Genomic DNA, 288,358 nt, shown 5'->3' with positions numbered 1-288,358 from the left:
GGTCATTGTTGTAGGTGTAGTTATTAGTGCCCCTTCCATTGTGTATTTAGTAAGTTTTTTCTGTACTAGTTTAGCCTCTTCCGTTTTCCTGTCCTCTTCCTTTTGTTTCATTTTTCCTTGCCATGTCCTACAATGATGCACTATTGTCAGTTGTATTTCTGGCCATGCTTTTGCTTCCATTCCCACTACTTTCTTCAGTTGTTTCTGAACTCCTTCTGGGAGCCCTTGTACCAGTATATGATAGAATATTGCTGGTGTTTTGTCCCATTGTTCTCTAGTTTCCATGCGCCACTTCTCTTGTATTTCCTGGATATAATCAACAGGATCTTCGTTCTCACGCATCTTGCGTGAGGTAATTGCTCCTATGTCTGATGTGTCTGGGTACTGTACCCTCAGTGCCTGCCATAGTGCATGTCTGCAGTTTGCGAATGGTGCCCCATCGTGCGATGTGTTTGTTATTGTTACCCCAGTGAATCCCGCTCTCTTCCAAATGTCATCCGCTGCATCCCCTAATATGGATATTAGAAGGCCCTTTACATCCCCCACTGCCAGTTTCTGTCCTGCGGTGTGTTTTTCCATCTCATATATCCATTTACCTGCACCTCCACTTAATGATGGGAGCCTGCACTTTATATTTTCTTTGTCTGTATGCTTCCAAGGGACGTATTGTGGTCTGACCCCTCCCCTCTCCAGAAGTGGCATTAAGTTGTGTCTCGTTATATCCCTTGGGCTCCATAAAATTGAGCCCCCACACCCCTCCTCTTCTTCCGTCTCTCTTACATCGTCAATGTCGTCCGTAGTTCCCCTGCTCGTAACTCTTTCTTCTCCATCTTTTCCCCTTCTGTCATCATTTCCTATATTTAATGTGGGCGTGTGTATTCGTTCTCCCTGCCTGCGTCTAGGGAGGTCTCTAAGCCTACCTACAAAGGGTGTCATTTCATTTGTGAAGGGCGCGAGTTTGGTTGTACGTAGTGGGCGTGAGGTGGTTGACCATGTAGGGTGAGAAGGTGACGGTGTGGCTTCATGTGTCTGTCTTTCCGCTACTCCTCGCTCTTCCTCCTCACTTCTCTCCAGTTCATCCCTTCTCATACAGATCCATGGTGAGTCTGTATTGGTCCGAGTGGTGTATAGTTTATCTAGGCTTTCCCTGTCACTATTTCTTCCTTCCTTCTCCATTCCTTCTTCTTCCTCACTACAAAAGTCATCTGTATGTGGCGGCCCCCACTCTGTCTTTCTCCCCTTGATCGTTACTGTTTTTAAGTCTATTAGGTCCGTGTCTCCCTTTTCTCCTTTACCAACCGCTCCCCTTTGTGCTGATGTTGTGGCTACTTCTGTATCTCTATATACATACCTCCTTACTTCACTCTCCCCTCTCCTATCTTTTCTTTCCCCTTCATTTCTCTCCTCCATCTCTCTACCAATTTCCTCCCTTTTCCTTTTTAATTCCTCCATTACTTCACTACTCATCGTTCCCAATACCCTTTCATCCTCTTTCTTCCTTTCCCATCTCACCCTCTCCCGTTCTAATATACTCTCTATCACCCTTCCTTCTTCGTATTTCCTAGTCTATTCTGATAGTAATCTCTTCTTCCACATTGCCATTTCTTTTTCTTTCTCTTCTTCTTCCTTTTTCCTCTCTCGTAGTACTGCTCTTGATACCCTTTCTGCTGCTGCTTTTACCCTTTCGGCTTCTCTCCTTTGCTCCTCAGTTCGTTCCCTTATTCTTTCCAACTCGTTCTTACCTTCTTTCCTTTCCCTTGCTCTCTCTCTTTCCTCCCTCTTGAGCTGTTTGATCAGTTCATTCTGCTCATCCCTTAGCTCTGCTAGTCGTTCCTCCAAAATCTCTTCCTTTTGTCGTATCAGCTCTTCCCCCCTCATTTCACTCTCCCTGGTATTATCCTCGTCCATTTTCCTCACTACCTCCATCTCTTCTCCTGTTAACGTACCTCATAATTTTAATAGTATCTGCGCAGCTACCCACTCATCATGTCCTATTTCCTCAGTTTGTTCTTCTCCAGTCCTCCCCTCCCCCTCTGGCATCTTCCTATAGGCTGATCCCGTCGTACTAGTCCGCTCCCCTCCCTTGTGGACACCTGTCACTGCATATGGTGGCGGGCTGTATGTCGGGTACGAGTACCCCTCAGCCGCCCTTAGTTGTTCTCTTCCTATTTCTCCTAGTTCTCTTAAAGGGTACAACCCCCCTCCCTCTGTTTTCACTACCTTTGCTAGGGTTATATCGTCGCTCTGTTCCTTTTTTATTTCAATTTCTTTTGGGTTGTTATTCTTTTCTCCTCCCTCTTGTCCGTTCCCCGTGTTCTTTGGGCCTTCACTCTCCTTTTCCCCATTCTCTCCTTCCTCCTTGATCTCTTTTTCTTCCGGTGTTTCCCCCACAGTGAACATTCCATTTGGTCCTGGTCGGGACCCCTGGAACATCCTCCATAAGTTAAACACCTCCACGTGGTGTGTTAACTTCTTCCCCTTGTATGTGTTATGAAGATGGTCCAATAGTGAATGTTGGGTATATGGATCGAAGCTACCATTAGGCGGCCATGGTGTTATCATTTTGTTATCCGTCCCCTGTGTCCATTCTATGCTATATTTGATCAGTTTCTCCCTATGGGGTGACAGTGTTTTACATATGTGTTGTAGTGGGGTAGTGAGGGTGTTCCCCCACCCTCCCGATCCTGCCCCGTATGACATAGTAGCGCTCCACTTGTTATCTTTCCCCTATCTGGTAGCTATTACTTTACTAACACTTACGATACACAGCCTTATACCTTTACCTGGCCCCGTAAGTTTGGGGACTTACGATAGTCCGCTGAGGAAAATTATTAAAATATAGTATTTACATTTGTATATTCTTTTCTTTCTTTTCTTCCTTTTCAGAACACCCTTACGGCCCCCTGCGGCCGCGGCGCACATAGCCCCCTGCGGCTGCGTACCCCTTGTGACGTTCTTATATAGCTGTCCTATTTTCATTTGCTCCTCCTCCCTCTTCTACACTTGCCGTGGCCGGCGTTCTCCGTGCGCAGCCACGTCCCCCGTTTCGCCTTCCCCCGATCAACTCATTACCGTTTATCTCCATTTTCACTCCCTTACCACAATTCTCTTCCCCACCACTCTCAGAAAGAAAGATGCCTCGTGCTCGGGATATCCTATGAAAGCCCTACTGGTGACGTCACCTATCTCTTCAAATTACTAGTAAGTTCTTAATACACTTGCACTCTACCCCCGTTAACCCCACAGCTGTCTTCCTGTCTCGCCTGGAACAAGGTAATCAACAATATATAATCGGACTGCGCACACTGCGTCGCCTCGCGTGTGATACGCCCCTCGACAGGAGGGCTTAACCAGCCAATTATCTTCCGTATTGGGCAACTAGCTAGCTACCGCCTACAGGGAAACGTCATCTACCTATCGAGTTTCTTGCTCGAACAATAGGGATCCTCATCTACTCATTGATCAATAAATGCCAAATCTTAGGAAACCACACACACACCCTTACACGTAGTCGCGATCTAGGCCAATCAGTGTCTATGAGCGGCCGCACGTGATGTTTTCGTGCTCCGCCCTCCTCTCTCGCGTAACGTAGCCGACTGCTCTCGCACTCGTTCGGCTACCATTAATTTCATTGCCAACACTAAATTGTCAAACCTTCGCCGCGCACCTGTGCAACACCTCCCACCTCCCGTATTTAATTCCTCCCCCCTCCCTCACAATTTCACATTGCTTGTTGTGCGTGACATGCTCACCAAGTTCTCTTGATGCGGGGCCGCTCGACTGCGTGCACCCCTCCAAGCGGCTCGCCACCTCCCCTCGTCTGGACCACGTCTGGACACTCGCCAACCGCGGGCAGGATACTTCTCAACCGTCTCCCGAAGGCCAATATCCGGATTGCGCTGTCCGGTCTTCTCGCAGTTCCGCGATGGTCCTGTAGTCCTCAGAAGGGGGCATCGGCAGAGGGGGCCGCGCCGCCGGACCTCCTTGCAACGGGAGTACCTGGAAAAATAAAAAATAAAAAGCAGATCTTAAACAGATCTCAGCAGTGCCTCCAACTTGTCGGGGGGAAATTCAGCCGGTGTCGGCCGGGCCGTCCGCAGACCTCCGGGCAGGGAGGCCCCAACTCCTCCCGTATATCCCAAAAGAGATAGAGTATGAGACACACGCAAGAAGCAAGGTGATTCTGCTGTTTATTAGACAAAACGGCAGGGATGGGTCAAGGATCGTACGCGTCCGTCCTGACACACACACAATCGGGGGGCTCGCAGGCCCTTTTTACCTTAGTATGAAGCGCTACTTGCGTCACCTTAGAAAGTTTAGCAAAAAACCTATCTCCACTCTGGATTGGTTACTCGAGTGGTAGGGTTAGTATAGCATACGTATAGAGAACAGTGTTAGTGGTTGAGGGTTTGTCAGGTGATATACTTGGGTTGTCCATTCAGTTTGATACATGAAAATTGTTACATGAAGACCCCTGAGGATTGGTCAATGCTAATGGCGTCAGTGATAAGAGCCCCATGTTCTGATTGGTCCGCTCGCGAGCCTCCCAGTCTGGGACCATCGCTGTTCCCAGCTCGCGGTGTACCTGTCATTTGCAACAATGTTTCACTATGGGTAGGTGCAGACAATGTGAGGATTTATTCATATGCTGGAAGGCCGACTACTCCCACTGTCGCAGATGTCCATTGAGTCTTTTAATTGTATCTGCCTGTGTCTTGAAACGTGGGATTCAGGCGTCTCCTTCCTCCTGAGCTTGGCATCCTGTCAGGTTTGGCTTGGTCACGTGAGGTGGGACCGTGTTTGAGGCAGAATTCTGCACAATTAATATTGTTTTTCCCACTGTGTGCCTGGTTTAGTTTGCAGTTGCGACCTTGACTTCGGCTTGCGGCGTGCGAGATTGCAACATTGTACCCTTGGCTGTGTGCTTTCGCCGGGCTCATTCTGCAGGGTCAGCAACTGAGCTCTTGCTCATTTAATGTTCATGGGAGCTTTTGCTTGCGGCCTACTTGGGCCTGGTGCATAGGTGGAACCGTTGGTGCACTGCGCTTTAGGTTACGGTATCATATTGCTCTATCCCCAGTATCGTGTCTTCGTTATATTCTTCATTAAGGTACATGGTTTTAGAAGAAGCGTGAGCAAGCCTTTTTAGATAAGTTCATTATGCGTCTTGCGTTTCTGCATTTTGAGAGCCTATGTGGAAAATAATAAAGATGCACGTCCGTGGGTGTGTCCGTCGCCTACATCATAGCACTGAGTATGTTCTTCGTGTGGATTGGTGTGGGAGTGTCCGGTGTGTATGTTTTGCACAGGCGTGCTGACCGTTGGCTAGGTCGTCATGGCATCTCTAACGATGTGTTGGTTTAGTCGAGTTGATCTATGCCGCAGGTGTCGGCATGGGCAGGTCGGGCTGCTGGGCAGGTGGGTGGGCACATCCGTATGTTCCTGTACCAGGGTATTTGGTCGTCTGGTAGATAGGCAAACTCCTCTCGTGGCGGGTGTCTAGGCCGTGATCCTCTAGGCCAAGCGCGAGAGGGGATTGGCGGGAGCTTGTTCTTCCATTCTCCCACTTCAGTTTGATGTGTGAAGCACTTTTAATTAGTTCAGGACCCGAACAGTGTCCGTAGAACATCAACGCGCATGCTCAAACCAATGTCCGTGCATTTGGAGTCCTGCGGACAGCTGCTTCCTTGGCGAACATGTTCGCGGAGCGATCATGTGGCCGCGCCCACGCTGATCGTGTGTTCTGAATGCGGACACTGTTCGTGTCCCCGAATAATTTAAAAGTACATTTTCAAGTAATCCACAATATTTCTCAATAAAAACTCACCATACCACAAGTCCCACATACTAATCTTGAGTTTCTACATACTTTTTGAAACTGTTTGAACCTTTTTTTGTGTTCGATCTGTCCGCGGACAGCGCGCATGTCCGCGAACCGCGTACAAGAACCCCTATAAAAGACCACACCCTAGAGCTTATACTCATTGTGTTTCTGGCTATTCTTAAGAGCAGAGCTATTTTTCCTGCAACTTGCAGATTATACCATCATCGAGATGGCATCCGTGGCTGCTCTACTGCCACCTGCTGCTGCACCTGCTTCAGCACCACCCCCACCCCCACCCCCTTCACCACCACCACCTCCCCAGGGGCCTGAAGAGGGGAACAGGAGTGAGGATGCAGAGGAGGAAGAAGAGGATGATGAGAATGAGGTAGTGGAAATCCCTACTACCCGCACTCGGCGTGAGTCTTGGGTGTGGCGGTTATTTACCATTCATGGGAATGGTCCTAAGGCTCGTGCGAACCGAGTCACCTGCAATGAGTGCAAAATGGTACTGAGTCACGGGAGGCATGGTTCGTACAGCTTTGGGACCACTACCATGAAGCAACACCTAAGGTCATTTCACTCTGGGGCTATTCGCAAGGTTGTACCTTGCGAGGAGCGTAGTAGGTTGATTTCCTCTACTTCATCCTCCGTTTCTGATCCTGTCACCACAAGGAACACCTCTGTGGGACAGCGTCTTCCTCAAGCTGCCTCACAGGCCATACACAATGCTGATGACCTTTACCTTTCGAGGGTCACAGTTGTGTGTATGTACTGCGACACAGTACTCTGCAAGGGGGAGCGAATTCGTAGTGCTTTTGAGACTATCGTCTCAGAGCGCGAGAAGACCTGCTGACTACCCAGATAAAACCCACTCTACATCTTCCTCTCTCAGCTCGACCCTTTATTATCCCTGTGGTTGGTGTCCCCCTCTTTACCCTCCTTTCCCCTCCTCTTCTAGTGTGTCGTGTATAAAAAACCCAAAAAAATATAAAATAACAAAAATAAAAAAAAATAAGGCTCTTTTCAGAGCTGCCTTTCACAGTTAAAAAATAGAAGTGAAAATAAATGAATCAGGGCCCTTTGTATTTTTTAGAAGTCCGCGGACAGTCCGCGGACATCTAAAAATGTTGGGGTGCCAACCATATCGTATCATAACCATTACAATTTTCTCTGGGAGGAAGTGGTGGCTCTGAAAAGAGCCTTTGGGAGGTGTTTGTGTTGCAAAAATTATAAATACTCAACACCTACTTCAAAATGAATGCTGTAATTCTAAAAAAGGTCGCAATGCATTTTGTATGTTTCTTAGAAAAATCTGATTGCCAGCATAATTTAGATGTACTCCATCTCTGCGAAAAATGTATGTACTACGAAACATAATATTTTCATTGTGAAAAGAGGACATGCCAAAATCTCTTAGAAAGGCACAAAAAGCCTTATTGACATTGTGCCTTGCTTTCTCCATTTGTGGACCAAATGAAGAAGAATTAAGCCACATTTGTCTCTGCGCAATCCGTGAAAAAATGACTTGAGAATTTGGAAACATGTGCATGACATTCCTGAGTCCTTCTTTCATTGCAAATTGCAAAGACATTCCAGACACATGTCCTAAACTGTTCCCTCCATAATGAATTATAATTATATCTGGATGTTTCTCTGCCTCCAAAGTAGCACAGAGAGGTAACAAGTCCAACCACTTCATTCCATGTACTCCATGCCAGTGTACTTCCACATGTGGGAATCCAATATCTACAGCTACTCCACAGGTTTCTGCATGCACCTTCAACCAATGTATCCACGAGTCTCCCAAAATCCAAACAATCTGTTTTCTGAAACACACAGCCATAGCTCTCTGTTCTTCTCTCAGTAAAAAGAGTATCTGTGAAACTCTCTCCTGGCACAACATACCCACTAAACTTTCCTGACCAATCCCTTTCTGTGCTCATTCTCATTTGCATGACTTCCGAACCAAAAAATCCCCGGATGTAACACCTGATGTCCGCGAACTACCGCCATGTCCGCGGACATATTGTAACATGAACAGCCCTTCTACCATTTCCACTTCACTCTCTGTGCCATTCCCTCATTGGATGTAGCTAAGAAGTCACATGACCATCCACCAATCACATTCAAGACCTCTACATCTAACTGCATCATCATAGATCAGCACTGCAAATGTACTCTGAATCTCTCTGAGTACAAGTGTCATATCATTGGCAAGCACCATCTACAAGACATACTGTACAAGTCTCCAAGATTTCTACTTGCAGCTCCATGCATATCCATATGCATGAACACAAACTACAGGTATGCATATTTTCTGTACAGTACATGAACACATTTTCTAACTGACGTTTAGCTTTTATAATCTGTAAAATGAATCTACTGTCTTTTTTCAATCTACTAAAATCAACTGTCACTTACAAACCTTCATACTATTTAATTTCTTTATATACACACACACACACACACACACTCAAATCATGTTAAACTAACATTTTTGAAATAAAATATATAGACTACATATAGTCAAACAAAATTGCATGCACACTCTATGTTCAAATCTCAAACAATAATACTTGTACAATTACATAATTTTTTAAATTTCTTTATTTATTGAATTACTTACATTTATATAGGACAAGCAGCCCATGACATTGCGGCACTATTACTTGGAAAGGCTTAGTTACAGGAATAGTGGTATTCAGTGGTACATTATGAATTTCACAAGGCATAGTAAAGATATTTTGTTTGCTACAGTTAGTCATTGCAATACAATTTGTTCATTAAGAACATATGATATGTATTCAACTGGTGCGACGTAAAGGTTTTGAGGAAGGCACTGAGGATTTCATTTAAAAAAATCAATGTCTATATTAAAAACAGTGCTATATACAAACAAAATTACTAATTTGTTTCTTTTACAATTGCAGTGAAGACCATTCTCTTGAAAAGAAGCAGCCGAATTTGAAGTACAAAGAACAACTTAGAAGTAACCTGCTCATTTTAGAAAAAAAGTAAGTAGAATATCACCATAATATTTGTATTATTACTCAAACACACTGTAAGGTTAATTCATGCTATTTCTGTGCCTAAAAATAGAGATTCTGCACCATTTTGTCCAAAAATCCCCATGTCTTAAACAGCGATTTACAGCAGAATGGCCCACAAATTCCTATTTTTCGACACACAAATTACCCAACTCAACCGCTAGAATTTAGATGTTATAGAACAAACAACTGTTTTAATTGTATAGCATTAGATATACTATTTATACTTCTCCACACCACTAGCTTACTTTTTTCCGTCATCTGAACCTCAGTTTAGTAACACATTAATTCAAGAATACCCATTGCTACTAGTTGTAGTTCCCAATGCACAATCACACACCATTACATACATCTTTATCATCTTACTGAAACACACATACACACAGCACACATACATTGCAGAACACCCCAACCCATACCTTCTTTATTTTTTTCAACAGACCCTAAAGAATGCCTACCAAAAATCAAGTCCGTAGAAAGCAACGCAGAAGTAGAGCAAATGAAAATAAAAGTGTCCAACATAAGCATCCATCTCCAGCAGAATTTGTAAAAGCATTTGAAACCTAACAGCTAATACAGTCATTTAGTGAAACAAAAGAAGTTTCAAGTACAAAAACTTTGCCCCCTCTATCAAAATATAAAACAAACCAAAAAACAATTAACAGAAAATCAGCTATCACTACAGATAAAACTGCTTCTTTAAATCTTGATATAGTGCAAAGTAAGCATACCAAGAAAAGTATTTTAGCCAAAATGTTCCGTCACAAAGTCCTTCAAAATCTTATAAAAACAGGAGAGAAACCAGGTTCAACGCTTAAAACCTATCATAGGAAATTAATCTTAGAAGCGTTGTTAGACAGTGCAATTCTTCTCAAAAGAAAGTTATTTATTTTAGTGTTAAACAAAATGAAACCACTAACAAAACTAATAACTAAATTACAAAAAAACATTTCAATAAACGAAATGTCAACAGAAAGAACTTCTTAAGTATCTGCAGAGGTGAATTGAGTCACACTACAAGCACAGAACCATACTTTAATGAAGAATCGTACAAACAAAAGCAAACAAATACAATTGCCATACATAGCAGTGGTCGAGGTTATGAAAAAGTTAATAATACCATAATGGAACAAGAAGTAGTCCTTACAAAAATATGCCCTGAAAACTTAGAATTACCGTCCATTCAACGGAATCAGAACGTCTGGTGTACAAATGGCCATGCACGTCAATGTGTAACATTCTCAAACAATTTTTCAAGTCTTTACGCCAATTCCCCAATCAATATGTGAAAAGCAAAGACAAAATCAAAATTAAACTACTGCAAAATATGGATACCTGTCCAGTGCGCAAGTACACAGGACTACAAGGACATTCATTGGCCTGCATTACAGGACCTATTTGCAAAACCACCTTCCATGATATCAAAAGGATATCAACACATCATTCAACTATACGAAATCTAGTTTATAGAGTGTACTATGCTAAAAGTCCTGCTTTAGCACTAGCCAATTTAAATAACATTCTTCTACATGGTACAGCAAAAGACCTACTAGAAGAAATCGTCTATATCCAGAAAAAATATTTTGGAAGTGAAACCCACTTACAGAATGAAAGAGCTGTAAACCGAATTAGTAACAATTCTACACATGGCAACCTTTTACTACACACATACAAAAAAGATATACTAAAATTTAAAAGTACATCAGCTAAAGTACCAAACCATGTGTGTGTATGTTGTCGCAGAACTTTTTATAAAAGTAACACAAAAACTGTAGACCTATCATACAAAATAGAAGACAATGAAGATTCTAAATGGTTTGAATTAGCTCTCTACCTTATAGCAGAAAACAAATACGAAATAACTGACCCCGTAATACTTTGCAGTCACTGTACTACAAAACTTGACAACAACCAAACTCCTTCACGTGCTATCACAAATAATTTGGAATTATATCCACTACCAAAACCCCTTCAACAACTTAATTTATATGAGAGCATCATAATTCAAACAGTGCACCCATTTCAAGCAATAATACGCCTTCAACCAAAAACTGCTAAATTACCTCCCTCTGAATTAGTGAAAGGTATTTGTGGAAAAGTAGTGTATTTACCATTAGATCTAAAAGAAAATGTGCACACTCTAGGAGTGCAACGTCCAATGCAACAATCTTTAATTATCTTGGTAAATGGAGTACCTACAAAAGACTAAATAATGTGGCAACAGCTGGTAGATTTACATAAGGTTAGAGAAGCCTTGCAATATCTTAAAGAGAATAATGAATATTACAAAGAAATTAATATTGAAGAAACCTTGATCCTAGATCCTGCTACAATATCAAACACTTTAGACCATTCTACAATTCATCCATTACACTCTAATGACACAGTAGAAGATGCCCTAGAAACGTACCAAATGCGTCAAACACAAGGATCACCAATCAGCATATGGGAAGAAAGTATAGAAGCACGTGCTTTTCCTCTACTCTTTCCTACTGGCAAAGGAGGAAGGTACGATGATAGACCTATTCAAATATAAGCACCAGAATACCGCTCATTACAGATGTATTCTGAAGATCCCAGATTTAGACAAAATGTGGAATACATATTCCACCTACTCTTTGAAAGTGATCTAGCAACTTTATGTTACGGAGTTGCACACATATTAAAATCAGGATCGCACTTTCTAAATATGACAGCTACCTAATTATTACAAAAAGTTCAACAAAAAGATGAGGTTTTACAATCAAATATTACAAATCTATTAGCAAATATGCAATGTACTAAAGAGTACTGGTTTAGACGTCATGGAGATGTATGTTGTATGATCAGAAACCTTGTTCCACCCACTTGGTTTGTTACATTAAGTTGTGCAGAATAGGCATGGGAAGATTTACATGATTTCCTATATCAAACAAAAAGAAAACAAACATAGATATACTAACACCTGGAGAACTTTGTTCTCTGGATCCTGTTAATGTTTCAAGATATTTTCACCATCGCTTCATTGCTATGCTACATTTTATTTGTAATAAAACTGTTCCTCCCCTTGGAGAATTGCAACACTTCTTTTGGAGAAAAGAATGCCAAGCCAGAGGAGCACCACATATCCACATGCTTTTATGGATTAAAGATGCTCCTAAATTTGGTCAAGACAGTGATGCCACTGTTTTACAGTTTATTGAAAAATATGTCACTTGTGAATTTCCATCAGAATCCACAAATAGTGATCTTCATGCACAAATTTGACAATTTCAAAGACACAAATGTGGCAAATATTGTTGTTGCAAATACAAAAATAAAGGGAAATACTACACCAAATGCTGATTTGGTTTCCCTAGACCAGTTACAAATACAGGTCAAGTGAACAACCTCATGTCTTCAGTTAGACATAGTGTTAAAGGTAAGTCACCTAAAAATACATATTACATAAAAAGAAAAGAAGAAGAAAAATATATCAATGATTACAATGCAATCATTGCCCACTTATGGAATGCAAACATAGATGTGCAGTACATTGCAGACAATTCTACTGCAGTTGCACGATATGTCACAGCATACTTAACCAAAGCAGAAAAGACAGAGCTCCAAGGCCTCTGGAATGACCTGTCATCAGATTAAACAGTGCCTCAGAAATTATACAGCTTGGGCATAAAAATGCTGTCCCATAGAGAATGTGGATCCTATGAAGCAGCTGATCGTTTAACTGGTACTGCATTGTAGGTTAAATCTGAAAATATAGTATGGCTAAGTCTTGACCCAGCTAAATCTAGAAAAAGAGTTCTAAAACCATACAAAGATATAGAAACAATAGCCAAACATGATCCCAACAGCCAAGACATTTTAAAAAACAATGTATTGGACACATACTACCCAAACAGGAGTAAGACTTTGGAAACCATGTGTCTATACCACATAGCCCAAAACTACACATACAAAAATAATATAAAACCTGAGGAAAAAAACGGTAAATACAGAGTGAACAACTGTGAAGGCAGCTTAGTAAAACTCACCAAACCAAATTTAATTAATCATATCAAATTGACATTAAAGAGTCCACAACATAAAGAAGTATATTACATGTCCCTGCAACAACACTTTAAACCATGGAGAAAAGAAGAAGAAATACTAGATAACTATGACTCATATGAAGACGCTTCCAAAGCAAATGAAAGCACTATAACTGATGTAAACTTTACACAGTACAAAACAATGGTGTACAATGACAGAAACACGAAGAAGAACTCCAGGCCCAACTAGATAAGGACACTCCTGACAGTAGTCAACCGTCTGTAACAGGAAGCCAAGAACCACTGGGAGAGCCACTAATAACAAATGAGGCAGAATTAGCTAGAAAACACCATGTGTCAGTATAAAGATAAAGAAGACTTAACTATACTACAATCAAAACTAAACAATGAGCAACGTAGCATTTTTCAAGAAGTAACAAAAGAAATTGCACATGGTGTACAACATGAAAACAAAGAATGCACCTGCCAAAATTACAAACCTATACTACTGTATGTCAGTGGTGAAGCTGGTTCTGGCAAAACATTCCTAATCATAATCATCAGTAAGTTCCTTCGATAATTGACAAACAACAAACTGTCAGCTGTTGCACTGCCCCCACAGGTTTAGCTGCCTACAACATAGGTGGTGTCACTTTACACTGATTACTGCTCCTGCCAGTAGAACACCAAAACAAATTAGACTATTACAAACTTTCTACAGAAGCTGCAATAGAACTACGCAGAGTATTGAAACAAATGAAAATGCTACTAATAGATCAAGTGAGCATGGTGTCCAACCCAATGTTGGCTTTGATTCACCTCAGATTACAAGAAGTACTCAAAACAATCTATGAAGAGTTCTTTGCAGGAAAACACATTATTGTTTTCGGAGATCTTCTTCAATTGACACCAGTAAAAGGAGAGCCTATTTTTAAAACATTAGGACACAAACTCTGCCGTAAAACTGTTGGCAGCATTGGAAATGTCAACCTTTGGCAACATTTCCAATACAGAGAATTAACAGAAAACATGCGGCAATCTGCAGATCTCACTTATGCCAACATCTTAAAAAGTATCAGAGTTGGTATACTTTCTAAAGAGGCAGAAGCAATATTGAAAACCCGGCACATTCATGCACTTCATGGTGATAATGCATGTGCTACAGATGTTATGGAACAATTAGCCCACAAAAATGTCAATTGTATGGCCTTAATGCCAACTCTTGCAAGCTGTTTCAAATTCAATTAAATAATGTTAAGTAAAGAAATGCAACCAATAATGGAAATTAGCGCCACAGACAAACTAGATGTACATGGTATGACACTACCCATGTGTGACTAACCCACAACAAGACTAAATAGTTTAGAAAAATCAATCTCAAACACAGCAGGCTTGGAAAAGATATTAAAATTATCCTTAAATTGCAGAGTAATGCTTAAACGTAACCTTGACGTGGACCAAGGACTAGTTAATGGAGCACTGGGTACAGTTGTTGGCTTTCAAACATACCCACGTGACAACAAAATTCAGTTTGTCAATATTCTCTTTGACAAACTTTCAGAAGTAAAAAGGATAGGACGCTCAACAGCTCGATTCCTTATCTTCAAAGACATGTACACAGAGAACAATTTTCTCTAACTCTTCCATACGCAGTCACCATTCATAAATCACAAGGTCTTACCCTAGACAAAGCAATGGTAGACATTGGTAACACAGTCTTTAAAGAAGGCATGAGCTACGTATCACTATCACGCTTACATACACTTGACGGTCTATTTCTAATCAACTTTGATGCAAGTAAAGTAAACGTTGATATTCCTTGCATTTTAGAATACAATAGACTTCGCTCACTATACACCCCCCATCTAAACACATATTCTGTACCACAAAAAGTAAAACGTTGTAAAAGAAAACTAAATCAAACAGAAATGCAACAGGATGTCACTGCAAATCCTCCAAAGAGAGTAAAAGAAACTAAAACTTCATCAAGTACCACAAACATAAATGAACCCATTAGGGAAAGTAAACCAGGTACTTCAACAAAGAAGGAAGACAAACTAAAAAAAAAAATCAATCAGATACAGAACTACCTGGTTCATTTATACTCTCAAATATAGTTGGAGTAAGTTGCTACGCAAATGTAGCAATGAATATTCTATTTCAGTTGCCACCAATTGTTGACAACATTTACTTACACAGTACAGACCAATTGTGTTTGCAAATGTTAGTACTTCACAGAAATGCAACAAACAATCCTGATAACACGTATAGTGTTTATGGAATAAAACAACAATTGGACTACTGTGCTGGAATGGTTAAATTCACTATAAACTCACAGTAAGATCCACAAGAATTTCTAATGTACTTACTACAAGTACTGGAAAATAAAAACATACCTATAAAAGAAATCTTCCAGATTTCATACATGTGGAAACATACATGCACTCTCTGCAACAATGTGACACAAGAAGAAATTCCCAATGAACGCTTCATATATATATCAATACCTAATTGTGAATCCATTCCATTTCAGCAACTTGTACAAAATGCAAATCATGGTAGATTATGTACTACCTGCAATTCGGATAATCGCTCCACGTTAGTAATACAAACACTTATTAAATACGTAATACTAATGCTTCTATGTTACAATGCAGATGGTACAAAAAACAACTGCAAGCTGACTGGATTCACACATGGTCGAATATCACTTGGTAAGAAAACCTTCACAACAATAGGTATAATCTACTATGCAGGAGCCACAACCAATTCAGGGCACTACACTGCATATATAAAAAAGAAATGTGGATGGTTTGAATGTAATGATAGTACCATTACTCTAAAGCAGAGATTACCAGCAAATCTTACAAACGCTTATTTAATGTTCTTAAAACCAAAATGTGATAACTAAACTGTACTTAAATCTTATGTAAACTTATAGTAAAAAAATATAAACTGTATATTTTCCAAAAGCTATCTAACTGCCCAAAGATTGTACAACAACTAATCAGATAAATGAATACCACTAAATTAGAGCAAAACATACACAGTTAGAATACGCCAATTGGTATCTAACTGTCCCAACATTTAACAATATCCAAACAGATAAATCAATACCACTAAAATATATATAAAAAAATAGACAGTTAGAATACGCCTACTGGTATCTACCTGCTCCAAAATTTTACAATATCCAAACAGATAAATAATATGTTACTGCTCCAAAAAACTGCAACATAAAGCATTAGCCAGAAACAACAAGTGAACACTGAAAACAAACAAACAAATAAACTGTAGCATAACAGAAAAAGTTTTTTTTTTAATCCAACATGGATTTTTTTTTCTCCCACAGACCCAATGATTTTAGCAACAAACACAGAAAATGAGCAAATTGCACAGTACTCTGGTTTGTAATCTACTAAATATGAGGGTCCTAATAAAAAAATGTTGATTATACAATGTAATAAGTCATTGCAAAATACTAATACTAACATGCAATTTTCTTTTATCACAGAAATGAACAAGAAATACATGTACTCCAGTTACTAAACCAAACAGTAAGTATATTATAATAAGTACAACCATCGCAGCATATCACACCCATAGTGGCTTATAACTTTGTTCCTTATAAATTTGTTTTTGACCCAAAGTTATAAGCCACTATGAGTGTGATATGCTGTGGTGGTTGTGGCCAGGGCATAGAGTCTTGGGTGCATGGTCAAATGGCCATGCACCCAAGACTCTATGCCCTGGCCACAACCAACGCAGCATATCACATCCATAGAGTCAAACATTTCAATTATGGCCTATGGAAACTTTTAATGTCTGCGGACATAATGAGTGTTCTTAGAACACTTTCAACTTGCCAGCGAACAATACGGACAGCGTCCTCAGAACACCCCCATTTTTTTATTTGCGAACATTTCAGGACACAGCGAGTGTTCTTAGAACACATTCAACTTGCCAGCGAACAATACGGACAGCGTCTTCAGGACACCCCCTACGGACATTTCAGGACACCGCGAGTGTTCTTAGAACACTTTCAACTTGACAACAAATAATACGGACGGTGTCCTCAGAACACCCCCATTTTGTTTATTTGCGAACATTTCAGGACACTGCGAGTGTTCTTAGAGCACATTCAACTTGCCAGAGTACAATACGGACAGCATCCTCAGGACACCCCCATTTTGTTTATTTACGAACAGTTCAGAACACCGCGAGTGTTCTTAGAACACATTCAACTTCCCATCGAACAAGACGGACAGCGTCCTCAGGACACCCCCATTTTGTTTATTTACGAACATTTCAGGACACCACGAGTATTCTTAGAACACATTCAACTTACCAGAGAACAATACGGACAGCGTCCTCAGGACACCCCCATTTTGTTTATTTACAAACATTTCAGGACATCACGAGTGTTCTTAGAACACTTTCAACTTGACAACGAACAATACGGACAGCGTCCTCAGAACACCCCCATTTTGTTTATTTGCGAACATTTCAGACTCCACGGACAGCATCCTCAGGACACCCCCATTTTATTCATTTATGAACATTTCAAGACACCACTAGTGTTCTTAGAACACATTCAACTTCCCATCGAACAATACGGACAGCATCCTCATGACACCCCCATTTTGTTTATTTACGAACATTTCAGGACACCACGAGTGTTCTTAGAACACATTCAACTTGCCAGAGAACAATACGGACAGCGTCTTCAGGACACCCCCTACGAACATTTCAGGACACCGCGAGTGTTCTTAGAACAATTTCAACTTGACAATGAAAAATACAGACAGCGTCCTCAGAACACCCGCATTTTGTTTATTTGTGAATATTTCAGGACACCGCAAGTGTTCTTAGAACACATTCAACTTGCCATCGAACAATACGGACAGCGTCCTCAGGACACCCCCATTTTGTTTATTTACAAACATTTCAGGACACCGCAAGTGTTCTTAGAACAGTTTCAGCTTGCCAGTGAACAAAACGGACACATATTACGTCCTAAGAACCCCCCCATTTAGTTTATTTAGAAAATTTCAGAACAGCCGTGTTGTCCGCAGACAAATCGAAAACAACAAGAGCCTCTACCACATAAAAAAACACAACATTTAACCTATCTCATACTCTCCCACCCTCCCCAAACACTCTTACACACCAACACACTCTACTAAAAACAAATTTCTAAACCAAGTTTCACTGCGCTGTCCACGGACGTCCGCGAATCCAAGATGGCGGGCACTACTGAAAATCTGATGCGCTTCACGCTCCACGCCATCCAATCAGCGAACACGTCCCATGTCCGCGGACATCACGCAAGCCGATTGGCCAATCAGGACACTGTCCGCGGAGCGAACAGGGAAGTGTGTCCGTGGACTGAACACAGATATCACAAATTACAAATCACCTACTTTTTGGTCATTTTAAAAAAAACTACTGGACGGATTTTCACCAAATCTGCAAAAGCACGCTTTCGGGACCAAGCCGCTACTCCTGGTAATTTGAGGGAAATCCGTCCAGCGGTTTGGGCTGTAGGTGCGAGCAAAGTTTTTTCCCCATTCAGTCTATGGGGAAAAAAAAGTTTTGGGACGCCCCCTATAACTTTGCCCCCCCTGGACGAATCCTCACCAAACTTTGCAAAAAAATTCAGAGTGACCCATATACTTTTGCAAAGTTTGGTGAGGATTCGTCCAGGGAGAGCGAAGTTATAAGCCGCCCAAAAAGTGCTCTTCCTATGGAAACACCAACTTAACCATAACTACACAGCCACTACCGTGGCTGTGTAATAAGTGACCATGTGATCTTGTCTCTAACATTAGCACATAGGAGGGGTGCAGTTTCAAAGACTATATCAGCCTTAGCAACAGTAAATACAAAAGGCAACCAGAAAAGGTGGATGATTGCAAACATTGAATTGGCTAATTAAATTCTCTAGGAATTGGTATCCCAGGGTGATACGTATGGCTTCAGAGGCATCCAATGTATGGCTGAAATGGCAGAAAACATTGTGGAGACTCTAAGGCATGACAGGAGAACACATTATATTGACCATAAGGATAATTTCTACAATGCCGAGATACAAAAAATCAAGAAACAGCATCATAAAGCTTCCAGATTGATTACAAAAGCAAAATCACCAAACTATGAGGAACATGTAATAGCCCTGAAAAACTGAAGGCCAAGTTTAAAACATATTTAAAACAACATAAGTTAAATAAAACCTCAAAAAATTGGAAGTTGGCCTACAGGTTAATCAGGGCTAAAGATGCTAAATGTTTTGGCAATTATACTGCTCATATTGAGCGCAAGGTGAACCCCTAGAAATAACGAATTTAACGGAAGCTTCCCAGGTACAAAATATTAAAGAAACCTATTTGGAAGACCCAGAAATAACAGAGAACAAAGCCAAAGACCTCCACAGCACCAGGGAAGGACAATCTCCCTAATATTGTAATCAAAAAGGACCCCTTGTTGTGCCAAAGTTCTACAGTCAGGGCTTTAAGGCTATTGTAAGAGTGGCAGCCTCCCAGAAAGTTGGCAATCCTCTATACTCATACCAGTACATAAGAAAGGCTCAAGAGCCAATCCAAAGAATTTTAGACTACTGGTGATGTTGGATACCAATAGCAAAATCTTCACCAACCTTATCTTAAAACAACTTAATAAATGGTGTGAGGGTAGAGGACTGCTTGATATGACTCAAACGGGTTTCCGCAGTGGCTGTAGCACTACGCATAGCATCTGGGCCCTGCAGCGAATGCTAGCGGAGATTAGGAAACTGACAGTGCTCGCCTATATGTCTGCTATGTGGATTATACAAGTATGTTTGATCGGCTAAAGAGAGCATGTTTATGGGAGAAGTTATGGGAGAAGTTAGCTACATGGGCCATTGATCACTCCTGTATTTTATCAAGAAATTGTACACTGATACTAAGGTAAGAACAACTCAAGCAGGTACACTAACCCAACCAGTAGATACAAACATGGGTTTGAAACAAGGTTGTGTACTTGCCCACACCTTATACAATTTATATGTGAGTGACCTATGCAGTGTTTTTCAATAGTGTGGTATCTTTCCCCCTAAACTAGCAGGCCTACCTGTGACCTATCTGGGCTATGCTGACGACACAGTCATTATGGAAAAAAACCCTCTGGGACTTCAGAGTTCTATGGTATGTTTGGAAAATTATGCAAAGGAAAACATACTAAAGGTAAACCAAAACAATTATGCAAAGGAAAACATACTAAAGATAAACCAAAACAAAACACAAGTTATGATTTTGGAAGGGAAACAACAAAACAATCTCAAATAAACTGGTATCTTGGGGCATCAAACTTGATGTAGTGAACTCCTGTGTCTATCTGGGAACTTCTAATTTTTTCACAATCCTGTAACCATCTATAAGGGGTTAGCACTGACGAAGATACTAGGAAGGTGGCAGATGATTAAGATTTTTGTAGACAAGAGGTTCTGTGTGAGGCCTATGTGGAAAGCCTGGTGCCAGTGTTAATATAGTCCTGGAAACCCTTCCAGAGACACATATTGTGGCTGAGCCAATTGGAAGGGTGATTACTGCGCTCCATGTTAGGAGTACCCCAGACAGTTCCTGTTTGAGGCCTTGCACTGACATCAGTGAGAACATGTTAGAAGACACTTGATGTTTGTTATTGAAAGAACAGTCCAGAAAGTGGATGACGCCCACATATTGAGGAATACTCTGGCAGAACATGTGAAACAGATAGCTACCAGACCAAGGGAAAACCCCCTCAAATCTGGCATATAGTGACAGTGAAGTTTAACCTGAAATGGGCATACAGTGACAGGTGGGAAACATAGAAAAACGAACTGAGAAAAAGACCTATGCTGAATATGTAAAGCAGAGTTTCCCATTGAATTCCCCATTGAGCTATCTTACTAAGTGGAGTATATAAAGCTGCACAGATTTAGATAATATCGGTATATGAATATACTACCAGTGCAAGAATATACTGGCACGTGGAATGGGATACCAAGAGATGAACCCAAGTGTAGCTATGCTCTGTGCATATAGAAACAGCTCGCCATGTCCTTGCTGGCTGCAAAGCTTTGCTTCAAGAGGCATTGCTAGAGGGCGTCAGAGGGGGCTATAGCCCCGGTTCTTTTGGTTGTATCCCCGGATAGAAGCTCAGGGGCTACAACCAAAATGCTAGCTAGCCTCAAGTCTTGACAGTCGGGATATTGGCGCAGCCCCAGATATTTTCCAGACCTAACAACACCCATATTTGCTTCTCCAGTATAAGAAGGGATATAGTAGATTTAACAGCGTTGAAAATGGCCATACTACAGACCAATTCTGGTCAGCCATTTATACAGGGAATTCTCTGTTCATTAACGCTGCTTCATTTTACATATGGATGCAATTTTTGAAAAACTGAAGTCCCTAGACAAATTATTGTTTAAGGGATGGGTTTTTATTGTAAACGTTAACATGATCGAAAGAGTAAATGATAATGGTGTAGAGATTCAGCAAAGGTATTGGAAGATTTTACTGTTTTATGATGAATTCTAATGGTTATTATGAATTGGAAATGTGTGTATTTTTATATTGTTATATTAGAAATTTTAAGAGGTGTATTATGTTTGTTAAATGTGCATGTGCATAAAGCATGTAATTTGCTATAAGCACTAAATAAATGAAAAATAATAATAATAAATAACGCACAGCTTGTCTTCAGGGTCTTTCCTCTAATCTCCTTCAGCTTCATCTGTCCTGAACAAAGCCATAATGGCGCTGGCCCCAGCATTCTACAAGTGCTAACGCCCAATGTTAATGGCCAACCATGTGGCATCCACAGTGATGTGCCCCTGTGAAGTCTTATAGCTCAAATTCACTCTGCGGGCTGCCATATGCCCCTTTTTACTTGAATGGGCTCCCTGCTCCAATACTGATCCAGCAGCGGACTACATGTCCCACAATGCCTTTCTTTCTTGCAGCTGTGGTAATCCTCACATTCAAAAATTGGACTCTCCCAACAATCACTTCAGCTAGGCACATACTCAAATCCGCCAAGAGGTAGGAGCCTTCTCCTGATCCAAATTCTGCAATTTCTTTAGGCAGCACAAATGGCAGGAGGCCATTGTCCAGCAAGCCTCCACGGCATTGGGATCAAACTGCTTACAGCCTCCATATGTCCAGCCAAATCACACCTCTGCACCCAATTGTCTTCCTTATCAGGATATCTCTATTCTTCTTGCTGCAGCCTCTTCATGATCTCCATGGCCTGCACTCCTCCATGGATCATTCAGCTGCTTGCATGCCCTGGGTCCCTTTTCTGCCAACTCATCACCAATGAAGTATCTGCGGTCATAAGGTAAGTCATAGATGAATTATCTCTTAGTAGTATGTAAGCATCCTTCAGGTTCATCAGTCTCTCTCCAAGTGTGCCAACAGTCATTCCAACAATTCGCAGTACACCAGATTCCACATGCATCATTCCATTCCATACAGCCTCACAGCTCACAAAACTTAACACACCTACTAAGATCACTACGTGAAGCACTTGAGGTTCTTTAGTGGAGTGCAAAATCTGGAAGTCAGGGTTTCCATGTTGTTGCTCAACACTAGGAATTCAGTCTTGAAGGGGTTCCTTTTCAGGTAAACACTGAACATTCAGGACTGGATCAATGTGTGGCAGACCATGGGCTTGTCAATGGGGCTCATTACGGGTTCAGCTGTAACTGTACCGGTGCTACCGGTGGGTTACCGCCTGTACCCGTAAATATTTACCAGCGCCTGACTTCCCGGTTACAACCCCAGCACGCCGGAAAGTCAGGCACTGGTAAAATGTTGTTCCCCATTCCCATAGAGTCCCATAGGACTCTACGGGAGTTGGGACCATGGAAGAACCGGCACCGTTGCTAACGGTGCTGGTACTTCAATGACGGTCTGCCTACCATGGCTGCTGTGCCCAGCAGGGTCAGAACTGTTGGGTACAGCGGCTCCAGCAGGCAGACCTGTAGTATGCCGGTCCAGAAACAATGGTGCCGGTAAGCTTACCGGCACCGTTGTTTCTGGACCGACATAGTTTTAATAAACCCCAATGTCTTTATGGAGGAGATCCTGAGGTAGAGCTGCGTGTCATCTATATATTGGTGGATGTGGATGTTGTGGGATGCCAAGAGGGTTCTGAGTAGTTTCATCTAAAGGTTGGAGGTCAAGGAGGGGAGGATGGATCCTGGGGAGACTCCAAAGATGATGGGTAAATTGGCGACCTGGAGGAATACTGTTGGGCAAATTGGGTGTGGTTAATGAGGAAGGATTTTAACCAGCTGAGGACAGTCTCCCTGATCCCCATTTGGTGATATAGAATGTCAATGTGTGTCTGGTGATCTACTGTGTCGACCACAGCAGAGAGGTTCAGATAAACAAGGAGTCAAGCATGGCATCCATCAAGGCTGTTAAGGGAATTGTTGATCACCTTGATAGTAGCCATTTCTGTGCTACATTTGGTTCAGCTATTGCTTTCTCAAGGACCTCACCTAGGAAGGAAAGATAGGTAATGGGGCAGTAGCTTCTGAGATGATCAGGATCATATGTTGCATTCTTGAGAAGTGAGAGTATTTGTCTGGACTTAGGGGTCGAGGAGAAGGGGCCTTGATTGAAGGCGCAGTTGAATTCCAGGTAAGGCTATGAGAGATTCAGTTGGAAGGGCCGTGAGTTTGGAGGCAGTGAGAATGTCATCCGCGTGCAATGTGCCATTAAGGTCGTCCATGTTTAGTGTCTTGAAAGTTGTCCAGGTAGTGGTGGTCTTGCGAGAGGGAATGTGTGGTGTGCTGTGAATTGTAGCATGGATGTGCTACAGGATCCTGCGTATCTTGTTGATGAAAGAGTGGATGGCAGTGGATTGGTTTGATGGAGCATGGTACAGGAGGTTTGATGTAATGGCTGAAGGCTTTGAAGAGGCTATGGTGTTCTTGTAGTAATTGTCTTTGGCAGCAGTGATGAGTCATCTGTGTCTAGCACAGAATTTTTGAGCAGGGTGAGATCGCTATGCTGTGGGATTGTCACCAAGAATTTTCCTGTATTCTGATAGTTAATTTGTTGAGCTTGAGTGTACCACAGGCCGGAACGTGTGGATTTGAGGTTTAGTTGTTTCACCTGTGCATGGCAGATGATGCTGTGTGCTGTGTGAGATTCAGAGTGTTGCAGGGAAGAAATTATTTTATGTACTTGGTTTGGTTGCTGGGTTTCTAAGGACATTGAAATCACAAAGCAACAAGTTGACATGTATGAGAGATACAGTGGGGACCAAGTCTGCACTGTCTCTGTTGAAGGAAGTGTTGGTCTTGGGTGGTATGTAGATGAGGTGGAAGGGCACTCTATTCTTTGGGGATAGTGGGAAGTGGTGTGACAGGTTTTCAAATGTGCTGAGAATAGTGATGTCCAGTTGGTTGCATGACCACGATGCCTTGTGAATGATGGTGATGCCTCAGCCCCTCTTGTTTTTATGCTATCTTTGTAGAATGCTGTCGCCCATAGAGATGAAGATGCCCTGGATGTGGGTGGAGTTAGGTCAGCAATATCTTCTGTCTGGTTGATTGTTGTGACTACATTGGTTAGCATGATTTATCATGTAGTGGTTGATGATGGAGTGCTGATGGTGTCTATGGTGATGTGTATAAGGTTGCAGCGATTCACTGGCTATGGTGTGGTGCCTATGATGTGCTGGTGGGATGAATGGTTGGCAATTAATTCTAATGGTGGGAATGGGACTATGGGAAAAAAGGGACAAAACACGTATTCAATGGAAATTACTTGTGTTTGAGGAGTAGAGGTTCTGGTCCTGAGTCTTCTGGACCGAAGAGGAATCACCATTTTCTTTGTCTGGCCTTTGCTATGGATATCCAGGTGAGAGAAGCCCTATGATCTACCAGTTAAAAAGGGAAAACAAGAGGCAGGACAAAGCAGGTGGATGGGGAAGCCGCCATGTGATGTTGATCCATTTGCAACAGTTGAGAAACTGCAAAAGAAAAGGGCCTCAAAGGCTGCTTAAGTAAAGAAAAAGATAGGCATAATCGAAAGCCACTAACAGATGAGCGTTTATTGACAGGTGGGTGGGTTAGAGGTCAAATGACCCAGATCCACTTATATTAGTAGACTAGCGAAGTGAGTGCACTCACTCTTGTCTTCTTGCTGTCTATCCTCTGTTAAGTTTTGTAACTGCGGGAGGCAGATAATGCCAGTAAACCAGCATATTGGTGGATGTCCACTCACCACCTCATTAAATGAAGAAAGCCTGCTGTCTCCAACAGGTGACCCAAGTGCACTTCTGCAGGACAAAGTCCTTCAACTATCATAAATTCAACTCTTATTGATTAAATTAGTACACTTCATAATGAAAAAAATGTAATACTATGTTCACAAATTATAGTAGCTATTTCACAAAGCAATAACAAAAGTGTTTTGTTTAAAGTTCAAAGGTAATCACACATTTTAGAGGTGTATAAAACTCTCAACGCCTCTTTAGTGATTCAACTCAAACATGATTGCTAGTTCACGTCAACCAAAATAGTTCTCTTTTCTGCCAACGTGTTTTGGACACATCAAGGTATCCATCTTCAGGGCTTTTAAACTGTCCTATGTTTTTATCGTTAACTTGAATTCCCCTCCGTCTTCCTACAATAAATAGTGTAGTGTTATTGATATATAATTATCTCACTTCCACTATTCTTAAAATTATTGATATATAATTATCCTTTTCTATTATATCCTTTTTCTATCTATTTCTACTATTCTTAAAAGTACAAAACCATATCACTAACCTCTTGTTTTCCACAGAAATCACAATTCAAATAAACACAAAATAAATGTTATTACTAGTCAAGTTTCTACCTGTGTCTAGCACATGTGTATTTTTTAGAGGTCACCATATGCCATACGGATTGATAATAAGACACTATCAGGAGAGAGTTAGGGCTGGTGTCTTTAGCTTCAATGGTAGACCAAAGCGCCATGCGTCTTTACAGAAGAATCATCATGGCTGACACGCTACCCATCTTTAACATCATTCGTGAAGAAACACAAACTGGCAATTGTGTGGCCCTGAAAAAGTGGGTAAAAACGAGAAGAGACGAGCTGGCTAAGATTGAATGTTCAGACAAAGACCTGAAAGAAAATCCAGATCGAATTAAAAGAAAAACGGAAGATTTGGACTGGATTATCACAACAGAGAAAGCGGTGGGGAATAAATTGCTAAATCACCTGCCCCCTACATTCAATAAGGTACAAAAACCATTGAAGTACTGTGCCAAGTTCCCAGAAAAGAAACTGAGAAATGTGATTATGAGAGCTAGACTCAATCTGTTACCAACCAGAGAGATTATATCTATCAGAGGAGTTGGTGCCGAGAAACGATGTCGACTGTGCAAAAAGGAACTATCCATCGAAACTTTGAAACACCTGGTGATGGAATGTACAAGCACGAACATATACAGAAATCTTTACCTCCCCCCGCTGGCCGATAATCTATGGACATTCCAAACGGATGAGCTGTGGGATAGACTAATCTCCGGTGAGAACACAAAATGGTCCCAAGCGTTAGCCAAACTTATCGAACTTGTGTTTGACCAGATCAACCATCTGTGTATCGATGGCTGCTCGCCTCTGGACTCGGTCGCAGTCTAAACAAAAAGGAGAGATCCAGGGATCATCAAAGAGACTACTTTAAACTGCATGGGCCAGGTTGTGGGGGAGGTTTTTTCCGTTGCCTTGTTTTTCTTGAGAATCGCATGATGACGTAAAAGCTTTTTTGACAAAACTTAGAGGCCGATTCATGGAATAATTAGCGCGGCGCAAGTGGCCAAAAACGTGCGAATCGCAGTGGAATAGCGAAAATCGCAGTGCAAGTGCGAAAATCGCATGAAAAGCAGCGCACATCGATTCATGGAAGGCCGTGCGCGAGAAAACCATCGGATGTGCGATCATAAAGTGCGTGGTGCACGTTAGCGCACAGGCCATCTAACTGCGTGCACCAGGTCACAGCGAAAATCGCACAGGCCACAGCGAAAATCGCACATAGCGCGGCGCACGCAACAAAAGTAGGCGGAACACGGGGCATAACACTCGGAATGGGGAACAACTTGCCAAAATGTGGGCGTCACGGGGGAAGTACAGGGTACAAGTGCGCGGAACGCCCACACGCTCGCCTACAACACGTATTCATGGAATAGAATAGGGCAAAAAAGCGCACGCTCAAACCAGCGCACAGGCACAAACACGACCGCCACAAGAAAGCAGGCGGTAGCGTCTCTGCGCTTGTAAGAAATGTGCGCCAAAAGGTGCGGCAAAAAATAGCACCTATATACTGCCATGATGAATGTCCCATACTGTGGCCCTCCAGGACAAATGACGTGCAAAGGGGTACCCACAAACACGGACACCCGCTGACAAAAAATACGTGTGCGTGTATACCGGGGTGCGCGGGAAGTCTCACACGCGAATTGGCAGGGCATGTGAATTCCAGGGGTTTGCGGGAAGTCCCACACGCGATTTGTCAGGGTACGTGGATTACAGGGGTGCGCGGGAAGTTCCACACGCGATTTGGCCGGGTACGTGGATTTCAGGGGTGCGCGGGAAGTTCCACACGCGATTTGTCAGGCTACGTGGATTTCAGGGGTGCACGGGAGGTTCCACACGCGATTTGGCCGTGTACGTGGATTTCAGGGGTGCGCGGGAAGTCCCACACGCGATTTGGCCGGGTAAGTGGATTTCAGGGATGTGCGGGAAGTTCCACACGCTATTTGTCAGGGTACGTGGATTTAAGTTGTGCGCGGGAAATTCTACACGCGATTTGGCTGTGTGCTCCCAGGTATTCCCTGTACACCCTCCACGACCCCTGCAGGAAGCACACACCACAGGGGACTACCCTGCACACCTGCTCATGTCACCCAGCACCCACACCCCCCAGCATCCAGGGGCACCCTCCACCAGGCCCCCACTCATGTCTCCCACCACCCCCACCCCCCAGCCACCATGGGCAGCCCCCACCAGGCCCCCACTCATGTCTCCCACCCACCCCCACCCCCCAGCCACCATGGGCAGCCTCCACCAGGCCCCCACTCATGTCTCCCACCACCCCCACCCCCCAGCAGTGCAGGGGCACCTTCCACCAGGCCCCCACTCATGTTCCCCTGCACCCCCACCCCCAAGCATCCAGGGGCACCCTCCACCTGGCCCCCACTCATGGCCCCTATCACCCCCACCACCCAGCCACCAGGGGCACCCTCCACCAGGCCCCCACTCATGTCTCCCACCACCCCCACCCCCCAGCCACCAGGGGCACCCACCACCAGGCCCCCACCCATGGCCCCTATCACCCCCAGCCACCAGGGGCACCCTCCACCAGGCCCCCACTCATGTCTCCCACCACCCCCACCCCCCAGCAGTGCAGGGGCACCCTCCACCGGGCCCCCACTCATGTCTCCCACCACCCCCACCCCCCAGCAGTGCAGGGGCACCCTCCACCAGGCCCCCACTCATGTCTCCCACCACCCCCACCCCCCAGCAGTGCAGGGGCACCCTCCACCAGGCCCCCACTCATGTCTCCCCCCACCCCCCAGCAGTGCAGGGGCACCCTCCACCAGGCCCCCACTCATGTCTCCCACCACCCCCACCCCCCAGCAGTGCAGGGGCACCCTCCACCAGGCCCCCACTCATGTCCCCCTGCACCCCCACCCCCCAGCAGGGCAGGGGCACCCTCCACCAGGCCCCCACTCATGTCTCCCACCACCCCCACCCCCCAGCAGTGCAGGGGCACCCTCCACCAGGCCCCCACTCATGGCGCCTATCACCCCCACACCCCCGCCACCAGGGGCACCCTCCACCAGGCCCCCACTCATGTCCCCCTGCACCCCCACCCCCCCGCCACCAGGGGCACCCTCCACCAGGCCCCCACTCATGTCCCCCTGCACCCCCACCCCCCAGCATCCAGCGGCACCCTCCACCAGGCCCCCATTCATGTCTCCCACCACCCCCACCCCCCAGCCACCAGGGGCACCCTCCACCAAGCCCCCACTCATGTCCCCCTGCACCCCCACCCCCCAGCATCCAGGGGCACCCTCCACCAGGCCCCCACTCATGGCCCCTATCATCCCCACCCCCCCGCCACCAGGGGCACCCTCCACCAGGCCCCCACTCATGTCCCCCTGCACCCCCACCCCCCAGCAGTGCAGGGGCACCCTCCACCAGGCCCCCACTCATGTCTCCCACCACCCCCACCCCCCAGCAGTGCAGGGGCACCCTCCACCAGGCCCCCACTCATGTCTCCCACCACCCCCACCCCCCAGCCACCAGGGGCACCCTCCACCAGGCCCCCACTCATGTCCCCCTGCACCCCCACCCCCCAGCATCCAGGGGCACCCTCCACCAGGCTCCCACTCATGGCCCCTATCACCCCCACCCCCCTGCCACCAGGGGCACCCTCCACCAGGGCCCCACTCATGTCCCCCTGCACCCCCACCCTCCAGCATCCAGGGGCACCCTCCACCAGGCCCCCACTCATGTCTCCCACCACCCCCACCCCCCAGCCACCAGGGGCACCCTCCACCAGGCCACCACTCATGTCCCCCTGCACCCCCACCCCCCAGCAGTGCAGGGGCACCCTCCACCAGGCCCCCACTCATGTCTCCCACCACCCCCACCCCCCTGCCACCAGGGGCACCCTCCACCAGGGCCCCACTCATGTCCCCCTGCACCCCCACCCTCCAGCATCCAGGGGCTCCCTCCACCAGGCCCTCACTCATGTCTCCCACCACCCCCACCCCCCAGCCACCAGGGGCACCCTCCACCAGGCCCCCACTCATGTTCCCCTGCACACCCACCCCCCAGCATCCAGGGGCACCCTCCACCTGGCCCCCACTCATGGCCCCTATCACCCCCACCACCCAGCCACCAGGGGCACCCTCCACCAGGCCCCCACTCATGTCTCCCACCACCCCCACCCCCCAGCCACCAGGGGCACCCACCACCAGGCCCCCACCCATGGCCCCTATCACCCCCAACCCCCAGCCACCAGGGGCACCCTCCACCAGGCCCCCACTCATGTCTCCCACCACCCCCACCCCCCAGCAGTGCAGGGGCACCCTCCACCAGGCCCCCACTCATGTCTCCCACCACCCCCACCCCCCAGCAGTGCAGGGGCACCCTCCACCAGGCCCCCACTCATGTCTCCCACCACCCCCACCCCCCAGCAGTGCAGGGGCACCCTCCACCAGGCCCCCACTCATGTCTCCCCCCACCCCCCAGCAGTGCAGGGGCACCCTCCACCAGGCCCCCACTCATGTCTCCCACCACCCCCACCCCCCAGCAGTGCAGGGGCACCCTCCACCAGGCCCCCACTCATGTCCCCCTGCACCCCCACCCCCCAGCAGGGCAGGGGCACCCTCCACCAGGCCCCCACTCATGTCTCCCACCACCCCCACCCCCCAGCAGTGCAGGGGCACCCTCCACCAGGCCCCCACTCATGGCGCCTATCACCCCCACACCCCCGCCACCAGGGGCACCCTCCACCAGGCCCCCACTCATGTCCCCCTGCACCCCCACCCCCCGCCACCAGGGGCACCCTCCACCAGGCCCCCACTCATGTCCCCCTGCACCCCCACCCCCCAGCATCCAGCGGCACCCTCCACCAGGCCCCCATTCATGTCTCCCACCACCCCCACCCCCCAGCCACCAGGGGCACCCTCCACCAAGCCCCCACTCATGTCCCCCTGCACCCCACCCCCCAGCATCCAGGGGCACCCTCCACCAGGCCCCCACTCATGGCCCCTATCATCCCCACCCCCCCGCCACCAGGGGCACCCTCCACCAGGCCCCCACTCATGTCCCCCTGCACCCCCACCCCCCAGCAGTGCAGGGGCACCCTCCACCAGGCCCCCACTCATGTCTCCCACCACCCCCACCCCCCAGCAGTGCAGGGGCACCCTCCACCAGGCCCCCACTCATGTCTCCCACCACCCCCACCCCCCAGCCACCAGGGGCACCCTCCACCAGGCCCCCACTCATGTCTCCCACCACCCCCACCCACCAGCCACCAGGGGCACCCTCCACCAGGCCCCCACTCATGTCCCCCTGCACCCCCACCCCCCAGCATCCAGGGGCACCCTCCACCAGGCTCCCACTCATGGCCCCTATCACCCCCACCCCCCCGCCACCAGGGGCACCCTCCACCAGGGCCCCACTCATGTCCCCCTGCACCCCCACCCTCCAGCATCCAGGGGCACCCTCCACCAGGCCCCCACTCATGTCTCCCACCACCCCCACCCCCCAGCCACCAGGGGCACCCTCCACCAGGCCACCACTCATGTCCCCCTGCACCCCCACCCCCCAGCAGTGCAGGGGCACCCTCCACCAGGCCCCCACTCATGTCTCCCACCACCCCCACCCCCCAGCAGTGCAGGGGCACCCTCCACCAGGCCCCCACTCATGTCTCCCACCACCCCCACCCCCCAGCAGTGCAGGGGCACCCTCCACCAGGCCCCCACTCATGTCTCCCACCACCCCCACCCCCCAGCCACCAGGGGCACCCTCCACCAGGCCCCCACTCATGTCTCCCACCACCCCCACCACCCAGCCACCAGGGGCACCCTCCACCAGTCCCCCACTCATGTCTCCCACCGCCCCCACCCCCCAGCAGTGCAGGGACAGCCTCCACCAGGCCCCCACTCATGTCTCCCACCACCCCCACCCCCCAGCAGTGCAGGGGCACCCTCCACCAGGCCCCCACTCACGTCCCCCTGCACCCCCACCCCCCAGCATCCAGGGGCACCCTCCACCAGGCCCCCACTCATGTCCCCCTGCACCCCCACCCCCCAGCATCCAGGGACACCCTCCACCAGGCCCCCACTCATGTCTCCCACCACCCCCACCCCCCAGCAGTGCAGGGGCACCCTCCACCAGGCCCCCACTCATGTCTCCCACCACCCCCACCCCCCAGCCACCATGGGCAGCCTCCACCAGGTCCTCACAATCCCCAATCATGTGCGTTATGGTCAGCCTCTACAGCCAAAAAGCCCTACCAAGTAACCCATTCACCCACATGGAAATGGAAATTACATGTTACACCCCCAATGTTCATAAAGCTAATGAACCCATGTCCGTCTCACACAATGGTTGCAATTGAATTGGAAAACACCCAACATGACATGCATGAAACCAATGAGATGATACCACACAGTGAAGTATGAAAACAAAATTGTATTAAAAAAAATAAGAATTCAAAAGAAGTGAAACAAACTACAATGGCAATGAAAAAAAGATAAGCTGCATGTCCGTTTAAAAAAATAAAAACACCAAATCCTAATCCAAAAAAATGTTGTCCAAAGTCAAATGAAAAATAAAATCAATCCAATGAAGAACTATGTACAAAACTTCCAAGGGTCCATGAGCCCAACTTAACAAAGGAAACCTACAAAAAACCCTAACTAAAATGCAACTATATACAAAAAGTGGAGCAGTGTCCGTCGACTCCAAATCATAAGAACAAACAAAGGAAACCTAAAACTAAAGAACTATATACAAAGGCGGGCGGGCAAGTCCAGCGGCTCACTCCGTGGTGTTCCGGGCCAGGGCATCATCGAACTCCTGTTCGATGTCCCGGAGGCGGTCCTGTTCCATGGCCCCGCGGGTCCGCAGGGACGACGCCGTGTCTTCCTCCAACCCCCTGCGGATTTCCTCGAGGCACTCGGCCCGCCTCAGGGCCCTCCGCATGGAGTTCTCCGCCCTGACCATTGTGAGCCGCGCCTCTTCCGCCCGCCGCCGCTCCGCATCTATGGCATGGCCCAACCGCTGCCACACGGAAGACACTCTCTGTCCTGGGTCCTCCTGCCCTCCGGCCGATGCCTGCCCCTCCGATGTCGAAGGCCCCGAGCCTTCATGGCTCCCACCATTTTGCTGCTGCTGCTCTGCCTCCTGCTGCCTGCACATCCTCTGCCGGCTGGGGTGCAGTCGTAGATGTGGCCACCCCTGCTGGACGTCCGACTCCCGACTGTGGCAGGGATGCCTCCTCCACCAACCTGGCCGCACCGTCAGAGGCAGCTCCACAGGGCACCCAGGTGACTGATGGGTGGGAAGATGGCACAGAGGACGACTGGCGCGTAGGGGGTCCAGTTGAGGAGGGGGTCGGAGCAAGCCCCATCAGACGGAGGAATCCGGCCTGGGTGACCTGTCCCAGCAGGCTGACGTGGTCAACGAGCCATTCGAGATGACGTGCAGTCTCTCCATGAAAAGACTGCAGGTCACCTCGCATGGCCCGTTGACGCAACGCCACACCAGCCAGGACAGGCTCAACCCGGACCTGGATAGCCACGTCCGCAGGCAGAGGAAGGCCAGTTGACGTCAGCTTATCCCCTGCCTGAAAACGGGTCTGGACGTAGGCATCCCTGCTGGTGCAAGATGATGCAGGGACAGGATCGGGGACAGGATTGCACACAGGCACCTCCGCGGCGGCCTGTGCTGCCTCCTGTCCCTGGTCCTGCACTGCACCACTAGCACCAGTGGGATCCCCACCTCCAGACCCCGTCTCTGGTGCTTGCATGGCCTCCTCCTCCACCAAACTCCCCACCAACCTGGATGACTCCGTGCCATCTTCCCCTGTTGGGCCCTGTGGGGTCCCAGCTGCCCCTTCTGCTGCCGAGGAGTCCAACTCCAACCTCCGCCTCTTGGACCTCCCCCCGGCAGCTGCGGCCTGGGACGCGGCACCGGACTCCTCACTCCCCGACGAGATGACAACACGGGAGGGGAGCCGGGCCTTGCGTCTCCGGCTGGCGGTGGGATCCCCGCCGCTGTGCTCCACAGCACCTTCTCCGCCCTCTTCATCAGTTGACGCTGCAGACAGGGAGAAACAAAACACAGGCATCAGGGCACTGTACAATGGACACATACACACATGACAGTTGCACATGAGCGGCATTGGCAAACATGTAACGCTCACCTGATTCCCGCAGAGGCGCCGGTCTTGACTGGGTGAATGCCGTATCTTCAAAGGTGATGTGTAACACACGGTTGGCTCTTTGGGCTGGACCTCTGTGCACTGTATGTCTGACTTGAAGAGTAAGATGTCTGCAGATAGAAAATATGGGATTAATGAACTGGGGTTATTGGGTGCCTCTCTCCTCTTCCCTTTCTCTTCTCCTGTAGAACCCGAAAGGTTAACGCCCTCACCTTAGGTAAGTGAACGCCGAGCTCTCCATCTGCCTCGGGGCAGGGTGCCGTAACCAGTTTCTTCACTGGATAAGGGTGCAGGCCTCTTGACCTCAGAGGACTGCTGTCCATCGTTAACTGCACGAACGGTAAGTTCTGGGCACTTCAAATGTCTTAAAAGTCTTTTGTAATGATATCTCTTGTTTTGCAGGGTTCCGGCGATGGCGGATGGCGGGCTGATGAGAGTTGAGGATCGAACCCGCGTGAGGAATAGAAGCGCCTGGAAGCACGTAAGTAAGCGCTTGTAGCCTGCTTCACGATGCGCACTAACTGTCCCTTTTATCTTGCAGGTACAAATTCGGGGCTTTAGAGAAGCTAAAGGGTGCTGGAATACCCACTGGTTTCGGCGTGGGAAGGAGTAATGGCACGTGAGTAATAAAGTTGCCCAATGTCTTTAAACGCACCTTCTTTTGTCTTTCAGATGCGGGATGCAGCGCCGAAGGCCTCCGGAGCGTGCGAAGAGCTGGTAAGCTTTTGTCTTTCAGATGCCGGAATGCAGTGTGAAGACCTCCAGAGCATGCGAAGAGTAGGTAAGCCTTTGTCTTTCAGATGCCGGAATGCAGCGCGAGGCGTTGGTGACAGCCAATGGACCAGGTAAGAGATGCGCTGCCACTGAAGACCGTAGTGCTAACCTGTTCTTTCTTTGTCTTTACAGGTGCTGCTGAAGACTGGATTCCAGGATGGTAAGCCTTTGTTCCCTTAGGCCCAGGATCAGAAGCAGAAGACACGATGAGCGTTCTGCTGCAGAGAATGCAGAATAACACAAAGCAAGATTCATCCATCGGGTGTGGTTTAAATAGCCTCCTGTAGTGCTTAGGTGTCTCCTTCCACAGCCACGCCTAGGTAAGAAAAGAGTTCCTGCTTTCCAGAAGAGTTCCAGTGTTCTGAACCTAGGGAGTGGCTCCTGCCCCACCCAACAGGAAAAGTAGTCCCAAACAGAAGAGGATCAGGGGTTCAACTGGCAGGTAAGTAAGCAGCATGGTCTGCTGCAGGTAAGTCCACCCAAGCATTATGAGCCCGGCGCTTCCAGCGCTGGGACTGGGCATCTTTATGAGCCTGGTGCCACTGGCGCCAGGACAGGGTCCAAAAGGTCCCAATTGGGACTGGCTGGCACTCGGAACCGGGGTTATGGGTCTGCTTCCAAGGGAGTCAGGCAAGTCCTGATCTTTTGGAAGCAGAAATCATGACAGTACCCCCCCTCAAGGCCCCTCCCAAACCGGGCTTCTCCGGGGGTTTGGGCTTGTTAGGAAATGTTCGATGAAATCTTTTGATTAGACAAGGCGCGTGGACATATTCTGCAGGTTCCCAGGATCTTTCTTGGGGACCGTAGCCTTTCCAGTCAATCAGGTAAAATAGTTTAGATTTGGAGATCTTGGAATCCAGGATGCTTTTGACTTCAAACTCGAGTTCTCCATCAACTAGAATAGGTTTTGGAGATGTAGTTAGTCGGGTTTGAGGTTGCACGGGTTTTAATAAAGAGACGTGGAAGACCGGATGTATCTTCATGTGAGGGGGCAAGTCCAACTTGACCGCTACTGGATTTACTATGGTAGTGATGGAATAGGGACCAAGGTATCTTGGGTTGAATGTGCGTGGTCCTTTTAGAGGTAGATATTTGGTGGATAACCAGACTTGATCTCCTACTTGATATTGGGGGGCTTCCTTCCGATGTTGGTCTGCTCCTTTCTTGTATTGTTCATTAGCCCTTTGAAGGTGAGAAACGGCTTCCTTAAAGGCTTGGGTGATTGTAGAATGCAGGTGGTCTACTGCTGGTGTTCCAAGATCTTGGAGTGGATCCAACTCCGAGGTGCGAGGGTGACTACCGTATAAAAGAAAAAACGGGGTCTTCCCAGTTCCCGAGTGGACAGAGTTATTGTAGGCATATTCGGCTATCCAAAGGATATCTTTCCAAGTTTTTTCAGTTTGTTGTAGCATGCAGCGCAAATACTGTTCCAGAGTTTGATTGGTCCTCTCGGTTTGTCCGTCGGTTTGGGGGTGGTGGCTGGTCGAAAGTCTCACATCAATTTGAGCCGACCGACAGCAACTTCGCCAAAAATGAGAAATAAATTGACTACCTCGATCCGAAATTAGAACTGAAGGAAAACCGTGCAGTCGGACGATGTTTTCGAGAAATTCTCGGGCCAGAGTTGCTGCTGTTGGTAAGCCTTTGAGTGGAATGAAATGCGCCATCTTGGAGAATAGGTCCACGATTACTAGGATCGTATTGTATCCGGAGCATGGAGGTAGATCGGTGATGAAGTCCATAGATAGCGTATGCCAAGGGCGTGGCGGGATGTCAATAGGGCGTAAGAGGCCGGCTGGTTTTTCCTTTTGACTCTTGTTTTGGGCGCATACTCCACAGGACATTATAAAGTCTCTGATATCTTTTTTCCAAGACGGCCACCAGAACTAGCGCTTGATCTTTTCCGAGGTCTTGGTCATACCGGGATGTCCTTCCATTAAAGAATCGTGATAACAAGAGATTACCTTTTTCTGTAAATCTGTGCTGGGCAGGTATAACCGTTCTTGGAAATATAATAGGTTGTCCTTCACCGTAAAGTCCTTTCCCTGCAGATGCCAATTCTGTATGTCTGCTGGAGTTACCAGTAGCCTGGCTTTATCCTTAACTTCCTCTATGGATTGTGTGGCGATTACACCTAGAATTCTTTGTTCGGGAATGATAGGTACAGGTTTAGGATTGATCAAATGTTCTTCCACTCCCATCCGAGAAAGGGCATCAGCTTTACCGTTTTTTGTACCAGGTCGATATTTAATTATGAAGTCAAACTCGGCAAAGAATAGTGCCCAATGGAGTTGCCTAGAGGATTGAGCTTTTGCGGTTTTCAAATATTGCAGGTTTCGGTGATCTGTAATCACAGTAACGGTGTGTCGGGCCCCCAGAAGATAATGCCGCCAAGCCTTAAAGGCGGACTTGATAGCTAGAAGTTCCTTATCAGTAATAGTGTAATTGATTTCAGGAGGTGAGAATTTGCGGGACCAAAATGCCACGGGATGCAACTGATTGGTTACTGGGTCCTTTTGTGATAGAACTGCCCCCATGGCAAGGCTCGAAGCATCAGTTTCAACGATGTAGGGGAGTTCTGGGCGAGGATGTTTTAAGATCGGTGCAGAGATAAATCTAGTCTTCAAATTCTGGAAAGCTTGTTCCGCCACGGTAGACCATTCAAAACGTTTGTTTTTCTTTAACAAGGCGGTGATGGGCTGGACTATTCGAGAGAATTCGAGGATAAACCTGCGGTAAAAATTAGCGAAGCCTAACATGCTTTGAACACCTTTTACGGAGGATGGCGATGGCCATTTGAGAATTGCATCGACCTTCTTTGAATCCATACGCACTCCGCTAGGTGATAATATGAATCCCAAGAATTCAACTTCAGTCACGTTGAAAACACATTTTTCCAACTTAGCGAAAAGTTTGTGTTGACGCAATCTCTCGAGGACCATTTTCACGTGTTTCTGATGTTCAGTTTCCGATGAAGAATAAACGAGGATGTCGTCAATGTAAACAACAACACACACATCTATGAGCTCTCTGAGGACATCGTTCATAAAATATTGAAAGGCGGCCGGGGCATTGCAAAGTCCGAAGGGCATGATCTGATATTCAAATAGCCCATACTTGGTGCGGAAGGCCGTCTTCCATTCATCGCCCTCTTTTACTCGTACCAAGTGGTAGGCTCCTCTAAGATCCAGCTTTGTATATATGCATGCTTTTCTGACTTGGTCCAGGAGTTCAGGGATCAAAGGTAACGGATATCTATTCTTAACGGTGATCTGGTTCAGGGCGCGATAATCTATACAAGTTCTAAGGTCCCCTTCTTTTTTTGGAACGAAGAACAAAGCTGAGGAAGCAGGGGACTTGGAAGGACGAATAAACCCATTCGCTAGGTATTGATCCAGGTATTGTCGGAGGTGAAGATTCTCAGGCTCGGTGAGGGCATAAATTCTACTACAAGGAGGAGTAGATCCAGGTATCAGGTCTATCTGGCAGTCATAAGACCTATGAGGAGGTAGAGAGTTAGCCTGATCCTTCCGGAAAACATCTTGGAATTCTAGGTATTCAGGAGGTAACTGGGGAGCCTCCGAGGAAATTGCTGCCAGTGCAACACCAGGTCGAGGGTGACAAGTAGAGACACATTCTGGAAACTGAACCGTTCTTGCTCGCCAATCGATCTGAGGATTGTGCTTCTCTAACCAAGGAATTCCTAGAATAATCTGGAACTGAGGGGCCTTGATCACATCGAACACGATCTTCTCATGGTGTCCATCTTGACTTACTAGCGTCACTTCTTGGGTGGTATGCGTTACTGGTCCGGAGGCTATCTCCGTACCATCCACCGTAGTAATGACGTCCTTTACAGCCTTTGGACAAAGAGTCAGATTCATCCTCAAAACCATTTCATGATCCACATAATTGCCGATGGCACCGCTGTCGATGTAAGCTTCAATCGCATGTAATCGATCCGGATGTTCAGGGCTAATGAGGACCATAGGTATCACGAAATGCGAGGTCACTGAACTGGTTTTAACGCTCGGCAAGAGGACCTCTATTCTTGTCGGGCGAGGTCGTTTCCCTGCTCAGAGTTTGTGACCCTGGTAACTGCAGCTCCTACTGCCTTCTTGGCTGGTTTCACCGGACAGTCTCGAAGAAAGTGCCCCGGGTTTCCGCAATAGAGGCATAATTGCAGCTGTTTTCTCCTTTCCCGCTGCTTTTGTGTTAGTGGTCCTTTCAGGCCCCCTATTTGCATGGGTTCCCCGGAGTCTACTCCTTTGGTAGGAGTTGGTGGTTTGGAAAATACTCGAGCATCAAACTTGGAACGATCGGCCTTCCTGTTCTGCAGTCTGTGGTCAATTTGAACGACTAAGTCAATATAGTCCGAACAGTCTTGCGGGGGATTCACTACTTGGGCTAACACATCTTTGAGCTCTCCACGTAGACCTCTATAAAACAGCGTAATCCTTTTGTCCTCAGGCCATCGAGTTTCCACTATCAGTCTGTTGAAAGACGCAATATAAGCCAAAAGGTCTTGATTACCCTGTCGCAATGAAAGGAGCTCATTGTCCAAGGCCTGCCCCTGTGAATGTCTTGCAAACAGTTTTTCCATACTGAGCTGAAAAGCTTGAAAATCATGGAGAACCGGATCATCTTGATTAACTAGAGGGATCGACCAGTCTGCCGCATTGCCACTAAGGTATGAAAGCACGAAAGCTACCTTAGCTTGATCAGTTGGAAAGGCTGCTGGCCGGCATAAGGAGTGCAACCGGCACTGATTAATAAATACTGCAAACCTCTTTGGGTCACCAGAAAATCGTTCGGGCGGAGCCAGAGGTACATTCCCAGGTAGGTTGATCTGCACTGGGTTCGTAGAGGATGTTGAAGGAAGATTTGCCCCTGATGCGGATAACGGAGTTTGTCCGGCTTGTGACTGTAGCAATTGTCTAGCGAGATCGTCTGTTCGCTCCTTGGAAATAATCAGTTCCCTTCTTAGAGCATTCGTTTCCTGACGGGCTGCATGCACTTCTGCTCTTAGTTCCCCAAGTAACTGGGCTAGCTGGTCGGTATCCGAGGTTTCCATAGCGCCTGGGTGGGAGTTTTGCGGTAGGCTTTGTGTTCTGTAACGCTCACCTGATTCCCGCAGAGGCGCTGGTCTTGACTGGGTGAATGCCGTATCTTCAAAGGTGATGTGTAACACACGGTTGGCTCTTTGGGCTGGATCTCTGTGCACTGTATGTCTGACTTGAAGAGTAAGATGTCTGCAGATAGAAAATATGGGATTAATGAACTGAGGTTATTGGGTGCCTCTCTCCTCTTCCCTTTCTCTTCTCCTGTAGAACCCCAAAGGTTAAAGCCCTCACCTTAGGTAAGTGAACGCCGAGCTCTCCATCTGCCTCGGGGCAGGGTGCCGTAACCAGTTTCTTCACTGGATAAGGGTGCAGTCCTCTTGACCTCAGAGGACTGCTGTCCGTCGTTAACTGCACGAACGGTAAGTTCTGGGCACTTCAAATGTCTTAAAAGTCTTTTGTAATGATATCTCTTGTTTTGCAGGGTTCCGGCGATGGCGGATGGCGGGCTGATGAGAGTTGAGGATCGAACCCGCGTGAGGAATAGAAGCGCCTGGAAGCACGTAAGTAAGCGCTTGTAGCCTGCTTCACGATGCGCACTAACTGTCCCTTTTATCTTGCAGGTACAAGTTCGGAGCTTTAGAGAAGCTGAAGGGTGCTGGAATACCCACTGGATTCAGCGTGGGAAGGAGTAATGGCACGTGAGTAATAAAGTTGCCCAATGTCTTTAAACACACCTTCTTTTGTCTTTCAGATGCGGGATGCAGCGCAAAAGGCCTCCGGAGCGTGCGAAGAGCTGGTAAACTTTTGTCTTTCAGATGCCGGAATGCAGTGCGAAGACCTCCGGAGCATGCGAAGAGTAGGTAAGCCTTTGTCTTTCAGATGCCGGAATGCAGCGCGAGGCGTTGGTGACAGCCGATGGACCAGGTAAGAGATGCGCTGCCACTGAAGACCGTAGTGCTAACCTGTTCTTTCTTTGTCTTTACAGGTGCTGCTGAAGACTGGATTCCAGGATGGTAAGCCTTTGTTCCCTTAGGCCCAGGATCAGAAGCAGAAGACACGATGAGCGTTCTGCTGCAGAGAATGCAGAATAACACAAAGCAAGATTCATCCATCGGGTGTGGTTTAAATAGCCTCCTGTAGTGCTTAGGTGTCTCCTTCCACAGCCATGCCTAGGTAAGAAAAGAGTTCCTGCTTTCCAGAAGAGTTCCAGTGTTCTGAACCTAGGGAGTGGCTCCTGCCCCACCCAACAGGAAAAGTAGTCCCAAACAGAAGAGGATCAGGGGTTCAACTGGCAGGTAAGTAAGCAGCATGGTCTGCTGCAGGTAAGTCCACCCAAGCATTATGAGCCCGGCGCTTCCAGCACTGGGACTGGGCATCTTTATGAGCCTGGTGCCACTGGCGCCAGGACAGGGTCCAAAAGGTCCCAATTGGGACTGGCTGGCACTCGGAACCGGGGTTATGGGTCTGCTTCCAAGGGAGTCGGGCAAGCCCTGATCTTTTGGAAGCAGAGATCATGACAAAACCTCAGACATGTCATCACAATCCCCAACACACATGTCATTACAACTCGCACACATGAGCCATACCACAGCCATATCGCAACTGCCACCACCATCCCTACACATACAACAGCATGAGCAGCCAAAGGTGAGCCCGACATCACATGCAACACAGGAAGTGCACCACACATGTACACACACCACCACACTTGCATGCATGTGTACACCTATGCCAAGTGTCGCACTGTTCAGACGGGCATCCATGTCACATCTGCCAATCAGGCTTCCACATACCGCTGTCACATGCATCCATGTTCCATCACTGTTGCACCCTTGTCAAATACACACACATGCACATGTATACAGTGCTGATACATGCAGCCGAAAACAACATACATGCGTGACATCACGGACATGTGAACTTACATACACATTCATCCAAACATGTGTGCCCACACAACTGCATTTGGCATGCAAGCCTACACACACAAGCACCATCCATGTCTCACACATTACAGCCCTCGCATGTGTCAGCCCCACGGCCCTGTACACCCCCACCCATACTCGACCCCATACAAACAGATGTGCAACCTGCACACTACCGAATAATCACCACACGCACTGCTCACAATCAGGATGCATGTACACTCACCGCTCGACTCCAGACGGGTCTGCTTCTCTAGGACCTGGACGTGGAGCACTGGGGATATGCGTTCCAGGACCCTCATCTGTTCTTCCGACAGGTGGCCCCGGCGCCCCTTGGCATCCGCTGCCTTCAAGAGGCACCGGGCCTTGTTCAGGGTCCTGGACCTGAAGTCCTCCCAGCGCTTCCTGACATGTTGTAAGTCGCGGACTGCCACCCCCTCCGCGTTGATGGCAGTCACGATGTCAGTCCAGATCCGAGTCCGTCCTTCCTTGTCGGCGCGGGAACTTCCGAAGAGGGCATCATACTGCCCCAGGACTTGCTCCACCAGGACACCAACTTCGGTGGCACTGAAGCTGGTGCCCCTCTGCCTCTCTGGCCGGGGGTTGTCAGTGGTCACAGATGGTGTTTGCCCCGACATGACAACCCCAGAGGCAGGAGTGGGTGGGCAACTGGGTCCTGGGGCTGGGCTGTGGAGCGATGGAATCCCAGTCGGGAGTCTTCGGTTCCAGCAGGGGTGGTCACAGCAACAGCACCCCTGGCTGATGTGCAGGCAGCAAATGGCAGTGCACGTGGGCAGCTGGCAGTCAGGCAGCAGCAGATGACAGGTGGGAGCGTGCTCGGGGCTCTGGGGGGCAGTAGTTCGGCCTTCTGGGCAGGAGCGTGGTCTTCTGTGTGCATACGCGTGGCCAGCTTGATACGGAGTGATTTGGCACGTGAAAAATCTGCACGTCAGCGTGTAATTCGAGGAAAGGCCCTTAGCGCGTAAGCGCGTCTGCACGCATACGCATTTTCATTGGACAGAAGGCCCCTCAAGCGCAAGCGCCCCTGTGACGTGACGCGTACAGACGTGCATGCGCATTTCAGCACGCGTGAAAAACTGCACGTCCGCGTGTAATACGAGGAAAGGGCCATGCACGTATGCACTGCAGCACGCATATGCGATGTCATTGGACCAAAGGCCCTTAGCGCGTAAAGGCGTCGTCAGCGTATGCGCGTCTATGAAGTCACGTGCACGTTGAATTGGGCACACGTTTGAAAATGTTGCGTGTTAAAAAAATGAAAGACACGTCCGAGTGTCAAAGCGTGTAATTGGTGGGAATGGGCCTAGCGCGTACACGCGGCAGTGACAAAGCGTGTAATTGGTGGAAATGGCCCTAGCGCGTACACGCCGCGTAAGTGACGCTGGACGTGTGGGCCTGTATAAATGGTACGTGTAGAACACCATTTCCTTGTACATGCTTTTCGTGGAGAGCGAGTGGGTGAATTCTGTACTTCATGTCGTTTCACACGCGATTTACTTCACGGCGTTTCAAGTTCGTATTCCCTGTTACCTCTGACAGTTTTTTCTCTTTTTTCGCTTTTACTGGTTTACCTGGGCCTGTTCCCTCAAACAGTGTTCCCTTCTACTGTTGTCCTGTCTCCTCAGACAGCGTACAAATCTTCTTTTGGCGGGGGTGTTGCCAACCAAACGCGCTCCTTTTTCATGCTCTTTTACCTGGCAGACGGTGAGTCACGCACGTATCTAACATCTGTGCTTGCCCCGTGTGTCGCCTACCCCTTCAGAGGTCATCCTAGGCTGCGTGTGACACGCATACGTTCATTCTTGTGTTACTGGGTGCCACAGCGTAGTGCAGGTTTTTCTTTCTGCACACATGGTCTAGGAGGGGTTGCGTGCACGTCATCTCTCTTTTTTGGGGCTCCTGTGCGTAGCGTGACCCGTCATCTTTCCCCAGGGGTTACATTCAGCCTTGCTAGAGCACAAGGGTACAATTACCATCTGGTACCCAACCCCTTTGACCCCCAATTGCCCAGGACAATAGTTTACAGCCACTCCCATACGCACATTAACATCAGTGCCATGGCTGGGAGGCGAGGATTCCGTAAGGGTGGCAAAGGTGGAAGAGCCGCAAGTGGTGGCTGTGGTGGATCCGGTAGGGGACGTGGTCGTTACTTGCAGGGTGAGCCTGTCCCCCCATGTGTGGAGGACCAGTCAAGAGCACCCATAATCCCCCCTCCCCCCCTCCCATTGAGGCTGATGTGGCTGACACCATCCATGCTCAGCCCTTGTTGGACCAGCCCATTGTGGCACCAGACCTGGCTGACTCCATGGCTGACTTCCAGGTCAGCAGGCCTATGACACATGCGCTGGTGCACGTTGATGTCATCATGCCACGTGCATCTGGGGCAGCAAGGTCATCTGCTGCCCAAAGTAGGCAGGGCGGAGAGGCTGCAGGGGCAGCTGCGGCTCCATCCACCCCAGCTCTCACACACCTAGCCAGGACAGTGTCGGTCCTAGTCCATCCTGCTGACATTCCCCCTGACACCATTATACTTGAGCCAATGACTGCACCAACTCCCATGCTGAGTGTGCAATCCCACACTCCTGATACAGAGTCCACCAGGGCTCCTGCCCCTAGTGTCCAGAGCGGCGCAGGACACTCAGGATCACCACCACCTTCCAAGCGGAAGAGGAAGAGTGCTCGTCCGGCACAGGATGATGCCCCAGACACGGCTACAGAGTCCGGCCCGTCGAGGAAGCCCAGCTTCACGGATGACGAACTGAATGCACTTGTCGAGTATGTGTCCGCACATGATAAGGAGATGGTCATTGTTGCAGGATCCAAGACCACACCTGCACAATGCCAGGCACACTGGCAGACCGTTGCAGACATCGTAAGTGCCCTTGGAATCGTGAGGCGCACAGCCAATGATTGCTATAAGCGCTGGAATGACCTAAAGCGCAGGGCAAAGAGTAAGCTGGCCTCAAGTCATGCCGCAACTCTAGTGACTGGAGGTGGGTCTCCAGTAGTAGACATGGAACTCACTCCACATGAGTCAGTCGCTGGGACCTACGTCACGGAGGAACAGATCCAAGGCGTGGGAGATCTGCTTGATTACGAGGCATTGTCCGGTGAGTGAACATGCATGTGTGTGTCATCCATGTGCATGGTGTGTGTGTGAGGGCTTCTGTTTGTGTGCCAGGTGAGAGTGTGTGCGCCTGAGTCGTATGGGTCAGCCATGTGCTTCATGCAATACATCCTGCGCAGCTGCATTTGCCCATAGCAGTATCCCTTCTGCCAACAGTAGACATCTAGCCCAACTGCACGCCAGTTGCCCTTGAAGTGTCACCTTGCCACAACATTGTTGCTTATTTTTCACTGTTCATTCAGTCAGATTGTTTGCATTCCACCACTTTTATTAGGCATTTCGCAGTCCTCTAGTCACATGTCTGACATGGCTATGGTAAAGTGGAGTGACTTTGTTACCTGGATATCATTTGTTCACACATGTCCCTGTGCAATTGGACCATTTTGGACTGGCAGCTCCAGGTGAAAAATCTGACCTGTTTGAATTAGAAAAGCTATTACATGCGGGAACTGGACTGAATGAATAGGTGCTGCCCTCCTCTCCATCTTCACTCAATAGCAATGGTACATGCCATCTGTGTGATGGCATGTGTGTTTCACCTGGCAATCACAAGCCAATGTGTGATGCCACTGCCAGGCAGCATGCAGAAAATGTGTTCATCTTCCATCTTGGTGTCATCAATGTGTGCCATTTGCCTCCCCTTCATAGCCAGTGAGGGTGCATGCATGGGAGGGTTTTAGTCATGTGGGACATGTGTCAAACAAGTACTGGTTCTCTTGCTTCTCAGCCCTCATTGTGTGCCATGGTGCTAATGCCTGTTTCCATTTCTTTGTTTTTATGTCTTTGCAGGGGAAGACGCACCTGATACTGCTGGGGTTGTGGAGATGGTGCAGACCCAGGAGGGGTCCGAGGGCCGACAAACCACCAGTGAGGGACGTCGTGTGGTGGTGGGTGAGAACCCACAAGTGCTGCAGGTCGTGCTCTCAAGGGGTGTCTCTGGCTGCACCTCCCCCGAGCTGTACTCAGGTGTTGATTCGGATGATGAGACCTACGTCCCGTCGCAGGTGAATGTTCCAGGGAGGGATTCTGTTCTGTCCCACCCACCTGCACCAGGGTCAGAACCCTCAATGGGGATGTCAGTGTTGGCAGCTACACCTTTGGTGGTTACGGATGCAGAGTCACACTCCGCGACATCTGATCCTGTTCCTGGGCCAGCAGATCAGAGGGGGAATGCAGTCCTGCAGCCTCAGGCAGTGCCGGCACAGCAAGGCGCAGTTCGCCTTGCCCCAGACAGGTGTGGTGCCCGCCGACGTGGTGGCCGTACGCCACCTGGCAATACCGCATGGGAGCAATCCATTTACGGTATGGCAACCCAACAGGCAGCATCATCCGAGATGATGGCTCAGGCCATGGATAGGGTGGCCACTTCCATTGTCCCCCCTGAAAGGCTGATGGAGCGACTACAGCAGGCAACCGACTCCATCTGCCAGTCACACAGGGAGGACATGTTGGCGTCCAACAGGGACAGGCGGGCGGCACTGGCGACTCTGCAGGAGGCCATCTCCATAGAGTCCCAGGGCCACAGGGAAGCCCTGAGGCAGGAGCTCCTTCACCTCAGGATGACTTTTGTTGAGCTTGAGGCTTCAACACACCAAAGGACAGAACAGCAGCTGGAGCGTCTCACCCGTACGCTCTCAGCTGAGATGCAGGCAATGAGGGCGGAGTTCCGGGCATCCCGTGAGTTGTTGCATGGGGACCTCCGCACACTCATCCTCCAGAACGAGACCTACCACACCCGCATGCTTGCAGCCATGCAGGAGCAGACTAGGGCCTTGCGTGGGCTGCCTCCCATAGTGCAACCACCTCCGGATGCAGCTGCACAGGGTGATAATAGCGACAGCAGTGATACTCCCACAATAGGGTAGCCGTGTGGGCCATGAGCCCATGGAGGTGTTTTTTTTCCCAGGATCCACACAGGTGGGTTTTAGTGTGCACCCTGTCCTCGGACCTCCTGGGTGGCCTCCCCAACCCCCCGGGCCCATCAATGTCCATTTTTTATTTTTTTTTATTTTTTATTTTTTTTTATTTTTATTTTTATTTTTATTTTTAATTCTTTTTTTCCCAATTTTTTTGGGACAATTTGTTGCCTTCCGTGGTTCCTGTGGGCATACGCTGCATTGTGGCTGGGCACATGCAGGCTTGTCATGTATTTGGTTCAGATGCTTGGGTTTGAGTCACATACAGCCCTCCTGCTTCCCGTTTCCATGGGCTTGCAAAGGGTGTGCCCAAGTGACATTGACGTACATGGTGACATTGGACTCCCACTACATGTGTGGGTAGTCTAGTCAATACTGTGTATACATTCCTAGTGCATATTGCTGTTGTGTTGTACACTGCATGTTGCATTGATGTGTAACTCATCATCTGTGTCTACCTCCCAATTTGCAGGTCCCTTCCTCATGTCTACACAAGGCCCTCTAGTTTGGAGATGGGGTCCATGTTGGCAGCAGTGCACCTACAACTCTACATGGCGCCAACACTGCACAGTTGGTAGTGGTGGGAGTGCAGGCATTTCCAGGTGGTGAGACTACTAATTTATTACATTTGTGATGTCATGTTAATGGTAGTACCTGCTCAAGTTTGTTGTTTGTCCTGCATTACTGTGAGCATTTCAGGTGTTGCAAGTTTCAATTAGGGACACTGTACATTGTGACACTAGTGTCATGTTGTGGGGATTACTTTGTTTACCTGCAAATAGCATGACATGGCACGGTGTGTCGTGTGGCGGTGCTGGGGATGGGTTGGCTGACATGGCACTGTCCTCTTGTTGCATTTTGCAAGTGGGTATTCATTTTAGCTGCTTGAATGTGTTTCTTCACAAAACTGCATTGGTGGTGCCTGTGTGGGTAGGGATGCACACATTGTAACACTTCCAGGTGAACAATCTCAGGCTGATATGGTTTTCACGGTTGATTCTCCAGACATTCAGGATCAGTGTCAGGTTGAGTCATCATTGATTGTCAGATGGAATGTGCCAGGGCAGTGTGCACTCCACAGGGGTGTGATTTCTATGTGAAGTAATTAGCCACTAGCTGTGTACGGGCTGCCACCCCCGTGCCCTTTCCCCTCCCATGCGCAGCGGCTGTGCATGTGGTTGGGGATGTGGGGCCACCACCATGTCCACGGCCAGGCCCCGGCGTGTTGCAACGTTGTGCAGGACACATGCTGCCACTATGATCCTGCACACTACTGGGGGAGCGTACAACAGCTGCCCGCCAGAACAGTCAAGGGAGCGAAAGCGTGACTTTAGCACTCCGAATGTGCGATCCACTATGCCCCGGGTTGTAATGTGGGCTGTGTTATATCTTACCTGGGGTGGCGTGGTGGGGTTCCGAATTGGCGTCATCATGTGGGGGCTGAGAGGGTAGGCACTGTCCCCTGTGGAGGTGGTGATTGATATCATTGGTGGGGTTGTGACCTTGCTCAGTATCTGACATGCATGCATGTGCAGTGGCATTCATACTCACCAAGCAGCCATGTATCGCCATGCCGCCCAGCTTCTAGGTCCCGGCTTAGGGTGGACATTCGGTAAATGAAGCTGTCGTGGGTGGACCCGGGATAGTTGGCATATACTGAGGTGATGATTCCCTTGGCATTACATACTACCTGCACGTTGATGGAATGCCAGTGCTTGCGGTTCCTATAGATGTGCTCTGATGCCCTGGGGGGTACGTAGAGCCACATGGGCGCAGTCGATGGCACCTAGCACTTTGGGGAATCGTGCCACACCGTAAAAATCCAGGGCGGCAGCATGCCTTTCTGCAGGTGTTCTGGGCAGGTATATGTGCCTGCGGACTGATGGGCGTGCAGTGATGATGTTCAAGACCTGGTGTAGGCAGCGTGACTGGGTGGCCTGTGATACCCCACCCACTATGGCACTTGTCCGCTGAAATGATCCAGTGGCTAAGAAGTGCAGTACATTGAGGACCTTCTCCAGGGGGCTGAGTGCTTCGGAGCACAGGGTGGGTGATGTGAGGTCATCCTCCCACTCACTCACCAGGTCCAGTATTATGTGTGGTGGAAACCTGTACCTCCCATACACCTGGTCATCAGGCATCCCGAAAAGGCTGGTTCTGGGTGTGAATATTCTGGCCCTGACTATCCTCCTCCTCCTTTGGTAGCCCAGGCCCACTGCTGCTAGGAACGGTATGTTCATCCTGGGTCTGAGCTTGTTATTTTGTTAGCGCGCAAATTTATGCGTTGCGCGTGTTGTAGGCGAGCGTGTGACCCGCGCACCCCTGAAATCCAGTACCCAGTCCAATAGCGTGTGGAAATTCCCGCGCACCCCGGGATACAGGTGCGCTGACGTACTTGCGTGTGTAAGTTCCTGCGCACCCCTGATATACACGCACATAGGCCAATCGCGTGTACGCGCACTTTTGTCCAATTACACGCGATGACACTCTGACGTGCTGTCCAATTACACGCGATGACACTCTGACGTGCAGTCTTTCCACGTGTGCTCTGTCATCACGTGCTGTGTGGGAAACACCCATGCGGGTCACGTCACAGACGCGCTTACGCGCTGAGGGCCTTTGGTCCAATAGAATCGCGTATGCGTGCTGACGCGCTTACGCGCTAAGGGCCTTTCCTCGAATTTCACGCTGACGTGCAGGATTTTCACGTGCCAAATCACTCCGTATCAAGCTGGCCACGCGAAAACACACGGAGGACCACGCTCCTGCCCAGAAGGCCGAATTACTGCCCCCCAGTGCCCCGAGCAGCCTCCCACGTGCCATCTGCTGCTGCCTGCCTGCCTACCTGCCTGCTGACACCGTGCCCTGCCATTTGGTGCCTGCACATCAGCCATCTGCAGGGGTCCAGTTGCTGTGTCCACCCCTGCTGGAACTGAAGACTCCCGACTGGGATTACATCGCTCCACAGCCCAGCCCCAGGACCCAGTTGCCCACCCACACCTGCCTCTGGGGTTGCCATGTCGGGCACTTCCACATCTGGCACCAGTGGCAACCCCAGGCCAGAGGGGCAGAGGGGCACCAGCTTCACTGCCACCGAAGTTGGTGTCCTGGTGGAGCATGTCCTGGGGCAGTATGATGCCCTCTTTGGATCGTCCCGCGCCAGCAAGGAAGGACGGGAGAGGATCTGGGCCGACTGTGTGGTTGCCATCAACGCGGAGGGGGTGGCAACCCGCAACGTCCAGAAGATCAAGAAGCGCTGGGAGGACTTGAGGTCCAGGACCCTTGTGAAGGTCCGGCGCCTCGTGGAGGGGGGCCGGGGCCACATGAGTTCCATCCAGATGAGGGTCCTGGAACGCGTACGCCCAGCGCTCCACGCCCAGATCCTTGAGAGGGAGACCCGTCTGGAGTTGAGCGGTAAGTGTCCAAGCATTGCTGTGTGAGACAGGGCATGTTGCGGTGTGCTGGTTCTCTGATACTTGCCTGTATGTGTAACATAGGCCATGTATGCATGTATGTGTGCAGGGACATCATGGTAATGCATGTGCGACCAGTGATGTGTGAACCACATGGTTGTTGCATGTGTTTAAATGCCACATGGGGAGCCCTATGCAGATTTTAGACATGAGAGCATGCCAGTCTCTGTTCCTGGACATGGGTGGGGGTGATGGATGGGTGCTGATGGCAGGTACATATATGGTAGCCATGTCTGTGTGCCTGACCTGCGTGTCTGTGTCTTGTGCATGCCATGGATGCATGACACATGTGTGTGACAATGCACAGATTCACTGATGCAGCCTAGTTACCCTTGTATCCGCTGTGTTTGGGGTGTATGGGGCCAGATGGATGTGACTGAGGTGAAGTGTGTGCATGTGATAGGCATGACCCATGATGCATGTGAGTTCCATATCATTGTATGTTTCAAGAGTCCATTGGACATGTATGGAAATGTCCATGGCATGCACCATGCCTGTTACTGTGTGTGTTTTGCCTGGACTGACCCATGTGTTGTGGAGGGACATGATGGAAGAGTACTTTGACAGTGGTACTCATCTGCTATTGCTTCCTGTCTAGGGGACCATTGTACAGTACCCTGATGCTTGTGTTCTTTGTCTCCCTCTACGCAGCGGCTAGTGAAGAAGAGGGCGGAGACGGGGCTGTGGAGCAAGGCGGCGGGGATGCCCCCACGGCTCCAGCGGAAGGGGTGGGTGAGCCCCCACAGGGGCCTGCTACGGTGGAAGACGGTGAGGAGCCATCCAGGTTGGTGGTTTCCACAGAGGAGGAGGAGGCCGCCACAGGGGCACACATGGGGCCTGGTGGGGGCATCCCTGCTGGTGCAAGTGGTGCAGTCCAGGGCCAGGGGCAGGAGGCAGGTCACCGTGGAGGGGCCTGTGTATGTCGCTGTCCCTGACCCTGTGAGTGCACCACCATGCACCAGCAGGGTTGCCCCGTCCCAGGCCCGTCCGCAGGTAGAGGGGATGTCCATGTCACCTGACTCCCCTCCACCTGCGGACGAGGGGACCCGTGTCCGTATGGAGAAGGTCCTGATTGGGGTTGCGATGCGCGCGGGTGCAATTTGTGATGACGTGCGTGCTTCCCGGGAGGAGCACGCACATCATCACGAAGAGCACCGTGCCGACGTGGCCCAATTGGGATCTTCCATGTTTGGGGGTTTCCTGCATGTGTCGGCCAATCTGGCGGCCCTCTCCTCCTCTGTGGAGGCTATACGCCAGTCGTTCTCCTTGCCGTCTTCCGGCCCACATGCCACCAGGGCCCCCTGTGGACCTGCCCTGACCTATGCAGCCAGCTCGGTGGGGATCCCATCCCTGCCACAGTCGGGAGTCGGAGGTCAAGCAGGGGTGGACACCACAGCAACTGTACCCCAGCAGATGGAGGATGTGCCGGCATCATCAGGCAGGGCACGTGCACGACGGCGTCGGTGGATTCCATCAGCCTGGATGCCGTCGTGCTGGCAGAGGCAGTTGTGTCGGAGGCAGCAGCAGAGTCAACGTGGGAGGCATCATGGCTCGGGGCCATCAACATCGGAGGGGCAGGCATCAGCCGGAGGGCAGGAGGACCCAGGACAGGAAGTGTCTTCCGTGTGGCTGCGGTTGGGCCAGCAGATAGGTGCGGAGCGGCGGCGGGCGGAAGAGGAGCGGCTCACGATGGTCAGGGCGGAGAACTCCATGCGGAGGGTGCCTCGAGGCAATCCGCAGGGGGTTGGAGGAGCAGATGGCGTCGTCCCTGCGGACCCTCGGGGCCATGGAACAGGACCGCCTCCGGGACATAGACGAGGAGTTTGATGATGCCCTGGCCCGGAACACTACGGAGTGAGCCGCTGGAGTTGCCCGCCGCCTTTGTATATAGTTCTTTAGTTTTAGGTTTCATTTGTTTATTCTTATGATTTGGAGTCGACGGACACAGCTCCACTTTTTGTATATAGTTGCTTTTTTGTTAGGGTTTTTAGTAGGTTTCCTTTGTTCAGTTGGGCTCATGGACCCTTGGATATTTTGTACATAGTTCTTCATTGGATTGTTTTATTTTTTAATTTTATTTTTTCTTCTCCATGGAGCAATGGTGTTTGGATTTTATTTTTTTTCTGTCGGATTGATTTAATTTTTAATGTGACTTTGAAGTACATTTTTTTTGGATTTGGTGTTTTTCATTTTTTGGGACGGACATGCTCCTTTTCTTTTTTTCATTTGCATTGTAGTTTGTTTCATTTCATTTGCATTCATATTTTTTAATACATTTTTGTTTTCATACTTCACTGTGTGGTATCATCTCATTGGTTTCATGCATGTCATGTTGGGTGTTTTCAAATTCATTTGCAACCATTGTGTGTGACAGACATGGGTTCATTTGCTTTATGTACGTTGGGGGTGTAACATGTAATTTTCATTTCCATGTGGGTGAATGGGTTACTTGGTAGGGCCTTTTGGCTGTGGAGGCTGACCATTACGCACATGGTTGGTGATTGTGAGGACCTGGGTGCAGGGGGACATGAGTGGGGGCCTGGTGGAGGGTGCCCCTGCACTGCTGGGGGGTGGGGGTGGTGGGAGACATGAGTGGGGGCCTGGTGGAGGGTGCCCCTGCACTGCTGGGGGGTGGGGGTGGTGGGAGACATGAGTGGGGGCCTGGTGGAGGGTGCCCCTGGTGGCTGGGTGGTGGGGGTGGTGGGAGACATGAGTGGGGGCCTGGTGGAGGGTGCCCCTGCACTGCTGGGGGGTGGGGGTGGTGGGAGACATGAGTGGGGGCCTGGTGGAGGGTGCTCCTGCACTGCTGGGGGGTGAGGGTGGTGGGAGACATGAGTGGGGGCCTGGTGGAGGGTGCCCCTGGATGCTGGGGGTGGGGGTGCAGGGGGACATGAGTGGGGGCCTGGTGGAGGGTGCCCCTGCACTGCTGGGGGGTGGGGGTGGTGGGAGACATGAGTGGGGGCCTGGTGGAGGGTGCCCCTGCACTGCTGGGGGGTGGGGGTGGTGGGAGACATGAGTGGGGGCCTAGTGGAGGGTGCCCCTGCACTGCTGGGGGGTGGGGGTGGTGGGAGACATGAGTGGGGGCCTGGTGGAGGGTGCCCCTGGTGGCTGGGTGGTGGGGGTGGTGGGAGACATGAGTGGGGGCCTGGTGGAGGGTGTCCCTGGTGGCTGGGGGGTGGGGGGGTGGGAGACATGAGTGGGGGCCTGGTGGAGGGTGCCCCTGCACTGCTGGGGGGTGGGGGTGGTGGGAGACACGAGTGGGGGTCTGGTGGAGGGTGCCCCTGGTGGCTGGGGGGTGGGGGTGATAGGGGCCATGGGTGGGGGCCTAGTGGAGGGTGCCCCTGGATGCTGGGGGGTGGGGGTGCAGGGGGACATGAGTGGGGGCCTGGTGGAGGGTACCCCTGCACTGCTGGGGGGTGGGGGTGGTGGGAGACATGGGTGGGGGCCTGGTGGAGGGTGCCCCTGGTGGCTGGGTGGTGGGGGTGGTGGGAGACATGAGTGGGGGCCTTGTGGAGGGTGCCCCTGGTGGCTGGGGGTGGGGGTGGTGGGAGACATGAGCGGGGGCCTGGTGGAGGGTGCCCCTGCACTGCTGGGGGGTGGGAGTGGTGGGAGACATGAGTGGGGGCCTGGTGGAGGGTGCCCCTGGTGGCTGGGGGGTGGGAGTGGTGGGAGACATGAGTGGGGGCCTGGTGGAGGGTGCCCCTGGTGGCTGGGGGTTGGGGGTGGTGGGAGACATGAGTGGGGGCCTTGTGGTGGGTGCCCCTGCACTGCTGGGGGGTGGGGGTGCAGGGGGACATGAGTGGGGGCCTGGTGGAGGGAGCCCCTGGTGGCGGGGGGCTGGGGTGATAGGGGCCATGAGTGGGGGCCTGGTGGAGGGTGCCCCTGTATGCTGGGGGGTGGGGGTGCAGGGGGACATGAGTGGGGGCCTGGTGGAGGGTGCCCCTGGTGGCTGGGGGATGGGGGTGGTGGGAGACATGAGTGGGGGCCTGGTGGAGGGTGCCCCTGGTGGCTGGGGGGTGGGGGTGGTGGGAGACATGAGTGGGGGCCTGGTGGAGGGTGCCCCTGCACTGCTGGGGGGTGGGGGTGGTGGGAGACATGAGTGGGGGCCTGGTGGAGGGTGCCCCTGGATGCTGGGGCGTGGGGGTGCAGGGGGACATGAGTGGGGGCCTGGTGGAGGGTGCCCCTGGTGGCGGGGGGTGGGGGTGATAGGGGCCATGAGTGGGGGCCTGGTGGAGGGTGCCCCTGGATGCTGGGGGGTGGGGGTGCAGGGGGACATGAGTGGGGGCCTGGTGGAGGGTGCCCCTGGTGGCTGGGGGGTGGGGGTGGTGGGAGACATGAGTGGGGGCCTGGTGGAGGGTGCCCCTGCACTACTGGGGGGTGGGGGTGGTGGGAGACATGGGTGGGGGCCTGGTGGAGGGTGCCCCTGGATGCTGGGGGTGGGGGTGCAGGGGGACATGAGTGGGGGCCTGGTGGAGGGTGCCCCTGGATGCTGGGGGGTGGGGGTGCAGGGGGACATGAGTGGGGGCCTGGTGGAGGGTGCCCCTGGTGGCTGGGGGGTGGGGGTGGTGGGAGACATGAGTGGGGGCCTGGTGGAGGGTGCCCCTGCACTACTGGGGGGTGGGGGTGCAGGGGGACATGAGTGGGGGCCTGGTGGAGGGTGCCCCTGCACTGCTGGGGGTGGGGGTGGTGGGAGACATGGGTGGGGGCCTGGTGGAGGGTGCCCCTGGTGGCTGGGTGGTGGGGGTGGTGGGAGACATGAGTGGGGGCCTGGTGGAGGGTGCCCCTGCACTGCTGGGGGGTGGGGGTGGTGGGAGACATGAGTGGGGGCCTGGTGGAGGGTGCCCCTGGTGGCTGGGGGGTGGGGGTGATAGGGGCCATGTTTGGGGGCCTGGTGGAGGGTGCCCCTGGTGGCTGGGGGGTGGGGTTGATAGGGGCCATGGGTGGGGGCCTGGTGGAGGGTGCCCCTGGATGCTGGGGAATGGGGGTGCAGGGGGACATGAGTGGGGGTCTGGTGGAGGGTGCCCCTGCACTGCTGGGGGATGGGGGTGGTGGGAGACATGAGTGGGGGTCTGGTGGAGAGTGCCCCTGCACTGCTGGGGGGTGGGGGTGGTGGGAGACATGAGTGGGGGCCTGGTGGAGGGTACCCCTGGTGGCTGGGGGGTGGGGGTGGTGGGAGACATGAGTGGGGGCCTGGTGGAGGGTGCCCCTGCACTGCTGGGGGGTGGGGGTGGTGGGAGACATGAGTGGGGGCCTGGTGGAGGGTGCCCCTGCACTGCTGGGGGGTGGGGGTGGTGGGAGACATGAGTGGGGGCCTGGTGGAGGGTGCCCCTGGTCGCTGGGGGGTGGGGGTGATAGGGGCCATGGGTGGGGGCCTGGTGGAGGGTGCCCCTGGTGGCTGGGGGTGATAGGGGCCATGGGTGGGGGCCTGGTGGAGGGTGCCCCTGGATGCTGGGGGGTGGGGGTGCAGGGGGACATGAGTGGGGGCCTGGTGGAGGGTGCCCCTGCACTGCTGGGGGGTGGGGGTGGTGGGAGACCTGAGTGGGAGCCTGGTGGAGGGTGCCCCTGCACTGCTGGGGGGTGGGGGTGGTGGGAGACATGAGTGGGGGCCTGGTGTAGGGTGCCCCTGCACTGCTGGGGGGTGGGGGTGGTGGGAGACATGAGTGGGGGCCTGGTGGAGGCGCCCCTCGTGGCTGGGGGGTGGGGGTGCAGGGGGACATGAGTGGGGGCCTGGTGGAGGGTGCCCCTGGTGGCTGGGGGGTGGGGGTGATAGGGGCCATGGGTGGGGGCCTGGTGGAGGGTGCCCCTGCACTGCTGGGGGGTGGGGGTGGTGGGAGACATGAGTGGGGGCCTGGTGGAGGGTGCCCATGCACTGCTGGGGGGTGGGGGTGGTGGGAGACATGAGTGGGGGCCTGGTGGAGGGTGCCCCTGCACTGCTGGGGGGTGGGGGTGGTGGGAGCCATGAGTGGGGGCCTGGTGGAGGGTGCCCCTGCACTGCTGGGGGGTTGGGGTGGTGGGAGACATGAGTGGGGGCCTGGTGGAGGGTGCCCCTGGTGGCTGGGGGTGTGGGTGGTGGGAGCCATGAGTGGGTGCCTGGTGGAGGCTGCCCCTGCACTGCTGGGTGGTGGGGGTGGTGGGAGACATGCATTGTTGATCAGTAGTGCAAGGTGACATGTGGGTTGGCTGGGGGGCATGCCCATGGTGGATGGGCTGCCTGCGGGACATGAGCAGGGGTGCAGGGTAGTCCCCCGTGGTGTGGGCTGCCTGCAGGGGCCGTGGAGGTTGTGGAGCGTACACCTGGGAGGACCCACACGGCCAATTCACGTGTAGTACTCCCCAGAACCCCTGAAATACACATACCCTGCTGAAATCGCATGTGGAACATCCCGCGCACCCCTGAAATACACGTACCCTGCTGAAATCGCGTGTAGAACTTCCCGCGCACCCATGGAATACACGTACCCTGCTCGCACTGGGCCAATCGCGTGTGGAACTTCCCGCGCACCCCTGAAAGACACGTACCCTGCTGAAATCGCGTGTGGAACTTCCCGCGCACCCCTGAAATACACGCACCCTGCTGGAATCGCGTGTGGAACTTCCCGCGCACCCCTGGAATACACGTACCCTGCTGAAATCACGTGTGGTACTTCCCGCGCACCCCTGGAATACACGTACCCTGCTGGAATCGCGTGTGGAACTTCCCGCGCACCCCTGGAATACACGTACCCTGCTGAAATCGCGTGTGGAACTTCCAGCGCACCCCTGGAATACACGTACCCTGCTGAAATCGCGTGTGGAACTTCCCCCGCACCCATGGAATACACGTACCCTGCTCGCACTGGGCCAATCGCGTGTGGAACTTCCCGCGCACCCCTGAAATACATGTACCCTGCTGGAATCGCGTGTGGAACTTCCCGCGCACCCCTGGAATACACGTACCCTGCTGAAATCGCGTGTGGTACTTCCCGTGCACCCATGGAATACACGTACCCTGCTCGCACTGGCCCAATCGCGTGTGGAACTTCCCGCGCACCCCTGGAATACACGTACCCTGCTGAAATCGCGTGTGGTACTTCCCGCGCACCCATGGAATACACGTACCCTGCTCGCACTGGCCCAATCGCGTGTGGAACTTCCCGCGCACCCCTGAAATACTCGTACCCTGCTGTAATCGCGTGTGGAACTTCCCGCGCACCCCTCGAATACACGTACCCTGCTGAAATCGCGTGTGGAACTTCCCGCGCACCCATGGAATACACGTACCCTGCTTGCACGGGGCCAAACGCGTGTGGAACTTCCCGCGCACTATTTCTATGGCCAACTTGGCGTTTTCTGTTTGCCAGCCCGGTGAACTGGTCCAGGGTTAGCGCAGCCCTTTGCGATGATTTAGCGATTTTGATGGATTTTCCTTGCGCGAGGGCATTCTTGGGGGCGTTACTGGCGCTGCTGCAGGGTCGCTGCGATTCTCTGTGTCATGATCTCTGCTTCCAAAAGATCAGGACTTGCCCGACTCCCTTGGAAGCAGACCCATAACCCCGGTTCCGAGTGCCAGCCAGTCCCAATTGGGACCTTTTGGACCCTGTCCTGGTGCCAGTGGCACCAGGCTCATAAAGATGCCCAGTCCCAGCGCTGGAAGCGCCGGGCTCATAATGCTTGGGTGGACTTACCTGCATTCCGGCATCTGAAAGACAAAGGCTTACCTACTCTTCGCATGCTCCGGAGGTCTTCGCACTGCATTCCGGCATCTGAAAGACAAAAGCTTACCAGCTCTTCGCACGCTCCGGAGGCCTTCGGCGCTGCATCCCGCATCTGAAAGACAAAAGAAGGTGCGTTTAAAGACATTGGGCGACTTTATTACTCACGTGCCATTACTCCTTCCCACGCCGAATCCAGTGGGTATTCCAGCACCCTTCAGCTTCTCTAAAGCTCCGAACTTGTACCTGCAAGATAAAAGGGACAGTTAGTGCGCATCGTGAAGCAGGCTACAAGCGCTTACTTACGTGCTTCCAGGCGCTTCTATTCCTCACGCGGGTTCGATCCTCAACTCTCATCAGCCCGCCATCCGCCATCGCCGGAACCCTGCAGAACAAGAGATATCATTACAAAAGACTTTTAAGACATTTGAAGTGCCCAGAACTTACCGTTCGTGCAGTTAACGACGGACAGCAGTCCTCTGAGGTCAAGAGGCCTGCACCCTTATCCAGTGAAGAAACTGGTTACGGTACCCTGCCCCGAGGCAGATGGAGAGCTTGGCGTTCACTTACCTAAGGTGAGGGTGTTAACCTTTGGGGTTCTACAGGAGAAGAGAAAAGGAAGAGAAGAGAGGCACCCAATAACCCCAGTTCATTAATCCCATATTTTCTATCTGCAGACATCTTACTCTTCGAGTCAGACATACAGTGCACAGAGGTCCAGCCCAAAGAGCCAACCGTGTGTTACACATCACCTTTGAAGATACGGCATTCACCCAGTCAAGACCGGCGCCTCTGCGGGAATCAGGTGAGCGTTACAGAACGCAAAGCCTATCGCAAAACTCCCACACAGGCGCTATGGAAACCTCGGATACCGACCAGCTAGCCCAGTTACTTGGGGAACTAAGAGCAGAAGTGCATGCAGCCCGTCAGGAAACGAATGCTCTAAGAAGGGAACTGATTATTTCCAAGGAGCGAACAGACAATCTCGCTAGACAATTGCTACAGTCACAAGCCGGACAAACTCCGTTACCCGCATCAGGGGCAAATCTTCCTTCAACATCCCCTACGAACCCAGTGCAGATCAACCTACCTGGGAATGTACCTCTGGCTCCGCCCGAACGATTTTCTGGTGACCCAAAGAGGTTTGCAGTATTTATTAATCAGTGCCGGTTGCACTTCTTATGCCGGCCCGCAGCCTTTCCAACTGATCAAGCTAAGGTAGCTTTCGTGCTTTCGTATCTTAGTGGCAATGCGGCAGACTGGTCGATCCCTCTAGTTAATCAAGATGATCCGGTTCTCCATGATTTTCAAGCTTTTCAGCTCAGTATGGAAAAACTATTTGCAAGACATTCACAGGGGCAGGCCTTGGACAATGAGCTCCTTTCATTGCGACAGGGTAATCAAGACCTTTTGGCTTATATTGCGTCTTTCAACAGACTGATAGTGGAAACTCGATGGCCTGAGGACAAAAGGATTACGCTGTTTTATAGAGGTCTACGTGGAGAGCTCAAAGATGTGTTAGCCCAAGTAGTGAATCCCCTGCAAGACTGTTCGGACTATATTGACTTAGTCGTTCAAATTGACCACAGACTGCAGAACAGGAAGGCCGATCGTTCCAAGTTTGATGCTCGAGTATTTTCCAAACCACCAACTCCTACCAAAGGAGTAGACTCCGGGGAACCCATGCAAATAGGGGGCCTGAAAGGACCACTAACACAAAAGGAGCGGGAAAGGAGAAAACAGCTGCAATTATGCCTCTATTGCGGAAACTCGGGGCACTTTCTTCGAGACTGTCCGGTGAAACCAGCCAAGAAGGCAGTAGGAGCTGCAGTTACCAGGGTCACAAACTCTGAGCAGGGAAACGACCTCGTCCGACAAGAATAGAGGTCCTCTTGCCGAGCGTTAAAACCAGTTCCGTGACCTCGCATTTCGTGATACCTATGGTCCTCATTAGCCCTGAACATCCGGATCGATTACATGCGATAGAAGCTTACGTCGACAGCGGTGCCATCGGCAATTATGTGGATCATGAAATGGTTTTGAGGATGAATCTGACTCTTTGTCCAAGGCTGTAAAGGACGTCATTACTACGGTGGATGGTACGGAGATAGCCTCCGGACCAGTAACGCATACCACCCAAGAAGTGACGCTAGTAAGTCAAGATGGACACAATGAGAAGATCGTGTTCGATGTGATCAAGGCCCCTCAGTTCCAGATTATTCTAGGAATTCCTTGGTTAGAGAAGCACAATCCTCAGATCGATTGGCGAGCAAGAACGGTTCAGTTTCCAGAATGTGTCTCTACTTGTCACCCTCGACCTGGTGTTGCACTGGCAGCAATTTCCTCGGAGGCTCCTCAGTTACGTCCTGAATACCTAGAATTCCAAGATGTTTTCCGAAAGGATCAGGCTAACTCTCTACCTCCTCATAGGTCTTATGACTGCCAGATAGACCTGATACCTGGATCTACTCCTCCTTGTAGTAGAATTTATGCCCTCACCGAGCCTGAGAGTCTTCACCTCCGACAATACCTGGATCAATACCTAGCGAATGGGTTTATTCGTCCTTCCAAGTCCCCTGCTTCCTCAGCTTTGTTCTTCGTTCCAAAAAAAGAAGGGGACCTTAGAACTTGTATAGATTATCGTGCCCTGAACCAGATCACCGTTAAGAATAGATATCCGTTACCTTTGATCCCTGAACTCCTGGACCAAGTCAGAAAAGCATGCATATATACAAAGCTGGATCTTAGAGGAGCCTACCACTTGGTACGAGTAAAAGAGGGCGATGAATGGAAGACGGCCTTCCGCACCAAGTATGGGCTATTTGAATATCAGGTCATGCCCTTCGGACTTTGCAATGCCCCGGCCGCCTTTCAATATTTTATGAACGATGTCCTCAGAGAGCTCATAGATGTGTGTGTTGTTGTTTACATTGACGACATCCTCGTTTATTCTTCATCGGAAACTGAACATCGGAAACACGTGAAAATGGTCTTTGAGAGATTGCGTCAACACAAACTTTTCGCTAAGTTGGAAAAATGTGTTTTCAACGTGACTGAAGTTGAATTCTTGGGATTCATATTATCACCTAGCGGAGTGCGTATGGATTCAAAGAAGGTCGATGCAATTCTCAAATGGCCATCGCCATCCTCCGTAAAAGGTGTTCAAAGCATGTTAGGCTTCGCTAACTTTTACCGCAGGTTTATCCCCAACTTCTCTCGAATAGTCCAGCCCATCACCGCCTTGTTAAAGAAAAACAAACGTTTTGAATGGTCTACCGAGGCGGAACAAGCTTTCCAGAATTTGAAGACTAGATATATCTCTGCACCGATCTTAAAACATCCTGGCCCAGAACTCCCCTACATCGTTGAAACTGATGCTTCGAGTCTTGCCATGGGGGCAGTTCTATCACAAAAGGACCCAGTAACCAATCAGTTGCATCCCGTGGCATTTTGGTCCCGCAAATTCTCGCCTCCTGAAATCAATTACACTATTACTGATAAGGAACTTCTAGCTATCAAGTCCGCCTTTAAGGCTTGGCGGCATTATCTTCTGGGGGCCCGACACACCGTTACTGTGATTACAGATCACCGAAACCTGCAATATTTGAAAACCGCAAAAGCTCAATCCTCTAGGCAACTCCGTTGGGCACTATTCTTTGCCGAGTTTGACTTCATAATTACCTATCGACCTGGTACAAAAAACGGTAAAGCTGATGCCCTTTCTCGGATGGGAGTGGAAGAACATTTGATCAATCCTAAACCTGTACCTATCATTCCCGAACAAAGAATTCTAGGTGTAATCGCCACACAATCCATAGAGGAAGTTAAGGATAAAGCCAGGCTACTGGTAACTCCAGCAGACATACAGAATTGGCATCTGCAGGGAAAGGACTTTACAGTGAAGGACAACCTATTACATTTCCAAGAACGGTTATACCTGCCCAGCACAGATTTACAGAAAAAGGTAATCTCTTGTTATCACTATTCTTTAATGGAAGGACATCCCGGTATGACCAAGACCTCGGAAAAGATCAAGCGCTACTTCTGGTGGCCGTCTTGGAAAAAAGATATCAGAGACTTTATAATGTCCTGTGGAGTATGCGCCCAAAACAAGAGTCAAAAGGAAAAATCAGCCGGCCTCTTACGCCCTATTGACATCCCGCCTCGCCCTTGGCATACGCTTTCTATGGACTTCATCACCGATCTACCTCCATGCTCCGGATACAATACGATCCTAGTAATCGTGGACCTATTCTCCAAGATGGCGCATTTCATTCCACTCAAAGGCTTTCCAACAGCAGCAACTCTGGCCCGAGAATTTCTCGAAAACATCGTCCGACTGCACGGTTTTCCTTCAGTTCTAATTTCGGATCGAGGTAGTCAATTTATTTCTCATTTTTGGCGAAGTTGCTGTCGGTCGGCTCAAATTGATGTGAGACTTTCGACCAGCCACCACCCTCAAACCGACGGACAAACCGAGAGGACCAATCAAACTCTGGAACAGTATTTGCGCTGCATGCTACAACAAACTGAAAAAACTTGGAAAGATATCCTTTGGATAGCCGAATATGCCTACAATAACTCTGTCCACTCGGGAACTGGGAAGACCCCGTTTTTTCTTTTATACGGTAGTCACCCTCGAACCTCGGAGTTGGATCCACTCCAAGATCTTGGAACACCAGCAGTAGACCACCTGCATTCTACAATCACCCAAGCCTTTAAGGAAGCCGTTTCTCACCTTCAAAGGGCTAAAGAACAATACAAGAAAGGAGCAGACCAACATCGGAAGGAAGCCCCCCAATATCAAGTAGGAGATCAAGTCTGGTTATCCACCAAATATCTACCTCTAAAAGGACCACACACATTCAACCCAAGATACCTTGGTCCCTATTCCATCACTACCATAGTAAATCCAGTAGCGGTCAAGTTGGACTTGCCCCCTCACATGAAGATACATCCGGTCTTCCACGTCTCTCTATTAAAACCCGTGCAACCTCAAACCCGACTAACTACATCTCCAAAACCTATTCTAGTTGATGGAGAACTCGAGTTTGAAGTCAAAAGCATCCTGGATTCCAAGATCTCCAAATCTAAACTATTTTACCTGATTGACTGGAAAGGCTACGGTCCCCAAGAAAGATCCTGGGAACCTGCAGAATATGTCCACGCGCCTCGTCTAATCAAAAGATTTCATCGAACATTTCCTAACAAGCCCAAACCCCCGGAGAATCCCTGTTTGGGAGGGGCCTTGGGGGGGGTGCTGTCATGATCTCTGCTTCCAAAAGATCAGGACTTGCCCGACTCCCTTGGAAGCAGACCCATAACCCCGGTTCCGAGTGCCAGCCAGTCCCAATTGGGACCTTTTGGACCCTGTCCTGGCGCCAGTGGCACCAGGCTCATAAAGATGCCCAGTCCCAGCGCTGGAAGCGCCGGGCTCATAATGCTTGGGTGGACTTACCTGCAGCAGACCATGCTGCTTACTTACCTGCCAGTTGAACCCCTGATCCTCTTCTGTTTGGGACTACTTTTCCTGTTGGGTGGGGCAGGAGCCACTCCCTAGGTTCAGAACACTGGAACTCTTCTGGAAAGCAGGAACTCTTTTCTTACCTAGGCGTGGCTGTGGAAGGAGACACCTAAGCACTACAGGAGGCTATTAAACCACACCCGATGGATGAATCTTGCTTTGCGTTATTCTGCATTCTCTGCAGCAGAACGCTCATCGTGTCTTCTGTTTCTGATCCTGGGCCTAAGGGAACAAAGGCTTACCATCCTGGAATCCAGTCTTCAGCAGCACCTGTAAAGACAAAGAAAGAACAGGTTAGCACTACGGTCTTCAGTGGCAGCGCATCTCTTACCTAGTCCATCGGCTGTCACCAACGCCTCGCTCTGCATTCCGGCATCTGAAAGACAAAGGCTTACCTACTCTTCGCATGCTCCGGAGGTCTTCGCACTGCATTCCGGCATCTGAAAGACAAAAGCTTACCAGCTCTTCGCACGCTCCGGAGGCCTTCGGCGCTGCATCCCGCATCTGAAAGACAAAAGAAGGTGCGTTTAAAGACATTGGGCGACTTTATTACTCACGTGCCATTACTCCTTCCCACGCCGAATCCAGTGGGTATTCCAGCACCCTTCAGCTTCTCTAAAGCTCCGAACTTGTACCTGCAAGATAAAAGGGACAGTTAGTGCGCATCGTGAAGCAGGCTACAAGCGCTTACTTACGTGCTTCCAGGCGCTTCTATTCCTCACGCGGGTTCGATCCTCAACTCTCATCAGCCCGCCATCCGCCATCGCCGGAACCCTGCAAAACAAGAGATATCATTACAAAAGACTTTTAAGACATTTGAAGTGCCCAGAACTTACCGTTCGTGCAGTTAACGACGGACAGCAGTCCTCTGAGGTCAAGAGGCCTGCACCCTTATCCAGTGAAGAAACTGGTTACGGCACCCTGCCCCGAGGCAGATGGAGAGCTCAGCGTTCACTTACCTAAGGTGAGGGTGTTAACCTTTGGGGTTCTACAGGAGAAGAGAAAAGGAAGAGGAGAGAGGCACCCAATAACCCCAGTTCATTAATCCCATATTTTCTATCTGCAGACATCTTACTCTTCGGGTCAGACATACAGTGCACAGAGGTCCAGCCCAAAGAGCCAACCGTGTGTTACACATCACCTTTGAAGATACGGCATTCACCCAGTCAAGACCGGCGCCTCTGCGGGAATCAGGTGAGCGTTACACTCTGCACCACGGCTGGTTTGTGAGCCTAAAATCCATGAATACGCTGTGCGCGGAAATCAGTTTTAGCGCACGTGCCTGGCGCAGACAATCGCACGCGGACACTCTGCGCCAGCCGCTTGCGACACTTTTCTGCGAAATTCTATGAATTACCCTGTTAGTTGTAACTGAGTAAAGTTCAATAAAAAAAGAAAATAATAATAAGACACTCACGCACTCCTCAGGATCAGATCCCACTGGGTACTGCTAAGGTTTTGCACCTTCTCTGGAGGTTTCAACTCCGACACATTCTGTGGTGATTTTAAACAAATTGTGTTGTGTCACTTTTGTGGTCACATGCAATTTAGCTCAGTACTGATGTTAAATGCAAAGATAGCTGCATCTTCTATTCTAATCCTGTGATCCTGTGAACAGGAGAGTCAATTATTACTGACAGGGTGCATACAGGGTTCATACGACCTGAAATTTTGATAAGCCAAATTTGTCCATTATGAAAGGATCTAAAGCTTTTCTCACCTATATTACCATTAATGTATAGGGCACTGGCACTGGAACTGCTAGCAGACATAACTTTTAATAATTTGCACTTGTCGGGCTCGTTCAGCCCTACGTCTCACTCCTTTAACAATCATGTGGCACAAACTGGTACTGAAATCTGTGAGCGGGACTCACTTGTCTAAGCTGAATTTCTATGGCCAACTGGGCAGCTGACCGATATCAGCGGTCGGGTGCCCCACGTCCGTATATATAAACTGAGTTGCCAGGGCAACACTTCACACGTGTTCCCTGCTGGAATGCACTTTCACAGTGGCCATACATAATGTTCCCAAACGATCTGTGTATGCTATTAAAGTGCCATGTCACAGGGGGAAACTTTACTAATCAGTGCCCCCACCATAGCAGGTCAATTTTGAAAAACCATTCCTCTCAAGGTACTAATTGTCAACTCTAGTGTTAAATGAGGGAGTTTCACATGTCATGGTGCTCCAGCCTTGGCCGATTTCTGTAATCACTCTTTCACCACTGGCACTTTCCCCTCTCCCCTTAAGCACTCCTTTGTGCAATCCCTTCTCAAGAAGCCGTCTGCCGACCCTACCGGCCCGTTAAACTATTACCCAGTCTCCATCACCCCTTTCCTGGGCAAACTCTTGGAAAAGCTGGCCATCTCCCAGCTTACTCTCCACACTGATTCTGTTGGTTGTCTCTATGACCATCAGTCTAGCCTCAAAGCTGCCAGAGGCATGGAAACTGCTCACCTGAACACCCGTGAAGATATGCTCTTTAACCTTGAATCCAGCATTCTTTCTGTCCTCATCCTCCTCGATCTTTCCCCTGCTTTTGACAAGGTCAACCACACCATCCTGTTCATCCAATGCTGTGAGAACATGGGCATCATGGATAGGCCCTGGAGTGGCTGACCTTCTTCCTCTTGGAGCGCCCCTTGCAGGTTCAGGCTGGTCCATTTCTCTCTGCCACCTATCTCTCTACCTGACGTGTTCTCCAGGGCTCTATCCTCTCACCCAGGTTTTTCAACCTCTACTTGGCCCCTTTTGCCCACCTGATCTGTACCTTCTCCTCTCCTCTCTTCTCCTCTCCTCTCTGATCATCAGATACCAAAGGTTTTGGGGAATCTGATAAACATCTCCCAATCAAGCCGATCCCAACGAAAAGAAAAGACGTGTCTGTTGTTGTTGAAATGCCTGGACCGGTGGATGAAGACACCAAAGAAGTCCCGGACCTTGCATTCGCCCAAGGGAATGATCCCATTTTAACCGAAGCTTTCACCCAGGCAATTTCAGGAGAGGAACGTAGGGAAAAAGGACACCCTTCTTCTTTATAAAAATGTGTATCCTCTACCAAGGAGATCTGACAATGGAGGAAATCTCGAGGACACAACTGGTGGTTCCTCTGAGTTACTGATGGATAGTCTTAGAGATGGCATATGCCCATCTAACCTCTGAAAACTTAGGGACCACTGAACACAGAACCAAAAAATCCCATGGTTCTACTGTCCGGGTGTACATGTGGATGTTAATAACTTAGTTGCCACATGTACACTATGTCAGAAAACAGCTAACGTCAATGTGCTACATGCCCCATTGCAGCCCCTTCCGATCTTCGAAGTTCCTTTTTTGAGGAGAGGCATGGATGTTATTGGCCCCTTGGAACCATCCAAACTAGGAAACAAGTATATATTGGTAATCATGGATTGTGCAACTCGTTATGTAGAAGTATTTCCGATGAAGAATATTATCTCCTAGCAGATTTTGAAATACTTGATCCCTTTTTGTTCCGGGTGGGCTTTCCCAAAGAAATCTTAACCAACCAGTGTAGTACATTTATGTTGAAACTCATGACGGAGGTTAAACAAATCCACCACATTAAAATGCTGCCTATTTCCATGTACCACCCACATACGGATGGACTGGTGGAGCGATGTAATCAAACACAATAGAATATACCGATGAAGCTGGTCAAGGCCGATGGCCGAAACTGGGATATAATGACACCCTGGGTGCTCTTTGCTGTCTGAAAATGCACCCAAGCTTCTTTGAGCTTTTCCCCTTTCAAGCTATTGTATGGTCTGGAGCCAAGGGATGTCCTGGATATGTTCTAGGAAACCTGGGAGGAATGTGAGGAGGCTGTCCTTCCGTTATCACAGATATTTCAATGCTTACACAAACACATGGCATGTTCCGAGACCTAGAACATAAACATCTCATTACAATCAGAAAATGGTAAAATGATCATTGCCTGTAGAGAAAAATGTCCTGTTATTGTTACCCACATTCGAACATAAGATGACTTCAATGTGGCATGCTCCATATGAGATAATAGAACAAAGTGGGCCTTATAACTACAGAGTATCCCAACCGGACAGAAAATCTAAGACTCAGATTTATTGTTTAAATCTATTAAAATAGTGGGAAGAAGATCCTGTCGAGAGTAACTCAGTGGTCATTACTGCTCTCTTGTAACCTAGAGAGAGCTCTCTTGTAACCTAGTACCACCTGAATTTCGTCCTGAGCAACAACAAGAAATACAGGATCTGTTGGACCATTTCCCTGATGTGTTTAAATGAACATGATATCCTAGTTTGACAACTACTCGATGCTCAGGATCGATTACCTTATTGACAGATTGGGATTCGCAGTGTGCATTTCCTCGATTGATCTGACTAAGGGCTATTGGCAGGTGGCATTTAAACCCCTCCGATAAAGAAGAAACTGCCTTCTCCAGTCCAAGAGTATTATTCCAATTCAAAGTCGTATCCTTTGGACTCCATGGCACCCTAGCGATGTTCCAGCGACCATTTTCCCATTTCAGCGATGCACATCTTGAGGATATTGTAGTCCATAGTCAAACCTGTGAAAAACATCTACGCCACCTGTATGAGATTGTAAGAGCCCTAAGGGAGGTGGGACTGATGGCCAACCCTAAAGAATGCCATATGGCCCAGTCAGCTGTAAGATACCTGAGTTTCTTTGTAGGGAATGACTTGGTGAGTGAGACCTCAGCTTGAAAGGGTCAAGACTGTTAGTGAAAGACCTCCCCCTGAGACAAAGAGGGACTTACAAGCATTCATGGACCATAACAGCTATTATTGGAGGTTCATTCCTAACTACTTTAGCATACCATTTTGTTTGACTGATAAGCTAAAGAATGGTAAGCCCCAAAAGATATGCTGGGAGGAAAAAGAACATGCCGGTTTCAACACACTGAAACACATCCCCTGTAACAAACCGGTGCTAAAAGTGCCTAATTTTAACAAAGAGTTAATTTTACAGACAGATGCTTCTAAGGTGGGTTTCGGGGCAGTCCTGTCCCAAGTGTACAATGGGGTGGAACTATACACAATTAGGAAATATTTTCCCTACGAAAACACATATGCCACCATAAAATTAGAGGCTCTTGCCATTAAGTGGGCCATAGAACATCTGAAATATTACTGCACTGGTCGCAAGTTCAAGCTGGTGACAGACCACTCCCCCTTAACCTGGCTCAGCATACGCAAAGACACTAACCCCCATATTATGCGCTGGATTTTAGACTTAGAGCTGTTTGTTTTCATGTTGAGCATAGGAAGAGGAAGGAACGGGGAAATGTTGACTTCCTATCTCGATTTCCAATGGGAGTAGATGGGGAAGCCGAAGGTTCAAGGTTTAATGGAAAGGGTATGTGACTATCCTGCAGATGTCAATTTTATGCAATTCACTGACAATGTGATATATGTTCTCTCTCTCTCTCTGTGTTTAATGTACATGTTTGTCAACTGTGGGTACCCTGTTTCACTCAATGTATTAATACTTAATGCTTTGCTAAAACGCTCTAACAGAATGATCTTTTTCGAATGTAACCTGGCTCTGAAGAAGGAAAATAAGTTTTCCGAAATGCATTAGCCCTAGGTTCTTTTCGTTTGAAAACAAATCAGCAGATAATGATTCAGTGATGTTCAACCATTCATTATCACAAATAACTCAAAAAGAATTAAAGAAAACAAGTAAAATTGGATTTTGTCTAAGAATAAAAGCATTTTTAAGAAACTCTTTTGGAACCAGTCTCTACTGTTAACCACAACATTAGACAAACGATTCAAATGCCTTAGGGGAATTTAGGAGTGCGTCCCACACTGATGGCTAACTAGCCCAGGTCCTTTCCTTTCTCAGTATATAACGAGTGCCCGACACGGAGGCATTGTATAGTGGGCTTCACCCTTTAAACATTACTGCATGCAAGCGAATACCATGTGAAACCCAGCAAAGTTAAAGGAAATAAGCTGTGCACCCTCTCTCATTCTTCTATCCTGCAGATGATGTCACTTCTCCCCAGAAGGGAGCCCCTTTCCATGAGGCTAGGGAGGTGTGGCCACTAACCGATAGTCCCCCTAGTAGTGGTAACATGCAGGAGGACCTCATGGGCAGGGACTTCCCTCCTCGGGACAATGACCTACATCTTAGACACAGCCCCTTTATCTCCCAACCCCACAGGGTAAAACAAACACCTAGTGGTCGAAGTGTATGAAAAGAAGTAATGGAACTATGTTCCCTCGTGGTCTGCCCCCACTCTCAACAAACCCCATCACCACACCCCCTTCCATGTGCAATCCAAACCCCCAAACAAACCTTCTGTTTGCAAACATTTACCCTTTATAGGAATCGTGCAGTGTCCATTCTCACTGCAGATAAAATGCCTTGGTCTGGGAACTGCTGTGATGAGGAGAAGGGGCTGAGGGTTCAGGAGGCTGTAACAGCAGATGTTATGATTCCCATATTGCAGTTGATGAACTTTATGTGAGAGAGGGGACACTCCTGTAATGCCAACAACCCAGACAAGTTGGCATGTACCTATGTATGGCAATACTCATCTGGTGGCAGAGGGAGAGACTGGAGTAGCTGACACTGCGTGTGGTGTTGCCAGTGCTGCATGAGGCATATATAAGGGCAGACTTGTGTTGGGAGACTTGCCATTGGGCTACCTTGGCTTTTTTCTGAGCCACAAACTCTGGTCTACAGCATGAACCTGGCCCTGGCTGCGGGCAGCTGAAGCGTCAGCATGAGTAGCAGCTGCCTCCCTCTATGCCTCTTTAGCCTGCATCCTTGCCTCCTGTGCCGCCCTTACCATGAGCTCCTTGTGGTGTTGCTAATTAACAATTCCTTCTGAATCTGCTCTGGTGTAGGATGCATCTATGATACAAGTAGATGCCAGAGCCATCTGATGCTGCTCCATCAGATCCGGCTGCACCCATGGATGGTAGCCTGTCCAGAATCTTGTATGTGTAGGAGGGGTTGAGAAGGTGGAGGGAGGTCTTGGGATGTGTACACCTCACGTGCAAGAAATTTCTGGTACACTGGATGGAGAGTTGAAGTCTCCACAGAGGACATCACCACATCATCTGGGGCATCAAGCACACTTAATATGGTCTCCAACTTAGTTTGATGGAGTACAGGCATGTCCACAGTGACAAGGATTGGTTGTGTGCTATTGGTTTGTGTGCTAGTGATTGCGTCATTGCGGTCATGTGGAAGGCTGTGGGGACCGGTATATCTGGGAATGATGATGTCAACTGAATCTGAAATACTTGTCTTTTCTGGGGGGAGTGAGACAGTAGTATCACGTGCCCCCGGGTGGTTGGTTTTTTCAGCCGCCTCCTCAGCTCTTTGGTGCACGCTCCCTGTAAGTGATAGTACAATGCAAGCATGATGCCGCATATGTTCACAATGTACATGCCATGCATGTAAGTGGGCGTCACACGTCCTTCCACTATCATTGTTCCATTCTCTCATACTCTCTGGGAATAATTGTAATTCATATGGATTTGTGTTGCATTCTATGAGACATTGTACTCTGTAACTGCAATATGTTACAATCTGATTTCCAACATTCACAAATGAGAAACTGGCTCAATTGTCCATGTAACGCTTCCAGGCAGCGAGAAGCCAGCCAACGCGAATGACTCAGCAGATCTAGGATGATTTTCTGGGATAAACCCCGAGACAAAGGAGCACCAATAACCAAAGAGAGAAAATACTTTGAATAATTTGGTGATTACTAATAAGATAAGATATTTGTGTTTGTAAAAATCAGCCCAGATTTGAGGAAGGCTCGGAGGAGCCGAAACACGTGTTATCAAGGGCTTCTATCTAAATAAAATACAACGAGATTTGAATAATTGGCGCAAAGTCAAGGAGTCTTCTCTCACTTTCTTTACCTAATTAACAAGCGGGTTAGGCTTTATACCACTGACTCCAGGGGAATGCGACAAATTCAAGCACATCTTTTTCATTAAACATTGGACACTGTGGTTAACGAATTACCAGGTTATAAAAGGAGTCGCATTCAGACCAACTGTGACAAAAAAGCCAGACTTTGATGTCCATGTAACGGGTTGAGAAACTTACTATGAATAGAAAGAAATGTGTTATCACTTTCAAACATCGTTTACAATATTTTCACTCCATTAATTTGTATGAAACACAAATCACATATTATTTTACCAATGCAACTCATGCAAAAACATTTACATTTACATTTTGGGTGTGCACCTCAAGTCATAATTTTGGTTGCATTCTGGGATTTAACATTGTAAATCCAGAAATACAGATCCATGAATCCAGACACATCAGGGCTGGACAAGCAAATCCCTTATGAAATTACACATCTCAGCATGTATGGTATGACATTTATTATTTTTTAAAGCGCTCACACAGCCCGGGGGCCTCGAGGCGCTGTTACATGAATATGTGTTAGTTGTGTATTTATAACGCGCGTAATAGAGGTTTCTAAACCCATGCCCCGTGTCGTCTTGTGTCCAAGGCAAGCACGTTGCCACTGAGCTATTCTCCCAGGACATGGTGTCATACAGAATCAGAATCTCTAAGGACATCCTTGTTTTGAAACAGCTTTGGCCAGTTGTCATTCACACTCTCATGTGCACGGGTGCGAGTCCTCTCAGGGGTTCTGTGTCCTCACAGGCCTTTGCTATGTTTCAGGAAGAGGGTCGTTTCTTGCCTGTTTTGGAGCCGCGGTGTTGCCCCCGAGCTTTCAAAACGCAAGGAAGTTAAATATGTGGGAGGTGTGTCTGTGGATTATGGTCCTGGAAACCCACACTATGCCGTTTGTCTGCAAAAACAGAGCTTTTATGTGCGGCATCAGAAGCACAAGCCAAGTCCACGCCTCGCGGAAACACATGATAATCCACCAAAAATGGCCGCAAACGGCAGGACGCCATAAGGCTCTTTCCAGTGGATTCTAGTCTCCCAACATCAGAGTGACGCTGATAGTGCATGCGTACATCACGTACATCACTTGGGTGTCCATTTCTTGGTTTCACATTTTTTTTATAGCACATACAGTACATTTCACAAACAATGTTTTCACTTAAAGCAAAGATTGATCACCTGGTCCCTTGAATGCAAACCTGTCAGCTGAGCAAGTGATAATACAGGACTGCGGCGGTATTACATTTCCTCCAACAAAGCAGAGCCATCTGTTGCACTGCCAGTGTAAATGCAAGGCCAGAACACGATACGCTGCCAGCTTGTCACGAAGCGCTCATTTGTAATTCCTTTACTTAAAACCAATTTCATTTCAAAGGGTCCTTTCAAAGGCAGGAAATAACCCGAGGACTTGTGGGCTTATGTTTGTGTGAATCTAGAGGCAACCCAGCTGACATTGCTATCAAAGAATACATTTAAAATAAGTGCATATAGAAGTGTCACTGTTGTCTGACAAGAGGTCAAAGTGGCCGGGAACTAAAGGGTGCAACGTTCCCTCTCTTTTCGTGGCAATCCATGATCGTTCCCTAACTTTATGTAACCCAAACTACTGTTCCAGGACGACAACTTTTTTAAAAATGTTTTTTAATAATAATAATTTAGCATTTATTTAGCGCTATGAACCCTCAGCCATTTGAGCGCTGCTGATTATTACCCAGTTTGTGGCGCTCCTGTATCGACCACGGAGGCTGAGTTTGGCCCTGCTGGGATTCGAACCTGCGTCAGCAGGCTCTACTCGCTGTGCTATCAGACTGGTAACCTTCTCCCTTATTAGGTAGTTGCACCTGAGTCCTGGCACCAACAAGCCAGTGTAACATCTCCTTACACTATCTCACATGCCTGAATTGGTGTTGTTTATGTCAATAGACTGCTTGGGACGTAAACACCATTCCCCAGCGGCCAAAAATCCCAGCTCAGCAATGATCTGCATCAGTGCTTTAAATGGAAAAAAAGAAGTGCAGGTAGCCACCAAGCTACGCAGCCGGGCATTTCAACGTGGCACCAGTCGTTTTGTCGCGCCACCTTGGACACAGGTCCCTTTTAGGCACACCCTGTTGTTTGCAATGCCCAGTGAGATTAAATTATGTGCCAAGAAGCACACTCAAGCAGTGTGTCTGAGATCCTTTCACACAAACTTCCAGTTTGTTGTTATGCATTGTGTTAAGAAAGTTTGAATATCTATATTAAATTAGACTTTCTTTTTTGCGTATCAAACTAAGCTTCAGAAGAGGAGATTTACGATTGCTCGCTTCATTGCCTAATAAGACATTTGGTAGGGAACTGGGGCTGCGTGCAAGTTTTTAGTCAACACCTTTCCATCACAATCCCGTTACTTAAACATTTACATATTAGAACAGGCACTGCTAAGAACAAAGCAACATCTTGAAAAAGTAATTTCCCAGGCTTTCCAAATCAATCCCTGCTCCATCAAAGGGCACCAATGGTAACAGGTGAAGCCCACTTAGCGGAACAGTGTTCCGCACCTAATATGCAGAGAGCACAGTAGTCAGGGGTGGACTGGCCTTTAGGGAACTCTGGAGATTTCCCGGTGGGCCTCTGCACCCTGGGCCTCTTTTCTGTGGTATTTCCAAATTTTCTCATAGGAAAAGCATTGGGCTTGCTGAAAATGTGTCATATAGGGCCACTTTGAACTTTATTTCCAGGGCCTCTTTTGGTCCCCAGTAATTATTTCCAGGGCCTCTTTCAGTTCCCAGTCCAGCCCTGACAGTAGTTGCATGTTTGTCTCTTCTTTTGTTCCGCAGGGTGGGCCCTAAAGGAGACCCTATGGGCCCTGCAGGTGGTGGAGAGAGGAGGAGGCAGAGGGCACTGCTTTCCCCAGGAAAGGCTGCAGAAGCTTAATCCTTTAAGTTGCAATAAAGTGAAATGAAAAGCTTTCATTTTCCCCTCGCAACCTAGCTGAGCACCGGTACTCTCTTTCAGGTGTTGAGAAGTGCAGGTACTCAAATGCTCAAAAATATGAAGTGCAGGTACTGAGGGCCGGGTAGGAATGGCCCATTTAAAGCACCAATTCGCATATGAATGAATCTAGGTGCAGCATTGTTTGCAGGTAAGGGGAGAGGTGTGTGTCTCTATAATCATGGGCATGTCCATTAAGAGGTGCAAATGGCGGGTGTTTGGAAGGGGAGGCTGCATATAGCCACATGCTGTGGGGACAATGGTTATTTACATACATTTTCTTTCACTGTGTTTCAATCTTGCTCGAACTATTGTAAAACCCATAGGTGCAATGTGGAGTGGAGGTAAGGAAGGACCCGCTAAGAGGATTGAATTTTGGGAGGGAGGTTTGAAAGAGAGTATGGGGGTAGTAGTGTGCACGCAAGGGGTGGAGCAATGGGAACATAGTTCCACTCCTTTCTTTTTACACTTCGACCACTGTGACTGACACACAATGGCTGTAAATGAAGAATATTCTACGATTTAACCAATTATGCACTGACGAAGAACATGCTGTTAATACATTTCATCAGGCCTATAATGAACGTTCTCTTCTCACTTTATGATATATTCCACCCAACGCATGTGTGATCATAGCCTGCATGCCTCACAAGATTTCTCATAACACATAAAGCAAATTAATTTGTATGTACAAATATTCCAGGACAGTTTAACGAAAACCTCAAGATGAGAAGATGGCCTTGCAATTGTAAGTAATCAACCGGCTGAAGCCCTTTTCATATTAACTGAAACCTCTGAATGAATTGTGCACTCCTAGGCATTGATATACTTATGACTGGCGCTTCGCTGGTTGCAACATTTCATAGCAGTCTATCAACCTGAAATGTTTATATTAATTCCCGCTCCTCTCCTATACGGCCCTCTGAATATGGCTTTGACCCCACACATCTAGCGTGGCTAGACTGCTATTTAGCATTTTAGCATGACATCTGGTTCCACTCTCCTCTTCCTTGCCGCTTGACTCAGTACTAAGAAGTAGCCATTGCTGGCCGGGCAAGTACCTCATAGGCTGAGGCAGTTACTTAAAGGTGGGCCTATGAGAACTTTAGCAAGAGGAACAGCAATTCTCCATCAGTCTGGCTTCACAACCCTGGTTGCCAGCAGGAACCGTCACTTACTCCTTTGTGGAGTTGGACCCACCTGCCGATATACTAAGGAACGACTATTGTTGGCCAAGCAAGCTTCCTATAGGCCAAATTGGGTATATGCCACCTACTAAATACCTGACCACAGGTTTCCCATTGCCCAGTGCCACTGCAAAGGGCATCTGTCTTACATTTTGGTTACTCGTGACCCTCTTCTATCTGTTGTACTACATTTTGGTCACCATCAACCCTCCTCTCTGCCCCTGGGCACCCTTACCCTTCTACACATGGTAATAAGTCATGCCCCTCATGTTCCCCTTCCACGTCATCACATTGTAATCATTGTTACTTTTACCTACTGCTACTTCTTGCTTTCTCCCTCCCTACCTTTCCCTCACTCCCTCTGGACACTATCTTGCGAGTATAGCACTCTCTTCTCTTCCACCCCACTCTTCCACCTTCTATAGCATCTATGTGTTTTGTCTCACCTAGTAAAGGCCTCCAGGCTGACTGACATACTCTATGCTCATATATCCCTCTCACCTTACTCACTTCCTTCCAATCCTCTGGTTCACTCCCATACTTGTATATTTGACTCAGGACTGACCAATCTGCCTGCAAAAAACCTATTTTACGCTCAAATCATTTCATCAATTGCAGCCCCAGTCATGGTCATTGCCGAAACCTGGATCATCCATTAGAACTCTGCTGGTGCTGATATTGCTCTGCTCCTTGACCCTGCCCCAACTGAAGGCCTGTAGTGGTCACTGGTGACATTAGTCTCCCCATAATTTCCGTCAACTACCTACTTGAAACAGACTGTCTCTTTGGAGACCACTCCTTAAACTCCCTCCACAACTTGCCAACTGGCTCCCAAGTGAACTCTCTGCTCTTCAGTTCAGTACAACTATTCCTACTTCCGCTCCACCTCTCAAATACCCCATCTCAAAATTGAAATGTTGTTCTACTTCCCTGGTCCTCTACCATGCCGAAGTTGTTTCCTCCCTCCTTTCTCTTGCTCCTCCCCAGTCAATTCCATTGAACAGACCTTCTCTGACTTTAACCTGGTTTAATGCTCGACCATGAAGCAGCATTATCCCTCTTGAAATGTCACTCCCTCTAACCATTGCCTGAAAACTCTGATACCCTCTTTTATTCACCTCAAGACAGACCTGCAAAATGCCACCTTCACAAGTGGGACAAGAACCATATCCTCTGTGTTCTCCTCGCTTGTAAGGATGCCCTCATTCTCCTTCACTGCAGACGTAGACTGCAAAATCCTCAAAGTTGACTAATTTCATTTACTACTCTCCATTCTCAGCCACATAAACCCGTCTTGACACTCATGCTAGCTTATCGACCTCTTCCAATCCCTGGAGTGCAATGCCCACACATCAGCAACAGCACTCCATCAACTCCTTCAAATTTGCATTGAAGTGCCATCTTCTCAGCCAAGATGGAGTCTTCTCAACCTTCTGTCAAATCAACTCTCCCACTATGACTTCCCTGTCTCTCGCCTTCCTGTACAAATACATTATTCTCTGTCTGTCTACTTTGTGTCTTCCCCTGGTATTCCCTAACATCAACTGGCCAGTTACTTATTTTAGTTAACATCCTTGTGCAAGGTCCCTGATAAAGAAATGCCCATTGTAATGTTTCTGTTGGTTATAGTTGAAACATTGTTCACTTAATAAATAAATACACAAATACAAATATTTATGTAGTCGATCTCTCCAATACAGTCAGCTTTTTTTGTATGTGGATATTTGCTCTTGATTAATATCCATGAAAGTGTATTGAAAATCGAAGTCTGACACTTAGAATCAGAAGTGCCGAATCCTGGAAACACAAACATTACATTCAGAATCTGTTTCTATACATCTAAAAAGATTGGGAAAAACCTTATGAGGAGCAGTTTAATGACTTGCCAATATTTTAGATTTTTTGTGGGATAAAATAGCAACACATTTGGCTTTCTCTGTCATGGAGGATGTGAGGAAGGGAAACACTGATTCAGACCCAGGGACACAACAGGGCAGTTAGGAGGGTGAGTTTGTGTGAAACTCAAAGGAATTTAGCTTACATAAGAACACAAATGGATTTACCCAAAAATTAAGACTAGGTCATCCTTTCCTTTCCTGACCTGTATCCACTACTGTAAGCCTCTGTACCCCCCACTCTGTACGTTCTGTTTGAATTAATGCTCGAAAGTCTATCCTAATATTGTGTGCCTGTATTATTATTGCACCATATCACTCTCTCCCCGTGTAGTACAGCACTCTGTTGCTTCACAGTTACTTTATGCTATGCATAAAGACCATCACATACATAATGCATACATTCATGTTTTCTTTTGATGGGAATGCAACTTTTTTTTTTCTACCTTTTTTTTCGACATTTTTGTCTTTCGACCTTCTTGTCCAACATTTTGACTGCACACCGTTAATATGATTTATAATAATGATTTTCGCAGCATTTATAGCTATTTCATCTTTCCACGTGGATAAATTAATAACTAGCACAGTATTGAATAACGTTTTATGAAATTGAGAAAATGCTTAGTGGAGCCATCAAATATAATGTACATAATTTCTGGATTCATTGGGACCACCCTTGCATTGCTTCTAAACTTTAAGCATAAAGCCACATAGTCCTCATACTTCTGGTTGGTGGGGTTTGCAATATATCTACTGATGGAACTGTCAAACGAATGAATCGCCAAGTTGTTTTCCATTGTAATAGTTAGGAATGGTTTATTGATAATGACGTAAATACCAAATGATTGGTCTTTGATGAAATCACTGGTTCGTAGACTTTAACTCACCCTGTGCTCTTTTTAATTCAACCATGAGTATGGTGGAGTTTGTGAGCATTTTAAGGATAATTTCCTATCGAAATCTGCAACAATCACCTACAAACTCTTCCTCTGGAATACCAAATGCCTTTGGGTTGTTTCTATGACTACTATTTTCAAGGTCTTCTAGATGGAAGTCTAGTTGGAGGTTTCTTTAAGATCATGTATTTTTAATATCAATGGCAGGCAGGCAGGTTGACAGAACTAGCATCTCTCACCTTATTGTTACCATATATGCCTTGTTTCAGCATTGCTCTTTGTTCCTTGCCTCTACACTTTTATTCCATGCATATATATAATAATCTTCGTCTATGTCTTCGGGATGGTTTGATTTATATAATGAATCATAGAGATCAGGTTTGCATATCTTTTGCAGAAGACATCCTTGGAACCTTAGAGTTGTATTATCTGTTCTCTTCAGAATAGATGTTCATGCTGATTGGAAGGTATATATGTCTAAACTAGGTGATTTTTACCTTCTGTTTAACCCTACAACAGATCCGGTCTTTGACTAGATATGACAGAAAAGCAAATTGGTTGTTCAGTAGTACAGAATTTTTCAGACGGTGGCACATTTGAATCTCCTTCAACCGAACTGATTAAGCGATTGAACAGTAAAGACCATTGATGTGAGGCTGTGAATGTCAGTAATGAGCTGTCTTATTTTCAAGCAAAATATTGAGCAAAAGGGGTTATTACAGTTAGTCTTGCAAGACAGAAGGACCACTGTATAGCATTGACTCATTCCAAATCCATTAACCCACATCGCCCTCCAGCTCCGGTCTTTAAATCTATTGGAGACGCTCAACCTCATGACGTCGAAAGGCACTTACCGGGCTTCCTGGCACACTGTTACCGTTTTACCCAGAACAATGGTGGTATTTGTCTCAATGGATTTGTCCACCCTTTATGTTTACATCCATAAGACGTCACGTTTTGGACCTCTTGTGGGTGAACCATGGCGGCACATACTTACTTCTGGTCACATCCTCTTCAAGTGAGAGGGTAGGGCTTCCTCCCTCATGACAACTTCCGTTACAGCCGAATAGTCCTTTGTCAGGTCTGAGTCAGACTGGCAGGATCCATTGGCAGAGAGGCCGCTGCCTTGCTCTAGTCACCCGAGGTAGGCCAAATGTTCATACTCAGCAAGTATGAGCACATATGCATGGTCCAGATTACAGTGACCAGAAATCCTTGATGCCAATAGGGACATCGGCAACCTAACCAATCTCCACTAACATTTAAGGAAAAATAACAAAAATTAGGTTTAGTGTCCCAGAAGTGCCGCCATACTGGGAAAGCAAGACAAAATATTCTTTAGATTCTTGTTTCCAAAGAAATATCTTGTTTCTGCCTCTTCATTTCATAATCTTCTCTGTCCCCATAATCAGCATGTCAATAGGAATATTATCATTATTCACTCTGCACCTGGCTAGGGGCTGTGAGCGTCCACAGGAGGAGTATTAAGACTTGCCAAATCATACAGGTTGGGATCAGAGCAAAGAGAGTAGAAATTGTTTTTATATCAATATAATTATCTATATACTGTTAACATATGTTTTCAGTGACTGCAATTTTCATCAATAGTTATTGGGGCAGTTACTGTACTGCTAATTGGACACCATAAATAAAGCACAAAATTGTTATTGAGTTGAATAGTACTGTTTGCCAATTATTCTGCTGGTCTAAAAGTAAATGAGTAGCCGTTTCTTGACCGTTTTCATTTCAAATATATTTTTTCCATGACTTGGGTAGAAGTTCTGAGATTAATATTTATTTCCCTGGGTGCAAAGTTTACTTAAAAAGATAATGCAGGCTGCTTGTGAGGTTCTTTGATAACAGCTCATCTTCTTTGGTGCTTTACTTGCGTTTAGGAGTTGAGTTCACATATTCAGAGGGCTGGTAAACACTAGACTGAACCTTGGCCCTTTGACCTTTGATGGTAGTCATTCCCCTCACAGCTTCCTTAGTACTCAGGAATTTTAAAACATGTTGGAAGATGATGATTCATTTTATAAAGCAGTCGGTACCACCTGCCACAAAACCATCTTGTTAAACTCTGTAAGGATAACAGGTAGCATGATCTCCTAATCTAATTTAGTTTTTGTTCCATTCCCACCTGATGTCTGGGGTATTGATCCAAGGTATAAAGTTGTTTGTCCTATTATTAATGAATCAGGAATCTGTGATTGAATTAGGATCTTTTGTATTGATAGTGTAACAATATCAAGCCTTGTAACACACAATGCAGGCAATTGATAAACACCCCAGAGTGGAGGATGGGCGCCACCTCACACCCAGAGCCCCCTTTTCTCTGCATTCAAGTACAGTTTCACAGCAGGGATTTTCTTGCAGGGGATTCGTCAAGCGGTATGAGGGACAAGCAGCCAGACCCTCCCGGCATACCCACCATACGCAACCCCCACACCTAAATATTCATTGGCCAACTGACCCCACGGTTAGTTGTGTGACAGGGTTAGACCCAATAGTTTCCATTCATTAATTAGAAGGTAGAAACAGAATTTATCAACAGTTCGTCCCTCATTAACACCCCAATGACAGTATTAACAGCATTATTTTATTAAAGTACAAACATCCTTTGAAAATCTAATTCTCTGAGACAACAATACATAATAATTCTTAAAAACAACTCTAAGCAACATATACAAATATAAGTGACACCACAAAAACCTTCTGAAAATAGAAGAGAGGATATTTTAAAGTATATCCACATTTGAAACAGAACTCAAATAATAGAAGAACTAATCCTTCTTGTTTGGTCTTACGACCTCAAGAAAAGGTTTCAAACTCGAATTAATGATCTTGTTATGATTCAAAATCAATAGCTCGACATGTTTCAGTCCTCTCTATTAGTATAGGACTTTCATCAGGAGTATTCATGTCCACACATAGAGGTCCAACCATAAAAAGGTTTCCTTCACTGAAGCAATTTTTCTCAAAGTTGGGGGATGTAACTGTTGATAAAAATATAAACAAAGTATCAGCACAAAATGCTTAAATTACTTTGGACACAGTAAAGTTGTTTGGGTCATTACCAGATTCACAAAGTTACCTGGATCACCAGTGCGGGTGGTCCCTCGTGAGGTCAACTGTCCACTTTTGAGACTAGTTTCTCAGTATCTGCCAGAAAATCAATTCTTCAGAACCAGACCTGCATCAAAAGTACCAAAAAGAGAGGGAACCACTAAATTAAAAGAAAGAACTGTACAGAGTGCTCCCATGTACATCCACTTTCTTGTCTCTTACTAGTATCAATTCACAGTGTTAAAAGCCAAGATTTAAATCTTCCCACTGCCAAGATTCAGGTGCTTATTCTAATATTGAGCGTCAAGCGCCTCCACACAGTGCCCCTTCTCACATGAAAAAATCTATTAAGGAAGGCTATGGTATGCATTCGGGCCCTTAAACACCCGAGAAACAGAGCGAGTCTCTTACCTGCAAAGGTACAGGTCAGAGTTGACAGCAATGGCACCAATTTAGAAATCGAAGTATGTTTACTCAATCTTGGGTGAATAGACAGCATGTAGCCCCTCAGTAGGAGTGGTTCATGGTGTAGTGACCACGGCCCGTTGCTGTGAAGGATTTAAAAAAGAATGTATTTACACGTTAAATCTAATCCGGCTCTTTGAAAGTGCTTTAACATACTATATGGCTACAACCCATAATTGTTACTAATCAGTGTATGATAGTTTCTAATTACTCGCGGGTCAACTCAGCCGCGGTCTTGTTCATTATAATCAGTTACAATCGGTCATAAAAAGAACCGATTTCTTTAGTTGTAATTTCAAAATACTATTAAGGAGACTAAAGCTCATAGTAAGCGCGTGTTTTACATGGGAGGTTGAATGTTATAAACCACGTTGCTCCGCGAGATCAGCAGTATATTAATTAATATAGTGTCCTAATGCTTACCTACTTTAGTCTCTGGGCGCCATTAAACAAGATGTGTAATTGAGACACTCCGTTCACTCAATGTAGTAGCTGGAGCCGGCCGCGTATATGCTGCTACGGTTCTCACCACTGGGTTTAGCCGGAAGTCCGGAAATGACCGCAAAAACGCCCCTGAAATCGGATCCATGTTGCACGAGTCAGTTAGTTAGACCCAAGCCACGTAGTCATTATGTGTATGTGCAAAGACATGCCCTGTAGGGCTCTTCATTGCAAATTATATTTTTACATAGTTTGACTAGTAGTACCCACTCAGAGGACTCGTGTAACCTGTCGTGCTACACCTTGGGAGTCTAATTCAAAATGTAATCCAGGCCAACATATTTTGGCAAACCTTTCACTTTTTGTATTCTCAGTGCTCAAACCAACACTGAGAGGGATGATATGAAGTCTGTGGTCAAGGTTTTGAATAGCTCTCAACTGAGGATTTTCCTGGTTACTTGTTCGCAAATTAGGTTCTGCCCCAGAACCTCCAGTACGACTGCCTGCATCTCCTCTTGCCCCCACACTTCATAACTTGGTCTGTGGCTGCTGATAGCAGTGTGCAGTGGCTTTAAATAAAAACAGTAAAACATAATTTTTCTGAAAAAAACATTGTCACACCACTATATATTTATTTTCAAAGGAACACTGGCTCCCTTAGGAAATAGGGTAGGTCATCAGTAGAAAGGCGATTATTAGTTTTGGCTGCTGCTGACATAGCAGTAGCTAATCGATAATTATGTCAAATACAGAAGCATACAATGAAATAGACTGCATGGAGAAAAGAATATCAGAATGGCATTTGATCAAAAACAAAAAAGAGCGGACGGTTGGGATGTGTGAGCATGATATTTTGTTATTTTGTACCCCATTACACAAATACGTACTAAGTATGGAGCCAATAAACGCCCCCACCTCGTTGTCCTATCTTGAAAGAATCTATGATAATGTAGTGTTATGGAATGCTGTCAACAATACCATGGAAGCAGGTGGCCACATGGGAGGGCAATCCACAGTCTACTGCTCCATTAGAATTCCCAGCTCTAAGTCTGATTGGGCAAAAATTCTACCCATAAAGAAGTGGGAGACTGTCCCGTCTCTAAACGTTTGGCCAATCAGATGGCTGGCATGTTCTATGCACTCCGATTGCCTAAGATGGCTGCCCTTCTACCCATTTGCAGTACACAAAATGTTCCTGTCCCCTGATTGGGTGTAGTGAACGCAGGCAGCTCTGGCAGATTTTAGAAGGGGAATGGGTTTCTGTAAACAGTGGGTGAAAGTTGAAGAGTCACAATCTGCCAATTCCTAGTCACAAGTGTAACAACCACTTGCAAGTTACAGAATGAGACATCATAAAAGATGGAAGGTTTCACTTCTTGCAGAAATCCTTCCTGCACTTAAGTTTGATGAAGGTTCAGTATTCAAAACGTATAAACCAGAGCCTGCCACATGCAAAGACCCATAACAGATAAGCATACCTCACAATTTCTTTACACCAAGATCCCGGATCAGGGTCTTTATTCAGTACATCATTTTCTCACAGCCGTTGTTCATTTATTTATGTTTATGTATGTATTTATTTATTTGTACAGCGCCCAGACCCAGAGGTATCACAGCGCTTGTACATTGTAGGTGCAGCAGTATAAACAAAACAATTGGCTAGTGTCAATTTTATTCATTTTTGGTATAGCGGGTTTTGTAGAAGACAAGGAGAGAGTTGTAATAGTATAGCCAAAACAGATGAGAGAAATGGCCAGGTAATATTATGCGTATTTGTTGAATAGCCAAGTATTTAGGTATTTTTTTGAAAGCAAAGAGAGGTTTATTTTTAATGTTTTGTTTAAAACTGAATTCTGGATTCCACCTGAAGCCAGTGAAGCGAAGGCCTCGCCACACTTACATGATCTCTGCGAGAGAGTCCCAATGCCACCCGTACCACTCCATTTTGGATTACCTGAAGTTTCTTACAGATAGATTTATTAATTCCAATCAAGAGACTCGAGCAATAATCAATCTTGGCCACTACTATTGCCCTTGCTATCGTCTCTGCATTGGTCTGAGAAATCAGGGGTCTAAGGGAAGCCAAGAGTCTAATATAATGAATGCATGAAGATACAATGCTAGAGACATGAGGCTTCATGGTAACATGTTTGTCTAAGACGACCCCCAATGTCTTAACTTTCTTAAGAGGACAGATTTTGACATCTTCTATATGGAAGCAGTCATATGCTGTACCCAGTTTTCGTAACATGTTAGGCGAGGCAACAACTAGAAGCTCAGTCTTCCCTCTATTCCAGTCTAGTTTGTTCTGTACCATCCAAGACTCAATCAACTGGTAGGTTTTATTAATCAAGACTTCAGCCCAAGCCATGATTCCCAGCATGGTAAAGAATGGAACAGTAAAGCGGTTATATAAGCATGGCAATTTGCAGGAGCCCTGAGGCACCCCAAAGCTGACAATAATAGGTGCAGCTTCTGCTTCCGGACCAAATACACAACTCTCTCAGTTTTTAAGGAAGGACAGGATCCACTGAGTCGCATCTGGGGAGAAATGTTCAACCTCACCCAACCTGGTGGCTAAGATGTGATGATCCACCAGGTCTAATGCTGCTGACAAATCCAACAGCATAAGAAGGGAGGCCTCCCCATTGTCCATACGATGAAGTATTTTGGATTTAAGGTCTAAGAGTGCTGACTATGTGCCAATTCGGGCCATAAAACCTGACTGAAAGTCATTAAGAATGGGATGTTCCTTCACATGTTTCGACATCTGAGGAATGGTGTATTCGTGACTGGCCTTAAATTATTGGGAATATCAGTGGAGAGTCGTGTACCTTTTAATATAGGTGTAACCCAAGCCTTTTCTAGGTCTTGTGGGACAACTCCCACAAGACCTAGAAAACCACTTTCCAAGGAGGTATTAATAATTTACAAATAGATGGCAATAGAGTAGGAGAACAGGTTATGATAATGATGGTCGCCAACATGTTAGTTGATTTATAGTCAATTCTAGTTCACTAATTGAAATAGTGTTGAAATTAAAGGTAGGAATAGAAGGGCATCACTCAAAGACCCAGTCTGAGTTTGGGATAGCTACTAACAACATTCTAAACCTGTTTCAATCAGGTGTCTGTCCCAGACACAGCACATAGACATAACACTTCATATCATTGATGTCCTCCACAACCTCAATGACACAAGTAAAAACATTCTTTCTAGTACTCCTCGACCTATCCGCAGCCTTAGGCACCATTGGTAACACCATCCTCCTAAACATCCTATCTCACAGGATGACATTCTCACAGATTTTTGTCGACTGGTCTACCTCCTTCCTTACTGACAGGACACACTTCTGTTCTATGCCTTCTAACAAAGAAATATTACCCCATTTGAGTATGGAGACCACAGGGATCTTCTCAAATCACCTGCTCAGTTCAGAACTAAGGGGTCGATTCATGGAATTAATGGGTGCCGAAAATTCCCGCGCAGAGGTGCCAAAACGTGCGATTCACAGTAAAAGTGCGAAAATCGCAGTGCAAGTGCGAAAATCGCAGCGAAACCAGCGCACATCGATTCATGGAAGTCCGTGCGCGAGAAAAACATTGGATGTGCGCTAAAAATGTGCGCCGCGCACACCGGCGCACAGATCATCCAACAGCGTGCGCCACGGCCACTGCGAAATCGCACATAGCGCGGCGCACATCACAAAAGTAGGCGGAACACAGGGCGTAACACTCGGAATGGGGAACAACACATGAAATATGGGGGTCACAGGGGAAGTACAGGAGGCAAGTGCGCGGAACGCCCACACGCTCGCCTACAACCCGTATTCATGGAATCAAATAGGGCAAACCAGCGCACGGTCAAAGACGCGCACAGAGCCAAACAAGTACGCCACAAGAAAGCAGGCGGTAGCGCCCCTGCGCCTGTAATAAATGTGCGCCAAAATGTGCGCTAACAAAAAGCACCCATATACAGCCATGATGAATGGTCCATACAGTGGCCCTCTAGGACAAATGAGGTGCAAAGGGGTACCGACAAACATGGACACCCGCTGTGTGAAAAATAGTGTTTGCGTGTGTTCCCGGGTGCGCGGGAAGTTCCACATGCGATTGGCCTGGGTACGTGTACTTCGGGGTGCGCGGGAAGTTCCACACGCGATTAGCCTGGGTACGTGTACCACGGGGTGCGCGGGAAGTTCCACACGCAATTAGCCTGGGTACGTGTGTTTTGGGGTGCGCGGGAAGTTCCACAAGCGATTGGCCTGGGTACGTGTACTTCGGGGTGCGCGGGAAGTTCCACACGCGATTAGCCTGGGTACGTGTACTAAGGAGTGCGTGGGAAGTTCCACACGCGATTAGCCTGGGTACGTGTACATCGGGGTGCGCGGGAAGTTCCACACGCGATTGGCCTGGGTACATGTACTTCGGGGTGCGCAGGAAGTTCCACACGCGATTGTCCTGGGTACGTGTACTTCAGGATGCGCGTGAAGTTCCACACGCGATTGTCCTGGGTACGTGTACTTCGGGTGCCGGTAAATTCCACACGCGATTGGCCTGGGTACGTGTATTCCGAGGTGCGTGGGAAGATTCACACGCAATTTCAGCAGGGTACGTGTATTTCGGTGGTGCCGGGGAATGCTACACGTGATTTGGCCGTGTGGGTCCTCCCAGGTGTTCCCTCTACACCCTCCACGGCCCCTGCAGGCAGCCCACACCACAGGGGACTACTCTGCACCCCTGCTCATGTCCCACAGGCAACCCATCCACCATGGCCATGCCCACCAGCCAACCCACATGTCACCTTGCACTACTGATCACCAACACATGTCTCCCAGCACCCCCAGCCACCAGGGGCACCCTCCACCAGGCCCCCACTCATGTCTCCCACCACCCCCACCCCCCCAGCAGTGCAGGGGCACCCTCCACCAGGCCCCCACTCATGTCTCCCACCACCCCCACCCCCCACAGTGCAGGGGCACCCTCCACCAGGCCCCCACTCATGTCTCCCATCACCCCACCCCCAACAGTGCAGGGGCAGCCTCCACCAGGCCCCCAACCATGTCTCCCACCACCCCCACACCCCAGCCACCAGGGGCACCCTCCACCAGGCCCCCACTCATGTCTCCCACCACCCCCATCCCCCAGCAGTGCAGGGGCACCCTCCACCAGGACCCCACTCATGTCTCCCATCACCCCCACCCCCCAGCAGTGCAGGGGCAGTCTCCACCAGGCACCCACTCATGTTCCCTATCACCCCCAACCCCCAGCAGTGCCGGGGCAGCCTCCACCAGGCCCCCACTCATGTCTACCACCACCCCCACCCCCCAGCATCCAGGGGCAGCCTCCACCAGGCCCCAACTCATGTCTCCCACCACCCCCGCCCCCCAGCAGTGCAGGGGCCCCCTCCACCAGGACCCCACTCATGTCTACCACCACCCCCACCCCCCAGCCACCTGGGGCACCCTCCACCAGGCCCCCACTCATGTCTCCCACCACCCCCAACCCCAGCCACCAGGGGCACCCTCCACCAGGCCCCCACTCATGTCTCCCACCACCCCCACCCCCCAGCAGTGCAGGGGCACCCTCCACCAGGCCCCCACTCATGTCTCCCATCACCCCCACCCCCCAGCAGTGCAGGGGCACCCTCCACCGGGATCCCACTCATGTCTCCCATCACCCCCACCCCCCAGCCACCAGGGGCAGCCTCCACCAGGCCCCCACTCATGTGTACCCCCACCCCCAAACCCCAGCAGTGCAGGGGCACCCTCCACCAGGACCCCACTCATGTCTACCAACACCCCCACCCCCCAGCCACCAGGGGCACCCTCCACCAGGCCCCCACTCATGTCTACCACCACCCCCACCCCCCAGCCGTGCGATTTGCCTGGGTACCTGTATTCCTGGGGTGCACGGGTAGTCTCCCATGCAATACCATCAGGGTACGTGTATTATGGGTCCGCGTGAACTTCCACACGCGATACCAGCGGGCTACGTGTTTTACGGGGTTCGCGGGGAGTTCCACACGCGATTGCCCTGGGTATGTGTATTTTCGGCGTCCGCATGAACTTCCACACGCGACTGGGCCTGGGAGAGCGTGCTACGTGTATTCCTGGGGTGGGCGGGAAGATTCACACGTTCGCCTACGACGCACCGAAAAATAAATGGTCCAATCCTGAAACACATACGCCAGCATGAAGCAGGCGTACGTCGACCCGCGCAGCATAAAAGTGCGCGCAAACACCAAACAAGCTCAGACGCCAGGATGAATATACCGTTCCTAGCAGCAGTGGCCGTGAGTTACCAAAGGAGGAGGAGGAGGATAGTGAGGGCCCGAATTTTCACTCCCAGAACCAGCCTTTTTGGGATGCCTGATGACCAGGTGTATGGGAGGTACAGGTTTCCACCACACATAATACTGGACCTGGTCAGTGAGTGGGAGGATGACCTCACATCACCCACCCTGTGCTCCCAAGCACTCAGCCCCCTGGAGAAGGTCCTCAATGTACTGCACTTCTTGGCCACAGGATCATTTCAGCAGACAAGTGCCATAGTGGGTGGGGTGTCACAGGCCACGCAGTCACGCTGCCTACACCAGGTCTTGAACATCATCACTGCACGCCCATCAGTCCATAGGCACATATACCTGCCCAGGACAACTGCAGAAAGGCAGGTTGCTACCCTCGATTTCTACGGTGTGGCACAATTCCCAAAAGTGCTAGGTGCCATTGACTGCACCCATGTGGCACTACGTACCCCCAGGGCATCTGAGCACATCTATAGGAACCGCAAGCACTGGCATTCCATCAACGTGCAGGTAGTATGTAATGCCAAGGGAATCATCACCTCAGTATATGCCAACTATCCAGGGTCCACCCACGACAGCTTCATTTACCGAATGTCTATCCTAAGCCGGGACGTAGAAGCTGGGTGGCATGGCGATACATGGCTGCTTGGTGAGTATGAATGCCACTGCACATGCATGCATGTCAGATGCAGAGTTATGTCACTACCCCACTAATGATACCCATCACCTCCTCACCAGGGGACAGTGCCTACCCTCTGAGCACCCACATGATGACGCCAATTCGGAACCCCATCACGCCTCCAGAGGTAAGATACAACACAGCCCATATTGCAACCCGGGGCATAGTGGAGCGTACATTCGGAGTGCTCAAGTCACGCTTTCGCTCCCTTGACCGTTCTGGCGGGCAGCTGTTATATGCGCCCCCAGTAGTGTGCAGGATCATAGTGGCAGCATGTGTCCTGCACAATGTTGCAACATGCCGCGGCCTGGCTGTGGACATGGTGGTGCCCCCACATCCCCAACCACATGCACGCCCGCTTCGCATGGGAGGGGAGAGGGCACAGGGTGAGGCAGCCCGTACGCAGCTGGTGGCTAATTACTTCACATAGAAATCACACCCCTGTGGAGTGCACACAGCCCTGGCACATACCATCTGATAAGCAATGATGACTTGAGCTGACAATTATGACGAACAAAGGGACAGTCAACTGTCAGAACCATAGCAGCCTGAAATTGTTCATGTGGAAGTGTCACAATGTGTGCATCCCTACCTACACAAACACCACCAATGCAGTGTCATCAAAAGACACACTTGCATGCTGCAGAAATGAATACCCACTTGCAAAATACTACATGAAAACAGTGCCATGTCACCCAACCCCTCCCCGGCACGGCCACACAACACACCATGGCATGGCATGCAATGTGAGAGCAAACAAATTAATCCCCACAACATGCCCCAAGTGTCACCAGCTACAGTGTCCGTAATGGAAACATGGCCACACATGAAATGCTCACAGTAATGCAGGACCTACAACACACATTACCAAATACTTACCAAGAATACCAATCACCTACACAACCTCCAACCTACCTTAAACCTGACATTACAGACTTAAAAATTTGCTAGCCTCACTACCTGATGATGCCAGCACTCCGAACACTTCCAAGTATACAGTGTTAGCGCCACGCAAGAGTGTAGGTGCACTGCTTACAACCTGGACTCCAGTTCCAAGGTGGACCTCCTTGTGAAGACAGGAGAAATGGACCTGCAAATTAGGAGGATGAGATGGATGCAGAGGCACATATCAATACACCATGCAGTGTACAATACAACAACAATATGCACTATGAATGTATACACAGTATTGACTACAGACTGCCAACACATCCAATGGGAGTCCAATGTCACCATGTACGTCAATGTCACTTGGGCACACCCTTTGCAAGCCCATGGAAACAGGAAGCAGGAGGGGTGTGTGTCACAAAAACCCAAGCATCTGAACCAAATTCATGACAAGCCTGCATGTGCCAAGCCACAATGCAGCTTATCCCCACGGGAGCTACACAAGGCAACACACTGTGCCAAAAAAATAAAAAATCAAAAATGGCCATTAATGGGCCCGGGGGGGGGGGGCCACTGAGGAGGTCCGAGGACAGGGTGCACACCAAAACCCACCTGTGTGGATCTTGCAGAAAAAAAGCACCTCCATGGGCTCATGGGCTCATGGCCTACACGGCTACCCTATTGTGGGAGAATCACTGCTGTCGCTCTCCTCACCCTCTGCAGCTGCATCAGGAGGTGGTGGCACTATGGGAGGCAGCCCACGCAAAGCCCTAGTCTGTTCCTCCATGGCTGCAAGCATGCAGGTTTGGTAGGTCTCGTTCTGGAGGATAATTGTGTGGAGGTCCCCATGCAACAACTCAACTCCACCCTAGTTGCCTGCATCTCAGCTGAGAGTGTATGTGTGAGACGCTCCAGCTGCTGTTCTGTCCTTCTGTTTGTTGAAGCCTCAAGCTCAACAAGAGTCGTCCTGAGGTGAAGGAGTTCCACCCTCAGGGATTCCCTGTGGCCCTGGGACTCTCTGGAAATGGCTTCCTGCAGAGTCGCCAGTGCCGCCCGCCTGTCCCTGTCGGATCCCAACATGTCCTCCCTGTGTGACTGGCAGATGGAGTCTGTTGCCTGCTGTAGTCGCTCCATCAGCCTTTCGGGAGGGACAATGGAAGTGGCCACCCTATCCATGGCCTGAACCATCATCTCTGATGATGCTGCCTGTTGGGTTGCCATACCGTATATGGATTGCTCCCATGCGGTATTGCCAGGTGGCTGACGGCCACCACATCGGCAGGCACCACACCTGTCTGGGGCAAGGCGAACTGCGCCTTGCTGTGCCGGCACTGCCTGAGGCTGCAGGACTGCATTCCCCCTCTGGTCTGCTGGCCCAGGAACAGGATCAGATGTCGCGGAGTGTGACCCTGCATCCGTAACCACCAAAGGCGTACCTGCCAACACTGACATTCCCATTGAGGGTTCTAACCCTGGTGCGGGTGGGTCGGACAGAACAGAATCCCTCCCAGGAACACTCACCTGCGATGGCACGTAGGTCTCATCATCCGAATCGACACCTGAATACAGCTTGGGGGAGGTGCAGCCAGAGATACCCCTTGAGAGCAGGACCTGCAGCAGTTGTGGGTTCTCACCCACCACCACACCACGTCCCTCACTGGTGGTCGGTCGGCCCTCAGACCCCTCCTGGGTCTGCACCATCTCCACAACCCCAGCAGTATCAAGTACCTCATCCCCTGCAAAGACATAAAAGAAAACAAATGGAAACAGGCATTAGCACTATGGCACACAATTAGGGCTGAGATGCTACAGAAACAATACTTGATTGACACATGTCCCACATGACTAAAACCCTCCCATGCATGCACCGTCACTGCGTGTGAAGGGTAGGCAGATGGCACACATTGATGATACCAAGATGGAAGATGAACACATTTGCTGCATGCTGCCTAGCAGTGGCATCACACATTGGCCAGTGATTGGCAGGTCAAATACACATGCCATCACACAGATGGAATGTACCCTAGCCATGACGTGAAGAGGGAGAGGAGGCACCAATTGTTCATTCAGTCCAGTTTTCTCATGAAATTGATTTTTTCATTGAAATGGTTCAAATTTCTAACCTGGAGCTTCCAGTCCAAAATGGTCCTATAGCACAGGGACATGTCTAAACAAATCATGTCCAGGAAACAAAGCCAGTCCACTGTACCATAGCCATGTCAGACATGTGACAATAGGACTGAGAAATCCCGAGTAAAAGTGGTGGTATGAAAACAATCTGCCTGAATAAACAGAGGTAAATAAGCAACAATGTTGTGGCAAGATGACACTCCAAGGGCAACTGGCGTGTTGTTGGGCTGGATGTCTAATGTTGGCAGAAGGGATGCTGCTATACCCAAATGCTGGTGCGCAGAATGTATAGGATGAGGCACATGGGTGACCCAAACCACTCAGGCACACACACCCTCACCTGGCACCCAAACAGAAGCCCTCCCACACACACCATGCACATGGATGACACACACATGCATGTGCACTCACCGGACAATGCCTCGTAATCTGCCAGTTCTCCCACGCCTTGGATCTGTTCCTCCGTGATGTAGGTCCCAGCAACCTGCTCATGTGGAGTGAGTTCTATGTCCTCTGCTGGAGACCCACCTCCAGTCACTAGAGTTACGGCATGACTTGAGGCCAGCTTATTCTTTGCCCTGCGCTTCAGGTCATTCCAGCGCTTGTAGCATTCAGTAGCTGTGCGCCTCACAATTCCAAGGGCACTTATGATGTCCGCAATGGTCTGCTAGTGTGCCTGACGTTGTGCAGGTGTGGTCTTGGATCCTGCAACAATCACCATTTCGCAGTCATGTGCAGACACATACTCTACAAGTGCATTCAGTTCGGCCTCATTAAAGCTGGGCTTCCTTGACAGTCCGGACTGTGTAGCCGTGTCTGGGGCATCAGCCTCTACTGGACGAGCACTCTTCCTCTTCCACTTGGAGGGTGGTGGGGATCCTGAGTGTCCTAGGCCACTCTGGACACTAGGGGCAGGAGCCCCGGTGGACTCTGTACTAGGAGTGTGGCATTGCACCCTCAGCTTGGAAGTTGGTGCTGGCATTAGCTCAAGTGTGATGGTGTCAGGGGGAATGTCAGCATGATGGACTTGGACCGACACTGTCCTGGCTGGGTGTGTGAGAGGTGGGGTGGATGGAGCCGCAGCTGCCCCTGCAGCCTCCCCAGCCTGCCTACGCGGGGCAGCAGATGACCTAGCTGACCCTGATCCACGTGGCCTGATGACACCAATGTTCACCGGCGCACGTGGCCTAGACCTGCTGACCTGGAAGTCAGCCATGGAGTCACCCTGTGCCAGGTCTGGTTCCACAGTGGGCTGGTCCAACAAGGGCTGAGCATGGATGGTGTCAGCCACGTTAACCTCAACCAGGGGTGGCATGGGTGTACCTGACTGCTCCTCCACACATAGGGGGCTAGGGGCACCCTGCAAGTCACGGCCACGTCCCCTACCAGATTCCATCGCTCCACAGCCCAGCCCCAGGACCCAGTTGCCCACCCACTCCTGTCTCTGGGGTTGTCATGTCGGGCACTGCAACATCTGGCACCACTGACAACCCCCGGTCAGAGAGGCAGAGGGGCACCAGCTTCAGTAAAGCTTCAGGGAAGTAGGTGTCCTGGTGGAGCAAGTCCTGGGGCAGTATGATGCCCTCTACGGAAGGGTGCGCGCCGACAAGGAAGGACAGACTCGGATCTGGACGGTCATCGTGACTGCCATCAATGTGGAGGGGGTGGCAGTCCGCGACTTCCAACATGTCAAGAAGCGCTGGGAGGACTTCAGGTCCAGGACCCTCAGCAAGGCCCGGCGCCTCTTGAAGGCAGCGGATGCTAAGGGGTGCCGGGCCACTTGTCAGAAGATCAGATGAGGGTCCTGGAACGCATATCCCCAGCGCTCCACGTCCAGGTCCTTGAGAGGCAGACCCGTCTGGAGTCGAGCGGTAAGTGTACATGTATCATGATTGTAAGCTGTGCGTGTGGTGATGTGCCAGTAGTGTGCCGGTTGCACATCTGTTTGTATGGGGCCGAGTATGGGTGGGGGTGTACAGGGCCGTGAGGCTAACACATGCGAGGGCTGTCATGTGTGAGACATGGATGGTGCTTGTGTGTGTAGGCTTGCATGCCAAATGCAGTTGTGTGGGCACACATGTTTGGATGAATGTGTATGTAAGTAGGCATGTTCGTGATGTCACGCATGTATGTTGTTTTCAGCTGCATGTATCAGCACTGTGTACATGTGCATGTGTGTGTATTTGACAAGGGTGCAACAGTGATGCAACATGGATGCATGTGACAGCGGGATGTGGAAGCCTGATTGGCAGATGTGACATGGATGCCCATCGGAACACTGCGACAGTTGGCTGAGGTGTACACATGCATGCAAGTGTGGTGGTGTGCGTGCATGTGTAGTGCACTCCCTGTGTTGCATGTGATGTCTGGCTCACCTTTGCCTGCTCATGCTGTTGTATGTGTATGGATGGTGCTGGCAGTTGCGATGTGGCTGTGGTATGGCTCATGTGTGCAAGTTGAAATGACATGTATGTTGCCAATTGTGATGCCATGTCTGAGGTTTGCCAATGCCACTCATGTGCAACTGTCATGTGTGTATGTGTCCATTGTACAGTGCCCTGATGCCTGTGTTTTATTTCTCCCTGTCTGCATCGTCAACTGATGAAGAGGCGGAGAAGGTGCTGTGGAGCACAGCGGCGGGGATCGCACCGCCAGCCGGAGACACAAGGCCCGGCTCCCCTCCCAGGTTGTGATCTCGTCGGGGAGTGAGGAGTCCGGTGCCGCGTCGCAGGCCACAGCTGCCAGGGGGGATGTCCAAGAGGCGGAGGTCGGAGTTGGACTCCTCAACAGCAGAAGGTGCAGCTGGGACCCCACAGGGCCCAACGGGGGAAGATGGCACGGAGTCATCCAGGTTGGTGGGGGGTTTGGTGGAGGAGGAGGCCATGCAAGCAACAGAGACGGGGTCTGGAGGTGGGGATTCCACTGGTACTAGTGGTGCAGTGCAGGACCAGGGACAGGAGGCAGCACAGGTCACCGCGGAGGTGCCTGTGTGCAATCCTGTCCCTGATCCTGTCACTGCATCATCTTGCACCAGCAGGGATGCCTACGTCCAGACCCGTTTTCAGGCAGGGGATGACAACTGGCCTTCCTCTGCCTGTGGACGTGGCTATCCGGGTCCGGGTTGAGCCTGTCCTGACTGGTGTGGCGTTGCGTCAACGGGCCATGTGAGGTGACCTGCAGTCTTTTCATGAGGAGTCTGCACGTCATCTCGAATGGCTCGTTGACAGCGTCGGCCTACTGGGACAGGTCACCCAGGCCGGATTCCTCCGTTTGATGGGGCTTGCTCAGACCCCCTCCTCAACTGAACCCCCTATGCGCCAGTCATCCTCCGTGCCATCTTCCCACCCATCAGTCACCTGGGTGCCCTGTGGAGCTGCCTCTGACGGTGCGGCCAGGCTGGTGGAGGAGACATCCCTGCCACAGTCGGGAGTCGGACGTCCAGCAGGGGTGGCCACATCAACGACTGCACCCCAGCCAGCAGAGGATGTGCAGGCAGCAGGAGGCAGTGCATGGGCAGAGGCGCAGCAGCAGCAGCAATGTGGTGGGAGCCATGATGGCTCGGGGCCTTCGACATCGGAGGGGCAGGCATCGGCCAGAGGGCAGGAGGACCCAGGACAGGAAGTGTCTTCCATGTAGCAGCGGTTGGGTCACGCCATAGATGCGGAGCGGCAGTGGGCGGAAGAGGCACGGCTCACGATGGTTGGGCCATGCCATAGATGCGGAGCGGCAGCGGGCGGAAGAGGCACGGCTCACGATGGTCAGGGCGGAGAACTCCATACGGAGGGCCCTGAGGCGGGCCGAGTGCCTCGAGGCAATCCGCAGGGAGTTTGGGGGGAACATGTGGACGGCCCTGTGGACCCTCGGGGCCATGGAGGAGGAGTGCCTCCGGGACATTGAGCAGGAGTTGCCCTGGCCCGGAACATCCCGAAGTGAGCCGTCGGACTAGCCCGGTGCCCTTGTAAATAGTTCTGTAGTTAGTGTTAGGTTTCCTTTGGTTTAGCATTTTTTTGGACCTTTTGGACAATGGGCCACGATTTTGTATATATTTTTTTTTTTTTAGGTAGTGTTATTAGATAGGTTTCATTTCTTCGGTTGGGATCATGGACCCTGGATTGTTTCTCTGTATATAGTTGACTTTTGGATTTTAATTTTTTTTTATGATTTCCCCATGGAGCAATGGTTTTCGATTTTAATTTTCCATTGGATTTACTTTTGTGGACTGTGACTTTGGACACCTTTCGTTTGCATTATGATTTGTGGTTTTGCATTATTTCACGTACCTGCTGTTTTTTTTAAAACAAAAATTCCATTATTGTTTGTTTATTTTTGATTCAATTTATGTTGCGTTTAATACATATTATTTCTTCAAACTTCAATGTGTAGTATCATCTCATTGGTTTCATGCATATCATGATATGGGTTTTGACATTCACTGACACCCATTGAGGGTATGTGAGGGACATGTGTTCATTTCAAAACTTGCAATTGGGGTTATATCATGTTTTTGCCATTTCTAAGTGGGTGGATGCAATACTCAGGTGGGAGTTTGGCATTTGGAGGCTGACCATAAGAGCCAGGGATCTAGATTGTGGTGACATGTTGGCTGGGGGACATGAGTGGGGGCCTGGTGGAGGCTGCCCCTGGTGGCTGGGGGTGTCGGTGGTGGTAGACATGAGTGGGGGCCTGGTGGAGGGTGCCCATGGTGGCTGGGGGGTGGGGCGGTGGGAGACATGAGTGGGGGCCTGGTGGAGGCTGCCCCTGCACTGTTGGGGGGTGGGGTGATGGTAGACATGAGTGGGGGCCTGGAGGAGGGTGCCCCTGGTGGCTGGGGGGTGGGGGTGGTGGGAGACATGAGTGGGGGCCTGGTGGAGGCTGTCCCTGCACTGTTGGGGGGTGGGGTGATGGTAGACATGAGTGGGGGCCTGGTGGAGGGTGCCCCTGGTGGCTGGGGGGTGGGGGTGGTGGGAGACATGAGTGGGGGCCTGGTGGAGGCTGCCCCTGCACTGCTGGGGGGGTGGGGGTGATGGTAGACATGAGTGGGGGCCTGGTGGAGGGTGCCCCTGGTGGCTGGTGGGTGGGGGTGGTGGTTGATATGAGTGGGGGCCTGGTGGAGGCTGCCCCTGCACTGCTTGGGGGTGGGGGTGATAGGGGACATGAGTGGGGGCCTGGTGGTGGCTGCCCCTGCACTGCTGGGGGTGATGGGAGACATGAGTGGGGGCCTGGTGGCGGCTGCCCCTGGATGCTGGGGGGTGGGGGTGATGGGAGACATGAGTGGGGGCCTGGTGGAGGCTGCCCCTGCACTGCTTGGGGGTGGGGGTTATAGGGGACATGAGTGGGGGCCTGGTGGAGACTGCCCCTGCACTGCTGGGGGGTGGGGGTGATGGGAGACATGAGTGGGGGCCTGGTGGTGGCTGCCCCTGGATGCTGGGGGGTGGGGGTGATGGGAGACATGAGTGGGGGCCTGGTGGAGGGTGCCCCTGGTGGCTGGGGGGTGGGGCGGTGGGAGACATGAGTGGGGGCCTGGTGGAGGCTGCCCCTGCACTGTTGGGGGGTGGGGTGATGGTAGACATGAGTGGGGGCCTGGTGGAGGGTGCCCCTGGTGGCTGGGGTGTGGGAGTGGTGGGAGACATGAGTGGGGGCCTGGTGGAGGCTGCCACTGCACTGTTGGGGGGTGGGGTGATGGTAGACATGAGTAGGGGCCTGGTGGAGGGTGCCCCTGGTGGCTGGGGGGTGGGGGTGGTGGGAGACATTAGTGGGGGCCTGGTGGAGGCTGCCCCTGCACTGCTGGGGGGTGGGGGTGATGGTAGACATGAGTGGGGGCCTGGTGGAGGCTGCTCCTGGTGGCTGGGGGGTGGGGGTGGTGGGAAACATGAGTGGGGGCCTGGTGGAGGCTGCCCCTGCACTGCTGGGGGGTGGGGGTGATGGTAGACATGAGTGGGGGCCTGGTGGAGGGTGCCCCTGGTGGCTGGGGGGTGGGGGCGATAGGGGACATGAGTGGGGGTCTGATGGAGGCTGCCCCTGCACTGCTGGGGTGTGGGGGTGATAGGGGACATGAGTGCGGACCTGGTGGAGGCTGCCCCGGCACTGCTGGGGGGTGGGGGGGGGTTGGAGACATGAGTGAGGCCCTGGTGGAGGCTGCCCTTGCACTGCTGGGGGTGGGGGTGATAGGGGACATGAGTGGGGGCCTGGTGGAGGCTGCCCCTGCACTGCTGGGGGTGGGGGTGATGGTAGACATGAGTGGGGGCCTGGTGGAGGGTGCCCCTGGTGGCTGGGGGGTGGGGGTGGTGGGAGACATGAGTGGGGGCCTGGTGGAGGCTGCCCCTGCACTGCTGGGGGGTAGGGGTGATGGTAGAAATGTGAGGGCCTGGTGGAGGCTGCCCCTGCACTGCTGGGGGGTGGGGGTGATGGGAGACATGAGTGGGGGCCTGGTGGAGGCTGCCCCTGGTGGCTGGGGGTGGGGGTGGTGGGAGACATGAGTGGGGGCCTGGTGGAGGCTGCCCCTGCACTGCTGGGGGTGGGGGTGATGGTAGACATGAGTGGGGGCCCGGTGGAGAGTGCCCCTCGTGGCTGGGGGGGTGGGGGTGGTGGGAGACATGAGTGAGGGCCTGGTGGAGGCTGCCCCTGCACTGCTGCGGGGTGGGGGTGATAGGGGACATGAGTGGGGCCCTGGTGGAGGCTGCCGCTGCACTGCTGGGGGGTGGGGTGGTGGGAGACATGAGTGGGGGCCTGGTGGAGTCTGCCCCTGCACTGCTGGGGGGTGGGGGTGATAGGGGACATGAGTGGGGGTCTGGTGGAGGCTGCCCCTGCACTGCTGCGGGGTGGGGGTGATGCTAGACATGAGTGGGGGCCTAGTGGAATGTGCCCCTGGTGGCTGGGGGGTGGGGGTGGTGGGAGACATGAGTGGGGGCCTGGTGGAGGCTGCCCCTGCACTGCTGGGGGATGGGGGTGATGGTAGGCATGAGTGGGGGCCTGGTGGAGGGTGCCCCTGGTGGCTGGGGGGTGGGGGTGGTGGGAGACATGAGTGGGGGCCTGGTGGAGGCTGCCCCTGCACTGCTGGGGGGTGGGGTGATGGTAGACATGAGTGGGGCCTGGTGGAGGATGCTCCTGGTGGCTGGGGGTGGGGGTGGTGGGAGACATGAGTGGGGGCCTGCTGGAGGCTGCCCCTGCACTGCTGGGGGGTGGGGTTGATGGGAGACATGAGTGGGGGCCTGGTGGAGGCTGCCCCTGGTGGCTGGGGGGTGGGGGTGGTGGGAGACATGAGTGGGGGCCTGGTGGAGGCTGCCCTTGCACTGCTGGGGGGTGGGGGTGATGGTAGACATGAGTGGGGGCCTGGTGGAGGGTGCCCCTGGTGGCTGGGTGGTGGGGGTGGTGGGAGACGTGAGTGGGCGCCTGGTGGAGGCTGCCCCTGCACTGCTGGGGGGTGGGGGTGATGGTAGACATGTGAGGGCCTGGTGGAGGCTGCCCCTGCACTGCTGGGGGGTGGGGGTGATGGGAGACATGAGTGGGGGCCTGGTGGAGGCTGCCCCTGGTGGCTGGGGGGTGGGGGTGGTGGGAGACATGAGTGGGGGCCTGGTGGAGGCTGCCCCTGCAATGCTGGGGGTGGGGGTGATGGTAGACATAAGTGGGGGCCCGGTGGAGAGTGCCCCTCGTGGCTGGGGGGGTGGGGGTGGTGGGAGACATGAGTGAGGGCCTGGTGGAGGCTGCCCCTGCACTGCTGGGGGTGGGGGTGATAGGGGACATGAGTGGGGCCCTGGTGGAGGCTGCCCCTGCACTGCTGGGGGGTGGGGTGGTGGGAGACATGAGTGGGGGCCTGGTGGAGGCTGCCCCTGCACTGCTGGGGGGTGGGGTTGATAGGGGACATGAGTGGGGGTCTGGTGGAGGCTGCCCCTGCACTGCTGGGGGGTGGGGGTGATGCTAGACATGAGTGGGGGCCTAGTGGAATGTGCCCCTGGTGGCTGGGGGGTGGGGGTGGTGGTAGACATGAGTGGGGGCCCGGTGGAGAGTGCCCCTCGTGGCTGGGGGGGTGGGGGTGGTGGGAGACATGAGTGAGGGCCTGGTGGAGGCTGCCCCTGCACTGCTGGGGGGTGGGGGTGATAGGGGACATGAGTGGGGCCCTGGTGGAGGCTGCCCCTGCACTGCTGGGGGGTGGGGTGGTGGGAGACATGAGTGGGGGCCTGGTGGAGGCTGCCCCTGCACTGCTGGGGGGTGGGGGTGATAGGGGACATGAGTGGGGGCCTGCTGGAGGCTGCCCCTGCACTGCTGGGGGGTGGGGTTGATGGGAGACATGAGTGGGGGCCTGGTGGAGGCTGCCCCTGGTGGCTGGGGGGTGGGGGTGGTGGGAGACATGAGTGGGGGCCTGGTGGAGGCTGCCCCTGCACTGCTGGGGGGTGGGGGTGATGGTAGACATGAGTGGGGGCCTGGTGGAGGGTGCCCCTGGTCGCTGGGGGGTGGGGGTGGTGGGAGACATGAGCGGGGGCCTGGTGGAGGCTGCCCCTGCACTGCTGGGGGGTGGGGGTGATAGGGGACATGAGTGGGGGCCTGGTGGAGGCTGCCCCTGCACTGCTGGGGGGTGGGGGTGGTGGGAGGCATGAGTGGGGGCCTGATGGAGGCTGCCCCTGGATGCTGGGGGGTGGGGGTGATAGGGGACATGAGTGGGGGCCTGGTGGAGGCTGCCCCTGCACTGCTGGGGGGTGGGGGTGATGGTAGACATGAGTGGGGTCCTGGTGGAGGATGCCCCTGCACTGCTGGGGGGTGGGGGTGATAGGGGACATGAGTGGGGGCCTGGTGGAGGCTGCCCCTGCACTGCTGGGGGGTGGGGGTGATGGGAGACATGAGTGGGGGCCTGGTGGAGGCTGCCCCTGGTGACTGGGGGTGCAGGGGGACATGCGTTGGTGGGCAGTAGTGCAAGGTGACATGTGGGTTGGCTGGGGGGCATAGCCATGGTGGATGGGGTGCCTGCGGGACATGTGCAGGGTAGGCCCCTGTGGTGTGGGCCACTTGCAGGGGCCATGGAGGGTGTAGAGGGAACACTTGGGAGGACCCACACGTGCAATTCACGTGTGGTGCTTCCTGCGCACCCCTGAAATACACGTACCCTGCTGCTTTTGCGTGTGTTACTTCACGCGCACCCCTGGAATACACGTACCCTGCTGCTTTTGCGTGTGATACTTCACGCGCACCCCTGGAATACACGTGCCCTGATGGAATCGCGTGTGTTACTTCCCACGCACCCCTGATGTACACGTACCCAGGACAATCGCGCAAAGGACTTCCCGCGAACCACTGAAATACATGTTCCCTGCTTGCCGTTTGCTGTTTGCCAGCCCTGTGAACTGGTCCAGGGTTAGCGCAGCCCTTTGCGATGATTTGGGGATTTTGAAGGCTTTTCCTTGCGCGAGGGCGTTCTTGGGGGTGTAACTGGCGCTGCTGCAGGGTCGCTGCGCCACTCTGCGCCACGGCTGGTTTCGGAGGCGAAAATCCATGAATAAGCTGTGCGATGAAAAGGATTTTTCCGCACGCGGCTGGCGCAGTGTATCGCACTGGGACACTGTGCGCCAGCCGCGTGCGCCATTTTTGTGAGAATTTCTATGAATTACCCTGTAAATGTTGAATATCTCTGACAAACTCTTAGCTGCAACAATATCCACTTTTATTAATCGTATGTTATATGGTCTTGTACCACGCACTGCTACCACTTGCATGGTCTCATTCTGGCAGTTCTGCAATGGAAAGAGGGTTGGGGGGTTTGTTAGTGGGATTGAGAGGGAGAAGAGCAAGAGAGCTTTGATGTGCTGTTGGCAGCTTCAGTTTGGAGAAACCGGTCGCTGAGCATTAGTGCGTTTTTGATTGGTAGCCGTCATGCGGTGTTGAGGTATGATTGTGCATGGGTGTTTTGTGAGTTGTGTATTTTCACGTTGGGTGTTATGAAGTGTTTGCGGTTTGTGGTGCGGTAGTGGTAGAGTTGTGTTTATTTTAGAGTTTGAGGGTATGCAGGATATTGAGTTTTAGTGCAGTTAGTTGATTGCAACATATTTCCTATCCCCAATAAATCCATGTCTGTGTAAAACACTTCCTACCCCCAAAATATAGTTAAGAGTGAAACATTTCCTACCCCCAAAAATCCATCTTAGTGTGAAACATTTTTTACCCCCCAAATATGTTATGTTGATTTATACTGTACACGCTACAATCCAGGGGCAGTCTCCAGGCGCTCTCGTGACCCTGGATGGAAAGAAGTTTGGGGAGGTTAGTGAGGATAGAATGAGAAGATGAGAGGATAGATTTATAACCAGGAGTGACTGCCTTCTTGTTTTGTGAGTGGGAGTTGGTGCGGATGGCCCTGTGCGTTGTAACCGTATGGGTAAGACTCAGTGCATCTGTGGTGTTGGGGTGGGTTGTGGTTGTACGCACTAGTTAGATAGTGTCCAAAAGGGATCCAGAGTCGCAGGTGGCCGTAGCTGTAAGAATATCTGATGTCTTGGTGTGTACTTGCTTGTTGACGGTTTATGGACTATATGGGGTGGTTCGCATCCTCGGAGATGGTGGGTATAATCCTTTAAGTATTCTTAGGAGGAAGAAGTATGTTTGGTGATTGTGTTGACTTGTGGTTCCAGGCATAGTCCATTGTTCATTAGTATTCCAAGGTTATTTACTACATTGGTAGTCTCCTGTTGTGTTCCTGTGACAGTCCAGTTGCTGGTTCACTCTGTCGAATCCTGTGGGTGAGAGCGTTATTTCTGTTTTTGCTGGGTTCAGGTTAAGGTTGTTCATTATCATCACCTGTAGATGTCTGTGAGGCAGTTGTTGAGGCAGTTATGTTGTTCCTGGGTTCTGTTTGTTTTCACAACCAGTTCTGTGTCATCTCGTAGTTGTAGACGGTAAGTCAGTGGGTTTGAATGATTTTCATCAGTGGGCACATGTACATGTTGATCTGAAGCCAACTTGTGACCGGTCGAGTATTCCATTTGTTTTGACGTATTTAAGTAGGATCTTGTATACATGGTACTCCAGGATCTTTGCCAGGTAGGTCAGGTTTGATATTGGTCTGTAGTTGCTTGGGTCCTCCGCGCTTTCTGATTTCCTTTTATCAGTGGTTTGATGTGTGCTGATTTGAAGGCAGACGGTACTTTTCCTCTTCTTAGTGATAGATTCATTAGGTTTTGGAAGTGAGTTGCTGGGGTTCGGTGGTTGGGGAACCTGCAAGGTTGGTGTCCTTGATCAGTGTGGTGAAGGTTTATTCTGTGATTGGCTGTAGGCAGGTGCGTTTTGTGTAGTCTGCATTTTGCCCGGTGTCTGTGGTATGGCACTTGTTGGTTGTATTTGCCCTGGCTGTGTTGAGGGTCTCCTGGATTGTCTCTGTTTTTGTTATCAGGTAGTTGGTGATGTTGGCACAAAGTGCTTATGTCAGGATGGAGGAATTCTTGCAGGGTGAGTTTTTTTTAAACTCTTTGATGATTTTGAAGAGTTCTTTCTGTGGCTTGTTTTCTGATTCTATCCGTGTGGCATAATAGTATGTTTTGCTTTGAGGACAGTTGATTTGTATAGTTTGAGCTGTCTCTATTTTCTTTCCATTTGGGGTTGTTTTTTTAGTTCTGTCAGTTCTTCTGTGAACAATTTTGCTGCCAGTTTTATTTGGTGTTGCTATTTAATGTTTTTGCTGGTGGCAGCTGGTCTAGGGCCTTGGTGATCCACCTGTTGAGTGTTTATTCTGCTGTGTTTGCGGCTGTTTCGGTGGGTTCTGTTCTGCTTGGGTGGGTCGATTCTAGAAGGTTGCTTGGGCTCCTAGGTCTAGGTTCTTCCAGTTTCTTTTCTTGCTTGCATGGTGTATATTCTTTGCAGCCGGGAGGAGGGTTTGGGATGTGATGTAGAATGGTATCAAGTAGTGGTTGCTCCATACCAACGCGCATAGTCCTCTGCAGAAAAAATTTCATCGAGTTTGTGTCCAGTGTTGTGGGTGGACCCATTTACTATTTGCTTGAAATGCAAAGTTTCCAGGAATACGCAGAGTGAGTTTTCTGTGGATTTGTTTTCTTTTTCGAACCAGATGTTGAAGTCTCCCAGTATGACTGGGTTGCCGTGGTAGGTTGATAAAATGGTAGCCACGTCCGCTAATTTTGTTGAAAAGTTGCGTTTGTAAGATGGTGGTCTGTAGATCAGGAGGAATACTATGTTGGTTTGGTCATTGAGCTCTATCTTGATGAGGAGTGATACACAGTCTTCTACGTCAGTTGTAATGAGTCGAGATGCTCTGATGTGTTCTTTGTACATGATTACGATTCCACCAGCTCTTCGATTTTCTCTGTTGGGATGTATTAGTTTAAAGTTGTCTGGTTATGTTACGTTATGTTATCTGAACTTATAGAGCGCACGGTCGCCCAGGGGCATCATGGCGCTAAAGAGGAAGACTGCTCAGGTAGGAGAGGAAGCAATGAGGAGGAGAGCTAGAAGAGAATGGTTTTAAGTGTTCTTCTAAAACCAAGGTGGTTGGGGATTGTCCTCCATCCTGGAGGAAGGCTGTTTCGCAGCTGCTACGGAAAAAGCCCTACCACCTACCCTCATATGAATGAATCTTGGAACGGCAAGAAGATTTGCGGTGGAGGAGCGTAAGTCGCGTTCGGGGAGATAGCGGGGGAATTTATTCTGCAAAAACTCAGCCCCTTGACCGTGAATAGCCCGATGGACAATACACAGGGACTTGAAGTGGACGCGTTGGCCAACCGGGAGCCAATGAAGTTGGCGATGCACCGGGGCGATGTGAGCTCCATAGGGGGTGCCCGTGGCTAGCCTGGCCGCCAGATTCTGTATGCGCTGAAGCCGCTGTATTAAGCCTATCGGCTGCGACAGGTACAGAGAGTTGCAGTAATCCAAGCGAGAGAGAACTAATGCTGCGACTACAGGAGGGTGCATGGATTCAGGAATCATGGGTAGAACCTTCTTCAAGACCCTGACCTGATAGTGGGCGGCTTGACACACAGCCGTCACTTGGTTGGACATGGAAAGGGAAGCAGAGAGAATAACACCTAGGTTTTTTACTTTGCTTAATGGGCTGGGAAGAGGACATAGGGAGGTGGGCCAAAAAGCGGTGGTCCAAAGTGAGGGATCCGGGTGCAACCCACCCCCAGAACCTCAGTCTTGTCACTGTTGAGCTTAAGACAGTTCTGATCCATCCAATCCTCAACGGCCCTCAAACAGTCACGAAGACACAACGACACCTCAACTCGATCTTGATCTAACCGGATCAAGATTGGAGTGTCTTCGGCATAAGAGTAACAGTTGAGGCCGTGGGCACGGATGAGGCAGACCAGCGCCCAGATGTAGATGTTAAACAGGATTGGGGAGAGTGAGGAAACCTGTGGGACACCACAAGTGAGAGGACAGGATAAAGAAAGAAAAGGTGGCATGGCGAGAGTTTGTCTGTGGTCTGAAAGGAAAGAGGTGAACCACGCAAGGACTTGGCCGGATATTCCGATCTGAGCCAGGCGTGACTGCAGGATGGGGTGGTCAACCATGTCAAATGCGGCCGACAGACAGGACCAAGGCACCAACCCCACCCGAGTCAACTAGCCTGGACATGTCCTGCACGGAAACTAGCACACTTTCAGTGCCTCTCCCTGGTCTAAAGCCTGCCTGTGCAGGGTAATTGATCTTAGAGGATTCCAGGAAAGAGGATAGGAGGGGAGTGAAAAGGGATTCCAACAGTTTGGACATAAAAGGGAGCAGAGAAATAGGATGAAAATTAGCCGGGACCGTGTGGTCGAGTGAGGGCTTCATGAGAAGGGGGATATCCCTTGCGGATTTCAACTCCAAGGGGACCAGTCCTAATTGACAAGAATTGTTGATGTGATTTCCACCAGTACATCTGGGGCGATCTTCATCATAATAGTAACAGGAATGGCGTCCTCGGGGGAGGATGAATAGCAGCTAGAACCTCCGCCTTGGTAAAGAGAGGGAAAGTCGACCAATTAGCAGTGGGCACAGTGGGAAGAACAGGAGATGGAGAATTAGCAATATTTGTGCGGATAGCTTCAATTTTATTAGTAAAAAAAGAAGAAAGATCAGCTTTTGAGAGGGTTTAACCCTAGAAGTGAGGGTCTCAGAAGAGGCAAGTGACTTTACGATAGAGAAGAGGGTTTTAGGCTGACATAGCGCAGTTTCGTTCTTCTGAAAAAAAAAAAGGTGACTTTAGCTATTTTAACACTAGCCAGATAGATGGAAAGGCAGGTTTTGTAAGATTCTCTAAGCACAGAATCGTAGTAATTACGCCATTTGCGTTCTGCCAGTCTAAGTTTCAGGCAGGAGGTTTTAGGTTGTTCCGAAAACCATAGTTGGGTAGGTGGCCTGCGTCCCTGAACCAGTTTAAGTGGGTAAGTGGGGCGCAGATGTCTGCGGCATCCAGAGAAGAGAGAGAGAGAGTAACTTCAAGGATAATGGCCTCGAGGGGCACAGTTGATAGCTATTTGAGCACTGAGTACCTTGGTGTCAACCGAGCGCTAGGAGCACAGCAGAGTTTTTGGGGGAAGAAGCTTACTAGGTGGACTCACCATTGTATATGGTGTGGCTTTGTACACAATGGCTTTGTAGTTGTCCGACAACCAGCTTTCTGTAAGAAAGACCACACATGTGCCTCCTTCGCTTAGAAGGTCATGGATTTCTATTGACTGTTTTACCATGGATCTAACACTGAGAATGCTCCCGTCTCGGGAGGATAGCTCAGGGGAAACGTGCTCACCTTGGAAACCTCTGGGTATTAAGCATGTTATAAATAAGCAATTACCATATTACAATTACAATGTAGTTTGTTTGATTTTCCTTTCGGGTTGTTCTTTGTATTGTTGGGTTGGTTCGGTGTGTTGCTGTATTTGGTGGTCGGTCTCTTTGTCGAGGAGACTGATAAGGCTGATGGAATGGTTGGTTGGTTTTGGGTTGTTCTGGCTGGTGAATTGTGTGGGTACCCATCCGTTGTTCCAGTTTTTGGTGATGTAAACCGTGTAGAGGGTAATGGATTCCAGTTTGTCCCTGATTCTGTATAGGGTATTATCCTCGGTGTAGTCCAGATTGGGGTGGTTTATCAATTGTTGTGTTACGTTTGGTGCCCTGTGGAATCTGTATTGGTAATGCTTATTGCCTGTTAATTTGTTGTTGCTGGTCTGTCTTCGCTTACCAAGCAGATGTGCATAGAGAGGTAGGAAGCAATGTAGCCCATCTTTGCTTTGTTCTTTATACGTGTCCTCAGGCTGTCTGGCCTTTTCTTTAGCCAGCTTTTTGTAGTTGTGGTATTTTGTTGGTCAGCACATTCCCGTGCAGTTTCCTTATTATTTCTGTTGTCCATTCTGGATTTTTCATCTTTCTTGTGGCGAGGCATGGTGCTTTGGTTGTGGGTTGTATTCCTTTGAGTGGGCGTCCTATTTGGATTGGGCATTTCCTGGTCCTTGAGGTTCACTCTTCACTGTTTGTGGTTAGTGGTTGTTTGTAATTGGTGAGGTTGTGGTTGTTGAACCAGGGATTGTGGACCCTTGCAATTCGATTCAGTCATTTGCTGCTATTTCCTTTGTGGTTCTGATGTGGTTTTTGGTGTTTGCAGTAACACTTAGATTAGGGACACCTGGTTAAGGGGAGAATGGCCTAAAACGGGGGCACAACAGTAAATGTAACAGTTAGAGTTTATGTGGTTTACCAAGATAATCTGGCTAAATGCGGTATATGGCTGATTAACACAATCTGGCTAAATGCGAGATATGGCTGACCAACACAAGCTGGCTAAATGCAACATATGGCTGACTAACACAATCTGGCTAAATGTCAGATATGGCAGACTAACTCAATCTGGCTAAATGCAAGCTATAGCTGACTAAATATAGGTAAGTGTGTCACATCTTCACCCCCAGAAATCCATCTAAGGGAAACACATTTCCCACCCCAAAAATACAGCTAAGTGCAATGCATTTCCGATCCCCCAAAAATCCATCTAAGTGTAAGACATTTCATACTCCCAAAATACAGCTATGCGTGACACATTTCTACCCCCAAGAATCCACCCAAGTGCAACACTTTTCCCAACCCCAAAATCTATCTGATTGCAATACATTTCCCACTCCCAACCATCCATTCAAGGGAGACACACTGCCTAACCCCAAAACACAGCTAAGTGCAACACATTTTCTAGCCCCCAAAACTCAAAAAATCCATCTGAGTGCAACACTCAGATAACTCCCAATACATTTATCGGGCTATCTAGATAGTGAAGCAGGTAATCTACTCAGTATAATATGATGGTGTTAATGTAGAAATGGCAGGGTTTTAATTGAGCACAGTAATAGCTGTGTTCACCATCCATCTCACCTCACATTAGTTGTAGCTGTAGGGTGCTTTGTTGGTTGTCCATGGGTGAACAGGGGCAAACAGGGAGAGAGCTGTCCAGAAGGGACTTGCCCTTTGCCTCTTGCCCTTAGCCAGCTGCCCTGGCAAGGCTGCCCTGGGCTCCTCTGCTAAGAAAGCAGCTTCCAACAGATGCCAGTCAATCACAAGGAGGGGAGGTTGGAAGGGGGCGGGAGGGGCACCGGGAAGGGGTCTGGGAAGGAATCGGGTACAGGGAGCAGGTCTGTTGCAGAAAAGGGAGAAAATGGGGTCTTGTACTGCGCACTGCTGCTACTTGCATGGTCTCTTGGTGCCCTGGCAGATCTGAAAAGGAAAGAGGCAGTGGGGGGGATTGTTAGTAGGATAGAGAGGGAAAGCACAGGAGCTTTTATGTGCTGTTGGTAGCTTAAGTTCTGAAAGGCCGGTCACTGTGTGTTGATTTGCGAAGTTATGTGGTTGTTGTATTGTGCTATGTGTGTGGGTGTGTGCCCAGTTTGTGCATTTGGCCTGTTTTCTTGTTTGGTGTTGTGTGATGTGTGTGGCTCATTGTGGTATGTGATGGTTTTATGTTTTGTTGTAGTAGATATATGATTTATATAGTTCTGTGTTTAGAGTGAGTAATCAGAATGATTTGAGAGTTGTTAGTTGGACACCCTCATGCTCAATCAGGTTCAAGCATTTGCTATCCATGGGGTACATCCAAATGTGTTACCATGGCTCTCAACAATTACATCTAGACTCCACACAAAGGTTACCTTTGAATTATATCCAAGCCCACCACAGTGATAATCCTCAGCCATATCCAAACTCAACATTTTACACACTCTAACACATCAGAACCCAAAGCACTGGCCAGCCTCAATCACATCCAAGCTCAGTTCATTGCCCACACAAGGAGTTTGTCTGATGCCCGGTATATCTATACAGTAGTTTTTTTCTTATGGATTTCTTATGGATTCCTCTTGTTTTGTAGTGGCTGCAAATATGTCGCTCAGGGGTGTTCTTAGTAAGGATTGTTAAAGAGCCATGTGGTTAACAGCTTCCTAAAGTTGAGATGATACTCTGCTGTTTGTAATTTCTTTGGAGCGAGTTGCAGAGCTTGATATGCAGCCAGCATACAATATGCTGACAATATAGTTCCACCATTCCTCTCCCTCAGAACTCCATAACCACAAACTGTCTCTCAAACATTGCCACTTGAATAGCCACCCACTTACTAAAACTCAACCCATCCAAAATGGAAAACTTCCTCAACTACCACATCTGGCACAAACCTGATCTCAAACACTGGATCAAAAAGCAAAAAGCTCAGCACTAACAACCCACACAATTCCCTCTCTACACCAGTCAAGCCTTAGGCTTCACCATCAACCTCTAAACACTTTCACAGACTACAAAGCTGCCCTTAACAAAGCATGTAACCTACATCTAGACCCCCTGTGCAAGATGAGACACATCCTGACAATTATCTTGCCATGGTTCAGGCTCTAGTTCTCTTCAAGGTGGATTATTCAAACACAATTGTTACTGGACTCCACAACAATCGCCTTCCCACTTGAAGGGCTTCCATCTGAAAACTCCATCCTACCTTCACAACAAAGTGAAAACCCATCATCAACCACGCAAACACCAGAGAGGCCAATCACAATTCACCTACATATTCGACTCTGCAGGCTAACCTGTACCTAAAAAAAAGCCTTTACCCAATGAGCATCCAGTGCCTGGAAAATGCTACCACTCCACATCTGCATCACCCTTTCCATTGTCACTTTCCGCAAAATGTTCCTCTTTCTCCCACCTAACCCAGCCAGGCCTCCTCCCCACGGACCTTTATCCTGATATTCCTATCATGTTTTAAACAACATTGTAACTTCTTTTTCACCTCCTCACTATGAACTCTGCGAATGGCTTCTGCGTATGGCCAATCCTGTATACAATGTTAATAAAATAATTGATTAATCAATTGTAATCTGTATATGTTAGCATATTAAAGAGATCATGATGAGACATTATGTGGGCCATCGACAGTGCTATCCTTTTAATTGACATGGTTCCTGCATTCATTTATGTATCCCTTTGGTGCTCAGATGGAACACGAATACCAAAAAGAGAATGTAACCAGCATGAAAGGATGATGACACACTGCCAATTAGCTTCATTCCTTGACAGCTGCCAATCGCCGCAGGAACTTTAGATCTATTTCTATGAAAACTGGGTGTTGTGAGTTAATCCTGCCCTGGGGTGAGGCGGGTTCACTAACCGCCCTTCACACTCATCATGCTGTGCAGGAGAATCCTCTTCCTAACAAGTATCACACATCTGCCCCTCTGTGTCAGCGCTAAGTCTAATTCCAATAACTATGTCAAATGTTAAAGAGCTCCTATTAATCTCACATGAACGATTAAATAAAAATATTGCATTAACAGTGATGTATATTTCAGTTAGTGAACACGTTCCATGTGATAATGTCCCCGCAAAAAAGTCGCCATGCAAAAAAGTCGCCGAAAAATGCCTGTTTTTTTTCTGAGACATTATTACATGTAACATGCGGGGGACACCCCAGCGTCCCCCAAAACCTTTTCGTTTCAAAGGAAGCTGGGGAAACCCCTGCAACCCCGCTCCCCCTGTCCCTATATATATGGTCACCTATATAATGTTGCCACAAACTTTTCCTGGCAATATTATGTACAACAACCATATTTATAGGGACATTATTACTTGATACCAGTGACCATACGTTCCAATACCATTCAGACTGAATACTGTGTGGAAACTCATAATGATATGAAGCAGTGCAAGGTCAAGGATCTGCCTCTTTCTCTCTCAGACTCGGGCTCTCCAGCTAAACCGCCAGCTCCATTGAATCCAACCCTAGCGAGTTAGTTGAGTCATTTAACAATTCTATGGCCAAAGCGCTAGACTTGATTTCCCCTATCAAACTTCATAAAAGTAAACGTGAAGCTCACCTTAACGCCTGGTTCACTCCCCAACTCAAAAAAATGTGCATCCAAAAACGCAAACTTCAAGCTATCTGGAGGCATACCCCTTCTGCTGACAATAAAACTACACTTGCCAACTTTGCCAAAAGTTACAAGAAGGAAATAATTAAAACTAAAAATGTAAAGCCAATTCGAATTCCAAAGAGCTCTTCACTATTCTCCGAGAATTGGAAAATCCATTTGCCCCTACAGACAATGTCCCCAAGGACAAATCCTGGTGCACTAGCATCCAAAATGCCCTAGCAAATAAAATTACAACCCTTCAATATAAAATTGCTAAGAAAAAAGCCTCCTTGAGCCCTAGCGAAACTCATACCACCCCACGGAAAGAAGTACTGAGCACATCCATCCAAACTAACTGTAAACCCTTCAGATTCACTAATATCTCCATATTGGAAACTGAAAAGGTCATTCTATCCCTTAAACCATCGAACTGCCAAGGCGACAGCTGCCCTGCGCAAATCATCAAGGGCGCAGCCAGAGATTTAGCACCCTTCATCTCGAAACTTATTAATGCCTCCTTCAATACGAGTATTGTACCTACCAACCTTAAAGAATCCTGGGTACTGCCCATACTCAAAAAACAGACACTTGACCCAGCAATCCCCACTAATTATAGGCCCATTACTACGGTCCCATTTCTCCTTAAAATCATCAATAGAGTATCCTACCTCCAAATCCAAAATTACTTGGAGACACACCAACTATTAGGCTCACGGCAATCTGGCTTCAGACCACTTCACGGTACTGAAACGGCCCCTATTGACCTCAAGACACAAATCGACGAGTTAAAGGATAAAGGTACTACAGCTATGCTCCTCCACCTTGACCTAACAGCGGCCTTTGACCTGGTGGATCATGCAGTATTATGCAACCACTTAGCGTCTGCTGCCCATTTCTCAAGTGAAGCTATAGCATGGGTACAATCCTTCATAGCTAACCGTACGATGAGAGTGTTCCCCCCCGTAGCGGCAGCGGACCCAATCCATATCACTTGTGGCGTCCCACAAAGCTCATGTGTCTCCCCGACAATGTATAATATATTTACTAAGCCACTCTTCGACAAACTTGACAGATTAGGGGTAACCTACACTAATTATGCGGACGATACGCAGATTCTCATACCACTATCTGGCAACTTTGTCGAAGACACAGCTCTAGTAAGCAAAATTTACCTCCTCATTCAGGCATGGATGGCCTCCCACGGCCTCTGTCTAAATGACGACAAAACTGAGATACTGATTTTGGGTTCCGACTCCAACCTAAAAAAACTGAGTCCCAATTATAGCAACTTCAAAATAGATGCAACATAATCAAGGTGGCAACTGAGGTAAAAATTCTAGGCTTTTGCCTTGATTCCACTCTATCCCTCAAAAAACAAGTTAACTCCTTGGCATCGTCTACAGCGTACACCTGTAAATTAATCAGGACCTGCAGACCGTACCTTTCCAAAACTAACTGCATCACACTAGCTAACGCATTAGTAATGTCCAAGCTGGACTATTGCAATGCCCTCTATGCAGGAGCCAATAAAACCATCATAAATAAAATGCAAATCCTTCAAAATAGCGCTCTCAGAGCAGCTCTTGACATACCCCGCAGAGAACATATATCCAACATCAGGAAAGACCACCACTGGCTCAAAACTAGCGACAGAATCGTTCTCAAGACACTTTTGCTCACCCACAAAGGGCTCAACAACTCAGCACCCCCCTACATCTCGGCCAAACTGACCAGAAAATCATCCAGACACCACCCTAGGGCTACTAACCACCTCCTGCTTGAAACCCCTAGATTTAGACGATCCAAAGCAGGCGGAGCTTGCTTCCCGGTCAGAGCTGCCCAGGCGTGGAACGCATTGCCTACAGCACTAAGGGCTAACCTACTCTATACCAACTTCCGATGTAAGGTAAAAAACTGGCTCTGGTCCAACGACAACTATTACGGCCATGATACTCCTGAAACCTAGTCCATGACTTTTCTTCGCTTACCCTTTTACCTTTTTGTATACTCCTTCAACACTGTAATATGTTAGCTTTTCATCTCCAATTGTTTGTATTTACATGTATGTACTGTATTGATATGCTTCTTATTCCCTGTATGCAACCCAAGCTTAAGTAACCTTGTATCTGCTGCGCCCGGCCACCCCTGGGTTTTTTTTGCGCATTATCAAACAAACAAACAAACAAACAAACATAGGAATGGTGTGATCCTGACACCTGTGGACGGATGATGGATCCCGCAGAAGCTGTGATAAAGTGCTGCCATCGATCATGCGGCATGGGAATGTTATCATGTCAAGGCTCTCCAGCCATTCCACTCGCTGCACTGTTAGTGTATCTTGCTGATGGAGAAATATCTGCATGAAATGTTAGAAAATGGCCGCTACCTGCACCCTTTACTTTATGTTTTCATTTGTATTCTGGCCCTTTGCAAATTGCGGGCATCTTTGTCGCCATGTAGGAGCACGTCAGAGCTTTAAAGTAATATCTTTTCATACAGTAAAGAATGGCCTATTCTATGTGACACCATGTCTTGCAATATGAAAGGTGTTGCTTTACAGAATTTCGGGGATTTCTTTGAAAGTTTAGTTTGTATCGCTTCTTTTGCTGCCTCGTCTGCTATGTACTGGTAGGAAGCTATCTCGGTGCTCCATCATGCAGGAGGTAGACCTTAACTTTGAGGTAAAACTCGGAGTTCAGCAGTGTAATATAAATGGTGGTAATTCTGTTGCCACCCAAGAAAGTGGCAGTCGTTCTGTTCCCACCACTTATTCACCACACCGTCAAACTCGCAAGGACCCCAAATGGAAGGTCAAAGAAGACTGTGTTTCAAGTCTGAGAATAAAATGCTAACAAAATTAGCAATTGGACTGTGAATGTCCCTGTTTGGCCTCCTAGAAAGGTGCAAACTGTTAGGGAGATAGCAAAGAAAATAAAAATATCACATTTATGAATATCTCTGTGGTTCCTCGATTGAACGTCATATCTTAAACACTGTGCAATCTATGGGCGCATTTGACTTCCTGACACCTACTTTGTGGAACTTTTGGGTCTTTTTTTAACTTAAAAACATCAACAAAGGCCTAGCTGATGCATCGGGTGCAAAAAGAGGCAAGGGCAAGTTTGCACATAACCAGAACAAAATTGTAACCTACTTACCCTAAGTATTTCTCATAATCGTATCATCCGTCTTCACAAGAGATGCAGTGGTGGTAGCTGCTGTCACATCTATTGACTGAAGAGGACATTTCTTTCCTTCTCCCTTTTCATAGATCATCAAGCAATGCATCATTATATGTTAAAGGATAGTAACATTTTCAAAGATCATGTCCATAAGCAATGAAGGATATAGTCTACTAGCAAAAACAGGGGGATGTTAATCATCTCCCTACTTCCAATAACATAGGCAAAATGAGGATATTGACAAAAATAGCACACATGGTCAAATTAAACCATCTGGGCTTTCCTCACTTCTCAAGAGTGGCGCATTCCCTAACTCAAGCCACAATTCCAGGATCTCTGATTCAACATTACCCATGAAGTCCTCATCAGATTGGAGGCATCCAAATAGTTGTGGAATGGACACCCAATGGTTCTGGGTCCACAGCATGTCTTATCGAGGTCACAAATGTCAGTTTCTATATGGTTTACACTTATCACATTCATAATCCAATCATTATATCTGGGAGGAAGCCTCTGCATCCAGTGTATGGAGACCTTCCTCCTAGACACCACTAGTGTAAGTCCCGTAAATATAGTCTTCAATTTCATCTGTTCTCTGAGCAAATTTAGTATCCCGTCTGAGGGAGTGGTATGCATAAACAGCAATTTCATTTAGGGTCTCGGCCACCTGTTTCCAATGTTTATTTAATTGGTAACATGACCATACCAAATGGAGAAATTCATAAATTTGAGCCCTACATTTTGGATACATGTCAGAACTAAATTGTCCAATATTTTAAGACTGGATGGCAATTAATAGGACTGATGCACATATTAACAGTGCACCAAGCATAGCTTTTGTGCATTGACCAAGTACATCCCTCTCAATCTAATCTGTGACTAATGACCCTCTGGTAAGGGTGTAGAAGGCCTGGCTGTTTTCATTTTTATTAATTATTAAGATTATGTGTACATCTCAGAAAGTTTAGACTACTAATCAAACCTCTCATTCATTAAGCCCCATGCCAAAAGCATGGTGACACATGTGTCCTGCTGCATTAATCTCCTGATCTGCAGCACCTGCTCTTCAGTGGTGCAGAACAGGCTCAGAGGTCACAGGTGCCAGAGGCCACAGGTGCCATTTCTAAAGGTGCTACATTTAAGACCTGTAGCTCTGTTCCCAAACCACATCATTTTGAGACGTACATTTGGGGTATGGTGGTGGTAATTCAAATAATTATTAAAGCAACATCTGCTCTGCATCATACATATGTTAACACTGTGACCCCAGGGCCAGCTGTAGAAGGCTTCTGTGTATTCTAGTCAGACAGCCTGTCTCTGCCAGCAGGACAAGCAACTGAAAGACTATGCCTCTCGTTTCATCCTTTGTGAGGTCAGGTAACATCTGTCTCCAGCAAGACAGTCCCTCAGCAAGAGCTGTCCTGGGAAACAGGAATCAAAGGGCATGCCCTAAACAAAAGGACTAGCCTCACATCAGGGTGTAGCATATCAAAGGGCCTTTGACACTATGGGTCACGGGTGGGGTTAGTGTGTTCAGAGGAAGCTCAGCACAGTTGTGGAAAAATTCCACCATCTCTGTACCTCACCTTTCTTCCTGCTTCCTACACTTTCTTTGCACTAAGCACTTTGGGTATAATGCAAGCAAGCAAAGACCAACTGTCACAAGAACAGGGATTCAACCGCTTAAAGCAGGCTTGATTTTGTCCAACCACCTGTGGACCTTTGCCTATAATAGAGGGGGTTTCTCATCATTTCTTTGATTCACTTTTCGACCATCCATGACTTGAAGGTCCAAAGGAACTCTTTTGGGAAAGGAAATCTTTCCAAAATCCTCAGTTGTTGAGGTGCTGGAGTGCTTCAAGGCAGAGGCAAGCTGTGCACCCTATCCACTCTGAGAGCACATTGGAGGAGACTGTTGCTGAGGACCACGGCATGCCATGCTGCACCAAAACTTCCCTAGGATAGGAAAGCAGAACTTGAAAGGACTCACACAGTCCTAGAGCCCCTGAAGTGGGTCTCACATCATCTGGAGGGCCAGATCAGCCACAATCCATGCTTTTACTGCATCAAGCTGGTCAAACCGCATTCAAACCGTGTTCACCGTAGTTGAACGAGAGGGATCTGTTGGTGCTCCTTTTGGCACTCCCTCGAACAACCACTGTTCCGCATCTCAGATATGTACAGAAAAGCCCACAATTTGGTCTTTTTTCTTCTGTGATGTCTGCAAACATTCTGATGTTTGGGGACATTGCTGTGATGTTCACGAACTTGACAAATGTTCGAGGACATCCATGCATATGTGTGCATAACAGGGTCAGTGAAGAACAGTTATTAGATGGCTTATACCTTTGATGCAAATAAATACGCACAAATATTTGCAAGAAGATACTTTACCCAACTTTGAATGTTTTTGCAAGGTTTTAAGGGATTTTGTCAAGAGGGGCCATCATTGTAGGGGGGGTCATCATTTTCACAATCAGGATTTGGTTAAATGGGAAACATAATTCTGCTTGAGGCTACAGCCTAAAGTGCTAGACGGATGTGCAGGAAACCTGTGTGTGTAGCATTGGCATGGATCGAAAACATGCTTTTTTAAATCTGCCGCGTGATTTATTTTTTGAAAAGTGTCACAATGTAGGTACAGACAATAATGGTATAACTTTGGTGCCTGAGGCATAGTCTGTGGCGTGGCCGGAGGCCAGATTGTCCGGGCAATCTGGCCAATGCGCATGGCCACATGGGCCTGACTATGGGGTTAAAGTGGGCATGGCCACCAGGGAATGGCTATGTGGTTAAAGCGGGCAGTGGGCCTGGGCCCCTGAAAAGGACAGGTGCAAAACATAGTGATATAACTTTGGGACTTGAGGCATAGCCCTGTGGTCATGGACAGTGGCCAGATTGTCTGGGACATTATGGTTGCAAGGTAAAATTAAAAAAACAAAGAAATGCTCCCGTTATGGGAAACTATGCAACCATAACGTGTGCCACCACCATGCACTGCTAAGACTTACACCCAGGACATGCTGCATCTAAACAGTTCCTCAGTAGTTGGCTAGTAGTATCCAACAATTGAGGCATATCTATATTTGGAGCATATATATTAAGAATGTGGATCCTTTGCTTACCATTTGAGCTCAAAAGGTACACATGAGCGGGTCTCTGTGTCTGGAATTGTTTTCTTGTGAGTTACACATGTTCACTTATGTATTTGCACAGCCACACCTCATGCGTAATTGGAGTATGAGGCAAATAACCTATAAGAGCTGGCTAAATTATCCAGGATTGTAATTTGCAAATGTGCTTCCTGGAAACACAGGATAGTGGGCCCCTGTCCATGTACAAGAATAACCATGTACGCATTTTTGACTAATATTTAATCCTTGAATGTTCCATGTTAATAGATTAATTTTGACATTTTAATTATCCATTGCTTATTGAGGGTGATGGGGAGTTTCAACCCCATTGATCATCCACATCGAATAGTATAGTCATTTACTGCCACTGCACTCTATGCTCGTTGCAGTTTAGAAACCACTGAAAAGCACCCCCATCCAGTTTGACCCTCCCAATTAGTCGGTGGGCAAATCACGCATAACAAACCCCAACCATGAACTAAGACGCTACACACTTCTTAGCATCTTGCAAATATTAATGGTGACATTGACATGAAAGCAATACTTGTGTGGGATGAAATCTCTAACATCATGATGTAAATAAAAACGGCACATAACACATGGTAACCAGCAGACAAACCTCAAGAACCAATCGAGCGTGTAATTCAAGTATGCGAAATACTGATGCTTAATGTGAAATGGTCCCACAATCCAGGAAGGATTCCACACATTCTTTGGCCAGATCAAGGTCTGTGCAGAAATTACTTTCCCCATCAAAAATATGTATCTGGCTGGATGTATCATTAAGCGGGCAATTTGCATGCTACACAGATGTTTCTTTGCTGCTTTAAATTGCTTCCCGCTCTCTGCACTGCATGGCTGAAGTCTGGTAAATAAGGCTGGATTGTCAAATCTCTTCCGCTGACTCTTTTTCGGCTTACAGAACCGTCTTCTTGTCTCGATAGTTCAGGAAATTTGGAATTACTGGTAGAATTGGAGCTGCAGGTTTGCGGTAGGGGCCCACTTATTTGTGGGCTCTCTCAATTACAAAATGTTGGAAACAGAAAAAAGCTAAGGTAACAATTTCTCCAGAAAATCCTCCATACTCCCAGCCTCAGCTCCCCTCTCTCATCCCCAAAATTGAGAGGTTGTCACATCGCAATAACCCTTGAGTTGAGTGTTATTGCAATATTTCATTGCACCTTGTTCTAGTCTCTTGATCATCTTGGACATTTTTGCAGTGTCATTTTCAGTTGTGTCCACCCTCTACACAAACACACAAGTGCATCCATTCAGACCATGCAACCTACCTAACCTGTACAGCTTCCATCCGTGATGCTAGTCCTTATATTTGGGAGGATAGCTTTGTAGGAGTTGCATTGAGCTCCACCATAATCTCCTTTAACGTGAGAGGTGACTGTTCATTAGCTTGTGCATCCGTGATCTTTGACATTGCTTAATGTGACATGGGGCCTCATTATAAATGTGTGGTCCGGTAACAATGGTGTTGGTAAGCCTACTGGCACCGTTGTTACCGTACTGGCACCGTACAACTCTGCTGGTGTCACTGGCAGGCTTACCGCCAGACCTGGAATGAGGCCCACGGTCTTAAAAGCCAGGAGGGATCCCAGAGTCAAACCTAAGTATATAAACACTGTCATTAATGCCAGCCCTTCTCCACCTTGTATGTTTGGACATTACTGTGCACTGTGCCAGTAGATTGCATTATTGTTAGCCCAATCACAATGCAAACGTTCCCTTTGTCAGCAGACTTTCAGACTCTCACAAGAGAAACATTCATTTCGATATAGGATGAATGTGCCTAGTTGTCAGATAGAGAGAGCTAAGTCTCTCACTTGATTTATACTTAAGTTGCAATACCTACTCAGTCTCAAATATTGCACCAAGTTATTGTCCAGTGGGCACTTTTGCTCAGTAAGTTCATATGTAAGACGATTGTAGTACTTCTAGTGGCATAACACAGTTGCACACATCGGTTCAGTTATGGTCCTTTCAGGAATCTCAACTTGTCAGGCATATCTGGCAATATATATTCAATCTGCCCAGCTGGTTGAGAGCATATTTTCCTCTATTTGTTGTAAACCAAAGCTTGACATTCAGCGTCTAACCACAGACATCCTCCTGCAGGGGTAATGATGTGGGGCTAGATTCCCCAGCAGACCTGGCCTCTCCAACTCTGTCACCAGGATTGAGCATCTTCAGTCACCACCTCCCCATGAACCACAGGTTGCCCAGTCCCAGCCAATGCCCACACTCTAGTCTGTCACATCTCCTCCTCCCGAACAGTCTAGACCACAGCTGCCAGAGTGTGGGTTTTCTGCAGGTGCCACAAAGCTTGTTTGGTGACATCTTGGGAGCTGGGCCAGGCAGCAGCAATGACATTATTGAAGGAGCTGCACGCAGTACCCACTACTGAGGCTATGATATATGCTCCTTCCTCGTTGCTCGTAATCTCCCTTCAAAAGACATGCTTGAGCACTTGTGCGTTCAGTGAGGCTGCTAATCTGGGCCCTGTATCAATTCTGGGGTGTATGTACCTTTTCTCATATGGCTACTGACCTGTGTTTTGCATGTATACTTCATCCCTTGTGGCTGCAATTGTTGAAATTAGTACAGGACCAATGCCAGAACACAACTTCCTATTGACTATCATGTTGCGCTTGAAATAGCACTTGTTTTTTCTGATTCTAAAACAGATAAAGGTAGTTGGGTGACTTTAAAGGAGATCCCATATTCAGTTTGATAGCTGCCAGTAGAGGATATCAAGCTATGGATTGTGATTGGGTTGCAGGGTTTGTGAGGAGCCCCAAATATGTCTAAACCGTAAAATAGCCGGGTGCAAAGAGGGTATTTTGTAGAGTCTTTTTATCCTTTGAAAGGGATATTTCCTGTCTCTAAGTTTCTCTATAGAAATGGCTCATGTGGTTCAAGGCCACCAGAAGTAAGCAGTAGAATGGGACTGGTAGAGGCACTGCTCTGCACCCCTCATCACAATTGTTTGTGTTGAGTGGAACCTGAACACAGTGGACGAAGAGAGGGACCAACTCCGGAGACACACCCCTGCTATGATGCACAATCTTTGCTCTAATCGTTCAAAGATTTGTTGTTCATGGAGTTTTAATGTAAAGTTATTTGGATAAGGTACATTTTAAATTAAAATTTTTTGAAGATACATTACATGGCCTGCACTAGTGGCGTGTGGTTATGGTTAACTTCTCACCAAACTTCATAAAGAAGGTATACGGCCCCCTCGTATTGATTCTCCGAAGTCCGTTGATGTTTCATCTGGGGGGGGGGCAAAGTTATGGGGGAGTCCCAAAATGTGTGGTTTTCCTCATAGACTAAAACATCACTTACTCAATACGGTCGCCTCTGATACAGTAAATGTCACTGACCAAATGAGCCCCTTGGCTTCTACATCTGAACTTGATGGGAGGAAGGCCTCCTCCTCTATGACTTCCTCGGTCGAACCCTCAGAGCCAACAGCTCCTGAAATTCGTCCAAATGCGATGACAGGAATGGAAATTGGAAAAAAAATTATTAACAACGGATTGCCTTACCAGTCCAAAGCAAAGAGACACATGGACCACAAAAAGGACGCCCCTCTTGCCCTCATTCACGCTGTCAATACAAAACATGGGAAAGGGGCCAAATCAACAAACCCCCCAAGAATATACCATAAACCGATCCCAAAAGGAAGCAGAGCAGGTAAAAATTTGTCAGCTTTACTTCACCCCAAAATACTATGAAACACTGATATCACTATCTCAGGCGAATTGTCGGAAGTTGAAATGCTTGAAGGTACAGAGGACGTCACCATGGCAGATACTGTTGACGCCCAGGAATTTGTAATCCAGGTGACTGATGTAGGAAACGTGAGTCCCCTAGCTCCTTTCAATCCCGACCAAAGTAAGGTGGTTCAATACAGAGAGAATCAACCACAACTGGACATTCAATAAGTTGTTGCTTCCCCGTCCTCTTTCATACATGAAGTGGAGAAGAGCGGGGTATCGGAGAACTCATAGAAGCTCACAATTCAGAGGAAATATACTGTTTAGTTCCAACCTCTATAAAAATGTTGCCAGATTCTATGACGAAACTAACGGCTGTGAATATAGAACCTGAGCCATGGAAACAACAAGTAACCAGGGTCCCTAGACCCACGGAAAAGAAGAATAGAGATGTGGGGTCCAGCTACCCATCTATTGGAAAACATCAAATGGGTAGAAAAAAACTCAATCTTCTCCCAGAAAAAATAAACCAGATTTGCTAACAATGATGTCTACGCTAACCATTGATTTGGCACCTTCCACCAAACTCTTTCAGTCTATGAATTATACACTAAAGGACCACACCACATCGATGGCGATGATGCATTCCAAACTTATATTCATGGAAGGCTACATCACGGCCAACGAGTCGAGAAATACTACTACTAGAACTCTTCATTTGCAACCCGGGAACTTCAATTCAATAAACCGTCTTAATCCCCCATTAATGCTCCATCAAGCCACACAAACCCCACAGGCCCACCCACAAGTCGATCTAACTGATGAAGAAATGGCTATCATCAACATCACTCACACTAAACCAACAACAAAAGTTTGATTTGATTTTTTGATTTGAGATATTTGTATAGCGCTTGTATCACAAATCAAATCGAATCACAGTGCAGATGTTAAATCTACGATTTGTCAGCCGATTATCAATAGTTCTTTTTCTATCGGTAGTGATTCTCTATTTAAACAGGTGAGGATTTAATTTCTTTTCCGAAAAGCTGAAATGGACTCCAAACTCCTCAGATCAAGAGGGAGACTATTCCAAAACTTAGGACCGAAAACAGCAAATCTACAGTACAAAAGGACAAGGTGGATAATATTCAGAAAGACGACCCACGACCATCAGGAAAAAACTATTCTGAATTTTCCATCTTTGCCCAGAGGTAGAATAAGAGTAACACAGAGAAAGAAGTGACAGTGGAGTCGGCAAACCCTTCAAGCACAGCAATGAGGGCCCCTTCCAATGCCATTAATTTACAAACAGGCCAGAAGGCACAGCCGAAACCAGCTCTCAGGAAAAACCTTCCAATTAAAACTCTACCTCTTCTAAAACACCTTTATTGATTGTCCGCTCGGGTGATGCGGAACTTTCAGAACCTTTTTCAGTTGATAAAGAGGATAGCCCATCACTGCAAGTTCTGATGAACTTGCATTCAACTGAAGATTCAGAATCCGAACTGGTCACGGAGGAAATTGACTCCAGACCACTCAGCTAAAGCTAACCAGTGTCGCCACAATTCAAACACCATCCTCAGAACATTACCCCACGCCCTTTCTAACTCTGTCTGAGAAAAGAAAGAGAGCATCAAGGAAACCTGAATCTTGCACATTTGTGCCAGCTATCGAGTCCTCCTTCCAGAAAAACTACTAGCACAGAACATCAGGAGTACAATTTACTAGAACAAAGGTGAAACAAGGCCTGGCTCCCTCCTTCGAGAAACCCAATTCTCAGACGGAAAAAACTTGAAAGTGAAAACAACCATGCAATCACGAGTGTTCCCAATTCAATCCGAGTGAGAATACTTACTATGGGAATAACGTTGAACCAGTGGCCAACCAAGGACTCACCGAGTGAGAATACTTACTATGGGAATAACGTTGAACCAGTGGCCAACCTATGGACTCACTTTGTGAGTTCAAAAGGCACCAGCATGCGCTCACTGAAACTCAAGAGAATTCTAGATAAAGAAGATGATCCAATACTCAACAGAAAAAACTGTCATGGAACTTTTACATTGCATCCCAAATCTAAAACAAGTGATGTGAAAGGACCTGACGATCATAGAATTTGGGGATGAACAACATACAGAAAGCATTTTCCTCCATATTACTTGACCAGTGCTTAAGGGCATGCTGATAGATGCAGCTGAAGCCTGCTAATGCTGGGCTTTGATTTAACACAAGTGAAGGTACCTATGGAGCCTGTAGTGACATGTCCAACTCAAGAAGTGATAGACAGGAGAAAGATGAGATCAGTACGAAGTACCAACATCCTAGCTCATCAGAGAAACACAGAACTTCACAGCACTTCCTCGTACTTCTGAGGATGGGTAGAATATCTAAAGGCCCTGGGACTAACCTGAGCGTGACCATCAAACTGGCCAAGTGTTCGGGCAAAACCCAAAATGTTACAACTACTGGTCAGGTTCTCTAACAAAGCTGTAACTCATCTGACTGGTCCTGGCTCCTCAGCGCTTTATCACATCATGATCAAGCTTAGCTACTCTAGAAGCCCGACCATCCGACTATGCTGATGAATGGAGATAAGACTTGACCCGTGATAGCAATGGTCGCGTTCATGACCAAAATACTTCAATAATATGAAGAGACTTGATGTCTAATCTTAAGGAATCTCTCGATGCCCCTTTGGACTCTTTTTCTTTTTTTCTTTTTCTTTTTTTAGGATTATCATGTTATTATATTATTATAAAATAATGGATCAAAATGCTAATGTCTTTGCTAAAAAATTGTAACCAATTAAAGCAAATAAAAATACAAAAATAAAAGAAATGGGCAAAAAGTAGGTCCCAAGAAATGTGTGATATCTGGGTTCGGTCTATGGACTCACTTCACTATTCGGTCGTGGACACCCCACTGGGCCAATCAGTATGCACCCGCTGATTGGTCAATTAAAAACGTGAGGTCCGTCATATTTTTTTTAAATGGCTGCCATATTGGATCAGCGGACAACCGCCGTTGCCCACGGACATTGCAGTAAAAACATATTAAAAAACACAACTTTGCACTTGTCAAATTAATGAAACAATCTCTGGGGAGGCGAGGGGTGATGAGGATGGGATGGGATATAGGATATGGCAATAAAAAGCCAAAAAAGCCAAACAAATATTTGAAACGCTTATAAATTTGGTGCCGTTTGACGAATCTGCAAACAGGTTTGCAAAAAGATTTTACACCCAGAGTTGAATGTTTCTGCAAAGTTTGGTGGGATTTTGTAAAGAGGGGGAAAAGGTAAAGGGGGGGTCTCAACATTTTTAGATGGCTCATAACTTTGTTGCCGTTTGATGAATGCGCACAAAGATTTCAGAAAGATTATGGGGCCAACCTTGAATGTTTGTGCTAAGTCTGAATCGATTTTGTCAAGTGGGGGCTAAATTATGACTATTTTATGTACGTGCATTATGGCACTATTCAAAAAATAAAACATGGACCGATTTGTAGAAAACACGTCCAAGGAGCATTGACAAGGACCTGAAAGCATGGTTTTGCAAATGTGTTCATGTTTTTTTTTGTTGAAAGTATTATAATGTATGTACAAAAAATGTTGATGTACCTTTGGTGAATGAGGTACAGCCTGTGGCCACGAGGGACCGGCAATGGGGTTAAAGTGGGCATGGCCTCCAGGGACAGGCTATTTTTGTAAAGTTTTTCTAAATCGGGATAGGTTTGAAATGGAAAAAAAATCTGCTCGTGGGTACAGGTTGAAGTGCTGGATGGGATTGCAGCAAATATGCAAGAGGAGTGTCAGCAGGAACTTCCAAGCATGATTTTGCAAATATGTCCTGTGCTTAATTTTTTTGAAAGTGTGAAAATGTAAGTTTACAACACAGAACTTTAACATTGGTGTCTGGGCAATAGAACTGGCCATCAGCAAGGAGAAATGTATACTGTAATTTGCTTATTGGGGCATGCAGCATGGCCGAAGCGGTAGATTTGAATGCGGAACAATATTCTGCTTGCGGTTTCAGCCTGAAGTGGTGGACTAGATTACAACAAAAAATTGCACAACGAGCTTTAGCAAGGACCTCAAAGCATGTTTTGGGAAATATGTCTTGTGTTTTATTTTTCCAAAGTGTAAGAATGTAAATAGAAACACTAGTGATATACATTTGGTGTCTGGGTAGTGGGCCTGGCCCTCGGCAAACTCTGTTTGCTTATTGGGGAATGCAGCATGGCTGAAGCCGATGCCCCATGAATTTGGGACTGGCCATGGCTGCAAGCCATGAGCACTGGACATTGCTTACATTATTAGGGTATAGTGGACACCAAGTTAGGATGCAGGGTAGGTGCAGTGAATAATACGGGTGGTTTGGTTGGGCTTGGGTCATGGTTGAGCCTTATGCTGTAGACAATTGAACAATGATTTGCATGCCCAGCATGCGCAGCTGATAACAACAGACATAAGTATGTGTTGCAAAAAATATGTTTCTTAAAGGAGGTTTATAGTTCTTTCATATATATGAAAAGAGGACTTATTAATAACTTATATCCAGTGATGTAACACCATGAAACATTTTCACTTATAACTATTAAATTGACAGAAAACACTTTGTTAAAGGGATGTTACAGTTAAGATGCATCCCACCGTGGGACCCCTCTGCTTCCTTAGTTAGCCAGTGACGTCCCACCTTGTCATACCTTGACATTTTCCTCCTGGATTCTCACGAGCATTTGCCCATCCGTACTGCCCCTTATATTTATGCACGTCTCGCACTGCACAATGCATATGTGCATTTATAGGAGCACTGTGTACACTTCTTTGTATAAGTAAGGGAAATGCAGATGCAAAAGATGTGTAGAAGATTGTTAAGTGGCAATTGGTGTGTGAAAGCTTAACATGATCATAGGGTTATATGTAAACATTTTGGAAGTGATTGGTGATGGATGTGTGACTGTTTGAAAGCAGGCATTGAGGGAGTGTTACACATATCAAATTAAAAAGGGTAAAGGGCTGCCCTGTGCGATGGTGTGCACATGCCTTCCGGGTCTTTTAATGAACCATGGCCTGGAAAGGAGACTGTGGATACCACGGATAATTGTAAAGGTCCATCGATTATGGTCCTTATTGTATGCTAGAGAAAAGTATTTGGGACAGAAATTTGTTTCTGTCCTTTTATATTTTTCTCTAGTATACAATTGCCCATTATTCCCATTAGCATAACACAAAATGCTAAATGGAAATGTTGGAGAATCTTATTGAATCTAACTACTTTACTGAGAAATGTAAAGTAGATGGAGTCTATAAGATTATTTTTTTTAAATAATATGCAGGTGAGGTCTGAAAGTAAGGTGGGGAGGAAAAAGAGGCAACAGCCACAAATATGGAGCGGCAGGTGGACAGGAGAAGATGTTGCACAAGTGTTAGATCTAAGGTAGGGGGCAGTGTTTCTCAAGCTCTTTGATTACAGCTTAAAAAGCACTTTGAAATTGCTCCGCCCTGCAGAGTTGTGTGTTGCTTTATATACAGAGTAATGCTGTCTTGGCTGGTGGGATTTTGTGTCCCACAGAAGTAGGCTGTGTGGTTACAGTATTGGTTGAGGAAGATGAGGTGAAGGAAGACAGTCTACCACTTGCTAAGAAAGGAACAACATTTCTGAGAGCATTGCAGTGGTTGAATTTGGTGTGGCGGTGCATGGAAGTGGTCCCATAGGAGTACTGTCCAGGTAGTCCAGGTAGTCTGCGACTGCAATGCTGTACTCAGTGCATTTCACTTTGGTAGCTTTAGCCTTTGGTACATTCAAAACAGTGGTAAATAACTGCCGCACGCATGATTCTCTCTGGGTGATAAAGGTAGGCACTTCCTCTACCTCATGTGCTTGATCCTCTTCATTGTCTTTTGAAGCACTGTGCTTCTTTTGTTGTGTAGGTCCTCCAGCTGATGGTGTTGGTGGCTCTTGAGGAGGAGTGATGGCAATAGCTGAAGCCATTTTTAAGATAAATAGCAGTTTTGCTAATATTCCTCCAAGTATCTGCTGTGTGCTTGATTGTTAATGGATAATGAGTAAGAATAGGTGTAGGAGCTGTTCAGGGGTATATTTTGAGCAACAAAGTTCCTAGATGAGCTGAAAAGTGCAGTTGCAAAATGTTGTTCGTGAAGCAAGGACCCATTTGCGAAGTGCAGACACGTTTGCGAACACGTCATCATGCCACACCTGAGCTCGTGGTCATGTGACACTGTCTGGATAGTCCCTGTTGATGTCAGACATTCGTGGACATTGACAACACAAAAACAGTGCAAAAAGTTGTTAAAAGTGTATAGAAGTGTTCAAAAGGATGCTAGAAGGTGGGGAATGACAGAGTTTTAAGGTGAAACTTTGTAAATTGGACACAAATATTGCTATGTTGGGTAAGTATGATATTAGTAAATTGTAGGAAATTAGCATGCACTTGTAAAAACCCATGAAATTCACTGAAAAAACTTTGCTAAAGGGAGGTTATGGTTAAGTTGCACTAATAAAAACCTAAGGAATCCACTGAAAAAACTTTGTTAAAGGGACGTTATGGTTAAGTTGCACTAATAAAAACCTATGAAATTCAATGAAAAAACATTGTTAAATGGACGTTATGGTTACAAGTAAAACCGAAAAACCCCAGGAATCAGTTATGGTAAGCTAAGCAACCATAACTCGTGCCACCACCATGCACCGGCAGTGATGTGATCTCTGATGTCATCATTGTGGTCATAGGCTGCACAACAGGGAACACGAAGTTAAGGTGGCTTTAGGTAAATTTCAGGGGTTTTGTTGCATTAAGTTCTCACCTTAACGTCCCTGCAAATAAAGTTTTTTCCTTGAATATACATATATACATATATACACTTGCCCCAGTATGGTTCAAAGATCTTCTATGCTCCCGGTGCTCTCTGAGAGCTCAGAGAGACATTTTATTTGCCTTTTGCTGAATTGAATTCTGGTATTTGTGATCTCTCAGTAAAGGAAGGGCGAATAATGCCACATTTGTACATTTTTTGCCTAACATAGTTCTATAAGGATTTATATATTTAAGTGACACTATGGTATGTGTACTTTTCAAGTTAGCTTTAAAAAGTGTAGTATTCTCGAAAGCCAGACATGGGGGTGAGGAGGGAAAATGATGAGAGGGCATGTAAGTCATGTGTATTGGCCTAGGCTGTGGCAAGGAGGTTGCAATCCTGGACACTGGTGCAGTTATTTTCCCTGGTGCAGTTATTTGGCTGCTTTCCACGGCACAAGTGCCGGTCACATGTAGGTGGAGAGTGTAATTTACCCTTTATTTATTTTTTTTGATTGGGAAGCTAGCTCAAGTACCAGGATATTACTCAGGTTGTCATATTCCCAGGGCAGACGCTTAGCCGCACGACCCCAAGACCACAAGCACTTGTTTAGTTGGGATTTTGTTTTCCATGGAATATTTCACTACAGGTTGCTGGGTTTAAAATGTGAGCCCCTTTTATATTTCTTCTCTCAGGTTATTTTTCTGGTGTTCATTGCTATTTTGTCTTGCACACTCCATTCTAAAGGGAAGGTAAATTTAACTACTTTTGTATATTTCACTTTAAGATATATGTTCACTTGCTGTGCGTATATACACGGGTGCCAGCTTTTGATTTTTGCTATGGGGCATATGTTATTATTGCAGCTGGTCATTTTATTCCCTTTTCCATCCAGCAGTCACAAGAGACCGGCCATAAAACAAGGGGCTTGTAGCACACTGCTTAACCAAAGTGTGTGATCCTTGACAAATAATTTAATCTCACTGTGCATTGCCTAATAAAGCATGCTCTCTCTTATACATAACAATATCACTGTCAAAACAGATCAAAATCAGTCTGTGATTGATTAATGTCTTTGAGTGATGGTTGCATTAGGGTGGATTTCTAAATGCTGCACACAGGAAAACCAAATTATACGTGGCTATGGCAAAAAAAGTAACACAAATTAGTAATTTGTACAGATAGAGTGAGGTCCAGGGTGAAGAATCACTGACTATTTGGTCATGGCTAGTCACCAGATAGTGATTTTAAAAATACAGTGGTCACGATCATGGCCCAAGCCATGGCTAGTGGTTTGGTAGTATTTTAAAATGAACAGTGGGCACGGCAATCGCCGAAGACCATGGCTAGTGGTCTGGTAGTGTTCTAAAATATAGTGTGGGCACGGCCGAAGGCCATGGCTAAAGACCAGGTAGTGATTTAAATAATACAGTAGGCATTGCCAAAGGCTGTGGCCACTGGCCATGGCCTAGTGGTCTGGTAGTGTTTTAAAATGGACAGTGGGCAAAGGCCATGGCTAGTGGGCCCCAATAAAACCTATTAAGGCAACATGTCAAGGGAGCAGGCTGAAAGGCCACGGTCACTGGCCATGACCTTTCGCCAATGTGCCAAAATAAAACCTAGTGGTGTTGTCCCGGACCATTTAGGAATGCAATTGGAGCAATATGTAGAGTTGCCTATAAGAAAATGATGGTATAACAAAACCTTTGAAGTTCACTGAAAAGGCATTAGTTAAGGTGCAGTTGGGTTGTGCAGATTAAAGGCAACAAAACCCTTGGAATTCAGCGGATGTGTGAAATCATGACCAGCTTACCTTGGCGTGTTCCGGTTGCAAAGCCCATGAACACCTACATATTATAAGAGAAGTGATTCACAATGACATACAGATTGACATTATGGAGAACATCAACGAGTTAAACCGATCTTGACTTCCCACATCTGCTGAATTTCAAGTGTTTTGTTGCATTAACTTAACTGCACCTTTACTAAGGTTTTTTCAGTGAATATATATATATGATCAAACATAGGAATAAAACCTTGCTTTTATGTGCCATCATAATACACCAAAAATGCACTCTTTGATACATACAATGAAAACGGGGAGGCCTTGACTCACCTGCTGGTGGTGCCTCTGGTACAGTGCAAAAAATAGTAAGTGGCCTCACCAAATGTTTAGCCCTGGGCCTCACAAAACCCTGTGACAGCCCTGGTGCCTGTTTGTGATAGGGAAACGTAGTAGTACGTAGATCTGTGTGCCGGTCAGATCGTTTCCTCTGCTAAGAAATGTGCATCCTCTTTAAGTGAGTCTGGTTCATTGGCAAGACATGTAGCCATCTGTGCACCTCTTCAGCACTTGCATTCACTGACAGATTCAGAAATGTGTAAGGAGCCGAAGGAAAAGAAAATTAGATCCACACCATCTGTGGCACAGGAGAAGAGATGGCATCAGCCCAGTGACAAAGATAGCAATCCTCAGTTGACGAACAAGAGTTGATTTCGGAAAATCCACCCACAACTGATTTCCTTTGAAACAGAGCCTGTTCTTTGTTATGTTATTCATTGTTGTCTGTCTCTATATCCCTGAGTTCCAGATTGAGACTCAGAAACCACCTCTTATACCATTGCTAGTAAGTGAGTCAAGAAAGTAGAACAATAGGATATGGGCATTGCCATACACATTACATTATCAGGTCAAAGCACTGTGCACAGGAGTGGAAGCTTCAGATACCCCAAAGGTGACATAATCAACATAGTGAGGGATTCCACCACGAAGAAAAGCTTGTTGGACAGCACATATGTCTTTTCCTCAACTTATAACACTAGTTCATGGGGTCTCCGTATACCACATACAGTTGAAAAGTCCAAGAGGCAATGGGAGAGCCTTATCCAAGTCTGGCTTGCTGCATGTATCAGGTCACTGGCCCACTAAAGGCCAGATGGTTGATGCCTATGTTCTCATCACCTGCCAATTGGGCAGTGATGACGATGCATTGCCATTCTTTTATTTCTATATGTACTTGTTCAATTAGCTGTGTAAAGCAATCCCTGCCCCCTTAGCTCAGGTGCTAGTACGAATGAGTATACACGCTGCATGGGCTATCATCTACGACAGCAGGGGGGCACCTCCGTGATGCACATGCGAGAGGGCTACTTTTATAAGAATGGCAGGCATCATATCCCTGTAGACTACTTTCAGAGTAAACACCAGGTTAATCACTTGAAAGACCACACAGAAGATTCTTCACTTAATGAAGATCTATATGTAAACCAGCTGCAGTCAAGTAGTTTGGGGGGCACTGTGCAAGGTCATGGAGATTTTGGCAATGACATTAGTGGTTGATACAAAACGTCCGTGGTCATGCAACGCTTAATCTTGCCAGCTGCTATGAGGCACTGGAGTACATGGAACAAGTGAAACTTTAGTTTTCACTTCATCCTAAATTGATTTGACTTTACCAAAGATTAAAACATTTACATATAGACAGGTGAAATAAAGTATAAAACAACTTTGGGCAGTGCAATGATCAATGTTCCCATTTTAGTACACTGTTTTACCAGCTCGATGGGCAATTCATTTGGCGCTACCAACCCTCAGAGCCACACTACATCCTCTATAGTTTAGTGAACAGCAACATTGGATTCAGTGGTGATTCTACCTCAATATATATGGCTCTACCGACCAGTGGAGCCACTGTCTAAGCCTTAGTACAACTCTCACAAACTGGAGGTACAGCCTCAATCCAGCTGGGATTTTCAGTTTTCCGTTGCCGCTAAAAGGGAGAAGGAATCCATCCCCCCAACTGAATGACGACAAGCAATAGAGCTAGTATATGCCTGCATTCCTCATCATTCCGGCTCTTCTTCTGCCCAAATGCCACCTCATCCTTAACCCCACCATCACCTACAGCAAATGTATGCAACCTGTGGCTCCCCATATGTTTTGGACTACAACTTCCATCAGCATAATCAACTATAAGGGATCATGACAATGTTCTCACATGCGTAACCGCTTTTGGGCCGTATACCTGCAAAATAGGATCAATAATCAAGAAATGTTGTCCAATCATACAGACCAGTATGCAGGAGAAGCACTGCCTCGTATGGCACTCAAGAGGTCCAAAAACTTGAAAGAACATCTAGTCCACTCTAGGGTGAAGAAACAACAAATAAGAAGTACTCTGTGGAACCTGCGAGAAATAGTGGGCTATCCTCTGTGTGGGATGTGCACGGTGTGTAGGTTCACTGCCAAGATTAAAACGTTCAAAATTGGACAAAAGAATTGGGCACTCAAACACTTTACAAATTGTAAGACGAGTAGGGTTGCATACATAATTCAATACCCCTGTGGGCTATGCTACATGGGTCAGAGAGCACGCCCAGTCCACAAGAGGATTGGCGAGCACTGATCAAAGATCATATGTGAAGTACACAATGCCCCTTTGGTGTCACATTATGCGAATTTCAGCATGGTCCAGATGACATGAGATGGACGTAGTGAACAATAGCACCAGTGCTACCAAAGCCCTTTGACACAAGGAAGCATGGTGCATATACAAACTCACCCACAGGTCTCAATTAGATGATGCCAATGTAACGCTCACCTGGTTCCCACGGAGGCGCGGGCGTGGTCTGGACGGCAGTGGCCTCTTCGAAGGAGATGTTCAGCACCCTGAAGATGGAGTAGGCTGGGTTCCCAAATCCGGCTTGTCTGGCTCGGATGAATACCCCTCTGTGAGCGAAAAGGAAGGGTTAATACTCTGCGGGTTTTGTGTTGATCTCCCGTTCCCCTTCTCACCCTCCTTGCAACCCTTCTGTAATTCCCTGTGGAGACTGACCTTAGGGATTGAAAAGGCGAGCTCTCCATCCTGCTTCTGATGCAGGGGCGCGTTGGGATCCAGTTACGTCACTGGATAGTAAGGTCGGGTTCGCTTGTCTGTTCCGGTAAGTACCGTAAATGTTTATGGCAAGCTTGAGTCTAAACTGTTCCTCTTCTCTTTTGCAGGTAATGGAAGACTCCGGGCTGAGGGCGGTTTCCGTCGAAAACCTGATTTCAGGTGAGTTTTGGTGTAGGCCCACTACTGTCTTTTCCTGTCTCTTTTTCCTTAGGGGCCGGAGTTCGAGAATGCCGAAGAAATGGAGCCGGTACGAAGCAGAAGCTGAGTCTGACCTGTAAGCTGGTGAGTTTATAATAGTTTGTTTGCTACGGTTCTTGCATTCACTAATGTGATGTTTGCTTTTTCCCCATAGGGGCCGGGGTGCTGAAATGCCCAAGGAATGGCATTGACCCGAAGGTAAGAAGAATTAGCTTGGCGGGTAAATGCTTCTTGGTTATTTTCCCCTTCTCACCTTGCTTTCTTCTCTTCGTCTCCCCGTAGGTGCTGGAATGCTGCAGGAGATCCGGATGGGCGTCGCAGAGCCGAAGGCGCCACGTTCAGGTAAGAGAAGTGCGCCGAGATGTATGCGACACGGTGAGTATTTAAAATGATGTCTTTTTGCAGGAACGTTGGCGCGCTGTATCCGGAATGCAGCTTTAACAGGTAAGGTTTGTTTTCACCTGTTTCTTCTTCCCTTTTCTATCCTTAGGTGTTCCAGGATGCTGGCAGGCGTGGTCGAGGACTGGAGCAGGAGCAGGCACGGTGAGCGTCCAGCTGCTATGAGCAGAACAACGCGAAGCGTGGTTTGCTGTCTGGGCGTGGCTTAAATAACCTTTCAAGTAGTCCCAGGTATGTATCCTTCCACTGAAGGTATGTATCCTGCCACCAGCCACACCCGTGTGGTTAAGTAGTTCCTTTTTCATCTGGAAGTTGTAGAATGATCTGGCAGGTAAGGAAATTGCAGCATGGTCTGCCAGGTAAGTTTGCACCAAACACTATTCCTTCCATATCTTGTATGAGCCTGGCGCCGATGGTGCCAGGACTGTTATCCCTTATGAGCCTGACGCCAACGGCGCCAGGACTGAGTCCAAAGAGCCCCTATCTGGGGTGGCTGGGACTTCCCTAGTATACATGTTGCCTGCCTCTGAGGGTGCCGGGCCCTGTCTGGCTCCTTGGAGGTAGGCATCATGACAGCCAACCCTTTTATGAATTATGCCACACACACCAGGGCACTCCAATGACATCCGTTCAGGAGCCAGGCATGGCCAATAGACTCCTGCACTGAGAAAGTTCATAACCACCGATCACATTAGGAGATGTGTACTAACTGGCCTTGCCTTGCATCCTCTATTTTTACACCACTCAAATGCCCGAGAATGTGGCGGAAACTCAGGCCCAATGACACCCTTTTCTTTGCATTATTAATCCACCATGAAGCTTATTTATACTTTCCAGGGCTTTTAGAGGAGCGCCCTTCTGTCACATTCACAGTGTCTGTGATGTGCCTCCAGTGGCACATGTCTCTAACGCCATGCTCCTAGATGGCTGCACTCTACGCAATTGCACTTACGGCGTTCCTACGCGTGCATCAGCCGTGTTTACCTAACGTTACCACAGCAATGCAGCCCTGATGGAAAACGTTTTTCCGGGTCACCACAGACCTTGAATGGGAGCCCCGCCTAGACTTTGGGCTACCACGCCATCAGCTAAACTCCTCAGTCTCTCGCCGATGCACTCTCTGCACAGATCTACCTTCATATGCCACTCGGGCTTCAGCATGCCAGCACACTTGAATAACCACGTCTCATTTTTCTTCCAGTCTGCAGCGGATAAAGGCATGCCCCATGAATGCCACTCATGACCATCTGACACCCTGTGGCTCCTACTAACATTCAGAGAGTCTACCCCACCTTATATTTCCAGTGCAGGTAATCTCTTGCCCCTTGCACTACATGGCATAAGCTAATTCTCTGTTTAGCATATGGTAGAACAGGAATACATATGGCCTTTTAACACTCCTTTTACAGTACCTGACGTCAATGCACCTTACCTGAAAACAACTAATTGCAGCAGAGGAACAGACTTTAAACCTCCTCCTCACACATTCAAGGTTACTATAAAATATTTCTTTGAGTTTTGTCTCAGAAGAAATCAAATGACCCCATGAGGGTACTCCCTTATATACAAGGTACATATACATGTTCCGTCTATATTTTCCTCTCCACAGAGCTCCTCCTTCCAGGGTGTTGCCCTAGGTCAGAGCAACATCTCCTTTCCGCTCACCCCCAGCAGACCAGTCTGTCAGCAAGCCCTCATATTTTCCAATTCTCTTTATTTTTAAGCATCTATGTTCATCGGTTTAACGGTCTGGAAGAAGGCGTGTCAAACCATTCTCTGCCGAAACGTCTCAGGAAAGGGACAGCAATTACACCATGCACCCTGTCCTTGACATGTACTAATAACTAGTGACGTCGACCTATTACAGCCTCTCCCCCATCTAGAAAGTATAAGTCTGGGAATATAAATATATGTAAATCAGTACAAATGATGACCACAGTTAGAATATGGGCACATGGACCATACTACAGCCTTTGTGTATTAATGTAGAGTAAAGGATTGTTATCTATGTGATTTCGCATACACTAAAAACAGGTCGATTGTAGGTTCCTTTGTACTTGACTATTGGTTCTATATACTCCATAAGTACGGGCCATATCCTTGCTTTCACTGTCTCTCTATTAATGAAGTATAGAATGGTTGATAGGCGCAAAAGACTCTTTCACTACCTTCTTGAATATGTTTGTGTTTTGTTTCCTTGTCACTATGTATAGAAATATATTGAAGTGAAAAGTATGTCTCTCAAGTTTGAAAAAATGACATAATAATTAAATAAAGTTAATGGAAGAGGTGGGCAAATAACCCCTCCTCCCCCGCCCCCACGCCTCCCTCACTTCTGATTTTACAATAATTAAAATGATTATTCTTTTGTTAATGCTGAATTGGGAACTCAACAGACATTGATTGTGAACTCTTATCAGAAAATCATTGCACAATGTATGCACAAAAAATGTAACGATGAGGACACCTTTTGTTACTATATATTGTCTAAACCCTAAATCCTAATTTAGATGGGTTGTCCCTTCAGTTACAAAAGTATTTTATTTATTTGCCATTTGTAGAGCACACCTAACCCAAGCAACTGGGCGCTAGTTACATAAGAGTGATTGTTACAGTGATTACATATTGTACGTTACATATTACAATTGGTTACAGGCTGTGCAGAGAGTATAGACAGTTAAATACTTCCCTTATTTATGAAGATGCCAGTCCATAGCACAGCGAGTAGAGCGCTCGCTTTGACATCAGTGCAGAGCCTGCTGAAGCAGGTTCGAATCCTGGCAGGGCCAAACTCAGCCTTTCATCCTTCCGATGTCGATAAATAAGCACCACACACACACCATGGGTAATAATAAGCAGCTCTCATATACCCGGGGGTTCGTAGCGCTATATAAATGCTAAATCAGGTAAATCAAGAGTTGCCAGCCCCCGGTCTTCTGTTTGGTGCTCATCCGCATCAATTGATCAGCAGGTCAGGCATGCTACAGGCAACACACGCAGCCACGTCTGCAACATTAGCTGTCAGTCCAGAATGAATGAATGCCTATGACAGGCTTATGTACTCCAATCTGTGCTTCCGGGGGCCAACAATAACCACTTGAATACGACACCTTGCTTGCAGTGTCTTTGGATGCCCAGTAACTTGAGATAAACAGATTAAACAACTCACATGAGGATTAATGGGCAACAAGTGGGGTGTAAAGGGTGTCTCTGTTCACTCCCCCCGCCCATACACAACAGCACACTTGGGGTTCTTGTTAGGACCAGCTTCTCGTCAGTGTTATGTAACTCTCCAGTCACAAGCATGCTCAGGTCAGAGAGGTAAATATGAACGTTAGTTTATTTACCTGAAGTTGCAGGAACACCAGCTACACTCAAGTACAGCTGTGGATGTAGAAGACACCCAGTGGTCCATCCTTAGACACTGACATCTCATCCCCAACTGACACTATCAAAATCATACATAGGTCACATTCCCTGAACCGTCATTCGTCTGCAGTAACCAGCATTCTGTTGCAATATTCTGCTTGCATAACTGGAGGATCAGTGAGACAAAAACAACATTACACATAGACCCGTCCCACTGAAGCCGGACATCACAAATCCACAAAGAGTGAACCCAGCTAGGAAGCAGGAGAACGCGGTACATAGGGGAAGATGTTGCTTTTCATCCAATGAGAGCCATTGTCCCAAACGGGTTCAACTAGGAATAGCTGGACAAGCTGAAAAGGGACGATGGTACTGGGGAGGTTTAGGGATGCTGTGGGGACCTTTACCTCTCACAACCTTTTTACTGTGACTCCAGATGTAGCTGCTAAGTGGCCCAATCCAGCGTAGCCCCCTGGTTCAGTGTGAAATGCTCACGGGCTGTTATATGTGTTAAAACACTTCTGTTAGACAGCGAGAGGAGCGCTCAACCAATGCATAATCAGCCCCACTCCCCCCCATCCCGAATGCATGCCGCCACCCCCATTTCCGCTATTATCAGCATTTCGGAAAAACAATACTAACAATGCTACTTTGTATGAATGAACTATGGGTAAATCTGCCAAGCTGTGCAAAACACATCTAATTAGCGGTGAATAGCAATTAAACTTTTTTTGGCTGAACTCTTTACCGCCCTGATTACTTTATATCTTATCCGGCCTCTCCGGTCACGTGTTCAGCGTACAACATGGCCCTGTCTATATCAGTATCCAGGACTGTATGCCTTAAAACGTTTCTCCAGCTCTGAGGACATATGCAAGATCTAGTCTATTATACACACAGAGGGTTGTCTAGAAAAAGAAAATGGAATGCCATGGACACAGCCAACAATTTCCCATGATGTGTTTCATCTCAAAAGCTTTGCAGGCTGATTAGTTACATCTTTTATCACTTCAGCTCTAATGAAGACAAGTGTGGAAACACTTCTCTTTAGGATGCAGCTGGTGGGCGCTTTGAGAAGATTTAACTCAACCTATTTAATCAGGTGTTAAGTAATTAGCATTATTGTAAAGTTACCCCAGCCATCTTGCTACAGCCAGTACATTTGAAATGAAGTAAGGACTTGCCCCCAAAAAGCTTGATTGTGCAATCCAATGGCTGGGTGACTTAAACAGTAGAACACTAACATAACCAGGAACCTGGGTTTATCTTCAGCAACATTTGCAATCTCAACTGACATACACTTTGTCCCCACATGCTATACTGTTCCTCAATGAGCCACATCCCACACATGGATTTCAATACCAGCAATGTCAACATAGATAAAATAAACCCAACAGTGTGGGAATTTACCCAACATGTCACATGCACTGTCCTGTAGTGTAGGCTCCAAAGTTGTCCCTGCAGAAATATATTTGATTTGAATTATAGATTCAGTGCTAATGCAATACCACTCATTTTAAAACCCCTGCTGATGTAGTCCCAACCCTCAATTCTGAGTAAGAAATCAGGTCGTTTTGGAATATTTTTTTTTTAAAAAGATGAAAGTCAATTTAAAATAAAAGTGGTCTCCAGCGTTATGCAGTGGAAGCCTCCACAATATTAACCACAATATTAACCACAGACAACTTATGCACAAACACGAAATTGACCTTCCTGCTTCAGTCTCACTACTTCACATGCAAGCGCTCAATTTCCATAGTCCATGCCACATATATGAGTTAAAATGAAACCGTTTTTTTTTTGTAATATCAACCATCCGGTTGTAACAAGCATCTTTAGGACTTTAAATATGGCGCCCTGCTTTATACAAAAAATTCCCAAACAGTAAAGTAGGACTGTGGTCGCCATGGCGACGTATGTTACAATAACAACTAGAAGCGCGGCGCCGGGGCTCGTACTCCAGACGCCGACGCTTGTGACAGGAACCACCTCTTGTGAGGTAAGCCCTTAGCCCCTCACACAGCCTGCACGCCCGTAACACTTGTGCTCGCTGCAACGTCACACAGCACCGCGCGAGCGATGCAGGGATGAACGAGGCTGAATTACGCTCATAGATAGACACCCATATCCATCTCTTCTGCATGCTGCACGCAGACAGTTACTCATCATGAATAGATCTATTACAAATTCGAAATCATATTATTTTTACAATTTTCTGAATGTGATAGTAGTTGCATATTGACCTACAATGTGACCAGGAAATCGCACCAGGAATATAACATGGCCTCACCTTTATGCCGTAATTTATAGAAATAATACCAATTATATACTTGAGGCCACTGACCATTTCCCTGAGAAACTTCGTGCAACCAGCACAACCTCTAAACGCATAGTATGTAAATCATCTATGCTGCTCACCTTCCGCTAATCACTCTTTAGTACCACATAACTCCTATGGGAATTTCTGATACTATTTAGTGCATTTTTTAACAGGCGGGATTTATCCCATGAACATAATCATCATCAAACTCTTGAATTAATCTATACCGACTAGGTGAGAACTCACTCCAACCAAAAGGACACTTCCCTTTGCTTTAATTAACTATACAAAGCTGAATTAGAATACATACACTAACACATTTTCCTTTCTCTTTTTTGATGTCATCTCTCCTACCCTTATCATCTTCCCCTTTCCCCCCTCCCCTGGCTTTCTGTGCTTTACCTCTTGCAATACTGATTCTGTACCATTTGAATATTGTGAATTATTTCGTTTGTACTTTTGTTTTATTTTCACGTTATGAATATGTCATTGGATTTCCTTGTCCACCTGCCTATAATACGGTTAACTGTTATCTGCTTGTTTATTTTTGTGACCATTTATTTTAGCCCTGATTGAAAAAGTTGATTGAGTCGCCGAAACACGTGTCTCACATAGGGCATTTTTTACTTTTTTGAATACATTTTCAACTCCTTATTACTCCTGAGTGTGTACTCATCATTTGATTTTGTGGCGCTTGAGTATAAGTGGAGTGGGGTTCTCCTGAGCCCCGAGCATGTTCACATATATGAGTTAAACTCAAAATAATACTAGATATTCTGCTTATACTTCTGTCGCTTTCTCATAAGGCTTAATTTCACAAAACCAACATTATGCATAGCATACATTTCTCCAATGGGACCCACCATTTAAAATATTAATATTGCTACAGGTTTCACAGCTTCGCCGATTATCCCCATCTCCTAGGGGGACTTCTTTTATCATGGCAGCGCGTAAGAGGCGGACATCTTGGTCTACACCTCCCTCGCCTTTTATTAAAGCAGTCTCTTTATTTTCAAGTTTTCAGTTTTTGGCTCCAATAAAACGTACTAACATTGAAGCACACTCATTGAAGTGTGTGATATTGTTTTTGAACAAAAATGGCCTATTAAAAAATACACCCAAAAATATAAGACAGGGATTCCTTTATGGTGAGGCACGAAAAGGAAGCAGACACGCGCGTGTGGTTTGAACCTCTATGACAGTGCTCTATAGTTTGTCATTGTTCCTTAAATGCAAAGTGACCACCTGCTAAGTGGCTGTTATTATGAAGGCCATTTACAATGGCTGCTTTGGTTAGTTCATACCCTGCTCTTAGGCCTCTCCCCACAACATAAAAACAATGTGCATACAAGAAAAAGGAACATTTGTTCATGCACATTTATCTCCGGAGACTTCATCTCCCACTGACCACTGCAAGGACTATCTTCCAAATCCACATGGTATTATTAAGAATCACTGTATATTAATAAACAAAAACCCAGTATGAACAAAATAATGTTAAACATAATATGTGTTCATTGGTCGAGGTGTATAAAATACCATTCTACATTTTAATGAAAATGTAGCCACTTAAGAAGAATGTAGCCTTTGCATTTCTTATTTTTAGGTAATGAAGAATACGTGTATGAATTAGTTTAGGAGACTTTATTCATAATTAATAAAAGTCCATTTAATATAGAATCATAATGAAACGGTAACCCGTGAATACTAATTTGTTTAAGCTTATTCTAAACACAATCCTTAAAAAAAACATATTAAGGATTGTGCAGGGTCTTAGTAAACAAAGGAAATAGTCTTGTGGACTCAGTTTTACGCTGTCCAAATATGCTGTAATTTTTGTTTGTAAATGTTAAATAGTATAACTTAAAATGGCAGTAATGAAAACACAATGTTATGCTCATCCACATGGGATGCAACACAAGCATAACAATATTATTGATGGCCCTGACAGAGTAGCTTTGCTCAAAGCCGGCCAGTGCCTCCATTATGAAGGAAGCAGGGGTGGGAGGCCCCGGTGAGCGTCGTCTTTCAATAAGCGTAACTTTAAGGCAATGATTATGCAAGATTTCCATCGCTTTCAATGAATGCAGGTTCTAATTTAAAGTGTCAGAGTTACAGTATGCATGCAATATTTAGCCACTCAACATTTACCTCAAGGCAATTACTGGACCAGGCTTTCCACTTGTAACCAATGGGTTTTGACCTGAGGGAGAGCACTTTACCAGTGGACGCAGGGAAAGAAGTCAAATCACAACAATCGGTCGCAACTGTGGATCCTGTTGGCGGAAGTACCAATACTAGGGACCTGTATACATATATTCAGCAGCATCACAACGAACCAACTCAACAGAAGTGGAGAGCCAACAAAAGAGAGCCTTCTTCTACCATCAAAGTGGATGGCACCCAGGAAGGTCGTTGCAGCTCTTCTCGTAAAAATAACCAACAACAACTGCCAAAGAAGGCAATTGGAACAGGTTGGCAGATGCACTGCTCACCAATAATAATAGATCCAACTGTGCAAGAAAACAGAATCTAAAAACGTCATTGTTGGATATTGGAACACAAGAGGTTTTGCACATTTATTTGGAAAGGGTGACCTAAAGTACGAATTGTATGACGTGATCTGTTTGCAAAAAATGTGGCTGAGGACCGTGCCAGTCTTGGAGGGATACTCTATCCATCTTAATCCTGCAGTGAAAGGACTGAAAGGTAGACCCATGTCAGTCCTATTACTAGCATTAGAACTTGCTGCAAACCTGAAAGTATTGATGATGGAAAATCCTAGCCCCTACATTCAGGTATTAACGATTGAGGTGGAAGGGGCCGATTGTTGAAGACCCAACTTATTAATAGTGTTCAACCTTTACTGGAATACAACAGCTCCAGATGTGGCCCAATTTTCAGCTACAATAATGGATCTCTTGGACAGGTCTATGGAATCATGGACTGACCCTCTGATAATTATGTGTAGTGACCTCAACAGCCATTGCTTTGACCAAACTAACAGTCTAGTAAACAACTCAGACCCATCTGCGACTCCAGTGGAAAAAAGAGGCTTGGCTTGGTGAGAGGACCAGCTTTAAAGAAACATTGATTGGTTGAATGGACATATCAAGAACGACACCACCACAAAAACAACATGTACAGGGGGCGGAAAGCTAATATTCTACACTATTTTTAACGTCTCGCAGTATCCATACTAAAGTCAAGTCCTTGGAAGTTCTGGACACCAAGATAAGTGACCATAACATACTGAAGCTTACCTGCCTACCTTTGAATACAAGACTGACAGAGGTTTACCCAATGATTCTGGGAGTTGAACTGGGGAGAAACAGATTGATTTTCTACCCTGAAAGAATAGAACAACTGACCATCATGTTCATGGCCCAATCTGACCGGACAATGGGGTGTTGGCAGAACAAGCGTTTGACTAAAGTTGCTGATGACCTTTGTAGAATTCAGCAAATCGGATACCAAAAGATCCTTTTTACATCAGCATACCTACGACGAAGAACTGTTAAAGAAGAAAAACATATTGAATTCTTGATTATAGGCCCTCAACAGGATGGGGCTAAAGGACGCCGCCATTGCAGGAGCTACCCTTTGCCTTGGGGTCCTTAGCCGCAGGGTTGCCGATCTAGAAACAACAGAGGAAACTTTGATCAACAACCCAACAAGAGTCAAACACAAGCTGTGAACCCAAGATTGGATTAGGACACAGCAAGAAAGAAAGACATACAAAGAATATGGGAAAACTCTTCACAAAGCTTGAGCCTTAAATACACTTCCCAAATACAATAACATTTCCTAGCAAATATCATTGGTCACAGTTCATGCGCTTTCAATTGAAATTATACCCAACAAGAGAAGTCCCAGGTGTGAGGTTAAAATCGAGTGTGACCGATGTGGCATGTAGAATGTGCAAGCATAAAGACTCCATGGAATCACTACAGCACTTAGTGGTATGTTGCCAAACAGTTACTGAATTGAGGACAACAATGTTGGGAAAATTCTTTAAGGAGCGACCATCCAGGATTTTATGATGGTAGTTGATATAAACAACTATTAGTGAAATTGTATTACCATTCATCTTTCTTATCATTCTTATCCACAGTTCTTATCCACAGTTCATTGGACTGGAGATCAGCTTTATTATGAACAAAATGATAAAAAAAAATGCTATTTCAGAAAGTGTTCAACACAATGCATTCTGTTCTCTTGGGATTTTTTGTCGTGACCCTAGAGTCTCCATCTCAGATACAGCTCACAGCCCTACTTGCGTCTGACTCTATAACTAGCTCTAGAACATCACCAAAGATAGCTTGCCCGTTCTACGCTTTCATATTCTGCCACCACCATGTGAGTATGACTGTATGGTTCCTCATCTAGTGGGACCGACGTGTGGTAACCTATGCCTCCCTGTATGTGCCTGATTTGTAACCACTGTAAGACCCTGTAATGAAGTGGCCCGTGAAGGCCCACTACTCTGGCTAGATTCCGAAAGATTAATATGTTTATTTATTTATTGATTTATAGGGTCCCAAGGCCCACACGCATCAGTATGCACAAACAAAAACACAGTGAACAGACCCACCCCTAAACATGAACAAACCCAAACCCCAAACAGTGAACCCTGTCCACCCACTTGGGAACATCACGGAGTCACAGGACACACTGACCTGAACCGAGGGGAGGAGAGCAGGAACAATAACCAAAATTTAGTTAGAACCTATGGACTGAGGAGGTACATTTGAACACATATCAAGGAGGGGGCAGCTCCCCCTAGTACCCACCCAATAGCACTGCCCACATCAGGCCCCAGAAGGGAGTACAGAAAAGAGTGAGCCTCAGTAGGATCACAAAAGAAATTGTTCTTTTTGCCTTGAATAACCCAGAGCTTAGACGGGTACAACACTGCACATTTTAAACCTTGTTCACATAGTTTCAGCTTTACTGCCACAAAGGAGAGACTGAGGAGAAGAAGTCTGGAAAGGAGATTCTGGCCTCCTGATAGCGTAGCTCACTTAGCTATTGACCTCTATGCAGGACAAGGTCCCAGCCTCTGTAATTTAGCAGACGTGCAATCACTGGACGGTGATTGCCCTGGTTTAGGAGTCGAGCCAGCAAGTCGGTGCGCTTTCACCACAAGAAACTGAGCAGAGAGAGGTACAAGAGCACATTCCTTGCAAATTCTTCCATGAACATTTCCATTTTGATCTCCTGGATCTAGCTTCCAGGTCATCATTTGAGGCACGGACCCCTTTGACATCCGTTTGCAAAGCCCACAGTACCTGAGTCACTGTATAGCTGGTTTCCTCAAGGACCCCCACCCTGTGCGCCACTTTGGAAATCTGGAAGCTTTCATTATCAATCCGTTGTTGGCGCATCGTATCCACCTTGAATACCAGACTGTCTAATTTACCATTAATGGGCTCAAACCCAGTCTTCGTCTGTGCCAGAATAATAGACAATTTGGAAGATGCCCCGCACTGTTCATTCTACATGGGGGGAGTCTCTTTGCTTGCTCCGTCCCAGTCTAACCCACCAACAACATCCTGGAGGGTTGCATCCTCTGCCAGTGGCTGCAGGATGATCTCTCTCAGAGAATGGCAACTTGGACTGATTTATATCATTGCCCTTTGCCATGTGAAGAACTATGGCACAATCTAATAAATATCCCAAAGTGTTCTAAGCTGAACACACCACTTCCCACACCCTGAGGAGTCTCGGCCCAGGGCAAAAAGGAAAGCACAGGAGGGGAGTAGAAACTCATAGAGTGGCACCATGCCACCACCAGCACAGTCCAGGCAGAAAGAATTACTACTCACACTCAGCAAGGCCTCAGTGTGTGGCTAAAGGGTGTTGGCCAAAGAGGTGGAACAACGGCCCATAGAGTGGCTCCGTGTATCCAGCCATGACCTTTTAAGCACAGAACAGCACTCAAAGCAGGGTCGCAGCACACAGAGAAAAACAGGACAGGGCAGCTCAACACCAAAGGAGCAGAATGTAGATAAAGTCCAAATGAGAGCATGTCCATATCCCTCCAATCCGATCCCTGCACCACTCACATCACTGGCTTACCATCATAGCCAGGCTTCCCTCAGCCCCACGACCCACTCTGCAGCAAAATAAGTGAGAGCCCCCTCGAGACAACCCTGCAGCTGTAGCAGTGGTGGCCGCACTGGGCCCAACAATGTCCTCACCCTCTCATCGTGCTCCGTTACTCAGTGACTACAGTAGGGGTCCATTGCAGAACTCCCGGAGCCCTACTCAGGGTTGCTAGTCCTCCAATGGCAGCAAGCTGTAGAGCAGGATGAGACGAGGAAGGCAGCGAGCACCCACCACCACAAAGTCTGTCACAAGCCGAACCCGGATACCAATCATTCAGTGTGTTCCTCCCAGTTTGCTGCATGACCAGCAGAACCAAAAAGGGCTGAAATATGCCCTGTGAACCCAGCTCTCGGTGCCCAGCACTTTAGAGACTTTTGCGAAACGCAACACTATGTGACCCTGCCCTTCCTCCTTAAATCTCAGAGCAGATGCTCAGGCGGCCATCTAAAAGCCGAGCTCACAAGCACCCACCCCCCATTTTTAGTTTTCTTTAAGGGAAAATGGGCACGACCGTATGTCATGAGTACAGTTTCCCTTGAAAATAATAACACTATCAGAACCCGAGAGTAATAGCTATCAGCCCTTGTTCAGTGGCCGACAGAGCACTGGCCGAGGACCTTGCATCACTTGGTTCCACCTTAATCTCAAACTAGAGAGACATTAAAAGACTTTTCAGCCCTAAATGTGAGGGGTGAGGGAGATATCATAAGTGAGAAGTCATGGAAGACCGGTAGTTCTGAAATGCGGGACAGGCTAGGAATCATCTGTTTGCCAGGTGTGCTTGTCACAGCCTTGTCCATCTTCTGATAAAATGATGTATGTTATGAAATGACACAGAATGGAAACCTTCACTCCAAGCATTCCCTCACTCACAACATAACACTCTCTCTGACACACCATCATTCTCTCTTATATCACCAAGCACCTGCATTCATGCCATGCACAATACAACAAATTGTGCGATGTTTTCAGAGCCATGATTACTGGTAACATTAACAACGTTTATGAAAAGGACCAAGAGGTTTTGAATGCTTAACACATTAGTCTTATTTTGACGTTGTTGTTTTAGCTTGGTAAGATAATGCACCCACCAGAGATAGACGAGAGGGGAATTGGTTCTTGTCTCTCAAGTCAGTGCCTCGGAATGGTCAACCTGTCAGTCTCCCACTCATTCCTCCTTAATTGCCATTTTCATCTTCCTAAATTTGACAAAATTAGTTCTATAATAATATTAATAATATTACCCTATTATTATTTATAAATGAAATATCCGACAAGAAGGGAATGTGCCCACGGAACAATTGGTTGAATTGAGAGCATGAGTGAGCGGTTGATGGAGCCAGAGGGCACACGGATGGGCTGCCACACTTCTTCGGCCCCTCCTCCACATTCCAGCCCAACAAGTGCTTGGGCAGGTGGCAAGCATGGTGTTCCTAGAAAACAGACCTGCCAAGCATGGCTTGTTTTTCCATCACAATCTGGAGCCCCATGTGTTGATCAGCATAGCCTTGGTGCCTTCTTGCCTGGATTGCACAAACATCTAATCCTGCCCGGCAGGGGGCTAAATCATCAATTCTGAGGTGCCTATATCACCCAGCCCCAGCCCCCCCTGAGTCTTAGTGAAAGGTGAGCCTTGGAGAAGGCACGCTGGAAGACCCGCCCCCCAACTTGAGTTCCTTAGTCCAAGTGAAAACAAGGTACTGATGGTGAGACTAGCTCTTCTGTTTTTGACTGCGCCTTCGAGCCAGGACCACTGCAATGCTAGAGCAAGTTAAATGCAATTGCCTCCTTTCCTGGGCCCCCTGAGGAACCCTTGGGCCATCCACACCCACTGCAGTGCCCAGACCCTTGCTGCATCCACATTCAGGGGAGAGTAGAACGTCCCTTCACTGAAAGTGTTCACAAGCTGCCACTAACCTTGAATCATTAAGAATGAATGTCTCTCATCAGGAGCTACACTCCTCCTCTAGCACCAATAGCTGCGTCCAGCACTGTGATCAGCGTGCCCATTGCACGTGAGTTTAGTGTTCGAGGGGGAAAGATGGAAATTCGAAGTCTGATCCCAGTGTCAGTTAAAAAAAAGAGTAATATTTAAAAAGCATAATCTAGGTAGAGGAGATACAAGATATTGGCCACAAAAGGTAGGGATATGGAATTCTATTATTATTATCATTATTATTATTATTATTATTATTATTATTATTATTATTATTATTTGTTTTTATTGAGCGTGGACATATCTTTGAGAAGCAACAAAGCACTTTACAGAGGTAATCAACCCTACAGATACACAGCAGAGTGTTTTCCAGAGGTAACAGAACAGATATACAGCAGCGGTATGATACAGAAGGGCACAGATGGGTCTACAGCTGTACACGGTGGCAGGGAGGAGAGAGGTGGTCGGCATCTAGCGAGTCAGGTGGTACGAGGGACGACGTGATTGCCTAGGTGTTGAGGAGGAGAGAATCCTTGAAGAGGTGGGCCTTGAGTTCTTTTCTGAATTGTAGGAGCATAGAGGCAGTCTGATGTTGATGGAGAAGAGGTTCCATAGACTTGAGGTGTAGGAAGTGAGAGGTGGAAATGTCCAAGTGTACTCTAGCCAAAGATCAAAGAAGTATTTCAGTAATGACGATAATCAATGTGTGGTAATGCTTGATTCTATCGCATAATATCCACAAGATGTTCAGAACTTTGCTAATCCATTCGCCTGTTCGAAAAATAGCAGAATAGTTCGAGTCAATTCAATACTTGCCTCATAAAACACATGTCACTCTCAAACACAAAGATAAAGTTCACAGGGACAGACCTCGTCAATTAGGAGAGCCTTGCATCAAACAGTTCCCGATAATTATGATGCTAGTAAATTAATCATATGTTGTTCCTGTATAGCACGAGCCATTGACTCATAACCCGTGCATCCGTCCATTTTGGACCCATCACATAGCAATAGCTCATTCCCTTTTCCCCCCAGAAATGTGTAGAATGAGTCTTGCTTTGTTTTTGGCATAAAAGGCCGCAGATTTATTTTCCACCATATCATGTCCCGGGAGGATAGCACAGCGGCAGCGTGCGCGTCTTGGAAGCAAGACGACACAAAGCAACAACAGGTTCGATCCCCGGGTCCGCGCTTAGAAACCTCTGAGTGTTTAAGCGCGTTATAAATACGTAACTAAGACAAAGGAAAAACACAATTGCACTAGAAAAACTAACAATTCCTGTAACAGCGCCTCGATGCCTGCGGGCTGTGTGAGCGCTTTATAAATGTAAATAAATAAATAAATAAATAAATAAAAAACCACAGTGCACACATTAGTGGAAATCACTCTGAAGATGCGGCGACTGCTCCATGTCCAAATAACCTGCTTCCTCCTTTCCTTCCTAAGAGTCCAGAATAGGCCCAACTCTACCAACCCTTTGCGTCCAAGCCTCTCCTGCCCCTGCAGGTGCTCCTGGGTGGGGAGAGTGCCGTTTCCTTGGGGGAAGCTGAGCCCTTGCTGGTCCCCCCAGACGCCCCTGCCACTTAGGCTCCCGAGGGGCGCTGGTCTGAGAAGAGCGAAGACCCTTCCAGCTTTCTTCTGGCTCATCCGGAGTCAGTCTCTTGTGTTTGGTTGCCCAAACACCGCCACGCCACGCCACAGGTGGGTTACCGCCCACCGTGGCTCCCCCCTGCTCCTCCTCTTACATTTCAAGGATTTTTGTGCAGAGGTTCCAGTAAAAAAGCTCCATCCCCGATGGTGACAAGTGCACCCCATCCTTGAGAAAATATTCCAGGGATTTTAAGTTAATCAGGCCGTGCCTGATATGCCCAAAACACCTGCCCCTGCAGAATTTAGCCATTGCACAATTTAGCTTTCGCCTGGACCTCTCCACGGCTGCATGATTATCCGCGCCTCCCCATTCTGGTCTCGGGATTATCTCCGACCAGATGATTTCTGTGTCACCCAGCTGTCCTGCCAGCTCCTATAATGAGAACATCATTTCCCGCATTAGTGCCCCCCTCCCCAGGCTTGTTAGGTTGTTACCTCCTAAGTGAATAACCAATACGTCTTGTTGGGTGTCCTGACCCACGTTTAAGCTATCATGCTGCAACATTTGGTGCTGTGGGCTTAGAAAATTCAAGATGGCGGAAAACCCACATGTGCGCTGAAATCCAGGAAAGCTGCGCAGTTTGTGCGCACACTAAAATGGTTGCCTCACTTGCCACCCACCAGTGCGAGAATGAAAGGCTGGGTTGCCATGAGGGAAATGGGTTGCCAAAGGAAAAACAGTAGCGCCGGTTAGCTTCAAAGCGCTTTAAAACCACCATTGGACTACCCGCACAGTAGTCTGAAACCATTGGGAGTGGCAATGCTGATTGCCAAAAGCAAACCCATAACTGTTGGGAATTCATTTTCTTAAATCCCAAAAATGGGTGCAGTACCAGTACTCACCACTATCCAAAAGCCGGCAGTTTAAAACCACCCTGTGTTTCTCTGAAGGCAGGCTCAAACTGTCTATTTTAAACATTGCAACACATCTAAAAACTCACTGGACACCAGCAGACATTTGGTAGAATGGAGTGTTGTGTGCCTACAAAATCTGGGAAATGAAGAGCCCAAAACAATGCTTATAACAAAACTGCTATGGAGTCAGCAGTTTAAGTTGCACTGGATTTAAAGACACTAAAATCGAAAATGTTTAGATTAAATGAGTGAGCTATGTTTGGTGTCACATGCCTTTGTAACTGTTAAATGTCATAGTTTTAAACTTAGAATCAGCCTTCTAGCTGCATATGTGAAAATGTTTAGTTTTATTTGAATGCAGGAACTGGGGAACAAAAAGTGACATTTTATCTGAAACCTGGCTTAAGGAACTGAATTCTGCCTGGCAACTACCCCCATCAGAAGGGAAACTTGAGTCACAGCTGTGTTCCCAGGCCAACCTTCCTTTTGCAGCCCACACTAAGGATATGCCATCTATCTGATAATTGAATTATCTGTGCTTTGCAGGAGAGTGAACAAAGCCCTCTTCACTCAGGCAAAGGTTTTTATTACCGCAGTCGTAAAATGTAGCTTCCTCTTGGCAGGAGCTGGGAGGAGCACTGCCTGTGAGAGCAAGCTGGCTTGGCAGAACTGGAAAGAACCAGAAATTCAACCTTGTGCTGAGGGTAAACCACACCCCTTTGGAGCCAGAACATAACTTTAAAAAGATGAATAACTCATAGAGCGGACATGTGAAAATTTTATAAATGACACCATAATTCTTGTGATTTTTCTGCCCACATTTTAAGAGGTTTTTCGACCCGGTGGCGTGTTCAGGGGGGTGTCAGCGGAAAAGTGGATATAACTCTAAATGTATGCATGTTAAAAATCTGAAACTTCATCAGTTAATGTCCCTACTCCCTGCACACATGTATGTAAAGTTGGGTCCATGTCAGAAATTGCAAAATCAGTTAAAAAGTGAAATATGTGCCAGTTCTGAATGCAAGCTCCCAGGAAGAGCAGAGTTTGAACAGGGGATACCTCCTGTAATGCATGATGGGTGCATATGATTTTAAAACAATATGTACCTCTGCAAATATGTATTTGTTTCAAATCTAGATTTGTGTGTAAGTTGACAGGAGGAGTGGACTTTCTGCAGGCTGTAAAATGACATCACTCTGACCCAACCTAGCTCCCCCAATCAAATGATAAATGGAAGTTTGACCAATTAGAAGCTGAGAGAGAGGTAGGGTCAGTGATGCTAGAACACACCCACATTCTAAACACATAAAAGCAGACAGACAGGACAGATAGGGACCTTCCAAATCCATCTGCAGCGGGACGCTCTGCCGGAAAAATCCATACTTACCTCCCTACAACATCCAGAGATCCAGACTTCAAATTCATCAATCTATCCAGAACTAAGAGACCAGACCAGAGAGAAAGCAGTGCTGTACTAAGAGACCAGACCAGAGAGAAAGCAGTGCTGTACTAAGAGACCAGACCAGAGAGACCCAGACCAGCAGAGAGAGTGACCAGAGCCCAGTCTAAAACCCTGACCAGATCCGTGATGAGGCCCATTTAATTCAAGAATATAGTGTGAGTACCCAGCAGAACTGTGTAGAACCAATCTCTTAGTTTAAATTCATCTAATTCAATCTATTTAACCTAAGTAGAACTGCCTCCTAGCTGTCACCTGTCATTTCTAGTTGCAAGCTGCACTTGTCATTTTGAGCTTTTGAAATTTGCAAACCCAAAAACGACCTTTATTTAATCGCTCATATCTCCGCGACCGTTTGTGCTAGAGACTTGCAGTAACTTTCATTTGGAAGATGAGATCCTAGGCTTTCCTAGGACCCCAAAACGATAGAGATAGTCCTTGTGGTTCCTCTGTAATAGCGCTCGGCGCATCCGCGAATTTTACCGCAATTTGCAAATTTCTTCACGTGTAAAACTGCTGCTGTTTGCTTTCCATTTGCCAGAAATTCGTTTAACCTGCTAACTATCCCTGCATCATTGCTAGTGTGAGCCTGGACTAATATTAACTAGATACCACTCACCCTGAACCTCTGAAAGGGAATTAAAAGCGTTTCCAGCATATTTCTCATTCATTGCCAGCACATATCAAAGCAATTTGGGCCTGTGATTTCAAAACTCCTATCTGTTTTCTGTTGTCTAAGCTTGCTGGATTGAACTGATTACATTGATTGCATTTCTGAGAACTGTGTGCTTTCCTCCCATTTCCTTGCATTGCATAAAGAGGGGGGGAGTGAATAGCCAGAGAAAAGTGATTACATTGTTTGGTTGAAATCATATTGCGTATTTTCTGTACTGCATTCATTGAATATTGCATCCACCTGAGCTTACATAAAGCATCCTCTACCACATTATACTTTTGTTCCTAATTACCAGTGTGCTACCTTATCCATTTCATCTCAACTCCTTAGTAATTATAAAGAAGTGTGCTAGTGCCAGGTTCTCTGTTGTCAATATTTATCATATCAGATTAAGTGTGCTATTCAATTATTAATTTATTATAAAGTGTCATATATATATCTATTGTTTAAATCATCAAATAAACCCTTTTAACTTGCAAAACAGAACTACTTCTTGGCTCAGTGGGGTCAGGGGGATTCCAAGAGAGGGGTGTTATATAGGGGTAGTCATCCAGAACGCATGAACTGGACCTAAAGATATATCAATAAGGGTTTTCATTCAGTATTATAGACTAGGCGTTGACTTAGCTGTAGTGTTGAATTGAATCCTCTTACAAATTGGGGGCTCGAGCCGAGACGTTGGGTTAGATTTACCACTTGTGCAGCTTAATACAGGGTGCTAACTGACGGGATACATACATCCGGTCGGATCACCACGCTGCATTACGCTGTGAAGCATTCCTCAAAAGGGACACTCCAAGAAAAGTTCTGTTCTGCAAAAATAAAATACAAACTTCTGTAAGTCAGGACAGAGACCAATCTCTAGAATGACGACCTTAGTAGACATGAAAATAGCCAGAGAGCACTTCTTACATAAGTTATTTGTGAGAGGTGAGTGGACTCACCAGGACCAAACAGTCTGGTTGCAGGCCATCACGCAACAGGTCACTGAAACAGGGTCAGATATATATAGAGATCAGGGTCCATTACATGTGGCCCTGAGTGAACTATACATGGCCCCTAAGGCCAAAGATGAACACGACAAGATTGTTAGGATAGCGGCATACCTGTACCTATATATGGGAGACATGCAGGATAGATGTGCTGAAAGCCAAAATCTGGCAAATAGGCAACAGATGGCATTACAGAAGGCCCAATCTGATCTGGACTCTTCTGAGCAGAGGCTGCAGAGGAGCCAGGAGTCAGAAAATGACAGCAGACTGTACATCACTAAAATAAAGGAGGATATGGATGTGCTGCAAAAGGAAAAGTCAGAACAGGATACCAGATTTCTGGCCTTGCAGAAGGAACACCAAGAAGGTTTGGACTCCCTACTGCAAAGCCAGAAAAAGCTGGAGCAACAGCTAGACTTCAATAGGGCATGTGCTGAGCAGGTAGTCACCCTGCAAGGCCACCTAGATAGAGTGAAGGAGGAGAGCAATAAACTGATTCTGAAAGACCTGGATACCCAGGCAGAGTTTGATCAGGAGCGCCAGAAAGCTGGTGCCTTCCAAAGGCAAAGGGACGACCTGGCGGCACAAATGCAGGCTCTTAGTCAGGAAAGAGACGCCTTAGGCCAGGAAGTCTGCCATTTAAAAAGAAAAATGGAAGAAAATCACCTGGCCCACCAGGGGCTGGGTGATCTCCAAAAAGAAAACCAGAACTTGGTAGAGCACACCAGAAGGGTGGAAGATGCTCTGGCAAGAAAGGAGCAGGCCAATAGGGACATTGCCCAGGAGGTAAACCTCCTGCAGCAAAGACTGGTCCAGTTCTCCAGGACCAACCAGGAAGCACAGAGGGAGAATGAGGCCCTCTGTCAACACAATGATAGGCTCCAGCAACAGGTAGCGATGCAGGAGAAACTGATAGAGTCGAGTAAGGCCTTAACAGAGGAACTGAAAGCACAAATGCAGGCTCTTGCATTGCAACAGGGAGCAGGGGCGGATAGAGATGAGGTCCGCTGGGAAAGAGAGATTCCTGCCCATAACCGCAGGAGCCCTAACACCAGGGGCCTTCATCTCCCCCAGTCCCTGGACTCTACCACCCCCATGTCCCCTGGCGCACATGAGCACAGGGCCGCAGGGATGGCAGATCACTATCCAGCTAAGAGTATGGGGCTCATAGGCCAGTACCACTCAGGAATGGAGGGGTGGGCATCCGGGTATGGGCACCCAAGTACAGTACAGTTCAATGGGGAACCCCAGGAGAGTAGGCCCATTAAGGGCATCCTGAAAACCTCTGCCCAGTTAGGTCAGTGGAGGGGGTACCCATCAAATCCTGGCAGCAAGGAGGAATCTGAAGACTCCTCTGAACTGCGCAGGACACAGGAGACCAGGTCCCCACATTCTGCCAGCCATTCCCAGGCTCGCAGAATCCGGGAAAACCTGGAAGAACAGACGGGAACCTCTGGGAGCAGTGCCTCTGAGTCCGAGGAAGAATGGACAAGGGTTACCCGAACCAAAAAGGCCAATAAGGCAAAAAGGGCCTTGCTTAAGGACCCCTTAAAGCAGATTAAGGCGATCAGGAGCGTCATCACGCCTTACCATAAGAACGCTAAGTATTCTGTTTGGGAGCACTTAGAGTTGTTTGAACAAATGATGGAGACTTTCCATTTGAAGGACAGCCAAAGCTGTATTCAATATGTAAAGTGGACATTCTCCCCGGAATACTCCAGTTTCTTTGCGGGGCTGGAGGACCAAAATCATTTAAGATGGTCCACATATAAGGCGGCCATCCTGAAACATTTTTCTGTTCACAGAAATCCTCAAGAGGCTCGCAAGGCGGCCTACAATTTGCAATGTGGGGAGGATCAGGCCCCACGAGAATTTGTGCAGGAGTTAAAGCGTGCTTTTGCGCAAACCACCAGAAGGGTGCGCACAGATAGTAGAGAGTTTGTCAATACATTTTTCCATGCCTTGCCCAAATATATAATGACCCAGCTCGTGAGAGATTTTCATGAGAAAAGATCTTTAGACTGGGTCATTGAACAGGCTACCCGGATCTATGAGGTGCAGAAGCCCATAGAAAATAAAAGCAATGCCCAGAAAAACCCCAAAGCCAACAGCACCCCTGCTGCTGTCAAGGTGGCAGAGGTAAAGGTCACCCCCGTTTTGGATCTGGAGATGGGGGGGCCTAAAAACCTACCTGCACCTAATAATGCTAGGCCCAGAAGGTCCTCGGGCCAGTCACAGACAGGGAGCCAGGGAGGCAGCCCCACAAATGGGGTCCCTCGCTCTCCTGACTATGTAAGTCCTCGCTACAAAGGTAACAGACCCATCCTGGGTTATGTGTGGACTCCTCCAGCCCAAGGGGGGGGATCCAGCCAAGCACCTAACCTTGGGAACTTCCCTCCAAACTTCCCACAGGAGGGCAGAAATTTACCAAACCCTGGGCAGAACTTTTTCCCCAGATATCCTCCCGACTTGCAGCCCCAAAACCATCCATCCTTCCTTCCCCAATTCCCTGAGCCCAGACCACTGAATCCGGGAGAGGGGAGGCCAAGGGTGGAGGGGTACCCAAATCTTCCCAACCCGGGGTATTACCAGAGGAGGGACAGCTACCCTTCCCGGGATCAGCCCAGGGGAGAAAACAGGGCCCCGTATCAGCCTGAGCGGGTTTCCCAGTTAGAGCGCCAGGTTCAAAACATGGCGCGGGATCTGGGTCACATACTGAGGGCTCAGCAGAACCCTCAGATGGGCGTGCCGGCGCAGAACGCACCCAACTCTGGACCTGGTGCTCCAGAACAATGACGGGGGCAGCACCCCGATAACGCACCGGTTCCCAGGGAGGAGGCACAAAGGGAAGGGGGGTGTAAAGCCTTGGAGGAAGCTTCCTTCCTCACTTGTAAACAGCCCCTGGAAACCCAGGAACCGGAAACAAAATCTCTTGCCCCTGAAAGTCTGCCTCCTAAGGAGCAGAGGGGGGGTAGGAGAAACAAAAGACCCAAACAGACTCAGTTTGAGGAGGAGGTACAGATCTTCCAATTTGAGGGAGAGGGATCCTCAGAGGATCCTGGGAAAAGGATCTTCTCCTTCAGAGAGGGGGGAACTCCTCCCAAAGAAAAATGGGTCCCTAGGAATGCAAATCCAGACTGGGGAGATGTGGAGACTGAGCTACCGCCGCCCACCATCTCATCCCAGAACCAACAGCAAGAAAATCCCCGGGTTCAAACCCATACTGGGGACTGCCTCCAAAAAGGGGGGGGCGGCCCAGAACCGGAGCCAGGGGAACCCACAATGGCTCTGATCTCCAGTTGCCAAATTTTTCTTTCAGATTCCCAAGACTCTCCACAGAATTCTGCCCAAATCTCTTCGCTAGCAATGTCCAAAACCAGAAAATTAGCCCACCAGTTGTCCAAAAATGTACATTATCTGTGCCCCCTTGAGGAGAAGGAGGGAAGATATTATGCCCCGGTACAAGTACAGGGGCAGGGTACAATCTCGGCTCTGGTGGACACTGGATCTCAAGCTACCCTTCTGTCCAGAAGGGCCTTTGACGAACTGAATGCAGGAAGGGGAGAGAATTACCAAATTCCTCTCACCTCTCTTCCGGGACAACTACAGAACTTTGACGGGAAGGAAATTCCCGTTGAGGGGACTGCAGACTTGGACATTAAAATTGGGCGACATAAGTTGAAACACCCGGTCATAGTTGTGACCCCAGAGGGCACCCCTTGTTTACTAGGGAATGACCTCCTGAGAAGGTTGTCACCCCTAATTGATTGCGTAAACAAGGTCCTCTGGACCCAGACTAGCCGACCAATAAAATTAAAACAGAGTGTCAACCATGTTAGTTTAAACGGCACCTGCCACATGGTTGAACAAAAATCTGACCAAGTAGAATTTCACTTCCAGAACAACCAAATTCCAGACGTGACAGTCATAGCAGTAGGACAACAGACTGGTGATGGGGGGTCCTCTCTATTTCTGAAAATCAACCTTCCTTCCAGTCTAAAGTGGTATTCCACGCTGGAAGGAAACACTTTGAAATTCTATACCAATCCACAATCTGAAACTCCCACTCCTATAGTCCAGAAAGATGTGAAATCAGCTCAAAGCCTGGCTGATATTCAGCAAATTGGAGAGCAGTTGTTCATCCCTGTTCAGTTAAATGATGGGAAGGACTCTGTTCTCGCTCGAGTGTGTGTGAACAACGGTAAGAGCTTCATCAGCGAAGCCATGTTTCGCCAACTCCCAAAAGATCCAGCCATTCCCACCTTCAAACTGATAGACAAATGGGAAATGGACCTGGAAGCACCTAATTCCAAACATCTCCTGCCAAGCAGGTGTATGCTCAAAATCTCCATTGGCAACAAGAGCATAGTCCACAATTGTTGGGTCGTGCGAGACGTCCCTGCCGCCTTTTACTTAGGCAGTGACATTCTCAATCGCTTTGCCATTAGTTTGGACCTAATAAACTTCAAAGCTTGGTCCCGATTAGCGGATAATCCCATGGGCTTTGATGATCCAGAAAAAGCATTTAGGTCAGCTCAATTGCTACCTTATGCAGTTGAAATTCAGGTTAAAGAGGAAGTCACCATCCCAGAAAGGACCCGACAATTCTCCCTGGAAGTGAAAGTTAAAAGGGGACAAGAGTTGAAAAACCCTGATGCTTACATACATCTAAATGCTTCTCTCCAACAGCAAGGGTTGGGGTAAACCCAACTCCATTAGTCAACCTAGAACATGACACCATTCCAATAGAGGTGGATAACAGCGACTTAAAGAGTGTTACTCTAGCCGCAGGCACCATTATTGGAATGGCGGTTGATGACCGACATTTTTCCATGGATTTAGGTAACGAACTGTTAGGACCAATCCCCAAGGACTGTTTTGACAGTGACAGTGATGACAATACAACACCAGACAGGATTTTTACCCGGCATGGGGGGAACTTCCTGGTGTACACTTCCTGCCCCTATGGTAAGGAAGATGTGACTTGTGACTTCAGGAGGGATGAGGTGATTTTCCAGGTACATGAGGGCTGCCTTTCCCACCTGAAGCCTCCGGTCCAAATCAGCACTCTGACCAGGGACTTCTCCACCCAGTTGGAGGAGGCCGCTGAGATAGCCAAACCAGAAGTCTTTCCAGGCTTCAGGCAGATGGTGGAAGAGAGAGTCAACCTAGCTGATGCCTGTGTGACTCTGGAACAAAAGCAAAAGTTGAAACAAGTTTTCTTGGATTTCCAAGATCTCTTTGCGGTAGACTCATATGACTGTGGTCGCACTGACACCCACACAACAACAATCCCCACGGACCCTGGCATGACTCCTGTGTTTGTGAAGCAATATCGCTTGCCTCTCGCATCAATGGAGTCCCTTACTGAAATAATTAAGAACCTTGAGTCCCGGGGAATAATCCGTCCAGTCCACAGCACCTTCAATAATCCGGTGCTGGGAATATTGAAGCCAAACGGCCAGTGGAGACTCTGCGCCGACCTTAGGGAGCTCAACAAACGAGTCCATACTTCCCGATGGCCTCTGCCCTACATTGACCAAGGTCTGGCCCAGATCCAGGGGTCACAGGTATTCACTGCAATAGACCTGACCAATGGATACTGGACCGTGCCTGTCAGTAGGGAGGACCAATACAAACTGGCTTTTACCTTTGGGGGCCAGCAGTACACATGGACCCGGACTCCCTTCGGATACCTCAACTCCGGCAATGAATTCAACATTTTCCTACATAAGGCCATGCCCGACTTGGGTGCAAGGGGTAACTTGGCTTATGTAGATGATGTCCTCATCAAAAGTTCATCTGTGGAGGAACACATAGCGGAGATCCGTTATGTTCTGACACAGTTGAGGGCCGCCGGAGCAAAACTTTCCTTTCAGAAAGCACAGTGGTGTAGAACCCGTGTTAATTTCTTGGGGCATGAGATTACTCCTCAGGGCCTCTGTCCCCAGGAAAAGAAAGTGGAAGCACTTCAGAAACTGAAAGACCCCACAACTCTGCGGGAACTAAGGAGCCTCCTTGGACTGACTAATTACAGCAGAAAGTTCATTGAGGGCTACGCAGAGATCACCAGACCCCTGATTCATCTCCTGAAAGGGGGCTCAAGTGGGAATGGGGTCCAGAACAAGCCGAGGCAGTAAAACAACTCAAAAGAAGCCTCTCACAAGCGCCCTGCCTAGCTTACCCTGTCAGAAACCAGGAGTTCTTCCTGGAGACGGGGTTCTCTAATACGTGCTTGACGGCAGTATTATATCAAAAGCATGACCAGGTCAATAAAGTAATCTCCTATGCGAGCAAAACTTTATCCTCTGTGGAGGAGAAATTCAACGATTGTGAGAAGGCACTCCTGGCAACGGTGTGGGCATTGAAGAATTACCGCCCGTTTATCCAGGGGGAACACATAATAGTGGAGACTCCACACCAGCCTCTGCAATATCTCCAAAGTGACAGAATCCGGGCCGGAAATGTGAGTAATTCCCGAATTACTTCCTGGATTCTGTCAATGCAAGGCTTTCCTGTGGAGGTCCGATATGGCCAAAACAAGAGGAGTCCCCTCGCGCAAGGTCTGGCTGACTTGCATGATTGTGCCAGAGAAAACTGTCTCGAGGACGAAAGTCTAAAAATAAAGGACAACATGGAGGCATACCTTAATTCCCCACACAAAGTCTTTGAAGAGGACAAGTGTGAGGGAATGCCCACTGTCTATGTGGATGGATGCTCTTACCATGTTGACAACGACGGGGAGAAAGAACTGGTGGCTGGCGTAGGGAATGCATGGGTGAATGAGTCCCCAGAACCCTCCGCTGGATACAAAATTGGTCCCCGAAGTAGTCAGGTGGCAGAATTGATGGCTGTGCATCATGCCATCCTCACTGCTGTCCAGCATCAACTCCACGAACTGGTCATAATCACAGATTCGGATTATGTACGGAACGGGTTCGTGGAGCACCTGGTTAATTGGAAAACCAGAGGCATGTTATGTGCTAACAACAAACCCTTGAAACATGGGAAGTTGATCCAAAACATTGATGATCTGGTCACCTCGAATGAGATGACCATCTATTGGAAGAAGATCAAGGGTCATTCCAAAGTAGAGGGACCAGACAAAACTGGAAATGACTTAGCTGATCAGCTGGCCAAAACCGGGGCCATCCAAGGGGATCTAATTGAGATTGAGTCCCTGTTGGGGGAAATCCAGGTCACTGCTATCACTAGGTCCCAGACAAATGCTCACAACGACCTTTCAATTGCACAATGGAGTAAGGAGACCCCTGATGCTGATTTGATTACCGCTCAGAAGGGGGATCCAATTATTGGTAAATTTTACCAGCACCTGGAGGACCCTGAGAACTTTCCCCTGACGGATACCGATTACATTGGGAAAGAGGACCTAAGAGTGTTGATGAAATGTCCAAAAATGTTCCGGATCCAAGACGGTTTGCTGGTAAGGAAATCCAAAGCTGGCCACGATCAGTGGGTGGTTCCTACCTCATTCCGAAGCCTGATGTTAAGTCACGCCCATGATGCGGCCACCGCCGGTCATAGGGGGTTTCACACAACATTGGAAATCTTAAGAGAGGTTGCATACTGGCCACACATGGGCCAGGACCTCAACCAATATTTGAAGGGTTGTCTTGTGTGTGCACAATTTCAGCCAACATCCCTCACACACCGGGCACCTTTACAAAAGAGGGGAATGACACTGCCATGGTCAGATTTACAAATCGACTTTGTAGGCCCTGTGATTCGCTCGGCTAGGGGGAATAAGTACATGTTGACTGTGACATGCTTGTTTACCAAGTGGGTGGAATGTCTCCCAGCCCCAAATTGCAAGGCAGAAACTGCAGCTGCCTTGATGATTAACCACATCTTTTCCCGTTTGGTCTACCTCAAAGGATTGAGTCAGACAGAGGTAGCCACTTCACCAGTGAAGTAATGACAAAGATGTGGGAGATACTGGGGGTCAAGAGAAAGCTGCATATTGCTTATAGACCAGCTTCTTCTGGGGCAGTAGAGAGATATAACCGGACAATTGTGAGCATATTAAAGAAGTTTGTGGCAGATTCTGGGCCAAGTTGGGATATCCGATTACCTCTGGTCCTAATGGCCATCAGATCTACCCCTTCATCTGCAACCAAAATGTCACCATTTGAGTTGATGACTGGGCGCAAGATGGTGCTTCCGCAGCATTTGCTCTACAGGACCCAAGAGCAGACACTGATAAATGCCTCCACTACTCATGAGTATGTAGAGAATTTAAGGAAACACCTCCAACATGCTTTTGCTTATGCTCAGCGGAATCTAGAAAGATCAGCTGATAGCATGAAGACCCACTATGACCTGAAAACTTCCAGGAAGGAATATCAGGTGGGGGACCGGGTCTATCTATACAACTTCCAAAGGAACCAGGCCAAGCAGCGCAAATTTTTGCCTACATGGAAGGGACTCTTTGAGATCATCGACAAGATCTCCCCTGTGGCCTACAAAATCCACATCCCCAAAGGCGGTTCGGCAGAGGGGGAAGACAAGTGGGTCCACATAAACCAGTTGAAATGTTGCCATCCCAGGCACACTCTGCAACAACTGGAGGAATCCTCTGAAATCCTAGCGGGGACTGTCTCAGACTAATTCAGTTCCAACCATAAAACATACCACATCTAGTCTCTAAAATATTGTGATTTGCATGAAACTGTCTCTTAGTTATACTGTTTTTTTTATCAAAGTAAGAATGTAATGTTTCGTCATGATGAAATGCATATGCTGTCCCACCATCTCAACAGTGGTGGAAAAACGTCTATGAGTAGGTATTGCCGCTCTTCCTTTGTCGTCCTAGGAGAAAGAAGACCTTGAGACTGGCCAAGGAGGATGATCCGGAGACCGGGAACGAAGATCCAATGGGCCCAGTGGACCGCCCAATACTCCCATCAGGACTGGCGAGGAGAACCGATCGATCAGTACCGGATGGAGAAGAAGATGCTGAACTGTGCCATCTACAGAAGAGGAAGAAGATTATGCGGACAGACCGGTGCGTGGGTCAAAACCCATGGGCACGCGACTCCCCATCGACTCAAATTCAAAGTGCAGTCGCGTGGGGGGGGCTTGTTGGGTGTCCTGACCCACGTTTAAGCTATCATGCTGCAACATTTGGTGCTGTGGGCTTAGAAAATTCAAGATGGCGGAAAACCCACATGTGCGCTGAAATCCAGGAAAGCTGCGCAGTTTGTGCGCACACTAAAATGGTTGCCTCACTTGCCACCCACCAGTGCGAGAATGAAAGGCTGGGTTGCCATGAGGGAAATGGGTTGCCAAAGGAAAAACAGTAGCGCCGGTTAGCTTCAAAGCGCTTTAAAACCACCATTGGACTACCCGCACAGTAGTCTGAAACCATTGGGAGTGGCAATGCTGATTGCCAAAAGCAAACCCATAACTGTTGGGAATTCATTTTCTTAAATCCCAAAAATGGGTGCAGTACCAGTACTCACCACTATCCAAAAGCCGGCAGTTTAAAACCACCCTGTGTTTCTCTGAAGGCAGGCTCAAACTGTCTATTTTAAACATTGCAACACATCTAAAAACTCACTGGACACCAGCAGACATTTGGTAGAATGGAGTGTTGTGTGCCTACAAAATCTGGGAAATGAAGAGCCCAAAACAATGCTTATAACAAAACTGCTATGGAGTCAGCAGTTTAAGTTGCACTGGATTTAAAGACACTAAAATCGAAAATGTTTAGATTAAATGAGTGAGCTATGTTTGGTGTCACATGCCTTTGTAACTGTTAAATGTCATAGTTTTAAACTTAGAATCAGCCTTCTAGCTGCATATGTGAAAATGTTTAGTTTTATTTGAATGCAGGAACTGGGGAACAAAAAGTGACATTTTATCTGAAACCTGGCTTAAGGAACTGAATTCTGCCTGGCAACTACCCCCAACAGAAGGGAAACTTGAGTCACAGCTGTGTTCCCAGGCCAACCTTCCTTTTGCAGCCCACACTAAGGATATGCCATCTATCTGATAATTGAATTATCTGTGCTTTGCAGGAGAGTGAACAAAGCCCTCTTCACTCAGGCAAAGGTTTTTATTACCGCAGTCGTAAAATGTAGCTTCCTCTTGGCAGGAGCTGGGAGGAGCACTGCCTGTGAGAGCAAGCTGGCTTGGCAGAACTGGAAAGAACCAGAAATTCAACCTTGTGCTGAGGGTAAACCACACCCCTTTGGAGCCAGAACATAACTTTAAAAAGATGAATAACTCATAGAGCGGACATGTGAAAATTTTATAAATGACACCATAATTCTTGTGATTTTTCTGCCCACATTTTAAGAGGTTTTTCGACCCGGTGGCGTGTTCAGGGGGGTGTCAGCGGAAAAGTGGATATAACTCTAAATGTATGCATGTTAAAAATCTGAAACTTCATCAGTTAATGTCCCTACTCCCTGCACACATGTATGTAAAGTTGGGTCCATGTCAGAAATTGCAAAATCAGTTAAAAAGTGAAATATGTGCCAGTTCTGAATGCAAGCTCCCAGGAAGAGCAGAGTTTGAACAGGGGATACCTCCTGTAATGCATGATGGGTGCATATGATTTTAAAACAATATGTACCTCTGCAAATATGTATTTGTTTCAAATCTAGATTTGTGTGTAAGTTGACAGGAGGAGTGGACTTTCTGCAGGCTGTAAAATGACATCACTCTGACCCAACCTAGCTCCCCCAATCAAATGATAAATGGAAGTTTGACCAATTAGAAGCTGAGAGAGAGGTAGGGTCAGTGATGCTAGAACACACCCACATTCTAAACACATAAAAGCAGACAGACAGGACAGATAGGGACCTTCCAAATCCATCTGCAGCGGGACGCTCTGCCGGAAAAATCCATACTTACCTCCCTACAACATCCAGAGATCCAGACTTCAAATTCATCAATCTATCCAGAACTAAGAGACCAGACCAGAGAGAAAGCAGTGCTGTACTAAGAGACCAGACCAGAGAGAAAGCAGTGCTGTACTAAGAGACCAGACCAGAGAGACCCAGACCAGCAGAGAGAGTGACCAGAGCCCAGTCTAAAACCCTGACCAGATCCGTGATGAGGCCCATTTAATTCAAGAATATAGTGTGAGTACCCAGCAGAACTGTGTAGAACCAATCTCTTAGTTTAAATTCATCTAATTCAATCTATTTAACCTAAGTAGAACTGCCTCCTAGCTGTCACCTGTCATTTCTAGTTGCAAGCTGCACTTGTCATTTTGAGCTTTTGAAATTTGCAAACCCAAAAACGACCTTTATTTAATCGCTCATATCTCCGCGACCGTTTGTGCTAGAGACTTGCAGTAACTTTCATTTGGAAGATGAGATCCTAGGCTTTCCTAGGACCCCGAAACGATAGAGATAGTCCTTGTGGTTCCTCTGTAATAGCGCTCGGCGCATCCGCGAATTTTACCGCGATTTGCAAATTTCTTCACGTGTAAAACTGCTGCTGTTTGCTTTCCATTTGCCAGAAATTCGTTTAACCTGCTAACTATCCCTGCATCATTGCTAGTGTGAGCCTGGACTAATATTAACTAGATACCACTCACCCTGAACCTCTGAAAGGGAATTAAAAGCGTTTCCAGCATATTTCTCATTCATTGCCAGCACATATCAAAGCAATTTGGGCCTGTGATTTCAAAACTCCTATCTGTTTTCTGTTGTCTAAGCTTGCTGGATTGAACTGATTACATTGATTGCATTTCTGAGAACTGTGTGCTTTCCTCCCATTTCCTTGCATTGCATAAAGAGGGGGGGAGTGAATAGCCAGAGAAAAGTGATTACATTGTTTGGTTGAAATCATATTGCGTATTTTCTGTACTGCATTCATTGAATATTGCATCCACCTGAGCTTACATAAAGCATCCTCTACCACATTATACTTTTGTTCCTAATTACCAGTGTGCTACCTTATCCATTTCATCTCAACTCCTTAGTAATTATAAAGAAGTGTGCTAGTGCCAGGTTCTCTGTTGTCAATATTTATCATATCAGATTAAGTGTGCTATTCAATTATTAATTTATTATAAAGTGTCATATATATATCTATTGTTTAAATCATCAAATAAACCCTTTTAACTTGCAAAACAGAACTACTTCTTGGCTCAGTGGGGTCAGGGGGATTCCAAGAGAGGGGTGTTATATAGGGGTAGTCATCCAGAACGCATGAACTGGACCTAAAGATATATCAATAAGGGTTTTCATTCAGTATTATAGACTAGGCGTTGACTTAGCTGTAGTGTTGAATTGAATCCTCTTACAGTCTGGCTGTTGCTGTTTCCCCAGCAATCTGCGCAACTGCCCCTGCAGCTGTGCCCATTTCATTACTGGCACTCTGTGCCACCCAATCCTGAACTCGCCGGCCATCAGTTCCTCCTGTTCCGCCGTCCAGCTTGCCCCAGCCCTGGACACAAATGAATGTCCTACTACCATGTTAGGGAGAATTCTCTTATAAGGCTATTTTCCCAAACCTAGTGAGTCCTCCAACAGCTTTGCTGGATTTTTGGGGTTTGTTTTTGTCTCCTGCTAAGAGTGAGACTCTCTTCCTCCCACTCTTAGGAATGATTTGAGGTGTTCCTTTGACTCTTTGTGTGCTTATGGGCTATGGGGTCTTTTACGCCATAAAGCATCACCTGTTTTTCATGTGTGTTACAGAGCACCCTCAGTGCAGTAACACAGACGTGTCATAGTGACCCCCAAACATATACTCCATACCCTGGGACCGACTACTGTCTCCCAGGGCATGTAAAGTCACCATTGACTTTACTAGCCCAAAATTGTGACCAGAACCAGTACAAACCATCATATTGTGGAAGTACTGGAAGGGGTTAATTCGATTGCCCCTGGGTATGTTTTCAAGGGGCACTGTCCAGTCCCCCCTTGTCGAGTGTCTGGCTGGTGGCAGTGGTTACTACGCAAAATATTCTACCGGAATATTTCCTATGGGATTTTCCCATTAATTTTAAACGCACCACTTTTTGGTGCAATGTTAAAGATACCGCCGGCTTATTTATTTAATATTAAATGAACAGTTGGGTCTTTTCGCCAGAACTCTTTTCTAAAATGGCGTTCATGTCCGTCTCTGTAACTCCAACCAAGGCCGGACCCTTTGTTCCACTTTTTGGCGGGCTTCTCCACAGAAGCCCTCCAAATGGTGCCACTCTGTCTGGGTTCCACAGGATGTGTGGGGAGGGGAATTGGCACCCTGGACTGCATTGCCTTAGCAACCCAAGTCGCACTCTATTCTGATTGGCCCAGTGGTGAGCCGCCGGCTCACCACTTAGCATGTTTGAGTGACAGCTAGGCTGTTGAATGGGGGTTTTTCTGCATTAAAGCAGGGCTTTTGGGACTGGAACTTCAGAAGTCACCACAGGACCTAAGAATCCGAAGAGGGAAGAAGCTGAGCCATCTGCAAACGACAACACCATCGGTGGAGCCCTGCTGCAACGCACTCACTACTTTCCCAACGACAAGAGAAGATCTTCTGCTGGACGAGTCTTATTCCTTTGAGCTGCTGGGATCAACCAGTTCTCCCCTTTCGCCTTCCAAAGACGTCTCTTGGTCGAATCGCCTGTGCCAAGCACCCTAGCGGCCGGATAGCCAAGCTTCACCACTTTGACCGCGTATAAAAGGAATGCACCTTTTAACCGACCAACTCCGCGGCTGCTTTCATCCCTGTGCAGTGCATTGACTCCACGTTTCCTCCTCAAAGAGATCCTCTCTTCCCCTGGTCGAAACAATGAACTGCAATGACTGGCAGGAACAGCTGCCACCGCTGGAGCTTCCTCTCTCTTTAAGGTACTGTGTCCTGCCTGTCCTCTCTTTCTACGGATTGCTAAAGGTGACCCTTAAATCCTTGGCTTTCCAGCTGGGTTGGCCCCAGTCCTTCTAACTTTACTTCTCGAATCACCCCAACCTCTTTTGAACATTCTGCAAAGACTTTTAGTGCATTTTAAACGGTGTGATCTTGGGTACATTTTGCTTTGCTACATTTAAAGTGGGCCTGGCCTATGAACTTTGGCTCTACAGTGTATACTGCCTTTACTCCCTTCCTTTGAACTTCTAAAAGTGTTGGGAACTGTTTTATTTCTATGCCCTGCCTTTTTCTCTCCCTTTAAATTAACTATTGAAGTGCCATCTAGGCTACACGCTCACATCTGTTTTAACAAATAGTGGTGTTTTAACTCTGACTTGTCTAATAGTTATCAAGGGTGGTGTTTATACTTTACCTGACTGTTTTAACTTGCTTGTGATTTAGAGTGCTAGTGTATTGCCTAAAGTGTGTTTTAAATAAATAATTATATACTTTTGATACAAAGCTTTGGTTAGTGTTTGTTTGCTCTACTGTATTTTTAGCCCTATTGTGTTTACTCTATATACTGCCCTACTCTTCTTGAGAGAAGTCTGACTGCTCAGCCACAGCTACCAGGTACATCTGGGTGGTGCAGACTGCTACCAATTGGGTTTACTGCTTACTCCTGTAGTCTTAATCTTTTTGCAGTGTTCCCCAAGGGAACTGCACAGGATTCTGCCTAACATACCCAGACCGATCTCCTTCTTCTCTGGGCTGGTGCTAGTGGAGAGAGAAGGCGGCATGTCAACCTTAAAGCTTTTCAGGCCTGATATACCTCTTAAAACACCCCGACTTCCATCTCCCAATCTGCTTGATTACCACTTCCCCCATGTCCATGGCTGCGGCAGACGTGGCTGCCCCAATCCGGAATGAGTGTGTCCCGAACACTCCCCTTGTCTCACCAATTTTCTCCAAGGCCAGTTCCATCACTCTCCTGAATTGGAAGCGCCGACCCATCGTGGTGGATGAGCAGCGCAGACCCCCTACCGATGGAGGTCTTAGCCTGAGGAAGCTTGACACGGCCCTAACTGGGCAGACTATGCTTCCCGTGATGGGTTAAAGGGTCACTGTGCAGACTTTGCCCTCCTGGTCCGTCTTTGATCTTTCTAACCACAATGTCACCTGAACAATGCACATCTTGCAACTGTAAAAACCCTGCACCCTTGGGCCCCTTCTTCTCTGGCACTAGTTCACTCACTCTGAATGCCCCCAAAGAATGCTAAGGTGAAAGCTGCTTTGAACAATGCTACTTCAAAACCCCTGTGGCAAACTTCCTCCAGGCATCCTACCAGTTTTTGAAGCTTGACTATGTCTATGGGCCTTCTTTCATCGCTCTTGGGTATTCCTTTCTTGGCCCAGCCCTTCATGGCCATAACAATGTAATGCTCCTTTGTAGGGTCACCTTTCCCCTCTAGTTTGGAATAATGGGTGATAGCGGGCAGGTGGTAGGCCATCCATGACCTGGTTTTTCCTTCACGCCAGCCCCAACCCACAAAGGCCCATACCGGTTGCTCCCGCTGAGCCACCCCCAGCACTTCCTGTTTGAAAACCAAGTGCCTCTCCCAGCAAGCCTTGTATCGACTTGCCGTGCCTGGTGCTAGCGCTGTGTAAATCAAGGAGCTCAGATTGCCCCAATCATGTCCCACCGAGTCTCGAACGGGGTCATCACCTTATCTGCTCCCGGGCACCTCCCTCGGAATTTTTCCCTCTGTAAACGAGAGAGAGCATCAGAGGCCGTGTTTTTGACCCCAGGTATATGTCTTGCTTGTACCTCGATATTGAGCTCCAGCATGCATTTGTTGAGTTCCCTTAACAACCGTAATACCCTTGTGCTGCTAGCCGATCCTTGATTTATGATCTGGACTACTGTTAGGTTGTCTGACCAGAGCATTACTTTGTTGTCCTTCAGCTGCTCCCTCCACAGTTGAAATGCAATCACTGTGGGGAAGAGGTCCAGTAGCGTGATGTCTCTGCTGATACCTTGCTGATGCCACTTAGTTGGCCATGCCATGCCACCCCATTTGGTGTCCAGAATTGCCCAAAACCCCAGGTCCCCAGATGAATATGTGAACAGCTTGAGCCTGTCACTGTGATTCCAATCCCCTCTCCACAATCGTACCCCATTGAATTTGTCCAAAAATGTGTCCCACATGGCCAGGTCCTCCCACCCTGCACCCCCCAGCCGGACATGCTGGGCTGCATGCTGCAACCCCACTGTTTTGAGTTCTATACTCCTTGCGAATGCCGTGCCCACCGGGATGACTTTCACTGCGAAATTGAGGTTACCTGCCAGCGCCTGGAGTTCCTTCAAGGTGGCCTTATTCCTACCCCTTAAACCTTTGATGGTTTCCTTCAATTTCTCCACTTTGTCCTGAGGGAGCCTGCCCTCTCCTTTTACAGTGTCAATTTCAATCCCTAAGAAAGTCAGACAGGTCACTGGTCCCACAGTTTTTTCCCCGGCTAGCGGGACCCCCATTACATTTATCAGCCTCTTAAATGTATTCATGAGAGCCCCACACTCCTTGGACCCCTGTTGGCCGATGAACAGAAAATCATCTATGTAATGCACCACCGCCCCTTCTGCACACACCTTCTTGACCGCAAACTCTAAGAAGGTTCAAAATATGCACAGGAAATGGCACACCCCAATAGGTAAGCATTTATCATAATAGTACTTTTCCTGCACCTTGAAACCAAACAAGTGCTCACTTTCCTCGTGAATGGGCAACAACTGAAAGGCTGACTCAATGTAAGCCGTCCCCATCAGGGCTCCTTACCCGGCAGCCCTCACCACTTCCACTGCATCCTCAAAAGATGAATAATGCACCCTGCACAGCTCTTCGGCAATGCCATCGTTAACTGACTCCCCTTCCGGGAAGGAGAGGTGGTGGATTAGGCGGAATTGTCCCTCTTCCTTCTTAGGGACCAGTCCTAATGGACACACTACCAGATTTGCCATTGACAGATCTTTAAATGGGCCTGGCACTCTGCCCAACATGACCTCTTTCGTCACTTTGAGCACCACTACCTCCGGCATACCTAGTGGCGACCGTAAATTGAGCATCTCCTTGGCCCCCTTGACTTTTGCACATGGGATTTTAAACCCCCACCTGAAACCTTCCCACAATAACTTAGCATACCCACCATTGTGATAAATATTCAACCAAGGAGTCATTGCTTTTAGGTTAACCGGGGTTGGCAGCCCATTTTTAATCACACTTTTACATATCTGATGGTGAGTAGCATTTAGCATGCTGCTATTAACCCCATTCTCTCTTGACCTTATCTTTTGCTTTGGGACTGCTCTTACTTTTCCCTTTGCTGGCTGAGGAGCTGTGGTCCCCGGTACCTCTACCCCATGGGTGTTTAAAGTGGCATGTTTTGCCAAAGGGGCAAGCCCCTTCAGTGTTAACCCTCCAGCATCAGCTTGCTCCCCCTGGTAGCTGGTTCTGTTGTTCCAGGAGGAGTACGCGCGAAAGGACGCCCTCCCCCGATGGTGTAACCTCCCCTGCCCCTCCAAACCTGGGGCTTCTCCCCTGGGGACTTCTCACCCCCTTCTCCTGCCAGCACCAATTTATCCAAAAAACCACCCACATCCATTTCATCCCAAGACAAAGCCGGCCATACCTGCATTTTTAACCGGCAAACCCGGTCATATTGTAACCAACCTTCACCCCCATGTTTCAAATACAGCTCATGGATATACTGCTCATATGCAATCATTGATAATGCATCCTGTGGATATTTCTCTATCATAATTGACATGTACACTTTGAAGGCGTTTAGTCAGTTATGTATGGATGCTTCCGCTTTGGACTTCTTCCTGTCCCTCTTCTCCTTCTCTTTTTCAGACAACTCTTTTATCCCTTCTCCCAGAGGTTCCACCCCCACAAAATCCAAGATCTCTATGAATTCTTTTCTCCACACCCTCTCTTTGATGGCCCCTGATATGTGCCATGATAAGGAGCTTACTGCTACCCTGACTGGGGCAAAACCTGGCATTGGCCTTCCATAACGCGTCATGACAAGTCCCCACACCCCCTCTTGCCCCCCATTGGCATTGGAGACTGATGGTACCCCTGGCCCTGACACTCCTTGCCCCCACCAGGTGGGTGCCTGCACCACCCCCGTTGGTGCCAACCCTTCTTGGGTCGCTGCCATGACCCCCCGTAGCGAGTCTGTATTGGCCAATGTACCGGCTTGTTGTCCTTGTGAAAACTGTGTTGAACTAACTCCGCCTGTGGCGCTTGCATTGGCCAATGTAGTGGCTTGTTGCCCCTGAGCAAACTGAGCCACACCCCCTGGAAATGCATTGTTGAGGTAGGATCCCGCCCAGTGATTTACCCCCCTCCCGGAACCAGATTGCTGGGCGGATTCCCCGTCTGATAGCCCCCAGGCCCCATCACCCCTGGTCCCAGAGACGCACCCCTCTGTTGTGTTACTGCCGCCCCGCTTGCCATCTGGTTAAAAGCATTGACATTTCCACTCAATAACTGCCCATTGCCCCCATTCCCCCAGGCTTGCATACATTGCATTATCATACCTTTCACCGCCTCCAAATATGCGGGCCCGTCATCCCTCGCAGCCACCGGTCTGGTTACAGACGTGCTGGGTGGACCCGGGTTCCTTGGTACCTCCACAGGTGCAGGTGCCGGTACGGCTACAACCTTCTGTGTCCTTCCCTTATTCCTTGCCCCAGTTGTCCGGGATTTCTTGCCACTCACAGCTTGTTCCTGGTTTGCCTTGGCCTTTTCTGTCATGTTTCTTTTCCCTTTCCCAGCTGGTTCCTCTTCTTCCTCCACCTGTTCCTCCTCTTCCTGTCCCTGTAGATCCTCATTATCCGGGAACATTAGTGGGGAGCAGGCCTCTGGCTTGTCCCTGCTTGCTCCTCCCCTGGCTGAGGTATCAAGGTTGCCATCCAGTTGGGGCCGTGCTTGGCCGCTGCTAATTTGGCCATAGCCATGAATGCCTCCAAGTCCATGATTCTGCAGTAGACTGTTTACCCAGTACGAGTATTTTGGCTTTCCTGCTGCAATTTCCTCCCTCAGCCCGTGCCGCTTCTCGTGGCTGTCCTCAGCTTTTGTTGCCGGAAGTTTTGTGCCTCGGCACCCAATGGATGGGGGGGGTTCCTGTAGCGTGGGCCGCGCTGTGTGACCTTCCTTAGGCTGCAGATGTTTGTCCCGAGTGAGGCAGGCCCCGCTTGCTTATTGCGGTTAGCCTGCCGTGCCCCTCTGATGCCCCCCAAAGGCCTCTGCCCTGCCGGAAAGCGTTTCCAATGTTAAGAGAGCGGCGGAGCGGTGCGTGGAGCAGTGCTTAGAGCGTGGGATGCTCTGTGCTGTTGGCCGCTTGCTTCTGGTTTTCATGGGTTCTCCCTAGCCCACACCTTGCTCGCAGCCTGCCTGTTGCCTGCTCACCTGCTCACCTGTTGCACGTCTCCTCTTCCTCTTTCGGCGTCACCCCTTCCGCTTTCCTTGCTCGCTCCCCGGCTCCGGTGCTCTGTTCCAGCCCCGCGGCGGCGGCTGGTCCTGCAGATGGCACCTTTCTAGCTAAGCGCAGCTCCCTCAGCGGCAGCTGGTGTCCTCTTCACGCTGCTGTGCCCTGATACCTCGGCGGCCGGACCTGCAGCTAGGCACCCCTTCTTGCTGCCCTGGTACCTCGATCGGTGTCCACGCCTTCCTGCTCTTCACTCAATCACTCCTCTGCAAAGTTCTGGGACCGCCTTAGCTGTTAGCACGGCTTGTGACCGCTCCGCTCCACACTGCTACTGCACTGGAGTCTCTCCCGCCACCAGCACTCTTGCTTCCACGACTCACGAAGACAAACTCCTCGAAACAAAATCCAACGGAATCAAAACGAAATCCTCTTTCTGATGGCGGGCGGGCGCCCTTCTGCCGAGGCTGGATGCTGCCTGCAGTAAGGAGCCATTCCGTTATAAAGGGGTAGCCCCTCCCCTTTCCTTTGTTGCCCTTCGCTGGCTTTTTGCTTTTTCGCAGCGCTTTCGGCCGGTGCCTTCCCTTTGTCCCAAGAGGGGGAGGACAGGAGGAGGACACTGCCCGGGTTATCGGGGGTGCCTCCTCCATTTTGTTTTGGGCTGTTCGTCGTCACTGGCATGAACTCTACTCTACATTAAACATGCTCTGCACTGCGCATCTCCCCGGAAGGAAAGACGCTGCTCCAGCGGCGGCAATTAGAAGTACAGGAGCATATTTCCTGGCTGGCGTGTTTGTACTCCTCCATACAGCGCTCATGTCTTGTGCTAGATCTGTGCAGGCACTACTTATCATGTGGCCAAGGGGCACACAACCATGACCACATGCAATATAACAAGGTCACCTAACCACATAAAGGCATTCCATGCTATCATCAACATGCATTTTACCATTTGAAATACATGTCCAAATATGAGTCTTTTTTAAATATGCTACATAAATTACTGTAAAAAGAATCTATCATGATGGTGAAAGCAAAAACATTGGAATCCTGTTCCATTAGTGCATGACCTTACCATTTGATAATGGCCAAACACAGGTCCAGAAAACCTGTAATATGCTGCTAAATATCCCTGGAGTATCCTGGAATATCCTGGCAAAATAATTTTGGAATATCCTGGAATATCCTGGTAAAATACGTACAGCAGACCCATCGGCAAATAACTTCTGGATACATCAGTGTAGAGGTAAGTGCTCATATGTGTATATCTATATCTACGGAATCAGTTTTGTTTTTTGGACTGACATTGCAGGGCAGTGTAGCTAAGTAGTTTAGGACAAAACTCTCTATGGATTAGGGGCTTGATTTCCAAAAGCATTTTTCAATGGGAAAGTCCCATTAAGAAGTGTTTTGTAAATCAGGCCTTAAGTCCCTTAATGAATGTCTCCCTGAAGGGCGTAATAGTGATATAAAGGTCCAATACATTAATATTCATAACAAATAAGAAATAAACAATGTATTAATACCCTTCGGAAGACAGCGCTCAGAATTTGTTAAAAAGATATGAAAACCCCTCTTATCAATTGAACCTTTCTAGCACATGGTGCAAAGCTTGTACAATTGTACACATTTTTGTGGAAAAGTTTGATCTACTAATGATTTGACTCCGTATACCTGTTGCCAGTTGGTTGCAACCGTTGGTTTAATAATATCATTCCTGAGACACAGCTAGATACTTTAACTATCAACAAAGTCATGTTTCCTTCACTCTGAAGTCAGGAGTTCTAGGTTTAAGTGAAAGAAGTGGTGGGAAATATGTAGTGGCAGCATAGCACAAAATGTGGGGGTCCCGCTGCAAACCATGCTGAGCGATCCTCCCAACCTGCTCTGCAATAAATCATGGTTGCACCACACTCTTGGCAGACCTAGACTACCATAACCAGAATTACCTCCACGCCCCTCTTCCTCGCCCCAGTGCTTACGTATGAGGCCCCTTACCTCATAGGTAAATACTGAGACAAGGAAGAGTGGGATGAGGAGTAATGAGGATTACAGGTAACGAAGGCAGGCATTACCTTCATGTCCCTCTACCTCATCCCAGTACTTGTGTATGAGGCAAAGTGGCTCATACACAAGTACTGGGAGGAGGAAGAATAGGGCTAAGAGTAATGAAGATTACCAATAAGTAATCCTGGCATTAAACACAACCACCACTCACATACACCCAGCTATTCATAAATTTACATGTGCACACTTTCACCACACACACCTATGCATTCACACGCATTACATTATATACATATGCACACACATTTAAACATTTCTTTACCTTTTTGAATCCGTTGGTCCAGAGAACTATTTTTTTTTATTTTTTTTATTTAAAGCTTTCAGCGTAAAAAAATACAAACTTTTGCTTATAAACACATTTTTCCCTCATCCACATACACAAGCCAAACCTATTGTTTTGTTTCTTTCTTAGTTCTGCATCAGATTTGATCCAGGTTTGGCTGTGTGTTAACCAAATTGTGTCCGTTATGTTTTTGCACCATATCAAGTTTCTTTAGCAGTGATTCAAGAAAAATCCCTAAGACTTTAGTAGTTTTCCTATTTGTATTGTCGTATAGGGCTGACCACCCTAGGTCAGAATATAGATCGCATGCTGGAGACAGTATTGGTTGTAATAGGCATTCCCTTTCGGTTGTGAGCTCTTGGCAAAACATGATTAGGTGTCGAGTCGTTTCATCTTTTTGTTTGCATAACCTACAAATCTTTTCTTTTGCCTGGCCGTTTCTGACCAGGTTTGTCCTTGTTCTTAGGATATCCAAACGGAAGCGCATTATTAGGTCTCTATGCTTCTGATTGGCGCTTTTTTGTAGATATCCTGGCAGTGTCTGTGGGCATCTAGTTATATTTTTGGACAAGGTATGATGACTCGAATTCACTCTCGCATGTTCTGTTTCTGCCCAATCAATTGATAGCAGGAGAAGCTTTACTCTCTTCGGATGTTGACATAGAGCACTCATTGATACGTTCATGTTTTACAATAGTTCCTTGCATTTTAGTTTCCATTCGTCCAAAGGCCAAAAGGGAATTCCTCCTCCTTCCTTCTTTAGTATTTGATACTGTTTTGGACAATCTTCTATTGAGATTGTTCTATAGGTGGCCAATGTTTTCCAGACTATTCGAGCTTGCATAGAATATAATCCCAGCTCGTGCCGTATAATGCTTATTGGTGCACATATAGGGATTTTCAGCAATTTACGCCAGAATCTGGCTTCAAGTTTGTCCCACTTTTCCCACGGGATTCTCAAGGCCGTTTCTCCCGCGTATGTTACGGTAGGGATTACTTTAGCGTTGTAAAATTCTACAATCGGGAGAATGGAAAATTTGCAGAACTTTCTTTTTAATATTAATGCATGTGATGTTAGTTGATCTATTTTTCTCTGTAGATGATCAATCCAGGGTTGCTCACTCCAATTCGGACTCACAATTGCTCCTAGGTATTTTGTGTCTTTCACTATTTTTATTTCTTCATTCTCTATGTGCCATTTGAAAACTTTCTTCGAAGTAGGACCTGGTTTTGCGATTATCATTATGACTGATTTTTCTGGATTAATTTTTTGTTTGATTTCTTTCAAATGAATGTTTAAGGCTTCCAGTTTCCTCTGTAGCCGATTGGGGTTTTGTCCAACACTATGAGATCATCTGCATATAGTAGATGACATATTTTTGTTTCTCCTACTTTTCGAGAACAAGCTCTTGGTGGTTCCAGACAGTCTTTAACATCCAGGATATAAAAGTTGTAGAGTATGGACGCTAGTGGGCATCCTTGTTTGAGCCCACACTTTGTTACGATTGCCTTTGTTAGATTTCCCTTTCGATCCAATCTAACACGCATAGATGTGTTTGTGTGGAGGATTTTGATGGCTTCTATCAGGTCTCTCGGGCAGCCTTTGTCTGTCATTTTGGCCCATAGAGTTTGTCGATCTACACTGTCAAAAGCAGCCGCCATATCTATGGAAGCAATGAAGAGTTTTTGGTTTTCTTGGATGGTCTTTGCTTTTAGTAAATTTAGAATGAGGAGATTTAGACTACAGTGTACATTTTCTACGAAGCCTGCTTGTCTATGATCGAAATTATCAGAGGTTTGAATCCATTCCTTTAATCTTTTTAGTAATATACCGGCAAAGAGTTTGCCTATGACGTCCAAAGAGATATTGGACGATAATTCTCTGGACATGCTCTGTCTCCTTTTTTGTGTATCGGAATAGTGATTGACGTTGTCCAAGATTCTGGAATCTGCATTGATTGTATTATTCTTGTGAAGAGTACAAAGCACATGTTTGCCCATACCATCGGTGCTTGCTTTAGTATTTCATTTGTCAGGCCATCTGACCCTGGGGCTCTGGATCTGCTTTCTTTGATGATCAATGCTAGGATTTCGCTTTGCGTAAATTTGATATCCCAGCCATTTTCCTTGTTGGTTACATTTGTAAGCTCACAGTTGTACTTTGCTTCAAAGTATTGTTCCCATTTGCTTTCATTTATGGGATTAAGTTGTTCTTCACCTTGTCGATTTCCTTTTTGATTTAGCAAGGACCATAGGTATTTTGCATTTTTATTTCGTGTTGCCATAAGCATCTGTTCAGAGTCCTTTTGAAACAATATCGCCCTATGGGTTTTGACCCAATTTCGAAGCCCTTTTTTCAGTGCCTTACTCTTTATTGCCATATCATCACAAGCAATATTCTGTTTTTTCAGGGCACTTAATTCTCGTGCTAGCTGTCGTTTTTTTCCCGCTACTTTGGCATTAAAATGGTGCACCCTGTTTTTTGTGTTTCTTCTTTTAGTTGCGGTGGCCACTCTGAAGATGGTAAGACAAGTTTCATACTCAACGTCTTTTCCTGTTGTAGATTCCCATTGGTTTATCGATTTGGTTAGCAAAGGAATCACTTTCGTTGTTATTCTCAGTCTATTTCGACCCTCATTTATATCAACTTCAGTTGGCCAAATATTCTTTTTTTCCGTGTCAATTTCATTTGTCTCTAAGCAAGTGAGTATTAGAATTTTATGATCAATACTTTTTGTTGGTAGAATATTTAGAGAGATTATAGTGCCAAAAGTTTCTCGATCTACGAAAAACTAGTCCAGAGTTGCATTTGAATTGTACGGTGCCCATGTGGATTGTCCTACTAAATCTCCTTGGACACATTACCGTTCACTTGTAAGATGTCACGGTTCTCCATTTCCATTTGCCATTTTCTTGTTCTCGATTGTTTTTGCCGATTATGACTCGTCCTGTTTGCCTGGTTGTTTTTATTTTTGTCACAGGTGACGTTAAGGTCACCACACAGAATTAGTGCCGGGTTGTCGTATTCTGATCTCAGTTGATCTAGATAGTTGGTAAGCGTGTCCAGAAAAGTTTGTCCATCTTTGGCCTTGACATTCCAATACATGTTAAAGATAATCAGAGTTTTTGTTTTCTCTCTTTCATTTCGGTTGCCATTTCTTTCTGTTTCTTGTTGCAGAATTATTATTTGTATCTGAGAGGATGGCTGAATCGAACAGATTACTTTTCCATTGTACGTGTTCTTTATAATGGTTAAGCGGCCTGCAGAAGGTCTACCTTTTTTTCCTTTGAGAGCTTTGTTCAGGTAGCAGGTCGCTCCATGTAAGTATGGTTTTTCTTGTAGCCAACACTCTTGGATACAACTGATGTCTGCGGTCAAGATTTTGTTGTTAATTTTTTCAACCAAATGATGAAAACCTCTTGTGTTCCAGGAGGCAAATTTTGTTTTTCTTCGGGAATCCTGGACTTCGATCTATTTTTTTGTTTCTTTTGTTTTTGTAACCAGTGTTTCTGCTAGCCATCCCCATGAGCTTTCTGTATCAATTTTTGTTTCAATGGCATGCTCAATGTTCGATTCGGAGGCCAGATTCAATTTCTCATTTCCTTTGATTTTCATCCAAAGAGCATTTGGGCCCCGTAGAACTGTTGGAGAGAACCGTATTGGTCTATAATCCACTTCATCTTCACTTTGGTCTCTGTGGGCCTGTTTTGGCTCTTCAGAGTTTTCTTTTTCTTTAGTATCTTCTTTTTTTGATCTTTTTCACTCTGTTGTTGATTTTCTGTTTTGACATCAAAGGCCAGTACTCGAAGGTCGTCTGCTGCTTGCCATATTGAGTTCATGACCGCCTTTGATTTTAAATGTATGCATATTCTGTCCGAATGTTCTTCATTCAGGAATTCTACAATTTTTATATCTTTCGGTTCAATGACTCTCAGTTGTGGGACGTTATGCAGAAGTTTCATTAGATTTGATCTATTTAAGATCAAGCCATCCTTTGCTCTTAGGACTCTCTCTATTCTCAGTTTGTATAAATGGGTTTGGTTGTTGAAGGGCTCTAGTTTGTTCTTATCGCTCCTTCTATCGTTTGTCTCATTGTGATCGTAGGAGCTTTTCGGTCCTGAGCTCTTATTTTCATTTGTGCTCTTTCTTACTCGTCCTTTGCTAGATTGTTCAATCATGGTGCTAAGCAAATGTTGTTGCTTTTTTTCCTGATCCTTTTTCTTTTCAATTTGCATTCTTTTTTCATGCAGAGTTTGAAAGGGCGAGGCCGGGTCTTTTAGATTTACCAGTGATTTGTTTTCTTTGTTTCCAGGCACTTCCGTGTCCTCCATTGACTCTTGCGAGCTTTCATTCTCGTATACTGATAGGAGTAGTAAGGATTCTTGCCTATTTGACTCATTTAAGGAACTTTCTAAAGTACTCTCTAGTTCCACATCTTTGATGTATTCTCGATCTTGGTTTTTTGTTTGTGGTGGATCTTCCCTTTTTTCATTATTTGCACTTGTTGAGTAGGATTCAGTGTCTCTTGTCCTATAGGCTTTAGATTTCTGATCAATTGCCGTGTTCCTTCGTAAGTTAATTTTTTTTGGTTTGGCATATTTTTAGACTTTTTGTCTGATTTTTCTATGACTTCTGTCTGTCTTTTGTATTCTTTTCCTGACTCATCCTTTGATTTGTTGGCCTTGTCTGGTCGTTTTAATTCTTTTATGTTTTTGATTGAGAATAATGGATAGATACCATTATGCGTGTTTTGTCCATCATTATGTTGTGAGGTCTGTACCATTCGGCCATTGTTCACGGCATCTTCCAAGTTTCTTTCAGTTCTTCGATTGCCTATTGGCAAATTTCGACTATCCATTTGATCTATCACACAAGAGCTTGCTGTTTCGGTTTTTCTACTCCGCAAGGCCATCACATTTACCCTTTTTTGTTCCTCACTCGACCTTAGGGCTGTGTCCAATTTTTCTGTTAGGGTACTTTTGTTCTCAGATTGGATGTGATTTTTTTGGCTCTCTGATTTAAGTAGCTTGATGGTATCACTGAAACAGTGCAAAAAAGGATCTCTTATCTTGCCGCGCCTCTTCAATTAGGTCATTTAAAGTCTTGATTTTGTCTTTTTCTGACTCTTTTTCTTGTATCTTCCTTTCTTTATCTGCCTCAAGCTGTTTTTCCACCTTTGTTAATTTGGTTACGATTTGAGCCAGTACGAATGCTTGATCCTTACAATTTTCATGTAGTGCCTTGTATAGCTTTAAATATGGTGCAAGAGCTATCGTCATCATTGAGCCTACAGCTGCTTGCATGTTTGCACAGATGTCTATTGATGGCCATGGGTTTTGTGAAAGAACTTGTTCTCTTCCAAGATCCTTTTCTTTCGCTTCCAAACTATTGGGGTTTAGCACAATGTGTTCTTCGTCATCCTGCTGTGTGGCTGAAATCGTGCTACTACTTATTTCTTGGGGTACGTCTTCATTTGTGATGGAAGAAAGACATCGTCTTGCAGTTCTGTAGTGATTCTTTTATTCACTACCTCTTCTGCACTCGTGACACTTTTTTTTTCATTTTTTTTTTCTTTTTTCCTGGTCCATAAACACAGTAGATTTATTTCCTTCCACCTCTCCGTGTTGCCTTTTTGTTCGTACTGTCTGCGGAGTTGAGGAGTTTATAGGTTCATTTATAGATGTCCTTTGAGCTTCCTCCATTTTATCAGCTTGTTTCTGCTGTTTAAAAGCTGCATTTCTTGTGGTCACGTTTTTAATTCCTTCAGTCTGTATGATTATTTTGTCATTAAGAATATTGGTAGAAAGACTTTTTTCCATTTCGGGCTGTTCATCCTGAGACATTATTTACTCACATTGGCCCGAAGCTAGAATAAGGTCATGATCTGACATTTCCATTTCAGTTTGCTGCTGTTTGGAGTCCATGACCCTGGTTCCCAAAGTATGATCTTTTTGATGAGCAAATAAGTCTTTCTTTTTAAAGTGCCATCTTATGGTTTTTATTCCAGAAAGGGATGAGGCACGCGGTTTGGGTTTCCGCATAGGAACTTGTTTTATAGGGCCACCTAGCCCATTAATTAAATTTGTTCTTGCATTTATTTTTTTCATGTGCCTCGACATTAGATGATTTTTGGGTGTTGCACTGTGCGAGGCTCTTTTCTGGAAAACCCATTGGTTCTTTGTTCTGGGGGACGATAGATTTGACTTGTCCTTCTCACACACTTTGTATCCACTTTGTTTTGCTGCAGGTAATTTTGTTTTTGTGGCTTGGGGGCTTTCCATGCCATCCACATACGCTGCTGCTTCAATGCTCTCATATAGAATGCTTGGTATAAATGTTTTTGGTGCTTTAGCTTTATTCATTTTTTTCCTTGTGGTGAAGGAGGCTTTTTGCTGTGGTAGACAGAAGCCTTCATTCCTGGCTACTTCCCTCACCGACACCCCCCCCTCCCAAGCAGCGACTCCCCATCTTGAAGTCGCACTCCTATACTTTGCTCTGCTCCACATACTTTGCCTGAGTCTGCTATCATGATATCATCGCCATGCGCGAGCACATCTCCATCAGCATCGTCGCATGCAGCAGACTGCGACCCGTCATGGCTAATAGAGGAACTGCATAAAGGTGAGAACTGGAATTTGTCCAGGATAGGTAAGGAGTTTGCCGGGGGGGTGGAAAATGGAGGGGTGGGTGAGAGGGGAGAGGGGATCAGGGAGGCAGCGGCTTTGTTTGTGTGGATCATACTGTCAGTGGGGGAGATGGGTGCAACTGGGGGCTGAAAACATAGCCTACCTTGGACATGTGCGTCACTCAGTGCCTCACTTTTTTCCCCCTTAGAGCCCCAGGTGCCGTCAGTTTCGTACGACCGCGGGTGTTAGGTACTTGAATGCTTACCGTATCGTCCACGTTCATGTGTGTTGTAGAGTCCATGCTGAGCCTTTTGCTTCCCACTACGCCGCTCACTCGCCGAACAGCTGCACAACAGCCTAAGGGCTTTACTCCACCGGGCTTAACGCCGCAAGGGTGGATGCTTCGGCCTCTTCTGGGTCTCTGGAGTCATGTGATAGGTCACATGATCGGGCCAAGCCCCGCTTCCTCCAGGAAGCGCCCGGGCACACTAAGGCCAGCAAGAGTGTTGTTCTTTCCTCTGCTCGCAGTGCTGGCTTGCCGGTTGCAAAAGGGTTCCTCTCCTCACAAATCAACAGAATTATGGCAATTGTGTTCGCTCCTCAGGCGGATGCCTCGGCCTCTTCTGGGTCTCTGGAGTCACGTGATAGGTCACGTGATCGGGCCAAACCCTGCCTCCTCCAGGAAGCGCCCGGGCACACAAAGGCCAGCAAGAGTGTTGTTCTTTCCTCCGCTCGCAGTGCTGGCTTGCCGGTTGCAAAAGGGTTCCTCTCCTCACAAAATCAACAGAATTATGGCAATTGCGTTCGCTCCTCGGGCGGATGCCTCGGCCTCTTCTGGGTCTCTGGAGTCACGTGATAGGTCACGTGATCGGGCCAAGCCCCGCCTTCTCCAGGAAGCGCCCGGGCACACAAAGGCCAGCAAGAGTGTTGTTCTTTCCTCCGCTCGCAGTGCTGGCTTGCCGGTTGCAAAAGGGTTCCTCTCCTCACAAAATCAACAGAATTATGGCAATTGCGTTTGCTCCTCGGGCGGATGCCTCGGCCTCTTCTGGGTATCTGGAGTCACGTGATAGGTCACGTGATCGGGCCAAGCCCCGCCTCCACCAGGAAGCGCCCGGGCACACAAAGGCCAGCAAGAGTGTTGTTCTTTCCTCCGCTCGCAGTGCTGGCTTGCCGGTTGCAAAAGGGTTCCTCTCCTCACAAAATCAACAGAATTATGGCAATTGCGTTCCAGAGAACTATGCATTCAGCTCCCTGCAGCACCAGGAATGCATGGTCCCTCATCTGCAGAGGATCTGGAGGCCTCCATGTCATGAGGTGGTGGGGAGCCCGATGACTTCAAAAAGACCATGTTTCTTTTTGATGTCACTCTGCCTTCGTAAATACCTTATTTCCATTACTGCCCCCTCCCAAGACACCCATGGGGCTGTGGGTGCACGGGCTACACAAGTGGAAGTATGTGGGCTATGAAAAAGGATGGTACTACTTGGTGCCCTATAATGTCCATACACATGAACAGGGCGAATGCAACTCAATGGGACAGGCTGTAATGAAATGTACAATATTTTGACCAAGGTAAAATTTATGTAAAATGTATGCATGTCAAAAAACATGTAGATGAGTCTCAACTCGGCACATTGTGAGGTGAAATGGGATGTTCGTCAACAAATCACGTTTCCTCTACAATTTCTAGTGGGCAACAGTACATCATTTTGACAGTGTGATCCCTGCGTTTTGGTCCACATAGGTCTTGATGGCCACTGGAATTAGCTTGGTGAGAGTCAAGGGTACACGTCCCGGATTCTGTTAGGGTGCTTAGAGTTTTCAAGTTGCTCAGCATTTTCCGGGGTGTGGAGGGGTGGGGGCAAAGGTGGAGTGTACGTTAATAGGTGACAATGTTGCATTGTCAGATCTGCTGTGCTTCTGCAGGTTCTTACAGGTTTATTCAAAGCAAAATGTGGCTGTTCATCCTCACAGATGGGAAGTAACCAAGGATTATGCAAAACAAAAACAATACCAGCATGCAAGTACAAGAAATCGATTTGTGATATACTGATATCAATTATGTGTCACTGATGGCACATAAATAACTCTGAGATCCAAGGATGGTAAAAAGATTTGTATTATTATTGTGTGGCCCCTAGGGCCGACCCTATCTCCCTCGTCTCCTGTAGAATCCCACCCTAGCCAGGCATCCGTAGCCCCAGGTTTATTCTACCCAACTCCAACCCCTCATATCTATGAGCTTGCCATATATCAGTGTTATCTCCCTAAAACTCTGACTATCTCAACTCCCTCAGGAACTTACTAGCTGTCCCTACTTTAGCCAATGGTTAGTATTCTAATGGTGTTTGTGGCTTGTACCTTGAACTACTCTGTGAGGCAGGTTCACTCATGCCCACAGTCACCTCTTTCATTCTATTCTCGCTACTAAATCCTTGCTCTTATTCCTCCCACTACTCTACAATCCCTCTGATGTTTTACTCCTCTTTGCTCTCACCTCCACCCTTTGATATTACCACCCCTCTTGCTCCAATTCACTTCTACTCCCCTTATTATCATTGCCCTCCTCCTACTATACGCCTCTATTCACTACCATTACACCCTTTTTCACACTACTACTACACGCCTCCTCCCACTACTACTACACTCCACTTCCTACTACTACATATCTCCTCCTACTAATACTCAGCCATTCTCCTTTCACCCTGTTTTCATACACGTCTAACACAATCCTTACACTAGCCTATATACACACTCACCACAGAAACACACACACTCACACTCACACTGCACTTAAACTCACTTAGCCAATGCCTCACCTTTTCAAACAATACCCTCCACACTCCACTGCTTCCTCCTTACTCCTGTTGGTCTTTTGGTCTGCCTCTCTCTCCTCTGACCTCACTTGGACAACCCACACTTACAGTTTCCTGTCTCATGCTTAAAATGATGTCCCCTCTCTCCTGATTGGTCAGCTTTTCCAAGTCAATCCTCTCCTATTTTCCCCTCCTGGGAGGTGTATGTGCAAAGAGGAGTCTTTAACAGGTGCTTAAGTCCGGCTCCATTGCAGGCCTCGTGGGTCAGTATCCCAGGTTGCATCTAGGATTCGATTCTCCTGGCTCCTGAAGGTACGTAGGTGTTAGGGCTAGGAGGGTTCAACTCCTGTAACGTGTACCTAGTGGTGTAGGGAATTTAAGAAAATGATGTCAACACTCCCGCTGGCGCTCGGTGGCAAACCACTCCATGCACAGTGGATGTGTAAATCCTGTGGATCCACTCTTTGCCCTGCTGCATATCTGGTTTGCCAAAAATGTCCAGGCATGAAGACCACTCCATGTATATGATAGTGCTCATAGCTTTTGCCTTATAAACTATTAGTCATGTCAGAATTATGAGCATTTACAAAACTGTGAGTATTAAACTTAGAATATCAAATCAGTAAAAGAAGGAAATAAGGAAAGGGAAATAATGCATTCTTATTTGCAAATATATAGAGTTAAATGATAGTCACAGAGATGAAACAAAGAATGAATTCCATAATCAATCCTGTACATATTTTGTATTCCCTAGATTGGGCCTCATAACAAGGTAGGAGGTAAGGGATTACCGGCACCGGAAAGGGTGCCGGTAATCCCTTACTTCCATATTCCGAGGTCCCTTAGTGGGTCCCTTCCTTAACACTTGGTCTGACCAGGTGTTAAGGACGGGACCCGCTAAGGGACTTCAGAGCTAATAACGGTACCGCAAATTGCGGTACCGTTATTAGCTACTTCCCCATTTCCATTGAGCACTATAGGGCTCAAATGGAAATGGGGAATGGTTCTCAGAATGGGGATTTACTGGGTCCTCCAAGGTTGGATTGACCCGGTAAGTACCCATTCTGAGAACCCGGACCCGGTATGCGATAAGGGGGTAGACATGGTGCTAATAGCATAATGGCTACCTCCTACCGCGTAATGAGGCCCATTGTTTCTTAGTGATGAATGCAAATTATTTCGGATCATCGAAGTGCCCTGATGAGATGCCTTTTTAGGGGTAACCTGAGCCACCTCTCATCTTTGCCGAACCTAGATTGATACAGTGCTGGTAGTAACTGGAGCTCTTTCTTATCCATGCAGGCCTTAGATTAATGAATGAGTGATTGATTAATTTGTCAGTGCACACTTTCACCTCTGAAGAGGCATCTTTCTTATAACAGACCATGGTTTAATCCATTGCTGGTAGTAACTGAAGCTTTCATCTATGCTTGTCCTAGATTGATAACTTGCTGGTAGTAACCCAAGTTCTCTCTCACCTATGCTAGCCCTAGATTGATAACCAACGTTCTCTCTCACCCATTGGAGCCCTAGATTGATACATTGCTGGTAATTACCCGAGCTGCCCCTTATCTGTGCTAACCCTAGATTGATACATTTCTGGTAGTAACCCAAGCCTCTCATCCATGCTAGCCTTAGATTGCTACATTGCTTGTAGTACTGCAAGCTCTCTCTCATCCATGCTAAGATTAGATTGATACATTGCTGGTAGTAACCCAAGCTACCTCTCATCCATGCTAAACCTAGAGTGAGACATTGCTGGTAGAAACCTGAGTTGCCCCTCAGCCATGCTAGCCCTAGATTAATACATTACTGGTAGTAACCTAAGCTTCCTCTAATCTGTGCTAGCCCTAGATTGATACATTGTTGGCAGTAACCCGAGCTCTCTCTCATCCATGCTAGCCCCAGATGGATACATTGCTGTTAGTAATCCGAGCTGCCTCTCATCTGTGCTAGCCCTAGATTGATACATTGCTGGTAGTAACCTAATCTATCTCTCATCTGTGCTAGCCCTAGATTGATACATTGATGGGAGTAACCCGAGCTCTCTCTCAAACATGCTAGCCCTAGATGGATACATTGCTGTTAGTAATCCGAGCTGCCTCTCATCCGTGCTCGCCATTGATTGATACATTGCTGGTAGTAAACCAATCTGTCTCTCATCAATGCTAGCCCTAGATTGATAGATTGCCCATGTTAGCCCTAGATTGATACATTGCTTGTGGTAACCCAAGCTCTCTCCCATCAATGTTAGCCCTAGATGGATAAAGTGTTGTTAGTAACCCAAGCTGTTTCTCATCAATGCTGGCCCTAGATTGATACATTGTTGGTAGTAACGTGAGCTGCCTCTCATCCATGTTAGCCCTAGATTGATACATTGCTTGTAGTAACCCAATCTCTCTCTCATCTGTGATAGCCCTAGATTGGTTCCATATGTTAAAATTGTGGCAAAAATGGCCATGGACACAAAAATATCGCGGCAAAAAGGCAGTGGTTCTGCCACCGTAATCCATGTAAAGGATGCAGGGGACACCCCCGCAACCCCTGGACCCATTATACCATTTAAGGGGAGCAGGGAACACCCCCGCAACCCCTGCTCCCCTTAAATAGTGTAATGAGGTACACCTTTAATGGGTCAAACCACAGCATTTTTGCCACAATGTTTTGTACTGGCGACATTCTTGCTGCAATTTTATCACTGCATACCCCTAGATTGATATATTGCTGGTAGTAACAGAAGCTACCTCTGATCCATGCTAAACCTGGATTGATACATTGCTGATAAAAACCTGAGCTGTCCCTCAGCCATGATAGCCCTAGATTGATATATTGCTGGTAGTAACCCAAATTCATTTTTTATGAATAAATTCTCTAAATTAATACAGCGCAGGTAGTAAAGGGAGCTCCCGCTCACCTGTACAGGCCTCAGAATGACACATCAGTACTAATAATCCAACAATATTCTGTTATGCAGTATAGTGGTACATAGGTGGTAATAACATGACCTCTTTCATATCTTTGCCTGACCTATACTGGTACATTGTTAATTGTAACCTAATCACCCTCTCAGGTCTTCAGTCCTTCGTTTAGACCTCACTGATAGTCACTTCAGCACCTTATAGTAGAGCACTATGGAAACATGTCAAGCTTGTCCCTGTTTTATATGATACAGTTCAGTAGATTCAGAAAGCAGTGATACCGGGGACGGCTTCCCAAGTAAGGGGGTCTGAAAGCACCACATCATGGCTCCCAGTATTATCTAGCTTAAATTCCTCTTGTATTTCATCCAAGAAGAATTGGGCCATTTTGTTGCAAAATATTTTTGAAAGTAGCAGACTCTTCTTTAAAGGCACTAGTGAGAGCAGTTCGTCCCGCACCATGCTGGAGGTAAATCCTTGCACTTTCAGGCAAAGATCGGCAGAATTACTGCAGCTTTCATTCCACCGGTGGTAATTCCACCAAAAATGCCCCATAGAATCCAATGGACTCTCAAAAAATGGGGATTAACTCTGCCTCTTCACTTGTAATTCAACAGTAATTCCGCTATATGAAGTGGCAGTAAAAGTAATTCCGTAAATTGCAATGAGCCCTGGTTCCTTTTCCCTTTCTACCAAATGTAAAAACAAGTTTCAAAATACCCCTATTGGAAAAATCGACAATATAAACACTGCTCTCAAAAAACCATTCTTCGCCAATAGCACATACACCTTACTGTAACCACATGCACCATGTGGGAGCATAGCTTCCTGGATGTGGGCAGCAATATCTGTGGAACACCGAGAAAAACTGGGTTTGAAGGTGTCGACAAATGAGAAGGTTGATTTATTTTATTAACACTTTGAACTGATTTAGCCTTTCTCTGTCTTGTTCACTGTGCTATTCACAATGTTTGGTCAGAATGCCTGCGCTCCAAACTCGTGCACTACATCCGAGGTCCATCAGTGCGTTGAACAAATCAATCTAAATACATTAAGTATAATAGATCTAAAAATGCTGATTCACCGAACGAATGCTGATTTAAGACACATTAACGAGCAGTGATAACATACAACTACTTAAAACTAAAAAGGACGCGCACACATCCATCCGCATACAAGGCTGATTGCCATCTGAGGAGAGCAGGGAGACAGAAAGGGACTATAGATCTTGTAATTTCGTTCACTGTAACCAAAGGCACTGTGTGTGAACATATAGCTTCCAGAATGGGGGCAGGAACACCTCATAGGCCCACAGAGAAATACTGGGTTTGAATATGAGAAGGTTGAGCCTCTGCCGTCGGAGCAAACATTTCAGCAGACACCTATTTGAAGGCTATTTGCACAGGTGAATGATCATTTCTAACACTCTGTGCGAGGAGCACCTGGCACGTGACTGTACAACCATGACGTATCACTGCTGCGTTGGTGCATGCATTGTTCAGTAGTAGGAATGCTGATCTGCACACAGTCCAGGGCCCTCGCTAAACTGGATCTCGTGTTGCCTTTTCAAGTATTAACTGCACTAGACACGTCTACAGCCGTCGATATTTCAACATTAGATTCACATGAATGGCTGTAATGCTTTCTTTCGGTAAAACCTGTGTGTCTAATCCAATCACAGACTCTGGTTGCTACTTAATACTTTTCTGAGGTTTTGGGGTGAATAGTGACTGTGAATTATTCATTGGAAGAAATGTCTAGACTTTAAGCCTTTGTACGTGACGGAGAGTGTCTATGCAGCACAGCAGACAGCACTCGTGGGTATGCTTTACTCCACTATAATCCCAAACCCTTTGTTACAAGCTCAATAGTTGGTGTAACAACCTTTTCAACACAAGTTACATTTAGATAATTGCGTCAACAACTTGGATGGCATTCATAGCTGGCTTGGCGATTTGCCCAAACACCTGTTTAAAAAGCAGACTCTGCACTTATGCACAGTGATGTTAGTGGCAATCCTCCAATTCTAGCGTGACACCTTTCATTCAGGTTCGTGTGACAATGCTCTTTAATATGTGTGGCTAATTGTCCTTTCAATGGAATGTGAACCAGACTGATGTAGTGATGGAAACTTTTGAACTTTACAAATAGTCCAGCTGACAGATTAACTGACTCTGTGTTTGATTGTGCAGACTTTGCGAACACAATTCATGACCGCAAGTTATCGGTTGGGCTAGTGGAGGTAGAGTAGGTGTCAGCGAACTGGTGTGGTGAAACTGAGCACCTTAGAACATTTGTAGGCATTTACTAGATGAGTTCCTTTTTTTTGGAGGACTGGGTTAAAAGTTCTGGAACTGCAATTCCCCTTTGCAACTGTAAGAGCACATGATTTACCAATGTGAGGCCATCACATGTGAGATGCAGCTCAGGTCACTTTTGGTAAAGCATCAATAGAGCAAAAATTGGTCTCCAACTCAGTAGAGACCCCTGCACACCCTGCACACCTTTGTCCTATATATACAGGCAGAAGTCTAATAGATGTTTCTTGCCATGTGTCGTTACACTTCTAAATATTCTTGTTTCAGAAATACAGTATAAACAAATGTATCGAACACTCATAAAACTCAATTTCTTGAAGGTCATCTTTTAATTTCAGTTTTTACCAAGTTCAAAACCCAACACGTTTTGGGAGAACACTCCCTTCTTCGGGTGGGGGGGGGGGTGCTTAATCTACAACATTATTCCCCAAAACCGAATTAGTATTTTAAGGAAAGGCGAGAAAATCCACAAATGTTTTGCACACAAATTTAAAGGGAAACTAATTGACTTCACATGCATATTCTTTACAATTTTTCAGCAGAGAACAGGTGAATGTAAATTCTACATCACCCAAATGTTATTTAAGACATAATACCAATATAACAGTATTTATACAAATTGAATTCATACAAATGAAAATCACCATCTACCAGCCGACTAGAACACTCAGATCCTACAACGACATCCGCTTAGAACCTAAACCATACACAAGGAAAAAACCTGCTGTATCAGCATTCTCCTGCTTAGCCGTATAAATGTGGCACCCCTCCTGAGAGACATACGAACTATGAAGGACCATCTAAAATTCAGAAAACCTCTAAAAACCTGGATCTTCAGGTACAAACAGGATAAAAATCTCGGAAGAAAACATCTGCACAACAACCACATACCATGAAATGATCACACAACTGAGAAGGAGTGGGGAGTAGTCTGGACCAGAGTAGATTCCAAGGAAGAAGATAGGCATCTGAATGGGGGGGGTGGTAGGGTCTATCCTTCCCCATAGAGGGTTAAAGGGGAGTCAGGGGAGGAGATGGTCCCGATTTAATTGACCACTGATAGATGACCTAAGACAGAAACATGGGAGAGAGGTGACCCGATCTCGGAAAGGATGGACCGCAGGGCATAGAGAACACACCCCCCTGGAGATACCCTGTGGGAGTGGTGGAGGAGAGGACATGGGCATCACCTGGCCAAAACACTGGGGGTGGACGGTGTGCTGCCACTGAATAACCGTGCTGGGAACGCACACTTCTACATACAACGTAGGGGCAGTAATTGCAGCACAACAGAATGTATGACAAGGAAAGGAATATGGACCATAGTCAGACATATCAAAGGGGGGTCACCCTTCTGCAAACACTCTCAAATTCTGAACTAAATTAAACACATACCTCTACAGCACAACAAACCACATGCACTTCACTACACCACAACAATGAAACAAATTACACATAGTCTCGGCAACATCAGGTGGCATCTACCCACCGAAAAACACAGCTACGCTTAGAGAATGGTGTCAACCGAATTGCAGCTACCAAGAGCACATCACAGTTCTCTTGCTCTTTCTCCCGCTGAGTCCTGCTAACTTACTCCCCCTCCATCCCCTTGCTTTACAGATCAGCCAGAGCGCCAAGAAACCATGCACGTGGCAACAGTGCGTGGTATAAGAATCCTCAACATAACATAACTCATGATATTTAACAAAGTGATAATAGAAACACTAAAGGCCCAAATTCCAAAATATCTTCATCACCTAGTGCTTAGACAACATCCTCAGACCCACGTCATGCACCACAAGAAGCCTCAAGATATGTAAATACCTGTAGTAATTACATATTCGTGAAAGTACTTCACATCAAAGTCAATCAAAGAATCTGAAAAAGGTATAGATACCATGTCACGAAAAATAATACCAGTAAGCAACCCGTGATTGAACTCATTGTTCTAAAATACCTTATATGCATGCAGTAGATTGCCAATCTGTTGTAAAAGAAACTTATATTATTATTAGTATTATTCTTTATTTGTTTAGTTTCAAAGAAACTTTACAAAAACAAATAAAAACTAACACTGTATATCAAAACATTATTGCATTAAACATTGAAAGACATAACAATACAGAACATCATACACATTTACTAAGGTTTTTGATATCTATCAAAAGTTTAAAAATACTTTAAAATGACAACAAATTAACTCTAACAGTTAATTCTTATTTCACTATAAAGGCGTTTTTTAATAATTGACCACAGCTGATACATGGCAATATGCCCTTTTTGGCTGTCCGTTTTAAGACAAGAAGCCCAAAAATGGTCACTTTTAATATATTCATACTCATGTACAAATGGTGCCCCCAAATTCATATATTCTGGGCTCAATGTTCTACATTCAGTAAAAATGTGTTTAGCTGTCTCAAGGTATGCAGGGTTCTGACACATACGACACTATCTGTCTTTTTTAAGAAGACCCAACTGTGGACCTATTTTGGTAAGTATGTGAAACTGGTTTATCCTCAGCCTCAATCTAAATGCCCGCATACCGATGTTTGGACATTGTCTAAAATACACCTGGGGCTGACGATAACTATGCACCACACCAGCCACTTGTATATAACTCTGTAGGGACTCTACATGTCTGTAGGTAGCAACCCAATCCCATTGTCTGACTTTATTTGAAAAAACCCTGTTCAGAGTTTCATAGGTTGTACCCCTTGAATAATCGGGGTACCATCCTAAATAATTAAACGGGTCGTTTACCAAGGTGCCAAAAGTATCTTTACCCTTAACTGGGGCAGCCAGTAAACTAAGTAGTTGGCATCTAGGATTTGTATGGTTTTTGGTTATATGGTTTTTGATATATAACAGACCTCGTCTTCTCAACAGTTCCCCTTTGAGGGAAGTCAGGCCAAATTCTAGCCTGAAATACTGTATTAAAGAAACATATATGTAAATCTTACCCATTGTTGTAACAAAGCAAAAATATAATGCGGCCCATAGCTGTCCTCACGGAGAGTGCAAATGTAATGTAGCCCTGCATCAGCTTGGGATCTCAAGCAACCGACAGAATGCAGTGAAAGCGCACTCGCGAAAGACTTCTGGAAAGAGTTAATGTAGTGAAATACCAGGTCACATGTTGGTGTTCCATTGTGTACCCACATAGTCAGTTGATAATAGCTGTACATCAAAGCATAGGACCAGAAGCTCCATCAGTGAAAACTAGGGGTGTACCGAACATTGGCTTTGTGTAAGTATTCGGACGTGTTTCAGCCGAAAATCTGCTATTCGGCTTCTGCCGAATACTTTTTGGAATCCTTATTGAAAGGCGTAGTTACAACCATGGTGGTTTTTGCTAAATATACTAGTCTTAACACTACACATTTCAACTTCCAGGACCACTATGAAATAAATGCTCCAAACGTAAGAAGACATCAACAGAAGTGTCTGTTTACTACACAGTGCTCCAACCAATTTAATGTAACACCACATGGTTTAATGCAACTTCTAAACCAAACACACACACACCTGGGACCTAAATGAAGGACGCGAGATCCTGATTGATGGGTTCTGAAGGAAAAGAAATGAGGCCTGGTTTCTCATGAGGGAAGGAGGTGGCAAGAGTCCTTTAGACAGGGTTTGGGTGCTAGCAGGCCACTGTATGTGACCAGCGCATGCAGCAGCTGCCCCGGGAGTCACAAGGCAGTCGAAAGGGCCACCTATCAGCTGTCTCCAGCCAGGGGCGCTGTTCTCCCTGTATCAGTAAACACCCTTAAGCAGCATGTTTACAAAAGAATAGAGATGAGGCTGCAAGTGAAAGCCTTTCATTTGGCCCCTTTTCAGACATCCAGGGGTTACTGTACCACATCACGCATCATACGGCCACATTTCTGTAGGGCTCTGGAAGAAGACTTAGCGTAGTATATCCCTCTACTCACCCTCCCCCCCCAAAACAGCAGCTGAACTGGTAACTACCCTGTGCACTCATTGCAAGACCAATACTGGCCCTTTTCCTTGATGTTTCCAGTTATTTATTCTGCCTGTCTGATCCCCCAGACTTTTATAATGCGAGCCTGCACCCTAGCCCATAGATCTAGCAGGCACAATAGAGATGACTTGTTGAAACTCTAACCCAGCCTTCAATGCAGGGGCTGCTGTTGCGCTGCCATAATACTGAGTAAACACAGCACATTCTTCAGAGACACACTTAAGTCCTGAAATGCATTGGTTTTGCTATTTCATAGACAAGTAGCAAAAGTCACTGCAAAGGCAGAAATGGACACTGCTCCTCATGGTACTATCAGTCACAGGTTATGGTAAAGGACAAGTCACCATGTAAACACTGGTCCTCGGCCTGCTTCACCCACTCAAAATAGAAACATAATAGCGGAAGTCCTGCAGCTGATGTCCAGCTGCAGTGGTTGATTTTTATTTCATGCTCTCTCCCTCCACACCTCTTATTGTGCACAGGGATCTGCTAAATGTTCTGTGCCTGAAATGCTTTGTCTCTCTTTTGGCCTGATACCAATCCTTTCATTGCTGCATAATAGAACCCTGATGTACATCAACAGGCACTTGGTGGACATAAAAAAAATAAAGGAATACTCATCAGGAACGCCACCTCCTACCCAGACAAGGAGGGAGTATCAATGAAATGTCATATACATACACATTACCTGCGGACAAAAAATGCTCAGCATGTGAATAGCACTCTAACAAGGCAAAAATAGCAAGAAGACACAACTCTTTAAAACAAACATGGAAGTCAGTGTAAACCTGTGACATTCTCTGTGGGTGGTTGTGGGGGTGGAAATGACATACACACACTAGTTCCCCTCTCAACCCACTTCTTTATTTTATAAATTGACAAGATGGTGTGCCAGAGGCCCCAGCCAGTCATACTTCAAAAAAGCCTCATCAGACATGGGATCTGTACACACAGCAATGTTTATTCTCCATCAGCTGGATGCCATCACACCAGCTACAGTTGGTCAGTCATAAATGCAGGCACTCAACCCTGTTCATTTTAAACACACTCTGTATAGCAAATGCAGGGTTGCACAATATTCTGTATGAAAATCTGGACCTTACTTTTGAACACATTTTATTTGGTAATTTACTAATAGGTCAAAACACCATTCACTCTCCATTGGACAAAAACATTTCCTGTTTAGGATGACTTGCTATTTACCAATTTTCCTGTATGACAAGCAATTTTAAAAACTAGAAAATAGCAGTTCTGAAACACACGACTCCTTATGCAAATTGGCAAATCTAGATAGTTTTGCAAATTTCACTTGAATATGCAATATATGTTGCAATTCTGAACAAAAACAAGTTTTCTGAGAAAACGCATCTGTTCCAGATTTCTTTAGCACACAATGCTCAGGACATAGACAAGCTGTCTTGTTTCTAGTAACTCATTTTCCCTATCTTACCTTTCCTGACTACAAGCCAGTTTTTTCCATGAACCACACCAATGAAAAGCTATTAAATACTGAATTGTCTGCATCTGTTTTTCAGCTATTCTTCAACCTTGAATTTCTACACATGGCACTTAATTTCTGTGTTCTCAGTCTTTTTTCTAAATACTTTGTGGGATTCTGAGATGTACAGCCATTTGAACGGAGTATCCATTTTAAAAGAATGTATTATCTTGCTAATGTACTTTCTCTTATGTTCAGGGAGCTATATGCTGTATTTATCTAAGCACTAAATATTGCAGATACATTATCATACTATTTCTCAGTAATATCTATTGAATATGTGTAATATCCTCCACATCTAAACGTATATTGGCCTATTGTCTGAGTTATGTATGTTTGTGTGTAATGTACGCATACTTTTGATATTCTATGATACCCTAAACAGACATTGAAAAGGAGAGTGAAGTATTGGCCCTAATTGTCATATTTATCTGTCTACCATAAGAAGGGGATATAGACCTCCTCTACATTCCCCCATCTGGTCAACATATTCGACCACTAGTCAACCCGATTCCTAGTGTTTACCCTCCCCCGCATGCAGTGTATCGATGCATCCTATCTCACTCATCCCCCTCAACGCTCTCAACATGGGAGGTATCATGAAAGACACTTCTAAAGGACCAATCGTGTTTCAAATCTTATTGTATTAGTCTAATCAAACGTATATGTACCCTTTTTTTTTTTTAAAGGAGTGGTATTTATTGCCCTCTTTTATTTTTGTGTGTGTGTGTATATATCCCCAGTCAGTAACATTGTTTACTTTGATCTTGTTTCCACCTGTGTTACCCAATTAAATGTTCATTTACATGCACAGCAAGTGATTTCTGCCACAACGAGAATCGGGAGATATCATTAAATGACATGTGTATTCCTTGAGGTGGACCCACTAGCACATTTCTTACTGTCACTCCGCTTTCCTTTTTTCATAATTGGTTCTTTAAACATTACACATTTCCATTTTTCTTCCACCCCACAACACTTCTTTTTGTTCCTTTAACATCCACCAACTACTCAAAGTTTATTCCCTGGCTGTCATCTTTTTGGTCTTCCATCTGCGCATCTTCCACCCAATTCTTTATTTTCTTTATTCCAAGTTCACAGACCTTTCTTAGGTCTGTTTATTGTTTAATTTTGTATTTTATTTTTTACTCTTGTTGCTTTGCAGCAAGTTCAATGGCCCTTTAGTTCATAGTCCATGTGTTAGGACGCATTGTCTTGCAATCACGGAGGACTCAACCACTCAATCTTCTGATTCAAATAAAATAGTCAGTCAAGAGGACATTTGATGTTCTTGGGGACACAAGGATGGGGGAGTCCATAAAGAAAATGGTATCTTCTTCTTTTTTCTTTTAAATAAAATAGCAAACGGGCATCTGGCTGGATACCCTTACTCCCTTTTTAATGACAATGACGGCTTTTCTCCCTGCACTTAGGTTTGGATGCTGTGATCACTCAGAGTGCGGGTACTCCCTGTCCATCTGAAATATAAAAAACTGTTTGAGTTTCTTGAAAAGTAAGTGCATTTTATCATAAATACTTCCTCTTAAAATCTAAAATTACTACTTCAGTGCTTCAATTTCTCTAAAACGTTAGTCCTATTTCCTAAAATACTTGCTACTAAATCTGATGGTCTTTCTCCCTTTCATGCATACCTTAGTGTCACCTATGTTCATCTATGCCCATACCTGGGTGTGCCTGTGATGTGGAACCAAAGCACACATATATGTTTGTTTTTACCCTTACTTGCCCCACATTGTTCCTAGGTTCACACCTCCTAGTGTCTTTCTTAGTGCCATGCTAATCTCAAACGTCATCTCCAAACTCCTCTTTTAAGTGAAAAAGGAACATTTAACCACTATTCTTGATCTAGCGTTGTACACGTGGCTGTGCTATTCTTCCCACCACTGGGGTTATGTTATCACTTTCTTCATAATAAAAATAATAAAAGACAAAAGAGACAAAATAACAAATCCAACAAAAAAGTATCTTCTTTAGCCGCTTTTCTTTCTTCTTGGTGCATCCATGGATACAATTGTCCTTTGCTTCCTGCAGAAACCAAATAGAGGAAAAGTCATGATAAACTGTAAGTGATTTCAATCCGGCACACACCTAAGTCAAGCCCAGCATCTAGTGCACAATTGAAACCCTTATTTATTTGTATCTATAGGTTCAATATTCTGAACGATATACCACTCATATCACACCCCTCTCCTGTAACCCCCCAGTCACACTGAACCAGGAATCAGGCTAGTTTGCAAAGGTAAATATTTAGAATTTAATCACAATATATTTTAACAGGTAACAACAATCACCAATGGGGTGACAGAACACTGAATAATATCTTTAACACACTAGGAATCAAGTAATGAGCACAAAAACAAATGTGGTACAGAAAATAATACTTTTTGTGTTGGTGTGGAACAGATAGCACTTTGGTTATAGGATCCCCTTGCAACACCCCTCTACCCACCAATAGGCAATTAAATAGCTGTGAGGTGAGAGCAGGTATTCAGGAATAACACAAATCAAACAGAACATCAGTCCCACCTTCCCCCTTCAAACACAAGAGAAAAACGGAATTGACTTTTCAGCTGTCAGTATGGCTTTGAAATTGTCTTTGGATTTGCCTGAGCAAAAACACCAAATGTGGTCAAAAATACTCAAATTGTTATACATTCCTATGGGAGCCGCTTTGAACAGTTGCAAACAATTACAAGCAATGATTTAGTCAGAAGAAAACTTTTGAAATCTTAAAGTCCAAGTGGGAAATGAATTAAAGCTATTTCACACGTGTACATTTCTCAGAATGTACAATTGCGGCAAACTTGTCCTTATGCGATGTTCGCTATATCGGGAGACTCACACTGTTTTGCAATGCAGTCTTGGGTTTTCTGGATAGCTAAGGATGTTAGGTACAGGTATGAGTTGAAATGTTGTTTCTATCATAAAAACAGAGGGAGTTATAGAGGTTTTAGTGAGAGGCGTTTTTGCCAAATAGGCGCGAGAATGGAAAACAGAAATGCACTTTGAAACTGACAGCTGGGTTTGATTACACTATATTATGACTATGAAAACGAGGATGCCACACATGAATCTCCACAGTTACGTGGCCAGCGTAACCCTTCACGTGGTGGATGCTCGATTATTTTCTGGGATTCACTTTAGTTACTCAAAAATTCTAATGACTAATGATTTTTTAAAACAAATGAGAAAAATCAGCGCAAGAAAGGTTCTGACAATACTATGATTCTGAATTTACAGATAGGATGGGTTGAGATTGGGATAAGACAATGCTAAGATATTAGGGTCACTTTAATTCCTATTAGTACTTACAAAATAAGTTATTAAATTGGACCGTCAGTTCTGGTCATGGATTGGATCTGGTCTAGGAAGAACAGCACATCAGGCATGGGATTGGATCAGCTAGACCGATCACCAGATTTGCACAGGATCTGTCCTTCTTATTTATGGATATTTCAATCAGCGGGATAGTGAGTTCCTCAGGCAAGCCTTGTGGTAGCAAGCCAGAGAAATTCAGGATACTAGTTCAAAAGGCTTTCTCACACCACAGTGCTTCACTGGGTTGCAAGAATAAGTTTGAGGATTAGGCCTTGCAGAAAATCAATAGTTCTCTACTGCTGGCAAGAGTCTTGGCATCTGGATCTGGAAGGATGTTAAAGCTGGATGTAGAATGCTGGATCAGAGTACTTCACCGGAATCAGGAAAGTGAGTGAATCAGTCAGTCCCTATGTGTTGTCAGCTGTCTCTATTTATCCTTTCAAATGACATCAAAAAGGGTGTATGCATCGGCTTAGCTAAGCTTGCCCCTGTGAGCTGGGATTGGATCAAAACTTCATCTCTGCCTTGCATTTGAGTGATTGGATCAAGGCCGGATGATGTCACATTTTATGGTTTGCTTTACAGTTCTTAGAAACCTCCCTTTAGCCACTGGTCTCAAAATCGAATTTTATACTAAATACACATTTCTACATTGGTCACCTTCACACAAATGACACACAAAAATTCCATATTTTATGTAGCATCTGTTCCTCAAAACCTTGCAGCTGTGGAATCTTGTTCCAACTTTCTACAGAATTTTGTCCTTTTCGCTATGAACACAATTTCCAAACTTTATGCAAATTTCCACAAATGTGTGTGTTTAACATATGGATGTGTGTGTACATTTCCACAATTCTAGGATTAATACATTTCACATAAAACCACATATATTTCCATTCCTGTCCAGAACATGTTATACGGTTCTGCCGCCTCTTACAACGTGCAGCCAGAAATTAGATTAACAACTATGTCCTTTTTTTATTTTTCATCACTTTGAATCACAAGTTATGAGTCTCTGAAAATTGCTCATTGTTCATTCTTAACAGCAGATGGTCACTTGGCTCCACCCCTTTGTCTCTCCTGGGAGTCCAGGAGTATCCCCTCCTTGGGCAAGTTCCTTCTAGGAGCCATTTACAACCCTCTCACACCTCTGTTTCCTGGGCTGAAGGGCCTGCTATTGTTCATTCTCTTTCTGTAGACAAAAGTCTGGGCTAACCCACAATTATATTCTCCCTGTGAGTTTTAGCTGAGAGAATATCCCGCCCCCTGGAAGAAACCTGTTTGTCCACATCCAAAGGGTTGCAGCTCAGCCATGCTAATTTATTCTTCATTAAAATCCAGTAAAAACCAAATTTATTGCATCAAACATAAATACATTACTTTCTTAGCTTTAACTCAGACTGAGATCTGTATTCTTTTTAGCCACAATCCTTTTTATGTGTGCTAATCCGGCAGACTTTTTAGTTTAGATCACTTTGAAGTTTCCTCAGTAACTCATCGGACAGCTGTCATTCACAGGCAGCTCAGGGTACTGCACCCAGATTCTGACAGGTGCTGTCAGTTTACAGACAATCCAGTTTTTCTGAAGAATGTTTTGCTCTTCACATTAGGACTCTGTATGTTCACAATGCTTCATTAGCTTTTTGTAGGTTTTTGGCAAGCACCAGAGTTTTGCCGCCATTGTTGCAGTTTCTTGCACCATAAGTATCAGAGTGATGCCGCATAGCACAGCGGAGTGGGTCAATACATCCCAAAGTGCTAACAGAAATTGTATTTTCCTAAAACAGGCATTTCTTTCTCCTACTTCAAAGAGGTCCTGTCCTTGTCGCTTATGTTTTTCCTTAACATGATGATGCTGGGGTCATTTGTTTATATCCCTGGCCAGGTAGAATGAACATTTATTTTCTTTTAAGTAGAATATATGGTGCACTTTAATTAATTCATGTTTTGTTGGCACACCTGTCTTTAAGCGCTTTTTGTCTTTTGTAGCCCTTCTTCCAATGGTGTGGGACCATGGCCTCTTCTTTCTTTGCTGTGTTTATTTTATTGAGACATAATTAACAATTGTGTTGCCCTTCCTACCCTGATCTACCTAGCTATGATGCTGGGAATAAGTGCTTGTTCTATTAAGTTCAGGAGTGTGGCGTATATGCATACAATGTTTGCCTATCACTACATTTGTATCATTTAACATTTTCTTTTTTGTTCCTTTACTTAAACATACATATATCCAACACATATTACTATACATTATAATAATCATAAAAGGATTTCTCCACCAGCTTCTTACATCCAAAGTTCTTCTTTCCTTTGTTCACTAGATATGTCCATACTTGCATATCAATACTATTATTTGCCAACACATGCTACCCTTTTCTTTGGAAGAAAATGCAATCACTTGTGGGGAAAAAAGACAGCCCAGAGTGACAGAGATGGAGAGGCCATGCTAGGCCACTATTGCGAGAGTGAAGCTGGCTAACGAGAAGTTCCATTGACATATAAAAGCCAGTACAAAACAGTAATTTGAACATAAGGCCTAGTGAAATGGAAAGAAATTATGTAAAACTGCAGCAGTGCACGTGGAAAGAAAAGACACCTTTGAAACAATGAGCATTTGGAAGATAAAAATGAGGAATGATGCCTGGCATTTAAGAAATAGTCAAGTGAGAGATTGCAGTTATCAGGAATAAAGAGACTTAATTTCCATCATATAAAACACAGCCTGTAAAGGGAAAGGCCTATTTCGTTTGTTGTTAATTTGAACAGGTTCCTTATATAACTTTGGCCTATTTGCGAAAATAATACCAAGAGTTGACTTATTTCTGTTCAACCATTTGTGAAGAAAGAGTTTATTTTTTACCAGCAAGCCTGGATGCAATACAAAATGTCATGTGTAAATATGTTTCTTAAATAAGGGAGGGAGGATAGCTCAGCGGCAACGTCCTCGCCTTGGAAGCAAGACAACATGGAGCGACACAGGTTCGATCCCCGTGTCCGCGCTTAGAAACCTCTGGGTATTAAGCCATTATAAATAGCCTATCATATCATAAATGTAAATGCTATTTGTCAGAATTGTGCATGCAACTGAACTGGTTGTATCTGGAACTGTGACCCCTCGCCCCCAGACATTTGGGCCGGGCTTATCAAGGAAACAGGCCTGGAGCTTCAGTTAAAAATATAAAGAAATGTTGCAAGAGAGATCTGAACTGCTGTGAGACAGATAACACAGCCAGCAGAAATGACCTTCAGGGTCAGGTTTTCACATTAACTGTCCATTAGCCATGAACACGGTCCTTTGAATCCGAGGAGGAAGAGGGTAGAATAAACATTGGCCCAAACAGATGTCCTGATAAGGTCATAGAAGTGAAATGCAACCTAAGAATTGGTGTGGGCCAGATGTGAAAGTACCTCTCATATAATGCAGAGCAATATGTTTAACATTGAGCCACCTTTTCTTAAATAAAAAGAGAGCTGTGCGTCCCAGTGAGCTCAGCCTGGACCCAGATTAAAGAGAATATAAATCTTGTCGGGACCAGGTGAAACACATTTGTGATATAACTTCAGTTAAGAGACAAATTATGATTTTGGCATGTTCCTAATTCTGAAGAACTTGAAAATTGGTAGAGTGTTAGATTGTGAAATTGAGATGTAAAGGGTTGCGTGTCAGATTTGAACCTAGTATGGCGCAGCAGCAAATTACAAAAAAAACATTAGCTCTGCCCAGGAAGGGCATGCTGACATAAAATTAATATTGTCTCACTAGCCATAAAATGTAGAATCCAAAAATATGAAGGTTTATGCAGTTATCTGAAAGATTAGGGTGGCTGTCATGTTGCTAGATTTTCAGAACCCAAAAGGTAAAACTCACCTGTCATTTTTGGATGATGTATCTTTCTCTTCCCTCATACTCCATCATTCACACCCCCTAACTGCTTGTCCTATCAGCAGGCTTTGGGCGTATTTGGTGAAGGAAGAGACAGAGAGCTGGCCAATCCGTATCATGGGAAATATGATAATAAAGGCCTTGCACCAACCCTATAAGAGATCACTTTTCTATCTGAGAGGGGAATGACTGGCTGATCTTTCTTTGACTTTCTGGCTCTTGGGACCTTTCTCTGGACTTTTGATTTTTCCCTTGACTTCTCCACTCTATTGCTGGAGGTAGTCTGCTTCTGGACTCCTGCAAAGAACTAGCAGAGGGACAGGAAGAGCTATCAAGGCCTTAAACATTGCGTGGGAGACAGAGACCGGGAAATCCAGAAGCTAACTGCTCCTGCCTTTGGAGGAGCAGGAGGAAGTCTATGTGCTTTGACCAGATCTGTGCTATCCTCAGAGGAGCCCTGCTGTTTCCCTGGATGCCCCACAACTAATGCCTCCTATGTAAGTAGACATATTCCACAGCTATCAAAAGTGTGGGGGCAATCTGCCAGCCTTAATCTCCATCTCGCATAGCGGGTAAGGGTAGGTACTGGGGAGACCCTTGGTTCATTTTATTAAATACAATTCAAATTAATTCCACTATAGAAAATGACCCTATCCATTTAAATTGAATTGTGTTGTGAACTGCCTGTGTTAATCATTTCCACATTGAACTGAAGTTAAATCACTTCATTCCCATATAGAAAATCATGGGATGAGTGTTGTTAGAGTATGGAACTGACAAACTTCATGCCCAGTGTTTTAGAGACCGTATAGACAAAAAAGTACCTTTCGGAAACCCCTGTCTTCTGTACAGAAGGGTTGGTGTCCATAATCCCAAAATCAGTAATCCTAAAATGCCGGATCACGGGTTTGGCTGAATGGTAAATCCCATTCCCCATTGGGCCCCATTTGTAAATTCCTCATTCCCCATTGGGCCCAATGGGGTATGTTTGGCGCTATTACCGCTGGTGGTATTACCGCCGGCGGTTATAGTGCTGAAAATTGACATAATTGCAGCGGATTTGCCCCCAGCACAGAGCAGGGGGTAAATCCACCAAGCCTGTGATTTGGCGGACCCCTAAATGTGGCAGTAATAGTGTTACCACCACATTTAAGCGTTACCGCCAAAGTCATGATGAGTCAGTGTGTGTTTTGTATGTTTCCTATTGGTTAATTTGCAAGAAATCTGATGTAAATTGTGATGCCAACTTCAAAATGTTACCTGGAATTTAAGGTCATTTAAACCTGTGTTAGTCAATTGGCACAAGAAATTGAATTTGTACTATTGTGTAGTGTCACAGCATTGGTCATTGATGTTTTGGTTGCTAGTCTTCTTTGTCAAACCTTAAATAAATACATATTCTTACTATACACTGGCCTGGTTCCTAGCTCATTGGTGGTACTAGCAGTATTTGTTGGGGTGGTGCGAGATGAGTTAGAGGCTTCACTAAAGCTGAATCTGTATAAGCCCTTTGGGTGTGCGCCACCTCGCTTGGGGGTGGGCAAGGAACTCCCTGAGTTGAAAGTGACAACCTATTATATTGTGACAAAGATTAAAACCACTGTAACCCTCACTGCCATTCACTTGTACTCACCTGGGTCCTCTTTCTCCTAATAATAATCAATGAGGAGATTCACACCCTTTTTGAGTCCACTGGTGCATACCTTTTCTCGTTTTTCATAATATTTCTTCCAATCATACCACTACACTCCACTCCACTAAGGACATATTGACATTTCTCTTGTGACACCTTTTTCACCTATAACATTTAATCAACATTTTTTCATAAACACATATATAAATAAAATAATGTTCTTGTAACTTAATCTCATATGTTCTTTTGTGCACTGGTGCAAGTTCTCTCATGATGACAAGTCCATCCAGACTGTGAATACTTGTCTGGTCTTTTAGTCTTTTCTTTATTTTATCACATATGCCATACTGATCAATTTTGGCAGGCATCATCAAATGGCGCTTATTTATCCAAAAATAAGAATATTGTATCGACACTCATTAATCTTATGCAATGATATTATTTTTGTTCCTTCATTTTGCTATGAAAGCTCAGCACTCACTGTCTCGCCTTCAGCGGATTTCTGTCCTCTGGGGACCGAATGTGATGAGACTATGGCTGCTCCTATCAGCACCGCCTCAGGGCCCGCGTTCTACATGGAGGTTGCCATGGCGCCTATATGATGCTATGCTGCGTCGGCACCCATCAAGGTCCCAGAATCCACTCCTTGCAGTCACATGACTAATGGATGTCACATGACCCACGCATCCAGGAATTCCCACAGTTCTAATTGTATTTAAGGGAACTGTTTTCACCATTTGTTGCTTCTTAACGTGTGTGGATAGCAACCTTGTTTCTTGTATTCCTGCTTTCTCTGTTTGGATTGCCTGCCTGCTCTGGACCTTTGCTTTCAACACAGTGTTCTCGACTTAGCTCTGCTTCCTGGATTGGATTTTCGATTTCCCTGCTGATTTTGGTAAACTTCATTTCTGAACTTGGCTCTGTTTCCTGGATTACTTTTGGATTACCTTATGGACTCTGTTGAACTGTGTTTTGGACTTGGTTTCCCACCTGGATTGCTTCTGGAACTTTTGATCATTGGTGAACTGGATATTTTTCGTTTCAACAGATTCTGTCTCCTCTGAAATACATCACCCCTGGATAATTCCTGGGAGTACTGTGGGATATATTGCCCCACTCAACAGTATTTCACCACATCACCAAGCTGCCTGTCAGCAGAAAACAGCAAATGGCTGCGCTGGCTCCTGTGCACACCAGGACCTCAAAACTGCATTTTTGCAGCAACAAAAAGATGGCTGCACCATCCTGCCTAGCACACTTCAGGCAAGATGGAACAAGGGGACACACTGAAGGAGCGTGCAAGTGTGTTCTGAAACATATGATATGATATGATATGGTATTTGTAACGCGCCTATACACAGGTGTTTCAAGGCGCGACGAGGCAGGGAGGGGAGGAACAAGGGGAGACAAAACAAACGATCCTACTAGGCCAGGTGTCATTCAGATCGCGCAAGTGCAGGGGTGGGGGAGGGGGGAAAAGTGCAAGGGGAAGGGGAGGGGGGGAAGTGCAGTAAAGGTAAGTGGCGTAAGTAATAAATAAAAAAGGGCCAGCTAGTGGCAAGTGCAAGGTAAGTGCAGAGCAAGTGCTGGGGAAGGGGGGGGGCTGTAGGGATACAGAGACAGTCCCGAAGTGCAGAGCGGTTCCAGGGGATCAGTGACTGGGACCAGGACCGAAGGCAGTTTAGAGTACTCCAGTTGCAGGATCAGTGCAGTTTAGTGAAGAATTAATTAGCTGTTCAGCAGGGGAGAGGGAAAGAGAAAGCAGAAGCAAAGAGGAAGGTTTTGAGGTGCTTCCGGAACCGGAGGTGGTTCTCCTCAAGTTTCAGGGAGGCAGGAAGGCTGTTCCAGAGGGAGGCCCCTGCCGCGGAGAGAGATCTACCCCCAGCTCGTTGCTTCGAGAAGCGGCTGACCATGAGGGAGTTGGAGGCGGATGAGCGAAGGGCTCGGGGAGGAAGATATTTGGGAAGAGAGAGTTGAAGGTATTTAGGACCCAGGCCCCAGAAGGCCTTGTGGACAATGCAGAGGGTTTTGAACTTTATCCTCGCAGCCACTGGGAGCCAGTGTAGAGATTTCAGTCCTGGAGAGATACGGTCCCTGGGCTTGAGGCCAAGGACAAGTCTCGCAGTTCTGTTCTGGATGAGTTGCAGAGGGCGGAGAGTGGAGGCAGGCAGATTAAGATAGAGGCTGTTACAGTAATCCAGCTTCGAGAGAACCAGGGCTCGGGAGACAGTGAGCTTCTGGGGGAAGGAGAGGAAGGGAAGAATACCTCTGAGGAGGTGCAGCTGGTAGTGTGACCACTTGGCAACGTCAGAAATATGAGGAGAGAAGGAGAGTGTGGAGTTGAAGATGACCCCAAGGTTTTTTGCCTTGCAGGTAGGAGCAGGGAGGGGGCCAAGGGAGGCAGGCCAGAGAGCTGCAGGGAAGGAGGGAGTGGGAGTACCGATGAGTAGAATCTCAGTCTTACTGGCATTAAGGCAGAGGTCATTGGCGGCACACCATTCTTGGATAGCAGACAGACAGTCAGAGATGAGGGAAGGAGAGGGGGAGGCTGAGGGTAGCCTGAAAATGAGCTGGGTATCGTCCGCATAGCACTGGAAATTAGGGCAGAGAGCGGCGATGCGGTGGGCAAGGAGAGCCAGATACTGGTTGAACAGCCAAGGAGAGAGATTAGATCCCTGGGGGACACCACAGGTGGAGAAAAAGATGTCGGAGAGGAAGGACCCCAGTTGGACCTGGGAGGGTCGATTTGAAAGGAAAGAGGTCAGCCACGCCAGAGCCTGACCAGTGATACCCAGGTTTTCCCGGAGACGGTTGAGCAGGATGGCATGGTTGACAGTGTCAAAGGCAGAGGAGAGATCGAGCAGAATGAGAACACACAGAGTGTTGGAATCGAGGTTCAGGAGCAGGTCTTCACAGATGTTCAGAAGAGCAGTTTCCGTGCTTCTGGCAGCTCTGAAGCCAGATTGATGGTCATGAAGACTAAAGGGAATAAAGTGAAAAGGCAGCACTGCTTTGCAGAAAACCCAAAATTCCCCTTCAAAATGAAACATTTTCATTCTTTAAAAATGCTGCTTTGACACTAATTCCTTCTGTTCTGTCTTAAAGACTACTGTGATTAAAAAGGCCCTGCCATGCCCACGATATTTCATTGTTCCTCACCAAAACCAGGCATAATCCCTGAATGACAGGCCCTGTCAAACCAACTCTGAGAGAACTCAACAAGAAACTTCACTTTCTGCTGTGCACGGGAAACGCTTTATTTTGTGCTATAAAGTGTCAAAGGAATGAACCCTACAAAAGAAAGCATAGCTCTGTGCACATGTACATTCCAGGAGACCTTTGCCTTGTACACACTGTTGTGTACAAGAAACTAACTATATCTGCAAGGCAATAGTGGGAGGTCAGATGTCAAAATCGAATTTGAAAGGAAATGCTACCAGTTTTCAACAAATGTGTAAAAATGGGCTTTTGCAAAACTAAAGGAGAAAAATGCCTTTTTAAAAAGTAAACTGTTGAAGGGAAGCCTGCCATTACCTAGCAATGCAAAGGGCTTTGTGGCTGGTGAAAATACATACAGGGGCAATTTTTATTCCACAGGTTTGTTTTAATTCCGGACCCAAAATAAGAAAATAAAGAATTAAAACACATGTGGGTAATTTGCAAGCTCCCAAAAAAAAACATTTATTCCAGTTTCCAGTGCTGAAACTTCCCCCTATGAAGGGAGACACACCATAAGCTTGCAGGACATGAAGTGATGATTGCCAGCTTGAAAAACTTTGAATGGGCCAGGACAAAGAAAGTTCACACGCTCGTCAGACATTCGTCTGTTCTCCAGGCTGGGACAATAGAAGTCCTGGGTCACTAACCTGTGAAGTGTGAAGGGGCAATACAACCTTCAATTACGCTGAGAAACCCCCACCTTGCTTTGAAGGAAATGACAGTTGATAACAGTTGAAGGAAAGAAAAAAATAAGATTTAGTGACATGAACTGCCATTTGCTTCCAAGGACTATTTTATAAATAAATTGTAAAGACTTTGGTCTCCACAGCAAGAATTAGTAAAAATGTAAAAAGTTTGCAGTTTTAAATATAATTTTGTGGGCTTTCTTTTAAGATTTGGTAGAATTCATTGACACTTTGGGGACAGAAATGGCTAGATATGGCAGATTACGAGAAAAGCATCCAGGTTGCAAATGCACATTTTTGTACATACATCCCTTATGATAATCCACACCCATGTACAAAGTTCTAGAATTTTGAGTAATATAAATCTCATTGAAAAGCGTGAAAAACTGGTAACAGGACAAAACAAGGTCTCCCGGTCTGGAGGATTGAACTGCAATATGCTGTACAAAATATGTAACCTCTGTATATAATTTGCTAAGAGATTGCAATTGTATAAATGTATGTTTGTGGCAAAATCAGATTTTAGTTAAAGTAACTATGGGAGGTTTTTGGACATTGTAAAACTCACACCATAAATCTGACATCATTTTCTTGAAATCCAACCAACTGAGAGCAAGGCGCAGACTATCACCCTTGTCCAATTCCGTTGTTAGAGGCATGTTTAGTTAAGCCTGCCACAGTCATATATTTTGATGATGTCACTAGGCATTATAAATAAGAGTCCCTGACAAGATACAGGGACTCTTCCTGATTTTCCTGTGCCGGCGTCCTGTTCCTGTTCCATTAATCCACATTCCAGATCCCAACTACAAGGCCAAAGCATTGCTGACCCTACTCCGGGGCCCACTGCAAACCCAAGCATTGCTGATCCTGCTCCAGCAAGGCCTCAAATCTGAAATCCCACTAAAATTCTCAAATAACCAAACGGGAAAGCTGTGGTGTTCTTGGGAAGCATCCTGATACCACTAACTGCATGCTTGCTGCTATCCTGCCATCCACTTGACCTTTAGTATCCAGAATTGCTAGTCCAGAAGTGCCATCCGGTGACCAGAACTGCCCAGCTGTTTGCCAGGCACCCTGCCGTGTAGTGACCAGAACCCTTGATGTTCCAAAATTCCAAACTAAAAGTGGACTGTAAGTAACATCCCTACCCCATCTGAACCCATAGTATATCTTGTCTTGCCGTGGTCCTTATACTATTCTCTAAATAATCCCATCCTTACCCGGCTAACTTGTAAAACTGTCAGAATTATCCGTGCAACTTTGCCCTTGATTTCTAGTGTTAGCGCCATGTTTCTCTTCATTTCTGTTTTTCATAGATCCTAAGTCATCAGCGATATTGTGTTTAAATAAATAAATTTACCTTTAAGAAAAGGGGTACACTGCATGAAGGGTTACAACTGCAGCATAACTTTTGATATTCACGGGTGGCGTTCCTCTTTTCTTAGCCATTAAATCTAGTTAAAGTGAGATTTGCCTTTCAATTTTAAAGCCGATTCCTCTTTTCACTGCTCTATTTTCATAAACACGAACCTCAGTCTACCTTCCATATCTCTTGCAATCCGAATCAGTGTATTACACCCATTTTTATAAAAAACGTTTGGTTACTTTTTCGGCGCGAATGGAAAAAATGCAACTTTCACACATGTCATTTTGATGAAATCTATTTTAAACTTTCCACTCATTTTCAAATTGTATGCTTTTGGTAATCCATTCTTTGTGATTGTTAGTGTCTTTGCATTGTTGCTTTAGTGAAGTGTTGTATTTGCTTCAAGGTTTTCAGCACGCATTCATTATTTATTTGTCCATTTTCGAGTGTCATTTCAAAACATTGCAAGGGGTTTAAAAAATGTTCTCTATTATTTGGGGAGGGAAGATCAGATTTGGATTCTGTTTCCTATTTTGCATTCGTGATTACCTGCTGTGTCTGTTTATCCACTCAGATTTGATTATTTGTGGGTTGAGGGAACATTGCATGGGGAAATTCTAACTTGGGTGCTATATTTCCTAAACCAAATAGAGTTCCTATTCCGCTTTGCTGTGTATATGTTTCACTAGAAAATTAAAGCCTGTGCATTTCTCCCATTCTCATTGTAATTATCACCCCATTGGTGATTGCTGCCCCACATTAAAAATGCTATGATTTCTTTTGAATTTTAAAATAAATAAATAAATATTTTATTTTACCAACCAGCCTGGTTCATGGTCCATTGTGACCTGGGGTATTTGAAAAGGGGGTGTGATATGGGTGGTGTACCATCTAAATATTGAATCAATATAAAAAGATAAGCATTTCAGTCGTGCGCTGCATACTAGGCCGAGACCAAGGTGTGTGTCGCCTGATTGAAATCCTTAACAGTACACACAACTGCGCCCCTCGGGTGGTGCGTTCTTGCCCTCTCGTAGGGCCTTCTCATCTATGCACCATCAAAGCGTGGGGTTCCTTGGTAACAGCTAAGAACCGCTTTCATGTATCCCATCAAATTGGGGGGAGGGTGCCTTATACTGTGTTGTTGTTAATCATGACATTTCCTTTTCAGCCACCGAGGACCGGGCACAATGTATCCAGTTCCACCTGTAGTCTCAAAGACTTTCTAAGGAGCCCATTTCCTCTCTCTGCCCAGTACTTGGGGAGGTAGGTATAAGTTCACCTGGGAAGATCAAGCGCAACACATTTCACTTTCTATCAATTTGGATTATACTGTTGCTTTGGTATGCATATTTTATAGTTCTTTTCTTTGTTTCTTTGTTTCTTTGTTTCTTTGTTTCTTTCTTTCTTTCTTTCTTTCTTTCTTTCTTTATTTTCATTTTGATTTTACCCCCTTGATTGACGTCAATCGTTTGGTATAAACTCCAAATAAGCACTTTAATTGAAATTTTGTACTATCATTTTATATTTATTAGTCTAGACACAGCACAAACCTTTATACTAACATATAACCCCATACATATGTGCACTTTGTCTCCTTACGTACGTCTTCTTTTACTATTCTCTAGTAAATGCATCTCATCTCTTTTTATAACTCCATCCTTGAGTTTGACACACGCTCTTCTAATTGGACCTGCCATTAGGAATCCTTAATACTCTGATATGGAGCTATAGCGTGTGCCCCTTCCATCTCTCTTGAGCTGTGAATTTGAGGAATTCTTATCTCTCTTCCTTTTATATAATCCTCCAAGAATCCAGTTACTCATATATATACATATATTTATAACACCATCCCTTCTCTTTTTCTTGGAAATACTCCAAATATATCACAACAATGATATGTACTCTATGTTCGATTATATTGCATTTTAGCAGGACATAATATTTCTAACTAGTGTACCTAATGTAAAGAGAGGGCAGCCTATATGTGTGTGTGTGTTTTCATTTCGGCGTTGACTGTGATCTCGTAATGCCTAAATGTAAATTTCTGTGAATTGCGCATGTGATCCATTGATCAATGGGATTGTGTGTGTGTTGGTGGTCTAGCTTTATGGAGCTGAATGATTTATCTATTGATTTTGTTTAGGATCTGTTGCTGGTTTGTTGATTGTGTGTGTATGTTCATGGGACAATGCATGTGTGTTTGCGCTGAAGTTGTGATCTATTAATTTCCTCCAGGGTCAGTGTCCAGTGCTCTGTAGGTGACCTCTTGTGTTCTGGCACTGGGTAGCAAATTCTGAACGTGAAATGCTGTATCAACTGACTTTTCAACAACACTTATTCCTATGTAACAACCTCCTGCCAAACAATCTGAAAGAAGGCCCTTTTGCCCTTCAATAGCCTATCTATTAAGTTATGTTTTAATGTAGGGGTGTATTTACTATTATGGGGGGTTTATATATGTTCAGTGTGTGCATGCGAGCATGTGTATGTTGTTCCCCTCTCTTTATAACCATATCATGACAAAAACTCTAACCTAATTATTTCTATTTTTCTAAATCTCGTGCATAATGCCTTCTTTTTCCATATCTACAAATTCCACTTCTCTCATTTCCTTCTAATAGGCCAATCATCATGCAAAATAGTGATCCATAACATGCATAATAGTGTTCCATAACTTGCTCAATACTTTGTATCTAGAATGGGGAAGTAATCGTAATGAGAGGAAGTATTCTCACTAACAGATATATACACTATAGGATAGGGGAGCATGATCTTTTTTATAAACATTATTACATTTTTGTAACATATTAAGAGATATATTGAGGAGAGATTTCAGTAAGTAACTAGGGGATAACATGGACTATTTTAGGCTTTAATTATGCACTACTATAGCGCTAATGCAAAAGTGCTTCTAATCTTACAATCTTATTAATTCCTGCTGTTCCACCATAGATATTTACCTGCCTAATTTAGTGTCACTTGCTATTACATTACCATTCTTTGTTATGTAATGTGCATTCATAATTCTATTTCTATTCCCAATGCATGACTAACACCATTGTGATCTTGGACACATTTTCTTTTTTTTTGCTTCTGTGCTATGCCGTGGGGGAGATGCTGTTCCCTTCTTTCTAGTCTTAGTTACTCTTCTGACCCATGTCCTCACTGTCTAGTTACTTATAGCACTTTGAATGCCTTTATTGCAGTCTCTGTCTTACTGTTGCTCTCCCATGCATGTGCCCCTTATCATCATTATTTCTCCCTCTCTCCTTCTTCAATCACTTTCCCATTTCCTTCTGCTGATATACTTCCTTGCTTTCTTTTTGATACAAATTCTATAAAACATTAACAGTTTGCATCTCCTCTTACTTTTGGTAATGCACTGAAACTTCTTTAGAGCCCTTCCAGTTGTTGCAATCATTGCTATGCTGCTTATCACAAGGGTGTGAGGCATCTCCCTGTGTTCATTCACTATTTATTGGAATGCCATTGAGCAAAGCACCTTTCCTTTTTCCAAATTACTTTTAAATAATGTTCCTAAACTTTAAAAATGGTTTCTTTCTATTGTGTCTCTCTTATCTATGCTATGTGATTGCCATATGCATGCTTATAGAATATGCCTTTTAAAGATGCCCCATCTATTATTCATAAATATACTTATACTGTTTAAAATGAAATTAAAAAGACAGGGGTGCTCTGATGTATTCTAATATGATGTCAAAAAAGAAAGTATCTGGCATAAATCCAAAATAGCTAATAAAACCTTAAGATGGGAAATGGCTTGTGTAATTTGTAATACGTGGACAAAATCTAGTGCAAAACATTGTGCTCAAAATATGGTTAATCATACATGCCTTTATTGGCCAAAACAAAAGGTATTCCCCCAAAAATATTTAAAACCCCACCAAATCAAAACCAAGGCCTTACCCACCCCACAGTCCCATATATTCTAATCAAGTGCTCCTCTAAAAAATCAATTCAACATAGCATGCAACAAATATTTTAAAAAGTATTTTCTCCTCAAAATCTACTCAATGTTCAATTTCATCAAATGGTGTTTATTTTATGATACTAAAACGGAGCTCCTCTACTCAAGAAACACCATTATTACTGATATGTTTCATTAAAAAAAACCTTACAAATGAAAGTTAGCTCGATGCGTTCTGGTTCTTGACTACTTTTTCCATGAAAGTGCTCACTAAAGGGTCTGTATAAAAAATAAACATTTTCAAAATATACCATCAAAATGACTGTAATCTTTCTCTTATACCAATGTCAATCCAAAATCACTTTGCTACTGCATGCAACATATTATTTCACACAAAAAACAAAGGAAAATTACAAATGTTAGAAATCTTTCTTTATTCATAATACACACTAATTCTATGCATGCTCACCTATTTCATCTCAAGCCCTACTCGTTCTTATGTCTTATAGTTCTACTTCCATATGTTTTCAACCTTTTTCCCATCGATATATATTTCCATGTGCCTCAAATCACACATCTAAAAAAGGGATTAATTTTTCTTTATTGTTGAAATGTTCCTATTTTGTCAGCCTCTTTTCTTCATACCTTCATTCCCATCATAAACATTATTATGTATTTATTTTTTCCCTCCTCAAATCATCATTTCAACCTTGCCGTCTCTTGTCATGACCATATTATCAACACATAACTGCTACTATAAAGCAAACTGCACCTTTCAGCGCACTATATTTCAGCCTCATATAGCTCCTTGCCTACATATTTCTATCATTATTGCCAAGTCAAAATTAATACCAACATTTCCTTCTGTGTCATACTTGCAACACAGCTCAACCAATATTCCTAATACATCCAAAACGCTTCCTATCATTTTTTTTAAGCTTCCCACATTTTACTAGCATTTGTAAAATAATGTCTCTAAAAGAAACTAGCCTTAAGTAAAAATAAAATGAATAGTGTAAGCTAAACTGCATATATAATACCTTACTCCTTCCTAGGAGCACTTTAAACATCTACAAAACTTCATAACTACACGCTACTTCATCTGTATTTGTATTTGTATTTTTATCATTTATAACGCGCACCACCAGGCCTCGGGGGCATCAGGGCACAAAACTTGTAATTATTTACATACATAGTTACATCGTTACGTACATAAATTTACAGTAGAAGTTATAGAAATGAGAGATACTGGTAGAAGTAAGTATATACAAGCATATACAAGCATTGTGATCAAGCATAACAGAGAGGAAGAAGCAGTAGCCAAGGTAATAATACAAGTACGGTGGGTCAAATGTGCATAAATTAGAAGGGGTCAGGACAAAAGCAAGAGCCTGAGGAGCTATGGCTCATAAGGCAATAAAGGAGAACCTCAATTCTGATCAAAGAGCCATGTTTTTGTTTTCAACTTGAAGGTGTTAAATGAGTCTTCTGATCTGATAGTAGCAGGGAGAGTATCCCACATCTTAAAGGCTAGAACAGGGAAGCCTGTGCCCCCAGCTTTTTGAAGTTTGAATCTAGGTATCGATGAGCTGTGGGTCTGAGCAGTTCTTTGAGGTCGGGTGTCACTTATGTACAGCTAAGCAACTATTGTTCTCACAATTGAGCTACCTAGATTAACTTCTGTTCGTCTCTTGTATTTCGCAGGGAAATGCAAACTATTTCTTTTTTTTGCATGAACACTCCTACACCCTCTTTTATTCTGTTGAAGGTCGTAAATTTGAGCCGTTATCTGTGCCTGTCTGTCTCTCTAGCAGGCCACTATCAATCTTGCAATTAAGTCCTGGTATGACAACGCACTATATTTCGTAGAGCTTTCATGTGTAGCTTAAGTTAAATACTGAAAACAGTAACTTTCTGTTGCACTGCGCTGCCTATCTGAAGTCTAGGAATGACACCAAGAAGTGTTGCACGGCCCTTAGAATAAACACTGTATGTCCATCTTCTAAAGACTTTAATTTCTATGTTAAAGTAACCCATTACTTTACCTAAAAATCTGACTTCTGCGTCTGTACTGCAGAGTGTAGAGAAGGAAGGTTGCATCTGTTTTGAATGAGGTCAGCTTAATCCTCCACTCATCTGCAGTCTGCAGCACCATCGCATATCATCAGGAAAGACTTTGGGCTCAGGTCTCTTCTAGTAGTCGCCAAAATGTGTCAGAGTCCCCAGCCTTCAAAAAAGCCTCATCAGGCACAGGATCTGTACACACAGCAAGGTTTATCCTCAGTCAGCTAGACGCCGGCACGCCACCTACAGTTGGTCATTTAAAAATGCAGGAACTCAACTACGCTCATTTTAAACACACTCTTTATAGCAAATACATGATTGCACAATATTTTTATGCAAAACTGGACCTTACTTTTTAACACATTTTAATTGGTAATGTTACTAAATGGTAAACACACCATTCACTCTCCATTGGACAAAAACACTCCCTGTTTAGGAGGACTTGCTATTTACCAATTTCCCTGGATGACAAGCAATTTTAAAAACTAGAAAATAGCAGTTCTGAAACACATTACTCCTTATGCAAATTAGCAAATATAGGTAGTTTACCAAATTTCACTTGACCATGCGACATATGTTGCAATTCTGAACAAAAACAAGTTTCTGAGAATTACGCATGTGTTCCAGATTTCTTTAGCACATGATGTTCAGGACATAGAAAAGCTGTCTGGTTTCTAGTAGCTAATTTTCCCTATCTTATCTTTCCTGACTACAAGCCAGTTTTGTTCCAGGAGCCACACCACTGAAAAACATATATTCTGTTATTAAATACTGAATTGTCTGCATCAGGTTTTCAGCTATTCTTAGTCAACCACACATTTCTACACACGGCTCTTCATTTCTGTGTTCTCAGTTTTTTTCTAGACACTTTGTGGGACTCTGAGATTTACAGCCATTTAAACTGAGTATCCATTTCAAAAGAATGGATTATCTTGCTAATGTACTATCTCTTATGTCAGGGAGCTATATGCTGTATTTATTTAAGCGCTGCATATTTCAAATACATTATTAATAATATATCTCTGGTATATCTATTGAATATGTGTTATATCCTCCATATTTAAACATATGCTGGCCTATTGTCTGTGTTTTGTATGTTTGTGTGTAATGTAAGCTTACTTTTTATATCCTATGCTACCCTAAAATAATCCTGATTTTAACTATGTTGAACAGGAGAGTGAAGTATTGGCCCTAATTACCAGATTTATTTGTCTAACATAAGAGGGGGGAGTATAGACCTCCTCTACAATGGATTTTACCTTCTCTTTGACAACCCCACCTTTCCTCTCACACATGATCCCTTCTCCATGCCACCCTCAAAACAGACGACAATAACCTTTGGAGGTAGAAAAGGCAATAGCTGCTGGTGGCCCCATATTGCTGCATCCAGTGGCACAACACCATTTAGCAGATCGTGTTCTAGACCCCCTGAAATTTCGGGCTATGTTGACTCAACCTGGCTGACCGAAAGAGCTGTGGGTGGACAGAATAAGACATAGACATTAAACGACACCTGGACTTCGCTGTTGACAAAGGCCCTGAATCATTAACGTAAACATTTCATTGTTAGCACCTGCATTGATTTCAAATGCATGCATTTCTAGGCAATTGAAATCATGATGTGGGGTTAGTACTTTCATTCCAAGGGAGTGATTGGAAGGGTAGGGAGAACAGGAGACAGCTCATTCTCACAGCAGTCCTTAAGTGTGAATAAGAGAGTTAACTGCTTGTAACATTGAAGCTTCACCTGAATAGTCTCATTGGAATGCTTAAAGACCCTAGATGCCCTCACACAAGTACGTTTGTCCTTCCCCCACAGTCTCTACTAGCGTCTCTCCCAACATTTGAAGAGTTTGCCTCAACCCCGCTGAAAAGGTCTCCTAGGTGCACCCCTGGCAGCATCCACCCGATGGTAGGATAATCTGTTTTTTATTTATTTTTATCTTTTAAATAGGCTCAGTGAGATATATATGTCCAATTAATAAACATGAATACTGATGCAATAGAAAGCATCCTGATTTTATTAAATGAAATGGTGTTTAATATATTCTAGAACATTTTTGTTTAAAAAACAACTATGCAGCTCACTATTTGGCACCAATCGAATAGCTGGACCAACTATTCAGTATTCGGCTCAATAGTGAATTCAGTATTCGGTACACCCCTAGTGAAACCTGAGAAAGGACTCAGTAAAGGCAGCATTGACCGCGGGAGGCGTTCAATGTAAATAAATAAAAACAAACATTCTTTCAAGATATCACATACTCAAAATGAAGTGTCACAGGTAGAGGACATACAGTGTGTGTAGCATCACTCTGCATAACATTTAAAAATCTCCATCAATGGCCTAATGTCTTAACCCTACCAACTCATTACGGTTAGTTCTAAATTAAACTGTGGAATAACAAAATATTTCCAATTGCATACATTTTATATTTTAAACATAATAATAAAAACGATAATTCTAACAATTCACAACTCTAGAAGTGCTCCAAGAAACAAGGCATAATAACACAAAATAGGTAATCACATCATTTAAATCCGAGTTGAAACATACCAAATCATGTACATGGTTAAAGTTGTTACAAATACTTGATATTCAAATGGATCACAAACCCGATTTACATCTGATTAGGTAAACTTCCTGTGCTCATTAACCTAAGCCATAGTAACAGTATACAACACAGGTAAGATAAATATAGTTAAAAAAATACATCCTTCATTGATATCTCTATACACCACCAATGGTTTAAAGCATATCTGTGTCCTGATTTCTCATTATACACACTGAACCATAAACTATATTGCAAACAAATAATGATAATACACTCCTATCTTTTCGAAGGTTGTGAAAAAGCTTCAATTGGTAAAACATTTTGGCACAAAATAAAACCGTGCATGATTTTAATCAGAGCAAAGCACTTTGTCTGATTTTAATCAGAGCAAAGCATCTTTGTTCTCACATTCAGAGTAAAGTGATACATTTTTTGCATTGTTAATGTTATAACAACTAATCACTATTTATATGAATCATAAAATCATCCTACATATAATTTCGAAAAATAACTCAACTAAGTAATGGTGACACTGTACATCACAGGTTGGGTGAACAAAGTGGGACTAACATCCTCCATTATTCATATATAACAAATGTCACTTAACAACGCAAGTGGTTAAATACTCCCCATATAAAGGGAATATTGAGTCAACAAAACTATTTAGAGAGAATTCCTCATTCATGCCCCTACGGGTCAAAGTGTCCAACCTATCAATCCAATATGCTTCACGTTGGAGCATTCTTTTCATCAAGTCACCTCCACTCATTTGTGAATGGCTAACCCCTAGAATAATAAACCTCATTTATGACACATTATGTGCTTTTTCAGCAAAATGTTTAGCAACAGATGATTTTTGATTGTGTTCTCATATTAGATTTGTGTTCAACCCACCTTTATCTTGTCAATTGAGACAGAGTAATGTTCCTTATTATAGCAATATGGAACATTCCCCTGTTTCATTTCTGGAAATTGCAATAACATCATAAAAGGAAGTCATATCTTCCCATTTAGGGAAAACGAATAAACTATTTAACTATGCTACTTGCACCACATCCAATGTCATGTACGTGATCAAATGTCAATGTGGGCAATAATATGTTGGACCGCCCACTAGGAATGCAAGGTAAAGGTGGGTTATACACACATCTATTGGCATTGTCAACATGTATTGGTTTACCCTGGAAGAACAAGTGCCTGGTCCAATGAAATTGATTGCAAATCAGACTATGGTGACATCATTCCTCTTTTCTGTTAAGGAGCTCTGTGTGTGGGAAAACTCAGTTGGAACTGAGCACACATGAGATCCTGGCCAATAATTGGCCAGTATGTGACTCCTCACAATATCATACGTGTTCCATAAAATCCCCTACTAGTGGTGGTAGCCACGTCATAGACATGGCTTAAGATCAGACTCCAGAATCAGGTAGATACCACCCAATTGTCAGACCCAGATTGGGGTTTCCTCACAAACAGTCCATCTTGAATCATGAAATTTTCTTGAAATTTCATCACAATGTGGATGTCTTTCTTTCCTCGATAATCTGATTCTGACAGAGGAAAACTGATTGGATTTTCTAAATATTGATTGACTTTCCCAATTGATGGGATTCTCTTTTTGCACAGTGATCGAGTCTGCATCAGGACCATCTTTACTCCACTGAGCAGCTAAAAGTTAATTGTCAGTGAGATTTTGCGAGTCCTTGGTTATATAGGGCACAGGCCACCCTGACATGTGGACCCGTTTATCAACTCGCTCAGAACAGCACAAAGTCTCCATTATCCATTTGATTTTAGGTTCCCCAGTACCTGATTCTTAAAGGTGCTGTGGATAGGACGAATGATCTGATGCGATTCCAGATTTCTGATAATCCCCATGTGTGCCTCCATGGATCTGAGAGGCAACCAGTAATGTCTTACAAACACTGGAGCCATTTCAGGGTGCAGAGATATTGTTGTTGAATGAATAGTTGTATGCTTGCAATCATAGGTGTCAGCTGAGCAGATACTCTGGAAATTCAGGAATACCTGTTTCAGCTGTTGTCTCTGTTCATCAGTCTCATATCAGATTCATCCGTCCTTCGTCAGTCTGCCAGAAATTCAGAAATACCTCTTGTTTTGATATTTCAGAAAGTATACTTCAGTTGCGTGGAGAGATCTCTTTTAATAGTGTTTTCCTGCCAGGGGTTTCCATGGATTTGAGATAGTTATTATCTACTCTAAATACTACAACATCTTCCAAGATGTCACAGGTAACATGTGCCCTGTAAGAGTATGAAGAATACACCAAGAAATGTCCCCCCTGTCGGGTGTCCATCTTTTCTGGCTGGATACTCTTAGTCTTATCATAGCAATCTTCGGGAAATGTACCTATATTTTAGTTTTCTAAAGCATTATAATAGTATTTGGAATCGACTGCCATTACAATAGAGGTGTCTGCTCCCAAAGTAAAACTTGCAACATAGTTGATATACACCTGTATTCCAATAGTCTCATAATTTAGATCAGTTAGCGGTGTTGTATTTCGAGACAATCCTTGTTGTTGAAGGATATGACTCAAATGCATACATTATTTCTGGTTATTCAGGGTTTGTCTTCTCTTTAATTTAATTGCTACTGTAAATCATTGCACCTGTCCTGGGATAGTAAACTTTTATTTGGCTTGGACTTCGACAGCATATGGCAGAAGTTGAGCTGACCAAAATGCTTTCACAGCAGTCCATCGAGTTACCTGCCAGTCTTGACCAAATGTTGTTATTAATAACATCTAAATGAATTGTAAATTGATGAGAATATCACTATCCAGATAAAATGCAGAAGTAACATTGCTAACAATCCAACAATTAAGGTCAATAGTTTTATCGCCAATTACAATTCTTAACATGCACCTGCTAGGAAGTACATGTTTTTCCAGACCTAATTCCCATTTATTTGTCAAATTAATGCAGAGAGGGGTCTGATTTTTTTGGACTCATCAAACAATGCTTATCTTAGAAGCTATTTCCATTGTTTAGACACACTCTGTTGATCACAGCATCTTTCCCTCCATATACCTGAATGCGGAAGAATGAGTGTTTAACCTTTTTCTGATTGTCGGTCAAATTATGAATATCCTTTCCATCAACCTTTTGGAGTTCTCCTAAAAGAGGTTTGAAAGGAATACTAATACTCTTCACCTTTCCTAGGTTGAGTTGGTCTTAATCCGCACCTTATTCAGCACACTGCGCCGGTGCTAAGCTTAGCCTCCTGAGAACACCCTGCACTCAGCCATAGACCTATCACCCTCCCTCTTGGCAACCGGCCTTAACCGCCGCACTATGTACGCTAGCACCTCTTTGTTGCTACCTGCCCTCCTGCTCCTCTTACACCTAACATCGGTAATTATGGACAAAATTAAATACGGCCATGTTATGTCAGCATCCACACATAAACAGCTGACACTTGCTGATTACAACAGGAAACCTTTATTGGAATAAAAGGTTTAGCTGTACACATAAGACGACCCACAGAAGGAGGCTTACAACTGTCCTCCTTCAGACAGCCTTCTCTTCTCCATTAGCACACTAGAACCCCTAGCAATAATAACAGTTCTAATGTAACCAAGGAGAAGGAAGGTAATGTTCTGTATATGCTAAACACTGGATCTCCTAACACCTCTCCTCCATGAACAAGAAACCGTGTGGGTGAGAACCCCATGAGTTAAAACCTGTGAAAAAACGAAAACAAAGAAAAAAAACAAAGTTCATAATAAGCAACCCACAATGAGTAAATCAGAAGTCACTGCATGCAATGGAAAGAGAGGTGCAATGAGAAGTAAATATGGTGAATTCGTCCTCATCCCATGAACCTCCTCTCACCTCCTCTTGGTTGACTGACTATAGCCACCCTTTCTTTATTCCAAATACCTCCTCCCTTGACTAACACTGATGAGCCCAAGTCCTTCATGACTTGTTTGGGTTCAGAAAACAAGGAAGCTCCCTTGCAAACTTTAGTTGGAAGCTTAATTTTAATCCATTCACCCTCTCCAACCTTGAGTTCCCTGCAACAATGTTTCTGATCGTACCTCTCCTTGGATTTGGCACCAGACTCAAGGATTTTTCTTTTCACACTCTCCATATCCACACCAACCATTTTTGATTTCCCCATCCATCCCGGACACAAGTGGGTATTTGGCTTTCTGCCTCTCAACATTTCAAACGGAGTCACTCCTGTGACACTGTGGGGAGATAACCTATACTGGAAAGTTTGTTCCATTACCGTTCTTACCCAATCTCCTCCAGTAGCTACCGCAATCCTGATAGCTTCCATTAGAGTCCTGTTGAACCTTTCGACGCATCCATTACTCTGATATAGGGAAGTATTTACACGTTCTATTCCATGCCTATCCAAGAATTCTCTGAATTCTTTAGAAACGAGTTGGGAACCATTGTCAGACAAACACTTCCTAGGGAACCATTCTCTCCAGAACAGTTGTTCCATAAATCTCATTATGCAACTGCTAGAAATGTCTTTAAGTACACAAAGTTCTGGCCATTCGACAACAAGTCCATAACCACTAACAGGTAGCTATCCCTTCCACCACCAATGTTAAATGGACCAAGGAGATCCAACGCAATTTCATCCCAAGGGACCTGCGGACACTCTCTCACTATCATGGGGACTTTCTGCACCGTGAGCCCCTTGTTCCCCTCAACACACTCCACACAATATTTGACTCTTTCCTCAGTGTCCTTGTCAATTCCAGGCCACCAGAATTCGGATCTTACCAACCCCTTCATTCTGGCGAGCCCTAAATGTCCAACATGAGCCAAATCCAGAATTAGTCTCCTCATCCCAACTGGAACAACCATCTGATGTCCTTTGTACAAGTAGACATCCTGAGCCATTGTGCTTTGCATGTGTGGGTTCGCATCCCATCCTCGTCGCCAATTGTTATGACCGGCTCCTGTCCCTTCCCTCTTTATCTCCTAATAACTATGATGACATCTGATCCTTGTAACAGAAGAACCCTATGTGCATCCTGAGTGTCCCTTGGAGTGAACCCTATGACCAAGAGCCGGTCATAACAGGCCCCTGCCCTACCATGTCTAGAAACATTAGGCTTTGCGCCAGACTCTCCCCCCTCCATGAACCTAAACTGCCCAATACACAACTAAACCACTGCACCAAACCCGAAAACACTTCTAGGAATGTGTCACAAGCACCTCTACAAACCTCTGCCACTATTATATTGAATGAACCCACACCAACAACTTTGAACACCAAATGCCCGCCTAAAACCATGACAATAGCAGGAGCCCCAATTAGCGCCAGATCAATCATGGCCCATGCCACTGAAATAGCTGATATCCTAACCTCAGACAATCTAGACCTCCTAGCGGTCACAGAAACCTGGTTACATGACGCAGAAGGCCCAGCATTGTCACTGGCTATTCCAAATGAGTACCAACTCCTAAGAATGTACAGACCTAACGCTAGAGGAGGTGGTTTAGCTATCATTGCTAAATCCAACATGGAACTAAGACTCACAACGTTACCACCACTAAAATCATGTGAATTACTGTCTGCCAAACTGCCCATATCCCCATGCCACACCCTGACTATCTACCTCATTTACAGGCCACCAGGACCCGTAGGTTTGTATTAAGAGGATATCTCCAGCCTGATAGCTAGCAATACTAAAGAATCATTTCAGATAATGATCCTTGGTGACCTCAACCTAGGACTCAACGACCCAGACAACAAACAAGCTCAAGCTATAGCCACCATGCTCAATGGGCTCTCCCAAAAAGGCCTCACCCCTTCCCATGACAAAGGCAGGACCATCGCCCCACTCAAGAACTGTAAGAGTAAATAACAAGCTCACCTGAGCACCTGGTTCACCCATCAACTAAAAGAACTTAGATTGGAAAAAAGGAAGTTAGAAACTATATGGCATCACACCTCCACGGATGAAAATAAATTAAAACTCAAACTCTTTGCCACTAAATACAAAAATGAAATCATCCAAACTAAAGCATCCTCCAACACCAAGGAATTATTCACGATTCTATGCAAACTAGAATCCCCGGTACCTCCACCGGATAATCTACCTAAAGATAAACAATGGTGTACCAACATTCAAAATGCCTTAGCAAATAAAATAAAAACACTGCAAACCAAAACCACGTTAAAAAGAGCTTCACTCCCACTCACCAAAACCCCTATTTTACCCTCTACTAGTAACAAACCTGACTTAGCACCTTTCAAATTCTCCAAAATTTCTATTCAGGAAACAGAAAAAATTATTGCCTCACTGAAGCCCTCAAATTGCAAAGGCGACAGTTGCCCTGCCCAATTAATAAAGGACATAGGGAACCAAGCTGCACCTCACTGAGGAGGCTGAAACATGTCTGGGGTTGCTTGTGTTTCCGTGCAGAGGGGACCTGGCCTAGCAGTTCGGGCTGGGCTGCTACCATTGGTGGCAGTACCTGACTGATTTGCATATGGCTGGACCCCTTTTGCAATGGCGCAGATGGGCTAAAAAACGGTGGTGTGGAAGGTTGCCCGGAGCAATGCCAGTGGTTCAGATTCATTCAGAACCTTCCACCCATCACTTTTGTGCTTACAAATAATAAAGGATGCAGCCAGAGATTTAGCTCCCTTTATCACCAAACTCATTAACGCTTCCTTTAGATCAAGTACTGTCCCTAGTAGCATAAAAGAATCCTGGGTCTTACCCCTTCTTAAAAAACAAACCTGAGACCCATCCATACCAACAAATTACAGACCCATTGCCCATCTTCTCCTGAAGATAATTGACAGAGTGGCCTACTTACGAATTCAAAAATACCTTGAAACCAACCAACTACTAGGCTCTCGCCAATCGTGGTTCAGACCCCAACATAGCACGGAGACAGTCCTAATAGATCTTAAAGTCCAAATTGATGAACTTAACAATAAAGTTCTGTCAGCTGCCTTTGACTTGGTGGACTACACAGTTTTATGCAAACACCTAGCATCGGCAGCCCACTTTTCAAGTGAAGCTATAGCCTGGGTCCAATCATTTCTGGATAACAGAAGCATGAGAGTCTTCTCCACGGCAGCCTCTGCAGACCCAATCATAACAACATGTGGAGTCCCCCAAGGCTCATGTCTCACCCACCATGTATTATATCTTCACTTTGATAAATTGGACAGGCTGGGTATCACCTACACAAATTATGCAGACAATACCCAGATCCTTATCTCCCTTATGGGCAATTTCACATCAGATATAGCCTTAGTGAATGAAATCTACATCCTCATTCAGGCATGGATGGCAACCCACGGCCTCTGCCTGAATGACGATAAAACAGAGATCCTAATGCTTGGCTCAGCCAACAATTTAAAAAAACTTAATGACATCTATAATGCCTTCAACATCGACGGCAATATAATTACAGTGGCCAAAGAAGTGAAGACTCTAGGCTTTTACCTGGACTACACACTCTCCCTAAGAAAACAAATAAATTCCTTGGCCTCATCCACTGCCTACACTGGCAAAATCATCAAAGCATGCAGACCCTCCCTCTCACCAGCCAGTTGTATCATTCTAGCTAATGCCCTCATCCTCTCGAAGTTGGACTACTGCAATGCACTTTATTCAGGAGCTAATAAATACATCACAAACAAACTACAAACATTGCAAAACAATGCGCTCAGAACGGCCCTGAACCTCCCCTGTAGAGAGCACATCTCCAATGCCAGAAGAAATCACAATTGGCCAAAAATCACTGATCGAATCCTCCTCAAAATGGTCACCTTAACCTTCAAATGCCTAAATAACGCAGCACCACCATACCTGAAGGAAAGAATAACCAGAAAACCCTCTACACGCCCAGCTAGAATAGTCAACTCCTACTGTCTCCAAATTCCCAGATTCTGCCTACAAAAAACAGGTGGAAATAGCTTCCCAGTAAAAGTAGCTCAGCAATAAAATGCGTTACCAGTCGAGATAAGAAGAGACCAATCCTTTAACAGCTTTAGGCGTAACACCCGCAACTGGCTACGTCACAAAGACCAATAAACCATAGCCACATATGCCCACTCTCTCCTCTTCTGTCTCAGTCATTAATTATGCACTAACGATTATTACCTATGCATATGTACATACCCGTAACTATGCAAACGGTAATTATTACTGTAACTACCCATGCACATGTACATACCTGTAACTATGTAAACCGTAACTTTATATGCACCTATATATACTTATCTTTGCAAATGTAACCAAGCCATAAGTAATCTTGTTACGTTGTGCGTCCAGCTACCTAAGGGTTCAAGCCCTATACATAACAAACAAACAAACAAAACATTCTGATATTCAGAACCCAACATACATAATCTGCCTGCTGTTCCGGAGATCATGAGCTCAGTTTTTTCATCATTAAGGGACAGGCCATTCTTCACCATCCAGGACTGAATCAGTAAATAAGTAAATAAACTGTATGTTTTCCAAATCCACTTATTAAATCCCAGACAATGGAATTAAGCACAGAGTATCATCAACATAGTTTGTGAATTCCACTCTCTTATCCTCCAGCATTTGGAACAGTGGTAGGGTGAATTTGTTATACAAGGATGGCGAGAGGCATAACCCTTGTGGGACGCCGTACTGGATCTTTACTGGGTCTGTGTTAGATCATACACTGACACCACGTCAGTGGAAGGTAGAGTTTATAGAACGTTCGCTCCTAGAGCGTTCAAGGTCATTCCTGTCCCTGCGGCTTATCTCTCCGGGGGCCTACAATAAAGCTTATGTTTCAAGCTTACATTGGTACGCTCATTTATTACAAAGGGCGACGTGGATGGGATTCGAACCCACGTTTGTTAATACACAAAGAAATAACTCAAAAGAAGCCATACAAACCAAGGTTGTGTGTGATTGTGATCAAGATACACAAGTGAAGGGAGAAACATCTGTTAAAGCACGAGACAAACCCAAAAGACACTATACAAGTCAAAATTGTGTACAAGTGTGGTAAATCTACAAACAATTGGAATTGAAGGCACAAACCGTTTTATGTGCAAGTTTCACATAACCACTAGCATAGACAATGTCAAACAATCTATCCTACTAAGACATCTTCAAGCATTGTTGGTACACAACACTCTGAGAATTGCTACCATGCCCTGTTATAGAAACACATACAGCCATGCAGAATGTCCCGCCACCGACAACATTTCTTCCATGTCCCGGAAAACCGACGTCCCCGTGGGAACAATGGATAGACGGCTTCCAGGTATATCTAAGGGCCATTGGTGGTAACAAATTCAATGACGAACTCAAGGAAGCGATCCTACCAAATTGCGCAGGAGCGGAGGCCCTAAGGATATTCAGGGCGCTTCCTGAATCCGATGAGGTAGGAGGAGATGGCAACCGCAAATTTGAGAGCGCACTAGCCAAATTTACCAAACACTTTGGAAATAAGACAAATGTCGTGCTGAAGAGGTACAGACTCTTCTCTAGGAAACAGCTGAAGGGCGAGTCAATCGACACCTACATAGCATCTCTCAGAACGCTTATGTCAACCTGCAATTTCACTAGCATCGGAGACGAATATCTAAGGGACCAACTGGTACTGAATTTTGCCGATCCACGAATCCAACAAAGTTTATGGCAAACAAAGAACCCATCATTGGAACAAGCCACTGAAATAGTGAGAAGCATGGAACTAGGGGATCGCTGCATGAAGTAAAGGTTTGACCAAGTGGGAAATACAGACGTGAAATCCATTGAAGAAAACATAGGTGAACCTTTAGTAGCACTCGTGAGAGGAACTTCTTCATATGCTCCGAGACCCAAATCTAGGAGAGGAAAGAATCCAGAGTATCCCAATCAAAATCAAGGGCGTTGTCAAAAGTGTGGCTGGTACAAACACAATGATGCCAACAGAAAATGCCCTGCGGCAGCCGTTGCGTGTTACAGATGTAACCAAATTGGCCATTTAGCAAAAGTCTGTAGGAAAACACGAGGAAGATCTAGCAGGTTTGACAGGTTCACCAGGAGACCGTTCGCCGGGTCGATGAGAGGCACCGTGCGAGCTGTTGAAACTGATCAAGGACCTGATGATATGCTGACCATTAATCAAAGAAGTCCACCAATACAAATACTCACTGTCACATCCTTGCAACAATCTAAGGGTCCCTGGGTCAACATGCAGATCAACGGTATATCCTTGCCCATAATGGTAGACACTGGATCCCCATATACCATGGTGGATGTAAAAACCTTCCTGGGAGAATTGTCCGGCAAGATGGAAGACATAAGGAACACTGTAATACGAGCGACAGGATATGGAAAAACCCCCATAGACATCATTGGGTGCACATGGGTAAAGGTCATATTTCGCGACAGAGAAATGTACTGCAGACTTTTCATAGCGAGAAATGGCTCATCTGTAGTAGGTTGGGAGGAGCAAGCTGCTCTCCGTGTGAGAATTCACCCTGAGAAAGAGAACCCCATACTAACTGTATTGAACGACAATATTGATATTAAGACGACACTGGTGAAACAATTTCCCAAAGTGTTTAGTGGAAAAATTGGACTCCTGGAGGGTTTCCAGCACAGAATCACCTTGAAGAAAGGTGCCATTTCAATAGCTCAAAGAGTTGTGGAGTTCCTTTTGCAACTAAAGAAGCATTAAAAATTGAACTCACGCGCCTATGCGAGCAGAACATCATACAACCCATTGAAAGTTCAGAATGGCTTGCACCAATAGTACTTGTGAAGAAACCTGACAACTCCATAAGGATGTGTGTCGATTTGAGGGACCTGAACAAAAAACATCTGGATTGATAGGCATCCCCTTCCGAACATATCGAAACTGCTAACAACCATGAAAATGGCAAAATACTTCAGTACCCTGGACCTATCCTCGGCCTATCATCAAATTGCCTTGGAAGAGAACTCAAAAAGCCTCACGTCATTTGTCACTCCTTTGGGGGCGTTTATGTTCAGGAGAATGCCTTTCAGACTCGTATCAGCTGCAGCAGTGTTTCAGAGGTTAATGTCACATCTATTTGGGGGCCTGTTAGGTGTACATTGCTTCCAAGACGACATCCTCATCTCAGCCATCACAGATGAAGAACATGATGCAAAACTTATGGGCGTGTTACAAGTTATCCAAAAAAGCGGCCTCACTTTAAAGTTGGACAAGTACAACATCAAATGCAACAAAGTGTCCTACCTTGGTCATTCTATAGACACCAAAGGCATCAGCCCCAAGAAAGAACTAATGGACACCATACTGAGTATTGCAGAGCCAGAAAATAAGGATCAGTTGAGGAGTTTTCTTGGCATGACGGAGTACTACTCCAAATTCATAGGTGACTATGCCAACAAAACTAGGAATATGAGGAACATCATGAAGAAGGCGAATAGGTTTGAATGGTCTGAAGAATGTACTGGAATTTTGAAAAAATAAAGTCCAATATCAATCAAGCACCAGCTTTAGGAATGTTTGACTGCAAGGCAAAGACAATCATATCAGTGGATGCCAGTAAGATCGGTCTGGGAGGAGTCCTGGAACAAATACAAAATAAGAACAAAGTAACAATTGCCTTTGCGTCCATAGTGTTGAAATGAGCAGAATTGAATTATTCCACAATAGAAAGGGAGGCGCTGGGAGTGAAGTGGATCCTACAACATTTCAGGAACTTAATTTGTGGGGCTACCCATCATACTCAGAACAGATCACAAACTATTAGTGCATGTCCTCCAGTCCAAAACACCCCACCTTATATGACAAAGAATCAGATGATGGATCCTTGATATCATGCAATACAACCTCCATGTATGTTACACTCCAGGGGCACAGAATCAAGTGGCTGACTGTTTCTCCAGACTATCGACCAACCAGGATACTGAGATAGAATGTCTAGATGGAGACATAGTAGCTGCCATAAATCCGGCCATTCCCATAGATGAATGGAAAAACATAACCAGCGCTGATCCTGAACAGCAAGAAATTAGGAAAGCAATAGTCAATGACTGGAGAGGATCGTGTCAAAATCTGACAAATTTCATGCCCATCAGGGAAGAAATATCCATGGACGAAGGACACGTCTAAAGAGGTGATAGAGTAATTCCGCCAGTACAACTCAGGAAAAGACTACTCGACTTGCCACACGTAGGACACCTAGGGTGAAGTTTGACAAAGAACCGATTGAGAAGCAACTACTGGTGGCCGAACACGTGGAAGGAAGCAGAAGAAATGGTCAAGAACTGCTCTGCCTGTGCCACAAGCGACAAATCCAAAGTTCTGAGAAAAACACCATTACAGCCAGTAGAAAACCCAAAAAATATCTGGTCCAAGCTAGCAATAGACATCATGGGTCCATTTGAAAACCTTGAAGCCGTTACAATTTACATCATAGTGCTTGTAGACTACACTTCTAAATGGACAGAGTGGGGCATATCAGAAACAAGTGTAACCACAAAAAAGATCACAGAATTTCTGAGAGATGTGTTCAACAGAGAAGGGGATCCCAAAGAATTGGTCTCTGACAATGGATCACAATTTGTATCATTGGAATTTCAGGAGTTCCTCAGAGATAGGTCAATCCATCACATAACCACATCCTTATATCACCCAGTCTCTAATGGACTTGTAGAGAGAATGAACAGGCTAGTAAAGAGTGTGATCCAATTGGCCATAGCCAACACGTTTACGTGGAGGGAGACACTTAAGGAGGCCCTATATGCATACAGGACAACTCCACATACCACCACCAATGTTGAACCATTCACTATGATGAGAGGCAGAGACGCATGTAATCGACTCAGACCGGCATGGATTTTCATGGACACTGGGGAGGCAAAAATGAACATGGACCATGTCCAGAAATTAATGAAGGAAAAACAAAGTAAATACAAAGCATACTACAATTCAAGGAACACAGTAAAAGAAATCGTAATCCAAGAAGGAGAGTGGGTATGTATCAGAGAGCCCAAGAAAACACCCAAAGGCAAATCTAGTTTCAGGTCCCCGCAATGAGTGGCGAGCTGTCATGGCAAATCTGTGGTGTTGGATGATGGGAAGAGATGGTCTGGTGATGACCTGGTGGAAATAGAAAAATATTTCAATAAACCAAGCACAAGTAAAGACACACTGTTGGAAGACAATGTTCAGACAAACGAAATACCCCAACAAGGTTATGAAGAAGATGACAAGTTCCTTCATTGGAGTGATAAAGGTTCTGTTGGTGGACTGTCCAAGAGGAATCGGAGGGCCATCCGAAACTTCAACAGTGACTATGTCTATTATTGAAGTGCATGCCACAGTATCCTCTACTTTAGAAACTCTTGCTAATGTTATTACTGTCACAGTTATTTCCATCCACTTTTAAATCTCCATATACTTTCTTCCATCTTTCTTTTCTTCTCTCTCTTTTTCCCTCCTATTAATATCTCCCATCCTCTGTTTTGTATAGGAAGGGAGATGTTAGATTATACACTGACACCACGTCAGTGGAACGTAGAGTTTATAGAACGTTCGCCCCTAGAGCGTTCAAGGTCATTCCGGTCCCGGCGGCTTATCTCTCCGGGGGCCTACAATAAAGCTTATGTTTCAAGCTTACATTGGTACGCTCATTTATTACAGTCTGCAGCTGCAATGGCGCTACTAACCTTGGCTGAGAGATTCTCCAGAAAGGATTTCACCCATCCTGCAGCTGCGGTGGAAAAGGCATTGACCTGCTGGAGTCTCTCAGTCTCCACGGCACGCTGGAGACAGAAGTGTTTCCATTGCGTTCACTCAGAAAGCAGGTAAGTGTGGGGGCAGGGAAGGAAGGGAAATGTGGAGAAGGAGGAGGGGGTTTATAAGACTTACCTCATTCCTCGGCGAGGAGAGATGGCGGCCGCCACCCCTTAGGAAGCTCAGGGGGGAAGGAATACCATCTGGTAATGCCCACATTCTGATTCTCGCCATCGGCTGGGATGCCGCCACACCCCCCTCGACGGGTGCTACTATTCGATAGATGTTCCAAGACTTGCAGGTAAGCCACTAAATCTAGTATTTTCAATAGGAATAGAACGTTTGTGATCAGCCGATAGTTGTATGGGCTAAGGGGATTTAGACCAGATTTGTTCAATAATGGGCTATTTAATGCATTTTTAATGCAATCAGGAACCTCGCCATCACGGATGGATACGGATAAGTGTACAAATTTGGTTATAGGCAAGTTCAGTACACGTAAACATGCCTTGGCCATAATCGTAGGACAAACATCACTCTTACAACTAGTTGGCTTGAGCTCGGCAATGATGGCTGTCATCTGAGCTTCTGTCGCAGGTTTAAACATAAACACTGCCCGTTCTTCCTTCACAGGAACAGCCGATGGCCTTTCAGATGCCTCCTCCATTGTGCCAGAGATGTCAACATTAATCAAGCTGTGTTTGATATTGATATTTTCTCTGATCCCTGGCTCTACCCATGACAGTTTCATATACAAAATGTCTGCCCTGAGCCGGGCCCTGGAAGCTGGGAAGCATAGTGACACATGGCTCCTAGGTGAGTACAAATGCCTGTGCGCATGCATGCATGTCACACACAGACAAATACACAAACCCAAATAATCACATCCATTATCACCTCCACAGGGGACAGTGCCTACCCTCAGACCAACCACATGATGACGCAATCCGGAACCCCACCACACCACCCCAGGTAAGATACAGCGCTGCCCATATTGCTACCAGGGGCACAGTGGAGCGCACATTCAGAGTGCTCAAGTCACGCTTCCGCTCCCTTGACCGCTCTGGTGGCCAGCTACTACATGCACCCCCAGTAGTGTGCAGGATCATTGTGGCAGCATGTGTCCTGCACAATGTTGCAACACGGCAGGGTGTACCGGTGGACATGGTGGTGCCCCCACATCCCCAACCACAGGCACAGGCGCTGCCCATAGGAGGGGAAAGGGCACGTGGCGAGGCCGCCCGGACCCAGTTTGTGGCCACATTTTTCACCTAAACTCCCACCCCTGCGGAGTACACACAGGCCTGGCACATACCAGGTGACAATCGATGATGACAAACAGACAGTCAGCTGTCACAACCTTACCACCCTGAGAATGTTGCCATGGAAGTGCTACATTGTGTGCATCCCTAGCTACTTAAACATAACCAATCCTGTGTGACCAAAAGGAACACATGCAGGGTGTGTATCACACCCCCCCGCAAAACAGGCCATGACAATCCCTGGTATGTCACCCAAACCCTCCCAACCCACATCACCCTTTTCTGCCACACCATGACATGACATGCAATAGCAAAAGCCCAACACATGACCAAAAAGATACAAAGTGAAATGTGATAAATGGAAAGTGGCCCGTGACAATTACGCCTGATGAAATGACTGACGATGAAATGACTGACCAACAACCTCCCACACATACCAAGTCATACACAAATGCTTACCACTAGTCGTAGCATGAACACAACAATGAATGCCTGTTCACATGCACATTGGGCAAGGCAGAATTGCTACTCCCGAACCTGTGTGCTGTGTGTGTCTCCTGCAACACTCTGCTCAGCACACAGCACAGTGAGCAGCCATTGTGTTGGTGATACACCTTGAGCATCACATGAAAAGGACAAACAAAATAAATAACCAATTGACGCATGTACAGGATCACCATATGGTAATAGATCATGCACTGCAGGGACAGAGCGTGCCCGAGAAGGCAATCTGTGTGCACCTGTGGCCATGGAAGGGTGGTTGTACGTGTGGTGGAGCATCGTGCAACTGTGTGTGTCAGTATGGACATGCACTCAATATATGCATGCAAAATCAAGTGACCCACAGTGTCCTGTACACATCACATGTGAACATTGCCCATGTGTACACCCCAGCATGTCAAACCACACCAATCCCATGACACCTGAAAAGTAAAGACAACACAGGAACAGGCATTGACCAGCAGAACACATCATGTACATAGTACCCCGCAATTGCAATGTCAGGGTGCCCAAACACTGTAGCCCAAGCCCACTGTCCAACAACAAAAGGCCCTCCCTCATTTGCACATCACCATGACCTTCTGAACAATGGTGTCTGGGGTATGTAGCCTTCTCTCTTCAAGTCTACCTGACTACAGGATCACCCTACCCCTTGGTCTCCATGTTCCCCCTTGCATGTAAATAGGCTCCAGCCCCCTCAGAGGCCACCTTGACTGGTAAAAATACCAAATCGCAGAGAACTCCAAGGAGCCAAACCCCCAAACCAGGGAAAAAGCCTGCAGGCACCATAAAACCCTGACATGAAGTAGCAGAAAATGCCAAGCACATGTCCAAGCATAGCACAGTTTTACAATGGTCCAACAGGTTGGGTACCATGTCCTGTACATAATATACAATAAGGATGCAACAACTGATGGGTAGTGTCACAGCTCCGGTGTCCAGGCGCAGGAGTGGCACGAACCAACCACCCCCACCGTGGTCTGGGCACCTGCAAGGTCAAACTTACACAGGTCTCCGAGAGCCCGGCGGGGAAGGAGGGTCAGGGATCTGTTGTTTGGACAGGCATTGGTATTCAGGATAACCGGAAAGAGGGGCAGGAGGAGGGGGGAGTTGTATTGGCAAGGGAAAGTAGGCAAAATACAAAATACAACTATTGACAATAACACATACTCAATCAGAGAAACCATGTTCATCAGGCACAGTTTACCAAATGAGTCAAATGCAAGCCAAAGAGAGACTTATCTCTGGGGTGAGTGCTGACCTCTGCCTGCGCACTCTCAGGTCCGGTAACAGGAGCAGTTCAATGCTGCAAAGAAAGCGTGAGTTAGTAATCTGTGTGTGTTTACAACACACACAACACCATTCATGCCCCAAAGTAAGTGACTTCTCCACAAAGAAACACTCTTTACTGCTGCTATGTACTTATATGTTAACTTGCCCCCGTGATGGTTCATACACTGTCAATGCAGTAAGGCAGGCGCACGTGGGAGGGCGGGAAATGGAAGACCAATGCGTCAAGAATGATACAAAGGTCCCTGGGTGAGCTGATAGACGTGTATAGTGAGTTGCAACTTCAGTACAAATCGTGTTCTGGCAGCCGCGGATTTCAATAGGTAGTGCACGTGGAAATTTTCACATGCAAATGATATGCACTGCATGCTAGTCTGTGCCTCGCTGGGTGTCCCTGTGCGCTGTATCATTTTCTGGCTAGGAACGTTACTGCGGTAATAACTCAGCTTCAATGGAGCAGGGGGGACTTGAGGATATGTTCGACGGCCACTGTGTGTGCCCCTGACAACTTGTAACGGTACTTGGCATTTGGCCCTCAACGCATCTTAGCTGTACTGTGCGCTTCTACAACAATGCATGGCCAAGCTCCCCAGCACTGGTGCTACTTAGCATGCATGTCCAAGTGGTCTGGTTGGCTGTGGTGTGGCCCCTTGTGCTGCTCACCTTGCTTGGAGCTCCCGGAAACACATCAGCTTCTGTCGGACGTCTGTGTCTGCTGGCAAAGGTAGTCTGGAGGCTCATTTTCCAGCAGAAAGGCCATAAAAGATATTAACAAGGCTGGAAAGTTCCCTGTGTGTGTGTCTTCATGCTGGTTTTCACTGGGCCAGGTTAGAGACCTACATCCAAACTCATCCCACCATCCGTGTGACTTTGACAGGCAAAGGGTACAGGCTACTGTCTACAGCATGAAGTGCATAAAGCACATATACAGGCAAGAAAAGAACATACATCACAATCCACATCAATTAATGGAGATATCAATCATGTACTCACCCAAATTGATTACAGACATGGCGTGGATAAAACCCCCTCAATCCACACTAGGGGTCTTTACACAAGTAGTACAGCAGCAGACAGGCCACAGATATGACGAAAGTCTAAAGCCCTTGTGTAAATGTTTGTTACACAGAACCATCCTTGCAAGCCCATGGATAAGGGAAGCAGGAGTGGCCTATGTGAGTCAGGACCCCAAGCTGCAAACACATACATAAGACAAGCTTGAAGGGCCCAGCTGGAACAGACAGTGGATGCTTTCAAAAGCCACAAAGCACCACACTGTCACATGAATGGACAATAGACAAGCAATTTTAAACTATATTACCTAATTAAACTAACTATAAAAAACCTAAATTACCTAATTAAACTCACTATGAAAAAACATATTAACTAACTAAACTAAAAATAAAAATCAAAAATGGCCACATACGACCCGGGAGGGAGGAGGCAACCAGGAAGGGGGAGGTACAGGGTGCACTTCAACACCCACATGTGATGATGTTGAGACAAACAAAAAAACCTCTATGGGCTCAACGCCTGCACAGCTTGAACTGTGTGGGAGATATCACGTTGTCCGAGTCACCCTCTTCCTGAAAAGGTTGACGTGGCATAGTACCCTGACCACGCCTAGGCGTAGCTTGCCCTCGTCGGCAGCAAGACTGCGGGACGGGTGAGCCTGGTTCTGTGCGGCGATGACACGTAGGTCAGCATGTAGAACCTCGCGTGATACGCGTGCTTCCTCTTGCAAGGTAACATGTGTAACACAGAGTTCTTCCTGCATGGCCTAGCCGGACAACTGGTACACCTCCCGGCAAGCACATAGCTCAGCCGAGATGGTTCTCTCTAGCTGCTCCAACCTCTCCTCTGACCGCGTCCTCTGGGACATCATGAGCACAGCCAGAGTAGATTTGAGGGATTCAAAGTCAACCCCATGGCCTCCATGTGTGCCTCTGTGTGAGCAGCAATTGCTTGACACCATTTCAGCCCGGCGTGCACTGTCTGAGGGCGCCATGCCCAGCCTGAGCGAGCGAGCCATGGACTGTGCCGCCCGCTGCTGGAGTCGCACCTGCCTAGCAGGGGGGAGCACGGATTGGGCCACACGTTCCATGCTCTCAGCGATGTTATCAATTGCTGCCCCCTGGTGTTCTGAATTGGCAACCATGGCTTGCTCCCACTCAGTATACCCCAGTGGCTCACGGCCACCGCATTACTAGGCTTGACACCTGCAGGGCTCAAGGACCCGCCGTCCTTGTTGGGTTGGCACCGCCTGCGGCTGCACGACTAAATTCCTCCGTCAACATGATTCCCCAGGCCGAATGCACTCACATGATCCGCAACTTGCTTCCAGTGGGTATTCCGATGGGCAGCCGTAGTTTGACAATTCGGTATGTCACGGTTGTGTTCCCACATGTAGTCCACAAGGAAATCCAGTTCCTGCGTGCAGAAAGGCTTCTTCCTCGACGTGCTGGAGGCCGTAGCTGTGTCTGGGGTCCCAGCCTGTACTGCAGGTGCACCCTTCCTCCTCTTGGACGGTGGTCCGGACCCTGGCTGGCAAATGCCGCCATGATCAGTATGGGCAGTGGTGCCGGTGGATTGAACAGAGGGAGTGGCAGGTGGAACAAGGACGGAAGCCCTGACTTGCGTCAGTGGCTGCTGGGTGCCCTGGAATGGATCCTGCGCTGCAACATCCGCTGTGCCAGGGTCATTGACCAGGACTGTCCTGGATGGTAGACTGACAACCGGGGTGGTGTCAGGTGCATCTGCCAATGCACTTGCCAACACCCGGCTGGTTGGGGCAGCAGATGACATTACTGCCCCAGGGACACGTGCCTCGGTCAGGGCAGCCCTACGTGCACCTATGGTGTGCCTCCTGACCTCCTGGAAATCTTCCATGGACTCTTGAGGTGCCAACGCAGCCTACGCTGGCAGACCATGAGCTTGGGTGGTGGTGCCCACAGCTGCACTTGTAGCTATCACTACCCTTGGGCCCATGGCAGTCGATGAAACGGACGGCCGGGTCACATGGGCGCCAGTGCCAGATGCAAGAACTGCATCTCACGGAACTGCAGGGGTTGGTGGCATGACTGCACCAACAAGTGGCACAACATCGTGCCGAACTGGCGCACCCCTGCGTCTTCCCCCTCTGCAGCCACCCTGGACACCCTGGAGTCCCTCTACTCCATGGTCACCCTGGCCACATCCCTGACTACGTCCACCACGTGGAGTATGCCCAACTGAGGCACCCCTCACCTTTCGTGGCCTCCCAGCCATGGCACAGATGTAGTAGTGCCGGCACAGATGTGGTAGTGCCAATGGGAGGTGTACATGACAATTGGCCTGGGCAATTGGGGCGAAGGGGGTGGGATACAAGATGTTAACTGCACCCATGCACCTGCCAGGCTGTTTGTGATCCCGGTGATAAGGTGATGGGTCATGCAATGCTCAGGCACCCCAAAACTGCAGTAAAACCGTGCACGCAACCCCCGGTAGCCCACGTGTGTGGAATTAACCTCCTGCAGTATGCGGTGGCACCCAGGGACATGGAAAACATGTACACATGGGACACGCAGGCTACAATGACCTCGGAAACGGGTAGGCGATCACAGGGGCACCCGCAGTGGGACAAATAGCGTGCGCGACTCAGCGTCAGACTAGTGTGATAATTAAAAACACGCGTAGCTAATACCCCCGCCAAAAGAAGAGATACGTCCTTGATCTGCTGTTAAGTTGTGATGGTGCGTGAAACAACACGAAGTAGCAACACACACGTCGGTCTCCACGAAAGACACGTACAGCGAATTGCTGGCCCCGCTCACGTTTAACCCATGCTGAGGGAAACGCCCGCGCGCATCACTTCACATACGTGCTAAAGGCCTTTCCTCGAATTACACGCAGTAACACACTTACGTGATTTTTTTTTCACGTGCGGATGCACCCGTGCTGAGGGAAACACCTGTGCGTATCACGTCACATACACGCTTATGCGCTAAGGGCCTTTCCTTGCCGCTGACGTGCAGTTTTTTCACGTGCCAAATCACTCCGTATCAAGCTGGCCACGCGACTACACATGGAAGACCACGCTCCTGCCCTGAAGGCCATTTTCCTGCCCCCCAGAGCCCTGAACACGCTCCCACCTGCCATCTGCTGCTGCCTTATGTGTGAAGACTCAGCACTTATATAACAGAGGGCAACGTGCTGTTGGGGCAGAGGCCTCTGGCAGCTACGTTCCTCTCTGGGTTTGCAGTGGTGGAGTGCCCTGAGGTCTAGGATAGGCGGTGGTGAAGATAGTGATCAGTCGGCATCTTGGAGCAGTGCTGTATATATTGCAGGGCCTCAGAGTTTGGAGTGGGGCCTTGACCCTGGAGGGTCGTTTTTGTGATTTGGGCGGCATCACACTGAATAGGTAGCCTACAGGCACCAATGTGCGTGAGGTGGCAGACCGCTTACCGGCATCTTTTCAACTTCCCCGAATTTGCTTGTTGCTGCAGCTTGGTGCCACGCATAGGAGCTTGGAGGAAGCTTCTGAGGCGGCCATCACATTAGAGAAGTGAACCTCAGGATTTGACGGAGCATGCAGCGATCTTGTCGGGTGGCTAGCGAGGATTGGTATGTGTTCTCTTTTACTTGCTTGTGCTAATCTTTGTCCCTTTATTTGACTGGGATTAAAGCCGCTTACACAGTGTAGTTGCAGAAGAATAACTCATTTATTCTTATAGGTACAATCCTTAAGACTCCCAGCACATCCCCCATAACCTCATAAACAGCTAACTGACTTTTTCACTAAAGATAAACATTCTAATACAGCCAAGCATTCTACATTACATAGTAAGGATTCAGGTTACACTGAGCAGCTCCATTTTCTACAACACCTGCCACCATGAAAGTGGTGGGGAGGAAGAGTGTCCCACCTTTGGATTTGGAGTGAAGCTTGGAGGTCGCTGTATGTAGAAGGCTTGAAAATAAAGAATATGTGACAAGCCCCTATGTGTGAAGACTTGTCACTTATATAACAGTTATCATCATCATTGTATGTTTATTTCAGAAAAATTCCATAAAACAGTACAAAAAGTGAAAATACAATACCTCAGCAAGTCATTACAAATACTGAGATATAATGAGCACATTTTTATTAAAATACACAAATGGTAACATACTGAAAGTTTTACAGCAAAAATGTTTGCACAAATCCATTGCTTGAATTAAAGTCTGTACTTGAAAAAGTTTAAACAAAGGGATTAACAAAGAGCAACGAATATCCTGCAAGTCCGCACACCAGAATAAAAGATAAAACACATCTTCTGGTCAAGATTGAGTGTGGATAAGTTTCATTTGCACAAGACCCTCATAGTGGGTAGAATGCCCAAACAAAACTTTAAGTAGAGGGTCCTCTCAGTAGGCGCAGAAAAAATCCACATGAGATATTTTTCAAAGCTCTAAAATAAATTAGGTAGATAAAGGTTCTGGAATGCTCGATCAAATAAACCCACTTATGCCCAATCCCAGTAACCTTTCTTCACTTCATTAATGCTTAATGCACTTGTGGTCTCAGGTCTGTCCCCAAGTAGCCCATCACTATCTGTTTTAGGATGGCTCTTATGCGAGTGAACCAGGGCCATGTTTTTCCATTGTTGCCCCAAAGATTGGCACTCATGGCAGCCCTGGAGAGAGATAATTTGTCCTTTGTCCAAAGTCTGAGCCACAGGAGTACCGGTTTAATCCTAATAGTAGAGTTGATGTCCAGTAAGGCTAGTTCAAAATGTAAGGGCTATGGTTGGAGTTCCCTGGGGCAATGACGAAAGCTTTTTGAGAAATGTATTTTTGCTTATTACCAATCAAATGGAGCTCGAGGGTACATCAAAAGAAGTTTCAATAACGTTACCTCCACATTTTTGGGCGAAGTTCAGTGTGACTCCTGAGCTTTTCTCCAGGGTAAAGTCCGATTTGACAAGCTGGTTAGTCCAGCATCCTTTATGGTTAAAACTTACACCTAATTAGTCAAAATATGACTCCAGCTCTATTTGAACACTGTTTAAATTAATGTTGACAACTGGATGCGCTTGCCAGTTGCAAACCATAATATAGTTTTAGTTTTGTTTATTATGAATTCTTTCATTATACAGAGTTCATTTTTTGTGTGCATTTAGTTTAGTTACAAAATCTTAAGCACATATCTTTATCACAGTAGACGCACCATTTAAAAATTTAGAAAACTTTTTCATAAAAATAATAAAAGGAATTAATTAATCATAAATATATTCACAAAACACAAACATCACATAGTCTCAGTTGTCTTCAAAAATATGTTCCATATGGAAAATGTGGCAGCAGTAATCACTTTTGATTGAGCTCCAAATAGTTTTGACCAGAATTGGTCTTTTCGAATATTATCAATACAACTAACAAACCCCCTGTAGCCCCTCAAGTAATACTGTAACAATGCAGGGCAAGCAGTGAGCACATGTCGACTTGTTTCAACATCTGATTGACAAAGCCTACAAAGGGAACCTTATGGGGATGAAGCATGTCATGTGCTAAAATACTCATTAGTAGGCAAGACATTAAGTCATAAATACGAATTGAAATGATTCAATTCAATATCACAGGCTTTGCTTAAGTAACTACCCAATTTATTCCCTGAAAAGCTCTGATAAGAAAATTGTCTATACCTTTTCAGGACGTGTAGCTTTTCGACATTTGAACCAAGATCCCACTGCTGGGTTCTACGTTTAATTATTTTTTCATAATCTGGACTAACATCAAAAACACTGGGTTCAAGACCCAAGTTTGTTAGATGATTTACAGTAAAGGTTTTTAAGTCTTCTATAATGGAGTTGTTTCCCTCTACATTTAGTCCTTAGCCCAAGAGTTGTAAAAGCGCATTAGAACTTCGATCAGATTTTCATAATTTAGGAAAATGTAAAACTCTCTGAGTACACCACAGTGAATGACAGACCATATTCAAGCCTCAATGCCTCAACTGCTACTGCTTTGGGGAGGTTAATTATGGAGCCTGACATTCTTGCCTCGAGGTTTCCTAGCCATCCTACGTGGGAAGTTTGGAGTATTTCCAATGAATATAGGATTGAGGGAATAATGCTCGTCCTATAGATCTCTACAAATCCCTCAATGCTATAGTCCATGTGATTCTCAATGTAATTATTTTACCATGTTCCACTTTTTCCAAGTTTTTACAATTATAAGGGCCTCATAGTAAATAGAAGATGGCCGAGTTTTAATCCAAAACCCCAGATAAATAATGTTCTATATATCCTCCAACACAGTTTTATGAATAACCCATTTAAAGCCTTTACCAGTAGAGGAAATCCCCTGTCCCCAAGACACATCATCTTAGTTTTTAATGTATTTATTATCATTTCATTTGCTTTTGCATACTCCATTAAAGTGGCAAGCAAGTGTTGCAAGACGATCGCAGTTTGATAAAAAATGATTATATCATCAGCATACGACAAGCTAATGGCATTTATACTGTTTGTCTTGGGAGGGAAGTTATTAGCCCATGAAAGGCCTTAGAGAAGTCCACAAAACAGCAGAATAACTTTAGACCCTTCTTAGATATGTATTCTGCATTGAGGAATTGAAATGCTAGTGACTGTACCAAAAGATTTTCAAAACCCAGTTTGAAAAATACTAATGAGTTTTCTGTCCCCAAAGAGTACATTTGTCTAAGTTAATGTTGGAAATATCTTTTGACTGGAGTCCATCATTGCCAATAGACGATAATTTGATGGCTCCAGTCAACTGCCTTTTTTTAATATTGGGACCAGTATAGATCTTTGCCATCTCTCTGGTATAATACCATTCTGTTCTAGTTGTAAAAAGAGAGCTTGAAATACCTCTGCCTATAATTCAGGGCAATCTTTAAAGAATATATTTGGCAAACCATCCGGGCAAGGTGCACAGGAAGATTTGATTTTACCTATAAGTCTAACAAGATTTTCTTCCTGAAAACCTGAGTTGGAAAATCAATGTGGCATAGAGCTTTTAGTAGTGGAAGAAATATGCACGCCATTTAAAGTATCACAAACAGGTTTTTCCACAGTAAAATAAAGTTCCTGAATGTGTGTTATCCAAACCTCTTAGGAGATTGGATTTAATTCACAAGGGGACAAAGCTTTATGAAAGTCATTATATCTAGTCCAAAAATTACTTGCATTATTCGATTTTAGCCATTGAAACCAATTAGAGTTTCTTGTGAAAAGCTTATGCTGTCTGAGTGAATTTCTGTATTTAGAGGTCAATATTTTAAGAGCTTTTTGCTTTTCCTGTGGATTTAACCTAAATAGGCTCTGACAGCTGCATGTTGCTTTCGATACAAGTGCGTCTTGTCATCTATAATAGAATCAAAAAGAGCACCATGTTTAAAGTGATTATTACAGCTGTTTATCTCAGTCTTAGTGGATAAAGGTAGCATTATAGTAAGGCACATTTTGCTAAGATCCCTTTTGGCCTCACCCAAGCCTTCCACCAGGCTCAGCTGGTCGCCAAGCAAGAAATTATTTATAAATTGAATGTTCTTGGCTGTCCAATGTAGCCAATTGGCTTGAAAGTTCTAACTCAGTTTCAATTTTCTAATATTTTGTTTTCTCTGGCAAAACGGCAAGGACCGCTTGGTCACTCAGTCTATTATGTGATAGCACAATTGGACCACAACTTAGTTTTGTGGCCGATTGCTCCATGACATAATCAATATGTGAGCTAACAATGCCATTTGACCAGGTGTAGTTACGCAGTTGAGAATCAGGAAAGGAAAAATCGCAATGGTCCATTAACTTCTACCAGGAACACGAGGCTGGTAGACAAGGCAAAGTTGCTAGATGTAAAGCTCTTTTGTTGAAGTCCCCCAAAATCACTGTGCGACCAGTCAGGAAAGTTTCAAGCCATTTACAAAGAGAAAATTCCAAAACCTCCTGCAGAGATTTAGTCATAAGAATTCCAGGGGGTCGTAGATATTAATAATAAGCGTCCTATCTGACAGAGTGCTGGGCGGAATTAAAACACCTATCATCACATATGGTGAAGTTGGGTAATATGAGTAGGGATCCAGATTAGCACCAATAACCAAACCACAGCTAGCCCGGCCCTTTTGGGATTGCTTTATGGCTAATGAAATGGAAATCGTCAATGAAAATTGGTTTAATACACCATGTTTCTTGCAGTATGAAAACATCAGGGGACTCCAAAAAGTTTTTACCCTTCAGGTGAATTAGAAAGGAGTTAAAACCCAGAGTGTTCCACGATATCCAGAGTTGTTTTATTGATACAGTAGGTGAATTAGCCCCGTTCGAAGGGTGCTCAGGCATCCAGTATTCCACTACGGGGGCCTACTCAGTAGCTTTGTCGCATGGTGCTTGGAGGGTTCTGAGCAAGTCTCTCTCTGATTGTTGTGAGGCAAGGTGAAAGTTGGTGTTTATGTCATCTTCCCAGTTAACTTTAGGATTTAGTTTCTTAACTTTTCTGCATGCAATCAAAGAGAGCCCCAGACGAGGGAATAAGTCGGTGTAGGTTTTCAAGAGACCAACCGTCAATGGGGAGTTACACTCAACAAGTGCCCAGTTTGAATTGCTACCCCACTTTTGTAATTCTATTTTGGAAATATCAGATCATTTAATTAAATCAAAATATGGGAGATGTTGAAATATAGTAAGAAAACGGGATCTGTTCAAAAACAGACTAGTTACAGTGGGGTTGGTCTCCTCAAGAATGATCCATTTTCATCAGAGGGTGCTAGAGGGCCATCCAAGATGGCCGACTTGGTCTAAGGCTCCCGCTTCGCCCCGCACTAATCCTTCGGAATCCTCCAGTTCCCAGTGAATCTGTGTGCCATCCCGCAGATCCTTGTCTTTCTGGGCTCCACAGCAACATATCTGTGAAATTTCGGGCCGAATCGGTGCTCTTAAGCTAAGATCCGGCCCACGCGGCTCTACCTCCATGCCCCGCTTAGCTGGCCTGCGGAACGACAGCCATCCTGCGCCCGGCCCCCCTCTCCGGAGGCAACCTGGTCCTCCCCCCCCAGGCAGTGCTGCGACGGGGGCACCATGACGACAAGCCAGCATCGGTGGCGACCGCAGGCAGACAGCGTTTCAGCGAGGGTTTAGGCCCCCTCCTCCCTCCCCCATCGGAGGCCAGCACTCGGGCGGTGATTGTGGCCATGAGCTACCCAGGCAGCCATCGCCGGCCGCGGTGGAGACGGCGCCCTGTGGAAGGATCAGCTGCTCCCTCACTTCGTCTCCGCCCGCTTCCATCGCGCCGGCTCCGGCATCCAGCTCCAGGGCTGCGGTCCGTTGAGTGGGAAGCACAATAGCGGTGGGGGGCAATCTACCTCTCCCTCCCCTGCTCTGGGCCGTCTCTCAAGTGGAGGGCCTATACGGTCCGGCGGACAGACGGCCGACTCCAACGGCGGCACCAAGGCCACCCCCCCCGGCCTCACCCACACTCTTCCGAGGCCGCAGTGGACACCGTTGGCCCAGCGGCGGGAGCCGAGCTGGGCGCTGGGAGCCCCCTCCAAGTCACATAAGCACCCAAGGCGACACAGGCCTCGAAAAGGGGAAGGCTGTGCGAGAGCGGAGGTAAGGCGTGGGGGGGAAGTCTACATCTCTCCCTGCAGAGGGCCGATCCCGCATACGACCACCCCCCCTCCGGCCTCCTGCAAGCAGGCCGAGTAACAGTGGGCTGAGTGACAGGGGAGGCCCTCCTTCACAAAGACGGCGCAGAAGCCCCGAGGAGGTCCAACCTGACCCTGCTCTATCTGTGACTTGGGCCTTGCGACAAACACGCAACAGGGCATATTGGGACTCACCTCACTGGGGTGGGCAACTTCATCCAGGTTCAGGGGAGCCAACAACGCTGGAAGGAGCACCTCACCCCCTTTGAAGACCACAGAATCCATCTCCACTACCCACAAATATTGGTTGGTGAAGCCTCTCCCCTCATAAACCAGCAAGACCGCCATCCACATTAAGCTGCGTCCAGTCCAGTCCAGTGAAAGGCCCTTGTGGTGCCCTAGATATAGCCACAAGCGGCCCACGACAGGCACTCCCATTCCCGCTGTCACGATGGGGAAGGCTGACAAGTCCCAGAGGAAATTAAACTTTGAAAGCGGCTCGACCCCCAGGGCACCCCTCTCCCAGGAAGACCTAGCTTCAGTGTCTCAACAAGATGATTCTATTGGCAACTCCACCAAAATCAAAGAAATCCTCCTTGACTTGAAGGCTGGCATTGGCAATCTGAGCAATAAAATGGATGGTCTGGCGTCTTAAGTCGACCTCCTGCAACATCGTATGGACTCCCATGCTGAACGAATGAACGATATGGAGCAGAGAGTGTCCAATCTAGATGACAGTTCAACAATTCTAACCAACAAAGTCTCTCAACTGGAATCTCAAATTAAAACAACCATTGCCAAAAGTGAGGATTTAGAAGGCCGCTCAAGAAGGAATAAGCTACGGATAGTGGGAGTGAGAGAACATCAAACGCAGGAGAAAATGGAAGACTTTGTTGAGTCCCTTTGCATCAACCTATTCGGACGCGAAGCCCTGTCCCACCTTTTCATTATTGAGAGGGCTCACAGAGTTCCTGCATCGAGACCAGCAAAGGGCTCCCCGCCCAGGCCTATAATAGCGAGGCTACTGAATTACAGAGATCGGGACTCCATCCTCTGGCTTGCCAGAGAAAAAGGCGATCTAAGGCACGAAGGGGACAAAATACACTTCTTTCCCGACTTCTCCCCCTCAGTGCAGACACAACGGAAAACTTTTGCCAGCGTCAAGCAGAGACTCCGTAACAGCCAACTGATGTACTAAATGCTTTATCCAGCATGCCTTAGAATTCAGCACGAGGGAAAGGTCCAGTTCTTTCAAACCCTGGATGAAGCAAATTTATTCTTAGACCTATTGGGATGCCCAGATCAGATCCAGGCTCGCCCCAGACCTCAGAGGGACACCCCAGGGCTCCTCCATAAATGGTGATTCAGGGCAGCAGCTCTGAATCTATCTTGCCGCACAGAGTATGCCAGAACGTACACACCTAGCGAAGACGGGGCTGGGACACTTGGGAGGCCCCGTGAGCCCCTAGCACAGCTTCTGTTAAGTTGTTTCTTTCTTTTTCTTTTTCTCTTTCCTCTTTCTCTTCCTAAGTGGAGATTTTCCTGCCGTGGTGGAGGTTCATTCCTCGGGATGGTAACTCCATGGACCACTTGGGTTGTTTGTTGGTTACTGAGGGACCTCTTGGTGGGCCAGTTGGGGGTTGCCCACCCAAGGAGAGTAACGTCTTGGGCCTGTTGGGGTTAGCCCGTAGACCGAGCCCTCAGAGTTCATTGGGAATGTTCAGCGCCGCTTGTCCCCGACCTTCCTGTTCCCCACCTGCGTCCTGCCCACTGTCAGCGCCGTCGCCTCGGCCAGGCTCCCCTCCTCTGTGCTCTGTCCCTGGAACTAGTCCAAGTACAACCAGTCCATCGCTGCCCACTGGAATAGTAAAGTGGTCCGATATAAAAACTAACTCGCCCCATTCAATGTCTTAACATGGAATATAAGAGGTGGCAATACCCAGCGAAAGCCAGAAAAATTTTGCATTACCTCAGACGCCACGAAGTGGACGTGGCCTTGATCCAAGAGACTCACCTCACCCCTGGGAAAGACCACCAGTGGGCCAAGAGCTGGGGATGCCACAGATACTTCTCTTCCTACTCTACATACTCGAGAGGAGTCGCTATTCTCATACACAGGAGGCTCAGTTTCCATCTGCTGCATACGGCAAAGGACACCAAAGGGAGGGCGATCTTGGTGTGCAGCATCATCGCAGGTCAGAAAATGACTTTCATTAATTCATATGCGCCGAATGTGGATGGCCCTGAAAATTTCGGTTGGGTGTTGTCTCAGCTCTCCACTCACGACCCTGCTACAATTATTTGGGGTGGGGACATGAACACGATTCTGGACCCTATAAGAGACAGATCAAAGGCCACGCAGCAGCCGCCCTCTAAGGCTAGTCTTCAAATAAAGGAAATGTGCAAAGCATTTGATCTTCAAGACGTTTGGAGAGTATCAAATGGGGAGCTGCGAGATTTCACCTTTCACTCTGCAGTCCACAACACTAGTTCTCGGATCGACTATTTCTTCATCTCAACAAATGGCCCTCTGTCGTGTGGCCGGTGTTGTATTCATCCGAGAACGCTCTCAGACCACTCATCTCTTTTTCTTAACCTCAAGCCATCCAACCCCACGCCGCCATTACAGCACTGGCGCTTCAAAATGGGCGCGCTACACGATGAAGTCTTCGCCGCTGAACTAAGGGAGGAGATAGACGTGTTTCTTGAGGCCAACTTGGGCTCGGTCCCCTCAGCATACACAATCTGGGAGTCATTGAAATGTTTCATTAGAGGAGTTTGCCACGCCAAAGAAAATGGTATCCTTAAGCTCATTAGGAGCGAGCTTAAAACCAGTGAAGACAAATTAAAGCTTCTTGAGACCCAGATCACGAACACGGCCGACCCAGAGTCAGCTGCAGCTCTGAAAATGGAACTGCAAAAATTCAATGCCGCGGCTGAGTGGGAGGTCAAATTCTTAAGCCGCACCAGCCAAGTCCGTCAATACGGCGAGGGCCAAAAACCAGGGCCCCTGCTGGCGAACCTAATCAGAGCCGACAATAAACAGTCCCAAATCGAGAGGATTCGAACCAAGCAAGGCAAGGTGGTCCACACTGACGAAAAGATTGCAGAGGAATTCAGCCAATTCTACCAAGATCTTTACAGTGCTAAACTCCCAAAAGACTCAAACGTCCCCCTGGAATATCTTGAAGACACAGAGCTTTACTGGGTCGTACAACATCTGCGTGAACCTCTGAATGAGATGATCTCACAGGAAGAGATTAGAGCTGCCATAAAGACCCTACCCTCTTCCAAGGCGCCAGGCCCCGACAGCCTAACGGGTGAATTCTATAAAGCCTTTGCGGACACCCTGGCTCCTCTCGTGGCGGCTGTCTATGAAGAAGCGCTAGAAGTGGGGTCTCTCCCTCACTCCTCCTGTGAAGCCAATGTCATCCTTTTGCACAAACCAGGCAAACCACCAGAAGAATGTGCTTCGTACTGCCCTATCTCCCTGCTCAACCTAGACAATAAAATACTCGCCAAGGTTCTAGCCAAAAGGCTGATGCCCCTGATGCCTGCTCTTGTACTGGCGGACCAAGCCGGTTTTATACCAGGCCGCAATACGACCTTCGGCATCCAGAGAATGTTTGGAGTCATCGAGGCACTAGACCCCACAAATCAGGCAGTTGCGGCCCTCCTAGACGCCAAAAAAGCGTTTGACTCAGTGGAGTGGCCGTTCATGTTCATGGTTCTCACCAGGATGGGACTGGGTGCCCGTTTCATCAAGCTTGTCTCCCTCCTGTACACCAAGCCACAAGCTAATATCATTGTAGGAACCGCAAAATCGGCTTCAATCAACCTGCAGCGAGGCACGAGACAAGGCTGCCCGCTATCAGCTTTAATCTTCACCCTGGTAATGGAGCCATTAGCCTCCAACCTTCGGGAACTCCGACATCAGAGGGGACTCATCATCGGCCCACACAGGCTCATCGTCTCGCTATACGCCGACGACGTGGCTCTGTTCATACGCAACCCTGAAGTTAACCTGAACCCGGTCATGAGGGAAGTCATCAAATTCGGAGCGGCTTCTGGATTAAAAATCAATCATTCTAAATCTGTCGTCTTTCCACTGACTCGAGCCACAAAGCAGTTTGCAGATGAATTCACACTCACATGGAAAACCGCCAAGGTTCGGTACCTGGGGATACAGCTATCGCTGGACCAGCACGAGGTGTTTCGTGATAATTACGAGGAAGTGGTCAAGACCCTACAAGACAAGGTTACACGCTGGAAGATGCTTCCACTAACGCTCTGGGGTAGGGCCTCCTTGGTCAAGATGGTGGTCCTGCCTAAATTACTGTACCTCTTCAACAATATTCCTCTGCTACTACCGGAATCCTTCCTGAAAAGGCTGAAAAGCTTGGTCCTTGAGTTGCTTTGGGCGGGCAAACCAGCCAGGGTGGCGCATTCAATATTGATGTTTCCCGTGTCCAACGGGGGGCTAGCCCTTCCTGACATGGAGAAATAATTCTGGGCAGCTCAGGCTCAATATCTCAGCCATTGGTATGCAACGCAAACAATCCGCCCCCATGTACAAGTGGAACGAGCCCTAGCAACGCCCAACTTTCTGACTGCAGTGGTCTTTGGCCAGATCCCCGTGCCCTGCCCCACGATGAATGTGATGCTCACGACGTACAAGGTCTGGAAGACTTTAGCCCAGAAGCTCGGGGTGCAAACAAGGTACTCTCCTCTCTTGCCAGTCAAGTTTATTCCTGGAATCCCCCTGACTTCGGAGAGTGTCTTTCACCAATGGGTCGATAAGCTTCATATACAAACTCAAGGGGACCTTTTTACAGAGGAAGGCTTCCTAACACCAGATCAAGCAAAAATGAAAGGGGGAAGCACTGCTCTAGACGTGTTCCTCTATTTCCGGACTCGTTACACTCTACAGTCCCTTTTGCCAGACTTCCCGTGCCAACCACCTACCTGGCAACTGCTGCATGATGTGATTCAGGCACAGGGTGACGGCAGGTTGGTGTCGGAAATGTACAAAGCATTAATCTCTGGCATGACCCCCGCTAACACAGGCGCAAAAACCAGATGGGTAAGAGCACTAAAGACAGCGATTTCAGATGGGGATTGGGGCTACATCATGAAGCAGACTTAGAAAATCGCACTTAATTCACGTCTTAAACTTATCCACTTCAACTTCCTCCACCAAACCTACTACACACCTGAAAAAGTGATGACATGCGGGCGGAGTGCAGGAGGTGCGGAATCCTATCCGCGAACTTTGTCCATCTGTCCTGGGAATATCCTGAAATAGCCCCCTTCTGGAACCGTGTGCTAGACACAACGACGGCGATCGTAGGAGAAGCAATACACCCGAGGCACACAGCAGCGCTGCTGGGTATGACATGGCTGATTTCCACTCCATCAAGGAAGTTGACTGGCGTTCTACTGACACTGGCTCGTAGGAGAGTTGCCATGGCATGGGGCCGAGGACACCCTCCTTCTTATGAAGCTGGGCGTAAAGACTTACTCTACTACCAGGATATAGAATCAGACTTTATAAAACTTCTACCTCTACACGCCCGCCCGCCGGACATTTGGGGCCCATTGATAATATTCTTGATGAGTGAAGCAGAAGCCTCTGCAGCTAGTGCTTCGGAGACGGGCAGCACATCTTGATGCAATCTCAGCCCAGTCCGACTTTTTTCCTCAGGTCAAGGACCAGGAGGGGAGAGTTGAGTTCCAGCGGTGGCGTTGCTTTGGGGGGGTTGGAGGGGGGCTGATGGGGGAGTTCAAGTTGACGGCGCAAAGTTAATGGCCACCCTAATGTGGGTGTGTATTTGCATGGTGTGTTAAATACCAAAAATAAAGGTTTTAAAAAAAACGAATGATCCATTTTCCCAGGTCTTTAAGGGCATCATTAGTGGCAATAATTGGTAACACATTGACAAAGATGATCCTTGTATTTCTGTTAGCGGCCTTACATCAGAGTCTTGCTCAGTTTAAGGAGACCCCACAGCAGTGGAAGCAACGTTAAGACAGGTTTGGCCATACAGCACGGAGCTAAAAGGCTTGGTGTCTGCCTTATTTACTAAATGTCCACCTAAATGTCCAACAGAATGTACAGGCCATTTTAAGGGGACTGGGGCCTGTTTGCTTTGGTCTCACTGCCCTATAGATGATCTTAGGGGCCAATATTTGTGACTGCATACTCCAAGATAAATCTTTACTTTTTGGCAGCAAAGTGTCTTTTATTTTTGTAGGGGGGGAGGAATATAAATGTCCTCATAGGCCCATTCGTCTGATGTAGGTTTTTTCGTTTTTAGAAGTGGTTGGAAGGTTGTGATAGTTGAGTAAATTGTGGTTCCTTTTTGATGAGTGTTTTCACTGGAGTAATGCGTTTTTATGGGTTTATAATAACTTTCGATTGATTGGGGCTAAGACTTTTGCAGAGAGCGCTGAAATAATTTCAAGAATTCATGCTAAGATTGACTTAGCTTCACATTGTTCTTTTGCACCAGTAGCTAAGAAAATGACTGTGCTTCAATCTTTGAAGCAATGTCATTGATGCAACTCTTGTATTCATCTGCGACAAACTTGTCGGCTTTGTTAGAAAAAAAGGCTTCACTATCGCCGCTAGAATCATGGCTGCTTGATGAGCCTGAGATGGAAGCAAAAACAGCTAAATCAGGTGAGTTGGACAAATTAATCTCTATGATGTCATCCTCGTGATTTTGCTCAATTCAATTTTGTTCATCGCCCAGAGAGGCTCATTTTCAATTTACAACCAATTTGAGCAAGGAGTTATTATTGTTAATTGCATTTGAAAGTCACTGGTCCAAGGTATCGCTTATCAAAGCAGATGAATGGCATATTTTTTAGACAGTTTTAGAAGAGAAGAAGCCAGTAATCTCCGATTATGCAGAAGATATATGGGTGGGTTTGTATGTCCTGTTATTCTTTGTTCCGATAAGACTCTTAGAAGTTTTTGTCTTCATAGTCCCAAAACCTTTGGCAGCGGCACTACGAAGCGTGGCTTTGCTCGTCATAGTGTGTGGAGTATTAGGTTGTAGCAGGAAGGCAAACTATGTTGTGAATAGCATGAAAGAAGAAAAGTAAAAAAACAAATCCCAGACAACAAATACGATACGTTGCTACACGCAGCAATCTTTAGCAAGTTCTCCGACATATATCTGTTTTTGCACCGCTCAAAGGGACCAGCCCCCCATTCGCTGTGCGAGAATACAAGGAAGGCTGAACTAAAACCAAGTTAGGAGTTAAATATAACAGTCCATCTGAAAAACATCTGCAACTTTTGCCGGGTGAAAACAGGCTCGCAAGGCACTTACTTGTATACACAATGAATTGATAAACCGAATAATGACAATGCTGTGCAGTCAAGTACCGGTTCCTGTTCTGCCCCGGAGCCACGAACACCGAACACTCAATCACACTCCACCATGCTCCGCTATGGCCAGAGTGTTTGTGTGTTAAGGACACGCCCCATAAGGATAAAAACAGGAGATAGACACTCCCCACGGACACAATAATTCTGTGTAGAAGTTCCAGCAGCAAATTAGTGAACACACCAAACACTCAATCACACAGAGGTCATGTAGTATATTAAAGACCTTCTTAAGACTGAAGGGCGAGGTGGAAAGAACCGCATAGTTGGCAAAGAGGAGGATGCTAATCTTTTCTCCATTTAGCACTGGAGCATCTACAGCGAAATTAAGCAAAGTAACCATAATATGATTAATAAAAAGGGAGAATAGTAGACTGACTTCAAAAAGAAATTAATTTAAAGAGGGCTCTCTTTCTGTGAGCCCTATTTACTTTCGTTTTTCTCTCTGCCTCTGCAGACCCCAGGGGTCGCAGAGTCAGGGGCCGCAGAGAAATTGCCTGGGGTCAAATTGCGATCCCTGGTGACCCCCAAAAGATGTCCCTGGGCCATGTTGCGCCATATTGTACTCAAGGAAAGTGACAGGTTGTCAGGAAATGTAATGTTGGATACCGTCGAATCAATTAACTGATTAATATCTTCAGGGATTGGTAATGAAGCTGTACCTGTGGAAGAAGGATAGTTACGTATAATGATACTATCTGGTTTATGCTGGTGCGCAGTATTAAGTTAGTTGATATTTTTATGTAAAAGAGTCACTACTATGAATAACGATTGCAGTTCGGATTTGAGAAGGCGGCACAAGATGTACATTTATGCGGTGCCGTTACTGGGTCCGGAGAGACTGTAAACTCTATTAGTTATGGAGGAGTCCTGCCCAGAAAATTGAGCACATTTATCTCCTGTACTAGGTTAGGGAGGATCCTGCTCGACTAAATGTGTCAAGGGATTGAAGCTATTGGAGCATGGTATCATAGGATCAATTACAAAGTTGGCACCATTGATACCCGAGTTAGCTCCCTCCTTACCCAAATTATTGCATTGACTAGAAAGATCAGTTGTAGATAAGTCTCTCGATAGGTGGACTGCAAATGACGTAGAAAAGAGCTTGTCTTGCCCTTGATTAGCAGGGCCCTGACCCTCTGTAAGATATTCATCTCCCACAGTGTGAAGTTTCTTACTTCACTTAACAGGCTTGAATGGTAAGGTCGTCTGTGCTAGACTTTCAGTCAAGCATGCACAGCTTTGAACAGGAGGTTGGGCCACATGTACATTGTTAAGAGGAGTTAGTTGGCAAATGGTTATGTTGCCCATTGGCTTCGTGCACAGAATTTTGGGCAACGTGTTGGCCGTACAGACCTTTCATTTTAGAGTACTATTAGTGTTGTCCATGCCATATTTTAAGACCATTGTGCCATTAATTAGAATATTAGCATGATTTATCAGAGCCATCAGTTTGGCAGATTTTACTAGATTTGTTTGGAGGAGAGATATGTGAAGGGGCTTTCTTTTAAGACATGTTGAATAAACGTATTTTAAGGCGGGATTAACCCCAGAAGATAAAACGTCTGAAAACAATGGCAAGTATATAACTAGTTAGCAATGTACAGGGATGTTTGGGATCCAAAATGCAGAAGAATTTAGCGTGAAAATTAACTTCCCCAAAGCTCTGAACTATTATAGGTGCTTAAAGCATAAAAAGATAAAAGGCTGAAGTATGTCTTCAAATTAAATAAACGAATTATAAATCATCCAAATGTGGGTAAAATTTAGCCTAGCAACTAGAATGAAATCTTTTAAGATGCAAAGTACGACGGTCATCTAAAAATGTATACAATTAGTGCACAAGCAGTAGATATCATACAGACCAAGAACAATTCAAAACATTGATAAGAATATTCATTAAACATGTATAGTACCCAACAGCAACGAGAATGACTGAAACCCATGCTCCAACGAAATTACCATAAAAGAAAGCATAGATCCCAGAAAACAGTAAAAACAAGAACGAGCATGCCCAGGTTACGAGTAGGACTTATCTCAAGGCCACCTCCAACCCTCTATGGGGATTTGACCGTGTCTAGGCAAGGCTGGGGTTAGGTAAGGAAAGGGGAGTGCAAGGAAAGGGGAGTGCTCGACTGGCTTGGAGAGCTGATACTAGTCCGTCTCCTCCCCCCTTTTCTGTAATTGAGCCTGGGTAGTGTTCAAGTAGGTTATTAAAGGTGTTGAGAGAGGGGAACGCCCGATCAGCTTTGGAGGCTGTTACACGTCCACCTCCCCTCTCTGTATGCCCAAGTAATACACAAGTAATACACAAGGGTATGTTGGAGGTAACTCGAATGACCTGTAACCAGTAAGCAGGTAACTAGCCAGAAAACAAACAATACTGCCAGCACAGAAATATAAAATGTCTTATAAGCAGATGGTCACCGTATGCAGACAGGATACAGTACCACTCGATTTGAAGAAAGGTAACGAATTAAAGAGAGTCAAGTCTAGGATAAAGACAGGTCTCCAACTCAATACCTGCACATGGTCTCATACCGCAGAGCAGGGAGATGGTCAGAGCTTATAAACTGCAGGCACCAGTCCGAAATCAAACACAATCTCACCTCCGAAATTGGACAGCACTGCACTGCACCATAGATTAGCTGCAGGCAGCACACAGTGAACACGGGCCCAGAGCAGTGAAGGGGGAGAGGAGTCACCTGCCTCACCTGTTCCCAACTCCTAACCACTGCTGGCACTCTTGGCCTGTGTGGGCTTCGCTGCTGCGGCCCGTACCTTCAAATAGCATGGGGGCAGTGCTTAAACAGCGGCTTCACTTCAAGCACGTACACCCTCACTGCCCGCTGCTAACAAGTGCTGGCGCCATTGGCCGGTGCAGGCTTAATCGCTGCAGATGGCTTGGCAGTTCAAATAGCAGGCGGACGGGTCTTAAACAGCAGCTACACGTCGAGCAAAACCACCATCACTGCATGCTGCTAAGAACTGCTGGTGAAAGCACAACGTCAGCATGGCATGGCATATTCAAATACATAGGCATTTCCGCCCCGTACAGCAGTAAAATTCCATTATGAAATTGCCCAGAGCTCCCCCCAAAATTTGATGTAGATGTCCAAATATCATGGGACCAGGGGAAGGTAATGAAACTGGGGGATTTATGCCCAGTGAGTAGATTTATAACTGAAGAGGAATTTAAAATTAAATCGGGAGGTAACCCATGCAGTTAAAATGCTACAATATTATAGAATGCGAGCAGCAGTTAGGAAAAGATGACCATCTATCACGAGGAACCAGACCTATGCGAATGCCTGGAGACTATAGTAACTGGTGATGAACGAAAGAGTTTGATTTCAAGATTATATGCGATAATACAGAACAGCAAAGTGCAAAATAATACAGTGAAAGAAAAATGGGAGAGGGACACTGCAACAAGCATAGATGAAAAAAATCTTTGCACTAACCAAACATGTATCGTTAAATGCATAATTACGGCTCATACAATTCAAAGTATTAAACAGGCTACACTATACCCCTGAAAGGGTGGCACGATTTTCCTGATATACCTGGGACAAATGCATGAAGTGTGGGGCGGACGAAGCTGACACAATCCACATGTTCTGGAATTGCCGAAAAACATCTACATTTTGGACGGAGGATGCAGGGGAACTACATGGAATGACAGGGATCCCTCCCACCCTTCTACCCCTTAAATATGTGCTGGGGGATATCGGCAAAGTCAATATTAAAATACAAAGATTGTTCAACATAGGCCGCGTAATAGCGAAAAAATGTATATTACTGCACTGGAAATCCAAGACCGCACCTACAAGACAAGAATGGATAAGAGAACTAACTTATGTGCAAGAAAGAGAGGAGGGGTACACCAGAAAGGTAACATCAGTTAGTAGACCAAAGGACATATGGGGGCCATTCCGAGATTATGTGCAAGAAACACAGAGACGAGGAGTAAAGCAAAACTATCAAACAACTGTACTGTAGAAATGTTGGACACCTGTAAACAATTAAATGACTACTACTGTGGGAAATGTGAACGTCTTGTACTGCATGTCTGCCTGAAACCTAAATAAAGTTTATAATAAAGAACTGCTGGTGACCTTGGCTGTTAAAATGGATTTCTAAACTCTGTCCTGGAGGGGCAGAGGTTCAGAAGGCCAGCCTAGTTTCTTGGAACAGGGTAAACTCTGGACAAGCCAGACCAATCACGGTAGCGATGGCGGCAGTCAAGACTAGGTCTCAAGAAGGGTGAGGGTGACTGAAAGCCTGCAATGAGCACACAAAGCAAGGACGCTCACAAATTACTCCAGACAGATTTTATATTAAAAATATAGACACATTTATTACAAGGCCTTTGTAACATCGACCATAGTAAAGAATCACGGTAAAACTCCAGTAAACCAACACATCACAATCAATACAATATATATACAAGACCGAGGGGTCTAAAGAGTTAGAAGCACAAAATATGCAGACCACCTAGATGCGGAGGAAAACAGGCAGTGCAGGTAATCGTTAGACCCAGTTCGACATCAGAGGCCACCTAACTAGAAGGAAGTCCGAGCCCTACGAAGAGTGGAGCCTTGGGCTCAAAAGTACCTGCATACGCGGGTGCCAACGGGCAAAGGGGAGTTTCTTCAGGGAAATCAGGCAGTTCAGAGAGGTGAACAAAACGATGATGAACAGATCCCCGCTACTGAAGCACGGCCTCCACTTGTGGGCAGAAGCAGGGCGGGAGTGCGGAAAAGGGTTTGCTATTTACAACAGCGATGGAAAGCCACAGGCTCCTGTGGGAGGGCGACCGGTTAGGGTTTTGACTACTCACCGGTCCCCGATGGAGGCAGACCCAGGCTTCTCCGGTTCAGTTTCGGTACTGGCAGGTTCAGATGCGATCAGAGGAACGTCTCGACGCCGTGTAGATTCCGCGACAGCAGGAGTCAGGGTCGAGGGTGTCCCAGATGTAGCGAACATGCACAGGGTTGTTACCACAGCAGGGCAACTCGGCAGTCGCGTGTATTCCGGTCCCAATGCACACGTCTCACTTCAGACCTGGGAACACCAAGTGTACGAATCGTGTGAGAGTGCTGAGGACTCGGAATGTAGCAGCAGCCAGACGGCGGTGACAGCGCAAGATTCCTGTGTAGGCTGGCCAGTCCACTGGATGGCCCAGGGACGCTTCCAAAGGCTTACGTACAGGATTGGGTGAAGATGCCGAGAATAGTTGTTCCCACTATTCTAAAGGGTCGAAGCGCCTTTGCAGACCTTCTCGTTCGATCAGAGGCTGAGTGGTCTCGCAGGACGACAGCAGTGCAGGGTGCCAAACCTTCAGCGGGTCACCAGCGATTCCTCGACTCAGCTTCTTAGTTGCAGGATACTTGGCTCCTTATCCTTCGTTCGTGAGAACTCAGGAGATCGACATGGTTTTCATCCTCCTCTTATCCAAAGTTCCCTTCGCGCCAAAACAGAGAGGGCCCAATGGGAGATCCGCTCACAATCACTCACACCATACGTGGACCTATCACGGACCACGGTGGTCCCAGGCATTCAGGACACTCTAGACTCTCTGGCACCCAGGTTGTGTATTGGGAACAGACATCCCAGCCTTTATGGTCAAGTGTGCTTTCTGAAGAGCCTGTAGCACAATCCCGAGGTGTTTCACATGGTCTTCCCAGGTAGCACTGAAAACTGCTATATCATCCAGACATGCAAGACAGAATTCATCCAACCCGTTTAACACATGATTCACAAGCCTCTGGAAAGTGGCAGGTGCATTCTTCAACCCAAACGGCATTACCCTGAAATGGTAAAGACCGTCTGGAGTTGAGAACGCTGTCTTCTCCTTGGCATGTTCTGCTAGGGCTATTTGCCAATAGCCTGCAGTGAGGTCAAACGTGCTGAGATACTTGGAGGCACCCAAGGTATCCACCAGCTCATCTGTTCGAGGCAAGGGGTGTGCATCTGTCTTGGTGACAGCATTCGGAGCACTGTAATCCACGCAGAACCTCAATTCAGAAGTACCTGCCTTTGGAACCAAAACCACAGGGCGGACCAAGGACTACTAGAGGGTTCAATCACCCCAAGATCTAACATTTTGTTGACCTCTGTCTTAATGTATGACCGTACTTTGTCTGACATTCTGTATACTCTACTTTTGGTAGGTACGCTGTCTCCTGTGTCTATGTTATATTTGCACCAAGGTGTCAAACCAGGGGACTGCGAAAACAGGGGGGAAAATTGCCTAAGCAAACTTTTCACCTCAGCCTGCTGATCAGAAGTCAGGTGAGGGGCCACTCAGACACCCTCAAAGGAGCTATCTGAAGAACCGCTTTGGAACAGCTCAGGGAGAGGTTCAGACTCCTCTTCCTCAACATCTGAACCCAATAGCAGTGCTGCGATTTTGACTCTTGGGACGAAAGCCTTCAGCCTATTTACATGGAACACTTTTGGAGCCTGTCCAGGCCTTCCAAGGTCCACTAAATAGTTGACCTCACCCAGGGGCTCCACCACTGTGTATGCGCCTGACCATTTATCCTGTAAAGCTCTAGGCCTTATGGGATTCATGATCAGGACTTGCTGACCAGGTGTGAAGTTGATGAGGGAAGCTTTCTGGTCATACCAATGTTTCACCAGGGCTTGTCCTGCCTTCAACTTGTCACTAGCCAGAACCATCAGGAGTCGCATCCGTTTGCTGAGCCCTAACAAATAGTCAACTACGTTGGTAGTAATAGGGGGAGTGGGCATCTCCCATCCCTCCTTGACTATGGTTAAGGGTCTCCGTACCGGGTGACCAAACAGAAGTTCGAAGGGGCTGAAGCCAACACCCTCCTGTGGTACCTCTCGGTAGGCAAACAGTGACCATGGTAAAAGAAAATCCCATTTTCTTCTTTGAGGTTCTTCCAGAGCCCCAATCATACTCTTTAACATTCTGTTGAACCGTTCCACCAGACCATTGGTCTGGGGGTGGTATGCAGAAGAGAACTTGTAGGTGGCCCCACATTCTTTCCACATAGCCTGCATATACTTTGACATAAAGTTGCTGCCTCTGTGAGACACAACTTCTTTAGGGAAGCCAACCCTAGTAAAGATGCCAAGTAACGCTTTTGCAACTGACTTGGCAGTTACAGTTTTTAATGGGATGGCCTCAGGGTATCTGGTAGCATGGTCGACCAGCACCAGGATAAACATATTGCCTGAGGATGTTTGCGGGTCAAAGGGACCAACTATGTCGATCGCTACCCTGTCGAATGGTATTCCCACAACTAGGAGTGGTACCAATGGAGCTTGGATTGTTGAGCTACTCTTACCAGATAACTGGCAGGAGGCACAACTCCTGCAGTGACTTTCTACTTGCACCCCCATCTTGGGCCAGTAGAAGTGCATGGATAAACTTTGCTTGGCCCTCTTAATACCAAGGTGACCACCAAGGAGCACTTCATGCACCAACTGCAGGAGGAAGGGTCTTACAGCAAGGGGGGCCACCAACCTCCTATGGTCTACTTCTGTAGACTCTGTGGGCTCTCTATATAGGAGTCCACCTTCCCAATAAATCCGATGCTTCCCAGGAGGTTCACCCTCAAGCTGGGAGCAGGCCTGTCTCCTTAGGCCTTCCAGAGATGGGCACTCACGTTTTTCCTTTACTGAATTCTTCCTTGTCATGACCACCTTCTACTAACAAGTTGTTTAGTTCAGGATGGTCATTGGGCTCAAATACTTCAGGCATCGCCGCCTCCTCGTCAGGTCCGGGCGATTGACCAACTTCCTCCACCTTAGTGGTAGGTGAGTTCCGGGGAATATTTTCTTTCCCTCGTTTTGGTTTTCTGACTCCTTTAGCCTTGGGTTTCCCCTTTGGCGGGGGCAGCTCACTGATCTTGGTCAGTGCTGCCCTTGTTTGAGACCTTGTGCAGGGTCTGTCAGCAGTGTCTCCCACAAGCCCTAACGCTCAGAGATCATTGCCCAACAAGACCTTTCCTGGGATGCTTCTCTGAATGCTCACTGGAATCCTGACTGCTGTACCATTGATAGTAAGATTTACAGGTATTACTGGGAACATGAGAGGGGGGCCGTCAGCCAACTTAGTGGGCATCAGAGTAGCTCTGGCAACTTCCTCTGAGTCTACCAAGGTAGAATCCACTACAGTTTGACTGCACCCACTATCCCTAAGAGCTGGAGTATCTACTCCATTGATCAGCACACTGTCTTTAAAGTAGTGATTGGTGTTATCTGGATTCCTAGCATAAGCTTCTGCGACTTTAGGCTCCCAGGAACCCAGGGAAACTAAAACTACCTCAGCTTCAATCCCACTGGGGAAGGAGTCTGAGGAGAAGGATGCTCTGGTAATCTCTTCTTCCTCGTAGGAGGAGAGGCCAGATTAGCAGAGTGGACCCCCAAGGTTTTGACCTTACATCTGGGATCCCCCTTTACATGGTCAGTTGCTCCGCAAGCAAAACATGATCCATTGGGTTGGTTTACATAGGGAGGCTTACTATAACTAGAGTTCTGTTTCAGAGGCTGACCTCCACTACCCTGTGAGTTCTCTTGTGCCTTACCCTTATTTTTCTTTTTGTGGCCCTTTTGGGAAGAAGATTTTTCAGTTTCCCCACCCTCCTTATCTTTGGACCCTTTCCCTTCCTCCTGCTTACCAGGATGAGTCTTGTCCTTATGGGACACTCAATGTGACACCCATAAATCTGCTGCAATGGCAAGCTTCTTAGGATCTATCTCCTTTGAATCTGCCAAATGCTGCTTAACCTCACGGGAAGAAGAAGCAAAAATATGTTCCAGCATGACAAGACTTATCATACCTACAAAGGTAGAAACCTTATAACCTTCGACCCAGCCAGTCAAGTTTTTTAAGGATTCGGTTACATAAGATACCCAAGTACCACCTTCTTTTTTCTTATACTCTCGGAATCGTTTTAAATATTGGGCAGGAGTCTATCCAAACTTTAAAATGAGAGTTTGCTTCAACATTGCAAAATCTGCTCGCTCAGCCTTTGACATTTCAAGAATGGCACTGCAGCCAGAATGGGGCAATCTGCTAAGTAACCAGGCAATTTTATCAGCATTGTCAACTTGTTGAGCTTCACATGCATACTCAAACGTATTCAGCCAGTCCATAATGTCATTCTTTTCCTCATACACACTGAGCAGATCTTTTAGAAACCTTGAATGAGAGGAGGCCCCAGACCCGTGTCCAGGACCCTTTGATCCATTGGCAACTTGAAGCTTGGACGGTTCCAACTGGTGATCCCTGTCTTTCTGTTTTTCTGCCTGTTCGATCTTTAGCTTGGCCCTATTGAACTCAAGTTCTTCCTGGAGTTTGGCCATATTGAACTCAAGCTTCTTCTGCCTAAACAGCAGCTCTTGCTTCTTGAATTCAAGCATGGCTTCCCCATCAGCACTGGCAGAGGAAGCATTGGACATTTCATCCTCCCTGTCCTCATGGTCGCGGTGGACCAGTGCAGCGGCAGAACTATCAGTTCTACCAGTGAAAGCAGCTCCACCTCCTTCTGCACTGTCCTCTGAAGCTAAAGTGCTAAGCTGAGCTTCTTGCCATGCCTTGATTCTTTGGATCATTTCCATTTTTGTGCCTTGCGAGGAGACACCTCTTTCAGCACACATCCTTTTCAATGTTTCAGATTCAGAAGCATTTAAAGTTAACAAGGTACTTGTTTCCATACTGTTAGATAGGACTATGGCCTTTAAAAATGTATACTACGACAATTCACTACGTGTCCTGTTAGGAATAACTTGAAATGTCTTTGCTCGTGCGGAACACTGGTTACCTTCAGTCGTATCCCACCGCTGTACACCAATTAGTTAAGATGGATTTCTGAACTCTGTCCTGGAGGGGCAGAGGTTCAGAAGGCCAGCCTAGTTTCTTGGAACAGGGTAACCTCTGGACAAGCCAGACCAATCAGGGTAGCGATGGCGGCGGTCAAGACTAGGTCTCAAGAGCAGTGAGGGTGACTGAAAGCCTGCAATGAGCACACAAAGCAAGGACGCTCACAAATTACTCCAGACAGGTGTTATATTAAAATTATAGACACATTTATTACAAGGCCTTTGTAACATCGATCATAGTAAAGAATCATGGTAAAACTCCAGTAAACCAACACATCACAATCAATACAATATATGTACAAGACCGAGGGGTCTAAAGAGTTAGAAGCACAAAATATGCAGACCACCTAGATGGGGAGGAAAACAGGCAGTGCAAGTAATCTTTTGACCCAGTTCGACATCAGAGGCCACCTAACTAGAACGAAGTCTGAGCCCTATGAAGAGTGGAGCCTTGGGCTCAAAAGTACCTGCACACACGGGTGCCAACGGGCAAAGGAGAGTTTTTTCAGGGAAATCAGGCAGTTCAGAGAGGTGAACAAAACGATGATGAACAGATCCCCGCTACTCGAGCGCGGACTCCACTTGTGGGCAGAATCAGGGCGTGAGTGCGGAAGGGGTTTGCTGTTTACAACAGCGATGGAAAGCCACAGGCTCCTGCGGGAGGGCGACCGGTCAGGGTTTTGACTTCTCACCGGTCCTGCAGGCAGACCCAAGCTTCTCCGGTTCAGTTTCGGTATTGGCAGGTTCAGATGCGATCAGAGGAACGTCTCGACGCCGTGTAGATTCCGCGACAGCAGGAGTCAGGGTCGAGGGTGTCCCAGATGCAGCGAACACGCACAGGGTTTTTACCACAGCAGGGCAACTCGGCAGCCGCGTGTATTCCAGTCCCAATGCACACGTCTCACTTCAGACCTGGGAACGCCAAGTGTATGAATCGTGTGAGAGTGCTGAGGACTCGGAATGTAGCAGCAGCCAGACGGCGGTGACAGAGCAAGATTCCTGTGTAGGCTGGTCAGTCCACTGGATGGCCCAGGGACGCTTCCGAAGGTTTAGGTACAGGATTTGGTGAAGATGCTGAGAATAGTTTTTCCCACTATTCTAAAGGGTCGAAGCGCCTTTGCAGACCTTCTCGTTCGATCAGAGGCCGAGTGGTCTCGCAGGACGACAGCAGTGCAGGGTGCCAAACCTTTAGTGGGTCACCAGCGATTCCTCGACACAGCTTCTTAGTTGCAGGATACTTGGCTCCTTATCCTTCGTTCGTGCGAACTCAGGAGATCGACATGGTAGTGGTGTTTTCAGCCTCCTCTTATCCAAAGTTCCCTTCGTGCCAAAACGGAGAGGGCCCAAAGGGATATCCGCTCACAAACACTCACACCATACGTGGACCTATCACGGACCACGGTGGTCCCAGGCATTCAGGACACTCTATAATCTCTGGCACCCAGGATGTATATTGGGAACAGACATCCCAGCCCACATCCTGGAGGCACACACAAGGCATGGAGAAGCCCGCAAAAGCGTTGTATTTCGCGGGAAAGTGCATGACCAAATAAGGACTGACCCGGGTCGGCTCAACCTGGTTGAAGGTGAAGGGGCAAGACGGTCAGCGGACAGGACAAAGAACCTCGTGGCATGGTCATTTTGGAGGCTAGTCCACCCATTTGGGCCAAACGCGGGAAGCGCGGTTAACATGGCAAAAAGGGGTTCAAACACAAAGAAACGATAGCTGCCACCAGTCCCGTCCGTGACACACTTGCACATTTCATCATAAGTCCAGCGAGAGTTTCTAGGGCCTTTGGAATGACTAAAGACCCAAGAGCGCGGTAATGTAAGTTACGGTGCACTCTTGTTTCATGTTGCTCAAAAGCTGCAACATGAGGAAAGGACTAAGGGAAACAAAGTCTCCCAGTACTGACTGTCTTAAGGGCATGTCAGTTTCCCCAGAAGAATTGAGGGAAAGCCCAGAGGAGTGCAGCGTAAGTCTAGATCAGGGTGTAAAACAACAGCAAAAAATTAGGGGGTTGCCACATGGAAGGAAAATTACCTACAATTATGGAAATCTGTCCTAACATTGGCCAATGCGGGCTCCCTGTTGTCACCTGGTCCATCCCTATTGTTCTGATTTCAAGAATGCCTTCTACATGCATGGGACACAGGCTCCTCCCTTTGTTCTTTTGGTCTAGTCTACTTTCGCTGAATGCATTTTCGCCAAATGCCTTTTCGCTATTTATTTTACACTTATTTTGCAGCAGAATGCACATGGTAAGTAGGGGTAAGGTATGTATGAGGTTGGGGACAGCGATAGTAAGAGGCGGTGAGGGGCCCCCAACATATTGCCACAAAAAGTGCACAATTCGGCAAAAATGCATTCAGCGAAAATGCATTCAGCAAGAAATGTGCAGCAAAGGTTCATAGAACCATTTTTTTTTCTGGAACTTCTCAGAGTTGTTTTCCCAGGATCTCTTCTTAAAGTTCGAATGATAGTAGACTTCTTCCTCTGAGGGATGAAAATAAACACTGTCCCAGACTCCCTGGTGTTAAGAGACTTTTAAAATGCCATTCCTAGGTTGAGGATTCTCTCTCTCTATCTCAGTAAATGGTTTCTCTGCAGAATCATTTTCTGCAGTTTTTGGTCTTTCAATCCTTCTTTTTATTTTTCCACATGTCCACATGTATTTTCATTTGAACTCCTGTCCGCTCCTGACATGATGAATGGGGTCCCCTTCTCACTGGTAAGGGTGAGAAGTCATCTATGTCTGATACGGAATGCTCTCCTTCCTGGCCAGAAATATATGTGAGAGGGGTTGTAAGACATCTCTGAACACCTTGGCCTCTAGAGGGGTCAGGCATATTACCCCTCTGAGAATGCATATAGGAAGTTTTAGGTATGTTATAATGCACCTGTATACAAGTGTTTCTAGGCGCGACAAGACCAGGGAGGGAGGACAGAGAGAGGACAAGACAAATGATCTTACTAGGCCTTGCGTCATTCAGATTGTGCAAGTGCAAGAACGAGAATGCACGGGGAAGGGGAGAGGGGAAGCGCAAGGGAGAGGGGACGTGAAAGCAGGGCTGCAATGTTCTGAGTAAATGTAGCTTTGTCAGCGCGGCTCTGGGTAGTGCAAGGAGAACAAGAGACTATAGGGTTACAGTTACAACCCCTAAGTGCGTGGTAGGCCCAGAGGCAGTGCAAGGGGGACTGTTCAAGAAAGAGCCTGGTACCCAGTGAGACTCTGAGGGTAGCCAACCAACCAGTCAGTACAGCAGACAAGTAGGTCAGGTAGGTCAGCAGGGGAGGGAGTGAGAGAAAGCAGAGAAGAAGAGGAAGGTTTTGAGCTGCTTCCGGAACTTCAGGTGGTCCGGCTCAAGTTTGAGAGGGGCGGGGGTGCCATTACAGATTGAGGCACCTGCAGAGGAAAGAGATCTAACCCCACTCTCTGTCTGGAGAAGCATCTAACCCTCAGAGTGTTAGAGGTAGCTGAACGAAAGGCTTGAGAAGGAAGGTATTTTGGAAGAGAGCATTGGGTGTAGTGCGGGCCTCAGCCCCAGAAAACCTTGTGGACAATGCAAAGGGTCTTGAACTTGATCCTTGCAGCCAGTGACGAGCTTTCAGGGCTGGAGAGATACGGTCCCTGGGCTTGAGGCCAAGGATAAGACTTGCAGTCCTGTTCTGGATTTGTTGCAGAGGGCGGAGAGTAGAGAAAGGCAGATTGAGAAAGAGGCTGTTGCAGTAGTGCAGCCTAGGGAGAACCAGGGCACTGGAGAAAGGGAGTTTCTGGGGGAAAGTGAGAAAGGGAAGAAGCCCTTTGAGGAGGTGTAGCTGGTAGCGGGACCTCTTGGCAACGTCCGAGATGTGAGGAGAGAAAGAGAGAGTGGAGGTGAAGATGACACCAAGGTTTTTTACCTCGTAGGAAGGTGAAGGAATGGGGCCCAAGACAGGCAGCCAGAATGAGAGATGGAAGGCAGTGGTGGTGGTACCAATGAGAAGGAGCTCTGTCTTCCTAGCATTGAGGCAGAGATTGTTGGAGGTGCATCAATCCTGAATCACAGATAGACAGTCAGGAATGAGCGAGAGAGGAGAGGAGGCTAAGGGGAGCCTGAAGGAAAGCTGAGTGTCATCCGCATAACACTGAAACTTAGAGGAGAAGGTAGAGATCAGGTGGGCTAAAGGGGCCAAGTAGAGGGTGGAAAACCAGCATGAGAGGATAGAGCCCGGTGGAACTCCACAAGAAGAGAGACAGGTGGCAGAGAGAAAAGGATCAAGTTTGACATGGGAGGGGCGGTCCAGTCGGAAGGAGGTCTGCCACTATAGGGCCTGATCTGCGATGCCCAGGTTCTCAAGGAGTTGATTGATCAGGCTGGCGTGGTTGACCATGTCAAAAACAGAGGAAAGATCAAGGACGATGAGGACAGAAGGAATGCTGGCATCAAGGTTAGAGAGCAGATATTCACAAGTGTGCAGGAGAGCAGTTTCTGTGCCTCTGGCAGCTCAGCTGAAGCCAGACAGATGGTCATGGAGACAACCAATAGATTCAGTGTGGAGAGTAAGCTGGGAGATGGCCAACTTTTCCAACAGTTTGCCCAGGAAAAGGGTGATGGCGATTGGGTGAAAGTTTTCCGGGCAGGTACGATCGCCAGAGGCTTCTTGGGGAGAGGGAGCTCAAGGGAGTGCTTATGGTCCTTGATGGTTCTGGAGGAGCAGGGGAGAATCTGGTTAAATATAACTTTCATAGATCGGACTTGTCTCAAAACCTCATCAGGTGTTGTAAGAGAGAAAGATGAGAAAGGAGAAGGAGAGGGAGAGATGGCCAAAGGGGGTCCGAGAGAGGAAGAGGGAGAGCAAGAGGAGATAGAGGAGATAGAGGACTGAATGTCATGAGCCTTAGCAGAGGATTTAGAGGCCAGAGGGGCACAGAGGGCCTGCGAGGGAACAAGAGGGGTAGGACTGCAACAGGATTGGCCAGTTCTTTGTCAATTTTAAAGAGTTTGGATGTGTTGTTAGAGGCCCAAGGACGCAGGTTTGAATGCATGCTCTCTTCTTGGACAGGACAGAGAGTCTGTATTGCCTTTGGGGCAGGCAGCAGGCCAGTTTGTCAGAGGATGCACCCGAAGTCCTCCACTTCCTCTCAGCCACCCTGCACTTGTGTTTCAGGACGGTGAGGTCAGAATCATACCTAGAGTTGTACTTGAAGGTAGGCTTCAGCTGGATTCTCATGACAGGGGCAAGGATGTCCATGGTGTTTGAAATAGAAAGATGGAGATTAGAAAGGGCTGTGTCAGGGTGTGGGTCAGCCGTAGGAGTAGGAGGAGCAGAGAAAGGAGAGGCAAAGGCATCCACAGACACACGCTTCATGGGCCAAATGACCAAGAAGATAGATGGCAGTGCTGGGGGTGGGGGTAGGGTGGCTTTGCCTGAGAGTAGACAGTGCTCACATGTGGTGAGAGGTTTAGAATGGGGGGATGTCTGATGTGATGAGAAAATCCATTGTATGTCTGGCAGAGTGTGTCGGGCCAGAGGGCAGAATGGAGAGAAAGAGAGTGTCGCAGAAGTTGCGGAAAAGCCCAGAAGAGGGATTAGAAGCATACAGGTGGATGTTGAGATCTCTGAGGAGGAGAAGTTGAGAAGTAGAGGCAAGGGGACAAGAAGAGAGGTCGGCCCATTCAGAAAGGAAGCAGGGAATCAGCCAGGTGGCCTGAAGATGGTGGCCAGACTTAGACAGAGGCCAGGAAAGATAGTTAGCCTACAGACGAGGCATTCAAAGGATGACAAGGCCTGCTGAGGCATGACAGAGGCCAGGACCCACACCAGAAAGATCAAGGCTACACCACCTCAGGTCGGTTGGTTCTGGGCTCAGAGACAATATTGTGGCCCACAGGGAGGGGAGTGTCAAATCTTGTGAAGAAATTGGCTGTAAATCATGTCTCGTGAGAGCAAGGACAGCTAGGTCGAGTTCTTCGAGAAGGTGACAGATGTCAGAGGAGTGTTTGACAGCAGAACGAGAGTTGTGAGATGCGACATGGAACAGGTTGGCCCATTTGAAAAACGTCTGTGGAGGGGTACAGGCTTGAGGTACACCCTGCAGAGGTGGTAGAGGGGCCTGAGGGTGAGCAGAAGAGGAAGAGGAGGGTGCCAGAGTAGTGGCAGAAGGAGTAGCAGGAGAAGGGAGGAAGCTGATAAGATGCAGGAAAGGCCTAAAAAAGGAGGAGATTAGAATGGGCCCTGAACCAAGACGGTGCCGTTCAGATAGAAATTAATGAGGAGTGAAAGGGGGCCAAGAGGACCTCCCAACCAGTGCCACTGTTAATGGGAGAGGAGGAGAAAGGAGAGAGAACAGAGACCATATGAAAGGTCCATAGGTCTGCAGATGCAACGACAAAGAAGATGTCAGTGAGAGTCTGTCTGGAGGAAGCACTGGTGTAGGTATCAGCAATAGGGAGGCATGGGTTGGAGACCAGGATGTCCTTCTTGAACTTCTTCCTTCCAGACTTAGTGAAAGGGATATGGTAAGAGAAAGCGTAGCAGCTAGAGAAGATGGGAGATGGGAGAGACAGAGAGCACCATAGGGGGTGCAAAGAAGGTAGGTGGAGGAGAAGGGGGTGAAAGAGAGAGAGACGCACATCCCTGTGGCACACAACTCAGAATATGCAGGGGGAGGAGGAGGAAGGGGGCCGGGGTCACAACAAAGGTAGACACAGGAGGGGAACAAGTAACTCACAACAATGAATGGCATGTCTTGGGGAGGGGGGATCTAGGTGGGAGCCTAGATAGAACCAGCAACTATGCCACAGTTATTGGAATGCAAACAACACCTACATTCAACTTTCCCAGAGGGGAAAAAATGCAAGTTTTCAGGCACTGCACAACACAACACACCCAGATTCGACTTTCCTAGAATATGAAAAAAGGCTACATTTTTTAGCACAGCACAATACAACACACCATGATTCGACTTTCCTAGAAGGGGAAAAAAGGCCATGTCTTTGAGCACAGCACAATACAACACACCCAGATCTGTCTTACCTGATTAGTCGCAGCAGGTTGACAGCTGCAGGCTACGTGCTACTATGGTGGACACCGGCATACACCACTTTAGCTTTGCTTAGCCCTTGGTCCTTGGCTGAGGGGGCTCTACGGCAGGGGGGTGACTTGAGTGGCCTATTTAAAGGGCCTGCCAACCAACAGGAGTGCAGTGGGAGGGAGAGGAGAGGGCTAACAGCAAGGAAGCAACCGGGGCAAAGGGAGGGGGGAGCTGGCACACACCTGCTGTGGCGTAAAAATTAAGCTTTTACAAAAGCACCACCTACTGTGCCACTGAGCACCTGTCCTAACCCCAGCATCAGAGAGGTTGACAATGGCATTGCCTGATGATGGTGGGGATGGCATGTGGGGACAGAGTGAGAAAACACATTTTGGCGCATGCTTACCTGTAGTCTGAGCAGGGGTTTGTGCCCTCGGTCCTCCTGGTCCAAACAGGCCCAAGCAGGAATTACCCTTTTTTTCGTCTGCCCTTCACTTCAGACACCCGGGCGAGAGACGCCCTTGATATAAGAGTTAAGAACAGAAAAGAACAGACAGGGCTAAGAAGGTGGGTGGTGCTTAGACCAGGTGACCCAGATCTACTTGCACCTGCTCACCACCTGCAAAGGAAAAGAGGCTGGATGGCTGCTTAAGTAGGGAAAATGAGCAGCAACCAGGAAGGCATCAACAGTTTAAAGTGATTGACAGGTGGGTGGGGCTTAGGCCAGGTGACCTAGATCCACTGGCACCTGTTCACCAACTGCCTTGTAAGAAGGCCTTTGGTGGAATTAAATAATCTTCCAAACCAAAGTACCTTTAATTTGTGGTTGTAATGCTGTTTTATAGTCTCATACTGCCAGAAAATTATTTTTCATTTTTTTCCATTTCAGTAATAACTTTCTGTGTATTATGGACACATTGTTCTCTTATATCACACACTGGCCTGATTAGTTTCCAGCATTTTCCTATGGGACGTTAACAAGTCCTTTTTAGTTTTTTAGTTCCTGTTGTAAAAATATATTCTATCACGTTCCATTTTGAATTATGCTAGACCTTTCATGATTTTTCTCTCTCCAGTGCAACATTTCTTTATCAAATGTCTCTTTTAGTTGAACTTCCTGCTATAGGTCATTCTCTATTTGTTCCAATTGACCTTGTAGGTGCCAAATTAGCATCTTTCACATCAGCTAATTCTTGGAAAGAGACTAAACTCAAACCCTCATTTTCATCCATCTGAGGTACTTTTGCATCAGTTGCTGTTTCTCATGAGTTAGAGCAGCACACTCTTGTATGAGCTGATCACCCTGTCATTTGGTGATATAAATTGTGATTAATTTCATGAATGTCGTTTTTGGACTCAACCTCTTTGAGAATTTATTATTTTCTTGTTTTAATTCCCTTATCTGTGATTTTAGAGTCACAGTGTCATCTAACAAGCCATTATTACATGCAGACTGTTCATTATATTTTCCTTGTTCCTTATTCTTGGCTTCCATATGCTGATTATAAGTGTCCAAAATACTCAAAATCAGTGTTACTTGGTTCTGCAGCTCATCACAATATGCCTTGATTGTTCAGAGGAGAATTGCATAGCATTTTGGTGCTGGACTGCCCCTGGGCAGGACAAAGACTGATATGCGGGTACATTTCTTCTCTGTGAAAGGGACAGTTAGCGTAAGAAGTGGTAGAGTCTCTCGCAAGGGTCATTCACCCAAGAACAGGTCATTGGGCTGTGTTCGTGTTGGTAGAGAGATTCCCAAACCCCCCTTTGTTTTGCATAAATTAACTTTGGTTCTCACCCTAAGTTACCAGGGCGATCCTGATGTGGACCCCTTGCTCACTGTTCTTAGAGAGGCACAGCTTCATCTCACTGGTGATGCCCAACAAGGCTGAAACACGTGTATGGGGTTGCTGTTGGCACTCTTGTTCAGAGGAGAATTGCTTAGCATTTCGGTGCTGGACTGCCCCTGGACAGGACAAAGACTGATATGCGGGGAAATGTCTTCTCTGTGAAAGGGACAGTGAGCTAAAGACTTGGTAGAGTCTCTCCCAGGGGTTATTCACCTAAGAACAGGTCATTCAGCAGTGCTCGTGCTGGTAGAGAGATTCCCAGAGCCCCCTTTGTTTTGCATTGATATCACCTTGCATTTGATCAATGACATTTTGCTGTTGTAATAAAGAAACCTGACTTTCTTTCATTGAATATCAATTCAATATTGTGGCTGCCAAATCCCCTTTAAAATATAACTTTGAAAGAAAATTGTCTTTGACCACAGGTATTGAAATGCCAGACATCTCTCTGTTTAAAGTGTAGAAATCTACCTACACATTTCTTGCTAAACAGAAACATGCAAGCGTTTCTTACTCTTACCACTGTTACTCAGTCACTTTCAAACGTTAATATTTTAATTATGCAACAGTCTGTACTCCTGTAAACTCCTTAGTGTCTTCTTATGAGGCAGTGGTATCAACACCTTGTAATTCAATGTAACACAAGTTTCAATGCACATTTGTGGACTCAGAACAGCTCATGTTAAAAGGTTTTGTTTCCAATGATACTAGCAATTCCAGAAATCATATCTCGGTTGGAGCTCCAGTTTTGTAGGAGGTTTTAATCGGGCAACATCTAGTTCAGGGGAGTTTTCCACGCATCCCAAATCATACGTGCACAATTTTAATGTATTTATTAAAGTTCTTTTGATGTACCTGGGACCCCAACTTAAGAGTATTGATATCCTGCATCCTCCATTCCCTTTTGGGACGAGAAACACATAGAGTTTCACAGAAGGTCTATTTATTAATAAAATAGAAATAACTGAATCTATTTGAATATAACCAAAATATACATCTATGAAATCCATAGATCATTTGTTACCACAACAAAGAATGATCAATACACTGGCTGCATCACTTTGCTATGCTTCATTTGCACAAATATGGACTTTTGTAACACACATACATCCTATACATTTTGTCCACCCTGAGCAGCCATCCACTATAAATTGAAAAATGAATGAGGACTCCGGATAAAGCTTTCATTTGTTAAAAAACAAATTAAATCAGAACATGCATACCTATCTATTTCTCTGTAATTCTGTATTACTAAATATAGATACCCCTTCAATATACTGTCATTTTCTAACAGTGTTCTAGAAAACTCAGTTGAAATACAGGCTGATTGACATTCCTGCATGCAAATAGCTTGTAAATAGGACGTTTAGTGTGTGTTTGCTAAATTCCCTATGATGCATCTACTGGAAAATGTGTAGCTTTCTCATTTTCAATGGGGAACTTACATGTAGGGAAATGATTAGTGAATGATCATCCTTTTCCATTTTTCTTGATTATTTAACACTGCTAACACGACGCTTCTGGGTGATGTAACAAGAGAATAAATGTAATTACTCTATTTTTCTAGATATGCACACAGTGAGATGTCCTTATGACTCCAAAAATACTTCACACAGATTGAGTGGATCTCCTTGTATACATAGCATCAGACCTATGCTATCAAATATATAATTATTGTAGCACATACACTTATGAAATATTCCCTAGCATCCCATGATGTACACTCAGTTTATCGGGACAGGTCCTGGAGTTTAATCTATTTTCCTTGATTATTTCCTCTTTATATTACACTTTCATATGAATTTCTTTTGGCTATCTCACAGACAGGTGGACACTCTCTTAAAGACTGGTTGAATCCCCCCACCTCTAGGAACAGGTGGACATCAGTCAGAAAAGCCTGTCCAACAAAGAAGGCCTGGACTTTTACTCCAGGTAGTTCTCACTTACAGTGTTCTGCTGATAATAGGAAAATTGGTCTAAAGGGAAAGCAGTCTATTACACCTCCTTCCTTTTGTTATCAATTCTCCTTTATCTTCTTCTTCCTCTCCATCAGACAGTTAGTTAGAAAGTGTCTCCCAGAATCTATGGGTTTTAACTTGTACAGAGCAGAATCCTCAAACCCTAAAGGTGTGTATCATTTCTCTAACCAAATTGGTTAATGTATGTGATTGGACAATGTTCCAAAAGTGACAGCACTCTAAACCAATCCCTTTGTGATCATTGGGCATATTAATGAGGAGGGCAGTCTGATGGGAATAATTTACCAAACCCAGTTACCCTCCCATTTTATATTAAACATGTGTAACTTCTTAAATCAGCAAATTCAACATGTTACCATCATTCTAATTAGGTTGCTCTCACTTAGACGAATCAAATAATACAATGTTCATCTCAGTATGACATATCAGGAATGAGTCGGGAATTTTGGCTTCTTACACACTAATACTTTTACCCCAAATTTATTTTTCCAGGATCGCTGGCATGGGCAATAGGAATTATGAATCACTAGGATGTGCCGTGCATGTGCAAAACTATTACCATTAGCCAAATTTGTATTATTAATATATAGAAAAACAATTGTTTTACATCCACCTGACAGTGCCTGTCAAACTGAATATTTATTTTAAATAATTATGTTCCTAGGACCTATCATTCAAAGGATATTAGTGATAAAGTGATTGCAAATGTAATTTCAATGGTGCATTTGATTTCTTATTTACACAATATTACATGGCATCTCCAATTAATCTACCAGTAACAGGACATCTGGTATCCTATACTGTTAGTTCAGGGCTGGGGCATTGTATGACTTCTTCAAATGCTGTAATCATGGGGAAAGTTCTTTGAAGTTAAGCTGTCATGTCAATATATGATTTCACCCTTCCTTAAATGATTCCAGCATTTGCTTCTTGTAGCAGAATCTAGGACTCCCAGGTGTGGAGTGTTTCAATCAGGAGAGGCCTGTCTGATTGAAATATCAGATTAGTTGAGAGGGAACTGCTGGTCAGAATAAATTCAATGTATATTTGAAGATTTTAACCCAAGCTCAGCGACAAATAGAACTTGTAAATAGGGGGACTTTGTATTTGCTACAGGGCATGAACCCTGTGAAGCAGCTCCAATGACAGTCAAAATGTTTTATGGTTCAGCTTCAAAAACCTTGAGTTTAATTTCCTTAAGAAAGCAATCACCCGCTTTCCTGTAGCTTTAGGTGTTGCTGTAGGTTTGGGGGAAGGAAGGAACACCATTTGGCAGTTGAGGCCTAGTTTCATTCATAATATGCAGATTTTAAAGTTAGCTTTTTCTTCCATTTTGCAATTGTCACCTAACAAGAAATAACATTATAACTTTTTCATTGTCATCAAAGTCCTTCGACGGACATGTCATTTTATGTCTAATCATGTCAGCCATTGCTTTAAGCAGTATATTTTTGAGCCATAGTTCCAGCCTCAATGCAATTGCTTTCATATTTAGTGAATGCGAGATCTGCCTTAGAAAAAGTAAAATTATACTAAAGCACTGTTATGCGTGAGAAACTGGGACGAGCGCCAGTGACCTTGAAGCTGGAACACTATAGTCTTTTTCTATAGACAAAGCCATCCACTGCTCTCTAGGACTTTCTGGGAAGAGTGCCAACTGTCCTTGACAGAATAATGCTGTGGCCGCTTAAATATAAGCAAACCTTCTGACTGGGAGAACAAAAATGTAAATATCTAAGATGCACTACAGACTTTCTGGGAAAAGTGCCATATGTCCCTGTAATAGTAAACTAACATGAGTAGCAGTTATTTAAGAAAGTACAATGAATTAATGAACTACAACACTTCCGGTGCAGCACAGCATGACCAAAGTGGCAGCATTTTGCTTTGAATACTCTGATTAGTAGAATATGTGAGGCGACGTCAGCCACTTTTTGCAGTTGGCTCTGATTCATAGAGAATACATCCACGTACTATTTAAGAACTGAGCTGAGCCTGTGAGCAGACCTGAAGACTGGCAGAAGAGGCAGAAGAGGGCTGGAGAACTGATGATGACTGGAATATCCCTTCATGCAAACCAATGCTGGGGGGAGGGAGGAATCTACCTCCTTTTACTGTCTGGAATTCGAAGCACCTGAAGTTGCATTATTGGGATTTTTGTGTCTCAGAAAGACTCTACTATTAACATTTTGAGTAGCCCTACTACCTTTTCAGAAGTATTACATTTTGTGGACTGGAAGACTACAGGCCTCTCGGCTACCACCTCCATTCATCTCCCTACCTTCTATCTTCTAAGGAGTGGTGAGTGTGAATGTTTTACACATTTTTAATATCACCCTGAGAAAGAGGAGAGGTATAGAGGGCAGATAATTCCACGAAGTTCCTAGTGAGATCTGATGAGGCAGGGCGTTACTTTTGAAGTGGCTAAAATGTCTCTGAAAGTATTAATTGATCTTGAGTAGATATAGAGGCAGTGACAATGATAGCTGTCTACTCAGTGATGTCTTTTTGCATTATATGTGTGTTATCTTTAGTGACTATATGGTAGCAATGTTTCTTTGTTACTTATTTCTCATAGTTAAAACATTTACTATATACATGAGAGCCTAAGTAGCATTCATTGTGTGTTCATCACTGAGAGGTTTGTCAGATGTATTTGTACAAGAACATTAAGTGCGGAGTATCTATTTAAATGTATTGTGCATTGATGTATTATATATGGTACATGTCTTCTAATACACAAATGAAGGGTTACTGAATGGTGTGAGCAGTGGACTATCAACAATATATTTGAGATTGGTAACCCCTTCCTGGGCCGATGAAAGAGAGTATCCGCCTAGTGCAAGGGTTGTTGCCTTCCCTCATTTCTGATGCACAGTGACGGTAAATACTTTTCTCTGCCCCAACTCCTACCACAGCCCCTGCCGCGTGGTCTTGAACACTCCCCTGAGGGTGGAGGCAAGGCTATGGAGGTAGAGGTGATAAACAGTACGCCATAACAAAGACATCTCTTCACTATCTCTCTGTGCTTCTTTTATCAAAAGCTGATTTTCAGTCATGTAAAGGGAAATTACACACTGCAAGGCCAAATTCTGTTTTCCCCTTTCTATCAAATGCTGTGCTTTATATCTCAGATTGGACTGCTCTCTATTTAATAAAAGTTACAGGATACTTTCTGGCACTTAGAAATAGTTATCTTGCTTCTTGTCAGTTACTTCAGACATGCATTCATATTGTAGATGTGCAGTGAACATTGCACATTTAATCAAATGTGTGTTTGTTAGATACTGTGTGCAGGCTGCAGCTCACATGTTTGGCCGTTAACAAACATATTCTGCTACTGTGGGGAATATTAATCAGTTGCATCTGTTGCATGTTATTAGTTGTGCATCTGCACATTCAAATATCACACGCAGAGCCCCTCATGGGCTACACACACTACTGCAGCTGACCATAAGTGTCACCATAGTGTCCATTCTATGATCAGTTACCTATGTGGCCATCCCTCGCCCTAACCAGTTTGGTGCTATAATGATCATCCAAGGGTCTCCATACCTGTAAATATATTACAAGTGTCCCTTTGTGCTATACAACTACAAAGTAACACTTATGTTGCTTTAATTTACAGTACAACTTTCAGTGCACCCCTTTCTCTTTAATGTCGGACATAACTTTACAGCAGCAAGGATGATAGAGTTTTGTTATGGTATCTTATCTTTTTGGGATTTGATTTGTACTGCAGACAGCTGACATATTCATGGTCTCCAGGTGCTTTGTTTGATCTGAAATGTAAAACAGGGTGTGGGAAACTATTAAGGGAGAGATAGCAATAGAAACCCAAACAACAGAAGTACAATGGTCCAAAATAATAGAATGTACATTCATGGTTCTATATAAATTAAACAATAACATGTAAGCAACGCAACGAATGCAGACCTTTGAAAAGGGCACTCAGTGTACATGAGCAGGGATGTTCTGGCAAGAGATTGGCAACAATTTCAATCTTCAAAGTAAAAGGTAGGGTGCAGGGGCTCAAATTTCACTTTAGTACTTTAAAATAGACCAGTGGGACAGGGCCTCTTCAAATACCATTATATCTTTTGCCAGTTGCTCAACAACATCAAGCCAGGCTTCAAGGAACTTTCTAAGGTGTTTTGGATTGGGGAGCTGGGCGACTGGTTCCAACACAGCGTGGTAATGGTAGGTGGCATGAAGATGTACTTGACATGCCGACAATGTCTGAGCCAGAGTACCTCACAATCATGGATCAGAGCTGCTCCATAACTTCTGGGTTTCTGGGTTGTTGTGGAGTCCCTGTCTCGGGTCTCCAGGGACAAGGTGAGTTGGCTGGCACTTACATGGGATACTTCACCTTCAATTAACATGAGACTAGCTTTAGTACAGCTAGCAGAAATGTAGGTCTTGTGTAAAGACTGGAGGGGGGTATCTGTACTCCTGCCCTCAATATGGCAGAGTAGGAGCGCAGAGCACCCCAGCCATGGCTCTCTATAGGGTAGCAATGGACGAGCAACCAAGGCTTATGCTCTCAGGAGGTGATGCAGGCTGGTTCTTAAATACATGGTAGTTCCCAATCCCCACATACAGGATTGTCCACTCACTATGTTATGTACTAACACAATTCTTTATATACAAATAAGGTTCAATATACATACATCAATAAATAACACACTTTGTACTCTGGCAATTCTATTATGACAGATATATACAATGTCTATGTGGTACCACACTTAGTTATTGACTCCTTTAAAATGCATCAATTGCTGACAGTTATAATGGCATACAAATCATATAACAATGTGTATCAGCATAGATCATAGGAAGGAAAGCAAGTTAGTTTAAACAATGGCAGAATGTTTTCCACCTCTACCAAGCCACAATTCTGAGTCAGAGTCCCCTCACCTGGGAAACCTGTAATAACGTGTATTAACAAGCCCAGTCCATTAATGTTTAAGTAGTCTTGTTTTCTTGTTGGTTAAAATGTTCAACTACCCCAATGTACCTGAGTTAGAAGAGTTTCTTCGGCGGTTCGTAGACGGATCCCTCGAGAGTGGACTCCCCTTAAAGCAGGAGCCACAGGGTGTTGAGATTCCTTGAAGAAAGGTGAACACTTGCATCGAGACTGCAGTTTCGATCTTCGCGGTGCTCTTCGACAATCGGTCGTGGAAGTCCTGTGAAGATGAGTCGTGTGGCACACCTCAATGCAAAGTGTCTGGTGCAGCAAGGAAGACGCAGTGAAGAACGTAGGCCCGGCAGCGGGCGTCGGGTGTTGGCGTCGAAGGTCGGGACTCGACCAAAATGAATTTCGGAGCTTGTTAGTGTCGTTGTGGATTTCAGGTGAGGGGAAACCCACCAGCAAACTTTCCTCGGTCGTCGACGACCTCGATTTTCTGCGGCGGGCCAAAGCGGTTGATGGTTATGGCAAGGGAGCCCTTAGTTGAATGTTCTTAGGCAAGGTGGATTGGTGCGGCTCCCGTCATCAAGTAGCACAGCGCCAAGCTATCCCCGTTTCTGGGAAACACGATTCGACAGGCATCCAGCGGTTACGGAAATCCTCCGAACCCCAGTCAATGGCGATGGACTTTGATGGCCTCGATATCCTGGTGCTTTACTTCAAGATTTCTCGGCAGGGGATTGACTTCCAGGGTGCATCTGCAAAATGTTCCCTTGTCGCTTGGGGAGAGGGCTCCTAGACAGGTCCTCTCTTGGATCTGTCCTCGACAGACTCGATAGCTTTCAGATTTCGATGATGGAAAGCATCAGCAATGCTTCTTCTTCCAGCTGGGCTTCAACAATAAGCAGCTTCAAGTTTCAACTTCAGTTTCTAAACAAATTGGGAAGTGAGAGGTCCCCAGATATGCACATCTGTTCATAAATCACTCTGCTGAGCCAAGCTCAGTCAGCAATCAGGCAGAAGGGCATTCATACAGGCAGCCAGCCAATCAGGCTCACAGGCATTCAGGCTATTCACTTCCACCCAGACACCCATACCATGGAATGTGGATTGGGGCAAGCACCAAGCCTTTCAGCACACCACACTGCATTCATGTTAGTTTCCGGCAGGGCTGTCTCAGTCCTTGTGTCACCCACACAGAAACTAGACACCCATAACATAGAATGCATATTGGTCACACACTCTATTCACAAAGGGTCCACCCCAAGGGTGTACCCATGGGTGCCATAAGGGTATCCCAAGGGTCTCTGTGCACCACAACAAAAAGGAGTAATAGCTGCACTGCTAGGAGTCCCAACTGGACTCCTATGCAGAAAACAACACAGAACACACATGATAATGGAGTACGGGACAAGGACATGGAGGCCCTGTCCCTCCAACGCATTTCCGCATCGCACCTTGGTCCATAGCACTTCTCCCACACTCGTCCCTGAGATGATAGGGACAGAGCACTCTGCTATCGTTTATGCTTTATTTCTTCATCTCAGTGGTGGAAGACTTTGGAATACACTTCACAGCCAACAGGCGTCTAAAAGTACTTCCTTCTTCTTCTCTTGAGGGTCAAAAGATTAATAAAAGGATGAGGGGGTGTCCCACTACATAAACCAAATGTCCAAATTGATTGGTTCAAAGCAAGACTGTTGTAAGGGGTTCATTTCATGCTGGTGTAACAAATACCCTTTGCCTTATGACATCACATCTAGAGTACTTGGTATGCAGGAAAAGGAGGGAACAGGAAAAGGAAGAGATCCCTAACAGAAACCAAGATTAGGGACCCTCCACTCAGTCCACCTCTCCATTCTGGATACTCTAACTCCACCTCCTGCCCATGCCTGCTACCTACCAAGTGACTAGCCCATTGCATGAGAAGGGCTTTGTTATGTCAGTGCTGTCTCAGAAGTATAGGTTCCCAGGAGACATCCTATGGGAAGTTCCTGTACCCAAGGAAGGTGTTATCCTTCCTGCAGAAGAATCAAAGTGGTAACATTCTGGTTATTGTTCCACATAGCTTCCATGGAGACTGAGCGAACATCAATATACATCAGGCCTGTCATAGCTAGGTCCTAATCACAGAGTTGACACTAGTGTGATGACAAGTTGCTTGGTTTTCTATGCTGTTCCCATGCCAGCCCAGGCATGGCTGATATTTACAGATGTACCTGCTACCAGACTGACAAAGGCATACAATTATTGTGATCTAGATCAAAGGTTCAGACATTTAAAATGCCACCTCCGTCTAAAGGAACTTTGTGTTTCAGCAGAAGTCAAGAACACACATGTGACCTTTGAACTTACCCTGTGCCACTACAGAACAGGAACAAAGGTGCATGTTTGACCTATAATTTTGGCAAGGCTCATATATGAAAGGGTGGTCTGATTAACGGACCTCTCTTTTAGAAATAGAATTACATGCATCATTTCATAATAATAAAAATCAAAAAAGCTAGGGCTTTCACACCAATCCCTCAAAGTAAATTTAGCTTTTCCTCCATTGTAGCTTCTGGGTGTTCCATGATACTAATCTTTTTCTCCATTTAATTTATCCTGTGACTATACATTAAATCTTCCTCTGAGCTTACAGCATTCACAAACAATTCCTATTTCATGTTATTAATTTTGTTCAGTACTGTGGATAGCTCTGTTGCTGCCGCCCCATACCTACCGCTCATCTCCTCCCATCGACTGCCAGCCATATCCACACCTGTGGGATCATTTTTTTTTCATATGTCTGAAGGCTGTGAGCTCTTTGCTCCACACCTTTTTTAGTTATTATGATATGCTATTTAAATAGTGCATATGCCTAAGTGCTGTACATAGAACATATTTACATACATTTGTCATCTCAACTGAAGTTGGCACTGATTTATCGACCTCAGAAGGATGAAAGGCTGAGTTGGCCTTGCCTGGATTCAAACCTGCAACCTGCAGATCACACATAGATCGCAGCAACAGAGATAAATACTTGACTGTTTTTGAACTATTCAGTCCTTGGTTGAATTGTTATTTGTTTTTCTTTTTTTAATAAAAGGGTTGTCAGTTTCGATCAGGAATGATTAACTAATAGAGGCACGGACCTGGGCCCCAACAAAACAAGTGACTTAGAAAGATAATATTAACCCAAGGGACCCGTGCAGCGTAGTTGAGCAAAAATCAAAATGATAGGGAAAGTTAGTCAAATATACAGTTAGCCAGTTATTGAAGAGCAGGACTATTGATAGCTTTGTAGGCCAGATGAAAAAACTTGAAAAGGATGACATTGTGCATGTATATCCAACTACTGTGCTGTCGATAGGTGGAAGTAGGAATGGATCTGGGTATGGTCTAGGGAGTGCATTAAGTGAAGTTGATGACTTTGTCTTGAGGAACAAAAGAGTAGAGAGGAAGGCTCAATATATTCTTTGTTTTTTTGGGTGAGGATATCAATGTTGGTGGCTCTATTGCAAAGAAGTGAGTTAATTCTACACAAAAAAAGCTGGTTCCTCTGATGACTGTGTGGTCACTAATAACCACCATCTATTAATGGTGTCCCTTGCCCCTAACTTCCTTACCAATTATTCACTGATATTGCCTTCTAGTGTATCTATTTCAACTTTTTAATTCTGAAGTGATTGGAAAATTGTTTTATAATTGCCTCTACCCGGATATCACAAGATTTAGCATCTCCTTCGATTATCCAGTTGGAATTCCAGAGCTTAGTCTGTATTTGATTTAAATTGGATTTTACAAAGGAATGACGCCTGATTGACATTACCTTTAAGCTTTCAAGGATCTTGAGTTTCATCCTAGATTTCTTTAAATTGTGCATATTCAATGTGATTACAATATGATCACTGCTTCCATATCAGAACGTTGGTGGCAGTCCATGCAAGCTTTGGCGTGGGCATTTTGCTAAGAAACAACTTAATCTAGAAATGATCCATCAATATGCTCCGAAGAATCAGCATTCAATTTCTGAAAGTGAAAGAAGACAGTCATACAGCTCTTGGTGGGAAATTGTCCTTCCATATTGGACTACAACACCAGACCTACTGGATCACAACAGTCCCTCTACATGTAATCCTGTATCTTTGGGCCTGAGCAGTTGACAGTGATGTTCACCTTGAAAAGTGACTTGAGAAAATCCAGAGAAGATTGGTTTTGAAGTATATGAAACTCAGTCATCTAAAACAGAGAACTTCCACTCCTCTCCCAATCCTCCTCACTCCCCTCCATCTAGAGCTTGATCAGGACTTTTTTGGGGATAATGCCAACAATAGTCCCCAAAACCAAATACCTTAGCACTAAGTTGCATATTGATATTCGATTATCAGGTATTAGGAAAGGTGAGCATATATTCCTGGCCTACTCCTCTTTCTGTCGACTGTAAGAAGCATGCTGCATGCTCAAGACAGCCTGCCTCACCTACAACTCTCCACACCTAAATACATTCAAATATCTGTAACACAAACTCGCTATTTCTACAATCTTCAATAAATAAAAACACTACTTAATCCAAGCACTTTTCCTCCCACTCCTCCAACTGAAGACCTCTATGAGGTAACTCAAGGAGGTCGCTACAATGATTTAGCCTACTAAGGAACAGCCATAACGCAAAATAAATAATACCCAAGCAGCTTTAAATACCCCACCTTGTTTTTTCATTGGCTGCAATGTAAACCCATTTGTTCTTCATATTAAAACATTGCGGGCACGCTATAATTAACTGATGGTGATGATCTAATTGTCCTGCTATCATTTAGGTTAAATTGAACATCAATGTGTCCATGATACTTTCACTGTTCCTACTACTCCTGTTGTTCGTCATTTTTAGCGAGTCATTTATTTCAACAAATGCAAAGAAGAACTCCCCATTTATTTTATTCAAACTTGTATCTTGGCCATTCAATGTGCATTTACTATGACCAAAATTGGGCATGTTTGTGTATGTACAATCACACCAAGAGTGTTGCAAGTGAACTGCATTTCCAGTTGCACTGGCGCTAACTAGAATGTGTGGGATATTTTTACCCATGCATCCGAGCCCTACCATAAAACTGTGCAGTACTGTCATCGAAAACATCATGATGGCCAGAACTCCCCAGAGAGTGCACAGGGAAAACATGAAGAAGAGGCTGCCACCCATTTTTGCCTATGTTGTGAGCACAGGAGGGCACTGCCTAAAACCACCATTGGGCTACACACACAGTAGCCTGAAACCATTGGGAATGGCAATGCTGATTGCCAAAAAGCAATTCAGAACTGTGGGGAATTCATTTTCTTAATCCCAAAAATGGTTGCATTACCAGTACTCACCACTGTCAGAAAGCCGGCGTTTTAAAACCACCAGACTTTTGTGTAAAACTGAACAAATGAAACAAAACCAGACCAAGGAAAGACTTGCTAAGAGGTGGATACAATGTAAAACTATATTCTGAAATGACTTGAAGGAAGTAATTATTTAATGTATAGGTAAAAATTGTCAGTTTGATTTGAATGTAGAAAACTGGGAACAAAAAGTGACATTTAGCTGAAACCGGGCTTAATGAAATTGAATTCTGCCTGACAACTACCCCCGACAGGAGTTGAAACTGGATCAACAGCTGTGTTCCCAGGCCTGGCTGCCAGGCCTGGCTGCATCCTGAGGTCACATGGCCCTGTTGATTGAAAGGGGAGTGGCAGCTGGGGACTACAGGGAGTTGAACAAAGGCCTGTCCTGGACTGGCGTAAAGTGGCTTCCTCTTAGGGGAAACTGGGAGGGGCAGTGCTCTTGCAAGCCAGCTGAGCTTTGGGGAAGTGGATAAACCAGTTATTTCACCATGTGATGTGGGAAGCCACACCCCTTTTTGACCAGGGCATAATTTTAAAAAGATAGATAACTCATAGTGCGGACTGGTCAAAATTATATAAATAATACAATTATTCTTGTGATTTTACTGTGCACATTTTAAGAGGTGTTAGGACCCTCGGGTATGTTCCTGGGGATAGTAGCGGAAAAAAGGTTGTCACTCCAAATGTATGCATGTTAAAAATCTGACACTTTATCATCTGTAACCCATATACCTGGTGCACATTTGTGTAACATCTGGAAAGGTTTAGAGGTCGTTATCTGGATGAAAAGGGGAGGATTCTGTCATCAGTGGACACGACATCGTACAAAGACAGGGATCGGATGGTTTGGTGCTACAGAAAATATGTTAACTGGACCTATAATATTAGAAAAATGGTACATAGATAAATATGTATTTGGGTCAGAAATAGATATGTGTGCAATCTGACAAAGGGAGGTTCCTCTGACCATAAAACCTACAGCATCACTCTGACTCACATTTCCTTCCCCCAATCAAGGGAGAGAGGAGGAATTGGCCAATGATAAGTGAGAGGGGCAGGTTTAGTTATGACCAACTCACACACCCACTTTCCAAAACACATAAAAAGAGACTGCTGGGACAGGTAGAGAGATTCAATTCCATTTGCTGCGGAGCATGCTGACCAACGACTTCACATCCAGAGATCCAGACTTCAAATCCATCAATCTCCAGAACCTGTAGCAGAAAGTAACTCCAGAATTTGTAGCAGAGAGGCCTGAATCCACCAGCTGAATCCTCTTCAGCAGGCCTTAAAACTAACCAAACTATTCAACAGCCGGGCGAGCTGTTTGAAGTTTTGCCGAGAATTTTTGCAAGAACCTGTAGCAGTACCCAGAAAGCAGTGTTACATCCAGAATCCAGAGAGGCTAGACCAGCAGAGCAGAGCTGACCCAGATCGCTGTGAGCAGAACCGGTGCCTGATTGACCCGCCGAGCAGACAGAACCGCAGCCGGACGTGTTGACCAGATCCGTGACGATGCCTAGTTCAAATTTATATTGTGAGTACCGAGCAGAACTGTGCAGAACCAATCTCTTAGTTAAAATAATCTAATCCAAACTATTTTAACCTAAGTAGAACTGCCTCCTAGAAATCGTGTCATCTGTCATTTTTAAAGCTGCACAACTGTCACCTGTCAATTCTGCAGTTGCAAGCTGTCACCTGTCATTTTGAGTTTACTTTAAATCTGAAAAACTACCTTTATTTAATCGTCCGTATCTCTGGAACCGTTTGGGCTAAGAACGAGATTTAACTTTCCTCTGAAACCGACTTCCTACTCCTTATACTTTTACCGCAATCGCGATTCACGCACTCGCGAAATTTACCGCGATTTGCGATTTTGGCTCAAGCATCTCCCACTCACCCTGAATCTCTAGAGGGAATTAAAATCAGTTGGCACATTTTCCCATCCATTGCCATCACATTTAAAAATCATTTTGGGCCTGTGTTTCAAACTTCTACCTGTTTCCTCTAAGCTTGCTGGGGGGGGAACTGAATTTCGTATTGTATTTGATTGCATTCCTGAGAACTATGTGCTCCTCTTTCCATCTCCTTCCATTTCTTACATTTCATAGGGGAGGGGGTTGAATTGCCAGAGAAAAAGTGATTATCTTATCTTTTGCTAAAATCATATCAAGTATTTCTGTACTGCATTTTATTCCTCATTGCTTTTCCCTTGAAATCATAAAAGTATTTTTGCTATTTTATCCATCCTATACTAACTCCTCATTGATTGTAAAGAAGTGTGCTAGTGCCAGATTACCCATTGTTGATCAACATCTTATGTCTAAGTGTGCTATCAGATATTAATTTATTATAAAGTGTGATATATATATATTGTTTAAATTCTCAAATAAACCTTTTAATTTGCAAAACAAACCTACTTCTTGGCTCAGGGGGGTCAGGGGGATTCTAAGAGGGGGGTGTTATACAAGGGTGGTCATCCAGAGTACTGAACTAGACATAAAAATACATTAATAAGGGTTTTCCTCAGCATCCCAGACTAGGCATTGACTTGGCTGTAGTGTTGATTGAATATCGCTTACAAATGCACATGTGCAAATAGGTACCTATATTTCAACATGTACCGGAGTCCTCTTCCCACCCCACCAAGCTTCTGGTGTCTATGAACACTTCTTAAAGGCAAAGACAGGAGCAAAAGGAAATACGGGAACCTGGGAGTTTTTCTCATCATTCTTTATTAAGTCTAGTTACACGACATACTCTCGAAATGCACTCAGCAGCATTTTGCCTTCAACTTGCTTATATAGGCTATTTGGATGATGCAACATCCTCATGCAAATGGCTACTTTGCTAGAGTATGTTCCATTTAGCCAGAGAAAAAAACTCTTTTCTGATGCCCACCAAGCCCACATTAGCATAGTTGGCATCCACACTTTTCTCTCACACATGAAACTGATAATTTTATTTTAGACCTGGCTGGGCACATTATGACAGTTCTCAACTCCTGCCAAAAACCCCTTCATTACACCAATGTCTACCCCTTATCTGATTTTCAAGGTCCTGCCAGGTTTAGTTAGTGCCTTATACCGTGGAGAAATAAATAACCTCTATTATATGATGCTAAATAACGCAGCTGGCCTCTCAAATTGCTCTTCATGAAGTACAGTATGCCCTTCTTATTAATAACATAGATAAATGTATCCAATTTTCCCTTGCCTTGTCCAACTTCATCATCAATCTTGTCTGCTTTTCCTGACAAGTTCCAGGGTTAACCTCCCAGACTCAATTATCTCACTACAAGGTGCTGCCAAAGACCATTTCATGTCTTTGCCTCATTTGCTTATAGCATGAGTCAGGGTTTTCACACCTGGCCTTAACATTGGACACCATTTTGTGCTTGATGTATTAATTTTGAAATATATCTCAGTCTGCCACTGTATTAATCCTTCAGGGAGCCATTATTTATTTATTTAAGCATTTCTCACTTTGTATCCCTTATTCATAATATATTTGTATATACTCATGGTATGTGTGTCATATTTAAAGCACCCTTCACTTCCTAGGTCATTGTAACCCAAATATGCGCAGTGCCATGTGCACTTTTGTACCTTAAATAAAGGCAGTATAATCCTGATTTCTGCAATAATGGAACCATTTGATCCGCCTATCATGTTATCTGTACTCAGTTGCGGGGGGAAGGGTTGGCACCCCTATATACCTTGCTAACATGATAGGTTGCTTGACATGTATTCTATCTTTACATTCTGGCACCCTTCCCCCATAGAACTAATAACTATACCTGCTTGGGGAATTATCACTGCCCCAATAAATTCATTTCACAAAATACAACTTGTGAAAAATAAACAACTTGTTCACTGTCTGCCAATATGTGAAAAAGAGCCCTTTGACAGACATTTATAGAATCATACATTGCTGCCCCTATGAATAAATCTGAATATTGTATTTGGCATTAAAAACAAATGCTAGAATATGACATACTGTATGCAAAAGTAAATTATAATGGTTTAAGTTCAAATTATCAGGTCTGTTGCTCACCTGCTATTGATATGTCCAATAAACACATCTCTCTCATTTGTCAATCATCAAACTCCTTGTCATTAACCAACATCTGATGAAGTTGAGAAATATGTTTCAATAACAGCACAGCACTGTTGTGCCCGTCATGTTACTCATCGCTGTCCATGATTTGGATCACATAATGTAAAAAGATACCATAATATTTGGCTGTGTGAAGAATCCCAGAGATCCCTTACTGAAACCCTGCATACAATCTCCTCCCAGCTGGCCAGAAAAAGGCAGACGGTTCCTGATCCTGACGTTGGGGATGGTGTAATGCGGGAGGATCACCTGGGAAGACACAGGGCCCAGGGTGGTGGGGAGATCCCATTGGATGAGACACAGTATTTGACCTTTGAAAGGAAGTGCTTTTCTGGGTTGCCTAAACAGGTAATGGCATATTGTCCATCTTTCAATTAGTTTAAGGAAATACATCTACCCTCAACTCAAAGGGTTAAAAGAAACAGCTTTGGTGGAGAAGACTACATGTCTCATAATCCCATGAGTACTGGGATGAGGAAGAGGGATGAAGAGGCATCCACTTGCAATAGACAGGAAAGTACGCCTAACAGCCCACACCTGAATAAACCTTGGAAGCATAAAAGGCCCCTTCAGGTGCAGGCACGAAGAAAGAGAGTAAGGAGCTGTACTGTGACTGGAATGTGTGCTGTAGCAGAAGTAGCAGAGAGAAGAA

The 288,358-nt window shown here is 46.2% G+C and overlaps 1 long non-coding RNA gene across 1 annotated transcript; it reads right to left on the bottom strand.

Moving 5' to 3' along the window:
* Nucleotides 1–81,188: 81,188 nt before the first annotated feature.
* On the bottom strand, nucleotides 81,189–81,877 carry LOC138515621 (uncharacterized). Its single transcript, XR_011282113.1, has 3 exons — nucleotides 81,741–81,877; nucleotides 81,358–81,456; nucleotides 81,189–81,259 (listed from the first exon to the last, which is right to left on the bottom strand). It is a non-coding gene; the product is annotated as an uncharacterized lncRNA (long non-coding RNA).
* Nucleotides 81,878–288,358: the final 206,481 nt, after the last annotated feature.

The sequence above is a fragment of the Ambystoma mexicanum genome, chromosome 6q (genome assembly GCF_040938575.1).
Source record: "Ambystoma mexicanum isolate Mex_15411 chromosome 6q, UKY_AmexF1_1, whole genome shotgun sequence".
In the NCBI taxonomy this organism is placed as follows: Eukaryota; Metazoa; Chordata; class Amphibia; order Caudata; family Ambystomatidae; genus Ambystoma; species Ambystoma mexicanum.
This window is presented reverse-complemented; position numbering and strand designations above follow the sequence as displayed.